At 37.8% G+C, this 245,244-nt stretch overlaps 1 protein-coding gene and 1 long non-coding RNA gene across 2 annotated transcripts; both read right to left on the reverse strand.

Moving 5' to 3' along the window:
* Window positions 1-34,549: 34,549 nt before the first annotated feature.
* Window positions 34,550-203,488, reverse strand: TCF12 (transcription factor 12). The gene is given in 29 exon segments (XM_068410665.1): window positions 34,550-36,887; window positions 38,556-38,709; window positions 41,809-42,041; window positions 43,349-43,520; window positions 44,353-44,467; window positions 51,335-51,538; window positions 52,261-52,332; window positions 53,262-53,335; window positions 57,979-58,057; window positions 62,260-62,310; window positions 62,312-62,325; window positions 63,857-64,001; window positions 64,318-64,352; window positions 64,355-64,445; window positions 64,447-64,457; window positions 65,614-65,719; window positions 87,312-87,338; window positions 87,341-87,366; window positions 90,604-90,684; window positions 90,687-90,734; window positions 108,407-108,475; window positions 142,545-142,647; window positions 153,357-153,425; window positions 157,210-157,229; window positions 157,232-157,259; window positions 157,261-157,283; window positions 201,196-201,268; window positions 202,086-202,182; window positions 203,339-203,488. Coding segments are annotated over 27 exon segments (2,187 nt in total). The 5' UTR covers window positions 202,161-202,182; window positions 203,339-203,488; the 3' UTR covers window positions 34,550-36,887; window positions 38,556-38,566.
* A 1,981-nt stretch (window positions 203,489-205,469) lies between these two features.
* Window positions 205,470-208,483, reverse strand: LOC137669064 (uncharacterized). The gene is made up of 3 exons (XR_011049036.1): window positions 208,306-208,483; window positions 206,171-206,257; window positions 205,470-205,720 (listed from the first exon to the last, which is right to left on the reverse strand). It is a non-coding gene; the product is annotated as an uncharacterized lncRNA (long non-coding RNA).
* Between the last annotated feature and the right edge of the window lie 36,761 nt (window positions 208,484-245,244).

Here is a 245,244-nt window from a genome sequence, read left to right on the forward strand (position 1 = left end):
TTTAGTTTTGTAACATGTGAAGGAATTGAACTTAATAGAAAGCAAAATGCTTCATTACAGAGGTGGTGTATACACCTATAATTTTCAGGTTATTGCTAGAGTTTAATCAAAACAGGTGTTAATCAATGATGTTATACAATAATACATTTCCTTTGCATTTAGAAGCAAACCAGAAAAAAACATTAAAGATTCGTTTATTGCTCAAACAACCAGGCCGTGATGACTACTAGTCATTATTATATAGTCTATAATTTTTTTCATGACGTATTATCTATCAGGTAACAGCTCAGGAGACAATTCAATTGCTATCTGGCATGCTCAGCATTAAACAGCTTAGCAAACTGTTCTCTTGTTCTGTACTGAGTTTCAGGAAAATTGTTTCATATGAAAATTAGGCCAAGGCATTTTTCTTTCTTTTTTTTTTTTTCTTTATTATATTTTATTTTTTGTATTAAAGGGGAAAAAAACAAAGAGAGAAAAAGGTGGGACAGCACAATTGCTAAAACCCTTATATTGGCTGTGAGCATCCCAGACTGAAATGGAGAGCTTTGATTAGATTTTGACTTAAAGCTCTATTCCGCATTTTATGAGCCTTTGAGGAAGTTTCATTTGAACCTTTAAATTGTCATTAAAACTGCACTTTAAATAAAAAATTTTGTCAAACAGTTTCTTACAGATCTTTGGCATATTCTGAACATGAGTTTTAGAAGTACTTGGTATAACAATGCTACAAACATTAAGACTTTGTTCACAAGAGCCATAGTCCAGCTGGAATACTGCAAAAGTACAAGATTGTCCAGTGAGGTAAGAATTTTTTGAAGGAATGTATACAAACACAGCAATAAGCTAAAATTGCACTGAAGACAGAGTTAGGTCATATACAGAATACAATCTCAGGGCAGGCCACCATTTCCTTTCCCACCCCTCATCCACCTACTTTTCTCTTCCTCTCCTTTAAATGAAGGCTTTGGTCCTTGTTTACAAAACTGGCTCGACACTATGATTAATGTCTCTCTGTCCAGGCAGCATATTATCAGGCAGTTGTGAAATACAATACAAAATGGAGTATGCAGCTAAAGCAAAAACAAACAGTAATGCCCTAGTGGCTTGTGCTGTGGATTAACTCCAGCTGCTAGCTGCTCCAGCACACCTCGGGTACTGAACAGCACTTCCTAAATTCAGCTCTCCCTTTGCATTCAGTCAGACTGTATTGGAAGCTATGCTTGGCTCCTAGCAAGATGCACCTCTCTCTCTTTCTATTCAACTACACATTGAACTGAATTTTGACACTTTATTAATAGTCCCCTGATTTCCTTGCAGGAAAGGATCTGATCCAATAATCACAGTGGAAAAGAAAAAAAATATCTTTCTCACAGTATATAATTACTTGGATTTCCAAGAAGAGCCTGCAGAAATCCTAGGTACTACCAAATGGATCTACATTGAATTTCCAGAAACCACTGTAACTGTTATCTGCTCTGCTGTGGTCAGTGTAGCTCCTCTTGGTCAAGTCCAGCCTGCTAGGATTCGGTTGTGCACACACTGTAGGAACAAACTGTTTTTTTGGGAGTAGCATAGACCGAGTCTCTATTTTTCACAAATATGAAAGTAATTTGTTGGCATTGTCAATTTATTTATTTGAAGAAAGCCTAAAGGGCACATTGTTTCAGTTATTGCAAACATAAACATTGATTAATTTATCACAGAAATAGTAAAGTAGTAAATTAAATGGCTTCTATGCTCTTTATGCATGTAGCTCTTAAGAACGATTGCTCTTATCTATTTTATAATAACGCCCTCAGTATTAGGACATTGTACTAGGCATTGTAGAGCTCCAGGTAGATATAGATCCGTTCCAAAAAAATGCTTTACAATCTAAGTAGACAAGATGTAATCACAAAAAAAAAATACAGAATGTGCTATGCCGAAACCAAAACCATATCTCTTGGCAAGATAACACAGAGACTTTCAGAGTTATTTAACAATTCTGTCTCTCATCCTAAAATATCATGCATATGTATAACGTTAAGCAAATGTAAGCATTTTTGATGTATTTAACCTAACACATAAACATTTGCAAAGTTAAGGTCTAAATTCTTAAGATTGGACAAAGATAAGGAAACATTTCCAAGTCTATGGAAGTCTAAAGCAGAATCTGATCCAAAACCTTTCTCCTAACTTAATTTTGGGATGTTGGCCACTATACTTTTATGATGTTGTGATCTGTAGAATCTGTGATTCTGTGATGTTGTGCAATAGCACCACCTGGTGGCTAGAGACATTTTAACCGTTCTGATCCTTTGACAAACCTACATCTGAGTAGCTTGAAAATAAGGACCAGGAAAAAAGGATTATCTTTAATATTCTTAAGATTGTTTTTGTCTCTAGTCACTTCTCTTAATCAGGTGAGGTCATATATTTTCAATAGTTTTGTGAATCAATATTTTAGAAGAGTTATAAACCGTTCAGTAATGTCACATGTAAGAAACTTTAAGGATTGACTTACAAAGATATTGATCCTTTTGCTTTAAAGGTAAAGCATCACTCTCGATTAACATGTAGTATCTTAGCTCCTGATGCACTGAAGACTTAAGAAAATATCTGTATCTTTGCAAATCTAGGCAAGACCCAGAAAGACAGGTTAAGTTAGATCATAGGTTTGAGAGGACTGGAATTTCCAACCTTTGTAGGTTTGTTTTGTCAGGGCTAATGCAGAAAACTGCTTAAGCATGTGCTGAACTTAAAATACCTGCTTCAAGCCTACTCATTTCAATATGCCATAAACAGTTATTCAAAATTAAACATGAAAAATATTTAGGGATGAACATACCACTTGGAAACCGAAGCAGGGAAATGGGAGGGAAAATGAATGAGTGACCTGGCAATCCTTTGCTTTTTCATTTTCAAGGCGCGGGGAGCAGCAAACAGACATGCAACTTTTTTTGCTCATTTGGAACGGTGGAAACTATAGTAGAATAAAGTCAGCTCTCTCCTAACTGAAAAAATATATCCAGTATATATTTAAAAAAATAAATGAGCAACGGAAGAAAGTCTTTTAACCTATAAGAGTTACACTGCAATAACAACAAGTTATGCTACCATAGTGTCAGATTCACCATGTCAGGAGGCAGCAGAAGGGTCTGCATGAAACTGAGAGGTTGCTGAAAAAAAGTAATGTGTGAAGATCTGAGAGGCACACTACCATGTCCCTCCTCACTTTGAAGGTCCAGGAAGGACCTTGTCGTGTGCTTTATGGGAACTGCTAACCAAAATCCAAAATCAAGCAACACATAAGCATTTGCACAGTAGAATGTACATGTGTATAGTAAGAATTTAATGGAGAATTATTTTTTTTTATTTTTCAGTTCCACTTGTGAACTAAGTACTTGTTTTGTATAACTCTTATGAAAAGTATTCTGAGAACTAAAACCAAAAACAAACAAATGAAATTAACTCAGGGAAACTAGTTCATCCTGGCCTTTACCATAGTTTATTCCTTGCTTTCTTTTGAAAAATAACAAACACTGTCTTGTATGGGTTTCCATTTCAGATTCCACTCCCATCCATTGTCTTATGAGAAGAAGTTTACAGCCTAATTATGAGTCAGCCCAGGATACTTAAGGTATTTTAAATCCTCAAATATGGAGGCTTCAGTGATGAAATAGGTTCTATTTTCGGCACTCATGCAAAGTCTGCTCATCTTTACTGGGACTTAAAGCACTCACAGAGATATGTTCATATAGATTTGACACCATACTGATAAACTAAACCAATACTCCAATTTCCAGTTAATACTGTTCTCTTTATGTAGAAGAGCTTTTCCTGGTTAGATAGTGTTTTGTGACTGTAGAGGGTGCTCTTAAAATACTGGTGATAGTAGTAATATATGGCAATCAGTTTCTCTTTCTGTAAAGCTTATCAATGTTATGATGTTTATATTTAGCAAAGAAAGTTGTTGTACAGCTAAGTGTTTTATTTCAGATATGGGCAAGAGTTGCTATCCACATTTGTATTCAAATACATCCCTGGAAACTTTTCTGGATTTAGTTTATTTTTGCAAGTATGTTTCTGCCAAACAGTGATAGTATCTTCTGAGAATACTACTGATGCTGTCTAAAACAAGTTGAAAGAAATACTAAATAGAGTGTATTTTTAGTTGCAAGGCCATTTAGAGTTAGATAAGAGCTTATTGTTCCAAAGAAGTAATTTGAATATTCACAAAAATTCTTTAGTTACATGAAGTTGATGCTCCCACATTGTGCTATCTGGAATTCTGTTGGGAAGGACTTAACTTTATTTTACTTTGGTTTGTCTGTAGTTTGGTTGATTGCTCCACTGTACTCCCAAGCTATCTGTTTTTTATACTTCTCTAACTGAATTAGCAGGGGGAAAAATCCTAGATACAATAGACTAAATCAGACTTTGTCCTGCTATATTTTTCCCTCAACCATACTCTCTCTATATTTTTTTTAATATAAAATTATGTGTTCCCCTCAGTACAGCCAAGAAATTATTGAGTTAATTCTGTATGCTTGAGAAATGTTACCTCTTTCCAGAGAGGGTAGAGTCTATAAACCTCAGAAAGATAAGAATTTTATTTTAATAATCAGAACTGCAATAAGCCCGTTTTAGAGCAGTGTGAAGAGAGTTAACAGTTCTGAGGTCAGGACCTTTCTTGTGAAACCACGACTAGGCTACGGGCTTCTGCCAGCACTGCTCTGTCAGTCCTGGATGTGATGAGGTGTGATCTTTGACTGACATGACTGTGTCAAAAAAAAGCCTATACCATAGCATACACTTACAACAGCAAAACTATACTTTCTCTTGAATAGGTTGTTGTGCTGGGAGGAGATGAAGCATGTGCTGCAGAAGCACAGTTTTCCCAATCTAAACTTTTTCTAACAATAGTTACTCTGCTTCTTATACTGGATTTGTATACTTATCCTGAGAAGGTACTCTTAGACATGAGCTCAGATAATAAGACTTTTCACTAGTGGTCACTCATTTAAGATCCAGATATCATATAAGATTAACCCTATTTCAGACCAGGTCTACAGAAGATATTTATTATATATTAGAGTGTCACAAAGGCTGTGACTCTTCACCGCACGTTTGTAACAGCTCTACTGTAGGCCCAGTTTAGAGCATAGAAGTCAGTGCAGCTTGTTTTGTCTGGGGAAGCCCTCTGAGCTTTTTTGGCTGACTTCAGCGGCATCTATTCTAGGGAGACTTTGCCAAGATCGCTACATTAGGAAACCTTTTAAGCGTAGACCAAGCTTAACAGATGTTTGCTGGCTTCTAATGAGATGAACTTGTCCTGTTCCCATCTCCAGTTTCCGCATCAAATTCATCACTCTTATCAACTTGCAGGTTAGGGCATGCATGTCCCTTAGCACATTTGTACACTATATCGCACAAAGGGGACTTCACGTTACCTAGGACTGTGACTGCAGCTTGCCATGTGAATAGTCAAATGAAATTCTGTCTTTGTGAGAGGTGGCAAAATTAACTATCCCCACGTACCAGGCAAGTCTCTTCGATAGAAGAAATGAAACTGCCTGAGGTCTGATGGTGGAAAATATTTCTGATGCAAGTCATATGAACATCATGAACATCATGAACATATGAACAGGGGAACACAATGACAGGCCAAAGACAAGGAGTTTGTCTCATAGGGCTTTCCTTCCTCAGGATTTAGTATTAAGTAGTAATTTGAACAAACAGAAACCTAGGCCTCCCCCAACCTTGATGAGTACACCAACTATTAAGATAGTCATGCTTAATTCTCTTTCTATCACAGTATTTCTGGTGGGCAGTGTTTTCACTTCCATAGGAATAACTAGAAGTTTCTCACCTAAACATCCTTATACTGAGGTTCTTAAAATGGGAAGTTAGAAATGCAAATCTAATACCCTTAGTAAGAGTCAAGACCTGAAAGCAGACTTCCTCTGATCACTAATCCTCTATTCACTGAGATATTAGATAAAACAGATAATACTTTTCCTCCCCTGTTTTGTAAGAAAAGATTGGCATAAATTTCTGACTCTAGGAGAGAATGCAGAAATGTATTTTGGAGATTTTCACATCTCTACTGCTCACATTAAAGGACCAGAATATCAGAAACAGATGGAACTCAAGACCCATCGCCCTTTCTTCAGTCTTTAATAATGGCCAGTCTGGGTGTAACCTATCAACTTTGGTCACTTCTGTGGTGTACCCTCTTTCCCCCAAGTACGGAAAGAGGCAATACACTTCATTCTAGGTTGGAGATTCCACTACACAGCAAAGCATCACAGTACCAAAGCCCCTAACCTGTAGCCACTTACAAAAATTACCCAACATTCTAAATTGAATCTGCCTTTACTAGTTCACTTTTTAAAACACAGTCTACAATTCTAGAAAATCTTAAAAGCTCAGAAAAAAAATCTTGCATTGTACAGTACTTGCATATTTCAAGCAGTGAAAGCTGTAAATGATGCACATGTTGGAATTACAAGACAAATGGAAGCTTTCATTGGGAAAATGCAAACCAGAAGACAGATCGCTTGTTTTGCTTCAGGCAAAGCATGAATGCAAACATTTAAACTGGAGAAACTCCCCTTTCCTTCTGTGGCCCCTCTGAGCCATTACATTAATTACATGGAACTATTTACCTACTTCCCTTCATTTAGGCCCCAGGTGCAGACATTCTGGATACTGAAAATTATTTTCATTCTTTTCACTAGAGTGAAAAAACAATATATGGAAACACTCATCTTTTCCTTTCTAAAATCCAGGAATGTGAGGAGAGATGGCATCCTAATATATATTTTGTGCTTGCCTGTTTTTTAACACCGCATAACAAAACATGATAGTAGGGGGGTCAGTGATGTTTCTTTTTCAGAGTACAATGAAAATATTTGTTTAGTTTTGTTGCAATAGCAGGGGCAGCTGGCAGTGTTTGCACTTATGTGTCTTCTAACACTTCACTGAAGAGATACCCCTAATCTTTGAAGAAAGACAAATATCTCATTTTGCAAATGTGCTGACTGGTGCTTATGCAGTGGCTCTGACAGCTTTCTTTTGTGATCAGAATGTTAGCCTGTCTTTGAAATGTGTCCTTAAAGTATGACCAGCCAGATCCAGGCATGCATTTTTCCATATATGAAGCTAGAGAATTAATGGAGGCATTAAATGTTCAGAAAATAAACAATCAATCACATTAGAAAATTTAAAAAAAAAAATCACAGCAGAGGCTCAAAACCTAAATTTCTAAATTGTCAGCAAAGAGGATCAGTCTCAATATCTGTGATTCTTTTTGGCAAGATAACCCTGTCTCAAAGGCTTAGAGTTTCATTTCCAACTTCCCTCTGGGGGAAAAATGAATTAAACCTTTTCTTGGGCTCTTACTGAAAGATTCTTCCGCTCTTGATTATTTTGGAATACAAACAACAAACTGTGGGACACTGACTGTATAGATATCTTTAAATAGTGAAAAACAAAATCTATGGCTATTTGCACAAAGTGTATTCAACTTCTCTCTTCCCAATAAATAGTATCATCAGTCAGTCCCAGGGTAGTCCAGGTCATCAAGCAGTGGCTACTGAGTTTGGCTCCCCCTGTCACAGCTGCCTGGCAGCGGGCCCACCCTCAGGAACAGCCAGCTGGCTCTGCTGTGCATTTCAGCTTCCTCCAAGTTTGCATGTGGACCTGTGAAGCAGCTGAGTTTATTTTGCCCGATTGGCTTATTTGTTGTCAATCCAGAGAGTTTCCCCATTGCCATGACTGCTGCTGATGCAGTCAGTTTGCACTTGGAGTTTTCAGCATGGCCTCTGCTCTGTCATTTCTGCTGGTCTGCATTGGCTCTTCAAAAGACCAGATCTGTTTCACAGATTTTTGTTAGTTTTCAAGTCAGTTCAGCACTTCTCTGTTCTGATCCTATTGCTCGTCCAGATGCACAAGTTTCTTTTCTCAAACTGCTAGCTTCTGGCCCCTAGCAGACTCAGACTATGAGAAAGCCAAATCCTTCCACCACTTATATTCCAACTGCATACCTGTGAAACTATACAAGCTGCTAGGATGACCCTTCATTTAGAAGATCTTGTAGAGCAGATGATACACCTATGTTCATCATTAACCGTATATATCAAACTTAAGTCAGAAACATAACTCCCTTGTAGAACTGTGACCAGTAACAATGCAAACAAAACCAACCCATCCTATGTTCATCTTCTGATGTCAAAAGAAGGGTATAAGTAGAATCTGCCACAGAAAAAAAACTTTGAATTCTAGGATGTAAATCCATGCATTTAAGGATTTTCAGAGGCAATCTTAGGAGTAATACACTGTTAAAACTAGGAGAGTACCCTCAGAATAAAAAGATTATTTCCCAGGACATTTGTCTTTAAATTAAAAATATGATGTGTGCCCAAAGTATGCAGGAACTTTCTTTCTATTCCCAACTAATAATCAAGTATTTTTCTGGAAAATAAAGTTAATTGGCCTAGTGAATATAATAAGAAGATATTATAATTCATTTAACTATTTAGTAATATTTTTAATCTCATTAGATTAATTAATATCCTGTTGCATTTAGTTACTTAGATGAGGGAAAGAGATATTTTGTAAAACCCTATTTTATTATCTGATCTTTTTTATTGTATGCTGTCTTCTTATTCAATAGGACAGCACTAAAACATTTGCAGTGGTATTCATTGCTTTACGTAACCTCATGATCTTAGTTACAGTCTAGGCTCAGTAGCACAAGTTTTCACAAATCTGTCATATGAAAGTCTCTCCAAATTGTTTTTAATCACTCTCAACTTCTGGACTTCTTCTGTGATTGCAGTATCCTTACTGAGATGTGAATTTGAATGAGGAAAAATGGTCCATTCCCAGACTTCCATATCCAGGGGAGATGAATTTAGGACCTTGTGTGAGTCAGTGGTGGCCTCTAAACTGGATTACTGGTAAGTGCAAGAGCGATCATTACTCCAGCTTCAACCACTCCTCTCAGATTTAAACAATAGTATTCACAGGCATAGGAAGAGACATTCAGCTGTGTGAACTGCTATTTTTGTTCACTTCTGAAGAAAGAGTGTCAAATCAGGTGCAGTCATGCCTACTGGCTAGGTAGTATGACAACCACTTAATCACCCAAGCCATGGACCTCATCACATCTTCACATTGCATACTTCCTTGTAAAGGCACTAATAAATTTCATTCCAATACTCTTCCAAACCACACTAGTTAATAGTCATATCATTCAGTATAAATCATTTTGTATTCAGCTGGACTCAAATTCATCTGCTTTAGTAGGTTCTTCATGACCTTCCCAAATCTCGTTGCTGCTTGTCAGGAACTTCTTCCATGAGAATAGTCCATGTCAGCAGTTAGCACACCAAAATTTGCTGGCAGGTAAATTTACAGAAACTGAAGCCTAGTCAGGATGGCATCTGAGCTTGTGTCCAACTTAGGTGGGTAGAATTACTCAGATACTTGAAGCTACTGATACTATTCCTGCATAAGTACCTTCTTGAAATGGGGCCTCTATCACCTGTAAGGATGAGCAGCTGCCAAGGTGAAAAAAATTTAAACAAATCCTCTGGTATGGAAATCTGTTTTACATTCCCTACTCAATGTCTAAGACTCAACTAATTCTACCTATACTGCATGCACACATTCTAATTCCTGTTAAATACGCTGTCTAAAAACTCGGTCAGGATTAGTATGGAAGTATATAAAGTAAACATATCTGTGAAAGAGAATTAATTTTAAGTTGCAATGTTGTGCTTGAGAGTTAGTGATTACACTAAGCATGAAATCTGTGATTCATGATTATTCCTGCTATTTCTGATTTTTGTTTCAAATGAAATTGGGCTTATTGATTGTGAAGAATATTACTGAATTCTTCTGTTTGAAAGAAAGTTGGAATTTTTGAGGGATGTAGAGTGTTGTCACTGTCATAGCATTTGAGGGCAGGGAGCTAAAGAGCCTGGGAGATGCTTTCCCGTACATATAGAGTTCTTCAGGCACAAAGACTCAAGAAGGAAACAACTCCTTCTAATTAGGAAAGTAATTTTAAGCAGAAAAAGATGTAAAAGCTTAAGGACTGTTCTTGTCAGAGAGAGATGTTTCTGAGAAGAATTAGGGCAATAGAGGATTATTGTTTTGTTAAGCCTTTGATTGAGATCTCAGACTTTCATCAGTTCTGTAGCAATGCAAGCAAGAGATCTAAGGCTCAAACACATCTCCAGAAAAGAGATCTTGGAGAAAAAAAAAAAATAAAGTTAAAAAAAACAACCCAGACTAGGATTTAGCATTTGGGTATTTATAACTCCCAGTTGAGAGCCGGAAGTTTTTCTGTCATCACCCTGTTACTTTTAAAAACGGAGGGGAAAAAATTTTGCTTTTGATTTCTCAAAAAATAGTGTTAGTTATCTGAAAAATTCCAGACCAAAGCATGAAAGATCCTTTAGAGGAAAACTCCAGACTTGTTTAGAGGCTGCCCCGAGATGATGAAGATTAAAGCCTTTAATGAAGGCAAAGCTTACTTATCTGATCAGATCCTCGCACAATGGTCTAGCATGTGATATTATGCTGTATAAGTTACATAACTTTTTGTTTAAGAGCATACTTTACCTTCAGCAGCAGAAACAACATTTTTAACCTGTTCAGATCCTTGAGGAATGCAAACAGATTTGAAGAAAAAAATTGAGTATTTGTTAACAAAAGAAAATCAAACCTTTCTATGACTTGGTTAAGATGAAAGCAAGACAGGAAACTAATAAAGAGGATCAGAGAACCTGGAAATAAATGTTGACAGGCTTGTGCACTGGCAGTTTAAAATCACATACTATTAAGCATTAGCTGTCTGCTTAAGTGTTTGCTCACAAGATTGCCTTTCCCTAGTAAAGGCTAGAGATTATCCACAACTCATTTGTGTTTGCAGGTTTTCTGTGAGTATGTGTGGGTACATCCTACCGTTTAACAGCCGCAATGCACTGAGGTCACAAGTCCTCTGCCTCATTAAAAGACAGTGAGCCAATTGAAAAACAACTCCCTTCTCCCTTGGCGCATCTGAACATATGGTGCAGAGTAGTATGCTTAATTTTGAAACAGTCAGATCTGGGAAGAAGCTAAGCAGTTAGGCAAAAAGTCTGTAATAAAACTTTGGATATACAGAGTCATATAGTCTTCCTGTTTTGACAACAGAATTGGTGGACTACAGCTTCAAGCTTTTTCGGGTTTCTCACACACTGAGAAATAAAGATTAGAAGTTACAATATTAAAAGCTTTAGTGAAACAATAAAAACAGAAGCATGACCCTGCTCCAATGTGGAAATGTCTCAGAGCTTCACAAAATCATCAACTGAGTATAGAGTGCTGGTGTACTCAGCATACCATGATATAGGAGCATTGTATCATCAGGGTGTTTGTTACTGTCAGAAAACATAGTAACAGAGAGAAGGTAGTTTCTTGACTCCTTATATGTCTAATGTAATGTGATCTAATGTGAAACATTAAAGAATTGTTTTTAAGTTCCACAATACAGGCTTGTAACAATTGCCATTTCACAACATACAGATATAGTCTGAGTATGGGTGGTGCTGGTTGGTGTCATGCCATCAGTCTCACCTTTTGCATTGACATGAAAATATGGTGCCAATTCCTGCAGTTCATAATGCTTTTTGCTAAGACAGGTTTTTTTTTTTATATATATTTACATGTAAGAGTTAAACTTCTCACTAAACTGTTCATCCTTTTGCACAGGGAAGTTGCTACTGTATCTTGAGAAAACTATAATTCTGTACAGCCTTTTCCAGGCTAAGGAACTGCTATACTTTCATTCAGCTTTAAAAGGAAAATAGTCACTAAAAATTTTACACTTGAATGCAGACCTTAAAAGTTTTGTTCAAAATGGTCCTCCAGAGAAAACAGTATCTCTTGGGACAGCAATGGAGAAGTTCTCATCAGCATTGAGAATGCAAATGTTCATTAATTCTGCAGCCAAGTAAATGCTCGCTATTTTGTAGCACCACATATTCAATCAAAATAAAATTACTTTTGGTTTCCTTTGTTATTTTTTTTTTTCACCAAGATGTCACGTTCCCTGCTGAATATTAAATTGATTCTGGTTAACTGGAAAACAGTAAAGTAAGCCAGCATGGAATGTGACTTCATGGCCAAACAAAAGGACACTCTTCTACAGCATCATGACATGGTCTCCTACCGATGTAAATAATGTAGTAGAATGGATAGCAGCACTTTTCTGTCTGCTTAATGCTTTGAATTCAAACATTTGCATGGGGAAAAGGCCTAAAGAGAATGTTTAAACAGTACTCTGTAAAACTAACTTTCCTTTCTGTGTCAGATATATAAGCTAATTACTTTTTTGTTATATTCTTAGATAACAAAGCTGGAACGAGGCTTCAGAAAGCTTTGTACCCTATTTGCACAATGAAAGCATAATACCCAACAAGGAAGTGTTTCTGCAGCTGGAAGAAGGCAGGAAAAAAAAAAAAAAAGAAGAAAAAAAGACAACATCGAGGTAGAATAAATGGAACAGATCTTTTTGTCCCTCTTCACCAGCTGTACAGAGTGCTGGGATGGAAAGAGAGTGCCACATTCAGTTACTTCCTTCCACAACACACCAAAGAGCAGAGCAGCCCATTTTGTTGTCCAGCTCCAGAAACAGATGTGGCTTGAATTTCTATGCACATGGGCATGAGTGCATATGCAGACGTAAGCATATGTGTATGTACCCTGCTTATTTCCACATACTCACACTTGATTGAGAAGGCCTACCTGTAATTTTTTCAATCACCCACAGCCTGTAAGCAGTTCAAGCACAGCTCCAGAGCCAGGGTTTTGCTTTGTCACCAGGAGAAGGGCTGTGATAATGCACGATTAGTCCAAATCCCTGAGAAGCAGCAAGACAGCTGGGACTACTAAGTCTTACATCACTGGATTGTAGTGATCAAGTTGTGCACTGGAGTAGGGAGACACCTGGAAGCCATTTCCTGCTTGTGAACTGATCTCCCTCCCCCTTCCTCTCAAAGATAAGTATATGCAATGTGGCTTTTGGCCACAGAGAGGCTTTTTGGATTTGTAATGTCAGGAAGGTTTGCTTTAAAGGCACAAATCCAGGTCTTTCCATACATATAAAACTTCAAAAGAGAATTTTTTTCCCTCTGACACTTCTTTTTTCCAGTCTCTTCTGACTTATAATTTTTCCAACTCTGAAAAAGTCTGTGCAATTTCATCTTGAAACTGGCCAATGACCTTTAACAAATTGGAGACTGCTTAGGTACTGGCCTGAGCTTTCACATTGCCAATGCCAAAGCCACCAATTGTTACTTTCTAGCCATACCTCACTAACATACAACAGGTTAAAATTTCCACACCTCCCCACTCTTAAATACTTGAAGTTTCCTTGGCTCTGCAAAGTAAGCACATATTTTGTCCATGAGAATGCCTTTGAGTAGCATCTCTTTTGTCAGTTAGGTTTCTCTCGTGCTTTGTAATTCGTGCCAGGAGACTTCTCCTGACTGTTTTTTGTCTCTGGAAACATTTCATTTGGCAGAATGGTGTCTCTGTTTTAGCTATTGGGTAAGATGTTGGTCCCCCTGAAATCAACAGGAGCCACCAAATTCTAAGATGACAGAATTTTTTCACCTCCTGTCTTTAAAACCACTTAAGACTAGAAGCATGCAATGCTTGGTCAGTTTGAAAATGCTCCAGGCTTTTCTTGAGATTTTCTATGGAACTATTGGTCTTAGAAAAACTAACAGCAGAGGTGGAACACTCTTGCATTTCTGATACAAGTTTATAAACAACCTCCAAATAGTTTTTTGTTTTGGGTTTTTTTTGCTAAAAGAAATCTTGGTTTTCATAACTGAAGTCTAGAAATTTTTGAAAACAAATTTAAAAAAAGAGACAGTCAAATGTTAGGAGGCCAATAAAAATAGTTTTGTGAAGTCTCATAAAAAATGTCACTCATAAATATTCTTCAAGGTTTTGAGAAAGTTACTTTTTACTTAAAGATATTTGTTTTAATGTACAATTTTTTTAGTATTACATTATCATACTGTTGCAGTAGTCGTAAGATTTTAATAATCAATTTTCATCTCTTAACCAGCTATCTATAACTACAAAGTCTGCATGCAGGCTTAGCCTCCAAGCCTTGCTGGGGAAGGCAGGACTTTATAGGAAAGTCACACTCTCACTCTTTATAAATATAAATGGTAACATAAAGTATAAGTGGTCAGAGTACAGCAAGGGCTAGCTCCTGCCAAAGTAGCCAAACATGATACTACAGCCAGCATGGCAGAGGCCTCACCAGCCAGGGCCCTGTCCCACAATACCAGAGCAAGAGAGCAGGGAAAGGCTCAGGGGAGGCAGCAGGGGTTAAGCAAAAGTCCAAATACCAGGCAAGTTTGCAGTGGCAAGGCAGGTCCAGCATCAAGGCAGGCAAGCAGTCTGCAGGTCAAGGTCAGCCCAGGAATCATCAGGCAGGACCATAGCAACAGGCAGAGCTGAGATGAAGCTGGGAAGTCAGCCCAGCTCATGGTCTGATCAGTAGGGTCCATGGCTAAGCACCGGCACACCTAAAACATAGCTCAGGCAGGCACTGAAGGCCCTGGGGCTGAGCTTAAATGAAGCCCATGGGCAGGGGTGTGAGTGGAGGCCCCAGGTGAGGCTGGTCAGGGCCATTAAATCCTATTGGTGCACTCAGGCTCCCTGACATAAGTCAGTAGAACATCCAATCTCATATTTTCATGCATAAGCAAGAAGAGGGGAGAATTATGATTGTGGTTTGACCTGTGCTGCATTTTCTGACCCCTGAGTGCCTGATTTCTCAACCACGATATTACAGTAATACTATGTCTACCCATAGTTTATATAAACACAGAGTAAGTTAAACAACTGACTTATGACGTGATACTCTTGTTTCCACTGAATTCTAGACCATCTGTGTAGTAAAAAACTTCTAGACTTGGAAAAAGGATCTGATCTATTCAGTTCTCTCACTAAGTAGTTACAGATCCTACTGGAGTATTCTTCTGTATGTACTTTGACATTTATATTTCATTCCTTTCTTTCATTGCAATTAAGCATCTGTTGGATCCCAAGGCTTGTTTGATACTTTTGTACTTGCAATGTACTTGCAAAAAGAAGACTTGAAATGTCTTCTTTGCTCATCTTAAACCTTGAAAATTTTCTATTTGTGTGCTGTTCAAATTATGAAAATTAATGCAAGCTTTTTTCCCAAGGCTTCGAGTTGCTATAGCAGAGTTTCAGGTCACCTGATTTCTGAGGAACAGTTTGGTCCATGTCTATTGATAAGCAGTGTTTTCTTTTTCATCTTTCCTAGCTGAAGTAACACATACTGCTATCTCATATTCTGCGACACAGAGCAGGAAGTCAGCAGCATTGCAAGATACAAGTATTACAGGCACTCTGTATTTATTGGAATAACTCCTGATGAGTGTGTAAAGTGTCCAGTTGGCTAACTGTATCCCCCACTCTATAATTAACAAAATGCATGATCCTCCAGTTGGCAGAGAGAGGATTCAAAGCATACCAACTTCTAACAAGTTCTCACTGAGGAAATTCAGGCAGAAAGGATCTGTTTCAGTGCCTCACATAAAGGGATTTGATCCCAGCAGATTGTTTCAGTAGTTACTGCAGCACAGTCGTTTGCTTCCCTAGTTCTGGCTGGCCGGGACTAGAAGCAAAAGAGAAACAACAGGTTTTATTCCAAGCGAAAAGAGTAAATATGTAAGAAGTTAAGAGCACCCGTGCTGGGTCAAACCAAAACCCATCTAGCTCAGTGTCCTATTTTGAACAGAGGTCAAGAGTAGGTGCCTTGCAAGAGGGAAATGCTTTTCAACTTTTCCTTGCAAAAATTAATTCCTCCACACCTCTTCTTCAGAGAATCACAGTGGGCAGGACAACCGCATAAAAGCTAGTAATTCATGTTTTATGCAAGATAAAAGGGATCCAGATCTTGCTGATATAAAAAAACAGCATTGTTGGCTTCAGTGCCAGTTATCTCCGCCGAGGATATCACCTACAATTTTTACAGAGAAAGAATAGTCTAAATTTAGACGTTACTCCAGTAGCCATACCAGACTTCATAATCTGTCTACTTTTTATGTCTTCTAGCAGGTTAGAGCACTGCTCTGTTTCTAGTCTGACATTTTGGTTTTATTTTAATAACCTAATATGAATTAAAATAGCAGGTACATAGCAACACCTTTTTAGAATGAGGAGTGTTTGATGATGCTAATAAGCATGTTTAGTCAAGACTTTGCTGAGCCATGGCTTTCATTTAAGCCTGTACAATACATATATGATAAAAAAACAATTAACTCCTTAGCTTCTGGCTAAAGGATTCTGAAAAGCATGTATAAAATATCAACACAAAAATTATAAGTCAGTTAAGTTATGGGAGATCATTAGGAAAAGAGGAAAGATTCAGTGTGGTCACTTGAATAATATTACTGTACTCTGTATTTTTAATAATAATGCTATCAACATTGGAAAAGCTGGACATGGCCTGAGAATGGACTGATGCATCTAAAAGGAACCAAACCATACAGAGAAGGGTTCCTGCCCAACATAAAAAAGAAAGAAAAATGTGGGCACGGACACAAGCAAACTGCAGGTTGCACCTAGTGGAAAACTGAGGGCTCATTGAATGAAAGAGTTAATGGAGGGATTACAAGAATGGACTCCAGGCAGCCACTGGATTCAATTCCCCTAGATTGTTGGGACAAGCAAAAGCTGCGTATCTTTGTCTCTTGTAATTGCTTTGTTCATTACCCTCCTAAATCCCCAAAACAAACAACAAACAAGCCAAGCCTTCCTGTCACACATAGTCTTGCTATTACAAAGAATCCACTTGTAAAATACACTCTTGTCTATTTCTGTGCTTTTTGACATTTTGCCCTCTTACCAGGTTGAAGGTCAACAGAACTCACAAAGAAAATATTGTCATTTGTTTCGCTATCAAACTAGTACTTTACTGGAGACAAATACTGTACCAGACCGTGGTAGTGCAGGCTTCATATATAACCTGAGTCCAATTTAGAATTCTGAAAAGACAGCTCGGTTGGACTCAATGATCTTAAGGGTCTTTTCCTACCTAAATGATTCTATGATTCTATTATGGGTTTCTGCTACAGCAGGTTCAATGTATCATTTAGTTTCTCTTCCAGCTTCTGGGGCAAACCCTATACACTCCAGATTTCTCTCGCATGTTATCAAATAGCGCAAATCTTCTTGCATCCCTCTCCAGAAGTTCAGCAGTGTTTTTGCTTCCCCCAGGCCTGCTGTGTAACTTTTTTCCCTACTCCAATGCCAGTCATTCACCAGTCTCCATCCTCATCAAGCTGCAGCTTCAGCTGAAGGAAAGACTGGGTATCATTTGATGCCTGGTAAGCTGCCTCTCACCTGATTTGTTCCTCATTCTACTCTTTTTTTGTATGGTGCTTGAAATGCAGCCACCCACCAGTACCAGCCACCAGCCATTTCAGAGATTAGTAGTCAAGTTCCTAATTTGTTCTTCAGTTTGTTCCCTAGTGCAGCCCTCAGGATCCTCCCACAGAACCATTACAGTTAGGCAAGCAAAGCAGACTAATGATCAGGACAAGAAGTGGAGCACAAGGGAAAAACTCTGTGTGGGTCTTAGCCACTGGAACTTCTTTCTGGAGAGTGAGTTCAGCATGGGAAGTTGTGCTGTACAGATTGGGTCTAGCAGTGCAGACATCTTGAGTATAGTGGCAAGACTGCAAATGGCAAGTTATCGAACTACTGCCTCAGGAGAAGTGTCCCAGGTCCTTTATGATGGAGAAATTTTCTAGAGATTAGTCATATGTCTGTTAATTTTCACACCTCTCAGAAAACCAGCTCAATAAAGGAAGGAATGATTTAATGTCTAGGAATAGAGCAGGAAAGAGTGTTCATTATACTTGATAAAGTATAATTCTACCACAGGAAGAATATATAGAAGTATTTTTGTTATTATCTTAAATTAACCAACACATAACATAAATTCCCTGCATCACTGAAGTTTCCAATCTCTCCATGGCTTCAGTACTTGAACAACATTTCATGTCCCTCTTTATGAATCATCAGACTCTGCACCTCCTGATAGGAAACACCAGCAAAATGGCAGATCTGAAAGAGAAGTTTAACTCACATGACAGAATGAGAGGGATTTCTAGCAGCTGCTTATTAAATTCTATTGTTTTTAAATATTGTTGGTCTTGGATACGACAGTGTTAAGAGGTATAATTGCATTCATTCTCAGCAAGGAAACAGAATTGCTTAAGTGAACACTTCCCCCAGAGTTTTCTTCTTTGGCAATAAGATGTCTTGTTTTAGTTTCAGTTTGGATGCAGCTGTTAATAGGCTGCATTCTGCAGAAGTGTCTATTAATCTAGTAAATTCAGATTCACTGCATGCATATTTTACATGAGCAAACCTATGTGTTTGAAGTCAGTGAGCCTAAACTGTGCAGCATAATTAGAGGAATGAGCCTCAGGTTGCTTTGTCAAAACATTCTTTAATTGCTGGATTTTAGGATTATTGGATTAGAAGATTAGATGGGATGCCTGGAAATCTTAATTTGGAGCATCTAGTGAAGTAAGGCTTCTCACGAATCAGAGTTACAATGTATCTATAAACCTCACAGTTTGTATAAATTGCTGTAGTAATTGTTCAAAGATATTTTCATGCTAGGACAATAGGGATGCTAACTATGTTTTCTCTGACCTCCCTTCTTTTTAACACATTTTTTAATTTTAAGGAACTTATTAACTTTTCTCCATGAGAATCAGTTGCCAACTTTCATGTAGCCATGGGTGCTACAGTCACTCTGAGCATAGTCTGTGAATCATTAAGCTTCCTTGCCCATATGTTACTAAAGGAATTCTGACACCAACCAGGCATCCCATGGCATTTACCTTGCAGTGTATGTTTGTTACTCAGTTACATTATGATCAGTAAGCACAGCTACATTTTTTATAGCATTCTTACCTTTACAAGACATACTCTGTTGCCAAAGCATTCTGCTTTGGTTAAACAGTATCTCAGAGGCCCAAAGAACATGAAGTACTACAGGCTCTCCTCTTTTTTTCTCAGTGCAATAGCAGATTGACTAGCAAGTGCAGTCTTCACACATAGCACAGAAAGCTGTTCTGTCGTTCTAGCTAATCTCACTTCCAGGGGAGACTTAGTACTTCACTCCTAAAAGTTTCTGTGATAAAGATTTTTCCAGCTGCTGGTGCTCTCCCTGCTTGGTCCAACATGTCGCATACTGCACATATAGCTATGAAAACCACAAGAGAGACTGACTATATGATGTATATATGCACGTGTATGAGTAGAGACTTAATGGCACAATGATAAATAGATTACCAAATAGGGAGGCAAACTTTGGGCCCTGGTTCAAATCCCTCTTGATAAAAATGCTATGAAGTTGGTCATGTCAATATTGAGCAGAAATGTCTGGTAAATTCTACTGGGGGTTCTGAACATATAGGTTTAGAGTCCAGATGTTTCAAATGGGACAGTTAATGTAGTAGTACTATGTTCCTCTTGCCTGAGATGGTTTCATAAGTATTAGGAAGATGACTTTTAATTAGTATATTAAAGAGTTTCAAAAGTTACTACTAATAATCTGTCATCAAGTTTTGTGAAGAAAACAGAAGAGGAATTTTGTTCACAAGCAATATGGAGACAGCTGTGCTAGCTATATTCCCAAGCCATTAACAGAATAGTCGTCAGCACTTCAAAGCACCATATTCCCACATCGCTTAGTATTTGCACTGCTAAAATGACAGCATTCAAAATAAAAGCCAAAACACTGAAATGTCCCAGTATGATGAAGATCATGACTGTCTGAACAGAAGGATCAATATGGGAAGGTGTAAATCATATTCTTATTTTCTGGGGAAAAAAAAAAAACACAAAAAAAACAAACAAAAAAAACCCACACAAAACATTTTGGTACAATTTTGGCATCTTTTTAAATCAACTGGTATTTTTGTCACTGATTTCCACAAGGCCAGAACTGTGTTTTTGGGGTCTGACAGTCTTGTCAGGATTTAACATACCTGAATTAGCAGAATTATATGTAGTGAGAGCTTTCAGATTTTCAAATTGAAACTGTAGGAATAAAAAAGATAACAGTTTATCACTTCCTTCTTTGGTGACAGAGTTCTATTAAAAATAAATGTTTTCACTAAATTCCCACTATTTCAAAAATTTCTGTGTGAGGTAGCACAGAACTCTCCAACTTCCTTTAAAACAGTGATCTGTGTTTCTCTTTAACCCAAGGACTGGTACAAAATGGTTATTCTATCAGGTAGCAGAAAATAAGGAAATAAATAGCTTAACAGATGTTCAGCGGATGCATTTTTTTTCTCTGTTGTGGGTGCCTGCTCACTACTGTTGAAACTGAAAAGAGAATACCTGCAAAAGCCCCTTGCATGCCCAAACTGAAAAGGCAGTCTGACTGAGTCTTGTCTAAGAGTCAGAAGCAGGGAAGTCTCTATCACTGACAAGAAAGAGAGCTCTAATATAGGGCAGACCTCTTTGCCAGCATGGCCTCTCAACCTGCTACCTGGGGATTGCAATCTTTCAGGTTCTATTTTCTCACATTTTACATCAGTGTAAACTATATTGCCTTCAAAGAATATTCCCCACATGCACTGATTTAAGTCTGATCAGAGTACAGCCTTTCTTTAACCACACATCCCTTCTGAAGCACTTATTTCTGTGAGACATTGCAGCAAAACTCATGTACAAAAAGCTAGAACACATAGCCTGTAAATAGGACAGAAGTGGATATGAATCACTTCCCACCCCCCATGCACACCCCCATGCCCTTAAGTGTGTAACTATAAACTGGAGGCCTTGAAATCAGGAGAATATCTCTGTCTTGTTCTGAATTGGCCTCACAGGTAATATTATCCCCAAAGAGCATGATACCAACCACACATGATTTTGGGAGTCAAGTAGAACCACTGCTAACTTTATGTCAATTGGTCCTTTTTTGTGTGCCACTGTCTCTAAAAAGCCAGTTGGCTTTTTTTCGGTCTGCTTTGCTTCTTAAAGATATACAAGATATAGCTCTAAAGGTTGTTCTAAGAGATTTACAAAAAGAGAGAAAAAGTTTGGAAGGTTAGTGAATGTGTGTGAACCCGTCATTTAGATATAGGAAGATTTTTGTGAATCAAAAATATCCTTGCCAGAAACAGTTTCAGGTTTCTTTGGTATTTAGAAATCCTTTGCTAAACAAAGTAAAAATGAATGATAAACAAAATCAAGTTTCCTTTGAGCCTGATGTTCTTGCAGCTGCACTCCACTTTTAAGAGTAACCCATTAGCAATTAATTTAGAATGACAGTGGCAAGCAGTCCCCAGACTTTAATTAATATCTTTTTGACAAGCTCATAATCTTTCTAGTTAATAAAGTCTCCCTTAAATTAGTTTAACTCTGATTTCACTTACCATTGTAACCAATTGACATCAAATCTAGGGTACTTTACATGTACTTTTTTAATTTAAAATGCTTTTTAAAAGAGAATTTACAATTATCATTTTACAGAGTAGAAACAGCACTGATGAAGTTCACCCTCAATCCAGTGGCAGAGCTGGAAAGAAAATCTAGGTTCCTGAATGCCCTTCTGTTGTTCAATTGATTCAGCAATGGTGCTGTCTCCCGTCTCAGTATCTTGCAAGGGAAGGATTAAATTCTGATTTCAAGTTACATAATTGATTCTTTTCCTTTATGCCAATATCAATATAGAAAGTTATAGTACAATACTGTAACTATCATATAGTGAATTATTGTCTGTAAAAGTTACTTAAATGATAAGTATCAGTATGGGACAACTTAGGGGTCAACTTTTCATTTAAATTTGTGCTCTTAATGTATCTGTCTAATTTTGAAAACTTTGCCCTTAAAACTCTGTGTCAGTTTTACCTATATGTCTCAAATACAGAACCAATCTACACGAGGATGTTATGCAGCCACATTATTGTGTCCTGCGGAATAGGAGATAACTGTGAACTGGAACAGAAGCAGAGATAAAATCTCCTTTGACCTTTTGGTAAGTCAACAACTTTCATATGAGTGTTCTGAAATGTCCTATATGTGTGCCTGTTGCATATGTGTATTATGAGGAAAAAAACCCCCATTCTTTACTCTCCTGAAGACATTTTCTTATGTAGATGCTGTAATGAGGTAATTTTTGAAATGTAAGATCACCTCAACCTTTCTTTCTACTTTGTCTACAAAATAAACTAAGAGGTGCACAAGTTACTGTCAGGCTTGGAGTCTGATAGGTTTTTTCAGAATTTAGAAAACTCCAACTATCAAGAGTGTAAATCTGTAATCTTAAACTGATTACACCTGCAAAGAAAGGAGATCTTTTCATTTTAAAGCTAATCAATGTTTTGTATCTAACAGACAACTGTAAGAAATAATCTGTCTAAGCATTTGATGACTCTAATGTAACTTACTGCCAGGGGAGATTGAAGTAAGATGATTTTTGAAGGTAATTTTTGCCAAGTGAGGATATAACAGTTTTAATTTAGTGATTCATAAGGAGGGCTTGTTTTAAATCACTTTTCATGTAAGATTAAGAATGAGGTGAAAATGGGGTATAAAAAAAACAAGATTTGCCTATTAGTCTCCTCCATCTTAAATAAATGTAAAAGCCTGGTTTAAAAATTTGTCTCATTAACAAGAACTAAGATAATCAAGATGGCTGAGAAAGGTCAGTGATGCTATGCAACTTAATTGGGATCCGGAAACCAGAAGACATCTCACCATCTCTAGAAGTCATGAGCAGTCTGTCTGTGCACTCCAAAAGTATTTGTCTAGGACATGTAAAACTGCAAATAACATGTCCCAAACACCTCTAGAAACAGTTTTAGTAGCAGTAGGCGTCAGCTTGTACCATGACCTTAGAATACTAACTTTGCACAAAGGAGTTATTTTAGGTTGCTGCTTTGTCTTTGTTTTTTCCTCTTCTTAAGTTCAACACTGGAAAAAAAAAAAGACATGAGACAGATATAGCTAGCGAGGAAAAGTACAAAAAATGTTTTCAATCAGCGGATATTCTTCAGCTGAATATCTACGTCTTTTTTTCCTTAAGTGCTTGCTGCCTATGTCAGTATCAGCATGCTGAACTACAGGCCTTATTGCTATGACAATAACTGTGTTTCTGTGGCAATGATAGTTCCATTCTGGAAGCCACAAATTAGAAAATGGTTTCTTACAATGAAACTCCAAATGAAACACAACATGATCTTCCTCCTTTCTCATGCGTGTTAACTGTAAAATGTTTCTTTGTCCGGAATGTGGCTCTGATTACATTTCTCTATCAAAAATAAACATGGTGCAAAGAAAAGGATATAGGGAGGGGGGAAAGCCTGTCAATGGGCCACCCTCAGGAAAACCTCACAAGATCTACTGTCTGTCTGTGCAAGCCATGGAAGAGCTTAGGAATTGATCCCAGCTTGGTGGTCTTATTTTTAATTAAAACAAATGAGGCTCTTTCAGCTGCTGCAGATAAATATTTGATGAAAAGAGACAGGGACAGATGTCAAAAAACTGTAGTAAATAAAGAATAAGACCAGAAGAGCAAATGTTACAACAGCGTTTTATACACACACACAAAAAAAAATCACTTTACAGATTTCTGTCAAATGTCTAATTTTACTGAGATCATTCTAAAAGCAGGAAGACTAATTCTTCATATTTGTTTTAACAAAGTAAAACGAAACCACAAATGCATATAGATAAAGAAAAGTTTTTAAGTCAACTTGTTGCACATTATATGCTTAAACAAAAGGGTTAGTTCTTGGGCCACTGATGAGACAGAAGACTTCAAAGTCATTTGTATACTTCCATGAGAGTTTGTGTTGCTTTTAGGTTGACTAATAGAGTTTCGCTCCAAAATACATGTTAAGGATGCACAGTGAGAGGTGCCTAGCAAAATTATAATAGCAACATTCCCTACTGCAAGAATCTGTCATAACATTCATAAGTCACGTCCTTTATGAATAGTTAATTTTAAAAGGTTGAATGTAGCTACCATTCAGCCTTTTTCCTGTAGTCACGGTTGTATTTGCCGGTACATTTGGATCTAACTTCAAACTTCACCTTGCTCTCAGTGGGAATTTACACAAGATGACCTCCAAAGGTCCCTTCCCACTTCAGTTATTCTATGACTTGATAGCATGGGTCCAGATTTAGTTTACCTTTTAGAAAATTCATTTATACCATTCTATGAAAAACTCATCTAATGGAATCAACCTAAAAATAGGCCATAAAAGAAAGCCGAGTCACGAAATAGAGGGAAAAATCTCAGTAGTTGGCTCTTTCAATATTAACGTCTTCATTGTTAGCATTATATTGGCATTGCCTGTTAGTTTAAGGTCTGATCCGACATTCCTGGGTTAAAATGGATATTTCCATTGAGTCCAATGTGAATTATACATCTGAGGGTGAAAGAATTGATTTTATAAGTAGGCCTTACAAAACCGTAGACCGAGTGTGAACCACAGGAGTTTCAATGGAAATATCTAACATGACACCAACATTTTAAAATAGCATGGTGATTCAGGTCACCAGAAGCTGGATAAATTGTTATAATCCAAATTCTGAAAATTTAAATAGTAGCATATGAATGAATGGATGTTCTGAAATATATACCTGACTGAGGATGGTTAAGAAGAAAAAGTAAAAAAGAAGTTGATTGACTGCAGGGTGTAAGGGTCTACATGGGGATACTATAGAGTCCAACAATAGGCAGAGGTGAAAGCAGAGCAACATCCAGTGACATAAAACAAAAGTTAAACAAGTTCAGATGAGAGATAAGGAACAAATTTTAAACACTGAGGAAAAGTAACCTTAGATTGTAGTGAACTTTCTACAAATGGAGGTAATTAAATCAACCTAGAATTCCAATGACTATGTATGGTTAAATTGAGAGGTATGGACCTCTATGAGAACTACAGGAGGTACTTTGTAGCTTGCAGAAGGTCAAAATAAATTATCACGATTTGTCTCTTCTGGCCGCAGCACCTGCAAATTTGTAGTGTTCAGCATAACATGTATCCCAAGCCTCTTGAGGTTTTTCTGAAGCTGACACAAAAACTCCTGATCCATGGGTCATGCAAAATACCTGCCCTTTCCATTGTTGCAGATTTCAGACAAAATCAAAGAGTGATAGTCTCAAGTGTGAAACAATCAGACAGGTAAATTTTTAATTTGAGGATCAAACATAAAAAAACTCGATAGCAAACCTTGCTTGGCACAAATTAACTTGTGATCTGCTGGAACCAATCTGAACCCAACAAGCTCCCAGAGATAAGAGTTTGACAATTCCCCATTTCAAAGGCTTGATAGTTGAAAGCTTCCAGATATATCACATGGAAACCAAACCTGCAGCAAACAGCAAACTTTCTGATAAAGGCCTAAGCCTAATTCCATTGAAGTCAATGACCAAACCTCAGCAGCTTTTCAACAGAAGTCAAATGAGGCTCAAGGTGAAAAAACAGTTCTGAGAATAGTTATAATCAACTCAATCCCCAGTTAGGACAGAAAAAATGTGAGAGGATTATTTATGAGTGGTGCCTGGGTTGAGAATTCACAGAGAGTGAGTTGTAAGGGGTCTCTGACACTGAGCACTTTCAGGGACCCTTGCAGAAGGCTTACAGCATTGGCAAGGTCAGCATGTCCCCCGTTAGCATCGCATTACCGTGCTCACCTGAGAACTCACACAGAACCTGACAGCAGTTACCCTCTTTATTCAGCCTCAAGCTATCTACGGGCTGTCAACACAAGCTGCAGCCAAACTGTTGTACCGGAGTGTAAACGCACAGAGTGTGGCTGATGAAGCAATAAATAAAATGAGTAGGCAGAGAGAGGGCAACAACTTTGCCTCTGTTTTCTAAACAAGTGTAAGGACTACAAACTGTACAATGCCAAATCTATGGCATGTCCAGTGCAAGACATAAGAGAGCCAGGGAATTGATATATATGCTGCCTCTGTACGTCTCTGAAGCTGGCTGCAGCCAGAACATGATTCAGCCTCAGATCAACAGAGTTACTACACTGGATTCACATGCACCAGTTGCAGATAAACACTCAAAATGCCCGTACACCAGTTCTATGCTTACTGGAACTATGTCCAAGCAGCATTGTCATTTACGCAGGCAGAAATTGAGCAACTTTTCTAAGGAACTTCCCTTCTATTTTTCAGAGTGCAAAGCAAATGGATGGGAGATATGGTTGGTGTTCCTAATCATCAGTGATATGTTTTATAGAGATCCACTTCTGTAAAGACTTCTGTGCTTGATGAAATACAAGCAAAGAGGAAAAAACAAATTTTCTCCAATTCCTTGTTAAAAAAGGTAAGGAGAAGGTCCCAGAATGATAATCACTCCTTTCTCTCCTTTACAGATGAGGTTAAGGCAGACAGAAATGAAAGGACTCACCAGGGTTATGCCACACAGTCAGGATTTAAACGCAGAACTTCTGAATCCAACCCCACTGCCTGAACCACACGTTCATTTTCTTCTCTGTATTCCCCCACAGTCTTAGGCCATGTGGCCACTATTGGTGAAATGAAAAACAGGTGCAGATCCATGCACAGATGGGAGACCAGCCCTGGCTGATCTCTGGAGGATAATACAGGGTTGTTTTCTGGCAAAGAGGATTCCAAAGAACCACAGAGGCAGCACCCCTGCCCTAAAACTGAAGCTGCTCTGCCTCACACTAAATGTTATCTCCAGCAGCCCAGCAAGTGGGAGTTTTGAGGCATGGTCTGTTGTCTGTCAGCAAAGGACACTGCCTTACCGACCTCTCAGACTTGCAATATTGGCATCTCTGTTTTTCAGGCATGCCTATAAAGATTGTAGAAGACTAATTGCAATTCCATTCTTTGCCCCAACTGCAGCTAATGTTTCCAAGTTGCTGAAACATGAAATTTCTTCCCTTGAGTAGACAACTTTGAAATGTCTAACCCTCAAAAAATGCCATTAGTCATATACAGAATCTTTCTCTGGGAAAATCTCTAGTGGTATGGGACAAATCAACCAGGTGAGATGAATAATATATTTGTTCTGGATCTGTAAGGGGAGATCTACTTTTGATTTCCAGTTCATGGGGAATTGATGGCTTACTCCACAATACGTGGCTAAACAAAGAACTTGGACTGGTTTCTCAGTGGGAGAGTGATAGTAGATAACTAACTGTCCTGGTTTGGCCCAAACCAGGCCAATTAGTCTTGGAGAAACCAAGGTCACTGCTAAATTCCTCACTGCTTATGAGTGAAGAGCTGAAGGGGGGTCGCACCTGCAGGGAGGAGCAGACAAGGCAGGTGACCCAAGATTGACCAACGAGGTATTCCATCCCATACACGTTATTCTCACTTTCCTGTTTATCACTAACCCACTGCCTCCTGGAGGTGGGGCCCAGGAGGGAGGGGCCCTCCTGTCTCCCACTGATTGGTACCAGCTTTGCCAAATCTCCAGTTAAAAGCCTGCAGGTGTGATGGCAGGGAGAGCTACTGCATTTTCCCCTCTGCCCGTGCTGGGGGAGCAACTTTGCCTGAGGAGGATTTCCAAGCTCTTGATCTTGTTTTTGTATATATTTGTATATATTTGATTATTTCTATTATTCTTATTATACTCTTTTTCATTACTATAGTTTATTAAAACTGTTTTAACTTTCCAACCCATAAGTCTCTCTCCCTTTTCCCTTTCCCTTTCCCTTCGGGTGTGGGGGGGGAGAGGGTTAACAGAGAGCGTCTGGCACAGGTTTAGTAGCCGGCCCAGCTTTAAACCGTGACACTAACAGAGCAATTGCCTGGTCTGAAGCACAGGACAGAGTGCTAGGATGCAAAGTACTTCTCCGCCTTGCATGACAAGTTATAGTCCCCTCATGGTACAAGACACATTTTCCCTCCATGTGTCACCTGACACATCAGTCAGAAGTATTAGAGAAGGCATGGCAACCCTCAGTTTCCACAAAACACATATCAAACCTAAGAGGTTAGCACATGCAAGAGGACAGGATATGTTTCATAGAATCATAGACTAGTTTGGGTTGGAAGGGACCTTTAAAGGCCATCTAGTCCAGCAATGAACAGGGACATCTTCAACTAGATCAGGGTGCTCAGAGCCCCATCCAACCTGACCTCAAATATTTCCAGGGATGGGGCATCTACCACCACTCTGGGCAACCTGTTCCAGTGTTTCACCACCTTCATCATAAAAAATTTCTTCCTTATATCTAGTCTGAATCTACCCTCTTTTAAAACCGTTACCCCATGTCCTATCACAACAGGCCCTACTAACATTTCATTTTAGATACTGCTGGTTCCAGCCTTCTCATAGAGTTCTTTTGCTCCTTGCAAAAACAATCATTTAGTGCTGTGTCTGAGAAAGATTAGTTGTCCTTGCTAAAGCTGCCTTTACAGCAAAAATGCGTGTCCACTTGTGCCAAAAAACTCAAATAACACCTGACTGTTTCCTTAGCCTCTATTTAAATTGGGGGCACAAAACCTGATTTGCAACAGTAGGCCAAAACCACACTGCTAACATACAAGTATTCTGCTCGTGCTAAACTGTAAATCAAATTGGTTGGGAAAAATCTATCTTATCCTAGTTTTAGTCAGGTGTTGGAAGGAAAACATTCTCCACAGATGACACTAATAGAATTTAGTAGCAAAGACCTCCCAGGACGCTGGGAATCTCAAACTACTTGGTCTCAGGTTCTCTGATTTGTTCTTCTCGGCTTCATGTGTGCTCTTTGAGAGACAAAAAAAGAGCATTTCCTTAATTTTGAACTTGGATTTCTCTTCCAGCTGAACATTCGCAAAAGCAGCTGGTCCCACAGGCAGAATGTTCCAAAACCTAATTTGGAGCCAAGTACGTACATTATGGAGTCAGTCATGACACCACATTATAGAGAACAGACAATGAGTTTTGGATCTCATAAGTACCTTTCCTCCCCGCAAGTAAGTTCCCTTCCCCCATTCTTTTGGAAACATCTCAGTCTGTATTGGAAACAGAGGATGTAATTTATTTTTATCGCCTTCACTGTCAAACTGGCCAACTGCCACAGGGTTCTGCTTTCAGATGTAGCAAGAAGCAGGAGAATCACAATGAAGAACCATTCATCTCAGTGGCTCCTCTTCTGTTTCCTTATCTTATTTTGAGGCTACCTGCTGTGCTGTCTTATCACTCTTCCTAATCCTGCAAAACTTCTCTGCAATTTGACCCCTCCGTAGAAAGAGCTGACCTGCTTAGACCTCCCTGCTTCTCTACTCCTGTTCCCTTCCTCACAGAGCAAGTTGTTCCTTCCTTTGTTACTTTAGGACTCCTCTTTCACTGCCTGTCTTACCCCCTCAGTCCTCCTTTTCCTAGCTCATTACATTGCCTTTTATTTCCTAGCTGAATGTACAGTCAGCTGTGTGGCCTCCTTGGGGTATGCTTAATTTCTCACTGTCCAGCCTGCCCTTTGATGTCTGCTGAAGAAGGATACATCTTCTTTTCCATCTCTTCACATGTGCCTATTAATTACTCTCTTCAGAGAGACTGTTTACAGATTATCACTCTGTTTACAGTTGAATACAGCTAAACATTTGGTCTTCACAGCTCCCCCTCTTCTACACCACCCACCCAGTTTCTTCCCAATTGTTGCAAAATAGATGTCTCCAAATCACTTTATAAAGTCACAGATGCAACGTACTTACGTTCCCACACCCAGCCTCCTGCTCTCAAACACTGTTTTTGCTTCACTACAGAGAAGTAAAGAAAGACCTTATATTGGTATTTTTGTCTCCAGTTCTCTAATAAAAAAGAAGCAGTGAGGCTTAACAATTTGACCTTTCTGTTGCACATGTTCCTACCTTGGGTACTGTAGAAAACCCAGAAGGTTCTTTAAGCATCAGACTTCTGACCTGTGAAGAAATAATATGAACTCAGTATGAAGTAGAGAAGTATGCCTGCTGAAATGAGAAGGGCTATCCTATGCATAAACTGTGCGTATGTCTTTGTGGGATCAAGGGCCCTTGGGCAGAGCGAATTTTAGTAGGCTTGGGGAGGGGATAAAAGTTACTCTAGCAAATGTGTAGAAGAGAAGAATTATATGGTTATAATGCAGCAATTCAGATCTAAGATGAAAATTCCTTCAGATGTCCTTCTCATTCCATATGGAGCTTAAAATATTACAAAATAATATGAAATAAATTTAAAACAAATGTGGGCTAAGTTATGTTTTTTTCCAATGAACAGATTATTGTCAATCTTTTGCCTTAAAACAGTATTTGAGAAAAGGAAGCAAGCAGATACCTCAAAGAGTTTAGGAATTGATTTATGACAAGGTGTATGAAGCTCACAGAGCGTGAGCATGAACAGGAAAGAGCGAGAGGAAGGCTGTCAGTAAGAGGGTCATGCACATGCACAGTTCAACAGTGGAACAACCCAAATACCCCACACCATTTCATTTCTGTTTTGGCATGGCATCCTTGTCTGTACAATTAGAGATGGTTGCATTTCGCACGGGTAAGGTTGCCTGCTACTTTCCAATTTCAGCTCCTATTTTCAGTGCCTATTTCTTTACAGATTTTAACCATGGGAACAAGTTTTCCATCCTGAGAATTTGGGCTGAAATCTTTTAAGATTTTCAGCAAAAATAATCCAGCCTTTCCAATGTTTTTATGAAGAAGAACTGTTTTATGCATATTCCTTGGTTTTGTTACTATTACTGAGGAATTTTACTGCCCATAAATTTACTGCTCATGAATTAGAATGATAACAGTGTCTGATACGTGTTTGCACATCCTTGTATCAGGAATGTTCCTTTTCATTGAAAATTGCCTAAAAAAAGCTACTGGTTTAAAAAACCAATGTTCAGTATAGGCTTATTAGATTTGGGTTGAATGAGACTTCCCATGTAATTACTCCTTCCAGCCCTCAAGGTAAGTGTAATGCTGCATGCTGGAACTGAGAAGGACGACTCGCTCTCTGTTCTCTTGTCCCTGCTGCTCTCTTCTGCATGCTGAGGAGGAAAAGTCAGCTGCTGCTTTACCTAAACGAGGCAGCCCCAACATTGGGCCTGGGAGGAACAGAAACCAGCATGGATCAGGCTGGAAGGGAAGGACTGGACCTAGAGCTTTAAGTGTGGAGGGACAAATCCTCAAGGGTGGGCAAGGGGCCAGGCAAGAAGTGGCACGGGTAAGGGTGGCAGAAGTGTCTCTGACACTTACCTGTGGATGCTGGAAGGGACCTAGCATTGTTGAATCTCACCATTGCTCTTCACACTGGAGCAGTAAACCTGCACCACAGTAATCATTCCATTAGTTAATTAGCAGAGGCCTATACCTGGAAATTAAAAGTTTTAAGCTTACTTATAATGATACAATTTGGAGACCATACCTCATGCAACAGAAACTGGGGTGGGGCAGGGCAGGGACAAGGGGGGAAGGAGGTCCAGGAAGACCTGTGGAAGGACGTACAGACAGCTCAGTTTAACACAGCCTTCCCGTTGAAAAGTCAACAGTTACAGAAACAGTAGAATTAACCAGGGTGTGGCTGTGGTTATTTTTCATCAGTTATCCTGGATATGCAAAATAGCCACACCAGGAAAATGGACAGCGAAGCTTAACAGACATGTCATTTCTGGTTTCATTCATGCTCTTTTCCCTGATACTCCTGTAAATGCAGAATCTGTATTTGTAACCAAAAAACTTTATAATGAGATCTTTATTGACACATTTGTTATACTTCTGTGTAACAGGATAATGATGACCAGCTGCATACAGATTATGACAGGCACTAGCTTATATTGGGTTACTACCTTCATATTCTGGAGGCTGTCCCTTTTTTTTCCCCCATTTTTAGCATTCTTGCCCTCTTGTACTTGCATTTTATGACGCTCACATTTACTGTTCTGGCATGCTAGGAAAGGAATGAGCATTTTAAAAGCTTTATGTTTAATTACACTTTCAGCTATTAATTAGTCACATAAACAAATTAAATGGACATTTAATCAAATGTTACCCTTTTAAAAGGGTAAACTGGAAGCAGAGTCCATCAACTTAAACCCCATATTATTTGCATTTATCTTAATTAGTCAGGTAGTGTTAGGGATTAATGTACTTTAGCTGTTATATTCATAATCAGATACATTAGCTTTTATGTCTTTGTAGCACACAGAAGATCAGTTAAGATGTGAGCTCTCTTCTGCTAGGTACTGTACAGACAGAACTTGGAAGTGTATCTGCAACACTTACTTCCTTTCTTTGTCACCTTTAACAGAAAATATTGTGATACCCTCTTCAGCTTCTGCAGGTGTGAACTGACCATTCTGATGACAATTCAAAACATGATCCAAAAATTTCCCCTATCTTATCATTTTATAGTTATATATAGGAGATTTCTCTCCTATAGAGCAAGTTTTCAGTATTTTGAGATGGGGATTTTTTGTTCTAGCACATCGAGGTTCTAGTCTGAGTCAATGAGGCTGATACAGTAAATATCAAGCCCGCAAAAGCCCCAAAGAACTCATCTGATTCTGAAAGCAAGTATTTCAGCAGTTAGAGAAAATCATTTGGGAGTAGTCTGGAGCACCTAATCTGGTTGTGCAGCAAACAACTGGCAATTTGGTGTCTTTCCAACAACCACGCAAACTGGGGCTAGTGACTAATTCTGCTTCTGTAATAAGCTAATGCTTCCGATACTGTTCATCTCTGCTCATTTATGCGTGCTGGGGAGTAAAATGTGGAGCAATATTCTACTCAGACATCTCATTCTACAGATGAGTTTATAACCTTGTGTTTGGATAGCTTGTTTTTATAATGATTGCTACAGACTCATTCATGTTCATCAAATTTCTTTAGTTGTATTTGAATATAAAAGACTAACCTTCTACAATTCCACAAGTATTTATTTTTCCTTTTTACTTCCTGGATAGAGAGGATCTGCATTTAATACAACATTGTATGTCAGAACTTCCATGAGCATAAGGAGCCACCTAATTTACTTGTATATAAATAACTAATCTAGCAAACAAGTAAATCAGTCTGTTCCGGCATTTCCAAGAGTCTTCCTTAGCCACTAAAATACAGTGAAGGGGGACAGAAAGAGCCTCAGCACAAAAATAAGAAAGTAGGGCCAAAAATCCGCCTTACAAAGTTAGCAAGCCACTGTTGTGCTCATTACGTACAGGAGTTTAATGTCATATCCATTTACTTGGAATAATTTCCTCCTGGATTTTTTTTTTAAAGAACTGAATTGTTGACTTTCCCAAAACAAACATAACTTAGTATGTTATTCAGAACTTTGATGGAAAGAGATAGCTCCAGCTATAGGATCTGCATAGGTTTCTCATGCTTTTCTGAAGTTCAGGACTAGCAGGGGTCTACGTCTAACATAGACTGAATTTCAAGTCATATTGCAAATTATTTTCTCATCTGTTCAATCACAATTGAGCATGTGTGCTGGGGAAAGCACCAGGGCATCTCTGCCACAGCTACTACTAAAGACATACCAAAAGACATACTTACATGGCTGAGTCTCACCGCCCGTATCTGGCCAGACCATGTTAAGAGATTTGCCTGTGGTAGGAGTCCTGGCATGTTAGAAAAACTTGCCTGTATGTGCACGCTGACAAGTCTTTTACAATGTAAATGAGATCTCAACATAGTCATTAGATTGTCTAAGGTTACAAAGGACAACATCAAGAGTTGGAAACTGCAGTACACAGCAGCCATACTGACTTACACCACATTCAGTTAAACATCGTAACTTTACATATACACATTACAGCATCTCTGTCGCTTTTGTCTTTGATGTGCCTTTCCCAGGGATATTTATTTAGAGAAGACTTGAAAAAATTCAAGGTTCTACAAAGTCTGCTTGTTATTTGAATTTTTTGGGCTTCAAGTTGTGGACTAGGAATGGTATGAAGATTTCCCTGCTGTCTGTGTATGCCTTGGACACTGTACACTTCCATTTTCTTTTGTTTGCATTCAAAGGAAAATTGTAGGAAATGTGAAAATTTTAATTTCAAGCTTAAGCTACAGACTTTCCCCCCCCCCTCTTTTTTTCATAAAACCTATGCAGATGCATCAGTCAATTCAGAAGTAATTCAGCACCGAGCTTCAATGCACAAAACGGACGTAGATCTTAGAAACCTATCTTAAGGACAAAGTAAGGAACAAGATGTAGCAGGAGGCATATGCCTGCGGGATCAGCTTCTGCTCCCAGTTTGCTATTTGCCTGTGCAATCCCCTTTCTGCGCAGCAGCACACACAGGTTAGGTACTGCTCCTCCTTGGCTCGCTGGGAATTTCTGTATTGGCTTCCCAGGCAGTAGCAACACCACTTCTTGTGCCTGCAACTTACACTGTGTACCTTGAGAATGTATGTTAGGTTTTATTCAGATAAAGGTGGAAGCTGTTTTTGCCGGTGTTTTTCAAGCAACACATTACCTATGAGGAGAGAGAAAGGTAAAAAACTCACTGATTTACCATGTTAAAAAAAGATGGCACATTTATTGCTACATAAATGTTATATACATAGTGTTTTCTGTTACATTGACAGAAATTTTTTTGAACTTCTTGCTGCTGGTTGGAAAGGTTTATCAGCAATACCTTGAAATTTGACACAGGGTACAAATCGGCAATAAACCAACAATGGAAACTGGAGAACAAGATGAGAAGCAATTCATCTCGGACAATTAGCTCTTACAATACTCCATAGGTACTACACGGTATGCTAGAACCCTACTATGGTCTTACAATGCTATTGTAAATTTCTGATATTAATGAACAGGTTATGGTAAATAACCCTACATTTTTACTACCTAATATAGTAAAATAAAGTAAGAAACTTTTTACTGAAAACTTTTTCGATTTCAAAAATCTAGAAAGAGTAATATTTAGAATTCAAGAAATTTTCTTACAAGATTATTGTATAAAAGACTAGCTACAGTGAAAAATAAGCCAAATGTTTTTTTCTTTCTATTTTATGAAGGAAAGCTTCTGGGCATACTGCAAAGTCTAATATAGCCAAAAAGACAACAAGCTTAGAAGGAAAAAGGCCAGGCAGTGGCACGTGATCACTTTCACACGTCATAAGCAACAAATCTGTTTAGCTGATAAACACTGAAATGAAGAACAAGGCCACAGATATAATCAGGTGTTATTCGATGATATATGCAAATTAAAGTAATAGAAATGAGTCCACTAATTCCACAGACTCTTTTGTTAGGAACCATCCAAAACATGAGCTTAAATTCATTAGTTTATTTCAACAATCCACCTTTTGTTCTTTCAAATTAAATGACTTCATAAAAATTACTGCTTTGTTCCTGTTTTGCGTGTGAACCAATTGCCAGTGGTGAAAGATGCCCTGTACAGACAACAGCTCAGACAACCTTGGCTTAGGAAAGCTCCTCCCATGGTCATTGCAGTGGAAGACAGTTTCCATGGAAGTTCAGTTCAAAGGGATTTTAACCATTTCAACACATCTGTGACAAAGGAATACTTATGGACACTGTTCTGGTGGAGAAGCGGTTAAAGATTTAATGCTAATATGGCTTGGGAGGGGGTCAGTTGTTTGCAGTTGATTCACACTGTTTCTTCTTCTCCACTGACAAGCCATACAAAAATGACAAGATAATTAACGTATACAGTAAGGAAACATTGGTGACCATTGCTCTTATATTCCATTATATAAGTAAGCCCACCTTACTGGTGGTTGTATCATCACACTACCTGCCACGGTGAATTTAGGATTTTACTATTCACCAAAATTATAGCCTGAAAAAAAAATCTCCTTTGTATTTTAATGCATTTTGTGCTTACGTACAGCTAACACTTTACATGTACTATATGTAGTACTTACTGCTCGGAAAACAAAGCAACTCTAACAAAGTAGATTCTCCCCACCCAATTTACACTTCACGTTACAAGCTTTACTATGAAGCCTAGAAGCCTAAAAAGGTTTTGTTTATAATTAGGAAGGAAAAAGAAAAAAAAAAAAGAAAAGAAAAAAGAAAAAAAAAAAAGATGTTTGAGGAAAGTCTGAGGGAAAATAAAAATCACTTTTTCAATCCAAGAAATGTTATGGTCACAGTATTGCTCCTGCCTGCAGCCTTCATGAGGCCTCTCACTGGCTGGAAGCACAGAGCTCCATGTGGGAGGGTAACTATGGCCATAACTGTTCAGGTTACCAGAGACCAAAAATAACATAAAAAAAGCTATACCAAGGAATCGTTTCCTATTGCATGGAAAACACTAGTCATATGGCAAAAGGAGAGGAAAGGACAACAAACGACTTTTCCCTTCCTTTTTTAAGACACTAATAGGTATGCTGGGAATGCTACGGGTCGACGGTTGTCACTGCTTTGTTCTCTGACTGTGAACAGCTTTAGTAAATGCTGGCATCCAGCTGACATTTCATCAGCTTTTAACATGTTAACTTTTCCCTTTATATGTAGACCTTTACAGTTCCATAACAATAAATAAAATTTGTAGTTACAATGCATTTGTCAATTCAGTTTAGGCACAAGGCAACTTCCACAATGAGTGGAGAGATCACAACAGTCTCTGATTGTGCAGAAGCGACACACTGCTTGCAACAGAATGATATGTTCAGAGGATTTCATGGGCTGAAATTCTGTCTGAAGATCTTGTCTCTTCAATCCTGATGCAGGTGTTGACCAGTAGCTTTGATCATAAGATTGCATTTGGGTTTCTTGCTTCAAGTGTTTTCTCCTGTCAGGTTTGTGTCTTCATATAATGTTAGTTGTCTGTGTCCTTGTGAAGAAAGGTCACCTTCTGTGTATCCTACCAATAATTCTGGAATTCTAGAAAGAAATTTGGGAGAAGAAAGGGGTATTAGGAAAAAAAATCAATAAGCAGCATAATATCAACACTACAGAATGAATTCAAGCTGTATCTTACGGCATCTTCAGTTAGTTAAGTGCAAAAGAAAACCACACTGAGACGCCTTGAAATACTTCTTCCCAGAGATACCCATACTGGAGATGATAGATTGAACAGTTTACTCTCAGGAACATTCTCTTTGGACTCTCTGGATACGGGAGAAAGAACAATCTGCACATCTCAGACCTCTGAGTTGTGTTTCACTTTGTTCTCTAAAATGAGCAGGAGATAGTACCCAAATTAATCGCTCCTGTTGAAGGTACGCATTGCCATATACCTATGGAGCCTGTACAGCCTCTTCATGTCAACGTCACACTTTAGTCATCTTACAAAGTTATGGCTATTAAAAAAGCAAAGACATAGTAAACTTTTGAAAGTGGTTCACTGTATTAATATGGCAAGAACAGACTATAAAGCCTGCTGTAAATCAAGAATTACCTGGCAATTCAGAAGTGGCCTATTGCTCTGGTATGAAATAAAACAAATTAAAGAAATTCAAAGCACCCCCTTTTCCTAAAAAAGAAAACCCATTTTGTTTATGAGGGAAGAAGCTGCCTATAAAGGATGGGGAAAAAGTACTGACTCGAATAACACTTGGTTTAAATGCTGTTTTGCTGCTCTCTAAGGAACACCAGGGAGTAATAAACTTCCACGGGATACATTCTGGCACGATGCATGCCTTTACCTTAAGGTAAAATAGAAACAAAACAGTCTACACACACAACAACAAACCTCCCCAGACATACAATTCAGTAAAGTTACAGATTAAAATAAGGGCATTTAACCCTATCTCTTACTCTTCTGAAAGTGGCAACAGTTCTACTGTTTTAAGACATGGAATACCCAGCATTTTTTCTTCTCAAAATCAAGTTTTTCCCAATTATTTAAAAAACCCAACCAACCAGCAACCCCTAATAAAACCAAAAGACTAATATTTCTGTAAGGCCTCCCCATCAGCATGTTTTAAATGAACTATTGCGTATTGGACTACCTGGGGCTTTTAGAAACACTGATTTATCTTGCAAAGCTGAAAACATTACTTTTAAAATCTTAACTATCTTCACTAATACAGACTGTGAATTAAGATAGTTGGCAATCTCTGTTGGGCAAACGACACGAGCTAGAACGACTGGCCTTAAGCCAGACAGCAAATCTCTTTGAGATGAGAAGTCTCTCTATTTGTATCACACTAGGAAACAATACATGGGTTTTTAAATGAACTAATGTGATATTTAGACCATTTAAAGACGAATAATTCATCTCTATTATGCGTGGCTTATCTAGCAAGCTGTTAACTATTCCTCTGATGTCATGCCAAGGCGGCCACCTGGGCCAAGAGATGTAGCCATTGGCAACAACACACGGAAATGGAGAGACTTTAACAACAATTTCTTGGGGTTTTGTTTTATTACAAAACTGAACAAATCTGCATGCTTTTACTTATGCTCCGGGATATGAAAGCACTTAGCAGCATAGAGAAGTCTGGTGCTAGTGGCAGCTCAGTCCCCAAGCACACACGTATCTAGATCTCCCCAATTTTAGCCAATAAGAAGCAACAAGAGCCATTCCCCTCTAGACAAGAGACGTACCTGGCTGGTGTTCACATATGACCCATAGGGTTGGTAGATTCACTCAGACCAGGGTGGCTTCCTGGGTGTGGTGTTGGCGGCTCTGCCGATACGGCAGAAACTTTTTCTTCTTCCCTTCTCTTAAGGCAGGCTGCTTTAGGGTTTAGGTTTCGTTCTGTAACAGAAACATGATTCTTAATATCCCATACACTGATACAAGGGGGAATGTCGATACATTAACCGCTGTGGTAAAAATAGCTATGCAGCTTCCCTCTTCTAACTACTTACATCCCATGGTAAAATGCAGGTGTCTAGAGCTGCAGACAAGCACTACTGAAAATCCTACCAGGCATCTCCTGAACTGGTATTTTAAAAAACCCAAAACCTTTACTAGCTGCCTACATACACCTTCAAAACACTTAAAAGTGCCTTCCTTGCCACCAGAAGCTGCTGAAGTGCAAAATGAAAAGCGCCTGTAATTTACAATGTAATGAAATAGATTTCTGTGTTTTGTTGGTATGTTGAAGTCATACCAACCCTACTGACTTCACACTAGTTTTAGTAATGTTACTGCTTCTTCACCTTAGGTATTAGCCTGCTGTTAGAACAGGGGAGGTAGAACGTCTTAAGTCGATAGTTCTCTTCGTACCCTCAAATCTGTGAAATCATCTTGTGCCCATCTCGCTTAAATCAAAAGAATATGATGACAGTCACACAGAGCTGGAGGATTATTTTTTTTTTAAAACCAGATTTCTTCTCACATTAAAGTCAGTTCTTTATAACAGCCAGCTGTGGACCAGCTATCAAGATATTGCCATCAGTATGTTCCCACTTCCCCAATTAACTTCAATAGATGTAGGTTTGGATCTAGTTTTCAAATAATGCCAGTTTCTAGAAGTCAGCTGTTTCCGTTCTTCAAAATGGCTTTTCATGAATCAAAATACAAAAGATGTAAATCGCAATGGCCAGACACACCAAAGGTATGTAATATACTCTACCAGCGCACGTTAAATTTAATCAACATTTTGAGTATTTTTCTAGCTGTCAGTGAATTCTGTTTTGCAGTTTAAGTTTGCAGATACCATTCTAACTGAGACTGCCCAAGCTGAACAGACAGCACAAGCCCTTCTCTTGCACTGCACATGCACCCCTGTGGTAACTGCAGTTTGCTGGCCCCTGTGCATTTTACAAGGGGTAGAATCTAGCTCATCTGTCAGAGGCGATTTTGGACAGACTTGCCAATTCTGCTTTCACCCAAGTCATTATCAACAGCCTCCTACTGCATTTCCTAGGGGTGAGCACTCCCAAAGAGTCTACTGGAAAAAGAAACCTGTTAACTTTTCTTAATCATAGTTTTCTTTGTTTAAACGTGGATTGCCTTGAAGTTTTAAAGAAGATTTAATTATGTGCAAACTTTGAAAGGAAGTTAATTTACAGCGATTTAGGAAACAGAGATAAAAATGCTAGCCTACAGTCAGAGCTTAAAATCTGAAATGTTTCCTTTTGAATAGCACCAATCACAAAATGAGAAGCTTCATCACCAGCAGAGAGAGGAAATTATGCAATTAGATAATGCACTGGTGAAATGGCACTCCTCTGGGCGCCACACAAAGCTCCGGTCGCTCACTTTCAGGAACAGGTGCAAAGGAAGATGGGGGAGATAAAATGGGGAACAGAGCCTCTCTCACAAGGGGCAGGGTGTACTTGTGACAGGCTTCCTCAAATGCACAGAGAACAGAGGGCGAGATGTACATGTGAGGAAGGAAAAGTTCTCAGTTTACACTGCCTGTAGAATAGGTCCCATTTAACTAAGTACATTTAGAAAAAGATTTCTACTAGAGACATACAGTTCAGAAGCAACCTCTGACCAAGGCAAAAGGGATTTTATTAATTTTCACACAGAGCTTTCTGCGGATTACAGAATCCATGAGAGCAGGGAGATGGGCTTGATGGTTTTTCAACATTAAAAAACATGCTTATTAATATTATTCTGACTTCTTCATAATATTCTGCCTTATCTTCTAGACTATGGCAAACATTTTCAGACCTAAACAATTCCCAAGCTCAAAGTCTCAGAGACGCTAAAATAGGGCTTTTCTGTGGCACTAGTTGGTGTCTCCTCTGCAGAGTAAGTAGTTGCTCCAGTCGCCTCAGAAGAACTCTGACTGGAGATGGTGTGTTTACTAAAATCTTGGTCAGTAAAACTCTGCCTGAGAACAGAGCATCTCATCTTTACTACGAAGTACGTAAGCTTGTGTTACATTATTCACTTTGTCATTTTCAATAGACTTTTAACAATTGCTTTGATCTCCTGTGCAGAGTGCAAGAAACAAATTAGGAAATGGAAGTAAAACCAAGGTACACTCAAATAGGACACTGATATCACTCAGTGACATCAGCGATTCGAAGATGTAGTGCATTAAGCAAATACGACCGCAGACATCATCCATATCTGAAAGACTCTTCAGTCACTTGCTGCACTTCCATCAGTGAGACACCAAGGAAGATGGTTATTCACTAGTCCAAGACAGCAAAACAGGAGGACACTCACCCGTTTCAGTGCCAGCTACATACAACAGACTCGACCATTTCAGATAGAAGGGACCTACAATGACCAGACAGTCCAGCTGCCTGACCAGGTCAGGGCTGACCAAAAATTAAAGCACGGTGCCTCAGAACTTCCACATGTCTGACACAGGTTTAAAGGGAGGCTAAATATTTATTTCCTGGAAAAATTTAAAGGCATTGGGGAAAGAAAATACATGCAAAACCAGTCCTGACTCAATTACAGTACGTTTCCTCCCTCCTCCTCAATAGATGTTTAATGCAAAAAACTAAATAAATGCAGTTAAATTAACTGCATTTTAATATTTCAATTATGTGGGGTTCATCTTAAAATAGATCTCTTAATTTTTGCTAAAGCTTCTGTACTACTAAATAAGTGCTTGGTACAATTTAAAGCAAGATATATCAATAGTTTAATTAATCAGTTTACCTTGAAAACACAGGTGAAGAGATGGCTATTGCACAGGAAAAACACCAGAAAGATCAAAGTACAAACCTAATACTCCTCTCCTCCTCCCTCCTTTTTTTTTTTTTTTTTTAAAAAAAAAAAGTAATTCTTTGCTTTTCCTGAAGAACTTCAACATCGTTACAGAACAGCAAACACACTCTTAGTAACTTGTGCATCTAGTGATGCAGATTTCAAGAGACTGACGCTGTTCATGAACAAAGCTACCCTGCAAACTGCACAGCACAATGACGGGCTACCAACCTCTCACTTGCTGCTCTAGACTGAGGATGACTGCCACAGCCTGGTGAAGAATAAGCAGTTTCGTCTGGGGCTTCTCACTCTTCAGATGAAGCTGACACATACGGCCAAGTTCTTTAAACGCCTCATTGATATCTCGCACGCGCAAACGTTCTCTAGCGTTATTTGCCATTCTCCTCTCCTTCTCTCTTTCTATTTTCTGCTCTGGGTTTAAATCCTCATCTTCATTAGTACTGCTGCAAGAAAGTATAAACAAAAGAATATCGAAATATCACTGGTAGTTCAAACAAGTGATCCTGCTGCTGGTTCAAAATTTTCAGTTGATGTAATTAAACTTCTTCCCACTTAATCTATTTCATTTCAAAGTATATTTAGATAACTAAGAAAGTGTTAGGCATCAACGCTTCTGTACCCAAGGTAATTCTTGCTGTTCCTGCCTTTTCCTGACAATAAACATTAAATGGTTTCTGCCTGAAGAATATCCACAGAATATTGTCTACAGATGGTAAACACCTCTAGGGAGAGCAGTGGCAACGCGCTGCCCCGGTGAAGCAAACTACCACTTCACTCAGTTACTGACAAATGTTCAAATAGTTAAGAGAGAACTCTGCCATCTTGTCAGTTGAGAAATAAATAATTTTCAACAAATAGTTTTTGCTAGTTTCCAATATATCAGCTTATATAAAAAGGCATTCAAGTAATTTTCAACTTAATGCCCTTATTAAAAAGTTTTAGTTTTGTTCAAGACCTTCCTGGCCAATTTTAGAACTGTTTTTTCTTCTAATACCCCACGTAGAGCTAAACAGTTATATTCAGAATTCTTGTATCACTTCAAATGATTATATGAAGTTACACAGCCTTTTTTTGAACATAGGGCTGTCCAACTAAGTCTACAACTGTGCAAAACCTCTGCTCTACTAAAATTAATACACTAAAATGCCATTAGACACGTGATGGTAGAGACTCCGCTGCCTGTGGTTGCAAAGTTCTGACTGTTTGCTGTTATTTCAAATCTCAAAGTTTGTGTCAGGCCTAGCAGGCAGATCCTGAAGCATTTTACTCGGTGTCAACTCCAGGTCTTTTTGTCCGTGGCTTGGGAGGGGAAAAAGTGTTTAAAAAGGGCATTTACCTATCGCATTGACCCCAGCCTCGGGTTATCAGGCTGCCCCTCACCGTCACTACTGGCTCATGTTTAGAAGCGCAGCCCTGGCCCAGGTACAAAGTATCACAAATTTCTAACATTCTCCCACCCTCTATGCTGGGCAGGGCCCTCTGAATCTTTTACTACTCCTCTGTACAGGCAGGTATTAGGCAAGGCACTAACGTGAGGGAATGCGTACTTTTCAGGTGATTTGCCCAGAAAATCCTCTATCTTGCCTTTAAATAGATACAAACGCTGTAAACTATTTCTCTGCTTCAGCTGCCTATTAATATATGCACTAAGGTAACGCAAAAACCTTGAAATACATTTATCAAACTTAAGGATACCATGCTAGAGAGCAGTAACGAAGCACAAATTCTCTAGGTCACATCAGTAACCCACCTTGTTCTGCCTCTAGATGAGACCTTGATATCCTTCTGGGAGGACTCATCATCCGATTTCATGTCATCCGATGAGGGGGGTTCATGTATATTTTCATCCTTCTCCTTATGTTCAGACTTGATTTCTGTTGGACCTATAGCCACAGACTGGCTCTGTAAGCCACCTGACAATGCTGCAAGCAACCAGAGATCAGGATGAGCATCACAGTAGGGAAACATTTAAGAGTATCTCAAGCAGATATTGACAATGGGAGGCCAGAGCTGAGCAGAAGTCTGGGAAGACAACAGGAGGAACTACACTCTGGCAACAGAAACAAGAGAAATCCTGGTAACACGGCTGTACTTGGACATGTGTCCAAGTAAAGGGATCATAATTCATACAGCAGCTTGATCAGTAACAGCTTAATCTAAGAAAGACACTGTTAAAGACAAAAGGACATTTAGCAAAGTAAGGAAATCTGCAGCTCATGTCCGGGCTGCAAATCTGAGGGCAGAGCTGCACTGACGCTGAGGCTTGGGCTTAGGCCAAATGTGCAACACACACCCCCCTAAATGTGCAAGCACGCTAACAAATAAGCTGACTTCTGTTTTCTATAGCTTACTTCTTTAGGCTAAAAACGGAGGAAACTGTAAACACTTGTGTGGAACGACGTCCTTTTATTGGCTAGACTGAAATCTGGCCCCAGCTCACCCTGCAGCCCTCCCGACTCGGGAACGGCTGCAGAACTGCAAGTGGCACTAGGGCTCCTCAAGCCGGAAGAACACGGCTGCACCGCAGTCTTCTGCTGAACCTACACCGGGACAAGTGTGTCACAGGGATGCCCTCGAAATTGTTGCAGAAATCCCTAACAGTGGTGGTTTATAGGATTTATAGTTCATTTTTATTTCTCAGCGTTATCTATGCCCCTATCCCCTGTGTTGATGGAAGTTTACCAAGATCTACAGCCTCACTGGCTCTTGATTATTGCAGTCCCTCTTCGGCATTTTATATTGCTTAAAAGTTACCTCTGTAGCTTTCTTGTGTTTTATGGTTTAGTTCTGTGCTCTGAGCAGAAACTGTACTGGGAAGAACTGAATGGTTGCTGTTGAGGCTGACACTTTCTTCCCGATGAGTCCCAACCTAAAGCAAAACAAACATTTCTATTAAAGATGTGATTCAAAGAAATAGTCTGAAAATAGAAGTTTAAAAGACTTAAAAGTATTTGCTGGATTAGAGACACGAGTTTAAGTTCCAGCCCAGTAAAGGAAAGATTCAGTTAAGATGCTGTGACACTAAAACCACTCGATGACACCATACTGGATTGAGCTGTGTTCCAGGCAGTGACCCACACCCTGTTTGGAGTAATGTAGCAACCCAGCAAACATTTTTTTTCAATATTTTCCACCGATGACTACAGAATTTTCTCCTTGATTTATACCTGAAGGGTGTAAGATTTGATTAACCTTCAATTGCTTTAAACTAATACAACTACCAACTCTAGTACTTGTGACATTTTGATCCTTAAACGAAAATCATGGGGGAACAATGGTCTTCACTACATGTGAAAGGAGTGCATACCGCCCGACACTCATGTATACACATATGTGCACACATGTATTTACAAAACATATACATAACATCTCATTTCTTGTTGGCTGAAGCAGCATTAAGAACTCGGATCTAACAGCAAAATACTTATTTATTCACTTTAATAATTCTCTCTAATTTACCTCCTTTCTCAGCTAAATACATTTGGTTTAGTTCCATTACAGAATCTCACCACAGGAAAACAATCCAGGCTGTCCAACTGTTCTTACCACCTCTCTCAGTATTTTCTAATCTGCTCCTTCAGAATACATCACAATTAAATTTCCAAGCAGTAAGCACTGAGATGAAGAGTCTTTAAAAAATTCTAATTTTGCATAAACTTGAATTATACTGATGTAAGATAGCTATGAGTGCACATACCTAGCTTGAAGGGGCAAATTTGTTAGAAAGCTGCTGCTCAATACAGCACACTGTTATGCAAACCTCTATAAAAAAAGGAATATTCCTTTGTTTTGAAAAAGGCAGAGGTAAAGACACACTGCCTGTATTTAAATATCTGGAATGCGGACCAGTTAAAGCTTTTGATTCCTAAAGACACAAAAGTCCTTTAAATATTTATAATATAACCAACATAATACAATTAAGCAGTTAAAAAACTGAACAAAGATGAGGGATTTCTACTATTATTTGTATAGTTACAAAATTGGCTACAGATGAAGCTTTTTATTGGAACAGTAGCAAAACATGTCAACTAGAAGATTAAGCCTTTAATTAAATAGGTTTATTGCCTGGAGTTACACATGAGAACCACTGTTTTTCAATAAATCCTTCAATCCTGGTAAACTGCTGAGCTTTGAATCCCTCTTGAGTAATTAATGCAGCTTTTACCTTTCATGTCTTAGTACGGGTTTTACCCAGAGAGAGATAAATACACCTTATGCAAGTTTATCCTTTGTTTAATATACCTCGTCCTGTAAGCTAACGCACGGGAACAAGAAGGAAAGGGGGGAAACCCCTGCGGCAACCCGCAACTAATGTCAGGTCGTGCCGGGCTGCTGTTTGTATCTATTGTTTCTGCAGAAAATCTCCCCTTGTACACTGCGGAGTATCTGTTGCTGTTTAGAGTATAGTTTATCCTCCCCTGTGTGTAACAGGCTTTGTTTGTGAAGAAGTTATCTGCTCCGGATACAAGTCATCTCAGCTCTTGGGAGTGCTGTGAATTCACTGGAGTAAGGAGCGGAGCCCGGGTCTTTCAGCCTACAACACAAAACTCTTCACAACGGGAACGTGAAACTCGCTCCTCTCCACACTGCACTTCCAAAAACGAGCCTTTCCCTCATTCTGACCCACAGGTTCTGTGCTTTATTCTTCTGGTCATGCTTCTCCTAACACATGAGGGTGCTTTTACCCAAAGCTACGGACTATTAATCACCTCAGGGCCAGGTTTGTTCCAAAATCTACTTCTCAAAAAAGGCAAAAATTTCTTGAAGCTGTGTACAAACGTAGCAGCTGCCAGAGCCCTGGCAACTTGCAAATCTCGAGCTAATCTAAAAGTGACAGATTAGCAAATTGGTTCTAATAAAGGCAGGAAAATAGATTAGAAATAAAAACTGGGTTCAAGTCCATGTCCCAGTCCTCTGAAACAGGCTTACAAATTCAAAGCATACAATTCAGATTAACAAGATTTATACAGAAATGTGAAGAGCTAAGCATCACCAAACTGAGCACAACATGGATTTTATCTCTGATCTGCGATGTACTAGAAAATCAAAACAGGCAAACAGAAACCCCAAGCGAACAAATACTTGCTCGAGGTCGCTGTAATCCCATACGAAGACCAGAGCTCTGTTTCCTATAAACAACTTATCAGCTGCTGCTTCAAGTACCAAACTGGATCTTTCGTATCTGAAACAGCGAGTTTAGAACATTTAGTTTGCTTTTCTTCCCTCGACTCCACCTCCCAGAAGAAGGGGCTCTCCCATCTGCATTTCAATGGAGCACAACCTCGGGCTTGTCCTTTGTCTTCTGAAAGGCATTTTACACCGCCAGGCCCGAGCCTTCGGACAAACAAAATACGCGCGACACGTTTTATCACTGGTATTTACGGCAATTCCCAGTCAAGCCGCCTCCGAGCCGAGGGCGGCCGGGGCGGTGCGCGCCCACGCCGGGGCTCGGGGCTCCCCCGCCGCAACACCCGCAGGGCGCTGCAGCAGCACCCGCCCTCCGCGCGATGACGTCAGCAGCGCCACCTTTGTCGCCCGACTCCTCCCCACACGCCCCTCTCGCTCCCCGCCCCGCGGCCCCGCCGCTCGCCCCGCGCCTGTGGCCGCGCATCCGGCGACGGGTCTTTCAATGCGTTTTGTTAAAAATCTGGCCCGCGGTAAGCCCAGCTGGCCGCTCAGAATGGCTTCAGGACTAATTTTATAAGCAAACAAACTCGGAGCTGATTCGCTCTTTCACGAGCTGGTTTAGCCTTATTCCCATGATCCCTCTGACGGAAACCCCAGGCGCTCCTCAGGCACACAAAATGGAAGACAAATGGCAAGGCTGGAGTCACACACAGCATAAAACTAAAGTTTTCAGTTGCAAAGGCAAAGTATTTTAGAAAAATCTGAGAAACAATCAGCATAGACATCGTATTTGTCAACAACATTTAGATCACTCACCTTTGTGTATCTGCTCTATACAATGACAATCTAACACATATTTAGGATTCTCAGCAAATCAAAGAAGCTACAGGTCAGTAAAATCACAGTTTGGGAAAAACAGCAGCCCTGTATGTTACACTGTAAATTGTTGCAAGTTATGAGGGGAACTGTATTTATTTCTATGCATTTCAAGAAAGACTTGCACGCAGGACCATCTGCAGCCACACTCTGACTCCAAAGTTTTAAAAAAAATGAGTGCAGAACTTATTTCGGTTGATTTAAGTGACAACATTTGGGATCTGAAACCAGAAAACCAGTTAAGTATTTTTGGAACTAAATAAAAACTAGACAAAACACGGCACCTCCTGACACACTGCTGCGTGTAGGAGAAGCGAGAGTGACACGTGGGGAAAGGACCGCCTTTGTCCTGTAACATTGGTTCTGCATCTCACGCTTCACTCTCATTATTGATTTTGAACTCTTAGCAATAAAAGCTTTTGAGAATTGGAAAAAAAATAAATGAGTCTTTGTTCATATTTGCTGTAGGACTTATCTAAGCATATTTAAAAATACATGCCCTTTTCAAGCCATACTAGATGGTCAATTTGGCCAGGGTCATTAACATTTTAACTAAGGTGACATAATGAAGACGGCTTTGGAATCAAGGTTTTAACACTTCAGAGCTCAAAGTTGTTCGGTGGGAGCATAATCTCTGCGGAGGAATACTAACACCAGAAGGGCTCTGAGCAAGAGCAGAGGCTGGCGCTGGCAAAGCAGCTTAAACTGCCCTTTCATGCTTTTATACTACAGCAGACACAGGGCAGAACGAGGGAGAGATCACCAACTTTCTTAGATTCCTGTTATACCTGCAAAAAACCTTGTGACCTAAGGATTGTGTTTCACCCTTAACTGAGTTTCCAGGCCTTTTATTTATTTATTTTTAATCAATTCAGGCTGTTCTTTTTCCATTGTATTACAACAAATAAAAAGCAGCTTGGATAAGAACAAAAAGAGGTATTACTTCTTAACTTTTCAATAATACATGAAATAAAATACAAATCAACTTCAAAGGCCACTTAGCAAATATTTGATGAGTTTGAGATATTAAAACTCTATTTGAATAAGTCTAATGGCCAGCCCAGCTAAAAAGAAAACAAGACCATTCAGAGCAAGCAGGAAATGAAGTCAACTAGAGTTTTAAAATAAATCTGGCTCAAAAATTAAGCAAATGTTAAAATAAAACCATGTCTGGTTACACTAATTACATAAAAAGGAGTTAAATTACTCATTTCCTAGCTCCTTCTGCCAAGATCATCTTCTTTAAGGGAAATTCAATTTAATTTTTTTCTGTTTTTTTCCTAAAGAACAAAAATGGTTTGTACAAAGATCCCTCCCTCCCTCGACAAGGAAGTTTCATTTAGTGCTGAATCCCATGAACATTGTCTTGACCAAAAAACCCTATGAGCACATCAAACAAAAAGTGGGCAAAACACCCTTATCAATGTTGACATTTCTCACTATGTAGCCAATACTCATTATTTTCTTAAAATTTATCAGAGGTCCTGGAAAGTAAAGTAGCATTTAATTCCTGAATAAAGTCTAGAGCTAACAGTTCAGGTTGTGTGTCAAATTCTCTGCTCTCCTACACTTACTATTTCAAGAAAAACAAATAGTAAATAAGTACAGTTTGAAGTTAATTGATTACTGAATACTGTAAGAATTACACCTCATACTTGGGGGGCATTACTGAAATGCAGTCATCAGTAATAAACCACTCAGTTTCCACTACAGCCAGATGTGCCAGCCTCTGCTCTGTACGTATTTCAGGACTCCATCCTAAGTCATGCTGAGTTCCTGCAACTGCAAATGAAGTCAAAGGGCACTCTTTGGGGACTGGGCAAGGCCACAACAGGATGCCTTCTGTTGAAGCCAATTATTCTGACGTAAAAAAATTAAGGTTAATCCAAGAAATTCTTTATCTGACTCACTTCTCAAGCCAAAACTGATCTGTTAAGGTTGTTTCAACACAGTGAGAATGAAACATAAAAGCAAATGTTTTTTTCATTTTCCTAATCTAAGAGTATTTCTAACAGACAGCAAGCATCCTTCAATCAGAAATACAGATCAATCAGATGATAAAAAAGTTTATATTACATTGAAGTTACACAACTACATTAAACTAAAGCAGACCAAGGAACCTTGATTCACTTTGGAGAGTCATTTTCCACTGTCACCTATTTTAATCAAAACAGAGTTGATAAAATATTTATCATAGCTTAATTCAAAAGAGAAACAGAGATTTTCATGTACATTTCAACACTATCTGCATTTCACTGTATCTGGCTTAGCAGCATTGGAAGGTTCCACAAGTCAAAGAAAGAACAATTTTGTCACTGCAATTTCAGTCACTCACTTTACTCCACATCATTAAGACCTAGGGAAAAAAGTTTTCTTTCGTATGATTAAATTTCAGCCTACTCCAGGACACTGTAAAACTTTCCCTTTAACAACACTCTTTAAATATTAAATATGAGGCAGTATTTAAAAAGTTCTAAAGTATTTATGCATCACTTCCTTCATTACTAAAAGTAACTGTGAACTGGTACAGAAACCTAAAGTTGGATATGCGTTTGGAAAGTACCCCCTTCCCCAAAAGCCCCCAGACACACGCAGCTTATAGAAAGCAACAGTTCTTTTTGATGTTTACTGCAGTGGTTCTGAAATTAATATAAATGGATGTGTGACGTGCGAATGGGAGAGCCTGGAACTAATTCTGTTTTATAGAATACAAACCCTTCAGCAGTTGGGGTACCTAATTATTTTGATGATAGGTGAAATTTTGCCTTGATCACACAGTACCCAGCTGTGAATCTGTTTTATAACAGAAAATTTCACAGCATGTAACTGGTCTTTAAAATTATGCTGTAAACATGCAAACACATGGCACCACTAAAATAAGCATGTTTTAAAAAGCTCTTTTTCCTTTAAGCATTTCTGAGAAGGGAGGAATGAAGAGGAAGAAAAAGGGAAGTGAGCAATGATACAAATAGATGTCGTTTACTGTATAGCGCTTTTAACATTTCTGATCTATGAAAAGCTCAACTACCTTTTTCAGAACAGTTCACATTTTAAAAGAAACTAAAAGAGATGGATTGAATTATTTCACTCTTCTTGGGGATTAATCTCAAAGTTGTTTCCTCTTCATTGTTACTTACACTACAGCTGTGCTCCAACTCCTTTTCATTTAGGAAAAAAGTTCAAATTTTGAGCCTGCGCACACTATGGTTCCACATTCCAACAGCTTCCTCCCAGTCCTCTGCCAGCATCTGCTATTGAAGACTAGTTCCAATTTACAATAAACAGCTTTTCCAGACCAGAACACTTGAAATTCAGTCCTTCTTGACTGCTTTTCCCATTCAATCTCCCTATTCACTATTTCAAGGAGAAAACTGTTCTGCCAATTATTACACATCTGGAAAAAATGCATGTATAAGCTGAAATGCTCTCAGCAGAAAGTTTCAGCTTTCTGCATATGGTCACAGCAGGATTTTATGGGCCACTGACCAGGCCAAAGTCTAAGTTTTCCCATCTTTCTCCTCCCCCTCATTTCTGCCCACCCCAACCCTCTAATTGGAAACCCATAGCAGGTGCAAGCTGTCTGCCATCTTTTCCTCCACGAGAATCTTGAGTAGTTTCCTCTTGATAAACATTCATCTTACAGTCCAGTTTTAACTCATTAGGCTCTATGATAATTTAAATGCATCAGCTGTAATTGCTTTGCATAAATATATACGTTTAAAAATATCATTACCATCGATGCTTGTCTGCTGGTTGTTACAAGGCTAGATGCTCCATAATTTGAGTTCAGGCTTCCAACTGGCCCATTGTGGGATGGTCCCAATAAACTATGTATATCTCCATGGCCACCTGATAGGCTTGTTGAAGGCCCCACAGCATGATTTCGTAGTACGTGAATGGCATCATCGAGTCTATCCAAGCGATCCTCCATTCGAGACTGCTGTTGGGATTTAAGGGGGACAGGAACAGTCATTACTGAATAGATCTGCAGACTCACTATACCATAACAGTTTCTACCTTGGAGATATTAAAGATAGAAGATGAAATGCAGTATCAAAAGACTTTGAAAGCACCTACCAGCACTACAAACAAACAGGAAAAAGAAAAGAGATCTGGAGATTTTGCTTGAGATAGCATTCATTCCACAAATAGGTGGCAGCTTTTAAAGTGAAGCTTATTATAAGGTTAATGTTACTCAGCTTCCATTACATGGCATGAACAAGAAAAAAGGAAGTGCTACAAAATAAGCTAATACAGGATGAGAGAGAATGATCATAAAATCAGCCTCACCACGTTGGTAACAATTAAGAGAGGCAGTGGCTTTTTGAGAACCTGTATTACAAAAAAAACTGGACAAAACTTTAAGTTATCATTTTCTATGGAAATGGATCTTTACACAGATTAGATATTTCAGAAATAAAAGCGAGTTCCATATGTTACTTCAGAAAAGTCTGTCTTAAAATTACTTTCCTTTGAAAAAAAGACCAAAAAAAACCCCAAAGCAAAACCAATTCTGACGCTGCTCTCTAGAAACTGAAATAGCAGAATGTTGGAGTCAAAAGATGGGTCATATGCTACACTAATTTAAGTCTTTAATGGGGAATCCGAAGGAAGCATTAATTGAAACACAAAAAGGCACCATCTAAAGTGAAATAGTACCTCACAGACATCCTTTAAGAAGGACATTGCATCTTGCAAATGCTCGTGAAGTTGCTGTTCAACTCGATTTTTCTGGCAAAGTCAAGACAGAACAGGAAGCAAAGCACAGGTTAAGATTAATTCAAAAAAGAGGTGAGGAAACAGCTGATGTGCATGTCAGCAATAAATTGTTAGTCAAGTTAATGCAACAGAGATCTGATTATATTAAGATAAGAAAAGGCTAATATTTAACACTGCAGTTATGTTAGGGTTCTAAGATGTACGTATCAATTATATTTAATTGCAAAAATATTGAGGAAAAGAAAACTGATTTAGCTTAAATTTATTCTTGTTAGACAGGAAAAAAAAGAAATTACATCTGTGGAAACAAAAAATATTAACAAGTTATCAAAACCTTCCCTTAAATTTTTCCCCCTTTCCTTCCTGATGCTGTATCAGAAATTTAAGAAGTCAGTCAGTAACTGAAATTCTCGGCTGAATCTTCAAAAGAAAAAAATTTACAATGCTGTAGATTATTTCCTGTGTGTTTTTCTGTACGATGTTTCGTTTATTAATAAATGACCACTCCCCAATAACAAATAATAATCACAAATAAAATATATTAATAGTTTAATGACAGTGTAATGAAAACAAGCCCAAGAGACTACCATTTCAGGGAAACAGGGGGAAGGACAAGTAAATGCAAAGGCATGAAGTCTTTATCTTTTCTCCAGATTGAACTTTAGATAAGAATTAGCTATGGATTTGTGAAAAGGTACCAGAATCTCATAACAGCGCTTTAGCACCAGCTGTCCTCAGCACAGAAGCCTGATGCCCAAGAACAGATGGTGAAAGACACACCCTGCACGTCTTATATTGTTCAACTGAACAGGCCATTTGTTAGCTAAGAATTCATTTGTAATGCTATCCTACTGTTTCCTTTAATGATATGCAGGATTTATACAAAACCAAGCCTCCAACTCTTAAGTAAAAAGTACTATGTTGCTTTCAACAATTCTTACCAAGGAGTGTAGAGAGTTTTCATAGTTTGGAGATGAGGGGGCTTGTCCTCCACTCCTAGACCATTGACTGGCACCTGTCAAAATTGTCTAGGTTAACGCACAGATTTATGCAGCGTAAGTGGGAAGCAGAGACACGTATTTCTCATCATAATTAAAACCAACATATTCTGCATAAAGGTAAGCTAACATATGTGTATACAAAGGAGGACAAATTCCTTCATTCTGCCTTATCGAGGGATAATTTTTGTATCCTGGCATCTGTAGGGTTAGACACATTATCGATGACAAAGCAGTGACATCTTCAAAGTACTTCAACATTTAAAAAGCGGACTAAACACACACACACTGCATCTGAAATACCTGCCTTCTGCCACGGTCACCATAAAGATTGCTGAATTCTTTCTTCTTCAGATTATGTTCAGTATATGTAGGTGTATCTTTAATAGTGTTAAAATATACAAAAATATTTAAAGAAATCAAATAGACACTGAATTAAGGATAACTGAAAAATCATTTTATGACGCCTCTCTACCAAATAAGAGAACTTAAAACTAGTTCTAAAAGCCTTCTTTATCTTGTCTAGTTGTACACTGTACCATTTTAGATTATAATGCATTCCAAGTTTAGAAGAGTAAAAATACCTAAGTTATTCCCACTTGTTATTTCAGATATATTCAAGGTAAATTGGCAGCTAAAGAATCATTATGCAACAAATTGACAATTATATCCATATTACCTATACACTGCAAATTTAAATACATATCTATTCTAATCTGACATAAATGTACCTAATTACCATGTAAAATTTAGAAATAATTAGATGTGAAATGCAATAACTAATAAAGCAGAACTTCTAAAACAAAGCCTGAAATAGTACAACATGTATTTTTCTCACCAACTAATAATGCATCTTTTATAAAGATACTACATGAAATTCTATGTCCATTAGAGACAGCTTCCTTTCAGCCATACAAATGCAATAATAAAGCAATTACATTAATAAATTATGGACATATAATCCAAAGCAGCTCATTAAAGGAAGAGCCTGTGGGCTTGTTCTTTCAATAATAGCCAGAGCTGTATGTCTGGAAAACTGGGAAAAGGTTTAATAACATTACAGTTCCTTTGTTCAGAGAGCTGCAAGTAGTTACCTTTTAAAGAAAGCGTTTTATTTAACAAAAAGAGTACAGCTTGCATAGCTATTAAAATACCTAAAGATTTCCTTTCTAATTAAAAAAAAAATATATGAACCATCTCCAATTTCATAAAAGCCCAGAGCTGCCACAACTGCACTGGAATTCTCTTTTAAAATATAATGACATTGGTGAGTAAAGTTTGATTACCAATTTTCACTAGACACAGCTACTCTGGGTCTGGATCTGTAGTCTCCCTCCGCATTACTGTCATTCCTGAACTTGGGAATAATGCTTGGAGTCCCACTTATTTTGCAAAGCATGAATGAAACAACTTTAGAACATTTGGCTCAGTGTAATTTCAAGTTTTATCTGGTTCACAACTCCATTTTTAAAGACAGACCATAGTAAGCTTTAATGAGTGCTCACCACTAACAGGAGCTGAGTGTATTACTTCCTACAATAACGTATCAGCTGAATATTAAGCAGAAAGGCAACCAGTTAAGAAAAGAAAGCAAAATAGACTCAATGCCTGTGCATCTAGTCTGTTGAGTCTGGGGTTTTTTTAAATGGAAAAAGGTACTATTTCCCGAATGTAAGCCCAGAACAAAACTGAGTGGGACTTCTCACGAAGGAAACAAAAAGAAAAGGAGGGAGGGAACACTCAGCTCCTCTCAAACGAACAACCTGACTGCAACCTGCAGTTTTTAAATCACACCTCTAGTAACGCTAGTGCTCTTCTGAGCAGTGGCACACGTCCATCTCCAACGTCTGCGCAGGTTGCCAGATGGCACTGATTTCCTGCCTTCCTCATCCCACTCCCCCTCTTACAAGTTTGTGCATGAAATCCACCAGTTATGTTAAAAAAGCATCCTGGCACCGCAAGCCCTGCAATTAACAACTGCAGCTTTTAGTGCAGCACCAACACAGCAGCATGAAAAAAACAAATAAGCCAAGCAAGTGTTAGGATTTACAGGGGTCATGGATAGTAATTGCTGTAGTATTGTTCTCACTCTCAGTCTCCCCAACACTAATCCCCTGACTTCCCCTTTCAAACACACGCTCGCATCGGAGTCAGCAGAGGGCTGGTTTTGCATCCTCAGAACCCACCGAACCCCTTCCGAGTACCTCTGATCCTGCGAGAAGGATTCTTAAAATACCAAGACTTCCCAACCATCCGTATATAAACTTCACACACATACACACAATCACTAAAACTATGCAAGAAGCTAAGCTCTAGGCATGTTTATGTAAAATTAGAAAGTTAAATGAGGGCAGGGAAGATGAGACAACACAGTCTCATAATACTTTGGGGGTTTCATCATGTTGCTCTCAAAGCTTTTACTTAAATTAATAAACAAATGTCGTAGTCCTTATTCAGTAACATAACAGCCAAATAGTCAAACATGAGCTTATATACGTAAGTGTATCATGATAGTTCCTATCTCTCAAATGCTTTAAATGGCAAATAGAGTGCTCCTACTGTACAATTAAAGGATAGGTAAATTATGACTTAGTCAAATCTGTAATAATAAGAATGCTAAATAAACAAAGAACTAACTGCAAAAGAGGAAAATCACAATGAAGGCTAAAATGCTACAAAAAATATTGTTTATAGAATACATAAAACATTCGTTTTATCTGCAATAACTTTTTGGGTCAGGACAGAGAGATGGCTACCAGGAGTATAAATAGCAATAAATATAGACAGTAATTACTTTACATTGTGCTTCACTGTAGTTCTTAGTGACTCATCTGGGAATAAAGATAAAAGTCCAGATTCATAAATGAAGGTAATTAACTACTGGAGCAATTTACCAAAGGCTTGATAAATTCTCTATCACTGGAATTAAAGGGGGTGGAGTGGAGGGTATAACTGTAAAGCAGATACTAAGTTTAGTGTCTGAGAAGGATTTAATATTGTTTGCTTATATCGGCTACTGTCTTTGCCATCAGGAATCCAGAATAAGGAACACAAATCAATGTGCAAATAAATTTTGGAGCGTTTTACATTTGATACATGTTCCAACAAAGGCATCAACGGCAAAGGGAAAACCCAAACTTCAGGGACCTCAAATGCGTATTCTAAAACCAGAAATTAGCTAGTGCTTTCATGCTTACAAGATTAGGTGTGGTATCTAATCAGGAAACTCCAGTTGGGATCTTTAAAATTTTAAATACTTTGCAATGTCATATCTTCTTTCTTCGAGCCACAGAGCTCTTTTCAATATTTGCTTTGATGTTAAGAAAAAAACAATAATAATTTTCTGGTCTGATCTGCCTTTTCAGTACAACAAGGATACACAAAACAGTTTTTGTCAACTGTAATTACTAATTCAAAAATCCCATTAATGCCATCGTTACTCAATTCAACAAGGTTTTTTCAGTTATAGAAACAAAATGCCCAAAGCAGCTGCTCAGGTATGCCATGTCAGATATTCACGAATCCATTAAGTCCACATAAAACCAGAACAGTGACCACTAAACATGAGTGTAATATGAATGATGAAAGTTTTCTGAGTGACATTGCATATATAGATATGCATGTTCACATACATATACATGACTGCATTTTGCATGCAATAACTTTACTAATTTATTCATCTAGATGACAAAAGTGTTCAGCTAAACTCATTCTGTACACCTTTCACTATAAGTTAATTTTTTTTTTAATATAAAGCAAAACACTCTTGCAGAAGAGTGACCAACAGCCAGGAGTTGGCAGGGATATATCAAACAACAGAGAATGGGAAAACAGACTGTTGGATAAACATTAAATAATTTAACAAATTGCACTATAGGAAAGAACAGGGTTAAAGTTACATCATCTTGCTTGTAATTCTAGTTCTTTGTTAAACAACAAATTTAAGTCAATGGAGCTTTCACAGTCCTCTCTATATGGAGAACAGCTGTTCAACTTTTACTAGACAGCTGAGGCCACAGTGTCTGTGAAAGCTGCACTACCCACTAATAGCTGTAGGCAGCTGCCCACAGTTCATCTCCACGCTGGAATGCTTCTTCCCACATTCACACTACAAACACACAAAGCACAGGTGACAGAGGTGGCTGCAACACAGAGCATTCATTTTGAAAAATGCCGGAAATTCTTCTCCCATAGAATGAAAGCATTCATGAAAGATATGAATGAAAAGCTATCCTGTGTAAAAATCAGATAGTCTCATAGACTGCTATATTTTCATTAGAGGGAACACACATCTGCTGTGTTTGTCACTGAAAGCTGCCGCAGCGTTTTAACATATAGCTTTAAAAAAACAGCCAACCAAATCACTCTTAGTTCTTTCCAATGGTACAGATACCTTTATAGCTGTGATAGTATATGGTCATTCAATGTTTTCAAAGATTATTTTAATAAGCTAATTTTCAAATCAGTTGCCAGGATTTAAGTGAATGCTCATAACAAAATATTTAAGAATCTGGATTTATAAATCTTGGTTTAGTACAACAGGAAAATAAACAAAATATAGAAGTAATTATGTAAGGAAGCTACTGCCGATTTCACTGTGATTCCAAACAAGATGTTTTCAAAACAACAAACAAGTTATTTACAAATGGCTAGTCTCTACCTGTAAGAGGTGATGGTGATCCAACTGGTGTTGATGGATTCGATGGAAAACTACTGCTGGTATGATCAGGAGAATAAATCTAACAACAGACAAAAGAGATTGTATATCAATACATGTCATAATACACAGGAAAAAATAGCTATTAGGATTCATTTTCATGCTTTTAATTGTCACTTTTGGTGCTGGATTGATTAAAAAAACAATTTCATCCTTCAATCACAGCTCTGCTTTATTACACTCAAGGCTCTAAAAATGTCCAGAGAACTTTAATTTTCAAGCAGCTGTCAAAATAAGCACAGTCTGTATTTGATAGCGACCCAAGTATAACTGATCTTCCTTTTACTTTAACAGCAGCAGAAATCACAGTTTTTTTATCATTGAAGAGGAATGGTATACACAAGAATTAACAGTACACAGATAATTATAACAAACAAAACTTCAGGAAAATGCGGAGGAATAATGATTTCCCAAACTTTAGACAGAGAAAAGATTTTAGCAGTCAACACATTATCTTCTAAAAATTAAACCTTCACAAGAGAAAATGGCAAGAAAGCATTCAGCTCTAGTTACTATTGCTACCTACCAAACGAAAAACATCTAAAATTTTGTTGCTCGTTATGTATTGCAGCACATACAATTTCTCTTATTTCTATACCAACTGCTCCCTTGAGATACTAAAACTCAACTTGCAACAATTCATTCCTTGCTATTAATGTAATTAAACAGTCTTGATAAAATCAGGAGACATAACGCTTAAAGCTTTAATTAAAACTTAAAATTTCAAGATTCTTGGAAAATTCATTTTGTAAAGGGAACTGAATAAGTTTAGAGGCTGACTATGGACTTCAGAACATATTTTTATAGGTCATCAGTTCAAACCTGTTTTACTTGAGCAGAGACCAGGATTTTTTAGTCATCAGATGGCAGCTAAAAAATCTTCACTGGCAAGGTGGCTGATGTCTCTTCACACAGACAACATGACATTTCAGCATTTAGCTGACAATAAACTGGGACTTGGTTAAGTTGCATATTGTATTTTTTGATCTGACAAAACCAGGACCTGATAGACCACATGCTCCTTCCTGGTCTATCGTACTTTTTCATTAGAAAAGACCATCAGTTCCCTAACGGAAATACCTCCTCCTTTTTCTACATGATAGAAAGAAAATGTATTTCAAAGAACAAACTACCTCAGACCATTGTAGGAAATTCATGCATTGTACACCAGTATAAAAATAAATCTTGGGTGTCAGTATGGGAACTGAGGAGAGTTACAGATACATAAGATACAGAAAATTAAAATGATGTCAGAACAAAGGCCATGAAGTTTCCTTTGAAACTGGTCGTTTTCCACTGCTCTACCTGCTGATTTTATTTTGCTGTATTTTATAAGAGGGAAAACCTAACCTTATACCAAAGCCACAACTAAAACACGAGGTCAGGACTCATTCTGCATGCAGCCCCTGGCCACTATGCTGTTAAATGACCAATGATGAACAACCCTGACACCTTCTGCCAGGCTTAAACGGTAACATGACTCATTTTACTGCAACAAATGAGACTCCTCCTCCTATCAGTCATGGTCCATTCCAGTCAGCAGGGTGCCAATATGCCAGGGTCTAATGAAAAGGCTCTTAGACAAAAGCTGCACAATTGAGAGCCTGCAGAGCCAAACCTCGGAGCTGTTAGTCCAATTTTTTAAACACTACAGTGTACATTTCAGTTAGGCTTTGTTATGTTAATGTTATTGAGTCTAAAGCAACAAAGAAACTTAATTCATGAATTACTTTTAGAAGTCAACTTCCCTACATTTTCTTTTCTTTTGTGAGGGGACCAGTGGCTATTTAACTACCAAGACCATACAAAGGCCTTTACCCTAGTTCTGAGCTAGGAATCAAAACATAAGTTATCACAAAGAGGTCTGATATAATCAACGAAGTTAAACAGTCCTCCTGTTTGATCTCCTCTAAATTAAAGACCAAGTGTTTTGATTTGGCATTAGGCAATGAAATAAACCAGAATGTGTTCTGCTGCATATAACCCTCCATGGGCACAATCTTAAAGGGTTATTGTTTGGCAAATGTTCAAGGAAACACAGTAGAAATGGCACGAATACCCAGATTTTCTTTCTTTCTATCTATACTAGTTCATTATCCAAACTAATGCATAATGCCACAGGGCTTTGGGAACTTTGTGTAATACTTTCATGTACAATTCTCTTCTTCTTGCCTACCCTGAGATTAAGACCACAATTATCCAGGCTTAAACCTAAAATAAAAGAACCTTTGCAAATGTATTATCTGGCCTTACATGTTTAATCCATACTATTCTGTGGTCTTTAATACCTAAACTGAAGAACAAATGTCGTATCCTCTGATGTTTCGCACATGAAAGGCCTATTGTGTGGCGTACATCAACAGAATTTTAGAACTAGAAACTCCTCTCAACAGTTGCAGGTGTAGCTTTTAAAAATCCTAACAGAAAGACATATAGCTTCGTCTTAGGGAAAAAAAAAAGTCAAGACAATAGCAGTATTTAAATGAAACTTTGTTCAAACAGAAGAATATTCTTGGTTTACTAGCCATTCGAAATTCATCGGCGCTAGCTTCACCTGCAGGAGAGGGCCACCTCCCTCCTCTCCACAACCCTGAGCGGTGCTCCTTGCCCAACAACGCAAGAAGTGTGCTGGGTGCGCGCGCGTGTTTGCGGGGTGCGGGGGGAAGCAGATGGATGAGGCGAGGGATTTGAAGTGTGCAGACTATGGCATGCACTGATAGAGCAGATGGAATGCATCACCATCAGCTATGACAGAAATGATTTATGGAATGACCTGGCTGCTCCTGCCAAGCAACAACACGGGATGACAGAAACAAGTTTCTATGACAACCAGAGCCCACCCACCAGTTAGATTAAACATTTCTGCCCTGACTTCCACTCGCAATATATTTAGTTTTTCCTCTAAGCATCAGCCTGGTTTTCTCAGCTAGTGACTTGGGCAAAAATACCTGAAAGGACGCAAAAATAATTTAAAAGATGAGAGCAGGTGGAAAACATCACGAAATCCCGCAGGTCTAGCTGGCCAGCGTGTCCGACTTACAACAGAAATTTTGGTCGGGCTGAAGAACAGCAGACATCCTAATACATCTGCAGAGTAATGAACAGCCTGAAGTACGTAAGCATTGCTGTTTCTACGAGTCAAAAATGATCCCAGTTCTTTTCTGACAGGTCTCAAACAGACAAAAAGAGAGTGTTAACTGCCCTCTGGACTCTGAATTGTTATCTACCTCCTGAATCCCCAAAAGCAACAGGGGCATTTTTCTCCTCAAAGCCAGTAGGTCAGAGTTCTCCTACCCAATATGGACATTACAGACATTATCAGATCTGGTAATCTTTTAACATATGACCCTCTGAGGGATGCAAGGGTAACAGGATCTGCACGAATATGCACATTTGCATTCACTGGTATGAGGTGAGTGGATGCAGAATCCAACCCAGGAATGAACGGTCTTTGGGGCTGCAAAGTACTCATTTCTATCTTTTAAACCAGACTTAGTATCCCTACTTGCTATGTACAAGAAATACAAAGTGCTCCCCCCGCCACCACTCCTAACTCTGAAGTTTCTGCTATACTGGATCAATTACTATTTTATAAAAAGTACATCTGATTGTACTAATGCTAAAATAATTGCTGCATGTGTGCATATACAAACAGAGCTTATAGTAGACTGAAGACATTGCAATGTTTCACATTATCTACATTATGCCAACAAGAGTTAGGAGTTTAAGCTTCATGCACATACAGCATTTTAAAGGCTGTTCGATAAATTATGGCTACACAACACAGCCTTCAAAACCTCTCAGTTTTATAAGGCCACTGAGAAAACATTTTAAAACCTTGAGGCAGGATCTGCTCTAAGAGAAATGTTAAAAATATTCAACTTTTAACTAGAACACTACAGGAAAAAAAAAAAATCAAACTCTAAACTTTTTTATTATCTTTTACTTTGTCTAAACAACTTTCTAAACTATATCTGACCCAAATTTTTCGATCATCTGAAAACAAAAGAAGGAAGTCAGAATGAGTCTTCTACAAATAAAAGCATTTTCCACTTGCTTTTTTAAAGACATCTGTTTAGTATATGACATTGTATCATAGCACATTACTTTAACTTCATACATGAAAACTCCTGATTTGGTATTATAAAATGAATGAACACATAAATAATGGATGCAATGATCAAAATATGTCTTTCAGATCTCAATATCCTAACTGCTACTTACAGATGCCAATGCCTTTCCAAGTGCATCACCTGTCTGTGAGCTTCCAGCAACCATTTCCTCTGTTTCCTGTAATGTGGAAAGCAAACCCAACACTTATTTTTAAAGCTGAAATTTTATTTACTTTTATTATTTTACTCATCATGTACAGTTGAGCAACCACTTTTTAAACGGATATTCTGAGGAAGTCAGTGTCAACAGAATCAGTTCTCATTATATTTAAAAATTTAATTAAAACAATTAGATTTAAATTTAGATGTTCTCCTCTTTAAAGTCAAACACAGTATCACCGTGATAACTTAAGGACCAACAAGTGGAAAGCAGTTAGAAAAAAGACTGAAATTATTTTCTAGGATCACAGGCTAATTTTAATGAAATGTGAAAAGAAAAGCAAAATCAGAAAATTATATTATCGCAGCTTATTTCTAAGCTGTTATTACTAAAGTGCTGCACGTTTCATTAATTCTTAAAGCCAAATTCACTGAATAGTTCCTTGTGTGTCTCCTTGCTCCCCCTGCTCTAATTCCCCGTGCTGTACTCTCATCTTCATTTCAGAAATCCCTGAAAAGCTCGTAGCCACCAAGCTTTGTCACCCCTGCTCTTAGTTGTATGTCAGCAGCTTTGCATGCCCTTTTGCTCCACAGGCCATCAAGCTAAGAGGAAGCCTGAAGCCCTGCCAATTGGAAACACAGAAAGGACCTGAATCCTCTGAAGTATCTGCTTTACTGTAGAAGACAGACCCTTTAAAAGTGACTCTCCCTTCTCCAATTACCAACTCCTAATGCCAAAAAAATGTATTTAATGTGAACGTAAGCCATTCATGTGAGAAATCCAAATCATACAACACTCGCTGTTTCTGTTTGTGGCAAACTTGGATTTTCCAGCCTGAATTTCCCATGCAGATTCATTAACTGGGTTCTGTTTAAAGATGAGTGTAAAACATGTTTTCAAATCAAAACCAATATAGTCACTCTGACTAAATTCCGCTTACTTAAAAGTGAAGCTAAGTGCAAATCACATCGAACTGACAAGGGAAGTCTACAAGCATTTAATTTCTATGGCTGTATCTTAAGATGTGCAAATATGTGCAAGAAACAGATGATCATCGTATATCTCATGCTTTCTAGGTAAGCACGGAAGAGACTAAACCAGCCACCATACTGGCTACTCGGTAATCTCTAAATCAGTTAAGAGAGGAATTTACAATGTGGTTTATCAAGCTCCCCAAAGAAAGAGTCTTCCTGCCTTTCTCTGGCACAGTACCTTGGTGATACAGCAGCCCTGAAAACTGCAAACACCAGAACTACCTACATGAAACATGTACATATACTAAAGTATGGAAGGATAATTGCTTTTAAGTTAGATGGATACAATCTCCTGGGCATAGGCTTGGCTGTGAAAGCAAATAAACTAGTAAGTCTTAAGCTGACTCCAAAACAATTTGCCTCATCTCAGCCACAGTGAGGACAGAAATGTCACAGTGGTGCAGTATCCCTGATCTACAAGCATCCCATAAATTAAATCTTACTAATTTTGTGCGTCATGCAACCCTAAATTTCATTTTCTCATTAAAAAAAAAAAAACAGGAAGAACTTTTTACCCAGAATATTATCTGATCCATTGACAGGTGGAGTGTGTGAGGCAGCTACATAAGGTGAACTGCTGGTGCTGCCACGATGGAAGCTAGACATTGGAGGAAGACTAGCATTTATATCTGTAGGTGAGACTGAATGCGGGGGATAGCTCTAGAGAGAAGAGAAACAGACATAAGATATTAAGTTAGTCCTTTAAATATTGATATTTTAAGATACCAAATATATAACACTCAGCTCTTTATTAAGAAAGGGACTCATCCATTGTCTGAACAGATGACTATATAGCCAGAGATTTTTATTTATACAAGACATAAATAAAAGGACATAAATCTAATACAGTAAGTTTGTGATTTCTGACAACTGGGTTTTTAACTGACATACATAAGCAGCAAACAAGAAATGAATTCTTCTAAGTCAGATCTCTATATACAAGTACAAATACATTCATCTGTGCTGCGTATCTTACCAGACGGTCATGTGTGTGCAGGCTGCCATAACTGCGGACTGGGACATGTGGGAAGAGGAGCCTCCCAGCATCCCACCGTAGCCAGGCTGGCTCATGCCATTGGACGAACTCCAGAGGTCAGAAGAATTGGTGGGTCCCATCTTTTTTTTTTAATGTTTTAATACAAAGGAAAACAAGAAAAATACATTTAATGAAGAAGAGTAGCTGAGTTCTACTTTCCTTTACAAAATTATTTTAAAAATACATACAGAATTCAGCTATTCAGACTAACATCAACAGGAAAATGGTGACCAGTCTATAATGCATCTTCTATTTTCATGCTACCACCACTGTTGCTAAATTTATAAAAAAAAAAAAAACAAAAAAAAAACCCAACACAGGCTTTATAGCTGAAATACAATCCAACCACAGCTGAGATAAATACCAAGTACTTCTGCTAATTACACAGACCTTCAGTAAGGCCAGATTTATATCAAGAGGGGTTGATAAAAATTCCAGACTGAAAGAAATAATAAAAAAGGGGTTGGAGGGGAGAAAAAGTTTGGCTGAAGCAGAGCTCATCATAAACATACCGTGCAGAACATCTATTAACCTAAACCAAGCAATTTATAATCTAAAATACTTTGAGTACCATAAAAATATAAAACACATTTCATAATAGCAGATTTAAATAACTGAAATGACTACATTACATACGCCCTAAAACCTGTGTGTCAATGCAGTTTTCCTTCTGTAGCACACAACTGAAGTGCTCTGCATATTCCTGTACTGAGAGACTATGCTTTCAATATGCTCCAAAACCTCACCAGACTACACTGTGAGCTAATTGTATGCCGTGAGGCTGAGGAAATGAATTCTGCTCTCATTTTGCTCAATGCAACCCCCTTTTTTTGGCTTGCCGGATATACAAGCATTTGAGAACTTAAGACTGTTAGCTGATATTGTACAGTCAAATTCCAGAACAGTCAAGAAGCCCTCACCTCATTTTTCTCTATCACTCCAGTGTGCTGCTCTGAAGCCCCTACAAATCAAAGGATGGGGGATTCTGTCCATCTGGCCTGGTGTATAATCCCCTTAAATATCAGTCAGCAATTAATGTCATGAGAAAAACTTTAAATCAACAGACAGCTCCCTTCATCTAACTGTTTGAGAAGTATATAAAACTTAAGCATAGGCTCTAGCACAGTATGTTACCTTTACGCTTCCTCATTCACTCAGTACAACAGCAGCTGACTGCAGATTTCTACCTAAAGGACAAGTGACATCTACCCATATATTTGAAGTCATTTTACCCACCTTGCATAAAGAAAGTGCTAGCAAACATACTGCTTGGTGGCTTAGGAGACGGGTAACTTGGAGATTCTCTGTTGAAATCATCAGAACTCGGGGATGGTGCATACACCTAAATATTGGAGAGCAATAAAAGCAGGTTAGTAATATTTGGGTGTCATGCATTAAAAAACCCATAACAGCATACAGACACAGACAGAAAGCACAAATAAAAAAAGAACAGTGTAGCAAGCTGCAGCATTCGTTGCCCTTGTTTTATTTGCTTTTTAGCAAGTTGCCACAGTACAGAGGAACTACAGCAGAATGATCCTAACAACACACTTTCTGGTGTGCCAACTCAGCCAGGTGGCCTGATAAAAGCTTGAATGCTGATTTTGCTTTCTAAGTGCGTGACTCGCACAGACTTGTTGCTCAGATAAAAAAGCAAGATAAAACAACTGGGGCCCCAAACAAATTGTATTTTAAAAACAACTGTATGCCTGTTTGAATATTAATTAGCTGGCATCCCAACAATCAGAAAGAAAAAGAACATCCAGTGACAAATGGAAAGATTTTAACGCAACCATTGTATCATCCGTTCAGAAACTTGCACGCCTTTGTATAGTCATCAAAAATATATGTAATGCGAGTCCTGAGGAATACTCTTAACACTGCAACATCAAGCAAATTATTTTCACACTCTGGCCTAGCATTAAGGAAAACCAGCATCATTCTTTTTGCAGTGTAACACCACATTGGAATGACCATTCTCAACTTGCAAACAATGAACTTTTCTTAACAAGTTAAAAATTGTAAGATGCCAAGTAAACATAAGTCTTTCATTGCAGTGACCCTAACGGGAAATAGAAAGCATATCAAGGAATAAGTCAGTCAAATGAACAAGGCCAGCATTCACAGACTCAGCGACTCTCACCCATAACGTTAGTTTGTTCTAAGGGATGCTTTTCTTCATATCAGTATTTGGTCAATATACTGAATGTTGCAACATAGACTAGTGTATGTTAAAAGAAAAATCTTAAAAAAAAAAGGTGAATTAACAAATATGGCAGCAAAGAATATAAACAAGGTAACACTGAAACCAGAGCATCTTTTGCTACAAAGTAAAATTGGGGTTTTTTTTAATTGTTCATCTTACTTGTAAATACATAAGGCTTCATAAACGCATATATTAAGAATAATTTTAAAACTTTAAAGCTTACATAATGCAACTTACAAAGTGCGCTATGCCCTAAAATGCAAGTGTGAGGCATTTGTTATCCCTTCTATGCAAATACAGGCACACGGCTGTTTCTACAACATTCACGTCTCTCCCTTGTCTTGCTGGTGATGTTGTTTACCAAGCAAGAGGAGGGCCAGGAAAACCAAGGGGCCGAACAAACCAGGGTAATTTCCCTCAAAGAGGCCATTGTTCTCCCGGAGGGGGCCTGTTCTGCCACGGACATTTAGAGAGTGAGTGGGCAAGTCCCGCTTCCATTTGCATACCAATAGCCCTCCTCCCCGCTCCCAAATGCTTTTCCAGCCTGCTGTTGTCAGACCAAATGGCTGGGCATGTGCCTGCCGACAGCTCTCTTTATAGCAGAGGCACTGATTTACCACTCGCTTCGACTCGTTTTACACCAGCAGAATTTCAATAACACCTATCAAACTACAGTATGATGGAATCAGGACCAGGGCAGAAGGAGTTAAGCCAGGGCATAGCTGTCCGATACAAGCCACGTAATGAAAAAAGGCAGCAGGTAAAAAAGGCACCTGATAAAAAGGAGCCAAGTGGAAAACCTACAACTTTCAGTTGCATGCTTATTTCAACCTTATTTTTTTATCAAAATAAATGTGTTTTTTTTTTTTTTTAGGAAACAAAGCCTTTGGGGAGCTTTTGTTCAATATTTTACTTGCAAATTTCCAGTTAATGGAATAAACGGAAAATAGAGATGGCTTACCAAACCTGAGTGACAGAATGACAATACGTTATAAAGCAATGTTAACAGTACATACGTATTCACTATATATGATGAATGCACGTGTATTCCATGCCTCAGACTATTTTAACAGAAACGTCACTCTGTCAAATTGTAAAATACTCACACTCGTTAAGACTGCAAACATATTAGGCAAAACTGGGCTTAATTTACAAGTTCTCTGTTGTGCAGAATAACGCGGCATATGCTATAGCTGATGGATAATCTATCACTGTCACGGGACGGCAGTGGAAACAAAGCTTTATGACATTTAGCACTTGCCATGGAAGATACACACTGATTAACGCGGAATCAACCTACAATGACGAATTATACGTCTTTTAAACTGTAACGGTATCAATGAGATTTGTAAATACAAACTTCAGACTGAAACTTCAACATTTATATATAATTGGGTGATTTATAAAACTGATTAAATGCTATCTCAAAAGGGAAATTAAATTGAAAAACTCCTACAAATGTATCATTTACAGATACATATGTACAAGCCATTAACATAATAAAAAAGTTATAAAACTGTATTAATGTAAAAGAGGCCCTTCCAAACAGCTACATGAAAAGTCCTAGCACAGACACATAACTTTATATAGTTTCTGCTTGTTTTGGTATCTTAACTATAGCTTGCAAAAACATAAGCTGCGATGTTATGAAGCTTGCACTTGTGCCAGTCTAGATTTTTCAGATCAAAGGGTTCTTGCGGCAAAACACAACTGATGTGGGTCTCAAGACTTCATTAACTCAGATGTGGGGAAACAGCCAGCCAATTCCACAAAAGGAGCACGTCTCATTTTAGTTACAATCAGAACTACCCACAAATTAAAACCAGGCATCTGATGTCATCTGATCACCTGCAGATGAGCGCCAGGTTTTTTTCTGGTTAATGACCTAAATCATAATTTTTATGTTGTGTTACTACAAACAAAATTTAAAAGCAAGGAGAAAATTTACTAAGATCACCTGAAGGCCATGAGATGTAAAATACAAAAGTTTTAAATAAAAAAGTTGATTAAAAAAGGATGAAATTTTGTTTTTAAGTCGGGAAGCGACGTAGCAGGGTGACTAGTTTGTTCACCCTGAAGAAGCCCCACGCGTGCTAAGGAACCCCTACCCAGCAAACACAGCCTCGGTGGCTGCTGGCCCGCAGGAGGGCTTGCACGGCTGTGCAGCAGCTCCCCGCTCTGCGTCCTAGTTAAAGGGCTTTCTCTTCTGCAGCAGCTGAGTAAGGGCAGTTATAAATATGACGTGGCTGCTCAGGACGGCCTCTTTTAGCTATTAAACTGATAACAAGTGACATCCAAGAGGCATCAACCCAGTTTTTTCCTGGCTGCCATTCCCACTAAGACAAGGAATACTGTTAAAAAGGTCAGCCTGTCTGCAGAGTCTCCTTGAAGGGGGTTGTCTCCAGCAGGTAGAAGAGGAGCCCATCTTCTAATCCCCTTAAACACACTGCGACCAAAGGCATCGGATGTGTCTCCATGCTGACAGCAAAAAAACACTCGCCGATTATGAATGAGGAAATTCCCTTCCGATAAACGCACGCCAAAACCGGTTTTTTTACATGACTTATCAAGTGGAGGACTCGACTTTTTCGGAGTTGTGCTAGAATATACATCAATCCTAATGCTGCAGTGCTTCTGAAAGGGTAGATGGCCTCCGCAGAGGGAAGCAGGACAAATGAGTTGCAAAGGACATCAAGTCAGAGACCCACGTCGGTCTCTTCCGCACCCTGAACTGGTTTATATTTCTCCAGTGGGAAAGGCAGGATGACAACTAAGAGATTTTTTTGAGGGGTAGTGGTGGGAGCTGATTTCAGAACAGAGCCGAGAAGACATTATCTGTACTACATCAGGTTTAAGCAAAACAAATGCATCATCCTCTTTGAAATCTGCCCTGGTGATTAACATACATAATGAACACTATCATGAAAGTTACATGGACCTAATATATCTAAAGCATATCAAAGGATTACACAGTGTGCTTCTGTTTACTAATATCTGTGCCAATAGCATGAACATTAATTTGAAGATCTGGGTCTGCCCCATTTTATGCTAAGTAAAACTTCCAAGTCTCATCCTATAAATGCATTTAATAAATATAGCACTTAAGAGTCCTCCTGTTGGCATACTTCCTCTCAGGCAATTTTCCTGTAATCTGTTTCAAATTCTTAATATTTATCAATGTTCAATATTAATGTTAAAAGCAGATTAAAAAATAGCAAGGAAGTAACCAACCTTACTTCCGATGAGCTCATGCTATCTCAAGACCAAGGCTCCCATCACGCATACTGTTTATGGAATTATGAGTTATGTTACCATTTAAGCCTAGTTATTAACAATTTTGGAAGTTCAGAAAAATATTTATCAAGCTGCTGGAGACAGAGAATTTTTTGAAACCAGGCAGAGATGGATAACCTAGTTCTGTAGCTTGTAAACTCTGCTAAGTAGCCTATCTACATTCCATCAGCATCAGTCATGCACTAAGGCAAGTGTGCACTGATGAATGATTTGTACATGTGGCAAAATTCTACAGTGTATTATCTGCAGGTTTTGTGGCAAAAGCTAATTCCTGCTGAAAAGCAGCTCTGGGGAAAAGGAAACTTGTTTCATGTTTATTATATTTCTGACAAAAATCATGTACTAAGAACTTCAGGAATGCAGAATACTAAACTATAGTTTTCCATGCTCATCTTTACAGAAAGATAGAAGCTGCCAAAAAAAACCCCACCCCACCCTAAAATCTTGTTTTAGTTGATATTTAAGCAAGATGATCAAATGAAGAGCCCTAGTATACAAGATCAGGATACCGTATCCTCAATCATACTTGCTTCCAATACCAGGTGTAAAGGTGTACATTTAAAAAACTCTTCTCAGCAACCCGGAATAAAAATAAAACACTCCTTTAAGAGAACAGAGAATCAGTCTTGTCTGCAAATCCAAACGATAATTTTTAAGAATGGTATAAAATTAAAACTCCTTGAAGCAGCTAAAACTGAATTCCCATCTTAAATAAACGTTTATAGACTTTAGGCATGCTATACATGCCTATTTGGGTATTTTTGAAATGCAGAATCCCACTGCCACGATACATAGCACAACACCTTCCTAGCTTCTTCCCCAGTAAATGACAATTTTAAAGTCATGTTAAAAGCGAGAGGCAAACTTAAAAATTCCAAATTCAGTATATGGAAACCTTTTGGTCTGTTCTTAAATTTGATTTTATTTTTTAAATTGTAGCTATGAGGGAGAGAGACGGAAAGAGAAGGTACGGCAGCAGGAACAACACCAAAAAATAAATATACGTATATAGTGCTTGAAGATATCTTTTTGTATTTTATTTGCTAAGCAAAATCTCTTCCTCACACTCTTCAACTGACGCTGTTCCTAAAGGATGCCTAAAACTAAGTCTTCAAAAATTCCTGACTGAATTCAGACTTTAAATAACCAAAAAATGGAAAAGTTGAAACTAATCAGCCTGTTTCTTAACTTGTTCCCTGTATTTCAGAAGGGCTATTGTAGCTGTGGTAGGAATTCCCATGACCAGTACTGACCATAGGAAGATGCAGCAGGAGATATAATGCTATCTTTTTCAATTTTTATCTTTTCTCTGAACTCACTAGTACGACTCAGTTTCTGTACCATCCGACACACACTATTGTATTTCTGGAAACAGATTTCAAAATGCGCGTGATTACGAAAGCAAACGCACAGAGCAAACGGGGGTGTGCTACTCTTTGGTGCTCACATTTGAGAAATATAGATCCATCCAGTACAACACCTGATCCCGTCCCTAGCTGCTTTCATTTGCCCAAGGAAACGGACATAACCTTCACTTTAAAGCATCAATAAAGCTTGTTGCAGGACAAGACACCCTTCTGGCAGGGGACCACTGCTCGGTAGATTGGCAGTTCAACTCAATGGAGTGGAGCAGGGAAAACTCTCTTGGGCTGACGCATTGTAACTCATCGTTTTTTAGTGAGGATGGGGAGGGGAAAAGAGAAGGACGACGAACAGGAAAAAAAAATCCAGCTGACCAGTGTGTTTACTACCTCTCTTTATTCAATGTCCACAGCCATGTAACCCCTAGAGATTTTCCAGACAATCTTATATTTGTCCTGACTTACAAATGTTAGCTTTGACCTTGCCTAAGTTGCCTGTGGGCAGCATATGGTACCGAACAGCTTTGATTGTACTTTTCTCCCAGTATACTTACTGGCCCAATACTAATAAAGGCAGAATTGAATCCTTTTTAGCACCTGGTTGCTCCAAAATTTACAAAACAAAAACATTTTACATTGATGTTAAAAGACTTAGTACATTATTTATTGCTTAACAGCTACAGAAAGGCGTGCTGTCGTGTCATCTAAGCATCACACAATATTATTAACATGTTTCTCTCTGCTATAACTCTGAGAGTGATGGCTGCAAGACAGGCATTTTCTCCACTAAAAATATCCAAATACACACATATATACTCACACCTGTGTGTATTTATTCATCTGTACACATGTGGCCCATATGTATGTATATACGTGTGCACACACAGGGACACATTTATAAACAGCCTTTTACACTCTCAAAATCTCAAGAAAAAGAAAAACACTTTCTCAAAAAAATCCCAATATAAGCTAGTTTACAAAAAAATAAATCACAAAGCATTACATATATGCAAAATATATGTATCTGCTGATTTTTTTTCTCCCTTTTTAAAACAGGCATTGTAGAAATACTACTGTGAAAGATGCAGTAACCCCCACCTTGGAGAAGTGCTCAATAAAATCTCAGCCTATGCTGAGAAAAACAAGTATTTATTCAATACTAAAAAATACTCATACATAGACTGGTGTATCAAATTAACCCATACAATGCGCAGAATACAAAAAATAACATGTAATAGCTTCACAAATATATTATCATACAAAACAGTAGTCACAGCTGATATAAAATAAAATATGATCAATATTGTTCCTTAAATGATTTATTTTGGTGATAACTGACACATTACTGTATTGCAATCTATATAAAAATAATTCTACAGTACATAATAAATTTACTTCTAAACTTGCAGATGAACTGAAAAAAGTGGACATCTTTCAAGTCTTAGGTACTAAGAAGATACAAAACTTCTATTACTTAAATATTATTTTGGTGCTATTGCATTTTATAAAATTTAAATAAGAACGCCCCAGCGAATTAAGAAGTTTGCTTAATTATTTATTAGTTAAAAAAGAATAAACTCAAAATGTTTAAAAAGTATAATTTAAATTTGTGCTATTATTTCCACCTAAACATTTTTGCAGCTTTTTTTTTTTTAAATGGGGGTTAGGTGTTTTGATTTTTTGAGAATATTTTCTATATATCAACAGGTGAAGGACAAAAAAAACCAGGCTACATCATCTAGTTCAGTGCAAGTGCTTTATTTCTTTATGAAACAGATTCAGATCTTTTTTCTTTTTAATTTGTTGAGGATTCTTGAAATATGTATTTTTTGTAACATCTATTACACATAATGGTAACATTTTACTCCTTAGCAAGGGATTTGTATCAACACACTACTTTTCAGTTTCATGTATCCCTCCTAAAGCATATAGAAATTACAAAAACTGAACCTCTTCTAATAGTAAAAAACCCCTGACAATATTTAAACTTTTAATTTATGTGCCAGTGCACACACAACCATCTATTTGGGTGCTCAGATACTTGTTTTTTAGCTTAGTATTAAGTGCTCTGCTGGCTTACAAATTTAAGAAGTTGGAAAGAACAAAACATATTTAATAAAAAGTTTTAAAACACACATTTTCTACATGTCATTTTCCCCACTTGCTTTGCGTGTAAAGAAATAAGATTTTATATACATTAGCTGGTATCAAGGAATATCAATATCCAAAATCTAATACAATAATTAAATAAAAATCTCAAACAATGAGGTATATACTACCAACAACTAATTAATCAAAATAAAAGCAGTAAGGCATCAAGCTTAGGGTATATACCGTTCTCTCCTTATGGAAAGGTTCATACAAAGATTTGGCATACACACCAAGATGTGTGCTTCAAAACTGTAACACAAAACCCAACCCCTCCAACTTCAAATATCCTCCTTCTGTATATTTAAATTAGTAATTTAGTCCAACTTGCAGAATTCCTAGGAGAGAAAATGCTAAAAGCTAGCGAGATGTTAAAAAAAAATTTAAATAAAACCTTGGGCAACATGATATAGGATCATCATATGATTTGTCATCTATTTACTAACTCTTCAAGCTCATAAAGGTCACCTCTGACCCATAACAGGCACATGCTATCAATTTTCAAGCCATGCTCTCCTACAGTACCAGCACTTCCATCTACTATATGCCTGGAAATACTTAATAAGATCAAAGCCTTTTTTCCTGCTACAAGAACAAAGAGAAATGTTGTAATAGAGTGATCTGTGCTCTAGAAAGAATAAAATCAAAACTCCATGCAAGTTATATTCCCTTTGCTTCAGGGGTATTGTATAGTTAATTTTACTTAAGTCTTATATATATCTTCACATAAAACTTCAAACAGATTGTTTTAGCCTAGGAGCAGACATGAAAGGAAAATAATTTCATATTTGAAAGACAGCTGGCATTTATACCAAAGGAAATGAAATAGAGACCGAGCAATTTTCCTCATTCCCCTAACCTCTCCTCCAGCATCTTTTCTGTTACTCAAGAAGCTCATACACAGTGTCTTTAATGAATATAAAGATACAGAGTTTAATTATCTTTGAACAAAAATCTTGGCAAAAAGTTTACTAATGAATGCAAAGCTCACAAAGGCCCACGAGAGGACAAACAGCAGTAAAAAAAAAAACACAAACAACAGAAAAACCCACAAAAAAGATCAATATCAGCATCTCCCTTTTTCCTATTTAATGTTATTTTTAGAAGCCAAAACCACATACAACATGAACAGACTGGAAAAAAACATACGGTGTTAAATTTACCATTGCATGCTAATTTTTACACACAAAAATCAGAACTGTCGTCATATGAACTTAAAAATTTTAAGTATCAACTATGAAACAGAAATACCCCGTCCCATTTCCAGAAAGTTAGAACACAGAGAGGAGATGAAATTTTTTCAGACTCTCCAGTGGTTGTAGCAATATTTTAATTATTTCAAAATTATACAAGTGAAACGACCAAGCTCTGGGCACGGCAACGCTGACGGCCGGCGAGCGGGGGCCGCGCTGCTCAGCCGCGCTGCGGTGGCCCCGGCTCGGGACCCGGCAGCCAGAGCAGCCGTGACGGAAGCGCACCCCAGAAGGCTGCTCTGGCAGCGGGGAAGGACAAGCCGCCGGCACGCAGGAACCCGAACCCCACCGCCCTCCGCGGCGCGCAGCCGGCGCCAGCGGGACCGGCGTCCGGAGCGGGCAGGGCGGGCGGCGCGGCCCCGGCCCCTCAGGGAGCGCCGCCTCGCCGCGGGCCGCTGCCCGCCGCACGCTCGCGGAGCCGGGCTCGGTGTCTCCGTCGGTAAACTGAGGAGACTTCCATCTCCGCCCGCTACACAAAGCGGCCCACAAGCCCCAGTACAGCGTCTCTTAAAGACCCCCCCGCCCCGCTTGCTCCGGTACCGGCGGCACGGGAACAGGGTGCCTCTGGAAAGCTCTCCCCGCCCTCTGAGGAGCCGCGCGGGGCACCGCCGCGCTGCCAACTTGTGTTTGCCCGACGGCCGCCCGCCCAGCCCGGCTGCCCGCCGCCCGGCAGCTCCCGAACAAAGGCGGCCGCCCTTACCGTCTTCCCGTTGTAGTTAGTACATGAGGGAGTTGCTGCCCACCCCGGGGACGGGGTACGCGCAGTACATGGCGCGGCTGGCGGCGGGCCGGGCTGAAGTGCACCGCCTCTCGCCACGACATCCACCCGCCCGCCCGCGCGCCGCGCCGCCCGCGCACATGGAGCGCCTCAAAGGCGACTTATGCAAAGCAGGACTGAACCATCTCCGGCCGGGCGCGGGGGCCGGGCCGGGCCAGGCGCGGGGCCCCCCGCCCGCCGCGGCCCGCACGCTTCCCAGCAGCGCGGGGAGGGGGCGCGCACACCGGCCCGCACGCACGGGGCTGCGTACACGGAGAGGTCGTGCGCACCCGAATACACCGCGAGCTACACGCAACAGCAAATGGACACGTCCTGAGCGAGTTAATCTTTGGCTCTTTGGTTTAATTAAATTAGAGCGCTTGCGGCAGAGCAGACGCCGCGTGCCGCAGCTCGGCCTCACGGCCAGCTGGCTCGGCCCGAAGTTGCTTCCAACTTTGGCGAGCGCCTCCCGAAGCCACGGGGAGCTGCTGGGGGCGCGGCCCGTGGGGAAGCGGCAGCACCCGGGCAGCGACGCCCCGCACGCAGCCAGCACCCCGGGGCGCCAGCCCGCCCCAGCACACCAGGCAGGCCCCAGGCTGCCTGCTGACGGGGGAAGCCCACGAGAGGGCAGGACCCTGACACAAAGACAACACGGACACAAGGTGCTTGGCTTTAAAAAATAAATAAAAAAAAAAATCATTTTATGGAATAATCCATCTTTAAGATACGGTACACAAAGTGTGATGGTCCTATGGAAACAGGCTCCCTTTATATTGTATAATACATTTTTGTGCAAAAAAAAAAAGGTGCAGTTCTGTGCCCACGTAAGAAAGGGAAGAAAAGAGAAGGGGGGGGGGGGAACCCCAACAACTTTGGCACATCGCAAAAACAAGAGTTACACAATACAGCAAACAGACAGCAACTTCCAGCACAAAAATCCCTCGCTATTTGCACACTCTCTATGCCTGGTAAGTCTTTTTGCTTTCTTCACTGCACAGTGGCGTGAACTAACATTAACTCTTAATGAGGTGTACATTTTTTTTATTTCCTACATATGGATGCAGTTGGTTATTAACATAGCTCCTGATAAGTCAGATATGGATTTCAATCCAGGAAAAAAAAAGGTTAAAGCAAAACCACATTTCTCCACCTCTAACTGTGTCAACTGCCAATGCTGTGAATTCTCCCTGCCTCCCTTCCTGGCAAAAGCAGGAAAATATTTCAGGATAAGAAAAAATATGGGCAAAGTTGAATTCAGTAATTTACAGGGAAAGAAAGCAAGTTGTAGAAATTTGGTTCATTCACCCAAGCACCTTGTGTGTCAGGGAAACCTTCTGAACTAAAAAGATCCAACAAAGGTGACAAACTGACTACAGTAGAAAACTATCACTGGATAAAAATCTTAGTCTTCTGTATCATGTCCATTATCTCAGGACATACTACTGTAGTGTCTGTAAATATACAGAATATACACATACCAACAAAAAATATTCACACCTCCAGCTTCAAATGCTTTTTCAGTGAACTCTTCCAATCAATCAGAAGACTACTGTGCTCAGACTATGTTGGCAAATACATCCTGAAGTTTACATCAGCTTAAGAACACTTGCGTTTTTACTGCAAGTCAAACTACACATCCAGAACTATTTAACTATGCAGTAAAGCTAATGATATCTGAACTGAACCTTTCTCCACTACAAAAGACCTTGCAGCAGCAGCTGCAAAAAAGAACATCACTGTACTTCAGACTATTAAACTGCCGGGCCCGCAGAGTGACTTGCAGCTTCCTTCTTCCCCCAGGGACCACAAAGACCCATTTCAGTCCCCAGAGAGTCCGTAGTAAGCAGCTTTGATTTGTAGCTAACAATGCCATTCCTTAAAGCTTCTCACTAATGTTCAGGACTCTACAGATGAGATATGCTAAAAGATCTTCAGATCTTTGCATGGTGCTACTTCTCATAGCACGCTAGATTAAAATCACTAATTCAGACTAATGTACAACTTACCAAAAAAAAAAACCTAAACACTGGAAAAGGCGCTTTCAGCTTGCAAGAGTTGAAGAAGTAAGAGAACCCTTTTTTTTTCTGAAATAATTCAAGCACACAAATCATTAAGAATAATTCCAGGGTAACTGGAGTCGGTTCTTTGAAGTAAAGGCCATCATCAACATAGTTGTAATTGCTTACTGCGCCTCCATGCACACATGCTCAGTTTTCAAAATAGTTGTATTTGAGACGAAGAGCATGATCAAGCCCCCTCTCAAATAATAAGCGTTATCCACCCATATTACAAGCAATTGGAAAAATGTTAAAACATACAGCAGAAAAAACTAACTCTACTATGTAGCATTGGGAGAGGGGCTTCTCCTCATTCCAACTGCCCTATACTTGTACAGAGCAATTGTAACGAAAAATATACAGGTAGTATTAACTGGTAATATCTACTAACACAATTAACATTTATCAGTACAATGAAATCATTGATGTTGTTCACCATCACATGGGTAAGACAACAGCAACAATATGATCAATAAAACCGAGTAACACCCCTGCAAATGCTGTCTCTTTGCAGACAAACTAGTTTAAAGACTGGTACCATCCACAATGAGTCAATAAATTAATTCACTCCTGAGTTACTTCCCCAGAAATCAAAAGGATAACAATTTAATGTTACCAAAAAGGGAACTAGTTGTCCTACCCCCAGTACGTCGGTGGGAATAAAATCTTAGTGTACAATACTTGAAATTTATCAACTCTGTCTGCTCTACATTTATTGTACGAAAACATCGTTTCTCATGGGACATTTGCTGCATCGATTCACCTTATAGGATGGATCAAACCATAATTCCTCAAGCATATTCAACTTTAACCCATGGAAGTTTACTTTCACCAGAATAGATGAAAAAATAAACCTGAAGTGGAAGAATTTGAAAAGACTGCACAAGAAATTGCGATGTTGTTACCAATAACTCTGTATTTGCAGGAACTACTACCAGATAACTATTCCAAAAGCTCCTGAAGTCCAAAGTAAGTTTTTGTTTTGTGGTTGCAATTTTATAATCCCCATTTAAGTCAAGCAACAGCTGCTCTGAAATTTGTTTTCTTAAGAGAATCATGTTACAGTGAAATGAATCATAGCTGGATCAGCAATACTGTACTGGGTACAGTTGTTTACTCCATTTTTCCTAGGTGACAAGTCTCATGACTCAGCCTGACAAAACAAGTCAGCTGGAGACAGGGCCAATTTTTTAAACTTGATTTCAGACAGACATGCCGTCAGCAGAGGAGCACTGAACTGACATGCACTTTGTAGCCCGAATTGTTTCCACTCATGACCCTGTACTGTGTGTCAAAAACAATAAACTGCCTGTTTCTAAAGTATGTAAAGAGATTATGAAAGCTGATACAGAGTGAAATACTGACCTAATAATAAACCAAGCTACCTGTAGGAGAATATTTTCAAAGACCGTTTTAACACTGAGAGATTTTGTGAATGAACTACATGTTCTCCCTGAAAACAAACTTTTATGTGAAATACATTTTTGTCCAACTTATCAGAGCCACAAAGCAAATACACAATAAGCATATGTAACCCATCATTTGAATTTATAAAAAATAAACATAATTTCTCCAGATCACTGAAAATTATACCATATGAAAGATAATTATGCAACTGTATCAAGGGATGAGAGCCATCCTCTGGTCAAATGTATTCTGCAACAAGATGAGATATCAAAATACTTTAAAAACGTTACTGCTTTTATCACAGTTGTATTATTTTAAATGGGTCTATTCAAACACAACAAGTAGCAAAAACTTTTACAATGAATTATGTGCAACCAGAAATTAAAAGTTCCTTTTTCTACAACAAAAGCACTGTGATGTGTAAACCCAAGTGTCACGAGTTTCCTCGTGGAGAGTTGGCTTCAATCCTGATGAAAAAATGGTAACTTGGTAAAGCCCAAAACCTGCTTTTGATGGGGATACCAATTGTATTGTTCTTACTAATTTCCATTTAATTTCTTAGGGGCTAGGTTAACCTGCTATCTTTGGAAATAAGGCAAAGGCAACTGCCCTAGAAGTCTCTCATTTCCTCCTCACTCTGTCCAAGGTTGGAACAAATTATCACTTTCAACCACATTCAACAGAAGAACAGAAGTTTCACAAGTGATTAAGTTCTTACCAGTTCTAAGAAAACTGGAACCTGAACAGGAGAGACAGACCCCAACTGAATGCCTCGTTGAAATAAAGGCAAGGAATGGGGAATAGAAAGTAAAAGACAAATTCATACAAAATTAGTCGATACTGAACAACTTGTTGCTCATTAAAATATACATAGTAACTTTGAGCTGCTTCTCTTGCAACAATTCAGAAAAATTTCTAGGCATCTTAGAACTCACAATATAACATTTTAAAAAGCAACATTTACGATGATTAACTATAGCAAGGCCAGAGTTAGGATCATCGATAAAGGATTCATTGAACATCATGCATAATGTAGCTGTTAGAATAGACACGATTTCAAGTCTTAAGAAACAAACCTGGCTGTTTTCAGGGGAAAACACATCGCTTATTATACCGTCCTCTATGTAATTCATCAGTTAGGCAAATGTTAATTCATTTAAAGTCCTGGAAGTATAGCCTTCTGTTGTTAGCCAACCACTACGTATGCTGTTCAGCAGAGACAGAGCAGACTAACTGTATGGAAGACAATTTAAAAATAACCCACTGGACCAAATTTGATAGGCAAAACCCCTGCAATACCCAAAGGAAGATGTTTTAAAACAAATCAATTTACTCATCTGTGCAAGAGCTAAAATAGCTTGGTGCTTTTCCTGTTCAAAAGGTTTGCCTTTAACTTCACATTTAACATTCATGTTTCTATAACCAGGGAAGAGGGGACAGTTTGAAGGGATAGAGGACAGATAACTACTAATGAAATTGATATTAATTGCTATCCATTACTTTTACTTGGCAATATTACAAGGTTTTGGGGGAGGTTGGGGGTGGTTGTTGGGTTTTTTGTTCTTGGTTGGGGTTTTTGTTTGTTTGTTTGCAAAGAACTTCAATTACCTATGGCAGATATGAGTAAAAAAGAAAGATTTTTTTTTTTAATTGGAAACTACAGCTAGGAAGTTTCTCTTTCAGTAGGTTGCCAAATAATATTGCATTTCAAATGTTTAAGTTTTTACATAAATATTTTACTAGAATGAAAAGGATGAGGATAAAAGCGCTGTATATCACATTCTACAGAATCAAACACAAACCAATTTATTTGATATTTTAAAACTCACTTCAAAAATCTTTCAAATACAACTTTGATAGGATATTGCTCAAATTCAGAAAGTTCTATAATTTTGCTGAAAATACTTAAGGTTTGCAAGCCTCTATATGAAGGTCTTAGCTACCCATATCTGCATTAAAAAGTAAACAAACATGTTTATTATACTGAGGCAATAAATTATCCCATCAGAAGCCAGATAATCATCATCCCAAAAACTTGCTAAAAACCCACCCAATCGAAAAAATCTGTGTAGACCTTACCAGAATTTTAAAAGCTGAAATGAGTTAGCAAGGCTGTGTTACTGAAAGCTGCAGAAGGCTGCCTGAATTACGAACCTTTTCACAATCACTCAATGTGGCCAAGAAAATGCATTTGAAAATATTGACAGTGCTGCTGCAGGGCGCCCTCTGCTGCCCAGCCCCAGCAGCGCGGAGCGCTTCTCGCCGCCTCCGCTCGCCGAGCCCCCGCAGCTGCCCCCGCAGCTGCACCCGCACCGGCTCAGCTCCCTGCAGGCGGCTCCATCGCCAAAAACCTGCGCCCAGCCTCAGCCATCGACGCACACGCGCTCTTTGACTTTATTAGTTATTCGCCAGAGAAGCTTTGGGACATTGCAACGTCAAAACGCAGAGCGCTAGTTGTGCCTCTGCGTGGATTTCCTTGCGTCTCCCCTTTCTTCTGTACTCCAACCTGCTGCTTGGAAAAACTGTTTTGCAAATGAAGCCGAGTGAGCTACCAAAGGCACAACGAGCAATCCTCCTGCCATCCACAGTCAAGAATCCGCCTACTGCTTCCCTACAGAAGGGAAAAACGCTAACTACTAATCCTGGCTATCAGTGCAAATGGTATGAAATCCATAACTAGATCGCCCAGACTGTAACAACTTGCTTTCTTTGTGAGTCTTGACATCACAAGAAACTCTGTGGCACTAAAACAAGAGATAATTTAATTCAATTTCTTCGCTTCAGTGTGTAAATACACATCTTCATCTGAAATTGCATTTAAAGATTATGCAGTGCTTTCATTTCAGTACATTCTTTTGAAAAAGCAAGCATCTCCGTATTGCCCATTTCTGACAAGCGGCACGGTGACAGGCGAAGCGACCTGCCCAACATTTGGCCTGAGCAACGGAAAGGAAACATCTCGGTTCAACAGGCGTGTGTGTCAAAGTCTAGCAACACAGCGTTGCTCACATACTTTCCCAGCTGACTTCAGAGATTCTAAAAGCCTTCCCACCAAACCACAAGTATTATCAAGCAAAAGACATTAAGAAATAGTCTTCAAAAAAAAGCTTTTATCCTTATCTACTGTTTTAAAACACCACACTAATTTATGGTAATGGACACATTAATCTTTGAGGTAAAGCAGAAAGTTGCAGCAATTCCATGTAACTTCTCCCTAAATTACACGAGCTGTGATTCAGTCATGCTATTTTTTCAGATAACAGTTTTAGAACTATGCACAGATTTAAGGTTCTTTTACGCAGATCTACACTCTAAGTGCATCTAATATGCTCATTTTGATATGTCGTGAAAACTTCAAAAATGAAGTATCTCTAGTAAATCCAAACACAGAGAAATAATTTGACATTATTATATATCCCTCATATATGTATATGCAGGATTTTCACAGAGAAGATCCCTCAATTAAAGCAACCTCACAACAGTTCACCACAGTCAGATGACACGATAGTTACATTGCAATAGGAAAAAAAAGGCTATTAAGAGAGGGTTACTTAAGTACCTTCACCCTAATTCAGCGAGAACTCGATCTGAACTCTCACAGCAGGACTTTGCAATGGACTGCTTAGTAGTTTTATGACAGCTAAATGTTCTCATATAGCAAAGAGGCGGGTAGGATGCTATAATCTGAGGTTACTGCTGTTTTCAGATATATTTCAAATAAAGGCTGTGTTGAAAAAAACCTACAATAACCTAACCAGAAAACAAGGTCTTAATAAATATAAAATCTCAAAGAAACACTTTTAGGTGGTTTATAACATAATTTAGGGGTTGGATTTTTTATATATTTGCTTTTTGTTCAAGCTCACAGACGAACATGGTGCTTAAAAAGGAGTATAGAGCGAGTCCCTAAAAACTTTATCCTTTGAATCAGGTGACCAAAGAATGAGCACAAAGCAGAAGACGGGGAAGATGGAACACTGAGTCACGAGGAAGAAACTGCAAATTCTGTGTTGCCTTATCCAGCTTATTTGCTCAGTTTCATTATTTAGAATTGCCTTCTAAAACACAGCACAGCATCAGAGGCAAGCGTCAGGCGAGTAACCGCTGTCTTTGAGAGTGTTAGATACTAAAGATGAGAACGATGGTTGAATGCATCACTTGACTGCGCAAGGCAATTCAGAACTAACTGAATGCTGCTTTTTACATTTTGACACCATTTCTGGCCAGTGGGAACAAATCTTACAACAAAAAAAGAGCTGCACTAGAAAGTAAGTTAAACACAACATCACAGTCAGTTAATCATCACACGAAGTATCCACCCAGGATGCTCTGAAGTTTTTATTCAGAGCCACAGACTTCATAAAAGTATTCTGAGGATGTTGTTTTACACCAGGCTACTTCAATACACATTGAACTTGCTAATATTGAGGATAATTCTCTAAAGAAAGTTCACTCACCCGGTCAATGCTATATTATTTTTAATACAGTCTAAACATTAAAGTCCCAAAAACTAGGTTTCAGATAAACATTTAGAGGACTGGATCCTTTCCACTCCACCGTTTCAAATATCTCCTTTCACCCTTCGTGAGAGGTGGACGAAAAGCGGGAGCCAAGAAGGGAGTAAGATCTATTATTTTTCTTCTGGTACGCATTGGTGTCTTTATGAGACATCTCTTGAAATATATTTCTCAAGTTTGGTCTTAAAAGACTAGCATGATACCAAAAAAGAAAAAGTGCTTTAAATGTTTGGGAGGTAGTTCTATGCATGCAAACCAAGTTTTCTCTAGCTTTGTTTCCTAAAGAATCCTTGCAATAAAGTAGCACACCATGGAATATATGCATACTATAGAGGTGATATATGAGAAACCCCTATAATGAGGCCTATAAATTGGTCTTAAATGTATTGAAAAAAACGTAATGAGTTTGAATTTAGAAAGAGCTCTCTGGTATGAGAAAATATTCATTTGACAATCTCTTATTAAATAAGTGGCAATTTAAGGTTAATATTAACTGATAGTCTCAGATACTGTAGAAAGTCTAAAACACTCAAAATAGTTATCAGAAATGGCACTACAGAGAAAACAATCAGATATTTGTGCCTGTGTGTCACAGCTGATCTTCTGTAACAAAAATCAACAGACATGATGTATTTCAGGTTACTTTCTGATATGAGACTAACTAAAACGGCAAAAGAATGATAGATATTCACACTGTTTTTTCTGAGAATTAATGACCTCATGATAGCTACTGATTATGGGACTAATCATAAATATTAGTTTGAAATATTTTCTGACTACACATGTACATCGTATGTTCTGCTCATAGCCCACCCATAATTAGCTGGCAATCTCCCTGTGCATTTCCAAGTGAGCCTTACTTTTCTTCTGCTTCCCTCTGCAGACTGAACTGCTCTTTGAAACCCTGACACTCTGCTCCTCCCTAACTCAGCCCCGCTGATTAGTTACAACTGGTTTCAAGTCACATGATGTTATTTAGTTCCTTGTCTTAGTTAAGGTAACTCCTACAATCAGAAAAAATTCTCAGAAACACAAGAGTTTTGAATCTGTGGCGGGTAACGTAATTCACTGAACAGTATTTATCCCCCTGCTATAACATAAATGGCACATCATAATCTTTCTGTTCACTCAAGCCTGGCTTGAGCTAACAGTGAGAAAAAATAAACCACTTGATTTTTTAGTTTCTATCCTCCCCCCAAGGCTTTAAATTTAGTAGTTGTAGTTTAACATAAATGCTTGCATGTCAAACATTCAAATGTTTTGGAAATGACTCACCACTTAGCAACTTACGACAGGAAAACTTGAAAATGCATTTGCCTGGTGCATTTAATTTTACAGTACAAGGACAAGCTGAGATTGAGTTGCATTCCAGAAAGTAACAATTCATTAGCATTTTTCGCTGTAACTATTTTTACTTTAGGGCCCTGATAAGAACATATGAAGAAAGATAAACTTCAAAGCAAGTAATTTCAGAAAATACCATACAGGTCCAAAAAGAAAAAGAAATGAACTAGAGGAAGATTTTAAAAAAAAAAAAATCATTATTTCTTAAGAGATTGTTATTAAATTACAGTTATCTAGAAAATTAAAATTACTGTTGAGTATTTGTTGACATGGTAGCCCTATACTAACACCAAGAACATTGCAGAAAAATCTTTTAGAAGCTGAAAAATTTACAAATACAGATATTGTATAATAACATTAAGTATCGTCTTTCTTGTGACTTTCCATACTAGTAATTAAACTTCTCTGCACTACCTATTAGCTAAACCCATTTTATCTTTCTCACAATACATTCTGACTTCTTACCAAGGTATATCTAAAATAAAGACAACACTTACATAATTATCTGCTCAATTTACATTTCCTATGATGCTCAGTGAAATCTAGTTTTGTGTCATCTTCCAAACACATAATATCTCATATCACTTTTTTTTTTATAATACGTCATTTTACTTCAAGGCTCTATTCAGCACTGAAAGCATTGAAAACAGAGAAACAGTACTTAAAAATCCCAGCATCACAATCGTTGATTATTCACAATAACTGCACTGTATTGTGCAGATTGGTACAATTTAATACAAATAAAATTATCAGCATTTTGTCTCCACTCTTCTCACAGGAGAATTAAATGAAAACCCATTTGAAAAATACTGCTTCTTAAAATTAAAGCCTGGTAAGAGAAATGAGAGAAATTTTTCATTCGCTAAAATGATCTCTTTACCTGGCTGACGCTACTAAATGTTAAAACATGTAATGTAAAGCTTTCTTACTCGCCTAGAATTACAGTAATAAAATTACATGAGAATTGCACTGCTACGTGTTTTAGCTTCTCTGACATTTTAAATATATTTTTGTTAATCTAGCAGAAATCATCTGCTAGACTGTAAAAGCCACCCTACATAACACACAACTGTTAAAATGTAAATTGCCAACTATTTTAGCCTGCTGCTGAAGGGGGAAAAAAAAAGGGGGGGGAGGTAGTGGGGGGGGAGAAGAAGAATATTCCTGGCCTCGGGAATAATGATTTGGGGCATTGTGTTCATTTTGTGTTATCAAAGCAGCTATTCAGCCTCTAGTGGGGCCCAAGTGCTTATGCAAGCAAAAAGCTTTTAAGAGCGCCTGCAGCTGCAATGCTGGCTTCCAGGTAGGGCTGCAGTTCGGAGCGCAGCTGCCCCAGGCTGCCCGCACCGCCTCAGCTCCAGCTGGGAGCGCGCTCAGAACAGGGCTCCAGACCCCGGCTCTGCACAGGTCACCGCGAGGGAGCGGGACGGAGCGGGCGGAGGGGCACAGCGGAGGTGCAAAGCCCTGGCAGAACACCAGCCGTACTTCAGACTCCGAACGGAACGCTCAGGCCCGCTCTGCCCCCTGCTCCCAGCGCTGCCTGCGCCGTGCGCGCTAGCCAGCCTCCGCGCTAGCCAGCCTCCGCGCTAGCCAGCCTCCGCGGCCCCGCGCGGGGACTCACCCCGGCGCACCTGCGCCCCTGCATTAAGCGCTGCCAAAGCAAAGCCCAGGAGCCATTTACACAACAAAGGGATGTACCCCGCAAGGCAGCCCCGCGTCCCCCTCCCCGCCCCTTTGCTCTGAGTCAGGGAGAAAATAATTCTGCCCTTCACTTCGCTGGGGATTTTTCACTTCACGTGGATTTATAAATGCAGATTCATTTATAAACAATTTTTCTTCCTTTAAGAATAAAGCATATTTAATACCACAAAACACCCCTATAGCATTAGATTATCACAGCCATTAATGATTTTTCCACCGAAACCCTTCCAACCTTTTCATCAAAGCCTTTATTCTCGAAGGATAAATTTTCAAGCAAAGAGGATCAAACAAACCTAGTTGCTTGAAAGCTTTCCTGATGCTAGGCTGAAGTTAAGGAAGGGCTTAATGAAAGGCTTTAAAATCCACCAGGGCTTCACAATGAACATCTGACTCGGTGATTTATTGCATATTAATAACCTCAGTCCTACTGAGGCAAGCTGAGCTGTACATGTCCTCCGAATCTTAATGTCCTTCAGCTCCACTGGGATTATTACAAATGTAAATTTCTAAGATCTCAGCTATTAATCTCTGTCTGTCCTCCTGTTCAGCAACATAATGACTAATTAAACATCAAAAGAACCATGTACAGGAGATCTTCTTTGACAGCTCCTGGCCCAGCTCTCTTCCCAAGAAGAGGAATTCAAATGACAGGGACAAGTGGGTAGGAGCATACGAGCAAGCTACAAATCACTGCTATGAAATCTAAAAAATTCCACATCAAATGTGTATTTAGTCCTCCAGAACCACTCCCAATTACCCAGCCGAGCTGTTCGTGTCCAGCGGACAGCCTTGCTAATGCTCAAGTTAAGTAATTTGTATGTACGTCATGTAAAGAGAGGTGCAGTCTGAGCTCGATCAGCTTACTGTAAGTAAAAAACGTAGTACTTACAGAAGAAGGCAAACCAGGGGGCACCTTCTTCTTACTTTCTTTGTCTGTAGAGGATCTGTACACAGAAAAACAACGTTTCCATCAAGCATCCACATTACAGATGAAGAAGAACAGACAGCTACGCTACACAGTTTTTTCTTTCCACGATGGATTTATTTTTCCAAATTTCATGCACTTTTTATTCTGTGGCCAATGAAATTTGTCTTTCATATCAATACAAGAATGTGCTTAAATATGTAACATAATGATGTTCTTCTCTAAAATGAAGCTTTGCTAAATAACTACTTTCAATTCTTTCCATAAGGAAAGCAGTTATTCCTAAGAACACTAACACTGAAGGGTACACTGATGCCCTTATACACTTGCTAAGAAACAAAGTAAATTTTGAGATACATACAGAGGAAAATAGGACTGATTAGTGAGAGAAATGCTTTCCCTTTCTGCACTTCAGAGTAAAGACAGAACTATCAAAAAGGAATTTATGACATGTTAAAGTACGATTTATACTCTAAAAAATACCAACATGATGTAAATTTCTATAGCTTTTAGACTGTAACCAAGGCTGTAAATAAACCAGCAAATCTAGTGACCTAATTACTTAAGTAATAAAGGCAATACAACTCAAATTTGCAGGTAACACTAAAGTTGGAAAGTATGATACCTGCTTCCCTCTACCAATAATTATTGTAACATCACAAAAAGTAACCAGCAATTTCACTACCTAAATCAAGAATCTGAACTAGTATAGTCAGCTGTCAATAAAATTAACCTGAACAGTATGTATGCAAATTAGAAGTTAACTGATGGTCTGAACCCAGTATCTGGCAAGATTACCAGTTCCACAGTTGATTGATCAAGTCTTCAATTAAAATACAAAATTCTTATTTTTCTATTTTCATTCAGAAGGTTTAATCACAATTTTATTATACAATATGACAATATGAAGGTGAGATAAGGTGAAAATATCTGCTGGATATCTTTATTCTGATCACTCCTGAGAGGAGGCAGGGAATTGGACTCGATGATCCTTATGGGTCCCCCTCACTCAAGATCTTCTGTGATTCCAATTCCCCATAGGGCACATTCAAAAAAGAAAATAAAAGGACTTTTGGAAGAGATATTTACACTGCACTCACAAAGTGTCACCTAAAAGGGAACGCCAGTTGTTTTCAATGAACTTTTGTAGGCAAATTTAAAGCTAATTTGTTAAAATCCTAGTCAGGTAACTCCTTCTCGGTGATAAAATGGCCATAATTCGACTTTGCTTTAAATTCTCAGGCAGGAGTTTTTGTAACATTTAACTAGTCCATTAAAAAAAAAAGTATTTCAGACATACTTTCTCAAGCCATTGGAAACAAGGCATGAGATAAAAGTGCACTTCCTTTTCCTGGCATTTCTGGAAAAAACATTTCCATAAATTTGTAACCACCACCTGCCATATATCCTGGGTTACAGTCCCCCAGATTCAGCCATGCCAGAAAGAGAAATATCACGCTGTTACCAGTTTTGAACAGATTTATACCCGTTGAGCTTCTCTTTCAAAGAAAAAAATAAATAGGAGTACTACTTGGAAAACACCACACTTAGCTTCATTTTGTTTAATTTAATAATGTATGGAACTTACCCAACTCTATCTAGTTTGCACAAGAAACTAACACACAATCACATATTCAAGTACATATAGAAATTAGACAATCTTGTTTAGGATTCTCCCTCAATGACTGCTTCATACATAACCTTTCTGCCCACATCAGTATCACTCTCTGTCTAGCACCCAAAGTCATGCTCTACAGCCCCCTTGTGACTCAAAACCACAGCAGGTTACTATTATAGTATTTTCTCACTAAAACCAATTCAATGGAGCTAAAACTTAATAATAATAATTATAGAAAATAGTTGGGTTTTAAAATAATAAGTATTTTAAAACCCAACTCTTTCCTATTAAAGTTTGAACACCCTTCCAAAAGCAGCAAACAATTTCATTGAACTTTTCTCAGACTTTTTCCTCTTCTGAAACAGATCTGAAGAACGTCTGCGTTTGATTCTCATATTCTGAAGAACATGAATACTTAAAAAATATTTGTAAAGACAGACAACCCAGATTAAATGGCAGTTGTCCTTGACAAACAGGTTAAAAAGTTATACAAAAGTGGTATTTTAAAATACATACTTAGACACACAAATATAGGTAAAGTTCCAAAGTAATATTTTTATAATTAATTAATTAAAAAACAGTTTCAAGCATGTTCAGGACTATTTTAATGCCCAACGAGTTTGCAGTTCTAGTTAATACTAAGGTTACTTCAAGAAACAATTTGCATTTGATGAAATCTTATTTTCGCTAAAGTATGGCTTAAGTTATATGGTTCCAACAAACAAGATTTTATTATGGAAGAGAAAGCTATACGGAATGAGGGGCATTAAAAAAAAACAAAACGTATAACTAGAGTAATTCTAATGACATAACATGCTAACACTGAAATGTGGTAGCTTTTAAACCAGAATATCAGGTTACAGTCTCTCTTTTTGTACCAAAAAGAATTTTTTAAAACTTACACACCCAATTATTCAGGATAGTCTTATAGCAGAGATGATAGAACAGTTGGTTCATTCTTGATTCTCTAATTCAACAGAAAGTCTTTAGAGCTATGAAATATCACCACTGACTACAACCAAGTAGGGAAATTCTATTTATGTCTAAGTATCTCCAGAATAAAAATACTAATATTGTCATAGGATTGTAACAATTTTTAAGCAAGTTCCTGCCAGCATATTTTGCAAGATAGTTTGATTTTAGGATAAACTACTAGTCTCCAATTGCTAAGAACTTTAAAGGCATGTTGAACCAATTACAATGAACTATATATTGCCCTGAATAAAGTTACTTTTAGCATATAAAAGGATAATTGTTTCCCCCTTTGTGTCTTTCCCCTACTAAATAATGGTAATGACCTCTAGGTCAGGCATTTCCAGGAGTTAATGATGGCATGGGTTAAGGGCACTCAGCTGGTCATCAGCTCCTATCCATCTGTCATTATTGCTTTTGCAATTAAGGGTTTTATTGGAGTTTCTTGTTTGTTTTATAAGCAATACTGACCAATGTTGAATCTAAACTAGTGTCTCAAAGAAAAATGTTAATAATTCCAGTTTATCTCGTATGTAGCAGTTTGCTGTAATTTGAATTGCTCAGCACAGAACAATCTCCAGCAATAAAATCAACTGTCAAAGAAAATAATAAAGTCTGCAGAAATGCATCATGAACACAAGTTTAAGAACTGTCTGTATTACTCACCAAGAGCTGACGAGTCATGAAGTGGTCTTCGGCGTTGATTTGTGCCAGAAAAAGGGTAGTAGGGTGTTCCAGGTTTCCCGAGGATGACAGCTGACCTGGACTCCCAAGCCCCATATCTGACCGAAAGCAGACTAGACTGCAAAATATACAGAGAAAAGTAAAATTAAAGCTCTATAATAACTCAGCTGTTAATATACCAGGCTAACAACTATTAACCACACATACTGCTCTTGGCATTTATAGGAATTTACTGGGCTTTCAGTGAAGGTCTTAGAGTTCAAAAAAAATGTTGACTTTTAAAAATTAGTGTTCAGAGAATATACTATAGCATAATTCAGAATGGCAGAGCAAGTTTGGCTGGTAGCCTCCAAAAAAACCATAACCATTTCAGTTTAAAACATCTGAAAGAATCAATTCATACTTAAATTCTAAAACAAAAATCATAATACTTTGTATAATTTGCAATGTTACACTTCCTCTACTACACAATATAAACATAATTGATAAAAAATTGCTAAGAGTTTATAGTGTGACATTAGGTTTTAGCACATACTTAGAAATCCAGACTTGTGTTACATTCATAAAAACATGGAGTAATTGTCAAAAAAAAAAAAATCAAACACAAAAGAGAGAAAAGATTGGATTAATGCACAGAACATAAAAAATTATGATATTTTAAAAACGTCAAATCAACAATGTAGTTGAACCCTACCCTTTTTGTTCCCTTTTCACACAGTAAACACAAAAGCATTCTTAACACTTAACTAGTGCATTATCTGTTGTTTGGCCTCACATTATTTGGATTTCTTCTGTGAAACGGAAATGAATGTTGGTGATTTATGAGAACATAGTTTTTCCATAGTTGATACTATGCTTAGCCTTGTTTAGTCTGAAAATCCCCAGACTTGGCGTGAAATCCACAGAACTGTTTGTACAGAAAACATAATGCTACCAGGCAGTAAAAACGCATTCACCGCCGCTTCGCTCCTGGCTGTTGCATACAGCTTTCCTCATATAGCAGCATCCATTCTGTGTTACACATAGCTAAAGACACTTTGCTTTTAATATTCGCAAAATCAGACAGTGTTTTAAGGTCACCATGGAGCCAAGCAGCCTTCAGAAACAAGTGATTTGAATTCTTCATACTTCACCATTATGTAGTGCAGTTTTCCCGTTATAAAGGAGGCAAAGCACGGCTGTCGGACGGCAGGAAAACAGTTATGTTTGCCTGCATTCGGACTGCGCTAGCGTTTCAGTTGTCAGATGATGCTAAGACATAAACTGCTGACTGGGTTAACTTTTATACCAAAACAAACTTGAGGTGTCACCTAGTTAAAAGTTTCTCCTTCAGCCCCACCGCTCCCAAGCCAACCTTCCTCCTCCCGTCAAACCACTCCCAACGACAAAGTCCACGCGCACCTGCGGGTCCCAGAGGTTGTCCAACAAGCACGCTTGCAGACTGGATCATGACAGGAACCCCTCTAGTGCTGTTGCCTTCTAGGGCTACAGCAGCCCACCAGCACATGTGCAGAGGCCGTTGCTCCTGGCTCTCCTCACCTTTCCTTCCGAGGCCTACATACCCTCATTCATAAACAAACGTATTTTTTGCATTACATTATATCATTCAAGCTGGTTCTTTTGGTGTGATGACTTGTGTAAGGTGAGGCTAACTCACGTGGCTCTCAGTAAGGTACTAAATCCCTTCTAACTTGCAGTTCACTGGGATTAGCAGAAAATCCAGAGTTCATATAAAATTACAACTATATATAAAATAAGCAATAACCTCAGTGTGTTTCTCCAGATAATGGTTTTGCATCATATGACTACTGAAATTTTTATCTTTTACTTGTCTGATGACTAATTTTGAGCATGAAAATCTTATATTTTAATTGAAAAGGTGGAATGTGAAAGTCACCCCATTACAAACTAAGTGTTAACTATTTCTTACAAATCTATCACACAGTTTGAAGAACAAATTAGTAAAGATTAAAAATGTTAAGGCATAAAAATAAAAAGGTTCCACTCAACCCAATTTATTTGTTTTTATTCTTACAATAGTCTTTAAATACAAATTGTTATTATAAAACTCATACTGAAATGAGGACACCCTTATAAGGACTGAGCTGATCTCTAAACAAAGAACACAGAAAATACGTGGGGGGGGGAAAAAAGCTGCTTGTAGACTGTTTCAAGATTTGCTAATTTTGCCTTGACAAACAGTTAGGAGTTTATTGTTTTGCAGAAAACATTATGATTATCAGAATATCTGGCTTACATAGTGTAAGTCTGCGTTTAGCAAAGATGCTATTATAAACAATTTATTAAGAGTTTTAGTGGTGAACACTGCAGGAAACCTGGGCAACGTTTTGTGAAAAGCAGTTCCTCCAAACCAACCCTGTCCAAAAGAGAAATGAAACCAGTTCTGCACTTAGCCCAAGACTTGACCTTCAGCCCAAGAATACCCCAGAACTGAAAGAAAAACTTCTTTACGTAACCCATGGGAAGTATTGTGATAGTTGTCATTTCAAGTAGCCAAAGCAAGGTCCCACTCACAGAATCCCAGAACCGCTGAGGCTGGCAGGGAACCTCTGGAGGTCATCTAATCCAGCCCCTGCTCGCTGCTCAGTGAAGCTGTCAAACACAATTAGGAACTACGTCCCATTCACATTAAAGGCAACCCTCCCCGCTCTCACCCAGCATCTCCTTCTGATCATTGGCAGTGATTTTGGAAATGCAATGGGATCCATATAGATGCCTCTATTCATTGGGGGTGGAGGTGGGGAGAGGAGGAAGATGACAAAAAAAAAATCCAAAACACCAAAACCACCAACAAACCAGTAAAAACTCTTAAATTCACTTCTGCCAAGCCACTCCAAAAGGCATGTGTCTATATCTTTCCAGACTTAACCTCCAACCTTTACCTCATGACATTTGCCACCCTTGCTTTTGTCCTAAGCATTCCAGTTCTTGACATTTTCATCAGATCCTGAATTTCAAAGCAGCATGGCTACTGCAGTAATAGAAAGTAAGTGTATAAGTAATATAATACCTACCCAGTAAATCTCAAGCTATGCAACACATTCTAAAGAAGTTTCCTGATCTATATTGTGTTTAGGTAAGAATTTTTAATTTTAAAAAAAAAAAAAAGGAGGGGGAAAAAACCCACCCCAAAAAACACAACCCTCTTCTATCATTCCCACAATCAAATGAAGCATCTGTTTAAAATTTTATAATTGTTCCTCAGTCTTCCAAAAGAAAATAAAAATAGATGTCATTAGTTCAGCTTATTGATTTTTCTGCCTGTCTGAACCAATTGAGAAGCAATATTGATTAGGACTGATCCTTTCCTAAGGGCATCTGATAAAGAAAGGAATACAAAAATACCACTGAGGATAGCAAAAAAAGCTTTGTATTATCAGCACCAAGCTTCTCCTGACTAAGTGCCCGAGGTCCCTGCACAGAGGCAGATCGCTTACATACGTGGTTTGCGGTATTCTCCACAGAGAACGTTCACGCTCACTCCGAACCTCATCTGCCAAGCACGGATCCAATTACTAAAGAATAATCAATGACTGGTTATTCTCCTGAACGCTGCCGTGTCCTGTCTGCACTACCGTCATAAATAAACAGGCACCACCCTTAAAAATTTGCCTCTCTGGATTTTATACGGCATATTTCCAGCGTCAAAATAAACAAGAATTTATTTAAAGCAGTATTTTCCTAAGAAATGTGTGTTCAATAACCAACCTAAAAAAAAAAACAAAACAAAACAAGAAAACAAAATAAAAAAGGCTTTTATTACAATCAACTAAGAACACAGCAAGCCTGATTCCAAAGTGAACAGAGAAAAAGAGGTAAACATCACTGCTTTACTTTTCAAATTTATCCCTTTCAGCAAAACCAAGAAAATAGTTTGACAGGGGAATGGCATGGCCTGACCCAAAAAAATAAAGGCTATCTAGACAAATGTTTTGAAGGGGTCCTTTTCCTAAAAAGTATTCTCATAAAAATGAAACACAGGAGAGTCATCTATCCAAACATTGCAAGGGTGAGATGGGGAGAAAAGGAACCATATCTACATATAGGGTGTGTGTATTTATGCGCCTTTGTCACAGAAAAGAAGTAACTTTGCATTGCAGCTGCACTTACGTGCGCACAAAGTTAGCTTCCATTCAAACTAACAAGGTAATCAACCATGTGCTTATATCAAAATGTTATGCCTGTGATAAAAAAAGCTCCTTACTCAACATATTTTTAAATGTTTTTTAAATTGATTCTGTCAAAGATTTTGAGCATAAAAGAAAGAAAGTGTTTGACTACTTCGGAAGTTTTCTTTTCCCAGCTCAACCTCCATCAATCTTTAAAATCCCAAAGATACAATTTGATGCCAAAATACCACTCTGCCTTCAATGAACTTCTAGGACATCGGCCAGCAGAATTCTAATATGTTGGTAAACACTTCTTTGATTTTCTTACTTTGATATAAAAAAAAAAAAGAAATGTGGACAAGTAGAGGCCTACAGATGTCCTTACGTAATATTCCTTGCAGCTCTCCAGCATTTAGGCTTTATGTAGATAGGGAAGCCAAGCTACCCTGCAAAATACGCAAATATTTTTAACAAACACACTCCATACGCTACACTGTCGTATATAAGGTTTTACCTTTTCAAAAATGTCTTTGTTAGCCTTGTGCTTCTTGGTCTAAATCTCATTCACGTTCATTTTTTAAATGAAAATATATTAGCAAACACTTTAAGAACTCAGATTTTCCTAGTGTAGCCACAGCCAAACTATGCAATAGTTCCATCCAAATACAACTGTGTGCTTTACATTATTCATTATTTTCTATCAAAAGAGTAATATGGTTGAGAATAAAAGCACTAGCCCATTATATGCAACTGATTATGACAGGGCCATTGTGCTGGCATAATGAGGGCAGGCTGCTTTGGCAGTGAAATGAGAGCTGCAACCTACTAACTGCAAACTTAGATCTTGAAACTGCCCCCCCATAAACTAGTCAACCAGATTCTATTTTTCTAGCTTTTCTGCATTAGTTCCCAGTAGTCAGGCTGTCCCTATTTAAAGGCAGGAAAACTGTCTAAAGTTTAAAAAAAAAGTACTTCAGTGTTTAGTTAAAAATTGGCAGCTTAGATTATTTTGTAAAAGTAAAGTAACACAACAGCACTCATCTCAATCAAATCCCTCCATTATCCTGCCACATAGTCATAGACAAACTCACTCGGCATTTTTCTATTTCTCAGAATGACATAGAGCAGATAGTAAGCGCATTCCTTGCCTTACTAGAAACTTGAAATGCTGCACTGGGTAAAGCAAAAGTTTCACGTTCATGTTCTTTTATTCAGTGAGCCATTTGGATGACTTAAAGCATGCATATAATGTGTCTTAATATTTGGCATGTCTTGCCTTATAGATAAACCTGACAATTTGCATAAGCTAGTTTAAAAGAATGTAACAAAATGGAAAGTCAAACTGCTAAACTTGCAAAATCCCCCAGCTAAGTTGTGTATGTTGTTACTGGGATTTCAAAGGAAAACCTAGCACAAATTTAAAACATTAACAAATAACTGCTCTGTGAGATACTAGTACAGTACAGAGGTTTGGGCTGCAAAAAAGACCACTCACCCGAGTTCCACATCATGCAGTTTAAGCCAAAAATATAACCAAGATATAGAGTGTTGAATTTCACTTCACTCAAGTCTCCAATCTTTGGAAACTGTAATGAATATGCACTCCAAAATAGGAGCTGAATTTGGAAAAACACTGACATATGATGTAAATTCATTTTAAATTTAAATTCTAGCGATATGTTTGCAATTATCACCATGTTGTTAAAGAATCTCATCCTGAGAATATCATCAAATAGTAATGTGAAATACAGTGTTACCATTTTGAGAACAAAGGGACCCTGAATGAGTAATCAATAGCAACTGGCAGGAAAATGAGGCATTAATTATGATCCTCTCTAGTGTTTTGTCTCAAACAAGGTTTCATTAAAATATATTGTGCTAACCTGTACATCTTCAAGCCATTACCAATAGATTTGATCAGATACATTTTTGGTCTGTTTCAGGAGGAGAAACATATCAGAATTAAAAAACCAAAACAACATCTAAAGTGTTACATGATAACTTGAGCATTTTTTCTTGATCAATTTAAAGGAAATCGGGGGTTGCTAATAAAACATCTCAGGAGAGGATCCTCTAACAACATGCTGATAATTGCAAACATATTCTCATTTTAAAAAATACTCAGATCATATAATCTCAATATAGTCCTCTTGAAAATTTAATTATCATCTCCTATACCTAAAGTATCACTGCAGGTTTGAGAAGATAATGACAGTCATCCATCAACTGCATCCTAGCCAGTGTAATCAGGCTAATCTAGCTCACTGGAGTAAAAAACAGCTACCAAGGGTACTAAATACTGAAGTGATGCAACATCATAAACAAAATAACAGACATTTAGTTTTACTGTCTTTCCAATTAATGTTAACACTTGAAAAATATCAAGGTATCAATATATTCTCTTTCTACACCAAAGCTTTTCTGAATCACCATGAGCTGCTTATTCAATGTGTATACCTAAGCAGAATCTGCTACTATGGATAACTGTTTATGTGTAAATATACTGAGACTGAGCACAGGGACAGAGGAGGGAGAAGGAAGAAGTTTATTCAGAATTCCAGATATGTTTTTTTTAAGCAGGGGAGGAGTGAAGATTAAACACAAAGGGAAGGAAACATTTTGTATTCCTTCTGCATCTAAACAGCTTTAAAACACCCGATTAATACAAATATTTTGAATGAGTCCCTTCCTTCTCTTTTGCAATAGTGGCTTCCCTGCACTGATACTGCATATTGGCAAGACTACAAATTCTGTCTTACGCTTCTAAAAGCGGCACCCTGCTGATGTTGGTGTCCAATCCCCGAGGTTATGCTGGCTCAGCTTGTCTTCGCTCATCCCCCCGGGCAAGGTATTTCTGTGTTGCTGACTGAATTCTAGGAAGGGCATTACTAAGCATTGTGATTACAGGTCAGGCTCCCCTCCCTTTGCCTTTGAATCTTTTCGCTACATTATGAAAAACAGTAATTTGAACAGCTTCCTTACTGTGATTATACAAAAGCAGAAGGTTTGTGGAGAACTGCAAAATGTCAGCAGAGAAGCAGCTGAGGGGTTATTCATCTACTTTTTAATTTTTTGGTACCAGCCTCCCTGCTTTTCTCTATGATTACAAGATATGAGCATGAGAAGTCAACATTATAATGAAAGATTTTATGCTGAATCTTATTTACAGAAGTCAGACTATAAAGGATATTATAAAGCTCAAACTATCCTTGCATCTGTTTCTCCCTCTGCATCTTCAGTAAAATGATTTCAAAAGATTTCAGACCATTAGCAGAATGTTTCATGTATATGGTATGGAAGTTGTGCATCTCCTCTCCCACACAACCCAGAGAAAATCTTGCTTGCTCTAAGCACCAAGTCAGAAAATTAATAACATAATTAGGGTTCAAAACCTGTCGTTAATAGAGCAACCAGATAACTGTTAGGACTTAACATGGAGGATCCATATGTTTTCACATATGGTCAAGTGAAAGCTAAGTCCAATACTGGGGTGCTAGTAAATGGATAGACAAGCCCAGTAAATATCTTAGGCTTCAATCCCCTCCCCTTAATAAATGTTATCCTTCTCTCCCTGCTCTTTAGAACTCTGTGCCATCAGGAGCACTATCGTCTTGAAAAAGCACTCCACAACACAACTGAAACCAATGCAAGTTGGATGGTTTAGTTCCACGGAAGAGGAATCATGATGGCAAATCTGTCTTGTGCTTCTTTCCATCCACTATCTGCTCAAGCTACAGTCTCTCCTAGCCCATCCCAGGCAGCAAACGCTAAGTACTAGGCCAGTTCTACTCAGGGCCTGTATTCATCTTCAGAGCAGCAATCTGTGCAGATCCAAAGTTTGGGAAGGGACTTTATCTCCCTGTGAGGTAAGACAGGAACGTAAATGGGGGCTCAACATACTAGAGTATTATAGACAAAAGGAATAAACACTTCAAGAAAATCCAAAGGGCAATCCAGCTCATTCAAACAAACAGGTATGGCTGGGAGGACTGAGCTAATCTTTTCTCCATCCTCCAATACTACCATAAATTTGTAATTGAGAAGTACCCAGCTCTGAGGCAGTAAGATTAGCTGGAGACAAATAGCAATTGCCCAAAGAAATTGTATCTGCACTCCATGGTGTAACATGCTTTTTACTTCCTTATGCAGTAATGTGTAATATACCATATATATATATTGATTTACAGGATATTCATTACCTTAAATACTATCAAACGCAATCAAAAATTAAAAGGAGGCAAGAAAATTTGCCAACCCTAAATAGCGCGAGAAAGAGAAGGGCAAAGACAAGTAGCAGTTTGTCTGCTTAAGACATTCAAAATGATTCCTTGCAGAACTGCTCCCCTTTTATAAATAGCATCCCTCCTCCAACTATAACTAATTCCTAACACCTGCTACCCGCTTCATTCCAGGGGGGATGTCTTCCCTGATTAACTTCAGGTGGTCACCTCCAGCTCTGGAAAAAGAAATCTAGCCTGCACCCAGTACATTTTTACTTTCTAAAAAGATTCTGCAGGCTCCTTATCTGCTGAGAGACAGGAGATATTTTCCCAATAGCACAATAAGTAATTCACTTCTAATAAATTATAAGCAAGAGAAAGTTAATATTGCTTGATTTTACTTGAGAAGTACAATGAAGCAAAATAAACTCCAGTTTGGACATTCCATCTGCCCTTAAACTATATATCCCTCTCCCCATCTCTAACCTTTTAAGACTGTATCAGCTGGCAGACTCCAGAGTCGCTGCTTCAGTTAACATTGTGTCAGCCTTTCCTTCAGAAGCTGCTTTTCTTAGAGATTGATAGCTCAGCTGTAAAAACCCGCTTTGGGGAGACACCGGATATCAAAGGTGTCAGAGAAGATTAAAAAGAGAAAATTTACAAAATAAAATCAGTTTGTCAGCTTTAAAGTTAGACTGGTATTAAAAATCTCAGACATGTACAAGCCTTAAAATTTTTTATACTTTCATAACTCAGTATTACTTGGATTTAAATAGACATTACGTTCTCCATACTGTTTCTAAAACTATGTGAGGAAGGAAGAAAAGCAACTGGTGCCACCGCTTGTAGTCTTTCTAATGCCCCACAGATAAGAAAGGTCCAGAATATCATGTATTTTTCTGCCTCATTGAAAGATTCATCTAAAACATCTTCAAACATACTGCCAGCAGTGAGCAGGAAGAGCCTTCTTGTTGCTGTTTAGTAGATTTTTTTTTTTTTAAAAAAAATAAAGTAAGAACAACAACAAACAAAACCCCAAAAACCCAAAACTTGTGGGTCCGTAGCTGATGCAATCTAACATCTTTTATTAGCACCAAAGTAAATTCTAAAGATGTTTTTAAAACTACAAAATGGTAGTCCCTCTATGGCACGTATGCTTTTTTATAATTAGCGTTTTTAAAGTATGCATACTTTTTCCTTATGGTACACAATTACATTAAAGTGTACATTCTATATATATGTATTTTTTTACTATTTTTTAAAAGATCTAATTTCAAACCTGGAAGTTTAAAAAAAAGCCTGAAGGGATCCGAGACGCACTAGCTACAAGGTTTAGCCTAACATCCTCCAGAGAGAATTATCCACAGTCTAGCATCCCTTTTGCCACAATATTACTTCCTCTACTGCCTACCACCTAGGTGTGGTCTAAATATGCCTATTTCAAATCATTCCTGAGACAAGCTAGTTACATTTTTCTATTCATTTAAACCCTTTCATTAGTTCCCCTTTTTTAAAAAAATCTTTTCAATAACACTACAATATCATAGGAGCAGATGGCACATCCTCAACACAGAATAACTGCCTAATTATTTCTCCCAAGGAAGCCAAAGAGGGATAGAAGTCTTAGAGACAAGCAATAAAAAAAGTTTCAGGATATGAACAGAATTCCTACAGGAAGAAATGAAAACTGCAGAACTCTCAATGTGTGCAAGAGGGCTTCCATATGCAAACTTCAGATATGCATCAGGTTACCCAAGAAGAAACTACGAAGTACTCACTGGCCCTACAAAGAAACACCTAATACATTTGTTCTACATGGTTGTCCCTTACTTCATTCATCTTCCAGCAAGACATCCAGTGCTCACTATTCTTTGACATATCATGCCACAATAAAGCATGTTAGTAGTGGTCTAGTACAATGGCCCTTATATTAAAGTAATGAATTGTTAAAAACTTAGCAAAGCATCCTAGGAGCAACTGCAGAGACAGGCTGCCATGCTGCTATTCGGGGGCTACACCTGCAGATCGAGACAGACTTGTTTGGAAGCTTTCATACACATTTAATGAACAACCACATTTTAAAATGTGATGTGCTACAATACCTTTTTCTCCTTTGACTCACACATTTTAAGTAACATCTCAGCTGTCAGATACCACTAAAACACTACTCTATCCACTATTCACAATCACTCATTTCTTTCACTCTCGCCACTTCCAAGTTTTTTTTCTTACAAAACATGTATTTCAAATTACATTTTTCATACTGTTCCTTTGCTTTTCCATTTTGTCAGTAAATCTCATTTCTGCTTCCCACATACATTTTTATACACTCTTACCTCCTAACATTCACAATTTTTTGTCTGTATACTTATTCTTCCAGCTGTTTAATGTTACCTGATGCTTTACTAAAAAAATAAAATCAGTTAATCTTCTCCATTATACTATATATACATCTTACATAGTTTATGAACATATTAAAAATACTTTTAAGTTGGTGCTATTCAGTTCTATTTATTTTTGTCTATGCAGCAAGCTGCTATCTACATCCTACTATGGATACTTGTTTTCACTCTTGCTTGCATATTCCTCACCACCTCACCAGTAACAAAAAGTTGCCATTCTTGCCTATGCACAATATGGATGAGCTTTTATGTTCTCCCTAGACAACTCAAATTTCTGGACTTCTACTCTTATTATACTTCTTCAACCTGTGAGATAGCTCTTAGAGTGTGCTCTGAGATAGTACTTTCCTCAGCATTGCAGGATTGTTCTTTAGATTTGCATTCTGCTCAAACTGCTTTTAAAGTCTTTTTAGATCTGAAAGAGGTAAATTACTGACTATGCAAAGGCAAAGTAACATACACTTGCAAACATTTCTTTTGCCAATGTGATCATCTGTTAAATTGCCCAAGAAATTGCTGCTAAAGGCATTTTTTAGGTTTATTTCAAAGTTCTTATAGTGTGTTTGTTAAGAAGTGACTTAAAATTTTCTTGCACAAAATAAAACAAAACTTTTTCATCTGTGAAGGATGTAATAGTTAATAAATACAGCTTGTAAATTTATTCTTTAACACATTGCTAAATTTGCAATCAACAAGATGCAAACCTTTAAAGTTCCACATTAAATTGTGAAGAAAGTTGTTCTTAAGTCAATAAACAAAGAAAGGTCACAGATTTTTGCAAAAAAAAGCCAACAATAGGAATTGCAGTGCTCAATACCCATACTGTATTAAACTCTAATATTTTTCACCACAAGTGAGTCAGGCATATACAAATCTAGCTTTCTCTGACTGGCACCCAGATGAGGAGAATGTTTTTATGTTGACTCAGAGCAAAGGTGGAAGACGGATGAGTTTGTTCCAACTTACTTTAACAATCAGTGAGAAGTCAGCTAATTTTTCTCCAAGGTACTATCCAAGTAACAGCACACATTTAAAGTAATTTAGAAACCAAACATGCTCTGAAGATGCACATAGGCCACTACATCTGTCTTAATATTCCAGTGAAGCATGTATTTTTTTTCCTGATAAAGAAGAAATTGGTAAATCCTGAAAAGTTGTCTGAATTATGTCTTAATATGTTTACTTGACGTATATTCCCATAAGGAGCACTAAGTATGTTACTAATGTGCATAAAAATGTTACTGTCATACTGCAAAATTCAGGCTAATTTAATAATGCCTGATGTGCCTTACATCATGTTGCAATGATGCAATAATATGCTGCTAAATGAGTCACCTCACATTAGTTTCTCAGGAATAGCAGAGCTGATGGCTATTGAAGGGAAAATGGTGTAGCAATATTACTGGAAACATTGAGGTCCAGCTTTCTATTGGATTTTTTTTTATTCATCCAAAAAATAAAGATTCCAAAGCAGCCTTATTTACTACCAGTGTGCACAAAACTTATGCAATAATAGCAGCACAAATGAGTTAAAAATCCATCTGCCCCCACTAAATAAAATAAACAGTACACACGGTATCATATAAATTCTTCATATACTCTCTATGTAGTACTATATATTTCATACTGCATAAAATACATAGTAGCATATGTATATACATCATGTACCATATAGAGTAGTATATATGCAGTATTATAGATATAATTTTACATAGACTAAGTGAAATGTATGTAGTAAATATAATCCATAGCTTCTTACAGCATTCATGTATTCTACAGATTTATCATAAAACTTTTTCCTAAATGTTTTTTAAAATGTTTTTTTAATAACATTTAAAGTGTCCCATCAGCATACAGAACACAGATTAGAGAGTTTGAAAAATAAAGTAAATTAAGATACATTTCTTTATAGAAAGGTTACACTTTAAACAAAAACTGGTGAATGCCTCTTTAGTTCTTGCCTAACATCCATTACATTTAGCACTTGATTTTATCTCCTTTCTTGAACACGGGATAGTATGTGGACTTGAAATTATTATGAAAGGAGGGTAAATGTGTCATATCTACATGGCAAAAAATTCATAATGTCTATTTTTCATGCAAGATATTTTAGAATTAAAACAGAACATTAAGGGGATAGTCACAAATAATTTACTATCTTCAGCCTAGTGATGCCAGTGAGGAGAGACAGACTTCGCCAGGCACATGAGAACAGGCACTGTTAGGCTAAAGGAGCATCCCCCCCCCCTCTCTCTGCCAATTAGTTGGGGCACTTACAGGCTCATGGGGATAAAGTTAGCTTCTGTGTAGAGCCACAGAAACAATTAGAAGAATTAGTCTAACAGCTACACATGCATCACACATTTATCTCAATTTCACTTTGAGAATAGTGCAGATTCCTGGCTTTCTCAGAGCTCGGACCTGTCAAAGCAATGTGCAGGGACAGCTGGGTACCTTTTTGATGATACTGGAAATGGGAGTCATGCATTCAATATCTGAAGTCTAATCTCATTTCTTTTACATAAGCTACATTTTTCAGTATTAAATTACACAACGTAAAGAAACCCCTTTTATTAAAAAATGCTTCTGAAAAGTTAATCTATATCCGACTGAAGATTTGTGAAAGGATGCCCTTCCAAATCTGCAATTACACAGCCAACAGGAATGGTGGAATCCCACACAAAAATCACAAACAACCCCTCCTCCTCTAATTCGAAGACACAAATAGAGGCATTGTGTCAAGCCATGTAGCACTGCATTCATTCTGAGCAAAATACAGTTTGTACATTTCTTCTAAAAGCTGTCAATTCTTTGTCCATGTAAAAGTTTTTGACATTCATCTAAACCAACTCCGCATGAGCCTCGATTTGTCATCTCACCTATCCACTTAGAGTCTATACACTCTATGAAACACTGGGGAGAAAAAAAAGGCAGTAAGAGCTGGAAAGGTACAGAATAGTGAAGAGCTGTCAAAAGGAGAAAGAGTATGCAGTAAAGTACAAATAAAGCCAAAAAAGGAAAAGGATTCAGACTTGATTGCAAAACACTAGACAAGCACAGGTTTTAATGTAGCACACAAACATACACCATTAACCTTATTAACACTAAACCAGATAAAAAACACAGCTTGAGACAAATGCAACTACCTTATTCAACACTGCTATTTGCATGACTGGGCCCAGTGCAAAGCACTATACTCTAGGATGCTCCTTTTTGGCTTGCTTAAAACACCTGATGGAAATAAAACCTGAAAGCATGCACTTCCTGTTTGGTAAAATATTCACAAATTAGCCATATTTACATTCTTGTGACTAAATGTTATACCTGAATGACATATCTTTACCGAAGTTGCTTAGATTTTTAAGCTACATTGAAAATCAATCACACTTAAACTCCTACAGCCTACATGCAAAGCCTGTAACAGGCTAACAGTCCACTCAAATCACTGCTTAGATCATTTTCAGTAAAGGGTGAGAAGCAATAGTAAGAGTCTTAAGCATTTCAGTTTGCACTGGTCTTGAAAACTTTCATTCCAGCCCTCTGTAAACTTAATAGGAAGTAAAAATTAAAACTCGTCACACATCCACACCAGGTTATTAATACCGTTTACACCAATGACACATGGAAAGAACTTTAGTAAGAGAAGAACAGGTTAGAGAGCATGTGGAGAAGTTAAGTATTTTCAATTCATCTGTACCCATTAAGATACTCAGAAGAGTGGCTCTTGCCATTCTTGCAAATTCAGAAATTTGAAAACTCTTGGTTTGGAGAAAGTGCAGAGCCTAAAAAAGAATGGGGTTGGTTGGTTTGTTTCAGGGAGGAATAAAAGCAGTAACTTGTAATTCCTCAACAATTTAAGTTTCATTTTTGGGAAGAATACTGGAAGAAATAGACTGCAAATGCCAGAAGAAAAAAAAGTTATATTGATTCAGCTGGAATAAACTATATAAAACCAATCTCATTTCCTTCTCAGATAGCACAAGAGGTGTTTTAATAAGGCTTTTACTACTTTCACATTTCACAGGTGAACTAAGGAACCAAGGTCAACTAAAACTACTGCTGAATACAGAGCATAGCTGTTTAAAAAACAGTAGCTAGGAGCTCATGATCAACACTGGGTGCATGTATTAACTGAACTTTGCAGGCATCTGTTTTGGGCATCATTCCACCTCCAAATTAGTGACTTGGATGAAAAATGAAGACCACATTTACTAAATTCACAAAGCAAATAACCCAGAAGGATATACAAATGCAGTGCAAGCCTAGAATTCAAAATTGCACTGACAAATTTAGAGAAGGGAGAAGCAACGTGTTAAAAAGTAAATACATTTTGCATATGGAACCTGTAAACTGAAAAACATAGGCTGAGGAATGACAAGCTGGCCAGCATTAGCATAAGAAGGTATTGGGAAATTTTAGACTATCACCAATCAAACAAGTATCAAAGAGTGAATATTTGTTACGAAAAAGGCAAATACCACATGGCAAAAAACTATTGTCAGAAAGACACAGGAAATTTCTTTTTGCCATAATACTAAGGCCCTAGATGAGGTACTTTACCCAGTTTAAAACACTGGAATTCCCTAAGGTTGTGAACCTACTGGAGAACATCTAGAGCAGAGCATAAGCTTTACTACCAATATTTCAATCTGAGACAGACCCTGTTACATATCCGCTACTAAAATATGCCTGCATTATATTCTGCACTATACACACCAATGTAAAAATTAGCTCCATTTATATCTCATCTTTTCTAAGGACGCCTTATCATCTTAATCATCTACTGGATTTCCAGCCTCTATAGCCTTAAAAGAGTACAGACTCTTCTCTGTGTCCACTGTCTGTAAGACAAGAGTTAGCTGCTTTAATTACAATGATATTTATATAAGGCACCAGGGAAACTTTTTAAGACTAAGTATGTTTAAGTAATGGAAAACAAAACCCAGCATAGTCATGCAGTCTCCTCCATCTCTAGAGGTTTTTAAGAATTGACTATATGAGCATCTGTCAGGGACAACGCAGCTGATTCTTCATTCGGATTGCCAAAATGACCTCTCAGGATTGCTTTCGACCTTCTTGTCCATGATAGTTTTCAAACATTGTAGCTACAGTGAGAGCTGTATTTCAGGAACCCCCACGAATTTATGAAAAATATAAAAATAAAAAACCCAAAAGATTCAGAAATCCCACCACGTTCCAAGTTAGCAAATGATTTCAATCACTGTCAGATTTAACTGATACGACCAAAGTACAAACTGTAACTTATCGCATAAATTTAAACTGAATTAAAATTTGATTGAAAGTTAACTCTATGATCATCTTCTATTATCCTGAATATAAAAACAAAGCAGATTTACCTACAATAACATTTTTTCCCATATACTGAAAATGTTTAAGAAAGAAGAAACTGTGGTAGAGGAAACAGTCGGAAGAAGGAAACAAAGGAATAAAGACAATTAGAAGTGATGTTAATAGAACCAAATATGTATAATATTTTGGCTTTAAAATAGCTACGTGTAAAAAATTAATATTAAATGGTACTAGATATAAACAATTAGGAGATATAAAAGCATTTTCCTCAGTGAGAAGCCAAATAACAGAAATTACACTCATTACTGCAAAGCAAAACAGAATTTTATACAAAGTTAACATAAACCCATTTTCCAATACAGAACATTAACTTAATGAAAGAATAATGTGGAAATTAATTTGCTTCCAAACTAATGTCAAGTTATTCTATTTAAATACAGTACATACAGAGTTATTTGGACAATAGTAAGACTAATACAATGTTTTACTCTCTAGACTGGTAATAATGTGAAGTTAGTAACTTGAACTTCAATAGGTATACTGCTTTTTGTGAGAATGTTACTGAAAGCTCACCCATACAGTTACAAATGGGGCTTTGTTCGTCACATCTGTGTTGCAGAGTAGAGAAGGCTGTGAGAATGATCCTTTCTTAAACAGGGAAGTCATGTTAGGACTGCAATGCCACCTGGTGCTGCCCATTCACACTTCCTAAACTACTAGTTAAAAGACTCAAGACCAAGATGTCAAACTCATATACTAGTTTTATCCTCCAGAAGAAAGATGTTCCTGAAACTATCAGTTCAAAGTGAATAGTCAACTTATAGTAAAATTAAAAAAGATTCCTCTTTGAGAAAACAAGCATAACAAGTTAATTTCTTAGAATTAAAAGCATAATATATTAGTTATTTAAATCTTTGTCAGCAAATATTGAGTGTAATCAAATTCTAATTATACTTTTTAAACATTCAAACTTCCTGTACATTCAAAACAGACTTTTAAACAATGATCGGAGCATTCTTAATGTGGCTCATTAGAAATAACGTGGGAGAAATCTTCACTCTAAAATGAAGATTTAGAGACATAAAAAGAAAGCTTTCTTAATTAAAAACCACATCATCAAAAAAAAAATAATACAGTATTACACTGGATAACCTAATTGTTAAAAATTGAAAGCATAGTAACACTGTTTTCCTTAAAAAATGCACATGATCTCCACTAGGAGTAACAGTTAACTAATGAACTATACTCAGCAATTACTAGTATTTTTTGATGAATTATATGTGAAAAATTCGAGTATCACAGACTAATCGTGATGTGAAATCAGTACTGGTCTGCAATTCTGTTTGCAGTCTTGGAGCGAGGAATGAGTAACTGCAAAGGGTAAGAAAACTCACTTCACAATGATCTGTAGGAAAGATGTGATACACACAACTGAAGCACTTTGCTAAATATGTTCAGAATAGTAACAATCTCTCTTTACTAAGAACATAGGACTTCATGCTCATGAGCTACAGAACCAGTTCCACTTGCACATAGCAGAAGTATCTCCTCTAAAAGGATGTATGTAAGTGCAAGGCAATTTGACCACACAGAACCCAGAAAATTTATTCTGCAAATCGTAGAATACATTCTTGTTTACTGTGCTTGGTAGCCTGACACATTCAAGTAACTTAAACTAAATTTTAGTTCAGATTATTCCATTTGCTTTCAATCATCACTATACTTACTTGACAGCCTGGTAACCCCGTATCTCTACCATACAATGGAAATGGACCTCTATCTGAGGTTTTTCCTATAAAAGAAAGACATTTGAAATTAGGTCCTTTTTAAAATCTGCTAGGTTTCTCCATCGGTTGTCCCTAAATATGCAATTCAGAACACCTTAGCATCATAGTAAATTTACAAAAATTAAGTTGCATGAATAAAAGTAGGCTTTTATATATCTGCGTTTAACACTCAAACAGCACTACTGTAATAGATGACATACTTAATTCCATTTCTTACGTAACTGACCAGTAAAAAAAGAACTACTGCAATTTTTTATTGTTATAAAATATCCCTATCAGTATGTTTAAATAAAAAGGGCAAAAGTCCAGCTTCATTTCTATTATCAGTGAGCAAACGTAGAGATACTTTTAGACATTTCTCCTTCCTACACAAAACTAACACACAGCTGGTATCATCTTAGGTGATGCACGTACTAAGCAGTAAAATAAAACCAACAAAACCACATGAAAAGTGAACAAAAAGTTCAAGCCAGAACAACAAGAAAACCCACTCCAAACTTAAACCATGGCTGAATCTTTCACCTCTTGACACCCATCCCTTAAATCCTTAAAAATCCTTTCGTTTCATGTACATTCCAGCCAGGTACAAAACTCAAGCAATACAACTGGACAAGACAGCAAAACAGACTCTTCTCTTCTGCCATATATGCAGTATTTGCCTGTAGGTAGCACATACTGAGTATAGCGCACCTTGTGCAGAGTAGTTGCCTTCTGATATTGCTATCTGAGGTCGCAAGACATTAGCAATACATTTGTCAATTCCAGAAAAACTACTTAGTGCTGTATTTGTTGGTTATGCCACAAACTAGCATGTTTGTGTATTAAAACTCCGTGTGAAAGTTCTCCGGTAGGGCTCAGAAGCTTATCACTCAACACTTTTTGAAAAAACCTTGAATAGAAGTCACTGCTGAACAACATCAAGAATCAGACGGTCATCAAGTACGTGCGTAACAGAAAACACCAAGTGCATATGCCTGCCCTAATTATAACACAGTTAGAACTAAGAAACACCCCGTAACACCACTCAGTCTTATCCAAAGGTAAGCATTAATAAACCATGATACCTATCTATTTGAAAATTAATATCTTCTTACCCAACTAGGCATCCCTTTTTCTAAACAATGTGTGTGTCATCCAGTCCTCGTAAGAAGAAAAAGTAGCCTTTCTTACACATTCCCAATTCAGTGATAAATGGCTCCGTGCTATTGCAATTGCACTTCTAGAATAGGACTTCCTTGGCTTTTTCTGATTTTCTCTCTTAATACCAAAAATCCCTAAATGTCATTTCGTAAGAGGAAAAACTAAAGTATGCTTATTGTTAACCTAAAAAGTGCATCTTGTGTAAGCAGAGAAGAAGAGGAAGTTTGAATCTCTTGGAACAACATCTCTGCAAGATTATCATCTTGATAACCACAGGTAGTTTGGTCAACAATAGTTTGCTTGGAAAATGGCAGCTCTGCTGTAACAAAGGAAGGAAAAAAGTTAACATTTTTCTGCTGAAGCAATTTGCCTCTAACAACTATCAGGCACTAAGCAAATAAAATACCTAGCATGCAAAATTATATGAAGTAGGATGAATCATGCTGTTCATATTAAACCAGACTCAGCATTTTCTTTCCAGAAAATGAGAATCTTATACAACATGATAAACAACTTTGACTGAAGTATGCAGTATTCCAGGCAGGCTTTAAAACAAATATTTGTACAGGAGTCAATTACAGAGGCTAGAAAAATCATGATTTAAATTATGGTTTGCGTAGCAAGCAAGAAATTGTTAGATAAGAATGCATAAAATCATGTTATTTAAATGTTATTACATAAAAAGTTTGGCAGGTTCACACTAAAGGAAAAAAGCTGACTACAATAGACCAATCTATACTAAATGTGGTTCTAAGAAGTGATCGAGAAAAGTCAAGGCTGCCTGATGCTGCACTGCCTAAATATTTATCAAGAATTAGAGCTGGAGAAAATTAACATTTAACCTGTGTTCAAATGACTAAGCTTTTCACTGAAGGGTTTGGAAAGCAACCTAGGATCAAGTACAAGACAGTGCTTTCTGTAGACAGAGTCTCCCAAACACATTTCCAGTGCAAGCACTTAGATATGACTCTCCAACCTGCAATAATGTCACAATGTTTAAGGTACGTATTTTTAAACAACAAAAATCAACACGCACACAATACAGGAACACACGTTGAGCCCACACTAAAGTCCTGTTCCTGGTTCTCTCTTGTACTGTGGAACTGCACCCTGTTGTCCCTTTGCAGGACTGGAGCACGGTGCTAGCAGCATGATCTTCACATTGGCAAAGCAGAAGGATGGGAGAGAGAAGGTGAGCTGTCTCAGGCACCACTAGAACACATCTGTTGCACTGTTCATGAGAGAAGAGGAAGGACTCCATCAACAGCCCCTGAAGCTTCACTGATACTACGTCAAAAAGGTTTCCCAGCACTGTGCTGTCTGGCAGTATCACAGGATGGTTTCACTATCAACACAACGGAAAAGTGAAAGAGTATTGACTACAAATTGCCTGTTGTCATTTCAACACCCTTCAGCTGCTCCAGTCTAGGCACCGTGCTATTCTCACTATTTAAAGCCTTGTAAGCAAACGTCACAGGTAGTGTTTACTTATTAATAGGAAGAGAAAATACTTAGCAACTACTCCACGTAGTGAGTCAAGTATTTGAAAGGTGCGTAAGGCCAGGTTTGAGAAGATGACACTCCCTCATTGGTTTAACAAACAGGTAGGTCCCATACATAAGGTCTGATCAATGCATGGGCAGTCTCTGGCACCCAGTAAAGTTCCAAAACATAGCCAAATATATCAAAGTAGAATCCCTTTGGTGGTATTTAGCTTATCAAATACCTTTCTTAATTATTCAGATTCTCTACAGATTGACAGAAGAGCATAAAAATGTAGGGGTTACTGTACAAACCAAACTTACTAGAGTACCAGTGTTTATGAGCACGCAAACTTCAAAAATAAGTGACACTGAAAGCCAAAGCAGACCCTGAAATGTCTTGCAGGTTTACCCCACAAGATTTGCTGTTGAGTATGTTATACCCTCTGTCTGATTGTACCCTGTCCACCCTCTCTCAAGAGAGTCTTGTCTCAGTCAGTGCTCGCTACACAGATGGCAATAGTATCTTTTTTATTATAGCTAGAAATTCAGAAACATTAATGCTCAGCCTTAAGGGGACATGAGAAAACTCACTACGGCACCTGACATTAAGGAAGGCACCTGGAAGAAGGAGAGGGGTACGCAAAAACATGATTAAATGACAAAATCCTCATTGAATGTTTTCATTTGCACAGGTTTGTGTAAACATGGCTGTAAGGTAGCGTGTAGACATACCAGCTGGAAAGGTAAAGTAATGCCCAAATGAAATTTATTTCCTCTTCAGATACTATTATATTTTCACAAAATATTCATGAGAAGTAAAGCAACTGTGGCCTGTTTTCTCAGCCCCAACACTTCCCACCAGACCTGTGCAGTAGGGCTTCCTACACAACGCTATTGTGAATCATCAATTTCTATGATCAGCTGCCTGATCACCTTTATCACATACCTCCTAACTTACATGTTTCAAGAGTTATGTGCTGTCATTTTAGAAGCCAAATCTATGCCTTACTTAGAAAGTAGCATCATGGTAAACTTTTCTTCAGTTACGTATCGGTGGCTCTATATCCCAGAGTTTTGTCTTCCAACCAGATCTGAACTAAAGCAATGGACGTTTAAAAATAATTGAGTTGGTTATACAAAAAAATCTTAAATCTGCACAGATCAACTCACAAGGCAATCGAATCTTTTAATAACTTGGAAAGAGTTTGTAGGGTTTTGGTTTTTGTTTGGTTGGTTGGTTGCATTTTTGTAGTACATTTCATGTGTTTTCATGAACAAAAACTTCAATGACCTAATCTCTACCTAACAGGCTTAAAGCCCAATGACTATGGAGTTAAAAGAAACCCAACCAAGAAAACCTCACTAAGGATTCTGAACAAGTATTTCCTAACTTCATAAACACAAAACCTTGACACATTCTGTACCAATTCAAACGTTAATAGGCATTTGGTAAATAATTATTTTCCTCTTACAATCGCTTGTCTAAATGTGATATGCTCACAACTTAATATAGCTTTTGAATACCACACAAGGAATTGTATTCCATAATAAATCTATTTGTATAACAGCTGTGCAGCCTAAATACTCTTAACACAGAATGAACTGAAACAGCAAGATGCAAAGTGATAGTGAGCTGAAAACAGCACTGCATTAACTCAGTTGAGGACTACTTCAGTGGATGCGCTATAAACGCCTGCCAGTAGTAAAAGAGTCTTTTCCCACTGCTTCTAGATACTTGGTTTATGAGAGGATGACAGAACATAATTCTACAAAAAATTACTTCAATTCCCACAGAATTAACCCTTTACAGACTAAAGATCTTTCTATGCATTGCTAAGAATTTATTTGTTTGGCAATATGGAAAGCACCAACATTTTTAAATGAAGCAATGTTTATCATCCAGTATGAATACCATAGTGACCACAGCTGGCAGCTGCTCTGTCTGTCAGACATGAAGTATATCTGCCCTACTTGTACAGAGAATCTTCTTTCAGTGAATCTTCAAGCATGTTTTTACAGTTCCTAATCATTATTTCATCACTGATAACACTGTTAACCAGTCACAACAGATAGCCTACCCAAAAGTCAGTTTATAACAAACTATTGTTGATACCTTTGATGATTTTATTAAACTGATGATGGTAGATTTGGCTAGAAATTAATTTTTATAGTGCTTTCTCCCTCTCCACATCTAGTAACAAAGTATCCAGCAACAAAGTATGTGTCTTTGTTACCCACAGAATTAATAAATTCAAATAATTTTTCATATGCAGATCCAATATAACAAAGAACCAGCTGCAAAAGCTATACTGCCAGGTACATACGGATGATGCAAGAAAAACATTCGACAAAGTAAACATTTTTCTGCAACTCTTAATATCACTTTCCAACTTATCACGAAGTACAAAGCAAGCAAAGTTTATAGAATAACATCCTTGCTGCCTCCAGCACAGGTCCATTCTTTATTTTTTTAAATTTTGTTGGTGTTAAAAATTCTTACTCAGCAATTATCAAGTATAGTGAAAAAAAGTTTATGTTGGATCAAAACACAAAACCAGCCCTGCTCCTAGGATCTGGTGTGCTGCCTTCTTAGAGGCAAGACTGACTGACACATGCAGCCATAAAAGTTTTACTACATAACTAGACATTTCCCACAGCTCCGGAGGAATAATTTCTTCCTCTTCTACTGCTATATAGGTTTACTTATTAATAGACGCTGTCACAGTTTTACTGTCTTATACCTACAGTCTTACCTCTAATACTTTTAAGGTACATAATACACACGTGTATATACTGTAAATACATATAAAAATATTACACACATTTTTCCTTATAATACTTGTGTCCAAAAGTCATGGAAATAAAACAGAGATCTGAAGCAACGCAATTTGAAGAAAGCGCTTAAAACAAATGACCTCCTATTCTCTTCACAACAATTTGTTTAAGTATTATTGGCTAACGTGTGCCAAGCACGCTGCTGGCTACACTGAGGGTGTTTAACAAGCCAGTGCCAACAAGTGCAGCTGCTGGACTTGCAGCACCCTCCTCCTGTTCATCCCAAGCCAAATTACTCACTCAGCTATGAACAATGAAGCAGCAACACAGGAAAATGCCGAGTGCAAGTGAGATTAGTGATAAACTACAGGATCCCTACAGAGGTCAGTGATTAGCAGGTCCCCAGCCGTAATCACTTCCCTAACCTAGCCTTTATCTCATCATATGCTCCATCTTAGCTCAGTCGTCTTCTGACTGCGAGCAGCTTCCCAATCAATAACCCCTGAAGTCTTGCAAACTCATCCACACTGTCTTACCTTTTAAATAAAGCAGTCAAACCTACATAATACAAATTGTCTGCAAACTCCTCATACAAATTTTGAGCCTTAAGATTAATAAGTAATTCATACATAACAAAATCACGTTACTGGAAAATTTTGTAATAAAGTAACAGAACAGAAGAAAAAATACAAACTTACTTAACCTGGAATGCCATGCCCAAGTGATAATCAGCAATGCAGTCTATACAGGTAATCATAAGAATGTTGGTCTATGTGTTGTTAAAGAATGGATAAGGAAATGGTACGTACGGTCTGTGACTAGTGGAAAAAAATACATTATTTTAGATTTTTTTTTTCCCTCCATACTGTGACATCTTCTAAAACCAATTTTCCCAGATGGGAGAAGAAAAGGTTTCACAAAACTTGGTTTTAATACTACAGATTTGCCCCCTACTCCTTTCTTTGGACAAAATTTTGAAAGACCACGATCTTACAGTACAACTCTAACAATCTGCAAGAAGTAAAAGATTATGACTTTGAATGAGATTTATGGGATTTAACTGTCCAGTCTCAGGTCTGCCAGAAATCTCCTAGGATTCTCCACGCCATAATTTTCATTTGTAAGATAGCATTATACTTCTTCCTATCCAGTCCGATTACTTATTTGTCTTATTTGAAGCAAGAACTGTTTTTCATATCTAAATGAATCCAAAATGTGGAAACTCTGAAGCTGGAATTAACCTGGAATCAAATTCCCATTACAACAATGCTTTAGACAGCAAATAGTAAATTATTGCCTTTGTTGACATTTGGACAGGATCATCTGGAAAAAAAATTTTTTTTTTATTGTGCTTTCCAAAGATTAGAAAAGTTCAGAAGTTCTTTTATACTTACAGTTGTGTGGGCATTTGCAGATGTCTTTCACTGTAAGAATTCTACTGGTTGAACTGCCCAGCAAATAAATCTCAGAGCACATTTATGAAGACGTTAAACACAGAAGTCAAGGGATTTCTCACAACTTCTTTAATGCAGTATTTTAAAAAGAAATAACATCAGTGTGTGAAGCAGTATTAAAGAACCTGCTTCCCAAAGACATGCCTTTGACACTTTCATCCCATTGATTTGTAAGTACTTCTAAGAAAAGATGGAATATTTTGTCAGTTTGCAGAGCACTGCGCAGATCTTGTGCTATAAAAACAATTTATTAACGCTCTTATGTACTTCAAATACACAGGAGGTAAGGGTGGACTAAATTCCACATTATATTTGGATTGACCCATGAACTTGTAATTTATATGCTCATGTCAACTGAGAACATTTCTATTCCATCAGTGGCTGATCCATGAAGGCTCCTTCCTCAGTACTATTCCTGTCCCTCCACTTACCAGGCTTATACTGCGCTAAATAACAAATCAAATGTTTGCAAGGCTAAAAGGCACTGAAGTCTCTGACAGGAAGATGCACATGAGTAACTGAAGGCAAGGGGAAAAGAGGGAGTACAAACCTCTTAAATGAAGAAAGGACTTTCTTCTCCTCCTCCTCCAAGAATATGTGGGCAAGTATCTGTGAACCAAATAATTCCTGAATAGCTGTTTAGTGTATTTAGTTTCAATTCTCTGCTACTACGTCTACCCTAGGCTAACCTTACCATAAATAATTTTACTGCTCTATTAACCCATTAATGTGTGCTATGCATAGACAGAACATCCAGTGGGAGAAATACACTAAAAATTACTACACTAAAGATATACTAAAAATGAGGGAGATCGGGGATGTACAATATCCAGAAGACAATAACCAAACTGAGTATGCATATGAATACACACACATTCCACACTGGTGACAAGGCGGCATTTTATCACATGCATTTACTCACCTCACCTATCCACCCCATGTATTTCTAGAGTATCCAATTGTCTTCACTTTGTCTATTAAAATATTTTTCTCTTTGCCATCTTCCTCACCTCATCCCCAACGGATTTAGTTAAGATTTTCAAACAATTAATGAAGTTGCTACTTACAACTAACTTGAAAAGCATCCCTTGCTCTCCTGGCATGGAATTTGTCCCAGATCTAAGGACAAAAATTACTCAGCTTCTATCAGTGACTTTGAACATCAAGTACATTCTTAAGTCTAAAGTCAAGAGGATTTTATTATTGGAAATAAATAGAGAATCCACACTACAACAAAATGCTACAACCTGTTTCCGATTAAAAGATTATTTTGGTCACACTACTTACTACAAATTGCTAAATTACTTTATTATATAAAAATTAAAAAATAGTTACTTCTGTAGGTATCTACAGCTCCTCTCACTATGCAAGATTTATTAATTCTCATTAAACTTGAAAAGCCATCTTTGTCAACAGATTCCCCCCTTGCCCATTCTCTATATAAACACAGGTATGAACATGGCAAGCAATTTATAACCATCTTCCATAAGGCAAACTGGCAAAACACATACAATAGTACTCTGCTGTACAAAAGTTTTGACAGTTCTTATTTGGAATGACTGGCATAACTTATTCAAGCTTCACCCTTCACAGGCAATACAGCCATCCCAACTGCAGAGAGACATAAATTTGTAAATCAGGTATTCCCAGACTGTGGTCTCCAGATTAACAGTGGCTGCTAGACTGAAAAACAAAACAAAACAAAGAAAACCAAACCCCAAACAGTCATTAGATGCTAAAACAGATTCAGAAGAAAACAAAACAACACGTTAAGTGTTTTCCCAGTATTACTGCTTCAAGAGAACAATTTCTGCAGGCAAGACAGAGTAACCAAATTATCTTGTTAAAACAGGAGGGGAAAATCCTCACAAAGACAGTGCCTGAAAGGAGCCATCTCCTGTTTGGGAGGCTGAAAAACTCCTAACTATTCACACGCACTATATGCAAGCTCACCGAGCCAAAAGAAGGTGAAACGAAAACCCATAAGGAATACACTTAGATAGTTTAAAACCCTCATCTGTAGGCACCCCACACCTCCACACATTTCTGGAAACACTGATACCTTACTGCCAAGGCAACTGAAGGATGAATACTGTTTTTTTAAGTAATATTAAAAAAAAACCCACACATAGCAAAAAAACCAAAACAAAACAAACCCAAACAAAACAGTTGCAAAGGAAAACATGTGATCACTGTTTATTTTGGGAGGTGAGACAGGTGGCACTCTTATCAAGAAAGAAAAAAGGTCCAGACATAGTCAAGGTGAATGCAAATCTTGGATTTAAAACACCAAGGAACATGGTGTGCTATTCAATGAACTAAAGAATAAACCTTCATATCTCAGTAAATACTACCTCTCTGATTGGCTACACATGCTTTCCAGAGGTATCACCATGCTGCTTTAAGTGACCTAAAGCAGATAAGGGAAACACTTTTCCTCAGCGTGTTAAGAACAAAAGGAATACTCATGGCAATACTGGTAATTATTTTATAGAAATGATAACATGAATAAGAATGATGAAATATTTTCTATTTCAACAGCAAGGAAGATGTAAAGCAATTGCTAACATTCTGCATTTTTGTATCAGCAGGTATAGATAACCTGACTCCAAAAGGATTTAAATTTTTTTTTTTTTTTTAAATATATATAAACCAAGGAGTTCTCTCAAATATTAACACTGGTTTTTACTTAGTCTTAGAATACTCAGGAAGTGCAAGATCTCTGGAAGAAAGTTAATTTTACACAATATTTAAAATAAGCAAATAGAATTACCCAAATAATTTATTCCTCTAATAGCAAATCATAAATAATGAAATCACCAAAATGGAATTTTATTGATAAAGGATTATGTAGGTTAATGATAATGCTAGTCAACCTGAATTTGTGGGAAAGGTGTCTTTTTACACTGTAAGATGGCAGAGTACACTATCAATGTAGCTGATTTTTGTAAGGTACATGCCTTGATATGATAACATATTTTGACAAAAATCCTGGATGACTTTTAAAACAATAATTTAAAGGAATAATGTATTTAGTCTTTTAAAATAATAATGCAATAAGGGAGTAAAAGCCAGGCACCAGACAAGGTTTCAAAACGCAACTGCAAACACAGGATCATCACTGAATATTTTTCAGTGACATCAACATGAGTCAAACCTTGCTCCTTGATTTAGTCTTTTTTTCTTTAGTTTTAATTTTAAATCATCAACTTGACAATCTAAATGTGTTACTGGAAATTCAGAGCTTGTTGGCAGACTGAAACAATGGAAGACAGGTCACTGATCTGGAGCGCTCTAAACCGCATGCAAGGAAGCAAGCTGCCTTTTTATTCAGCCAAGTGCAAAAAGATGCCTGCAGGACTGAGACAAGGCCCTACAGCCTCCTGTTCGCTAACTAGATTTATCCTGGGGAGGAGGGTGGTGGCTATGGAAACCTTCTGTGGTCCACCATTACCCTAACCTTTCCTGTTGGCCAGCCTCAGCAGCTCTGCAAGAGGCACACCAGCCTTCGCAAATCCCACAGGGCATCTCCCCAGGCATTGAAGAGGAGAGCCCAAAGGCCTACCTTGGGTTTCAGAACATGTGGTTATGGTACCTGAAAGTGTTGCAAAGTGAAAATCTTCTTTCTAAGACTAAACGGTATCAAAAAGTGAAAGTGAAAACCATGTGGGTTTTGTAACTTGTAATCTATTTTACCTGCTTGTACTTCAATTTCCTGCACTACAGAACAAGAACTGTGGAGCTTGCATATTATTACAGAAGCCTTTTATACACAAACTAGGATTAATTTCAAAGACATTTTCCCATTTCATATCTAGCCCTTATCTCTGCTGTAAGCTCTCAACTACACATTACTCCTTGATATTAAACAGTCATAAACACTTATAAAAAAGGCTTTTCTTGATCCTGCTCTCTCTTGAGTTACTCATTTAAGTCTCAGCATCTCAAGCACCTATTTTACTTCTCATGCAGCTGCTTTTTAACCTAAACTTATGTTTTTATCAATCTCCCTGCATCTATAATTTTGCCATTACCAACTATACAGCGTATATGGAACCTGTCTTGCTTAATGTCTTTATCAGTAGTCTGGAGGAGAAGAGAGAGCGCACCCTAAAAAATTCTGCAAAATACCCCAATTTTGGAGATGCAGCTAGTAGGCTTGAAGGCAGGACCACCATTCAGAGGAATGTAGATAATCTAGAGGATTGGGCCAACAGGAACCTCATAAAATTCAACCATAACAAATGTCCTGCACCTGGGATAGACTAAACCCATGTAAAAGTGCAGGTTGAGGAGCAAGTCTGCTGAGAAGGAGTGGTGGTCTTGAAAGGCAAGCTGCACGTGAGACAGCAGGTGGAGGGGAGTGGTTAATCACCTCTGCTCAGCACTCGCTACACCATATCTAAAATATGGCATCCAGTTTTGGATCTCCCAATTAAAAAAAAAAAAAAAAAAAATCAAAACACCACAAACCCAAAACAAACAAAACCAAACCAAACAAAAAACCCAAAACAAAAACAAACCCCACAAACTAACAAACACCAACAAACCAAAACTAAGCTAGAGAGCAATACAGTCAGCAGGAAGATTGCCACTGCTTTCCCCGGACATTGAAGGAGGCCTCACAACGATGCATCCTTTCTTTTAATTGGTATCACATCCATTCCAGAATCCTGGATTCTGAAATACTGCAACTGGCAATTTTCCCTCCAACTTCCTATCACTCAGGTCAAATCACTTCTGCTCCTCCAATTTCTTTTCTCAGCTTCCTTTTTTTCCACAGAGGGGCAATGACTTTATATATCTATTTCTGTATTCATTTCTCTTTACCTCTTACACTCAGGTCTCCACTTATTTTTGCAAAACAAACAAATATAAGCTTTCCAATTCAACTGAATTAACTCCTTTAATTAATTATTATTTATATACTGGCTCTGCAAAAATGCTCATGCATTTAAATAAACCACACACACTATTCATTCCATACTATCTTTCCTCTCGGCTCATGAGAGCACTCTCTTGGATACCTGGTCTCTGCAGTGAGTTTTACAATTTTCATTATGCTGTATGAAACAGTAAATTATACTGAATGATGACTAAAACTATTCTGCTTTGAGCAAACCATTTGAAGAAAGGTAATAAAAAGGTTTAAGACTGCTATTGAAATGTCTGGACCTCTCCATTTTTAGATTAAAAATTGCACAGTAAAGTAAAACATCAAATCATTGTAGGAGTGCCATGCTACAGCTGTATCTTAAAACTCTCACTACTTCTACGTTAATTTAATTCACATGTATATTCTAATAGAAAAACAAAGTAGTACTGAGGTGCTTTAGATTGTTGCACTCTTACTTTTAGGGTTATATTCACAAAGTCTATTTTAAGAACTGCTTTGGAAGCAACTGATGTATTATGCAGTGAACTGCTATTTTCCCAGATGAATAGAATATCCATTCTTTGGCTCACAGTTTCCATGACACTAAAAACAAAACATTCATCGGCCCCAACTCAGTGTTTGATGGTAAATGCAGCTGCAGCTCACAACAGCTCGCAGTGTACCTCAGCCCGCCCCAGCTGAATAGAGGCGCTGTATTTCCCCAACGCAATTTCATTGTTTTACAGACATGCCCTTTCTTGCCAAACTCAAACATTTCAAACCCTGCTGGTGTTCTGTCTTGAAATGAAAAGTTATTAAATTCTGCAAGTAATGATACTAATGTGAAGTCTTCCAAATTACTGAACAAAGTATATAACCAGAAACAAGACTTCGGTAACAGCAGCATTTGCCCCCACAGTTATGAGGAAATTTTTGGCCAAAGAATTTCAAACTTTGCTCCCTGTTGCAATTCCAACTCACCTGCTTCAAGTGAGTTGTTGAAGAAAAATATTACGAGGACCATTTTAAAACTGGTAAATGGAGAAAGTCACATGGCAATTCAGAGACAAGGAAAAGCACTCAGCTTTCAGTGCTGCTTCTCTCCCCAAAAGGAGCATTAAAGCGCACACCTCTCTTCAGAACAAAAGACATCATGAGAGACAGCCTTATGCTTTAGGGGAAGAAGCAAGACTCCTATTAGCTAATATTTTAATCCTGCCCCATATTAGCTAGCTTTTCACCTGCTTGAGATTCAGTTTAAGTATATGGTCACTCACCATTTCACACTGGTCAGCACACCACTGTTACACACACCTTGACTTAATCACATCAGTCTGATTCTAAAAGCCACGTTGAAAACAGGACCTAAACAATACTCCGCATTTATTAGAAGCATTTTTAGGCACCATTTCAGTAATGCAACTAAGCACATATGTACTTACAAATACACGAATGAACTAAATTCAGATTGGACTGCTCGTATAATTTAAACTATACACTTAGGAGAATACTGGTGGACTGCAGAATGATTACAGACTAATCTGACAAAGCAGGATGTGTCATCTCAGTCTATTCTTAATCTAGTTCTTAAGAAACTCAGTCAAAATTTCTGACACTATTGAAAAGGTAACTTGTCAAGAATAACCAATTTGCAACTTAAGGGAAGTGCCATTTTAAGCTAGAAACTAATTTTTTTCGGATTATACAGTCTGAAATCCATTTCTGTTTTTGCCATAAAATATAGTAATAATACACCCTCTCCAAGCAAAGAAACAAAGTCCTGGCTCACAGCATGCACATGTTTAAGGACAAGAAAGGAGACAAACATCCACATTTAACTACTGAAATATTATGAAAATAACTTTCCAAGAAGAGTTTGAAATAGAGAGGAGCTGGTGGCACACTTTCAGCTCTCTCAGGGTGCTCCTCTTACTCTGTAGCCATTGCAGCCCCTCCTGCTTCTGCTGTTACCAAGTACTGCACTGCTCCCCACTCTGCCCAGCTGCTGCCGGGGTGAGAGCTCCCCCTCCTGTTTTAATGTACTCTAATCACATGGAAGATTGAGCTACCCACAGACATAGCAATCATACAGATCTATGGCGTTGTTAAGAAATGTCTACATCATTACAAAAATAATCAGATGGTAAATATAACCTAAAGGGATTTCCTTATACCAAAATGGAACAAGACTCCCCTTCCAACCAAGTTCCTTTAAAATACAGCTCACTAAAGAAAAACATTCATCCAAAGACTGCAGCAATATTTATTAATAAATCATTAGCAAAACAAAAATAAAAAATTCATTGCTCTCTACACCCAAACCACTGCCTTCAGCTTGAGATTCAACAGACCCTTCAGGATCAAAGAGTGTTACAGCGGCTTACCCTCAGAGGCCAGTGGAATTTGCTTTCAAGCATTACTCCTAATAAATTTCTATTGATGGCCTTTCTACTGACAACCTACTGGACTTTTATAACATCCTCACACTAAGCCACTAACAAGACTGGATCATCAGTGCACTCCCCACAGGCCACTACAGATTACAAGATCAGAAAAAAGTGAAGCCTGCTTTTGCAGCTTTTCCAGGAGCTGAACCCCCCCCAGCCCCAACACCGCCCCCCCCGCCCCCCCTCCCAAAAAAAAGAAGCTTTCTTATTGCCAACACAGCACTTACACATTCACAGAATACTATTAACTGGACCTAGGAAGAATATTAATGTTATTTTGCAAATACAGTCCTGCAGAAGTTCCTTGGTGGGTCAGTAAATGCCGATACAGGACACAAATGCTATCTTCAAAATTTCGGTTTTATTAAGTGTTTGCTGAGGTTTTGACTCTTATTTTCCTTCTGAAGCCAAAAAGGAGACAGGAAGTCCAGAAGCTGGTAGAAATAGTCAACTCCCCTTACAGTTCTTGGAAAGAATTTTCTTATCTACAGATTTAAATTCTTCAAGTTTATTGCAACACTGGTGCACGGTTCCCTATCCTAGTGTTTCCCAAACAGTGGACGATAAATTAGAGAGATCCATCAGCTGACTAGCATACTAGATAGGATGTTGTTCTTCCTCTGCTTCAAATACAGAGCAAGTTTTATTAAAAATGTTAAAGATACATCATGTGTTTTCCTGAGAGTGTCTTTTTGCAACTGCAGTGGCAAATAAGGCACTTCATAGTAAGAATACAAGCAACAGTGTCCTTAAGTCCATAGTAAATTCCCACCTGGCTGTGATTATCACTCATACAGCCTGGTATGCAGGGGGAAGATGAATGAACCCAGAGAAGCTTTTTAAAGTATAATTTGCAGCATGAAAACCTGAAAGAAACCCCATATCTTAAGCTAACACAGATTCTTCATAGGTCAATAGTTAGCGATCCTTTTTATTGCTCCCTTCTCAAAAGCAGATTCTTTCTAGCTGTTTACTTTCTGAAACTTTGGATAATGACTAGAGATGCTAAACTGGGATGTCATCCTATGAAGTCAGCAATGGTGGAGGGAGAATGGACAGACAAACAGTATCTATTATAACCACAACCAGTATCCCTCTTCCCCAGCCATGAACCATGTCTTCTCCATCTGCTCAGGTACTTACCTCGAGAGCTAACTAAAAAAATCAACAAATTCATATCCATGTGATAGTGGTTCAAAGAAAAAAAAATACAGCAGGAATTTTGGATAAGGAAGGTCAAGATTTCCAGAGTCTCAAAAAAACTAGTGTTTTAAAAGAATCTCCAAAACTGGTATCTAAAAGATGTCTCCTTTTCAGATAGCAAAGGACCCAGTTTTATTTGGAGTATAACTCAATCACAAGTGCACAGGAATGCTGAAGCCATCTCATGTAGCTCTATTTGAAATCCTAAATATGGATTTACGGCCCTGATCCTTCAAACAGCCACATACATGCTTAACGGGATTATGCGTGCTTAAAGTCTCTTAGATGTAGAAGTATTTGTAAAATTAGGACTTACCTTGGGCATGCAGATCATTCAGTAGGACGCATTAGATTTATAGTGACTTTCGTTACACTCTAAGACATTCGAACACTTCCCATTGTATCAGGCAACCACCGAAGTAAACAAATTAACCTATTTCAGTAGTATTTTACTTCCTTCTATTACAAAAGACTTACAAGGATTATTTTTTTCATAAAAGAAAACAGGGTACCATCAGCGGCATTACTAAAGCATCAAAATGCTAATTAAGTGGTCATTTTGCTTATGATTAAAAAAGTCATTACAATTAAGTAAAAATCAGAGATTTGTTTCAAATAGCTTTTTTCACACTATCCTAGAACATTATGTATTTCTAGAACTGGAGCTATGCTGAAATATTTTGAAAGTGAAACCACTTGAGACATTATTTGAAAAATCTTGAATGTGTACATGTGCATAAGTAACACCACCTCACCTATGTTTCAGTGTATCCAAAACAGTTCAGCCTCATAGATATACAGTCTTGTTGAGATTTTTTCTTCTCTGAATAAGACCCATTCTTTGTTTACTGCTTTTTAATTCTTTTTTTAAAAGTCCTTTTTTTTCCAATTACAGGCAGGAAATAAAAAGAAATGCAACTCTTTTATGTAAAGTAAATCCATCTGGATGTTTGCTGCATCCTATATTATAAACTTGTGATCCCCAACCAGAATGAGTTATAGTGAAGCTGCAGGCAAAATTGTCTCCATATACCACAATCCATTATCCCTGTCAAGTTAATGTTCCATGTTGAGCCATATGGCGTGGGTACACACTCAAAGGAAATTCCTTAAACTTGTTATAATCAGCACTTACAGTCATCCAAAAAAACCTGACATAAACAGCTTTATTGTGTTTTGTGCATTTCTGTTGGTATCCATGACAAAAAGAGGAAGCTTCAGGGGAAAAAAAAAAACCAAAACCAAAACAAACAAGGGGGGAATAAAGTTGCAATAATAACAATGGAGGGGGGAAGACAGAGAGAAAAAGCCTGTACATTTCATAATTACACAACATTTTCCTTAGCAAGTGATTTTCAATTACAATAAAGCTCAAGCCTCCTGACACTGATACACTGTGCCAGATTAACAAGAAGCAAAAAAAAAAAAAACCCCACCAGAACACCCTACATCAATATCTCATTTTCAATGCAAATAGGAAATCCTATAGTTTCAAAGTGCCTGACTCATGTAAAAGATCCTCAATAAAAAAAAAAAAAAAAATTGAATCATTTTTAGTTTTCCTGACTTTGGAGAGAAGGTTTGCATTGAGTTGTTGTGTAATGACCAAGAATTTAACATTCCTTCATTAACAATACAGTAATTTAAGTAAAATATCTTTCTACGCATTAAGTGTAGGTCACAGATGAATTAAGGACTCCCAGAAGCCTCTGCTGCCTGGCACAACCCATCACATCAAGCCTAAGTCAAGGTACAAGTAGAGCAGAACTTCATTCCAGCCCCCGCAGTGACAACAATAAAATGCTGAGAAAACACACTATCAAATACTGAACTCAGCATCAATTTCTGTTAATTACAGCCTTGTCAGCAACACGATTATTCAAACAGCTCATGCAAATGTTAATGAGTCCTTATTTGCATATTTATTTTTTCCTTTGTTGAAATGTCATTGATTATTACATTCTACAATGATGAATGCTGCTGATGATGTGCTCTGATATGTAATTAGTCATTAAGTGGAATGAATAGATCAATTATGAAAAAGGAGTGAGATTAAGAAATATCAAACAAGACCGCCCAATGTAACTATAGAATTTTTTTTAAAGGAACTAAAATAATTTCTTGGCATTTAAAGTGCAACATCAGTAGTTTTCAATAAATAAACTACTACTTTTCTGAGGTTAAATAAGATCTTCCACATGCGCCGGTACTTGGGTAATCTAATTACAATAGCGGAGGGCTCTTGTAAAAACAGTAAGAAATCTGCAGAGTAACACATAGGTTTTGGAGTTTGGTTGTCACATCTTGTCCCTCCCCCGTTTTTTTAAAAAAGTTGTAGATGTCCCGACACTGCTCATGAGCATACTGCAGACTACCTGATCTTTTAGCAGAAATGAAAGCAGCACTCGCTGCACTTGCAGCAGCCTCACTTTGTTCTCAAGGCAAAGACTCGCGCTGCCTTTTGCAACTGCCTGCTCTAACTCCCCAGCCAGCGCTCGCTGTTTGCAGATGAAGGGGAAATGGGAGAGAAGAGGAAGGAAGGAAAAAAAAAAAACAACCCACCCAACAAAAAAACCACATTACTGCAGACCAGATGGGAACATTCCACATGACCAAACCAATCAATCACCTCGGTGGGGCGCAGGTGCAACACAGCCGTGTAGCAACACACCATTTCACAGTCTATCGGGCACAAACACATGGTCACCAATCAATGGCACCCCCAGGACCTCGGGGGGAGGCTCTCTCGAGCCTTACTGGTCCATGCCTGATGACTTCATAATCACACATCATTTCATTCACTGGAGGATACAAACCAGCATTCTAATAACCTTCCCCCGAAACCGGTCATGTTGTGCATATTAATAGAGTGCCGGCTAGAGCTGAACCACCGGCTGCACGCTGCAATCTGAGCAGAGCCTGCAAGAAGGAAACAACCCGAAGCTAAGAACTTCTGCCCGAGGAAGGACAGTCGGCTCAGACCCAGATCAATGGCAACATTATTCATTTTGCCAAAATAAACTGTGCACAGCGCTCACAGCTTTCACAAAGCAACCCCTGAACAATAGCAAGCAAGCAGAGATAAAGGACAAAGCGGGATGAAAATCAATGGAAGAATGTGCTTCTGTGCTCGGTGATGTGTTAGACAAAATTCTGAAACAAACAGGACCACGGTAATGAAAAAAAATAAAGTTAAAACTATAAAAAAAACCCTATAAGCTTGCCAATGCTCTCAGTGAAAGAAATATCTTTTAAAGCAAGTATCACAGATCAGTCTTAAAACAAACAGATAAAAAATTATGCCACACCAATACTTGAATCAGAGCACTAGCTGCTTTTGACTACAGTTTGCAAAAATTACAAATGTTAATTTATGTTTGTGCTACTGATGACTTAGTAATATAATAAACATTATGGACTTAATGATATGGAGCCATTTTGGCCAGAGCTTATCACACTGTACTGTTAAGTATTTGCACTGTTCAAAACTCAGGAAACAAATGCGACAAGGAGTGCATCTTCTCTTGAAATTACATTTTGCCTTGGGGCTAAAAGTCAAATGAGTTGCAACTGAAACGTAAAGGACTAAACAAACTATTAATATGTACTTTTCACATTCAGAACACTGTTAAGTGCCCATGTAGGTAGGACTCCACCACTTGGTATCAAAGCAAAGACCTTAGTTTTACTTTTTTTTTTTTTCTTAAATGGATTATATGAAGAGCAGACATCTCTGAATTATACAGTTAAATCAGGCAAGTCTAGCATCTACTGAACCACCTCAGCTTTGCTTTCAGGCAAAAATTTGCTGAGAACTACTTGGAGAAATAAGTTTAGTAGGCATGATAAGAGTATAGTTGTTAGGTTCTACTCTGTAGCACTACATGTTGCTTTAGGTCAACGGCAATTCCTCCTTTCCCATCCAGGAGGCTACACAAAGGGACTACAGCATACTTTAACTCATTAACACAAGGAGGTGAAAAAAATCATGTCGGAAGGAGAAAGCACATTTTTTTATAGTTAGAATCCAGATCATTTGGTAATTTGTACTGCTGCAGGCCCTTTTGTCTTCTTTCCTTGGCTTCCTCCCTTCCCTATCTCAAAGATTGCAGAAAAATGCACAAAAGCATTTGCAGTTTGTTCTCATTTCAGAGTCTTGGTATGACTCACCTTTTCACAGGGCCAAATCTGAGTCCTGTAATCCAAAAACTCCACATAATAAAAAGGTGGCAGTCTTGGTATTGTTAGACAGAGGAGCACAGAAGGGTTAAAGAACAAACATGAGTAATATCAAAGGAATATTCACATCCTTTTGCAGAATTATGTTGACCAGCAGATCAGGAAGTGTTCTCCCTCACTAGAATACAAAAATCATTAATCAATAAATCATTAAATTAAGGGCCTGACAACCAGCTCTATTCTGGGCACTTAGAGAATGCTAATTACTGTAGTATCTGGGGAATCTACAGTGTTAAGATCAGAATATCTTCTTTAAGATGATCAGGGTTTTAGATTAAATTCAGCTTCTTTTATTTTGAAAGCTCTTGAAAATAAATGAAAAATGTCATATAATGAATTAAGTACTAATATTAGTCACACTTCATATGCAACACAGGGCAAGCTGATGGCTATGCTACAGGCTTGACATCTCTTAAGAGGCAAAAACCTAAGAGCTGGCAACATTTGCCATTGAAAGGGCTGGGAAGAGTTTGACAAAACCTCATCCAAAATGAAAAAGCCTCAGTAAAGCTTACCCTTATCTAGAAACATTAAGCAACAAGGAGAACAAAGGGACAGTTAGCACAAGTGTCCGGGCCAGTCTGAGCACCTCACCTGCCTTCCCTGTGCTAAAATGCTACATGCGTGAAGCCAAGGACACACATGTCTCTGGCAGGAGGCAGGCCCCAGACACGAAACCTCTTCTGGTCCTCAGAAAAAACTGAGCCTCCCTTCTCACTGACTAAGGTGGGAAAGGAGTGAGATTTTTCTTGCTTGTGACGTAATTATACCTAAAAAAGGTAAGACACAAAGTGAGGTTTCAGCTCAACACATGGAAATGAGAGCACAAAAGGAAGATTTATAAGAGAAACTTCAAAAGAAAGGGCATTCCAAGACAGCAAAAGGTGGCACTGATTGTGAGCAAGGGGATTTCTAAAAAGACAGCATGAAATGCACCACAGACAGATTTTAGTGAACTTCTGAAAACAATTTTTAAAAAGTGCATGGCACAGGTACCAGGGATCCAATTATTATATACGTTATATAGGCTATAAGGACGTCAAGAGAACAGTAACAGATTTTAATCAGTTTGTTCAAATCAACGGAGTCACATCAACAGTAACACGAATTTCAATCCATAAGCAAAACAACACGTAACTCCTGAGACATTTCCTACAGCAAAGGACTCCAGTGAAGATTTGCTTATAGTAGGATTCTTCCCTCTAAAATATACAGAAGCAAAGTTATCAATAAAACATTATATGTAATTCACAAGTATAGTGTATAAATTAGTAAAATTTATTTTGTAAGAAGTAGCTTTGATTCATTCATTCACTAAAAATTCGACGAGCCCCACTGTTTGGGAAGAGGGAGCTAGAAGTTAATTAACAAAACAGTTATTAAAAAAAATAACTCATCTTGTCAGTGCAATGGCAAGTAGTTACAAGGTTAACCTGAAATAGGTTTCTGCAAGAAGTACTCACAGTATCACAAATAGAGCAAAATTAGTATTTACAATAAACAGACATAAAAATGCATCGGAACTTATGACAGTTAATAGCTAAGACTGAAAGGGTTTTGTGATTTCTTGAGTAAAAATGGTTAAATGAGATGCAGTCAATGCAAATGTTACCCTAACAAGCAAAAGATGTGCATTTGCTTGATATTAAAAAAGCTTTACAAAATCCATTCGACAAAAAAACCTGAAAACTGAAAACATAGGTAAAATTCGGTATATATTTACCTTGGTAAATGCAATTCTTTTAAGCATTCAAATCCAAAGAAAATCTCTAATGCTACTAAGAATTTCTCCAACTACTATAGAAACATACAAACCTAGCTAAATCGAAGGCATTAAATTTTAGATATGAGCTACTGCTTAACTGGTCCCTTTTATCTAATCATTTGTACTGGCATTACTCAGTTTACCCAGGGTCAACAAAAACTATCCATTTGATGTTTTGCCTAACTGGGTTCCTTATGATCAGCTGTTAGCACCAAGCTGTCTTATTTCCATGCAGGCTTCACAGCTGGATTCATTATAAAAAAAGAATATTAAACCTTGGGCAGGCATAACTGGCTTTGACTTCAAAATAAGTATTTTTATAACTGATTGTGCTATACTTTCAGGTATTAAATAAAATTTTCATTTCAATAACATTTTGTCAATGTGACACAGACTGCATATATTTAAGAATTTCCAGTAGCTGTCAAAGTAGCAGATGTAAAAAAGCTGACAAAACCAAAATTTTTAATGATAAATTAAAAAATCAGGAAAAGGACCAAGAATTTATCTTCTATCAGTAAATGTCCCATTGCAAAGAAGAGTTGGAACCACTGAGGCTGGTTTTGGGTTTTTGTTTGTTTGTTTTAAAAAAAGTATGAGGAATGTTTTGGGTTTTGCTTTTACAGTATTTACTGAGTTGGTTCTTAAGGAGTTGATACCTTTTACACTCTCAACAAAAAGAAGGATTTTTAAGTTACGACAAAGAATGCTTACACTACCTTAGAGCTATTTTATATTTAAAGGCTGTTCTTGATAAGGAAAATATTTTCCACAAGATGGATAGTTATTCTAAAAATAGAAAAAAAAAAAAAAAAAAATCAATATCCTCAGGGAAAAAAGGGAAGTCTGGAAAATTTTTTATTTAGATGTCTTCCAAAACAGAAAATAGATGAGCAGCTCTCCCAACAATGCTTATTTAAGCAGATATTTAAAAAGGGTCAACAGGACAGAACGGAGAAAGGCAGCCTAATTTGGAAAAGGTGTTTCTGCGTGCAAATGCAAAAGACAAAATATGGTTGTCCAGTAATTCGCAGTTACATTTCCACCTCCTTTTTAAATCACTGCAAAAGTCTGCTTGTGAAGAACAGGTGAATTTTCTCAGGGGGAGGGAGTAGAGAAGGTGAAGGTCCACCTCCTCCTCCTCACAACAGACCCTGAACAGGCTACAAAGGGAGGTAGAAACTCCACTGATCACATGGGAAGGGGAGAACACAGGAATACATATTGTCAAAAAGACAGTCAAAAGCAAAAAGGCATATAAATAATTAAGAACCCTCCCCGCCCCCCCCCCAAAAAATAAAAAGAAAGCTCGAAATAAAATTTACTTGCTGTAGTTTGTCACTTCCTATATCTTATTGCTGACATACTACTTCTATAAACCTGCAAAAATGGGAAAGATGCATCTTGCCGTGACAAAATGGTCAATGCATATCATTTTAGACCACTGAATTTGAAAACTGAACAACCAGATATGAATTTAAGTTTACCTGCTACAAATTTTGAACTATTTAAAAAGTATGAATTGCATCAAATCCTAAAAACATTAAGATACATTTTTAAAATATTCTTTGTAGGGTGCTCCCCCAGGCTTCCCATAGCAAATTTATGGACCCCTGAAAGGAGACAGTTGACCAAATATCTATTCACTATCTTGAAACTTCAGGCTTTATTACCAGCTGCCACTAATCCTGTCTTACAGGCCAATACAACCAAAGAATGCAAAGAGAGACACAATCAGGAAAGCTATGAAACTCATTACACACATTGGTTTATTAGCAATAAAGAAAAAAAAAAAGGAGGGAAAAACAAAGAAAAAAAACAGGAAAACACATTTTGCACAGTATCCTGCATTTACAATCACTTGACATGATTCTTGTAACAAATTAAATAAAACAAGACTTCAAACAAGAGAAGCATAAAGTGATATTGTCTTTTTAAAGCCTAACCAGTTATTTTTGTGCCTTATTTCTGATTTTGGTCAGCAATGTCCTCTGCATATGTATTTATACAATGTGACCCCTTTTGTTATTTCCAAGCAGAAATAAAATGTGAAAAAGTTTGGATTTAGTACTTTTTACTCTGGTCACAGCAGAGCAAGCTCAGATGGCTAGTCAAACAGAACATCCTTAGGGAGACAGAGCCACCCCAGAGGCTTTGTGGGCAGAAAACCTTTAGGCAAAGTGATTCATCATGTGTGGCAAGATGACTGTGACATCTAAAGATTCTTGCCTAGAGCAGCATGGTACACACTACAAGGGATCAAGCGTTCCGAGAAGCATCCACGGACATCTCAGAAGCTTCAGTAAAAAGGACATGTTTTAAATAACAAAATATTGGACACTAAAAACGTGTATGTGAATTTGCTTTTTGCAGGGGAAAACTAAAAAGTTCCCCTTCAGCATGTCTGAACCCATGCTGTTGACCTAACATAGAAATAAGCAAATTTCTACTAATTTTGCATTCAAACTCACTCTTTCAGAGTCTAACTAAAGGATGTTTTAACATCTGGCTCATATTCCTTTCTCCAATGTAACTAAGCCATAGCCTTGCAGGTTTGTTTAGAAGTTGGCCATCAACAAATGATTATTTTTCCACCTTAAAACATATTTTCCTATACTGGCTTTTATCATCCTCTTGTCCATTCACCACAACTTCTAGCTCTTCTGAAAGAGGATCAGAGAACAGATTACTACACCTCCACTGCAATACGAGAACAAACAGTTTTGATCTTCCAAATCTAGTGCACAGTAATCTGTCCTGTGAAGGAGAATACTTAGTGTACTACACAGCACCCCTGTTCACAATCTGCACTTAAAGGCCACTTAGAAGATACTGGTTTTGAATGTACAAATGTCTCACAAACAAGCAAAAAGACCCACACTGGAAAAGAAGAAAGACTCCTCTGCCATGGTATCCCATCGATAGCACTGGCCAGTAACGGGTGCACAGAGAAAGAAACACAAAAAAAACCAGAGCAAATGTGAAGAATTATATGCTCTAAATTTCAACAGTCAGGTGTTACAGCTAAATAAGTACCATACTGTAAGCAACAACAGAGCATAATCAGATTTAAAACTTTATTTTGTTTATATTTAAGATGAACAAAAAGAAAATTTATCTACAAAGAGTAACACATCTGCACAAAACCACAAAAAATGGCCTTTTTTAAAACAGTCAAAAAAGGCAACAGACCAAGGAAGACAGACAAGCCAGGTAAAGACAGGAAAAATCCCAAAGTGCAGCTGAGTGCGAGCCTGATGGAAGTGCTCAGGTGGAACAGTGTACTGATCCAGATGGGTGCATTCAAGGGACAAAAATACAGGTTTAACCGCACAGTAAAACTACACTAAAATGATACTCTACAGCTTTGAGGACAGACTATTCTGTTGACAATTTTAGTGTAAAGTTTACATTATTTTCTACCTGTGATGTTTTGGCATTTTTTTGAAGGAAATAAATTGGATCAATGACATAGTTGTGTTGCATTAACAAACAAGAAAGCTACATAAACATACCATCAAGAAAATAGAAGAGATCAGATAGAAGGGCAGTGGCAACTTTAAAAGCATAGCTTTCAGTTCAACAGCGGTGCTGAAATTGATTATCAAGGGAATAACAATACTTTAGAGCACAGGTTAAAAGAAGAAAAAGAAGTTACTGGGGCCTGGACAACATTTTCTCCCGATGAATCACTGCCTTTCAATTTGGTGTTTTATTTCACATCGGTTTACTGGCATTTGCCCTATGTCTCTATCATGAAACCGTGCTGTGTCTATGCTGGGGGAAGAGGGGAAGGCACACAAAACAAACTCAAAGGAGTACAATCAACAGGGAAGCTTGCCTCCTCCTTATCCCAGAATGTCAACCAAGCACTAAAGAGCCAGTTAAGAGTCAGTATCTTGAGTTCAAGACATTTGAGCTGCAAATTTTCTGCTACGTAGATAAAATGAGATAAATCAATACAGAAAATGCTCTATATTTAAAAAATTGTTCTTTACCTTTACTCTGTTCTAAATATATTGCTGAAAGCTCCCTGTTTATTGTGTATATGTAAGCAAATTATCCAACATAAAATGGTTACCAACTGGAGAAACACATGGACTTTTTCCTTCTGCCAACAAACCATATTCCTCTTCATAGTTTGCAACTGTGCCACTGAACCAATGAAAACCATCAGTATTTCTCTTCTGGCCCCTCTCCCTTTATTCCCTGCTCCAAAATACCGAAGGAACAGGTTTATATCCAATTTGTTTAACAGCTTTACAAAGTTGTTGGGTGTTTTTTTTTACCAGGTACCTTTTAAACTACATTTCTAGGAAGACACATTTCTAATGGAATAGCAAAGATATAAATTAAATAAAGAATATACACATATACTGGACAAAAATATTCATTACAATTGTGCACAGGGCTTAGTGCCAGATAGCTGTTAAACAAAGGAACAAAATCATACAGTTGTTTGGCACTCAAGGCTGAAATCATTGTGAAACATGTACTGTTTATAAATTGTCATTGATGAATAAAAGCAGTGAATAAAAAAATTAAAGGAAATGCAGCCAAGCACCAGAAAGACAAGCCAATCATCGCTCCTCCTCCCACCACTCTCAGTACTCAACCAAAATAACCCCCAAGCTCCCAGTATGCCGGGCAAGAACAACGTAGCAGTGCAAGGTAAACCAAGCATTGCACGAAGGAATGACTTCAGCTTATGCTCTCATACCTCAACCCAAAGTACCCAAAAAAGTGATAGATTCAGACACCTGAAAAAAAATGGCATGTGGATTTTTCAGCTTTGTTATTTATAAAGTAATATTTTAAACACTAGTAATGCTAGTGACATTTATCTTCACCTTAAAAATATCAATCCCAGAAGATGTAAAGAAAAATTGTTTCAGTGATGGTAAAATATATTAGCAGATCTTTCGCCACAGAACATAGCACTGCTGAAAAAACATGACCTCACCTATCGTTGAGAAGAAAGATTTAATTCACATCAGGTGAAAGGATGACATTTCTCTAAGTACAAAGTAAGACAGAATTGTATCCCAGAAAATAAGCAAGAGCTCAGTTTCTGATCTTGCGTATCTGTACCAATTTCAGTATCTTTCAAACCTGAAGCTATATAATAATGCAACACATCTATATGGAAACAAAATCTCCTCTAAAATTAAAAAGAACTTATAAATATGCAAAAAAAGAAATCTCATTTTTTGACCGATAGGTAGAATATTAAGGTATGCTAAATGCTTTCTATAGTAAAACACACATGATCTTCTGCAAACTCCTCTGACGTTAGGGTGACATGATTAGAAGATTCCCTACAGTATTTCATAAGGCAATGTGACTTTTAAGATAGGTAAGGTGTATTTAAGAAATAGGTTCTGTAAGGAATTTTTGTAAATCTCTATTCAAGCAGGTCAACCAGTCTGTAGTTTAAGTTGGAGAGTACCTCAAGACTCCCAATAAATATATAAATAAATTAAATCTGAGGTGACAGCTTGTAATGGACTAGCAATATGTGAAACAAATAAATGATGTCATAGGAGAGAAATGAATCCAGTCAGAAACAGAAGTGTTATTTATCACAGCAAAATAGTAAGGCAAACTTCATTTTGCTCCTACGATGCAGAAAATGTACTTAAACTGCAGTACCCTGACAAAGAGTGTACAAGTACACTCCTTCCTATCTCTGAAAAACTTTTTTTAAACCTGATACAAATTTATTTATGATACAGTCACGCACTTAGGTATTCAATGCAGACCCCAGGGATCAGCCTTGAAGCTTACAAGACTGTTAACAAGTCACACATTACTCTCAAGACTTCTGCTTTCTATGTCCCATTGTATAAGACGAAGAAATTGCAAGATGCCTTATTTGTATTGCATTTGTGCCTAAAGTGCCAGGCTTATTTTAGAGGTCGCTACTACACAGGGAAGTAAACTAAAATTTCATTACAGTTATTGTGACGATAGTACTGGTTTTGCACATGGTCTGTACAATCCCAATTTGAATTTACACATTTTACATTTACCCATTACGTATTTTAGTGCACTTGGTTCCCACTGACCTTTAAGGCTCATGGCCAGACCTCAGCAGTTCTAGGAAAAACTGTAAAATCACTCTCAGCTTATTTCAATAGTAATCACTGTGTTCTTCCCCATTCCCATTTCAGTGAACTTTTTTTATTTCATCACTGAACTTAAGGCTACTGCTTTCTTTAAAGGAGTCAGTAGAATAATCCCAAATACTGTCAGTGTCTTTAATCCTGTGTATAACACAACATCACATAAAATGATGTATCAACTATATTTCCTATTTCATCTTCAGATGGGGGACGCCTGTGAGTGTCTTCTAAAAAAAAAAAACCAACCATACAGCACCCTCCCTCCACCAAATGCCATCCTGGTGAAGCTTCCACACATAAGGATAACAAGGTTTCTATTTCTCAAAGTGACCCTCCATCTGGATGCATAAGAAGTAACTTTGCAGAATTTTCAGCTCACTTCGCAATATACATATATGCGTTAGTGACAGAAGTTGAACACCCATCTGAAAGCCACAGTGCTGTTAGCCTTCAGAAAAGCGTAAAAAGACAGCAACCAAGAAAGCCTCGCAAATAAAGCAGGATATGACCATCGCTTAACAGAATGAGTTGCAGTTTCTCTGGTCTTCTGCACACTTCTGTTACATGAAAATCTGTCACCCACCTTTCAGAAACAAAACTTTGGTGCAGTGTTGGACTGAAAGTGTACAGACATTATTTTCACAATCAAATTAAAATTTTTTTGTTTTCTTTTGATGATACTTGTTCCATTGATCCACTATATAACTGAAGCATCGCACACCTACAGCAGCTTACAACTCTAGGGAAAATGCAGTGGCCACTCGGGCAACTCACAAAGACAATAGTATTAGAGAATCAACACCTTCATGCACCAAAAAAATAAAATTACATCTTTTATAGTCTCTCTCATTCAATTTCATATGTTTTGCTTTCACCTCTGAGGTGTATGTGTATCTAAACAAAGTCAGGTTTCCAGCAGCAACAAACATCTGACTCAGTAAAACCCAGTCTCTAAAGAAAACTACTAACAATTTCAAATCATATTAATGCAAATACTATAATACCCCAAATCACAAAAGCCACTTGCTTTGGCATGAGCAGCCTAGTTACAACATTTCGGTTGATCAGTTCAGAATTTAATCACTGGATACAGGCTGCTGCATTTATTAAAAACTGGACTGCTAGCAACTGACAGGCTACAGCTACATGCACACAACAATGAAAAAAAATTAATGGAATGAAATAGAGATTAAATAAATGATTTTTATGCACCTGGCGATAAGCAAACATCTTTATTGCAAAACAAAGACAAGCCATGAAAAATTACAAAATTATCTTTTAATCACCAGTGAGCTTTCTACAGTCTCCTATTTGAACAGGATAATAGTTATTATGTAGATCCTCAAGCAACTGCCTCTTGGGGAAGTTACATCACCAGCGTGGGAAAGAATCACCCCCTCCTCCTTTCTCCCTGGAAAGGAGCTTGGCGCCTTCAGACAGACTGAAATTTAAAATCCTACAGCTTCACCCAGCTGATCCCATCCGCTTGGAACACATCTACAAGTGCCCAGGGATGGCAGGAACCACAGGAGAGAAATATGCCCTTTCAGCATTTCATGCACTGATGAGCCTTGTAACAGATAAACATACCCTACAGCATCTAAGCTGACATGTTATAACAAAGAGGAAATGCAAGACTTAAAAATTTCATCAGATTACTATTTATTCCCCTTTCAGAGGCAGAGTACACTGTGAATAAATCAATGCTCAAACGTATCAGACTGCGCTAACTAAAAGCCAAGCTTTGCGTAACAAATCTTATCAGTACCAAAATATTTCAAAATTGAAAAGCCACAGACTTGCAAGTTTAAATTCCCAGACTGGCAGTTCAGAATTACTTAGTTTGACAAAAATTCTGGGTTTAAGTGCGAGACCTTTATGAGGAAGGCAACATTTCATCTTTCTCCAACACAATTAACACGAGGTCCCATTTTTTCTCCCATTAGTGCACAGTGCAAGCAACGCTACTGCCCAGGGGCCACCAGAACTGCAAGTTCTGCTTGTGGAACACGCTGCGGATTTGCAGAGACTCCTATGAGTCCTGTGAAGGAACCTGTGGCACCGATAATATCCAGTGAAAAGGGATCAGCAGCTCTTCCCAGTACAATGTTAAATCATATTGTTTGATGGATTCTCAAGGACAGATTTCTTCACTTTCTTACTTGCCAGAATGAAAACCTTTCTGGTTTTTTTTTCCTTGAACCACAGCACTGCAGACCAAGTCTGAAAATGACTCCAACACTGATCTGGAGATTATAAAAATCTTCTATATTTGCACAATACTGCCCGTACTCGTTAAGGATAAACTGCCTCCCCACTCTGGCACACTCACCACGTAGGGAGTGGATCACTGACAGGGAGGGGGGAAGGCCGACTGCTGTGCACCTGCGCACCCCCCCACCTTCCCTGGGAGCCGCTGAAGGCAGGGAGCCTGCCGGGAGCGGGCAGGCAGGCAGCTGCGGCCACGCACCTACCTGGCAGACCCACACCTGAGCACCACCTGAGCAGGATCGTTAGGGCCCCTCTGCCACAGCTGCTAACTAGGAAGATGATGGAAGTCTCAAGGGGGAGAGAGCACAAGCGGACACCTGCTCCAGCGTAATGTTAGAAAGGACATCAGCTCCCTGCTACATCTGTAGAAAGCCTTGAGGTATTACTGTATTTAAAGAAATGTTAGGAAAGCTATTTGATTGAAATATTACTGTAAACAGAAGGGAAAACTAAGCTTAACACACACTCTTCTGAGCAAAAACCCAAGGGTAAAAATGCCCTGCACTTAGCACTGTCACTAAATGACAGTGTAATTTAATTTCCCAGAAACCCATTAGCTTTCACAAAAGGAAAATGAAGAGCAGATGAGAGCAATTCTTTGGTGTGAGTGGAATTTATCTAATGTAATACCTGGGGAAAAGAAAAAGAAAGATAAATCTGAAACTGTACCAACAGATACAAAACGTCACAACTCTAGAAAGCTTCAGCCTGCAGAAACCATACTTGAAAGAAGATTTGGAAGAATGATCTCTCGTTCTACTTCAAGGGACCAAATATCAACATTGCAAGCTTACATTCAACCACCATCTTTTCACTCACTATTGCCTAAATTTTTTAATGACTTTTTATCACTTACAAGCTTGTAGAACTGTGTAGTACACAGATGATGAACACGGAGCACAGAAGTTTTGCCTTTATTCTTTCTACCTCTTGTGGAAAGACAGGCACACAAAAGAAATGAAGTCACCCACTTCAAATTTTCAAGACAGACCAACAAAACGCCTTTAAGCTATACTCAAGAATGATCTGCTTGCTTTCTTCCTGAAGAAGTAGAAAAGCTCAACGGAGTAAAGTCCAGGGAACAGCACAACAGAAGATACAATACCACATGCTTGAAGGGTCCTAGCAAAAACTGACCTCTACTTGCAAGTGCAGAGTACTAAAAGGCAGCATAATTACAGAGAAAAGAATCTTGTATCCTTGTGAATAGTTTTCTAGAATGTAATTAAAATAGAAAGCATTGAATAAGCAAAGATTATCAAGTCTAAATGGAGCTACAATACCACCAATATATCTTAGCCTGATTTTCTACATATCTCTATGGATACCAACAGACCATGCTGGCACCAAGAGGATTCAGTGGTTTTACTTAAAATACAAGCAACGGCCCTTCTTTTTTTATACTAACAAATCAACAGGATAATTCTGGAATTCATTAGTGAAGAACACTAACCAATCCAACATAATAGCTTTACTTCCTCTGCAAAACACTTCAAAAAATATCTAAATGAATATGGAAATGCATCTTTCTGTGGCAAATTGTTCATTATTGAATCATTATCAACTCTTGTTAGACAAAATTTCTCTCTTTTGCAATGTACAAGATCATTAAAATGTTTGAGAGCTCCATCATGAAAGACAGTGCCACTTTATAATCCGCTATCTCTTCAGGCAAATATGCTTACGGCTGAACATAAAACACAAAATAACAACATCCCCTTGACACACAATTCTTTCTTTTAATGGTGCTCTTAAGTGTTGACAGCAATGGTGAAATATGTTGTTGCTCTTCCTTTCTTTTTTTTTTTTTTAAATAGTTTTTAACTATTTCAGAGATGTATTTCAGTCATGATAAAATGTTGGGAAAGGATGTGTTTCTTAGATCTTCAGCGTGAAACCCCAGACACTCCATCACTCCTATTAGCCTAGTGAGATATTTCCTATAAGCTCATCAAGTTCATGTTCTTAGCCTCCATCTCCTTTTAACTTCTGAAGATCACCGAATAATCGATCAATGCGTTAAATATCATCTACAGTAACTAACAGATGTTTTCATTCTATTTATGGGAATGTGTCCACAATTTGATATTAACAAACTGTGTAACATTTTTTTTGCATTAAAAAAAAAACTTCAGAAGAAATCTCATTTTTCTTTTCAATAATAGACAAAAAAACCCCATAAACACAGATAGTGGGACTACATAGAAAACTGCTACTCAATGTTTTTATGTAGCTTTTATCATTCCTCTCTCCAAACTTTCAGCATCAACTTAAGATATGCTGCAAAAATTCATGATGTGAAAGTATGATTTACAAAGCTGCATCCTATATTGCAACATAAGTAAAATGAATATCATTTTTTGTTATGATAACCCCAAAACCATAGGTGGAATACTTTTAAAAGCATACTTCTAGAGTTTTGAGGTTTACCTTTCTTAAGAGATATATACTGAAAGCTTCTATAATTCTTTGCTGCATAGAGAAGGAAACGAAGTACTATTGCTCCAACAAAATAAAATCCGTAAGAACTGTTAGCCATAAAGCATTACAAAACTATTTCAGTTTCAGCTGCTTTGTAAGTGACTGACACATATACATCTTGCAATTCATTAATTCTCTCTACAAAACAATCTCAATGGAGGCTTCTTCTCAAATCTGTATTAATGATGTAATTCTATTATGTCTAAAGGAATCACCCAGACATGTCTTCAATAAAACTGAAAAACTAAGAAGGTATAGTTGTACCAATTATTTTCTTCCTATATTTAAAGGCATATATTGTTTAGAAATTGGATGGCTCAAAATAAAAGCATGAGCAAATAGTTTGCCTTTGGTAATACAAATTAAAAAAAAAAAAAAAAAAAAATCAAACTTTGCTATATATTTCTGGGAAATAAAATCTGTATCAGCTACAAAGCCTAGAGCCAGTCCATACATGCTACTGATCAAAACACTGGGGAAGCAATTGAAGTAACTTGCCTTTTTAGTCTCCTGTATTTAAAAGAAGACAACATATTGAAACAGTATTGTGGGGAAGCTCTACTCTGCTTTATCAAAATAACTAAGAGAAACTACATTTTAGCTTTACTGTCTTCAGATATAGGTATCACTGACCAACTGACATGTACTCTCCCTAAACAAAGACTACAGAGACAGTCATTTTAAAATTACATATTTTCAGGTTCATATATGAACATTTAAACAAAATTCTGTTTTCAGCAATAGCTGTGCTTTGTCCAACTCTATTTCAGAGAAAATTAAAGTAGTAAACAAAGACTGAGCAAAGTAGAAAGATTTCCAAAAGAAATTGCAGACCACCAGGATTTAGATTTAGGTAATCCACTTAGATTACCATGGCTATGTCTTAAAAGGACAATACTGAGATCACAAAATAGGTCATGTCTACAAGACGCAGAATATATAAGCGAAACAATATCAAATGTACAAATTCAGAACACTCAGAGTCATCCCTAAGTTTAAGATAAAAGAAAAAAAAATTTTCCCAAGACCATGTATTGCCAAACAATAAATATTTTGAAATCAACATTTTTATGCTCCAAACTGGAATAGGGAGAAGAGTAGTTTCAAACAATGTCATCAATACATTAACGTGTTTCAGGTAACACAAAAGTGCAGGCAATGAAGAAAAAGCTTTCAATGCCTAAGCCCACAATATAATACACATTTTGCTTGCTTGTTTTTCCAGTTTCAAAAGCAGAAAATGTTGGACACTCACAGGCCTGGAAGCAGTCACAACATTTGCTTAGCAAAATAGGAGTTTGCATCTATTTCTTAGATGTGACAATGTTTCTAATACAACAAATATCAAAGAAATTAGAAAATTAAAAATAAGAGGCAAGCCCTCAGATTATTAACTGAAGAAAAGCCTAAAGTAAATTGGTAGGTAGTCCAGGAACTAATAGTGTTAGAAAAATAATTATTAAATGCACAAATTAAAAATTGCTATAGATGTCTTCTCAGCAGAAGTTAAAGAAATTTAGCTTTAAAATAATTTAGAATTTACAGGAGAAATGTAAAAATCAAACCAAAATATATCAGCTTTCTAGATCAACTTGAGAAACTAGGTGGTTCCTTCTTCTAAAAAGTCCTGGACAATGGCCTTTATGAGTAATTTCCCCAACATAAAAAGATTTCTATAGGAAAGTCAGTGTTGCTATGAGAAACAGAGCAACTTCCAGATGTTTGACATGTCAGGCCTAGACAAGGGAATGAAAAATGTCTCTTTCTGACCGAAGAGGCTTTGAGGGGATACTCGTAAAGAATTACCTACTTACCCATCAGATTTGAGTTCATGAAAGGTGTCGGGGACAATCCTTCATGGGGCCCTAATCGACTGTCATTCAAGTGATCACTGTAATGAGGACTGTCTGCAAAACCCTAGAGAAAAAAAGACCAGAGTATTAAACAGATTATTTGGCAGCCCTGCTAATTGAGTGTAATGACACTTTCCTAATTAAATGCGCAGAGTCACAATTGGTCATTAATCACAGAAGTTGGCTTTCGGGTCTATCTCACAGAAATTACTCCCTGCCCACATTTTACTTTCTCCCCCATCAAAAAGAAACCACATAATTTCTTAATAAACTATGTCCTCATGGACAGTATTTCTAAAAATTGAGTAATACCAAGATATTTTGATATTTGAATCCTCTTAGTGTTAAGTTGCTAACCACTGAGAGAGTAAAATTAGTGTGAAGAACTCACAACTGATTTTTTTTTTTCCTAAGGTTTCTGTTTGCATTAATAAAACAACACAGTAAAAAGGTCAGGAAGAGTTACTGACATTAGGAAAAAATGTTAGTGCAAGTGAGAAGAAGAAATTCCATTTCCCTTGCAGCCTGCTATTAATGTTACAGATTAATAGGCATTTTGACACTATCACATTACTAAACAGCATAGCTCACTGGCAAAAGGTTTACTTCCAAATAGTTATTAAATAAACAAGTCTGTCACCCCATTTGCAAACAAGCACTCAAACTGAAATGCTGTTTTGCACTTTTCTAGCATTAGTACAGACAGGCTTGGAGTGACCCTTATGCAGTCAGGAAACACTGGCTTATTGAAAGCTTGTGCCAAAGGTATAGAAACAGAAAACACAGAAGCCCTAGGATGCACATATTATTTAATTAACCCAATTACTTTAAAATTCTCTTTTGTACATTTCAAGATGCTTCAGCTTTTCCATACGAAAGTATGAATATGGTATTTGCCATTCAGACTGATCAGATGTGCACTAAATTCTGTACCAAAAATATGACAGACCTGGCACTCAAAATTGCACTTCCTTTATAGCCAAAGTTTTGAAAAACATTTTGTAAACCTTATCTTAGAATTCCCACTTACTCATTCTCTTAAGTCTGGTAGAGAAACACAAAGCTCAAGCCTAATTAAGGGAGGGAAGAAAATTGTTCACAGCTACCAGAAACCATCCAAGTGCCCTGGGACTATAGAATCATCAATCACTGAACATTTATCATTTTTTTTTTCAGACCACAGGCTCACATTCAAGACAACATTAATGGGGCTGAAACAGGCCTCACTATCTTTGTAGGCGTGCTGTCAGTTCTACCAAAGGGCTAGTAACTGAGGGCTACGTAACCGTCAAATCACTACCACTGCTTATGGATGCCTGTCACAACTCTTGCTGCCATTCGGCTTTAAAAGTAATCTTCTGGGAGTCCCAGCTCCCAAATGATCTTTGGCTGACTTTATCTGCTTCAGAATCAGCGATACACATGTGATAGGCATTCAGAAACAATCTTAGTGACATTTACAACTTGGTTATGACCACAAGGGTGTCCTCTGGTAACCATGACCTAGCCCCGTCTGTCAGACAAGCAGCGTGTAGCAGCAGCTGCTGAGGAAATGGAGTGGCTCCTAGCTAAGGTCACCACATGTGGTTTATTTTTATGCTGAAATGAAACAAAAAAGAAGTTAAATCTGCTGAATAAAGAAACAAAAATTTGCAAATAGAGGACCAAAAAAAAAAAAAAAGCTTCTAAGTAGGTAGCTTCCTATTGGGCTCTCTGCTTGTACTCATTATTGTGTTTTTTTAAAAAAACTTTTTCCCTAAGATAATGCTTCAACTATATTTTATTTTTAAAATAAAGAAACTAAGAAGGACACTGTCAGTGATAAAAGAGAATCCATATCTCAGACACTCATAAAGTGGTGCCTAGATGAGCCCCAGAAACTGAAATCTTCAAGAGACCTTTATTTACAAATTAAATAATAAAACTACTGAAAATGTAACAGGATTAAGAGTCATATCATACACGGTTACACATCACGCAACACAATCTACCTAACGCACAAGATTAATAATGCTCCTCCCCAAGTTAATATTGCATTTTACCCCCCAAAATAGAAGAATTTGAGAACTGGATGGGTAGTTTTACACAGAAAGGATTGTTCTCCCTTCTACCATCAAAATTCTTTCAAATAATCCTTTACATCATGTTCTTTTCGTATACCCTCTCATTTTCCCAGACTGCGCTTGCATCCAATTACCACAGCATCAGAGCTATATTTCTACATCACTAGACAAATCAACTACTTTATCTACCTGAAAAATGTCCCAAGAATTTCTTCACAACACTAAAGCCATAGAAAACAGAACATTTACTATGGGGGGGTGGGGTGTGGAGAATGTGGTAAGGTATATGCAAGCACTTTAAACAGATTTATTTCTTCTGTACTTGAATTCAATTCCTAACTAAAATTAATTGTGTCAGGCATGTCATTCTTTCTCACGTATTACAGAATTTACAGTTGAGCAAAGCGTAACCTCTCTCGGCATTCATCTACAGTGAACCTACATAAAGAGGTCTTAACTTGGCCACCATCCTTGACACCAGTTATTCAGTCTTAGTAACAAGTTATGGATTATTAGCTCAAGCAGCAGAGTTTTGTTTGGGATTAGAAACCCTGGACTGATTCCCACATAAAACTCACCCACACTAAATGAATACAAAATAACTACAAACACATGCAGTTTTGATTTAACAAACTTCCTTTGCACTTCACAAAAGCAAATTAAGCAAAATCAGGAGAACTCTAAGGACAATGACTTAAATTACACAGTTATTTCAGAGCATTCTTCACACTTAAGCTGTACTTCAAATAAAATTGCATTCCTGATACCATTCCTTGCTTTTACATCTGTATTGTTAACTCACATAATAAACAGCATAAAGTTCTACTGCGAAGAGCTGTAATCAGTCATAGATGAAAACTTCAGAAGCTTCCAATAGCTTCTGAAAAGCTACTGGAAACTTCTGGTAGTACATTCGAGGCTTTAAAAATTTATTTAACAAATATGATACTGCAAATTGACAACATGTTTATTGCTTAAAGAATAATGCAGTTGAGAGCCTTAAAAAGTCTGTCTGCAAACACCAATAAAAGATAGTCATTTATTAAAAGGTACATCCCACCTGTGTGACTGAGTAACACCTTCAGCTGGCATCTGAACTCATCCCTCATAGCAAAAGCAACAGAAGGTGGGGTGAGATATACATAAATTTCTAACACAGCCCCTTTTCAAATCTATGTTTTAAAGAAGACTCAATAATATACACTGCCAAATGTCATTCTTTCTTTTTGAGAAAGGAAGGAAATTTCAGTTCACGGCAATTTTTAAGACTGCTCTCTAAAAGGGGACTCACTTGATCACAGCTAGATTGATACAGGCTCCAAGCAGAAACAGGAGCTAATTAGTTATGCCAAAAGCTATTCTCCCTCTTGGGAAGGACTATTCGATGATACACACTCTGACCTGACTCTGCTGGAAAAGGCTGGTGACATCATTCTTTGGACCACAGGCAGGCTTCCAAAGCCCTTTGGAGGATTGCTACCTACTGTTCCCTGCAAGGCAAGTTTGACATAGAAAGGCTGGAAGGAGATACTCCATGCTGAGTACACATCCCCATTTTTGCCACCTTCACTCCCCAGCAAACATACCAATGGATTATGCATCAGAATGCACAGTTTCAGTATTTAGCAAATAACTGGCAAAAAGTCTGCAAAATAAGAGTTACTGAACAAATTTATTTTCTGTTCTGAGCACCCTACTCTGAAGGGACTGCAGATACCTCAGGGCATTTCTGTTTACAGAAAGAAAACTGGGTTTGAACATGATTAGATGTCATAGGGGCAAACTCAAAACCATCTTGTTTGTTCCAACCTCTACATAGCTACTACAAAAGCAAGCTTTAACCTTCCCAAAGGAAGACAAACCTTTTCTTTCTGTATTGTTATAGTCCCAATAAAGTCCAATTGGGGCTAAATGTTCCCTTACAACAATTTGTAATATTGTTACCATTCATTTTGCAAGGGGCATCTCCCTGGATTTCAGTCTCACTGCATGTTTGTGATCAGAAAGACAAAGTTAGATATGCCTACAATAAAAGCAACAAGTATTGCCTACTAATATCTGTCCTGAAATGGAGCTGAAAGACTACTACTACTTAGCGCTGCAATTTAACTGAGTCACGAAGGCACTCTCAATGTTGAATGCTCTAACGTTTTATTCACTTTTCATTGGATTAGAGTGATGTGCTCTAATCATTCCAATAAATTAAGTCCATCAATTAAAAAAATGAACAGTTGCAACTGTTTTCATTCCCACCTCTTCTGGGTAGATGTCCCAAGCCTCCAAGTGATTTAGGCTTTATCCGTATCAGGAGGATTTTCCATATGCAAGGTATTTAAATAAGCACAACATCGTGTTCCATTTCAGGGTAAAATTTTAAAAATGAAGGAGACACTGTAACTACATGGCACACAATTTTCCCATGCATTAACTGACTTCATGGAATAAGTTCTTCCTGTACGGTTAACTACTCCACAGCATTATATTTGCTCAAGTCCACTAAACTAGAGAAAACAGGCTTTTTTTCTTTGTTCCTCCTCCCTTATCCCCAAGCCCTCTCCTACACAAGTCCCTGGGAATAGACCACAATCAGACCCAGTTGTGGCCTGCTAACCAAGCAGGTATTTGCATTCTAGCAACTTACAATATAGCTCAATTATCACCTTTAAACTTAAGACATTAAAATTCCACTAAAATGAACGGTTGACTTCACAGTTTGACACGGCTACAGACCAAAAGATTAAATTTAATGAATGCTGCTTCCGATTCCTTGAGTTTTATAGTTTGGCTGACCTTAACTAACAAATATTGTTTAAGACTCAGGAATACCGAGGCCCTTTCAAGCTAAATTTGGCTATGATAACATGAATCAGACAACAGTCATCTAAATGACTAATGTGTAAACGAACATTGAATCTACTGCTGAAATCCACTTTATTTTGGATTATCTGCCTCTCCAAACTAATCTGAGAGTTCTAGAGACAAACAAGAGGGGAAAAACACAAGGCGGGGGGTGGGGTGGGGAGAGGGGAGAGAAGGCGAGATGCAGAGACAGCAAGAAACAGACGGAGAGACCTAAAGAGACTGACTACACCCGGGAACATCGTGGTGAGTCACGGACTGAAGATTAGACAAGAGGCTCTGGGCAATAGCCATACCAAGGTGTCCTAGCTAATTTAAAAGATTATGGATTATGTGATCATGTATGTTTCCAGAAATAAACAACATACTTTGTGTTTGGAAAGAGTATTTCAGTCATGGAATCTACATATTCATCAATGGAGCGAAATGTCTGTAGAGGAAAGACTACAGAACCAAAAGCTGGCTGTGTCCATTGAACACACAGATCAGGAAGAACCTTGCAAAAATGAAGGTAAACTAAATCCAGAGAAGAGTACTCTTCCTTTTTGCCTTGAGGATCACCTGCACTATATTCATTTATCTTAACCTAACACCAAGAAACATCACCTTGTCACAGGTCACGGCACAAATCCATTTAACTAACACTAACAGTCCTGCAGCATCCTATTAGTTGGGAACAATGCAACCAAACAGCAATCAAAATGATTTTACAAAGTATCACCTGAGAAGAACAGGAAAGACACAGCAAGACAGGAAAAGGTATACGTTCCCAAGTATACTTCTGACAAAAAGTACTGAAGAAGCACAGAGATCCACACGGCTATATCTTAAGAATTCAGTCTATTCATTTTTAAATAAAGTACTTCCTACAATTTGAATAATTTTAAGTCTGAAAATGCAGAATTCCAATCACACTCTACAAGAACAAAACAAGTTAGGTCTGAAAAACTTAACTTTCAAGTTATTTACACATAGACTATTAGCTTGGATGTTGCAACTGCAACTATACTTGACCGTATTTTCCAATTCTATGGAGCAGAGACGTGCAGAGACTTTTCTGTGAGGGAATGGGGAATTACAAGGTAATCCAGTTTGTGGCTGAACGTAATTAATCAAGAATGTATAAAACTCCTATGCAACCTCAAAAAAAAATCCAACCAACTGGCATTATGATGAAAAACTAAAACGAAAAGCAGCTCTTCAATAACAAATCTTTTCTAACGCAACCAATAATAAATGTACCCAGCAACCTGCTTTTCTCTGTTCTAACAGTACAACATCTCCATAAGGACAACACACAGGTCTGTCACAGGTCAGACAGAAAATTACCTTCACTTTCTACAAACAAGGAAAAATGCCAAGGGGGGAATGGAGCAGACAGACAATGATGGGAGATCTCCCCACACTTGCTAGACCATTTCATCCATATTACTATCAGCTGCCTGCTACAGTCCAAAAGCTGAGACCAAGCTGAAGACCCATCCATGATGTACCAGGAAACAAACACCTCTCCCCTCCACAGGCCTCCGTGTGTGCCATCTCCCAGCCCGCTGAGAACAGGCAGTATTCAACCCCGTTTCACTTTATTGTGCAAAGAAACTTGTATAAATGCTTATTAAACAGAGGAATGACTGCAGTTAGCTGATGGCGATCACCCAGCTGCACCAGAAACAAGGAGCTGCACACTTTCTAGTTTTAATTCTGATTCCCTTTCACTCTCAGCAAGTTTTAACCTTCCACTACAATATCCTAAAGACAGAAATGTAGCTTTATACATTACTTGGTCACCTGCTACACAGAGGGGAAAAAAACAGATATCACTAACCCAGATTTCAGGTATTACCAGGAAAAGTCAAGAGAGCTTTCACAAGTACCCTCCAAGTGTCATCGTAAGTTACATGCTTTTGTAACAGAGCTCTCAAAATATTCATTAGCTTATTTTCCACATGCCAAGTTAAAATAGATGAATACTATGTGTGCAGGAATGGAATATGAGAACAACTGAAAATATTGCTTGCTTATTTATTTTTAACCTCACAAAGCTTTGGAAGGGGAAGTTGGACATAACACATTGAACAAGGAATCTATTTCAAAATAATCACCATTTTCTCCAGTTCTAAATCCATTTCCAGGAAGTTAACTTAGTGAATGATGAATCTGATTTTAAACCGCTAAACCCAATGGCCAATTACAGCTCTCTAAACTCTGGTAAGACAAGTATCAACACAGTATGTAATGGGACAATTCCCTGACCACATGGAAACTAATTTGTGAACAGATTCCAATGCAAATTTCTATCACAGGTAGTTGCAATAAAAACAAAAACCAACCAAACAAAACCCCAAAAACACTTCTCCACTATAGCTCATATGACTGAAATCAGATTTTTCTAGCCCTTACCTAAGCTATAAAGCAGGAAATAATGTAACACAAGTATAGCCAACATACTAACAATAAATGCTTAAAGACAATACTTAAAAACCTAACTAATGCATTCAGAACTTAAACATCAACTTGCTTTGAAAGTGCTGCCATAAATCAATTACAAAGAAAGCTGCATTTCTGAAGGTGTCCTGTGCACTGAATATGGGATATTAAATTTTGGCTTTGATTTCACACTGAATCATCTGCCTACTTACAGAATACATCAGGAAAAGCAAATAACCAGCAGAAGAACCACCAAGCAACCTCCCTCCCCCACAAAAAAAAAACCCAACAGAGGACAAAAAGGACACAAATACAACAGACTTGATAACACTTACTGTATTTCTGTGTCCCTCTTGTCTTGTTTTGCTATTTAACAGCTTCCTTTCTCGTTATGTACCTGAGATTAAGAGGTATAAAATACTATTTCAAAACCTGCTCTCTCATTACTATTTTTTGACTTCTTTGCAAATTAAAAGTACTACTGGTGGTAAGGGGAGGAAAGAATAGTTAGGGCATATAGTATTTTGGGTTCCAATTCATGTCTGAGTATTTACATACAATAGAGGGCACAACCTGTTGACTGATGTTACAAAACCATCTAAATCTAGCAGTGGTATCTTGATCCATTCAGCTCTGGCTGCAAGTAGATATTTATCAGAGTCACGTAAACAAAAAGGAGGATAAACTGCATACTTGGTACTGAAGCTAGATCATATGTTAACTCAGGCAAAATGTGCACTCACAGCTTTTAGTGCAGTATACATGCTGGAAGATACTTAAAACATCCTCAGTTCAGATTTTGGAAGAAAAATACCTCAGCTAATTTATGCTAAATTTTTAACAGTTAAAATTATTATGTGTGTATATATAAAAAGGCTATCCAGCAAGGAAATGTCTTATGTAAACTATTAAACAGATGAAAAACTAACTTGCTCCTCTTATTGCAAAGACATGTTACAACAATATCAAAACAATGAAAGAAAACCTCACAGAGTGTTACTCTTCACAAAATAAAAGCAGTCATTAGCCACACTGCAATAAAAACTGTGGTAGAAAAATGTCTCATTAGAAGACAATGTTTCTCCCCAAAAAAGTGATTATACCAATTTGTTGCTAGGTTATGAGTATAAATTACAACTCCTAAATAAAGCGGAAACTCTAAAAAGTTTGGAAGCATCTCACAACAGGAAGACAAAACTTTCCAGTGCTATAGGGCAATGTATTATTGTGCAGCAAACATCTACTCGGTTCAAGGACCTCAGAATTTGCTTTTAAGAGCTCAGTAGAGCAAGGCTTTCAAAAAGCAGCTTTACAGTCCTCAGCAACGTACACTAAGAGCCAGCTACCCTTCTAATGCAAGGGATTATGAACACATGCAAAAATATCTCTAGCTCTCTATCACTCATATAGGGGAGAGACTTGCATATATTAAGCAGAAGATATTCACTGAAAAACTACCACTATTGGGCATACAGAAGTAAAAGCAAGATTGGAGAGTTGGAAGAAAAACAAGCACCACAAGAGACGAAAAATTTTGACACAGTATTATATATGGACTTCAGTATAATCAGTCAAGAATAAGGGAAACCGTCAGCACTTTGTAGAATTCCACTGACTTGCTAATTACCATTCCTGAATTATTCCTCTATAAAAATAAAGCTTTCCTACTTTTTTCTTTTCTTCCCCCACAATAGATGTATTTCCAAATGATTCATTTTTCTAACAAAACACTTGGCCTATGCAAGAGATTCTGCACGCAGAAGTCACTAATGTCTCAATTTGTACCTTTTCACAAATTCAAGATCATCACAGCCAATTCTAATACAAATACGCACTGTTCTTTCAGTGTTAGAACATTATTTAACATTATTAGGTAATGAAAAGACAAGCTCTTCTATAAGGTTTTCTCAAGCCTGCACTGATTCTCAGCCTCCAACGTTAGTTCAAAACACTATTGAAATAAAAATATTTTAGCTTTTAATAAGGTATTACCAGACACTCCTAAAATGAATTAAACTGCTATGGGATAGGAGAGAAGGATCTTGTGAATTAATTATTGATCAAAATACATAAACACACACCCCACTCCTAGCACAGGAATATACATCCAGTTTTCACAGTGAAAAGAAGTTACCAATGTGTTTTCCCCACTTCCCCAAAAAACTGTACTCAGACCAACGTTCTTCAACAATTCCATGAATAAATCAAAAAGAGTGGGTGAACAACGACAAAGTTTGCTGATAACAAAAAAATATATTTAAAAATATGTTTAAAAATATTCCTAACTAAATATTATTGCAAAGTTGCAAAGCAAGTTCTCCATGAAATTGGCAATAAAACAGTAGGTAAAATTTGGTGTAAATAAATACAAAAGAAACATGAAAAAATAACTCGATATCGTAACAATGTGGTAACTACTGTACAATGTAAGAAAAAAATCTTATTATTTTTCTACACAGTTCTTGAAATAATATCACTTCAGAGCTCAGTGACAGTCAAAAAATGCAAGACTTAGTAACGAGTAAGAAAGGAACAGAGAATGAAAGTATCATTATGTCATGCAGAAATTGACAGTATACCCTCATCTTGACTAGTGCATGCAGCCGTAATCACTCTAACTCTTAAGTTACACAGAAGAAGCAGAAAGATTCAGCGAACGGCACCAAGAACTAACCACAGATTAGGAGAAGTTACTGCATAAACAGAGACCAATAGATCATGATTCTTCAATTTGGTTGAGGAGAGACATACAAGTGGCATGTAAAATGAAGACATTTGTGAATGGATTTCCACCACATGGTGGAAATCAGTTAAATCACTGGTCAGCACACTTAGACAAAAACATCAATGCTTGTGCCACAAAACACTTGTAATTATTGCCAAAACTGTAATCAAAGTCAGAAAAATTCACAACTTGCAGAGAATGATCCACCAATAGCTACAAGAATGTCCAAAAGATTGGCTCTGTCCAGGAAATCTCCTAAGGCCCTATGTGCTGGGCTTTGCCAGGAGAGTACGACAGTAAAGGTAGAAAATATTTGCCCTATACTTACACTCTTTCCTTAAGCATCATTGCTGGACACAATCAGACTATCTATACTGACCTGAACAGACCTTCAGCAGGAGTTGGAAAGGAAGATCTCCTTTAACCAGTCTTCCACTGTCTTATTTAATTAGCCTTTAACAGATATGTACTTAACTATCACCAAATTCCAATTCTATTTAATTGAAAATTGCTTATCTTTATGTGCCCTTGGAAATTCCAGCCAATACTGGGCCAATAATTTAAATTCTTAAATAATGTGGTCACTGTACTGTGACCTTTAAAAGGAAGTTCCAGTAGCAGGCTGCACAGAGATTTGGGGAAAAAAAAAAGCTTAAAAAAAAAAAAAATCACACACAAGATAAAAAGAATAAGTGGTACCTCTTGAGGTTTCAACTTTTCTATGTCCGTGGAAAGGTCTGAGCTTTTTCCATGAAGACTGCCATTTTCCTGTAAGCAGGCAAGTAGTAAGAACAATTAGGACAAGAATAACATTCTATATTGAAATTATGGGAAAAAGCACTGGATTTTGAAGTTAAAGTTAACATGTAAGACAATTGTAACTTATTTAAACTCTGTATGTTAATCACCACAAGGAATAATCTAGGAATGTAAAAGGCTAAGTGTAGCATTTGCCCTGCCTCCTGAGAAGCTCTGATTTATGTTCTTACAATACAGACCCACGTGCTCATTTTAGCTCTTCCTCAGTCTCATCTGATCTGGCAGCATATGAAGTAGTACTCAGAACTTATAGTTATTCAAAATTCTGAACCAGTAGTGTAACGTGTCTTACTAGTTGAAAGAAAAACAAAGTAAAGACCATACATCTTACCCAAAATTTACACATGCAAACTTGATTTAGACTGGTAAATGAAGTCCAGTGCTTTTTCAGTGATTTCAGTGCAGAAGAGAACTTCCTTTGTTCTACTTTTTTGTAGAAGAACATGGCCATGGGATGTATTAATTTGTGCCTCTAAACTATTACCAATTCTATATACAGACAGTATATATTTCTAGTGTTCATCACTTTTTTTGAAGAAAACACAGGAATGGAGTTTTCCTGTAAAAGGAATTAAGTTTTCTTTAAAAGAAAACTCTTGTCATTTAAATGAATTCCCAGACAACCATTCTTTGCTTCATGCAGGGCCTCCACAGAAAGTTGGTTTTTTACCCCCTTCCGCTATCAAATTTTTAGATGTATTAAAGGCCTGGGCAAAGATCTGTATTCATCGGCCAAACTCTCTGAATTCCTTTGGATAGCCACTTCACACCGATTCTGCATAGTATCCATCCCGGCCCTGTGGGACAGGCCTTCCTTATTCCTCAGTGCATGAAGATGACATACTACATAAAACCAAAGAGATGCACATGTTTTGTCATCTTTCAAAGCCCAGCACCAGAGGCTGATGCCTCCTAAGACAACCCAACCATAGCAGGCTCTCAGGAAAACCAAAATCTACCAGCATCCACTACCTGGTCAGTGATCCTGTCAGGAACTGCTGTTGTGTCGATGCTTTAGGACTGTGGAGCCAAAAGCTCACAGCAAAGCTGACCCCATGGAGAAATTTTATGGACAGTCTAAAGTCACGTTCAATGCTAACATGAGACTTGCTCTTAAATTTATATCATTTAGCAGGTTTTCCAAAAGGAAAGTTAGTGTAGGAAGACATTGGTAAAAATAGTCAACTTATAATAATCTTTCACTATAATTTAGGACTATTAGGGGTTTTTTTCCCCCCACATGATTTCTGCTGCCTTTAGGCAAAAAAAAAAAATCCCCTATCAAAGCAAAGAAAACTTTACCACCTCAGCACTGCAGGAACAAATGATTTTTTAAAAAAGGTAATCCAAAACAGACAAAACATTGTTTTGGGAGACAGACGGAAGAGGTGAATCTGATTATTTCATTTTTAGTTTATAAATCAAGGAAGTTTGTATACAAGTATTTGGTCTTCTCCTGTTCTAAATTTTATACTGATGCACACAAAGCCATACCATAAAATCATTCAATTCAGCCACAAATACAAGCAGGGAAATAAATCTACATGTCAGTATTTTCAAAGTCTCTAACTTTCCAAAAAAATCAGACAGCATTAACTGCCAATTCTCCAAAATTAAACATACTTTATAATGTATTTAGCTTGAAGAAAGACAGACCTATTAAAAAAGTATGCTCCAGTTTAAACAGAAATTAACATATTTTCTTTAAAAAAAAAAAAAACAAAACAACAAAACAACAACAAAAAACCCCCATCACAAGCCATAAATAACCAGTGCTTCAGAATGAACTCTCCGTATCATCTCAAGTTACTAGCATGCAAGAGAAAAATCCTCTGCACATAGCCAGCAGAGGAAGAAATACTTCAATGACATTCTGGGGATAGATTCCATCAACTCTTAACTATATATTCAGTTTGGCTAGAGTCTAACTGGCTTTAGCTGAAACTGTCCTAACATAAATTACGATTCAGCAAGAACTGTTTGCTGGGAGGATAAATTTCTTTTTTTTTTTCTGTCTGTCTTGCTCTCTCTTTTTTTTGTGCATGCGGGTGTTTTTTTTGTTCGGGGTTTTTTTTTGTTGTTTTGGGGTTTTTTTGGGTTTGGCTGGTTGGTTGTTTTTTTAATATAAACTATTTTAAGTCCAAGTTACAAGTGCTGGTGGGAGAGGGACACCTGACATATAAGAATTTAACATCTCTTTTTCCTGAAACTTTCCACAGGGCTCAAGACAAACCTACATTTACATTTGCTTTTCTTAATGATACACCCAAATAGCACCAACTTCTTCCTATGATTCTAACTTCTGGTATGCCTCTGTTAGAGCACTAACATCTGCCTCTATCACCAACTTTAAGGTATAATGGTATAATTTGTGGAGGATTTGATTCTTGAAGAGTTTTAAATTTCCTAGTTGTGATCTTCAGTTACAGGAAAAAAAATAAAAAAAAACCAACCCAAAATACCCAAACAACAAACAAAAAAAAAAACCCAACACACCAGGCACTCTGACTTTACATTACTGGAATGTTAGCTGGCTGATCCTCTAACATAAAAAAATTATGTGACTAATATGGCCACACAGCCAATGAATCACAAGCTCAAATTGCAGTTAGGTCAGCTTAACCCATGATTGATTAGAATTGATCAGCAACATCATAAATGAGTGTCAAAACACCATACACTTACAATAAGAATAGAAGTTACTTAAAGCTGTGTAATAAGATTCCATTTCAAATGTAGAAAAGGCATCTAGATGCTGGGCTTCATGCCTGAAATTATGCAGGATGTTTTAAAAGAATACCTAATTTCTATGTTGCACAGAAATATGTGCACAACTCATAAAGTTTGTCTATCTTTTTATTATAATTTATTTACCTAACAGAAAAATTAGGACTTCATGATAAATCTTTCTAATGCTCTCTTCCAAAGTCAAACAGAGGCTTTAACAATATCCAGAGCTGGACAAGACCTTGCAGCCTACCTGCCCCAGCAAGAGAAAGCTGCAAAGGTGCAAAAACTAACAGAGCTCTCTGGCTCAAGGGTACTGAAATCAGAACAGATTATTTAGACTAGGCCCATCAGTTATGCTGTGTATTTCTAGTAATTAATTCATTAGGTACTTAGCTCATTGGCTTTTTAGGGAGTAGATACTCATAAAAAGAAAATTGAGGTATATAAAGGGAATGTGACTAAGGGGGGAAAGCTTGCTTTTGACCACTGAGGTGGGCTTTAAAAAGGCACTGTTATTTTAGGATATTAGATACTACCAAAAAAACCTTTAGCTCAATAAGCAGAATGGATGAAGCTGCAAAGGGACCAGGAGGAAGGTATTTGAAAAGAGAAACCTCTCTCCAACACCATGACACCGCACATACTATAACTGGCTAACGCTAATGGAGAGGCAAGCGCTCCCCTACACTTTGCCAATAAATCTGCTCCTGAATATGTAACATTACTTCTATTTTCTTTTTCTGCCATAAGGTAAATAAAATGCATGCTCATCATTCAAGTATACAGTTATGTACGGTTTATTTTCATAAATTCCCAACCTATATATTTTTAGCCTTAGAAATCTGAATTGCTATTGCAGCATATCAAAGTCATGAAGTCTCTAAAAGATGCTAATCTGTGTATTGAAAGAGCTTACCCTTCAAAAACATTGCCAAATCATCTGCTGATTTTCATTGTACGTTCCCATAAACTTTCACTATGAATTATTATGTGGGAACCTTACCCTTGAAGATTCATATGAAGACTTGGCTGACCGCTTGTTCCCCAGGATGTGGGCACCTGTTCGCTCATCCATACCTAGCAATAAAAAGAAAAATACAGACCTATAAGAAAAGACAGCAAAAGCATAATGTTCTCTGATGCAACCTGAAAGCAAATTCATCTGCTTCCATACACTTAAAGCATAATTCATCTGCTTCTGTATACCTAAAGCAGTATTTCTAAAAACAAACTTAAGATAGAACAGTTTCCTTGTTAATGAAGCTGGCTACAAAGCAACCTACTCATTTGGACACCTGCAGCTGCTGAAAACAGGAGCATAAAAAGTCAAGAAGATTTGCCAATCTGCAGTGTCTGCCCTACCCAATCCAATAAGAAATTAGCATGAGTAACAAACAAGCACAATGATGTTAGCCTGGCTTTTTGCACAGCCTGATTTATCCTGCATCTTAAGCACAGAATATTGCAGCACATACTCTGAAATGTGTACTTGTTATCCACTCTTTGCTCTCATGTCTTGCTTAAGCACTGTAAAATGTGCGAAATTATTTCCCCTACTTAGTCTTTACATGACACGCAAGATATTTTAGCATAAGGGGGGAAAAGGCAAGACAGACTGGTTATATTTCAATGGCTTTAAAAACCCCACAGAGACTCATGGTGCCTGCCCTACTAAAACAGGAATATTTTTTAACTCTGTAACGGTTCTTTTAGAATCAGTTCCCTTTATGCAAATCCAGATTACAGCTCAAAAGAGAAAGGGGAAGGAAAAAACAGGGAGATCTTTAAATTCAGTATCACAATATATATGCTGTGTATTATCCAGCCAACAACTAGAAATATCTTTGCCAACACTTTGTCCAATCACTTTCTGTTCAGAGTTAATTGGTCAAACCACCTTTAAACAACGTTCCAAAACAGCTAATTGCAGAAGTAGCTGAATTCCTACAGCCTATTTGTTCAAATAGGATAAGGTTACTATTCTAGTGATTAGGTTCCTGATTATCTGTATCATAATATTGGGTTTTTTTTTTAAAGGGTGGAACACTTCCATCCTAAATTGCAGACTTCCACGCACTTTGGCCTACAAAACACAACTCATTAGTTCCCTATCACTCAAACTTATCTCATAAAGATTTTTGATATAGAGCATAAATTCTTTATGTGATGTATAGTATAAACCGTTATGAAGCTTTATAATGTCATATTTATAAATAAGAACTAAGTGTCACAATTTATAAGTAAGAGCTGAGTGCAATTTGCTCCATATAATCATCCCTAAACCCTAACTTTATATTACAACTATAAAATTTCATACTTATATCTCAGACTGGCCACACTACAAATAAAATGCAAGCATATAGTGTAAATAACTACTTATAGAGTAATAGTATTCTAATCATTATTTCCTTAAGAAATGTGTTTTATGAAGCTACAAAATACTGTTCTGACAGAGACAGCCTGCAGAAGGCATGTTAAACTGGAAGTACAGTACAATCACCCAGATAAAACTATAGACACCTTTTGTGTACTGCAGGAAAGATCCTCAAGGCTGGAGGACGCTCTTTGAAAATGCAAAACCATCACTATATTGAGCCAGCAGTTTGTGGAAGTTTGCTGCATTTTGCAGCTGACAGCATTGTTGTTTCCTTGTAACTGATCCAGGAGCTGAGTAAAAAGTCGTGGCTGGCACTGACAAAGGCAAAAGTAATCTTTTGGCACAACTGACTCTTTTCTGCCAGAAACAACAGCGCTAGTAATCCAGTGATTACCATAACAAGTCTCCATTGCTTAGTTTCAAAAAGGGAATTATAGTGGGGGGGAAGAGAAAAGAAAAATATCTTACTGCAAGACAAAGTCTTTGGGAAGTCTAAGTACATTATATCAACCCATTTAGGAAATATGCCAGTAGATAATGGTTATGCATAATGTCCTAGATTGCATGACCTCTAATCAGTAAACAATTACACATTTAAAAAATTTGAGTCAGTGGGACATAAGGACTTACGTTAAGATTCTGCTAAACCAGTACAATGTATAGCTAAAAATTCTCATATTTTATTCTACCATTTGAATGATGCAATAAATTGTTTTTAAAGAAACCACTCTAAAACAAAATGTAACAGTTAAGATGGGAAGGAAAACTAATTTCTAAATAGTTCCCAGAATTCTTTCTTCTAAAAAAAAAAGACAGTATGGTTAGCTAGAGTAGTCAAGAGTATCAACGTGTTTCCTTTTTTCTGCCAGGTGTCTTTTTCCTCCTTTTCATGCAACATTTTTTCTTTTCTTACAAGCCCAGAACAGGTTTGCATCTAGACCTACCCTTTAATCAGAATTTGCACACGAGGCACATGCATTCATTCACACTTAGGCTATGAGGAAGAATTTCATACAATGCATACAGAACACCAGCACTCTGACTTACTGCTGCTTGACATCTGGAATTTGACTTGGAAGAACACTCCTGCTGCTCCCCGGCCCCCATCACACAGCACAGGCCAAACGAGCAGAGAACTGGCTAGCCAAAACCACTCCACCAGAAAATCAGATACGTGTCTACAACGGTGCTCAAGGAATCTGTTCTGGTTTGTACACTAATGTTTTTTCCACAAATGACAGATGAAAAACAACCAAATGCTGCAAGAGACAAAGACCCAGACAACTCTAGCAGGCTGGGCACAAACAAACAACACATACTTTAATACAGCCAAAGGTAGCTCTACATGAATGAGCCAGGACCACAAGATACACTTTCCAGATGGGAGGAGAAGCCTGAAGTAGGAAACACACAGTAGAAAGAACACAGGAGTCATCTATGGCAATAATTACACAAAGAAAGTCTCAAAGCAAAAGTGTCATCAAAAGGGTTCAAGCATTCTCCTCGGAAATGCAAAACAGAATGGAGGAACTAGGGGGATCATCACCTTCTTATAACCCTTTCCACAAGGAAACACTGTGCCCAATTCCAGTATCCACTAATTCATCACAGATGTTAAAAAGCACAAGAAAGCTGTGACAGCAGAGCACTGAAAAACACGCTGCACAGGGAAAGGCTGCAGTTATCTCAATTTGCTTAGTGCAAAAAAGGGGGAAATTCAACAACTGCATGTTATAAAGGTCTAATAAACACAGATACTTGCAAGTCAGGCAAGACAGAAGTATAATGAGGTATCTACCCCCGCTTTCTTTTTTTAGTAGCATTGAGGATGGAAAGTAATTGAAATGACTCATGAGTTGATTTCATAGTTACTCAATCAAAATCAGCTACTTCTATAGCAGATAAGCCATAGTTCCACTAGCAAGCAGGTTCAGTCAGTTTGATCTTTGTTACGAGCGGAGTCAGCTGGCAGTTGGCTGCTCACATGCATCTCCACTGCACTCAAGTACCTCTGGTCCCAGGGAGGACCGGCAGGACATCGCCCTCTGCCCTCGGCCAGCCAATGCAGACAGAGCACAGTCCAAATCTGGGACCCTGGCCAGGCCGCAGGAAAGGCTGAGTGTTCCTCACCACCTTGGGAAGATCGTGCCAAGCAGTCACGAGGATGCTTTCTGGCTTTATGCACTGAATTCTGAAAAGGCCTTGCTTAATGTCACTTTTAAGATGGCGTTCTGTGCGGTTTCAAGCTCTATCTAGAAGCTGAAGAAACCTGTTGCCTCATTATTTTGACATATGTATTCATTATGAAGAAACAGGTCCCAAACATTCATCTAATGAAAAATTGGATCTTAACAATCAAACTGAAATGAAAGTTGTTGTTCTTGCTGGGCATAAGACAAAGAAGACCATATTTAAAACGTTATTTCAAGAGACACAGGCTGTAATGTTCGTGTTAAACAAGATAATATACTTTATAGGGTTACCATCTGCTATGATGTTTGATCAAATAAATGATTTGACCAAAAAAAATCACATTGTAAATGTTATACTAGGTTCTCAAGTATGAGTTTCTATCTTTTATAGCTCCTTTAATCCAATTTTGTTTCAGAGTAATTGATCCTTCAGATAAGATTCAAACAACTGAATCAATTGCAAAAAAAAACCTAGAGCACAAACCATAACAGCTGTTGATTGTATTTTGCATCTTAGACACCCAACAAATCAATCTACCATTAAACCCTATATTGCAAAGGTCTATTGTGAACGCATGATACAAATTATTACCTAACATTATATTTCAAGTCTAGACTTTCTAGTAAGGGGATGCAAAGAGAAATATTATTTGAGGAAGGAATACTATCTCAATTAAAAATTTTAAATTTTCAATGTTAGGACTAGTTCTCAGCTCCTACTTTTTGATTCCAAATCAAAAATATTCTCATTCTATAGCAGACTTAATATTTTCAATAACATAATAAAATCATTTATTTCTAACAAAGTACCTGAAATTTGCAAGTCAGATAAACAAGTAAAGACAAGTATAGTTCCACACATTTATTGCGGGAGGGGACACCACTCAAAACCAAAAGCACCTTTGAAAATAGATGTCATGTGGTGGGATTAAATATACAAAGCTAAAGGCATTAATAAAATTGAGAAGAGAAATGAAACCCAGGCAACCTGTCAACAGGCTAACCACTTAAGTGCCATTGGGGTAAATTCAGATGCACCATTACAATTAGGTAAAAGACAAACCACTTTCATTTCAAACTATATAAATAGAAGGCTTCCTCTCCACCCACCCTCAAAGGAAAGGCAAGGGAAGTACTTCAAGCATGGAAAAAAAAAGCCCAAACCCCATGAGAAACTTCAACTCTCAATCCATACAGTTTCTTGGAGAATATACTGATTTCTTTATAGCATATGGATATGAAGTTCCCCCCCCATCCCTCTGGATCAAAAAGGAAAGTTCCTCCCCAATAACGGAATTATTAGAGGCACCAGTGGGAGTAGCAGAGCAGTATCCCTTTTGTACCTTTTGCTCTAAAGAAGATTAATGGAAGTGCTATAGATATGTCACAGAAACACTATCTTGAGTCAGAGTTGTCTGGTACAAACTCTGGACTCCACAACTCCTTCAGGAAGCTTCCCAAGATAATTTTATTAAATTGCATGATGCTGCTCACTCTCCTCCCTTTATTGAAGCACGGCATCACAGATTGAACCCTTAATCCATTGTGTGGTCTAAAAGTGAGATTTCTCATGGACTTAACTGTTAGTTTCAATATCCTTCCCCACCTGCCCAGTCAGGTTTATAACCATGAGAGTTGAGGCTGTTAACTACCAACCTCTAATGGCAGAGATTTAAAAGTACAACGAAGTGCTGCAGGGATTGAGGCCACCCTGAAGAAGCATCAGTTATCTCGATTATTACCCATAAAACACTAGCTTCCATTTAAATATTTTTCTTTGCAAAGATCAGTTTGTAAGATCTGTTTGAAATATCAACAGTGATTATTAATAGCAGTAAATAAATTAATACGCATTTTTGAAACATTGTTTATCCTGGAGAATCCCAGAGCATGATTATCTGACACAAAGAATAAACATCCACTATGCCAGTTATTGTGGAAATTACTTTAAGAATAGGCAATAAGATATGCTATACAAAGTTAATTTCTATCCCCAGAATAAGCAATCACAACTAAAACTTCAGTAGAACAAAATTACTCAAATGGGAGGAATGTACAGCAAATACACAACTTGCCTGGGCAATAACCAAAACTTAGATCAAAATTAGCACTGACAGGTGTTAAAAATTAGTTGCAACCTAAAACATATCAGCAAATTGAATTCTCTCTTTATGGAAAGCTGTTTAAAACCTATACTTTCATACAGAAAATGATTTGCAGGAAGAGTATTTTCTCAGGTCAGAATACAACTTCAGGGTGTACATTTGAACTTTTTCTAATATAACAAAATACTTACATTGTATAAAGTCAGAAGAAAATGGAAAAAATTATGCTGGTTCAGGAAAACTGATAAAATCTTAAATTTGTTTTAACAGCGTCTATTAACATCAAAAATCAGTACCGGTAATACAGTTCCTGTACGACTATCAAGTATGTTTTAGATTTGTTTCCCCACATTACCTAAATACAATTTACTATGTAAAAAAAAGTCAATTACTACTTTTAACTTCATTTCACAAACAATCCTATTCATTTCTTGTAATAAGGCCCATGTATTCCCTAAGAACAACATCATTATGTTATTAATGCCTGCAATAGCAGCGTTCTTACAGAAGCATCGGAAGTTACCTGCTTCTCTTTCCTCGTATTCTCTGCTTCCTAGACTCTAAATCACAGCACTGAACACACCAAATGACCTGGTGTGACCTGGACGCTTCAAATACAATACAACCAGCTCAAAATAAAATGGGAACTGGCGTTTCCCACCTGAAGTGTACTAAACCAGAAAACTGCACATTGCTACACCCATCTTGCCAGAAAAAGTACATCAGCTCCAGTTCAAAGAGAAGAGCATACTTACAATACCGTATGTCATATGCTGTATGCAATACATTTGTTGCTTGTGTATGTTCATTCAGACAGTTTATTTATTAAAAATAATTAATTAAAAATAAAAATGCTAATCTTCATGGATTATATCCTATATATAAATAATATTTACATGTGTGCACACAGAGTATATTTTGAAAGCTCCCTGGTTACAAATGTGAACAAAGCAAACCAGCTGAGAGATCAAGCCTTTAGCAGGGACACAACCCAGAGCTTTTACTCACATGCAAACACACACACAGTTAAACTGCTATTAAATTGCATCACGCTGCTTATTCTCCTCTCGGTACTGAACCATGAAGTATCAGACTGAACAGCTCTAACAAGCAAGTCTCAGCCCTACAATATTGGCTATCATAAATCCATTCTACTGGCAAATTTTCCTGTGGTTACTTCAGTTATGACTCAACAGCTTTATTTAACCACACACTTTAAAACATATATATTTATATATATACCAAATCAAGGCCAGTGTCACAAGACTGCACACACCAGGCCAAAAATATTCAAATATAGCCTCACAGTCAACAGCTACTGTTACCAACTATATTACAACAGTACAGAAAACTGCCAATTCAGGCACCAGAGCACAAAACAATCCGAGTTCCACAGTATGTAACTGAGGTGCTAACTCTCATGAGCAAAGAAAACACTGCAATGTGACAGCTTTTCTAACAATGTGTCTAAAAATGTTAAGAAAAAGTGCTTTCAGTCATTTACTGTATCACAAGGTATCCAGCAAACTTGTCAGTATCTTTTCATGGTGTTTATGATTGTCATGCAGCTTTATATATGTACAATTAAAATTATCCAATTGCAACAAATTAGAAGTACTTTGTTGATATTTAGATGATCATTAAGGAACACAAATCTTTTAAGGAAAAAGACATCCTCTGACATACCAAGCAGCTTAAGAGCAGAGGAAAAAAAAAAGCTGAAAAAATACATTTATGAGAAACATCATATATTTTGAATTTCCGAGTTCATGCAGGTGAACCAGAGCAGAAATAAACTATCAGACAAAAAGCTTGCATCTCAGCGAGCCAGGATTTTGAGCTTTAAGTAAAATGGCAATTATAGTGTACCATATAGCCAAGGAAATGCCAATACAATTCCACGTTTACGCTGCTACGATTGGAAACAAAGATATTTACAGATATGCAGTCAAGATTACAGAAGTCCAAGTCTGATCTTCAGAAGATCTAGACCAAGGCTTTTCCTAAAAGCACGTGGAAGAAAACCTATAGTTTGCTAAAGTACATAGTATCTCTATCAGACTTTTGGCTACCCTACATTACTGAAATCTGAAGTCTATCTATTAAGAGCAGCATGGCATCTCACATTAAAACAATAATACACTAACATCTTACGTTTTTCATAAAGCATATAGAATACAAAGAAGTTTGAAAGGTTTTCAGGTTTACCTCTAGATAGGCGTATCTTTAAGAATAAGATTTCTTATGATTACTTGTTCTAAAGAGCTTATCTAACAGACTCACCTACAGGACTGAACTCTCATTACTGAACAAAACAGAAGTTACACATCAAAGGTCATCTGAACATATATTCTTCGTAAGAGAATTCTGGCTCTTTCAATTCAGCTGGGGAAAAGTGTCTATTATATGAACATGTCAGCATTACACATCATCTTTTAACTCTAAAAAGAAAGTTTATCTGTTCAGTATTTAAACAGGGAAGAATGCTTAATGGATAAACGCAAGCACTGCACATCTGTTCATCTAAGCCAGAGAATGTGGTAGGCTAGCTTTAAGTTACATGTGAAAAAAATAGAAAAAATATAGCAAATGTTGACTTAGGTAATTATCACAACCTGGCTCACTTTTTATCTCCTCTTTTGCCAAAAATCAAGAAGAAACCATCCATACTTCTTCATTTTCATCCAAGAAAGAAGCTTTTGCAAGGTTAGGGCTTCACCATTTGCCCTGCAGCACAATGAAGTGCCCTGCTGGTTTGTCCAAGGGAAAGATAGCACTTATTCCCTCAGTAAAAAAAAAACAAAAACAAAAAACAAAAAAACAAAAAACAAAAACGCCTAGAGCAAAATGTGTATTCTTCTATCATTTTAGGCATGAAGGAAAAAAAGCCTGAAGTGAACTATTAAAAACTTTCAAGAAGCACCTTCACCTGCATTAACACAGTCAAGAATTTGAGCTGATAGAAGTTAGCATTAGCCTGCAGTATCAAGGATTACTTTTTCCAGTATGCATTTTGTACTAACTAGTGCTTCCCCCTTCATAAGCTAACTGGAATGTAGTAAAGCTCTTGCCAGATGTTCTCCTTTTGTGGAGGTCCAAAACCAACAGTTCTCAATAATTCCATTACTTCCAAAAGTCATAGCCAGAATCCAGTCTGAACAAACGATGGAGATCTGGCACAGCCTGTGCTGCCAACAGGGCCCTCATGCACCTTAAAAATACCCAACAAACCCAAACAAACAAACAAAAAAAAAACAAAAAAACAAGAAACCTTTCTTTTCTCAACATTGAGACACTGATTCCAACCACTTCTTCAACAGAGACTTTATTGGTATTTTTGAGCCTCATTCTCAAAGTAAGAAAACATGACATTCCCTGTCAACTGAGAGAAATCTGTCTTTAAATTTCCCAGATATCATCATATCTGCCCAAATATTTGCTGAATCAAGCTCCTTGCTGCCTAGGCTGTTAGCTGCCTTCTGACTCAGGCAGGCAGGCTTTGTGTTGACAGCTTCCTTCATGTGAGTGGCAGTAAATGATGGTGTGCCTACAATGCTGGAAAGCTGATATACAGTTCAGTCTCCTACATCAACAAATGAGGTGGAAGGAAGATTGCTGCCTGATGTTAATGGGCCTTGCACTAATACATAGCAGCACTGCAGAAACTGAGATGTCCGAGGGAGCCCGGTTTACCTCGTTTGCCCCAAAAACATGTTTCTGTTCATTAGGTGTCTCCACTCTTTCCCTTTATTTAAAAGAAAGGCTGTTCCTCCCACTGAACCAAGATGTCGCACCACAGGTCACTGAAGTAATAAACTAGTGAATGCAGGCGTCAGGAAGCTTCTTCCTTCATAACCAAAAGGTATCAGCTGACCTACTAATTTCTGTGGCACTTCAGGATCATCTGCATTTTAACATTCTTCTGCTAGTATATCCATGTTGTAAGTCTGGAATGATTACCTTCCAAAAACAAAATTACACCTTCAGAGGATCAGTAACACAAAAGTAACAACTATAGAGCAGTTAAGACTCCCTGTTCAGCACTGTGGTATTTAAATGCTGAAGAATAATTACAACAGTTTAACACTGCTAATTTAGCAGAAACATCCAACTATTCTGAAAGGAACTTAAAGTAGTATCACACTAACTAAAAAAATAACTTATTTTTCTATTCCAGAAAATAACTACTAAATCTGGCAGGATCTGAGTCTGGTGGAAATGAGTCCAGAAATATCTACATTTGCTAGTAAAGATGTCCAGATTTCTCCAACTTCACTTCTTAACCAAAAGACAGACTTCTTTTTTTCCTGTTTGAAGACTTCACTGCTCTTCCTTCTATTTCTTCTGCTAGCTTTTCATTTAATACTCTATAGTCTGGTTGGACTGCATAGCATTTCTCCTTGGCTTAAATCCTAAATATCACACTTTTTATAGAAATGTGAGCTTTTCTTATAACAAGTGTTACATGAGCTAAAACACTTTTAATAAAATGCACTTAGAAACCATACACACTTCAGAAGCAGAACCTTGATGGAAAGGTTAGAACCGGAATTTATATTCAAGTAACCCCATTTTAAATCGCCTTCGTTCTCTAACAACATTACAGCTGGAACTGATATACCTGTTGCTGTTAACAAAGTGCACTCATGCCTTTTTTTTGCCTTTTTTTTTTTTTTTTTAAATGAGGACAAGTTGCACTTTGAATAAACAAAAAAAATTTGCTGCTGCTTCTTAAAGTATGCTGTTACAGCAGTTCTGTAGGTTATAGCTAGAAAATGCTGAAAGTCAATAAAACGCAGTAGACAGTCTTTCTGTGGTGAAGAGGACCCTTACCTGGTAATTATCCTTCCTACAATAATAATACAGTATTAAACACTTACAAACATTAACTTGAATAGTCTATAGTCAAAAAGCAAGTAGCAACCAACAGCTAATTATTTTTTTAAAAATTCCTCCTTCCAGGATGTTCTAAAAGTCTCTCCTTCTGCAAAAGCATAAAATAGTCTCACAACTTCATTCCTATAAAACTTACACCTTAAAATTAAGAAAGATTTCTAGGGATATTTATTTAATGAGAACACAGAAGCTAATGACTTTGCATTAAAATACTGTAAGTTTAGTATTAGAGGTGAGTAAGAATAAGTGGAAGGATACTGAAAACCTCAATTCCCATCACGGCAGAGAGCAGGCCACCGCCAGCCCTGCCAGCACAGCGTCCATCAGACCAGCCAACATGCAACCTACAGCAGTACAAAAATCTCCTCATGCAAAGTAAGCCTTCAAACGGGCAAGCAACATTTACCAACCCCTCGCAAGGGATTTGGATGCAGCAACCACTGCCAGACAGCAGCTTATGAGTCAAGTGTTACGTACGCAAACACAAGCCCATCTTACTAACAACTAAGGGCTGGTTGCCACCCAAAGGAGGCCATCCTGCTTCCCCTAACACTTCGCTGTCCCCACTGCCCATAGCCCGGCTTTTATGTCTTCCTGCCTCATACTAGCACCAGTGTTTTGTGGGGTCCTCCAGTAAACCACGTCAGGAAGAAACTACTAGAAAACAGAACCATAAAAAACCCCTCATTGGTTTCTGGCCAGATTTGCTCACAGAAGTATTTCACTACTGGGCCAAACACCACCAGTGTTGGCAGAAAGGAAGGGAAGAGCACAAGAATCAAACAAGGCCAAAGTCAGGGTTGCCTGAAGGGCCAGGGAAGCCAGCCCATCACTTTTCAAGCATTCACTAGCTCTGAGACTGACTATATATTTTTTTTTTTTTAAATAGTGATTTCTTTGGGGGGGGGGGGGGGGGGGGGGGGTGAAGAAGAAAAAGATATCACTGTGTGGCATTGCATCAAATCCTGCAGTCTACTTTGGGACTGCTGGCTTTATTGGACCATCCATACTATGCCAGCGTGTGAGAAAAATAACTGAATAAATGCACGTTTGAATTACATCAAACACCAATAAGCTTCATAAAATCTTAAAAAATATTGAATCTGCTTAGTGTTGGGGCAGGTTACCAGGAAGTTCAACATTGCCAGAACACTCACAGATCTACTTCATTGTTCGCTTGCTAGAATTTTAGACAAAATTTAGAGGAAGAGTAAATTACTTCAAAATAAATGGCAACAAAACCCAAGAATTTTCCTTACCTGTTTCTCCTCTAATTAAAGAAACAAAAAGTAAGAATCTTTATTCAAAAATTTTTAAGTACACTTCGAATTTTATCCAAAACAAGTCTCGGGTTCCATGTGCCAAATAAGTTGCTTCTATAAAGTACTATAGCGCATTTTCTCTTTTGTATTTTAGAATCTTAAGCATTGCCAAAACAAGTCAATTTAAACACATTGCCTCTCTGGGTGGTAACTTTAAGTTTAAACTTTTTTGGCCTTAAATCCTGCATTCGGTTCTCTTTATGTTACTGCTTTTAGCTCTGGCAACAGCTTTCAGACTTTGCTTCACTTTGTACTTTACTTTTTCATACTCCAACTCTCCAGTACCATGAAATTTGTATAAGTGCCCAGCTTTGCTCAGCCACTAAAAATAAAATGCTACTGTTTATAAGGATTATCAAATAATTTTAACAGAAGACAGACCCTTCACATTCTGTTAAATACGTAAAATAACAAAAATGAAAAAACAGTTTCTTGCCTTTTTGAAAGAGACAACCATGACTCAGTATTTGGGAAAGAATTTCTTGTATTCCAATCACAAAGAATATTATTACCCTTCAACGTACTATCACTTAAGTGTTTTGCAGATCACACTTCGTGAAAGAGTAATAAAGCATCAAATGTCTCTTCACATCCCAATTTATATGCGAAGGATTATTGACATAGGTTCAGAAGAAAGACATCGACCTTCCCTCCCAGATGTAAGAGAGAATTCTGAAGAGTCACACGTGTAGGAGGGCAATTCAGAATAAACATCACATACCGCTTCACAACACACGTTCACGCACACTAAAAATGCAGAGTATATTCCTTTAGAAAAGGCTGGCCCACATACTTATAAGAAAAGTAAGAAATACTTGTAAATTGAAGTGAATTCATAACGAAACACTCTTCACCTGAATTCAAACAAACGTGATACGCTCACATAACTGAAGGGCTATACTAGATGACTTTCCTGTCCTTTTGTGCCCATTCCACAGAGGCATGTGGGATTTCCCTGACAGCCAAACCAACACAAGTACTTTATTGAATTTTCACAAGTGATATGAAAGCCCAGTGAATTAAACAAACACACATTAAGGCACCTGGCAGGATGCATGTGAAACAAATGTAAAAATTCAAGTACAAAGAGCTCCAGTAGCAATTCTATTGTACTTCATTGCACATATCATAAGATGGAAAGCTTATATTTAAAAGGTCATACAAAGGAAGTAAACATGCACATCACTCAAGTATATATATGCAATTTGGACTTCAAAAAAATTCTGTGTACATCACCGATTATAATATCAACTTTACATTAGAGAATACGAATTGTATTAGCATTTTATTCCTTGCATGGCTTTTCTTTTAAAAAAGCCAGAAATAAATCTGAAGCCACTTCTTTTTACATTTTCAAATTCACTGTTGCATTTTTAAACTTCCGGGGCATAGCTTGCATTGAGTAAGCTATATATGTTTAACCAATTCTCAAGAAACAGTAACACTGTATATGCTTCAGCCCCTAAGATCTCTTTAACCTAGTTTTCATTTTCCTGAAGGACTCAGGGTGTATCATTATCTTAATGCTGAATCTACTACGGGAGAAACAACAGAAAATTAAAAAAATACACTATGAAACATTACACTAAAAAGAAGGCAGAATAACAGGGAAAAAAAAGCATGGACAAACAATCTATATCTGCTTTTATTAAAAAAGGTTCAAAGTGAACAAAAACTTCACACATGGTGGGACATCTTAAGATCTGTGAAGCCTCTAAGTTATCTAATTAGGTTTTTAAGTAGTCTTAAAAATCTAATACACCCTATTCGTCCAGAATTTCAATTGAATACAGGTTCTTAGCTTTTTCATCGTAAAACCAGAGTTTAGTAGTTTACAAAGATTCTAAAAATACAGATGAAGCTAAGCCACTTCATCTCATTTTCCATTAAGTATGAAGTAGACTTGAAGCTAAAATTCTATACTCGCTGCACTCAATTAAATCCTGAGTAATGCCATCTATAATGCTAGTTACAGACAAGTAGTAGAAGAACCTGATGTGGCGCCTGTATTGATCTAGTGTTACATAGAACACTTTTTCTATTGAGAGTCAATGACATCTCCTTCATACCCATAACCCTCATTCTAACACAAGGTTTACAAGATTTTGTTAAATCATAATAATAAATTTTCTGCTGAACAGAAAATATAAGAATTATAGAAGGGAGTATCTGTATTTCAAACAGGTCTATCAGACTCGACATTGGGCATAAAAAAAATAGTGACTGCGATTACAACAGTGTCACTATTATGTGTATGCCATCTTTTACACAAGAAAATCCACTCAAATCCATTTTTAAAACAGCTCCAAAATTAGAAGTCTGTAACTGCAGCAATCTTAAGGCAGTTAAGCTTCCAGACCACAGCCAGTTCATAGCAGGGCTGATTAGCTCAATCACAGCACCTTGTTAACAGCAGTTGAGAGCTCCAAACAATCTAAATCACATCAAGCAACTCAAAGCACAGGCAAAAGTACTTTATCCTCAAAGCATCACAGATACTAAAATAAAAAAGGATGGCTAACCTATAGAAGTTCGTAAGTTAACTAAAACCCTATGATACACAACATTTTCACAGACAGTACATATTTCAACAACAAAAAAAAGTATTTAGAACAAGTCTAGAAATAACTTCACAAATGTTCTTAAATTATGGAATACTTTTTAAGTCCGATGTTCTATCTGAACTTAGCGATTGCAAATACGGTTATAGCACCAAAAAAAGTTATGGTGGGTGGGAGGCAATATGCTATTGATGAGAGATAGGGGGAAATAAGAGCTAACTGCTCTAGCTAGGTTTTTACTAGCTTTTTCTTTGTCCCTTGAGTTGTCAGCCCCATTGGAAAGAAAAAATATCTCTGGAGGATTTATTTTGTTTACTTTTCAAATGTAATAGAAGTAATTCAAGGCCACTAGCAGTCTAAAGAGGAAGAATGAACCACCTGTAGAGGTCAGTATTCTAAAAGTGTATCAGTAAAAATGAACCAAAATATGTCAAATTCTCTATTTAGGAGCAACATTATACTGTGTGTGTTGAATAATGAATATCTAATGCATCTATACACATGCATGCATTCTTCACTGTCCTTTTGACAAATAGCACAGGAATAATTTTGCTCTGATTAATACAATGTGGAGGCAGATGAAAAGAAACAAAATTCCTGAACTGGTTCATCACAGGAGTAACACTTGAATAAAACCAGTTTCCTATGGCAGAAAAGAGCCACCACCGTGATTAACTACTTAACGAATTTAATATCAAGAATTTCTAGAGAGATTTGCTTTGGAAAATGAATACACAGATGGCACGGTCTACTTTCAAATTCACACACAAAGTTTTACATATTAAATCAAATGGTAAAACTACTTCCCAGACCACAGAGTTTTGCTCAACTCGTATCACGAAATGTATACACTATAGTAAAAGGTCTCTCTGGAAGACTGAGAAATAAACACTCAAACACAGTTCAAAAAATTTAAAATACATACTGTACAACAATTCAGATCTCTTTTACTAGATCACGAAAATGAGTTAGATATAAAAGAATACATGTATTATTAATATGCTATAAGGTGAAAATGCTCATGAGAATTCTGATCATTGCATCTTTTCTCTGAAAGTGAATGAGAGACACACCAGACAAGATATCAGGTTTAATCAAAACTTTCTGTTGATTTCAGCAGGAAACTAGCATGGAAAACACCTGCTACATAAAATCTCTGATTTGTTTCTTTTGGTTACATGTAATTCTTTCATGTTGACCCAGGCATTTCAGATGCAGTTGCTCCTTGCATGAAGAAGAGAGAAGCAACTTGATTTTAAGTTGTGAAACTGAAAAGGAAAGGCTCACAGTTATTATAGTCTTTTGCACAAAAAAAGTTAGTTGCAAAAAAAAAAAAAACCTAACGAGCCTCAAGCAATAACATTAATGCCTAATTCATCTACAAAACTTTGGTTTGTAATTCAAAAGAGTTTTCAAAAAAAACCAGTCAGTTCAGCACCAACACTATGAGGCAGGGAAAAGTTACCATATCTACTTAGCAAGTAGGACACAGAAACCATATTTTTGCTCTGAAATGAGTCAATATAAACAGAGTAGATTTAAACAAAATTGTGTTTCACCCTGGAGTGATAACTCACTGTTTTTATTTCTGTTATTATTTCCTGATTGCCAGTCCTTCCCTCTGGGAAACAGTTTTTCTCCAAGGTTCTCCAAGTTTCCATCCTCCTCAATACACACCCAGTTACTGCATTAGGATGTAGCTGTCAGTTACACAAGCAATTCAGTCTCCAGAAAATCACTTATGGGACAGAGGCTATCAGCAATGGTCAATGGGTTGATCTGACAAAGCATTTGTTTAGGAATCTGCTTCTGCCAAGTCATAGTCTTGGCTAGTTTGAAATTTTTTGCATTAAAAACAAGGATTCCATCTACTAATCCAGAACACTCACGTTATCCAACTACGCAGACAAAGCAAGCAGAAAGTTCTTTGACTAACATGACCTTTGAGAAATCCTGTCAGCAGAACTCCCTGCATCAAGGAGCTCTGCACTCTTCAGCCTATTTAAGCAGCCAGAGTGTGAAGGAATTGCTTGAGTGCGTGATCAGACTATTAAATATCTCGCACTGTCCAGATTCACAGAGAAGCTATCAAATAACAGAGTAACTACTTCAGAGCAAAACTTTCGCTGACTACCACTATCAGTAGTACCAAAAAGAAGCAACATCCTCAGTTTCCTGCCAGGCTACACACTACTCTGGATTATTTACCACAGTTTGGAAAAAACACTGTTATAGCTGGCAAACATGATCTTTCACTATCACTGCCAGAATTGCTGTATGCGGTGACAGAGACTGCCTCCCTGCAACTTCAGTATCACCTAATTCTAGGAAGCACTGAAGTACCCCACCACTTCCGAGAGCCTTAAGTGGATTAGCATTTATTAAAAAAACTTACTTGAAAACCTGTCTCATAAAGGATGTCTTCTGTAAGTCTTCAACCGAAAAATACTTGCATTCAGTGTGCTAGAAACACCGCAAACCTCAGACAGAAAGTGCAATTTCCTTGTCAACAGATTTCCACTGCATACCCACATCTGTAACATGCAGTAGCAAAAGCAGACAAAAAAAACATTGAAAGAAAATACAAAAGTCTGAAATGGTTCCACAGTCCAGAAAATAAATATATATGTGTGTGTATTAAAAAAAATATAAAAACTATCATCCAAATAAATCACTACTTCCCTTAGCCATTCCACTTCAAGAATCCAGGTTAAAACCAGAAACAAAAAAAAAATCCCCGAAATTCACAAGTCATTTTAAAACTGCAGAAGACAGTATTTTTCTATTGCAATTACACAGCAAAAACATTTTTTTACAAATGAGCCAGAGACAGTTTCAGCAAATTTCATGTCCCTGGTGACAAACTTGCAGAGTTAACCATGGAGATTCATCTTAGTTTAAAGTCACTAATTTCTCCGAGAATACTGTGGTTTCCAACAAAGTGCCAACAGAAAACTTCCAATGCTATGTCTGTCTTAGCTCTTAAAAAGAGCGAGCCTGACCAAGCAGCTTCTTTACAGAAGTTAAGCAGCTACATATTGATATAAAATGGTAAATTTGGCAGAAATATCTCCAAACTGATGGTGAATCCTTTTCGAGAAAAGGCTCTAGAAAAGTCCACTCTCTTCCCAATAAAGTAAAATTTTCTGTTAGGCTGGTTTCTCTCAAGTTACCAAATCCATATGAAGAACTCAGCAAAAGCTTTTCTGACTCAGTTGTAAACAAAAACCATCTGAAAGGAATTCAGAGTAAAAACAATTTCATCTAGAGCTGGAGAAAGTTCACTAATCATAAAGAAGATCCAGAATCTTTGGAATGGTTTGAAATGGTTGAGCCATGATACAGAAGTATCCTTCCTCTTTCTTATAAGACTGCATCTCACCATTTAAGCACAGTTTCTTAAGATGCAGACCAAAGCTGAACCTGAAAAAAATTACAACAAACAAGCAAATAAAAAAAATACCCACACCTCAAAGATCTGTAGAATTTTTTCATGAGACATTATTATCTAGCACGCTGCCAAGAACCTCACTGGAGAAATCAATAGCTGCATCACCGCAAACAGCATTTCTTCTGACTTCTTAGTAAAAAGCCGCTTTCAGTAGAAGCAATTTAACCATAGCAGAAGTCAGAAACTAGCTCCGTCACCAAAAGTTAGAAGACTTCAGCAGACTTTTTTAAAAAGTGAGACACTTTAATGAAGTAAAAAGAAAAGAATAAAAAGAACCCTGCAACAGGGCTGCTCTAATGAGTGATTCGAGAATGCAAGAGGCAGACATTAATTTCATTAGAGACCAATATTTCTTTAGAATTATTCTCTCCATATGTTAGCATATGGATAACAGAATCAGCAAAATAAGTGTTCATAAAATGATTGTCCAGATAAATACAGCTATCCGTAATTTAGGAATACAAAACAGAATTGTAAATTTTCATGATCTGCTACAGCAGCTTATTAGTGTTTAATTAAGCACAATATTGCAAATGTTCTACTGAATGAATCATTATAATATATATACACAAAATACTATGGTAGAATGTTGAAGACGTGTAAGAATAAGGGAGATAAAACAGAAGAGTGGTATTCATCCAACACTAGATGCCAGACACCAACAAACTTTTAAAAGGAGCCAGAGGAAAAGTACAACTTTGTTTTTACTTCAAGTTTGACCTGTTTGTGTCTGTGATGACTAATACATAGAGGAATTTGAAATTTATTCTAGAAATTGTTTAATTTAAAACAATGGTACTAAAGATTCAGCCAAAGATGCAAACTCATTAATTCTCCGTGCTGAACACTACACTTACTTCATTATCACAGGTAAGTGCCTTCAGTCATGGTTGTTCCACAAGCCTAAACATTCTCTCGATCACTGTATTTGATATTCTCTACTGTCTGTATCAGAAAGGAAAATTAAAAAAAAAATAAATCAAATGTATATGAGGACAGCCACTTTGTCTGGAAGGCATTCACTGCCATCATTCATGATGGGATTTTGGGTTTGGGGTTTTTTTTCCCCCACAGCTTAATGATGCACCCAGCATCAGGCTGGATCAATTCAGTGTTTCACTGACATTAATCTCTTCTCCCCTGATCAACAGTATAAACTACTACATGTCTGGCAACCACAGTGAAACTCAAGTTTAGCCAGGCAGGCATCTATCATGAGATCAGTTTAGGTATTTGACATGTATATTTAAGGTACTCTGAACAAAATTCTGGCCAGAATTTCAATAAAGATTTAAGGAAGAACCATTAGATACTAGAAAGCTTTTAGACTTCTTTTAATTAAACATACGAAGTTCAACTGCTTTCATATGCTATAGCCTGACATCACACCATCTAATTTCATCCTCTCTTATCTGGTAAACTTATTATATGATCTGCAGTTTCATTCATGTGTACTAAGCCCTCACTACCCTATCTATTTATATGGAAAGCAAATTTGATGGAGATTCCTACCTTCATTTAAAAGATACAAAGTTCAAAACCAGGACTGTTTTTAGTATGCAGACTTCCATTTTACATAATTAGATATTCTAAAAGCAAGACTTTACTTTTTTGCATGGCAAACAGGAAAGTGGTCTACATTACTACCTTAAATAGATTTGGCTTTAAAAATAAAAAAGCAAAAACAAAACTCCACACACAACCTCTGCCTACGTTTTAATCGAGAGCATAAAGAAAGGAAAATTAGAGCAGACATTACTTGGATAGATTTAAATTCAAAGGACAATTCTTTTCAACAGCAGGCTCCATTCTGTCATCCAGGTGCCACAATAATATCCATTTTCCAACTTAAAAGGAGTTGCTCATGTTACAAAAGATCAGTAACAGGCAACATCAGACTATTAATGCCACAACCTCATAGAACAGAGAAAAGTATTTAAGCATGATACCGACTTTCTAAGATTTAAGATACCAACACACATGCAACAGCCCATCCTTTAAGACATTAACATATTGATATTAAATGGTTGGATTAATGGATTATAAAGCAGCAATATCATAAATTAATTATGATACATCTCAGCAAAGTTGCTGAAAAAGAAAAGAGAAAGAAAAAAAGAAAAAATAAGAGATCAGCATTCTAGAAGTATCCCTGGGGGAAAGCAGCAGCCTATCATGGCACGCATTACCTCTGCCCCTTGTTCATCCATCTGCTGCACCCCAAGGAATGCCACAGGGGAAGCAAACATGTGGAGCACAGCTAATAACAGCAATTCTGTCCGTATTAGAAACTAATTATCACCCTTTCCTATCAGGATCAGTGCTTCCAGAATTATAAGCCATTTACCCTACTAAATGCAGTCTAGAAGTGAACACTCAATAATTCAATAGCTTATTTTTAAGAAGTGCTGATTTGGACCTGTATATAACATAAATAATATTTCCTGTCCTTTCTATACAACCCGTTCTCCTACATCTGAAGATTTAAATTTTTATTTTTTTTAGTGAAGTGATGAAGAAAAAGGAACTCTGCTTAAACACAATCCTGTGCATTTTAACTCTCAGCTCAAAACTACACAATAGCTGTGATTAAGTCTACGTAAATCTAACAAAAAAAGACAAAAATTGGTTTTGGATTGTACTAGCAATCTTCTGGAAATAACAGCATGAAATCTCATTGCTCCCTACAAAATATATTACTTTTCATTAGATACACAGACCATAAAACTACAAAATGAGGCAAAAAGCTGTGAATAGCATTTTATGTACTGACCTCGCAAACAGAAATCAGACTTTTCCCCTGGTCTATTTTCATTTTGCCAAACTAAAAATTAACAACTTAGAGAATTGCTGAGATCCCTCCCATTAGGCTGCTTTATAAGAAAGTAATTATTTACTTCAAAATAATCAAGTTAACATTGTTTTGTTTTAATTAACATCACCTATTTGAGGCAATACTTTAGCACACAAGTGGTCCAAATGTTCTGCAGCACAATCCAAAGAAATGAGAAACAGGGAACACCAAGGAAGTGCCAAGACCTGAATATCGAGCATCAGGTATAGATCAAAACAGTACTTCTCGCCCAAGGATCTTAATTTGTATTTGTTTTCTATCCATTCACTCCTTGAACCAAGTACTTCTTTAGCCCTCACAACCTCAAGTTTTGTATCACAGCCTACCAAGACCAAAGTGCCCTCTTCCAAATTCCTGCAAAGCCCCTCCTGGTTAGCCAGCAGGTTCCACTTTTTTAAGAAAGACAAGGTCAGCATTCCCCTAAGGATTTGAGCAAAATGCCTCCTCGAGCGAGCAGTCTGGGATTCGAACTTGGATCTGCTCGCCTGAGACTGCACATGCTGGCTCAACGCCTTGAGGTAGCAATGTCAAGAACTGTTAAAGAAGGATTTACAGAAAAGTCTCAAGGATGTAAGTGAAAAGCATTCTAATGAAAATCACCAAACTACTTTGTACCTTTGAAGAATAGACACCGTATAAAACATTTTTAGATGGAAATGAAACATTCCCCAAAATAATTAATTCAAAAGTAAATAGAACTTAGACTCAGATGCTGAAGAACTGTAAATACATAGCAGAGCACTACTTGTACACAGCCAAACGTAATACCAGTGTACATTCTAAGTACTTCTAAAGCTATCTTTTTTTAACCATGAATAGTCAAGATTATATTTATGATCAACTATATCCTTCAGCATGAAGGGATACAAAGAACAAACCTAACGCAAAACACCAGCAACTGGGCTTAATAAGATTACAGTACATTAAAAGGTGCTCATAAGCATTTTCTATAAATGAAACGTAAAGCCTGATGACTACATACGATCCGGAAGACCAACCTAAGCTCATAATGAAGGTATTGTGACAAAGCTTAGTACCTAAAACATCAACAGAATGGTGTATTTTTGACGTAGCTGAAATTTTACATCGATTATAAACCAGCCATGTTCAAGTGACTAGTTTCAGGGTAGTAGTGTTCTAGTTTCTATGATCCATGTAACAGTTTTAAGGCAGATAATAGTGAGTTTATCTAGTACATAATATTATTCCTTCCTGCAAATCTAATTTCTCAAAATGACAGCATTTTTACAGTGCAATAGCACATGGCTGGAAAATTTTTGCTACAGGTCAAGTACCCTTAAAGGAATCAGTAATAATACATATACATTTAATTCAGTACAAACCAGTTTATTTTTCTCAAAATGCAATGAAAAAGGGATATTATGATATTCTATGGGGAAACAACCTGTCAGAGTAAACAAATATCAAGTACGGCATCCATTAATTCATTAAGTAATGGGCAGTAAAAACAGGGGGAAAACCAAAACCCAACACCCCTGCACTCCAATCACACACGCTCTCTACCAGCACATAGCAGTAAGTACTACGGTGAATCAGTAAGTATCAGGAAAATTTGGTTTTGTTTCCTCACCTTTGCAATTTTGAGCATGTTTAACCCCACGCCCACCACATATATACATAGCTATTCTTATATCATCATCTGCATCCCTCCAGAAAAGAAAGCAATCCTACAGAAGATAATCTAGACTAGCAATGACACCAATTTTCCAAAACGGATTTGTCAGTAGCAACAAGAAACAGCATATAGACTGTTCTACCAACACCGTACTTATTACTCTTAGCTAGATTCAGTAACGAAATTTACATTAAAATAATTGTACAACTATAGTTCAGCATACAATAAATATTGTGCTCCTTAATATCTCAGCATGAATCATCCCCAGGCGTAAGGGAAAAAAAAAGAAAAAAACATTTAAAAAGCATAAAACAAAAGCCAAAGTCCTTTGACTTCACACCTGGCTGGCTGTCCAATCAAAACATCAATTAAGTCAACACCAGTTGAGGTCTTTATTTCTCTAAATGACATCTCAAACCAGAGCTACACAGATAAATTCCATTTTATTTATAAGAGTTACCAGGAGGTCATTGTGCATGCACAATGTATATAGCATGCTAAGGAGGAAGAACTAAATTAAGGACATACTAACACAAGCCAGTCACCCATTCCTGCTTCCATCTACTAAACAAAAAAACTAAAAAAACAAAAAACAAAAAAAGTTTTTTTCCTGTTCGTTCAATTAAAAGGAAAACTCCATTCTGCAAAAAATATATTAATTCTTTTCATTTGAATTCAAAAGATATGCAGGCTTTTCAGTAGATTACAAACCTACAGCCAGGTGTCCATTTCTTATAATTCTCATTAAAAAAGCAGAGTTTTAAGCATAGCTCCTTTCTGAGAGAGGATATTTTCTCTTAAACACGAGCAACAGGCCACAGTATAAAACCAAAGGGCAAACTTCTTAACTGTCACTCCTAAAAAGCACAGATCTAACTACAGACATCCAGATCTATACAGCTGAATCAGAAGTTGCATAAGGAAAAAGGTTTTGTTGTTGTGGGTTTTTAAGAATATGCAGCAACTTACTACATGTAAGTACCTTCAGTCAGCACTGGCAACACAAAAGGGAAGTCACATTCACAGAAATGTAGGCACATTCAGGAAGCTTCTACTTCACAATATCTACACTTACCAAGACACCCTTCGCTGCAGTGCACCCTGTATTACCATGACATTTACTTTTAAAGTTTTCCATTCCCAGCTTCGGCCACATTTTACAGAAAATATTTTTACAGACATGCAATATTATTAAATTTTATTTGAAACAACTGAGCACAAAAGCCTTCCTAGGACTACTTTCACTAACTCTAACGCTAAAGAGGGAAGTGCTAAGAGAAGTTACGAAAATCCCCAAACAGAAAGACAAAATAGAAAGGCCAAAGACAAAAAGGCCAAAATGTGTTATATCCAGCACAGCAACACTTGAACAGTCATATTGCAACAGAGCTCCAACTTGAAGAAGTACGTTTGAGGCACATTGAGAAGAGTGTAGTTTAAGAACAGTGTCAGCTCTCTCCTCGCATGCTACCCCATACACAGGCGTGTGCAAGGCACTTCCCGTATCGGGCCACATGCATGTCCAAAAAGCAACAGAGAACAATTTACAGGCTGTGAAAGCACACCTCTCTTGGACTTCTATTTCCCCTCAAAAAATCTTGTAAAAGAGCAAATAACTACTGAACAAACACAAAAGGTCAGAGGCAACAACTTCCAAATAACTGGCATTGCCCCAAGCCATTAGAACGGAGTTATGCACAGGCAGATGACAAAGTTTCTGAACCTAAATTTCCACACCCCAAAAAAACCTTAGCATCCCGGTTGAGCTCTTTCCCTCTGAACAGCCAAACCCTAGCCGCCTCTTTCTGCTATCAACACCAGGCTGGCAGTAAGAGCAGAAGGAATTTGTTCACTGCAGAAAGTAAAACACAAGCAAGCTCCACCACGTGTGCAGTGTTAGCTGTACAAGCGAATGGCTTTCAGCCAGCTTGACTCCTATCAGTCGCAGGCAGGAAGAAAACCAGACAGGCCACTTAAGCAAAGGCTTGTTCACTGTGGGATGGCAACAGAAGATTTATTTGCACAATTGGAGCCATTATGCCAATAACTTCTGTTCCCTGACACCCTTTACAGAAATCCACATGGTTACCTTCCCTCAAAGGAAAAAGTTACAGCACAGAGATAATTAGAATACACAGCAAGGGTCCCAAAATGGCTGAGACCATGTGAATTTAGATACAAGTGTGTAAAGAGAAGAGTAAAAACTGCCAGTATGCGAGTGGCCTCAATACAGACATAGTATGGGGTTGTTAATCCAGCATCTAAACCAAATTCCAACAGTAATATCGTGTCCTATAAAGCTAATGCCACTACTTTAAGTGTATTATATTATGTATAAAATTCTTAAGTCTTGTAGGAACTTTACAACACCAATACTTCTTTTGCAATCTATACATGATCCAAATGGAAGCCCCCAATGAAACCAGGTATATAAGGAAGTGCTTGACTTTTAACCATACAGATAATATCACTGACACGTTCACTGGTTTAAAGTTACATCTTTTACTGAACTGAGATAAATGTAAATTCATCTAAAGTCTGTGAAAAAGAACAAAGAAAATATTAACTGGACATACTCTATCAATTCATTTAAGGTCAGGGGAAAAAAAATTAACAATATAGAATTCAAAAAGTGCTTAAGAATAATGTCAGAAGACTACCAAAGTAAAAGTGACCAACAAGAAAAAAGCAAGCTTCTAAAATGATTAAGAAGGATAAGTTATTCTAAGAAGCTGTGATAAATTGGAATAAATTTATGTAGAAACAAAAATAATAACACTAGGTTACCTGGCAGAACTTAAAACAAGATAAAAGCCCCAAAAATGATGTAAGTGGAAAATGACAAAGTTGACAAAAATTAACAAGTTTCACTGAATTATCAAATGCTCACTGAAATTCCACGTGTTTAGAGATAACAATCAAAACAAAGACTAAAATGTTTTGGATAAAGGAAAATGAGAGACTCCTTTCCCTGAGAAATGAGATTATACCAGAATTAAAGATTCAGCAACCCACGTCACAGCCTCAGCCCATTTGTGTACCGAGATAGAGCAGGATCAAGGAGGAAAGGCGGTCAGTATTTCAGTGCTCACAGAAGCGGGACACCAGATACCTCTGGTGCTTTCTCACTTCCAGTTTGTTCATTACTACTGTTACAGAACACAACACTGTATTTCACAAGTCTAAGCACGCTTTACATTTTAAGCTTTTTTTTTTTTTTTTTAAGGAAAAGAAAAAGACACTGTCCTCACACAACAGATACAGATACCAAATCTGCATTTCACAGAATCACAGAATCAATCAGGTTGGAAGAGACCTCTGCCATCATAAAGGTGCCCAGGATTTTCAAAGAAGAGGTATCAGACTTCCAAGAAATGAAGTCATTCCCTATCTTGTTAAATTTTACCTGAATAAGTTCAACAAACTTCCTAAGAAGAAATAATAATATAATTCTCAATACTGTAATTCCAGATGCATGCCAATTAGTTCTACATATTGCATGTGTACTTCAAAGATCACTTCCAAAAGGACTGGAAACAAATATATTTTTTTTTTTAATCTGTCTGCATTTAAAGTCAACATGAGGTTTCAGAGGAAAAAGTGGGCTAAAAACATATTTAAAAGCCTATGCCTAGGCCCATGAGAATACAGTCTCAAAACACTAAATCTGTCACTGGTTCAGGGGTGACTGCAGACACTGCTGTGCCTCCCAGTTACATTTTCAGTTGTACATTTACAGAAATATACATGTGAGAAGAACAAGTGATTTTTAAACGGAAAAAGATTTGAAACTGCTTAAAGGTGATTATGACAATCTTCATTTGAGGCATTCTGGAAGAATACATATACTGTAAAAGTGAATCAAAATGTATTTCAGAACACAGTCACTATTCTTTTATTCATATTCATGTCCACACCACTCCATGTATCATGTATTCTTTTCTTGTACACACACACACAAAAAAATACCACTTCTGCCAAACACCACTGTATCAAAAAAATTACAGCGCCAGGAACAGCAATGAAAGAGAAAGTTACTGAATTGTCCCTGGGCATTTTGTCTATCAAGACATGTTAGAAAGATTAACTGAAAGTGGAAAACACAACACAGAATACAGTGTTCAGGACTTGGCATTCATTTGGTTCATACTGTACAAATGCCTGGAGGAATCACATGCTCCTAGAAGCAGTTAACTACATTAATTACATGGATGAAAGCAAGCCTAGGACAATGCAAATGACCAAATAAAATTTAAAAAATATTAAACATCAGCCGAACATCCAGACATATTCAAATCCACCCTGTGCAAAATAAGTTAACTTTACTGTTTTTCTTGCTGCCCAATGGCAATTATATTAAGAAAGTTTTAATTATGATATTAATACTTACTATTAGAAGCAGCATCACTAACAAACCGTTACAAAAAACAATCATTCTTTAACAGCTCATGTTTATTTTTCCTTGGAATTGAGAACTAAGTTCACATTAAAAAGAATTAGTTCAGAAATTGAGAAGTACTCCACATCAAGGCCAGAACAAAGACATCCCCGACTACCAAAACCAGTAACAGAAACCTGGTAGTGGAGAGTAGCAAAGCACATGGGAATGGACGTGGCCTTCTGCATGAAGAACGCTAAGGGCAGAGTAGTACATCTCTATTTCCCAGCTTCAAAGTTAAACCCTATTCTTTACAAATGTTGACACTCCTAAGCTTTGTTCTGAGTTTTTGGAGAACACAATCCTGACAAAATAAATATGAAAGTTGCTTTCATATTCTGTGTCACTACCACGTAACTCAGACAAATATTCTTCAACAACAAGTTGGAGAAGACATCTATCCACAATAACAAAACAGTGAAGCATCAAACGTATACCTTGCACATTAACAAGTAAAGTGGTAAGAATCCCTAAAGTTTCTTGCACATCAGGCACGTGGAAAAGCAAATAACCTTCCCAGACTAACAGTTTGAACGGGACCAATCTCCTGGGCCCCCCTAGAAGATACTTCTACCTCCTGATTTCCCCAGCTTTCTGTAGCTCCCCAAATACTAGCTTCAGTGCAAACATCCTACTTCTCAAAAGATGGTGTGAAGTTTAAAATAAGTACCTCAAATCACTTGAACTTCAAAAAGATGAGAAAGTAGACTGATTTAAAAAAAAAGTTTCACAACAAGTATCACATTCAGAAGTTGCTGAAATGTAACCTATAAATTGGGGTGAACAGTTAATTCACCTTCCTAAAGGAACATTTAATTCCTTAAATTGGTTCACACTTTCTCCCCCTTCAGGGTTTTCTAAAACATTGTTCCTGCTAGCTATATCAGAATTTCTATTTAAAGTAAAAGAAGAGAACAAAGTTACAAATTTTGGAACACTTGTTGTTCTTATCCTAACGTGGTCGATTTTACTGAGGCTTATAGAATGTAAAGCACCTTTTTTCTCCAAAAGCTAGAACCAAATATAAAACAAGTCATAACATGCTAGTTTGGCAAAATACACTACTTTAATTTCACGTTACAAAGGATTGTTTGAGGGCCAAGGCATTGTTTTTCCCTTAAAGGGTATTTACGTACAACGTAGGTTTTACTAGCCAAATGTAATTGAGACCAAAGCACACTGTTAGCATGTAATAGTTTTCAAAATATTTGTAGCTCTTGAAGTCTTCCCCTTTGACATGTATTTACTCATCAGTACTTCTTAAACTTCCTCTCGCATACCAGAATGATGATATAAGAACTGTGTACTTCACAAAAGGCTCTATTTAATGGTATACAACTATTTTTATGACAGAAGAAACAAACAAGTTAAAAGGCACTTCAGGGGAAGGAGAAATTAATGTTTTGAAACTAAGTTCTTCATGATCATTAGGTTAGATCGAATTTGTTTCATAACTTTAAAACACACTCTGTTCTAGCACAATTAGCTTTTCTGTCTCTGTTAAAGCATAGGTTCTGTCTACGACATCCCATAGGGTATTTATTAAGTATTCAGAATACAGGCACAGTAGCAAATGCAGTCACATTTAACACAGCCTCATTTCTTGTTTCAGTCAGAGTAGGTTTTGTCAAAAAAAGCACTTGATTTTTAGACGACTTGTTACCATATCCATGATTATTAGATCATGGCCATAGGCTAGACACTAGTACATATATCCAGCTGTCAAAGTGAATTTAATCCATTAAACACAAAGGATAGCTATGGACATGGCTGTTTTCTGTTTATTTATCAGGAAACCTTTTCAGACTAGTAGTTTTCTTCCTTAAAGAAAATCAGGCAAATATATTTATCTGTGCTTTCTTGTTTGGATTAGAGTTAAACAAAATTTAGAGAAAGGTGAGGCATATGTAATCTCTGAAGGTGTGCTGAAAATTTCTAGAACATCGCTATGAGTCCTACACCGAAATTTGCATTTCCACATTTTTAAGTAACAGAACTTGCATTTAAAAAGCTGTATAGTAGATTCTAAGAACTGAATTGAACAAGAAAAACCCATAAACTTTATCAACGTAAGTAAACGATTGAATTAAACAAGCAGAGACACAGAAATTATATACAAAAGGAGGGAGTGGATATTAACACTGAAAATATGTGCAAGCTAATTTAACTCTGCTTAGGTCATATGAAGCTATTCCTATTAATCCATTCAAAGTCCACCATTTCCCTGAACTGAGGAAGTTAAAAAACAGTTACTGTCTATTCTACAGTGTGAACACTAGCCCTCATTTTATGGCTGGAAACTGGAAAATAGACATGAAAAAAAAAGCAGTTCCTCAAAGGGACATAGGAACTATGCAGCAAGATATGAACAGAAATTTTGCCTTTTAGCTATGTCCTTTAAAACTCCAGATTACCCTCTCTTCATTATGCAATAATACAATCTTGGCAAAAGTTTTTGATGGAGATATTAATGCCTACTTTATCTTATTTAAATTACAAAAATAACAGCACTAAATACCAAGTGAGTAATAATATGTCCTAGAATTTGCTATTCCCAGTGAATTTCTAGATATGAATTTTCATGGAAAAAAGTCATTAAGACAAAAAAATTTCACATTTTGAGAATTTTGCATTTTGTTCATAATTCAGTATTCCATATCCCTATAACTTAACAGATCTGATAAAACAGTAGCATCGATGGAAACAAAACCAGAGGATATTGAAAAGTATTGAATATCTCAAGATAGAAGCTTGTTACAGGAATTACATGAGCGGCTCATTTCATTTTAGAATCAGTCATCCAAGTACAAAATTATTTCAGAATTAGAATTTCAAAACATAAATACCTAACTACTCATACTAAACTAATTTAAAATGTTATCTTTGCCAAGCCTGACGAAATCAGGCCAGTATAAATACATACTTACATATTCAGAACACAATGAGCTTATCTCAATGTATTTCAGTGAACCTATTGCCACAATCCCAAAAACAGTGCCTACTCAATCAGTATTAATTGACTCAAAGGCTAAAAGGACACATAAATAGAACTTTTGTTGGAGCCATGAAAGACCTTTTTTCCCCAAACATGACTTGAAACCAACTGGCATAACAGCTAGAGGAAACTTGGGTTATTAATGTTGTGTTTGTTACCAAGGATAGCTAGAGAGCTTCAGTACATGTCCGCTGATGCAGCATTAAATCTGCTTAAAAAGGGAAAAAAACAACAAGCAGACACCTTGCAGAGTCTAATTCCCTTGGTTCACACTCTCAGTGTAGTCAATGCTGACCTCTCCTTGCTACAGGATCTGGTCACCATGCCAAGGTCACTTACACCATGACTTGTCTATCCAGGTTAGACCAACATATGTAGAAACCCTAAGTAACAAGTCCTGTCTAAACTGCTTAGAGCAGCAGCTCAGTAATGCTTCCCAAGGCCAATCCAACCTGAAGCTATGCTTCTTTCCTACTCTGAGAAAGGGGCAAGAGGGGGCATGGATTAAAAAACAAAACCCACGCTAAAGATCACTACTATGGCACATGCACACATTTGCTACAGCAGGCAGAAAGTTATTTTCAAGTACAAATAAAGTATTAATTATTTCATTCTTCCTTAACCTCACTTGGAAGGAGAAAAAAGAAGAACGAAGTGTTTGTTTAATTCTCATCTATATCTACTATTTCAGAAAAAGTAATAAAGCTAAAGACTATGTTACATAAAAAGCTGCAAAGGATGGAGCAAGCTATATGGGTAACTTCAAAATTTTTCTCTTCTAGAGGCTCTTTCAGGAATAAAGAAACTCTTAAACACGGAAATCCCAGTCCACATGAAAGAATATGCTGTACAGTGTTAATCACATTAATTGTCTCCTGAAGACTTAGAAAAGTTTTCACTTTTTCTTTCTATTCCTCAGTTTAAAAATTGTTTGGTCTGTTTAAATAAGGAAAAAAATTCACCAACTCCATCCTCACAGCACACGTAGAAATGGATGTTACTGCTGTCTGGAGTACCCGTGCTATACAAGTTGCCTCTGAACTCCTACACTTCATCTTGGGGAAGAAAACCTCACTTATCAAAAAAAATTATATACCTGATGGAACACAAGAAATTCACAGCCTTTTCTTAATCTGATAACAAAACCACACTCTGAGGAGGAAATATTTATACACAAAGATCTATCTGTGTTTGCTGAAAAAGGGATCCTAAGTAAGGTATATTTTCCAAATAAATACAGAACTATACATTTCCACAAGTGATTCTCCCCCATTAGTGTCACATTTAGGGTTCTGTAACATAAGCAATATAGGAGCAAGGCAACTATTTCACTTAGAAAAAAAAGAAAACATGAAGTTGAAAAGCATTATGAATAAAGCTGCATATTTCCACAACTGTTTTGCAGTGACCAAAATCATGGAGGAAACTCTCTAAAAATATATTTTCAAAGTACTAAAAGGGACAAGTAGTGTAGGAAACTATGAAAGTCACACAGTGATACTTGTGCAATAAACACTAGTTAGCTGTTACAACAGCTCAATCTATATATGCATTCAAGCTAAGTATGTTAAATATAAGAATTGTTCACAGCATAAGATTTTTAAAAGCTCTTGCTTTACGAACAGGGGGTTCAACCAACAATTAGCTGTGAAAAAAAGAAACTCGTGTATTTTAAAGAAATCTATACTTCCTGTTCTTTTCACTACAGCTATGTGCTAATACTGACCAGGTACTTTCAGATCAATGCACCGAGCACTTTAGGAGATACAACAGCTCTGCCAAGAATCCTGCCTTCAAAAGGACTTTCATTGCTATGGCAACAGCATGTTCTCCAGTATCCAATTCAGAGACAACCTATGACACATACATGAGAGATGGCCAAACTCTGACTGATGCCTCACTGCAGCACAAGTCACATTGTCATACACATACAAGTTTTCACTTGCAGAAATAGAAGGTACAAAACAGGTTTTTTTGATGATAGTTCACAGGGCACTCAGGCTACCTACAAATAAACAGCTGCATCTAGGAGAAAAAATGCCATTTGCTTTATAAAACAAATATAGACTATTCAAAGGCCAAAAGGAATAGAACCATTAGCATAGAATATAAATTACATTACACAGCATCTCCCATATGCAGGCATTTACCTCTTCTCTGATCCCAGTTTCCTCTAACAGGATGGGGGAAAAGGAAAAAGGAAGTGTTAGTACACAGTAAAAGCAGATGACTGAAGCTGTTATTCAGTACTCAACAAGTATCTTGAAAAAAAGTGGGTTTAATGAGTATAACGGTAATGCATAAATATAAACTCTGGTTTTACTACATCACTCAAAAAAGTGCTCTCTTATAATGCTTCACCTTCTAGCCAGAAATGTATTCCGTAACGCACAGCGTTGACATGACTTGAAATTTATTCACCTAACATGCAGAGTTTTAAGCATTCATGCCATATATATCACTCTCATATTTGTAAGACTTTGCATACTACTACATCAGGACTAGCCAGTAATTCAAATCATTAAAAAGGATAAGAGGGAAATTTAAGTTCCATATCCATTTCTGCACTTTTATTACCAGACAGTTTTCAAAAAGTAGACAAAAACCAGCCCTGTTGTTGCTCACGTAAGTTCATTCACCCTAGATGGTCAGATATATCTCTCCTGTAACACAATGAGAAATGTAACAACGTGGTTGCATTCTTCACGTTCCTGGCAACCCTAAAATAGTTTAGCAACCTTTAAGATTACTTCTGGTTGTACAGTACAGTGTTCATATACTGAAGACTAACATACAAGCAGAAACTTTTTGTAAAGAATCACAACCTTTAAAATTGTGGTGGAAGAGAAAAGATGAAATTAACTTTTATAGAAGTTGACCACTTCCCACTTTAAAGGGGTTAACTTACAAATAGGGAAAAATAAAAGGTCCTTTCACCGATTCATGAAGGCCTGAAAGACTGTTGGGAGAGTACGTTCTGCCGAGGATACGGTCTCCCATCCTTTAAAGCCTCTCTCTGCTTCCTTTTGAAGTATCAGGCACTATTTACCTTGCTTTGCAGATTATTAAAAAAAATTCCAAATGAACTAATGACATGAACAACTGAAAGGGAAAAAAGATGGGGGTTTTGGTTTGTTCCAGTTTTTACTGAGGTTTGGATTTTTGGGAGTTTTTATTTGGATTTTGTTTTGGTTTTTTTGGGGGGTGGGGGTTTTTTTTGTTGTTGGGGGGGTTTTTTTTGAGTTGAGAAGCTTTTTAAGTTCAATATCTTACAAGCACTTGCAATAAAAATATCTAATTCCGATGTTCCTGTCATAAGTAACATTGACAAAGTCCATGCTCCGTTTTTTTTTGTGTGCTTATTACTGTCCTCTGGCAAGGGAATATGATATCAGAGATATTTTCAAGGTTACCAAAATAAAAGCATTACACAGAGCAGAGAACACATGTCAGACATTACATGCATTTATACACATAAAGTGCAGTGATGTGCATTTCTTTTCTAAAATCAAATGAAGGGAAAAATTTCTGATTTACTATGCTATTCAATCACCTTGCATCTAAGCATCACAAGCACTAATCTTGCAAAGCCATACTACAAAATACAGCCATTTGAACTCTGCAGCAGTAAGCACCACGCATCACTTTTAGAAATATACAAAAGCTTTTCATTACTCCAAAACTCGGTCATCTTCATTAAAGCACCATCTCTTCATAAAAGCCTTGGCTTCATTTAGCATTCAGGAAGATGAAAAGAGCAGCTACCCTCCTTATGGATTACTTCTCTATTACAAGAGAATGTTTTGCACTGTCAAAAGCAAACATTAAAGGATTAAATGATATTGTCATTTCTGCTCTTGTTTATTTGCAGGTGGCAGTGAACAGAATTGCAAAAGAAACAATAAGTGATTATTTTAAGCTGTGTTCTTTTGCAAGGATTATGACTCATGAAGTTGCTGCATAAAGAAACCTGGAATGGGATAGGTGTCGCACTGAAAATCATCGAAAAACCACAATATTAAAAATGTTTGTCCTACAAGCAAAGCTGTCTGGTTTAATCATTTCACAGAGTAGCCACAATAGCTCTTGGGATAACACCAAGGCAATAGTATCTTGCATTCAAATAAACAAAAAATAAAAATATAAAGAGTGAATTCCTTTCTCCTACAGAAGACTAAAAATACTTTAGGATTTTCTGAAGTGTATTCATCTCCACAGCATCCTACTAACGCTAATGCAACACAGTAAAAAATTCAAGAGATATTTGGTTACAAGACATCCCTGCAGCATGCAAAATGCAAAATCCAATTACTTTATCATGGATTTACCTACAACTTTTAGGCTTTAAACATGTTTTCCCATAGAACTAGAGAAACCAAGATTGCAAAGCAATGTTATTTTAAATTAAACTCTTTAAATTTTTTGCAGACATTATATGCTAATAGGCATGAATCTCAGTAAGTTTTATGTTTCACTAAATCTGTCTGGTTCCCTTCTTATTACCTCAATTCAAGTAAAAAAAACACTTTATTTTTGACTTTTAGATAGATGTTAAAAATGCAGATAGTACATACAAAAAACCATCAATGTGCATTCAGTTTTTATTTTAGGTAGGACTTGGAACCATTCAATACACTAAAGATTCTGTCTCTAAGACCTGAACATGGAAGAAGACAGGAAGACTAGAAATCAATTCACTCACCAAAGACAATTAAATACATATTACATTAGCAATATATTTTGGTCATACTCTAAACAGAATAAATACAGACCAAGTTCTTGTTTACATGGAATTAAGGGTAAACTTTGGTTTAAACTCAATTTCATTTAACACACAGAACATGCACATTCACGGTCTGATATTCATTGGTATTTTACCCACAAAATGTACACAACTAGAAATGACCAAATTTGGGGTTTTTTTTACTAGGTACGTTTTTCTAACAATTAGTTCTGCCTATTCATCTTTGTATTTAAAAGGGGAAAAAATACACAGTCTAAAATGTAATTTTCACAAATCGAGGCTGAGAATACACTTCTATATAAAACTCCAACCCAGACTAACTTAAGTTTCTCCGCATTGCCACTGCTTCATCCTCACCAGCAGCAAAGAGCTCTTTCAGAGACAAGGCACAAACAGAACGTTTCCTGCAGTTTTGTTCATGCAAAGGAAAGTAGAACAGTGAAAGCAAGTGGTTTAACTTACTGCTAGAACTCCACGTAACTAACAACCTGATAAAGACAGAGAGATATCACCGTTTCTGCTGCTACAACTGGTACGGAAAAAACGAGTCTGCAGTACCAAAAAAGCAGACTTGAAAAGCGTAACATAAATATCCCACATGCTTACAAAAAACAATATAGGCAATGTCTGTAGAACTTCAGGAGCAAGAAATCAGGTCTACTGCAACAAACAAGATTGACTTCAGAAAAAACTTATTAGTTCAAAACTGTCAGCTACATGTAAAAAATATCCACCTATTTTCCACTTACCAATAAAGAGAAATTGTGTGCAACACCAGAAATGTACACTTTTTAACCTTCTTTTTTTAAACACAATTCTATCGCATGAGCAGTTTTTTGAAGTTTCCATAGCCTAATGTGGAAGAGTGTACAACTTCCCTGTCCAAGACAAACCTTACTTAGTTTTATGCTAAGGTTTTACCAGCATTTCTAGAGAGCATTTACCCTACTAACAGGGCTTTTTTATCAAGTCTCTTCGTTTTTCATCACCATTCCAAGTACTTCTTTAAAACACCAGCAACAATTATTTTGATGTGATCAAGCGAGATTTTTCTGCATTACATCAGTAAGAACATGAAGTTTATTTCATTTAAAGCAATTTCAGCTCCTCCTTTAAAAAAAAAAAAAAAAAAAAAGAATCTAACAAAGTCCTAAAGATTGATTGGGTACATTTTAGCCTGATTATCCTCTGAAGACAGTGAGATATTATTAAATATAACAAAAGCTGCTCTTTCTGATCATTCTTGGTATTCAGTTAACATCTTCACCAAAAAAGTATGTCCTTTATGTTTTTGAATGTTGTGTTTACAAACACAGCTTTGTATTGCAAATGAAAAAAACAAGGCACCCATTCAAGACAGTAGAAAAATTATCATTATCTCATCTTAGACTCATAATAGAAAAAAAAACCTTGCCCCTACAACCATGAGTAAATAATGGATTGTAGTATTTGAAAAGTCCACAAGTACTTCCAAATCATCAAGTTGACATATACAATAGAACTGTGGACTTATAAACTTTCATATTAATAAAAAACCCAACAAATTGAAGGAGTGGTCATCACTACTTAAGATGAAAAAAAAAAAAAACAAAACAGAGATGAAAAATACCTTTCCTGTCCTTAGAATGATAATTATGCACTGAAATAATACTTTTCCCCCTTTTCTTACAATGCTTAAAAACCAAAAAAGTGATTAAGGTGTACATACAATTTAAAACTAGTTATGAGTGTTCAACAACAACCTCATCAAATAATTTACATGCAGAAGAAAATAGTGCCTTTTCTTATTTCTTTATTTATTATTTAAATTTAGTGACTTCCTCACAGGAAAACATAGAAAACTAATCAAGTTTTGCTACATACTTCCGAAGAAGTGCTAACACACTAAATTAGACAATGTCTCTAAAAAAAGGTTTTTAGAGAACATACTTCATTCAGTGAATTTATTTATTGAAACGGACTTTTCAAATATGATGAACTAGTATTTATTTTGAAGGAAATTTAAGATAGACGACTTATATCACATAGATCACATCTGGCTCTATAATTTAAGAAATTTTTTAAAGTTTCTAAAAATGCTCAATGCTATTCCCTAAAAACATAATCCTTTAACATTACAGTACCAAAAAAAGACAAAAAAAAGAACTGCATCTCCACGGTCAAGAAAAGTCTGCTCAAGAGGTCTAGTAAACAACTCAAGTTCATGCACATCTTCTGATTTTAAAAATAGTCTCCACAAACTCCAATCTTACTAAGTGATATGGTATTATATTAGTGCCTTAAACATCGTTCTGTTCATAAATAAATACATACCATTTTCAACCATGAAAAATTACATGATACCTTTAGCAACTTAAAGAAAATATATTTACCAAGTTTCCAGTACAGCATATAGTTGGCTAACAGAAATCATATAACAGTATCTATAGGCTCAACCATGGATAAAGTGGAATTATCTGAGACAAACAGCTGTCATACCAACTCGATAGCAAAAAGACTAAGGGGTTAAGTCCTCTTTGTGTGACAGCTGGAAAGAAGTAGGGGGAAGGAGAATCTTGGCACATATGTCCCCCAGGTAACAAGTGATAGGATGTGATAGGACAAGAGGAAACGGCCTCAAGTTGCACCAGGGGAGGTGTAGATTGGATATTATGAAAAATTTCTTCACTGAAAGGGTTATCAAGCATTGGAACAGTCTGCCCAGGAAAGTGGTTGAGTCACCATCCCTGGAGGTATTTAAAAGCCAAGGGATATGGTTTAGTGGTGGACTTGGTAGTGTTAGGTTAATGGTCGGACTCAATGATCTTAAAGGTCCTTTCCAACCAAAACGATTCTATGATTCTATGTATGAATGACAAGCTTTTACCACAAAATTCCCTTGCCAAAGACCAAAAAAAGACCACAAACAAATAAAACCAAAAAACACCAATCTTAGCAAAAGCTACAAACATAATAAAAGTTCTACAGTAATTAAGGGACTGAGTACAAGTTCAGCTGCCATTAAAGGACACACAAATATGTAAGAATCTCATTTATACTTCTTTTTAAAGAAAAGGAATTCCTCAGAAATTCCATGCAATTTCTCCTCAGTCCCTTTTCAGGATTCTTCCTCCACTTCACCCAAACCTTTAGTCCTCGTGTTTACATTTACATCAACACTGCTCTCTGAGTAAGTCCAAAAATACAGCAACATGCAATTTCAAATCGTGTTCCTTCCCACATGCCATTAAGACCACTCGGCAAAGCATCTGGATACTCTTCATCACTTACAGTCAATCAGAAAAATCTGGCAGATCAAAGAGCTACTGGCTGGGGTGGAGGGTGATGGTGGGAGGTGTCCCATTGGCATCAGGAAAGGACAAGGCACTACTGCGACCCCAGACCTCCTGGGGGAGGTCTGACATTGCAAAGATCTTCCTTGCATTGTGAGACAGTAACGTTTATATAGGGATTGGAGGTTAGATGCTGTGCTTGTAAACACAGTGATCACATCGCTGCTCTCACCCAGGGAAAACTAATTGCTGGAAATAAGAGATGAAGCTTTTGAAAGAATGCTTTCTACATGCCAATACAGCAAAAGTTACAGTTTCCTGTATTAGCGGTGTCAAGTGTATCTCTAAACAGAAGACAAGCCAAATGCTACTAAAAATTCTAAAATTAGCTATTTAGAAGACAGCAAGGAATTTCTCAACAATTGACATGAGCTTCATACCATCACCCTAAGTGATAACAGCCATTTCAAAACCATAGCCAATGTCAATAAATGATGGACATACATCTACTTATCTGCTCACCAAGCTAGATTCGGAACGCCTAGCTGCTCCAGTAACTTTTCCTTTTTTCCTGGTTGTTTTTTTTTTTTTTAAATCACAAAACCCCCTCAATATCCACGTGACCATAAATCTTGCGAAAGACCGTCTGCTTTAAAGTTGGGTTATCAGTTCCCTCCCTTTGTCCAACATTTTTTTCCTCCTCCGTTTTCTTAATCAGGAATATGGAAGCAGTTATTTAGCCCTTTTATATGCTGTACCTTTCAAGACTGTCCATGGAGTAAGTATCTGATAGTTTATCTTTCCAAAGGCAAGTGAAGGGGAAGAGGAAAAGAGACAGCAACAGTGAGACAGAGGCTGCCAACAGGCAAGCTGCAGTCTCACATATTTACTAGCACTGTATCACCCTTCTAGGCTTCTAAATGCAACAGGTGAGGGATCCAGACTGAAATCTTCATCTCAATTGCATTTGGCCCATTTGAAGGGTAATCCATGGGTCTCCCCTACAAACAACTAGGGAGGAAAGAAGCTACGGACACCTTTCTGATTTCGAGTATGAGGCTTCTACAACTCTTCCCAGGCTCTTCAGAAGATGACAGAATTTAGCACACTTCAGACCCAAGATGAAACACCAGGTTACCAGGTCTGCTGGTTCACTTTTAATGGAGCTAGAAAACAAACTACATATTAAAAATAAAAAAAAAAAGCCACATAGCTGCATGACTGAATGTTTATTTTAACAGGCCACCCTACATTTCTGGTATTTAACAGACAATAAGCTTATCTTCTTCTGAACAGCAAACAAAAACATACAGGTTCCTAACATAATTTGTATGACAAAATCAGAAATATCCTGAAATATAAGCCTTCCAGGTTTGTTTTGGTTTGTTTTTTTTTTTTTTTATTTAAGAGAGTCTATCATGACGTAACACATTGTAGGACAAGACTATGTGACTACATGAGACCTCTCCCTAATTCAGGGATTAGGAGCAGGCACTAGGAATTCCCTATACCTCAATGGAGGACTGCACCAGAAACACATATAGAATGATATCAGAGAATTGATTCTTCTTAGGAATCACAGTTCTGATAAAAAGAAGAAAAAATAGTGCATATTGAAAGGTTAGGAGTACTCATTTGCATACATAAAAAGTCTCATCTTTCTTCAGTTTTCTCCAAGGCTGTGATTTGGCTGTCAGAGTTAAGAGTGCCTTTTCTCTACAACACTTGCTGTAGATTAATGAAGGCAGCATTTAAAACACTGCCCATCCAGGTAACTCTCAAGTTTTTTTGTTGGGATTTTTTTGTTTGTTTGTTTGACAAGGAACTGCTGATGCAAAACTAAACAGGAAATAAGAGTTTACAGGACTGACAAACAGTAATCAAGTCAGGTTTTGCTCATTTTGGAAACACTGCTTGGCAACTTAATAGACCTGCTAAAGAATTGCCATTGTGTCCACTCTCAAGACACATGGCCTCAATTTAGGGACACTCAGGTTAATGGCAGGCTATCAATTTTACCGGTCTTTGCATCAAGCTACTAATTAGTGGCCTATCCCAATCCATTCCTTACAAACTCAGTACATGAGTAGACAGAAGTGGAAAGGGCAGCCTCTTGAATTTGCATAAAAGGGGAGCAAACTGATACAAACAGATACCTAAACAGAGACATTCGGAAGGTTTTTTGCATGTAGGTCTAGTATGAGGAATGTCTGGGTACACACAAGATTTGTGCTCAATGCTGTCCACACACAAATGTCTGTACTCATTTTTCATGAACTTCAGAAGAATCTTACAGGCAAGAGAAGTGTCATATTTGGATGACTTAGCTCTTGAACTGTACCTCTTACTTTAAACTCTTACCACTTTGTTTTCTGTTAGACATCCACATTATCTTTCTTCAGCTTTTTGACCGATACCTTGCATGTGCACGTGCAGAGCCACATGCAAAAATAATGTTATTGGTACAACGAGGAGGCAACAAAAATTGAAGATAGTAGGCCACACAGGAAAATATTGTCTCAGCTATATTCTTCTTTAACATCTAAGAAGTTATTTGCAAAAGAAAAAAAAAAGGGGTTTATTTCACGGTACCACACCTGAGATTAAAAAATTTCATTCACAGGAAAAATTGAAATTGAGATCAAACCTACTGGGAAGCATAAGAAAATTGCACTATTATTGCCTATGGCAGGCACCTGAATATTGTGACTGGATTTTAATGAAGTTGCCATAATAAATAAAGGGCATTGGGCAAAATGGGTAACCATCCAGGTTTGTACTGGCATACATTTTGTGGTTTTGACAAAAGCAAAACAAAGCAAAATTTCACTGTAAATCATAACGGTGATTTAACTGTTAATATAGTACTGTTAAATATATTTAACTGTTAAATATAGTGATTTAACAGTTAATATAGTACTATTAACTATAGTAGCAACACAGAAAAAAAATAATTTTAAATAAAATCTGCAAAAAAGCCCAGTTAAAAAGCCCTATAGAGCATATCGCTGGCCTTTGCCTTCTCCTTCTAGGATTTCTAAGACAGAAATGGCTTTATCTTCACAAGTTGGTTTTGGATGAGAAAAGAATGGGAAGTTCTGTTTTAAACAAGAGGTAATTACAACAGGTATGACAAGGAATATTTTGTGGCTTAACTCACTGACTTACTTATCAGGTTACTTTTCCAATATGTTTATTTTCAACAGTAGTCTGACCAAGTTATTTGACTTTATCAGCCACTTACACGACTTACTGTCATAAGATACTATGATATATCAGATTAGTTCGCTTATTTCATCTGCAGCTTTCATTCATAACTGATTGACCTGTAGAAAGCAAGCCTGCCCCAATACCAGACTGCAGCTATCTTTTAACCAAAACACAACGTTCATGTTAATCCACGACAGTATTTTCTTACGAATTCTAGATATCAGTCACGTTAGCCATTTTATTTATGCAGCCCAGTTACACATATATTTTTACAGCATAACCAACAGAAATATTGCAGAATTATACCAGATCAAGCTTGTTACATCAGAATTAATAACATACACCCCCGTATTTCCAACACTTCACGAAGTCACACATGAAAAACAAACAGAACTTAACAATCCTTGAACAGCAACTGATTTGTCCTTTTAATCTGGGGGTCTGGGGGGTGGCAAGGAAAATGCATGAGCATTCTTTCCTTCTAAATCGGATTTCCCAGAAATATACAGTCTTAAGAGCCACAGAGACAAGCAATTGATGTTCACCTACTTAATGGGGGCCATTAGGCTGCATCTTGAATCACTGATAGGTGTTTTCAGATTTGTTTAAGTTTATATGAGAAAAAGGGGGCTCTATAATAACAAACAATAAACACATTCTTATTCCACCTAAGAAAAGGAAAACTTTCCTTTAGTATGCTTGTAAAGACATCAGAAAAATAAAACAACTGAGATTAATGGGACAGTGAAGCAAGCTTCACTTCTTTAACTGCCATCAAAATCACAAAGAGTCTCTGTAAGAGGGAGCATCATTCCATATTCAAAGAAAAAAAATTTAAGAAGTACTTTATAGTTATCTGTGCATACTGTGCTTTTCCATACTAGATAGCTCAAAGGAATAAACACGTCCTCCTTCCATGTTTCTCTTTAAAAAGTGGCCTCTAGCACTAAAAAAAAAAGTTTTCAAACATTGTTTGTCCTGGAAGTTACAGAACACTTGAAATTAAAGCAAGAGCACAATTAAATCAAGAGTGCTAGAAATTATACGTCTATACTTCGTCAATGATCTCAACATAGTCTTTCTACAACACTTAACACTGACTCAGAACACAACTAATATAGAAGTTTGTCACCTCTCACTCCTGCAGAGTAATCCCCCTAGGTCACGGCTTAGGTCGTAACATTACAAGAATTAAGGCATATAATCCCACTAACCAGTAAATCTCTACAACTAGAAATGCTTTGAATTAAAACCCACAACTATATAACATTATCTTTTCCAAGGGGAATTCAGTTGAGGCTGTAGCTTGTTTGACAGCTGTAGTGTATTGCTCATGACTGGTATCTATGTGGAGATATACCATACTGATAAAGAAATTCAAGTAGTCAATAACACTATTTCTCCCAAAAAGCTAAGTATGCTCCCTCTTTCTGAGCCATTCAAGGAAAGAAGAAGAAACATTACCTACAAACAGTGCAAGCTGCATTACCTAAGACTGATCTAAAAGCTAAACTAAAAATTAAATCTTTATTATTCAACAGAAAATAATTCTACTTGTTCAGGAAAAGCAAGGGGAAAGGGACATGAGATGCTCAGGTTGTGCTCCCTGCAATAAGTTTTAGCTGCCTGAATGTTTCTCAAAAGCTTGTCTTAACAGACAACTGTCTTGAATATTTGTATCAAAAAAGAAAAAAATTAACTACATTGCATGTGGACTTGCTGTCTTACTATGGCCAATAATTTACACTTGACGTACTTTCAAAGAGCAAGACAAAACCACTTATACATTTTAGGAGAGAAAAAGTACAATGCTTCAAGTATGTTACAATTACAACATTTGCTACATATTTTCATTAAATTAAATGTGGGAGTCTGAAGAGTTTGCAAAATTATACAATTCAGAAGTTTCAAGATGCTTTTAAAAACCCCAAAATTCTAAAGTATCACTAAAATGCAAGGTGTCATTTGGACTCTCAAAGTAACAGCTCTGACAATGTAAGAAGCAAACAGGGGATGTTACTGCACAACTTCAAGCAACTACTTCATTCCTCTGCTGGTATTCTAAAAATTTATTTTCATTAACCTTAACTAAAAACACAAAGATCACTTTGTTGTATTCATAAAAACAAAAATATCACGTCACCGTATTCACAGAAAATAAGCATACATAAAAAAAGAACAGAACACATTCTCAAAAGGTTACTTTAGTTTCTCTTTTGTAAGTAGTAATAAAGATACTTTGTATCATTCTTGTAAAGGGTATCTATTTAAAAATTGCACTTACTTGCTATTACAGGCTTAGCTTAAAAGTCCCTGAGAACAGCCATTAGGTGGACCTCAATGAAAAGACACCGAAGCCACAAAATACATGCAACATGTAAAGAGTTACTTGTTTTCCATATACACTGATAAAGGTTCAACATGAGAGAATTCTATTGGTAAAGACTTTTGAGTACTACACAGCACTAGAAAATTCTATCAGCCTTACATTTTCCTTAAGAACCACAGTTTAAAATATACCCTTGAGTCAGGAGTATTTCATTATTTGGCATTTTACTTAAGTGTTTTCCCCTTTCATACGGGGGCTAGGAAATACTTCAATTGAACAGGTAAGTTTGATTTTATCAAACAAAACCAAAGCAGCCATTCATTTTTAACATAACAGATAAACAGACAACTTGCATGTCAGTATGACTAGAGATACTTAACACTTCGCTGTACTGCGATGAGTAGTCTAGGGCATATAGAGGAAAACTGTGCTTAAAGTTAACAAAATGTTTTATAAAGTCAGATCAAAACAGCACATCTCTAATTAATCTGAATGTCTTATGAGACTATGTACAAATGTAAGATTACCATACTTTGAGCACATGAAGACTAAGCTAAAACATCAAGACCTAGTTACATGAACTTTATGTATCTCAGATGCATCCTACCTGATCCACTGAACTGGCTGCTTCCTAGCGTAGTTGGTCTGGTTTTCCCACTATTAACAGGTGGGGAAAACATCTGCAAAACAAGAAAAAAAGATGCATTTACATTGACTTTGAAACTCTGTGCTAAATTACTAATGTAAACTTTTAAAAAAGTTAACAGGAAACAATTATTTGATTCATTTTTCTGCTAGAAAATATACAGAATGTAAGATGCATGTTTAGACCCAAAAAAACAACAAGCTAAAATACTCCTTGCAATTTATTAATGCAACTAAAATCTCTTTTCTACATGAACACAACTTAAAAAATTAAGAGGAGACCTACTACTACTATGGCAATTTAAAATAGTTATATATCTTAAATTTTGCTACTCAAAATATATTTCTTATTAATCTGTGAGTTTAAAGTCACTGGATAAAAGACAGCTTTTGAGAGGCAGCAGTTTTCTATTATGTTTATAAATCAATAAGTTTTTTGAAATATGTTGAAAGTATCACACAGAAAATACCTATAATTTTCTAAGCCACAATTACTGTACAAACTATCAATGAATAACCTCTGTTACTTATGGGCATTAAATTTTCTTTTGGTTTAAAAAAAAAAAAAAAAAAAAGAAAAAAAAAAAAGCCAAAGAGCCAGTGTCACACACCAGCTTAACAAACGTTAATTATTAGATTATGCCACCACTGGGGCAGCCCGATTTTAACCAGTTAAACCAATTGAACCAGCTGGCGTTACAGTATTAAATCTGGAAGTCTAGACATTACATCAAAGTTCAGGTGTCCAACTTGGCCGAGACGGACCCAGCCAAGACCCGCACGCTGCTGCCCCTACTCCTCACTTCGCTTTACCACGCAGAAGTCACGAGAAGACCTCGGAGAATATCCTACCGCACTGAAGTCCAGCAAGTCGCTCAGTTCCTTGTCAGTTCCTATAGCGGCCATCCTCTGCTGCTGGGAATTCATCTTCCTCCGCTCCTCCGATCACCTTCGAGGGCACAGGGGGAGAGGCACACGAGTACTTCACCACGGGGCTGCTGCCGACCCCCGACACTGGGAAACCGGCCCCTAGCGAAGAAGGGCCTCTGGTACCTGCACCCCTGAGGCGGGGGCGGGGGCCTCCCGGGGAGCCCCTCCTCACCGGGGGGACCGACGGAATCAGCAGCGGCTTCCCCAAACTAACCAACTCTCCTTAAGTTTCCTCAGGCTCCCTTTTCTCCCCCATTCCACTTCTCCCCCACCCCGAGCAAGGCACAGCCACGCCGCAGCGGGGCCGCCGCCAGGAAATAGGTCCCCCCCAGGCAAGCGAAAGCAAACAAACAGCCGCGGCCCGGCGAAGTCCGGAGAATTAGCGAGAGATTAAGTGACTCACTGTCTCTGCAACAATGGGGCTGACGAGCGGGGCTGGATGCGCCTCAGCAGAGCCATCGCCGCCCCAGCATTACCGCCCACCGCCTTCCCCGCCCGCGGGCCGCGACCGCCGCTCCGCGCTCGGGACCGCGGCGGGGCGGGAGCCGCCCCCGCGCACCGCACGCGCACACGCGGCGCGGGGCCGGGCGCGCCGCCGCCGCCGCCGCCGCCGGGCGGGTGGGGGGGGGTGGAATGCGCGCGCGGCGGGAGGGGGGGCTGTGGGAAGGAGAGGCGGCGGGGTCCGCACCTTCCCTTGTGCCCGGCGGGCGTCGCGGGGGAGCGGCGGGGGCGCTGCCGCAGCCCCGCTCCCCTCCAAGTTTCGGAGCCGCCCGGCGCGCCCGGGCCGGGGTCGCGGCCGCCGCGATCTTTTATGAGCGCCGGGAGCCGCGCGGCGGGTAACGCGCGCCCTGAACACCGCCCGCGGGGACTCGCTCCTGCCCGCCGCCGGGCGCCGCAGCCCGCCCGGGGTTCGCGGCCCGCCCCGCCGCCGCCGGAGACCCCGGCACGCCACCCCGCCAGCCGGGCGGCCGCCCCCCTGGCTCCCCAGCGGCGCCTCCTCCTCCTCCGCGGCCTCCCCACCGCCCGCGCGGCGGCCCCCGGGCAGCCCCGCTCCCGCCCGGCCGCGGCCCCCTGCCCCTCGCCGCCGCCTCTGCCCCTGCGAGCACCCGGCCGCCGCTTCCCTCCCCCCACCGCTCTCTCCCAACTTCTCCCGGCCCCTCGCCGCCCACACTTACCTGCTGCCCCCCGTACGCTCCGGTGACCAGGACCGGGCCGGCGGCGGCGGGCGGGCCGCGGGCTGGGTGGGAGGCGACGAGCCGAGCGCTCCCCCCCCGCTGGAAGGAACTTGTGGGTTTCCCTCAGGCAGACATTTTTTTGCTTATAGAGCCTCAGCACCACGTTCACGGCTCCGGCTCCGTATCCCTCCGCGCCGAGCGCCGCCACGGCCTTAACCCTTGACGCTCCGCGCCGCACCGCGCCGCTACCGGCCGGGGGCGGGCGGGAGGCGCCGTCGCCCTGGCGGCGGCCCCACGGGCACCCACTTGGAGCCGCCCCGGCACTCGCCTCACCTCCGGGCGCAGCGCCGGGCCGCCCCAACAGCGGGGGTCTGGCGGCCGGGCCCGGGAGCCTCCCGCACCGCCGCTCAGGAGCCCGGCGGGCGGGTGTCGCGGCGCGGGGAGAGGCGGGACCCATCGCCCCCGTCCCGCTTAGGGATGCCGCAACGGGCACCCGCAGAAACACGCACGGCACGGGAACGGACCCCTCCGCTCCCCAACTCATCCAAACCACCGGCACAAACCTCGAGAAGTAGCACCGACGGCAACGCACGTGCCCCAAAATACACGATCACACTCGCCCTGACTCCACGTACCCTAAAATATGCCTAAATACTTCTAATATATCAACATACGGTCTTACTTCGCAAAATAAAATTGCATCAAGCTTTAAGCATTCATTAGCAGCTTCCTCTTAAATACATACAATTAAAACCACAACGTGTCAAAGCGTAAAGCTATGTATGTTAATGCAAGAACACACGTCCAAATAAACTCCGCAGTTCTCCAAAACGGGTGATGCTAAAGGTGAACCAGCCCAACGGTTTCCGTGCAGGAGTGGAAACCAGCGTGCGAACAACCTCCGCCCTTCACTGGGGTCCTGCCACTGCCACAGAGACATCTCTCTCCTGTGCTCCATCCCCTCGTTACACAGCACTACCAGCCTGTCCTGCTCGGAAGTTCGCTGCGTGTTTGTAAGCTGCTCCGACACACCAGCGTCGCGGCCCAAGGAAGGCGCAGGGCTTTCCCCAGCGCCCCGGAGCGCGGCCCCGCCGCACGCCCGCCCGTCTCTCGAGCCTGCAGGGCCCCCAGGCGGCACCTACTCGCCACCACCGGGGTCTCGGCCTGCTCCTTCCTCACCCTCGCTGCGAGGGCTACCTACCCTGCTCTCTGAGAGTGAGAACTGAAAAATAACAATCTCTGCAGCTACTGGCGTATTACTCTTTTGGAGCATGGGGCCTTACAAAACACAAGGACAATGAAAAAGGATACTTAAAATCCTAGAGAACCTAAAACGCTCCAGGGAGACAGACAGTAAGCGCAGTGAGGAAAGGCACGCTGCGTGAAGGCCCGCTCATCCCTCACAGGCTGCCACTTGGCAGTCCCCCAGGTTTGGAAAGCCGCAGGCTGTACAAAGGGCTCGCCAGCCCCATGCCCGGCCCTTCCAACCCAACTCTTCCCACCCCTGATCCCGACTGTGACATCTTCCGGAGGAAGGGGTGGGTGATACCAAATTCTCCACCCTCAGGCAAAGACAAACTGGGGATTCTGGAGCGTTAAAACATTCTCCTCCGTTTTTCTCCCATATATGCCGTGTACTGGATGATCATCTGGCCTTGTGATTCTATGAATATTCAAGTATTTGCCACTTAGAAATGCAGGAAGCTATTTGTATTAAAGTATCAACACAATGACTTCCATTCCTCGTGCCCCCGAGGGACATAAATATGTACTACTTCCCTTTGATGTATAAATAATACTTCACTTTAAAGGAAAGCGCCCAGTGACAGAGATCATTATATTTCATGAGGAATGGCCGTTAACATATTTTAGTTACAAGGAAGATCCCCTGTTTACATACTGTGAAAATATTGGTTCTCTTCGAGCATTACTTTTTAACCAGTATTGGTGCCCAGTACCAGTTAGTACAGATGCAACACTGATAAGCATTGATTAGAAAACTGACTAAATGTAAAGAAGGGGGAAGCAATAATGCTAACAATTATTTTTACTGGTGTGTAATCGTATTAAAATTAAACCTTAATTAATACTTTTTATTTGCCTTCCGACCTAAGGTTTTAGGGTTCACATTTGTAGGCTTTTATTTGCAGCTAGAAACTTTGAGTGGAAGATTATATATCCACATAATCCATGACATAGGGTTTAAAGATAACACAAAATACCGTAAGATATTCCATTTGGTCCACCATGACATGTCACTTTCTCATGCAGATGCTCGCAGTAAGCACGCTCATTACTAAAAGCCACATCATAGCAGCCATTCTTCTGCATTATGTCTCTATGGGTTGACTGTCCTCTTTGAAAAACTTAATTTCCAGGCACCTGTAGAAAAATGACCAGAACATAAACGAAGTTTCCAGAAATTATGCCAGACAACTTAGCAAGTACCCAAGGCCTCACAGAAGGTATGCTTTGGCCCAAAGCATACTGTGAGTCTGACCTAAAGGAGATTGCTCTAGGGAGCCAAAACTGTAACGAGTTGGCCAATTCAGAAACTTCAAGAGAAACTCACGCAGGCAGCCTGACTAAAACTGTTGTGAAAGAGACCAGTAACTGTCACACCCTGTATTATAATAAAATTCTAATAAGAGATTTAACCTAATGTTTCACAGGCACTGAACCATCTGCCACATCGGTGAGATTTGGAATCCATTTGGAATCCTCAACCTATTCAGTTTTTAACCGCTCTTCATGTAACACTGATCAGAATCAACACATACACTCAAAACATGGAGGCACGATGTTCTATGTCCATGCAATATTGTCTTTCACCTGTTCTCAGAAACTCCAGCCGACTTTCTCAAGCTGCTAGTTAGCATCCTTTCATCTCTGCCACTCCCTAGAAATTCTTTGTGTTCACTGTGAAGATAGGAGTTAAAAAAAAAAGTGCATTGCATACCCTTATCGTGTCATAGTCACACACAGAAAATGAAACAGAAAACAATGTGGTCAACTTTCAAAAAAAAAAAACAAAACAAAACCAAAAACCCAAAACAAACTCTCTGCTTTTAGCAATTTAGAGATCTTTATGAGAAAATATGACTGAGTAAGACTATAAACATTTAAGAACATTTGAAGAAATAGGTATCTGAAACCTGGTTCAGACAATTTCAACAGTTCTCCATTTGCAACAAAAGAAATAGTTTCATTCCTGCTTCAATCCCTAGTTATGGTTCTTTCCTTACAAACATCTAAATGCAGCAAACATACTACACAAATCATACAAAAATGAAAAACTTGCAGCTTTGCTGTAACACAATGGTACCTTCCTTGTATATTACATAGAAGGCTGAAATGCTACAGTCTTCTGCAACAGTTACACCCTTTTTTCTTTCACTTTAAAAATAAAAGGTCTTCACTACCTAGGGAGCAACAGATCAGATGGATAGCACAGAAATACAGAAGCAATCATAAACACCAATCATTTTGCTAGTGATTTTTTGAGCAAGGACTCCAGCAGTCAGAGCTCAATTCCTGAAGATGCTCTCCCAATCATATTATCATCGGTGAATTTTCTATAGAGATAAATGAATTTATTAGTCTCGTGGATAAATACCCTTTCCTTGGAGAAGTCTTAGGTCTGTCGTCGCATAGTGCAAGCAATAGGCAGGTAAACCCATGCACACAAAGCTACCCATGAACTCCAGACTCTGACAGAGCATACAACACAACTGTAAATCTTTATGGTAACAGCCCTGACAGCTGATCTACCAACATCAATATGGTCAGCTACCAACCAGAGCAATCAGGGAATTGCTAGTTGCCAGACGGCGATGGCAACATTCTTCTGCATGCTTCAACATGACCATGAAAATGAAGAATTACATTCAGGACATAAAAAAATTAAGAAGAATATAAAAACCAAATCACTTGAGCACAAAGCCCTGAAAATAATCACATTCATATGCTATTTCCACAGCCTTCATGAATTGCTTTCCACCCACTCCTTAAAGGAAAAATATCTGATACAGCAGACAGCTGCTGTGCATTCAGGGATGTGAGAAAATGTATTCTGTATTACTATTTAATGTATCATGCCTGTGTGAATAAAATCATTAAGCTTGCATGTCTCCTTTTGTTTTATTTATTTGTAAATTCACACACACTGAATTAATTCCCCACCACCACCTAAACTGTACAAGCTCCTAGGGTGTTCCCCAACACAGCATTTCACCCAGGATGGAATTTTCACTGGAATGGCTTCTTTAAATCAACACATACGTGCTCAGCCTGCATCCACAGCCAGCAATTTACTCATGATAAATGCTATTGCTCAGCAAACCCATAGCCCTGGAGAGAAGTCAGCAAACCTCTTTTCCTGCTCCAGTTTTGGGGTTTTTTTTTAACAACAAATTCCCTCCCTCACCTAAACCACTGAATCTTTTCTACTGCTTCTAGCAGACTTCCCAGTACGGACAGCAATGCTCGTTTGGAGTCAGCAACAAAGAGAACACAATCTTGTTTCCTGCAACTAACATAGACGAAGCAATTCCATTTTCTCACTGACTTGCTCCTGGGGTCACCTGGAATCTGACTCAAGCCAATAAACATCAATTAAAAGATTTTTTTTGTCATGCATGAAACTTTTGAATTAAGCTCTTGGGGAGGCACTATGTTCTTCCTACAGCTCTTCCTTCCAAAGCAGACTTTGGAAAGGTATCCTACACAAGTTTACGGCTATATTCCTACGACCAAGCCTCATGATTGTGTAGTACTTGCTGTTATCAGTACAGCCCATCTTACAGATAACTGAATTTGCTGCCTCACTTGCTGCCTGCTATATTTACCTCGTGGTAATTAAAATTATATAACATATACATTATGTAACATATTCTACAACAGGAAAGATTTAGAACACTTGCAGGAGGCTATCATGGTGAAACCTCTCACCAAACAGTATTACTTACAACGGGGCCAGAGAGAGCACGCAGGTTGACTACTGTAAAGTCAAAACCTGTTTCTGTGGGAGCGCTGACAGCTACACTGCGTTTGTTACTGCTGCTGACAAAATGTTCGCCAACAAGTACTTCTGGCTAAGCCGGAAACAGGTAAAAGCTTTAGCTCGCCGTAAGGGACGATCTTCACAAGAGGAACTCTTACAAAAGCAAAAAGTTGACTGGGGGGAAGGAGAAAAAAAAAAAAAGGCGATTAAAAGGAGAAATCGCGGCGGAAGGGCCCCACGGGAGGTGGCCTCTCCCGTCCCCGCTCACCGCAGCAGGGCCTGGCCCTGCACAGCGGGGCCTCCCGCCGGCCGTGACCGCGGCCAGGGACCCCGGCGCCGACAACGCCGCTCGGCAGGCTGGCGGGGCCGGGGCCCGCCCGGCTGGTCGATGCGGCCAGCGGGGAAGGGCCGCTGAGAGGCGCGGAAAGTTGCGCCCGCGCCGCCCTCGCCCCGCCGGCGGGTCCCTCGGGCGGAGCTCCCCACTGCCAGCACCGCAGGGCCCGGCGGCGCAGCCCGGCCAGCAACGCGGAGGCGCCCCGGGGCGCACACAACGCGGCCCGCCCCCAGCACCGCCCCGGACGCGCCGTCTCGGTTCCCCGGGGCCGGCCGCCGCGGGGACGACGAAGAAGGGGACCGAAGCTGGCCGTGCCCGCCCGGCCCCCTCCCTGGTCCCGCACGCACTGCGCGCCCACCCCTCAACGGGGCCGGCGGCGGGGCGGCCCCCTCCACCCACCGCGGCGGCCGAAAGTTGTGGGGGAGCGAACAATGCGGAGAGGACTATTTGTCCTTCCGCCGGCCGGCTGTGACGGGGGAGAGGGGTGGTGCGGCCCGCCGCCGAGCGGGCGGGCGGGGCCGCTTCTCGCCTCAGGCACCCGGGGTGGCTGACCGTTCCCCGGGCCCGGTATGAAAGCCGAGGCGTCCCGCACAGCCCCGTCCCGCCGAGCCCCGGGGGGGGAGGCCAGGAGCGGCTGGGGCGCACCGAGGGACCCGGGAACCGCGTTGGGGCGCGGCTCCGCGCCCTGTACCGGCCCCGCCGCTCTGCGCCCCGCGGCTGGGCGCCCGCTGCGGGGCTGGCAGGACGCGGCACGGCTCGGCCCTGCACGGGGGGAAGGAGTCCGCTTTCCGCACTGCCCGAGGCCCTCCTGCCGCCGCCTCTAGAAGCAGAAGCCCTGCGCCCCGCCCAGGAGCCCCCGCGCTCCCCGCTCCCTGCCAGGCGCTAAACACGAGTGCAAGGTCTCCATGGAGCGCAGCGCAGCTCGCGGGACATGTGGGCCCTGGAAAACGACTGATCTTCCTGCTTGTAGTTCAGGAAATGTACCTGAACATCATCAGTAGCAAAGTAAACAGTTTAAATCAAAAAGTGACTTTAAATTCACACAGGAGGTAGGTTGGGTACTCACTTTGTACAAGCCAACCTTTTTTAAATTAACTAAAACCAACAAGTTTAAGCTGAAAGCAACGTCATGTTTTCTTGCTTTTACAGTACCTTGCTACTTAAAGAGAAATAAGTAGTCACAGGAGATTTACACTAGCTTAAAAAATTGATCTATAAATTATACTGTCTTCAGAGGGGACTTTAAAAAATCAGTATGATATAAAGCTTAATTTAAATAAACACCTAAACATATTCCTAAGTAAAGTATTCATTAAATCAAAAGCAGATTGATATCCCTGGAGAAAAAAAAAAGTTCCTCTTTTCAGTGTATCATCTCAATCTCTCTGCTCGGGAGCCCTGGGCACGGCCATACCAATTTTTTTCTGCCAGGTGAGTAACACCACGGCGATGAAGCAGTGCGGGAGAGAGCTGGCAGGGCCGAGCAGGCAGGCTGGAGGGTGCAGCGGCTCGCTCCTCGAGGGACAGGGACTGCTGGCAAAACCAGTGCGGTGCTGTGCTGCCGCACCACTTTGAAGTACTTCATTTTAAGAAAACTCATTTATAAACTCAGAAGATATAGATTACATTAAAGAATCATGTAACTGGGATTATAAAAGGAAGTTATTTTCAGAGAGGAAATTAATACAAAGTTTTCAGTTTCCTATGTAAACTTCACTACAAATTTCTATGATTGATTGCATCACACAGTTCAATGTCAGCAGTTTTGAAATCTCCCTAGGATGAGCATTACTGCTGAAAGCAATGGGGACAAAGCATCTTTCACCAAAAAGGTCTCTCGCACTGAAAGATGTTGGCTAGACAGTCAGAACAGAGTTCATTTGCAGAGAGGATAAAGCATGAGTATCCCCATTTTTAGCCCAGTTTCCTAGGGAAATCACTTGCAGACAACTACACTGTGTGTGGATGGATGCTTTGCCTTAATCATAAACTTATTTGCTAATTTCAAGGAAAACAAGGAGATCACATTCACACACATTTAATGGAAACGGGGACTAAAGCAGAAAAAAAGGAGAGACTGTTGGTGCACCTGCTGAAGAAAAGACTAGTTGAGGTCAATCCATGTCAGCAGCCAAAGAACCCAGACACAGGATGCAAAGCCAGGGGAAGGTAACGTTAGGTAGTTTCCCTTCTGGCAGAACAATTTCTGGTATTCTGCCTGCCACTGGGAGCTGGAACCAGCGATCTGTTTTACACAGACCTTTTTGAACATTTCCCCATCTCCCAGGTTTCACAGGGGCCAGGAAATAATTGCTTTAATGTAATCAAAAGCCATATAACCCACAGATAATGTTTTCCATTCTAAAACTGCTTGAAAGAACTTAACTGAAGTCTGACTACAGCCATTCATCAGCCAGGCCCAGCTGGGCCTCTCACGCATGAGATTCCCACTGAACACTAATTCCCTCCTTGGCACTGAAGGGAACAGGTTCTCTCCCTCCACAACTAATGGACCGTCAGATTATGCATTCTGGGGAACGAAGGGATGACAGAGAAGACCAAATTCACAGAGGAAAATCACAGCTTTGAAGAACAGTAGGAACTCTCTATACCAAGCACATAGAACTACACTTTAAATTACACTGAAAAAAGTTTCATTTCTTAAATCAGTGGAGCGATAATACATTTGGGTTAGTAACGTTTTCTGTCATTGGTCTGGGGTTTTTTAAGGTTTTAGGAAAAAAAAAGTCTTGACATTTAAGTTCTATTTGAAGACTGTGGCAGCCTCATCTTAGGTGGACTCTCATAAGGAAGAAAATTGTGAATATCCAAGTATTTCCCTCCTCATATGTTATCACAATTATTTTGTCCAACATTATCTGCAGAGCACATCAGATTAATTTTCATTTGGGAATACAATTGTGGGCAGTCTCCTTGTCATAAGTATTTATAGTTTCATTCTAATTAATATAAATATTTCTGTTAGACTTAAGGGACAGTTTTGCAAGTGCTCTGTTCATAGAACTATTACGTGACTACATTTGATGTTCTTTTTACATGAATCACTTAGGATTGAGCTCCACAAAATACATCCTACCCCCCCATAATTTGCCTTTATGTGGCTCTTAACGTAGTAAAATCTGGAGGAGTTGGCTCAATTATTGAAGATACTTGACTGTCTAAGATCCAGAAAATCCTGGTTATCTGTCTCAGAGTGGAAAAAAAAAAAAAAATCAGAAATGTGATAGGATTCCTGTGTATAGCATACTGCTATTTTGACCATAAAGTTGTTCCATGACAAACAAGCAAATATTCAAGGCCAGATGACTTCAACAATGGTACACAAGCTTTTGATGAACTAGTTTGCATTATCTCATCTGATCCCCTCTGTTATCATATGTAGATGAGACATCTTACGCATTCACATGGTTTTAACATTGTCACATGCAGATACTTATTGCAACTACATAGTTTCCAGATGCTACAGAATAGTACAGCATCCTATTCAACAATGTGTCCAACAGGAATTTTATGAGTTTGCACTCAAACTAGAAACTAACATAGAAAATTATGCATATTATACCATGTAGTAGGTAGTTCCATACAGGTCTCAAGTCTAGAGCTAAAGTACACTTCAAGGAAAGTGAATTTTTTTAAGGTTTTAGTTTTACCTTTCTTTTTTGGGGGGGAGCAGTTTACTTTCTAAATAGCATATTTATGCTTTCAGTTCTTCTGTGCTTATACAGCACTAGTTAAAACTTCCAGAGCCATCATAAATCACAGGTAATCCTACCCTAGCTGCAGGTCCTGGAGAGCTGGCATGTATCCAACAGAGGCTTCTGAATGAAATATGACCTTTAATCAAGTTTCAACGGCTTATAAGAACAGAGAATATAAGAAAGGCCATGCTGCTCAGACCAAAGGTCCACCTAGCCCAGTAACCTATCTCCAAAATAACAACCCAGTATAGAGTCTATTCTTTTCAATTTAATCTCGTATGTTCTCAATGTAGTGACTATTCGGTGGGATTCTGGAGTGGAGATGGGTTTGGCTCTGTGCCCATTCCTGGTATTGCATTGTTTCCAGAGTAATGAGAAAGAACAATCAGTAGCCAGTACGGGATGCTCAGGGAAGTATGTAAGAACCAGGAGTGAGCAGAGTCATCCTGTATCTGGCATATTCCCCCTTCTCTCAATAAGAAATTTAAGAATTTCTCAAGCAAGAAGTTGCATTTGATTATTGTTCTTTATGGCTACTGAGGGCTTATCCTTTCTTTCGTTCATATTGAGCTGTTTTAACTACTCAGCAGTTGTACATATAGAGATCATGAAAAAAAGAGTCAGGAAGTAATGAAACTTTCTAATACTGTTAATGGGGCAAACATATTCCATGAGGGCAACCCTTTGAAAGTCAGTAAAGGAGATCCAAGTCTTGAGGGGGAAGACTTGTATTTGTTCTCCATCAAATACAAGATAAATACATTGCCACTGAAAGCTGTACGGGCCAAGTTTGATTTCTGATAAAATCTGAGATTGCGATCAGTCATTTTACATTCCCTACATCACCTTATCTCTAGTTGTAAAATTAAGGTTTTACAAGATGGAACATCCTGTGATCAGCCCAGGGTTTCATGGTTAGTTTGCCACTATATGCAAGCTATTGCCTCTTGGTTGCTGGGCAGACAAGCAGAAGGGTTAAAGGTCTGTCTCACTCTGCATTTGCCTTAGTAGGACTTGTGGTCTTCTACCCAGATTCTTATTTTCATGAAACTAGCAGGGATTTAGTATCTTTGAGTCAAGTGCCCTCTGTTACATTTAATTAAAATTGGAAAATACATTTTAAAGTTATTGGAAAGACAGACAGACAAACATGAACTGGTAGTGCAACCACATAAACATTTTTCCATAAAGAAAAAACAGAATAAAAGCTGTTATAAAAGGTACTTGCCATAATCTTGTTCTGATCGAAGTTGATGGATATGAAGCTATTGGTTCAAAGGAAGACCAAAGTATAGCCTGTCTAGTGTCCCTTCGGTAATATTTCCAGCACGAATGTCACAGCCTGTCAAAATAATTCAAATTGTTTGTGGAAATTTTTCATTAAGTTCCGTAAGAAAAACTGTTATTTCAAAGTAGAGAGATTTTTCTTTCTAACATTGTTTTGTATTAATCCTCTGTTTTTCAAACCGCACAAAAAATTCAAATTAGTTGTATAGCTCAAGGCAATTCCAAAGTTTACATTCATTGTTGATGGTGATTGAAGTGATGGTTATTAGAGACCTGAGCAGCTGCATTGCCATCAGGGTCCTGGCTCAGAACTGAAAATTGTGGGGTTGCTGAGCCCAAGCTGAAGTTCAGAACATACTTTTATCTCTGGGAGGCAAGAATTATGGTACAGTTTGCAAATTCTTTTCAATGTCAGGCTCAGTTTAATGTTTCTGAAAGGCTACTGTTGCATAAATAAATTTGAATACTGCCTTCCACTTCATATCTTTAAATATTACAATCACTGTTCTTATTTTTAAGGTTAATGAAAATATTTTAGCAGCACAAATAGAAGACTTGCAGCAGAATCTTGCCCTCCTGAACCATCTCAAAGTTTTAGTTTCTCTTCAGTGGAGCTATGATTTTCTCTCTGGGCTTTCAACTCTGCCAATAATTGAGTAACTTTGTATAGATCAGTTTAATTTTCTTTATCATCTCAGTTGCCTCACATGTAAAATGAGAGTAGACAATAACCTCTCTTAAAGGGTTGCCAAGAGGAACTAAACTATAAGATCTTCAAATAAAACACATAGTAAAAAAAGGTTTTAGGTTATTTAACATTTAAAACTAGAAGTGGGTAATATTCTGCATACCTATATGACTGTATTTTAATTTTGGATTATAGGATAGATGTACATAGAAAAAAACATAGGTAATTTATACAAGTTACCACTAGGGATATACTACCTTCATTTTTAAAAGCTAATAATGTTCATCTAAAGAAACCTCATTATTTCTATTTCATACACAAAGATTTAAAGAGACACTGTCCTACAACTTCTTTAAATATCTTTTCAAACTTTATGAGAAATATATTTTTAAATTACTGCCTGTAGAGGTACTATCAGAACGTATACATATGACCTGCATTTCCTAACAGCTGTACAATATCTAAAAAATATCTTAAGATTCTATTACCTGTGAAAGCAAGGATTTTCTAAATAATTTTTTGTATGCAGAGACCATAAATTTAGCTTTCTATGTAAAATTCCACCCACTCTATTTCTCCATTTCTCTGATCATGTTTTAAAATAAGTATTAATTTCAATAGAAAACAGTTTCTATGGTTACACCTTCTACCTGATATTATAAAAACACTGTAAAACATATGTTGCAACTCAGTCTCAATATAGCCCTTAAACTCTCCTTAAATCAAATAACAAAAGAGGAACTATTAGATTATCAGTTAGGTTAGACCTGCTTGTTGGAGGGAGGTGTTGTTTGTTGGGTACTTTTGGTTTTATGCTGCAGCTGTGTATTTGTATATTGCATTTATGGTGGTTAAGCTGGAATGGTAAAATAGCATGAGGTATGTACATCTAAAAATAAAAATGTTTTACTCCTTATTCTGTGAGACAAGACCATTTCTTGCACAACTCCAAACAAGCAGGCAGATGTCTTCATAGTAAATTTTACAGCTGTTTGGGTATTTGTAGCTTATACATAAAATGGGCTTACTATGAATTATTACTCATTTGCATTTCACATTTTCACAACGTATTTTTAATCTCTGTATTACAGGATACACAATACCCTAACAGGATGGTAGAGGGTTAAGAGGTCCAGAACTACAATATCTGGCATAGACGCCAGTCTAGGAAGAAGGCCATAGAATAGCTAAAGCTTAACTTTGAAGAAGAGGTCTCCAGCTTTTACTTTCCATAGGAGAGGCTTTATTTTGATTGATAAGAAAACACTTTTAAGAAGCCTATAAGAGCTTTATTGAGACAAGAAAAGTTTCCCGTGGAATTGCTTTTCAGACTGCCCATTAATGATAAACAGTGATACCTTGATACATAAGCAATTCTAACTGCCATGACACAAGAGAATATCAGAACTGTTACCTTTATATCGTGTATTCATAATACTGGTCTTGTGACCCTCTTAGTGCCACCTTCTTAGTCTAACTTGGCTCTGCTGTACCTAGGATAGCTGGTCATCCCCATATATCATTTGATTTGTTGACCTTCTGAGGTCCTTTCCAACGTGAATTACCTTATGATCTTGTGATCCTATGATTCTTCATATTAGTTGGTTTAACATTTCTTTCAAGCCCTCACACCACCAGAGAAACTGCACATGAAAAACATAGAACTTTCTCACAGAGTACAGAATGATGATGCCTCTGACCTACAGTCAGCCTTTAGAAAGGTTAGCAATGAAATATCAGATAGTCTCTCAGATGTAGAAAAAAAAAATCAAAACAATTTATTTAGCATGATGTGAAGCCAAATTAAAACTAGGACAGAAAGCTTTTGGGGGAATAGACACATAGTAAATAAAAGTGGCTGTTGCCACTGCCACCCTGCAGGGCCTTACAAGATCCCATGGAATGTGTCAATGTGATTTATTTTTACGAGTTATTCCTATGGGCATTATGTATGTATTCTGTGAAGATTAAAACAAGTTGTTTGTTTAGAGATACTACATTAAGAATTGCCATAATGTTATAGTTTAATTTTATAAAATAAAAGATCCCACTCACCAAAAATAAATCAGTATAATAGGATTGTATACAAATTCCATCACAGAATAATTCACAAGGCTGAATACATTTTTAAAAGCCAATGAAGTTAGAAATGAAACGGATGAGGCAATGAGCAAAAATAGTTTCCAATTTTGAAGCAATATACTCAGAGACGTATTTCCTGTATTGTAGGATTTAATTTTCTTAATTATATCTGTTAGCCCTTCAAGAACTTACACGGTGGTTCCCACTGTTGCCCACTTTTTTTTAAAGAGGTTACTAGTCTGTCAAATCTGTCAACTGCCTGTAGAGGCACCAGTTTCAGAAGAATCTGTAATTTCAGCCCACATTGGACAAGACTCCAATTATCTCAAAAACATTATTTCCAGTGGGTTTTGTGTCTTTCTAACAATCCATGCTGAAGGTCATATTACACACTCAATACAGGACTACTAACTATGTAATTTTCTATAATAATTAATCACAATAGAAAGGAATATTTTTCTGTGCAGTGCAGTACAGAAGCTTGAAGAGGTGCACAGCCTATTTGTTTCAGCATCAGAAAGCATTTAATGAAGGGCCTCTACAGCCTGCACTGATCACCTTCCTGGTTCTGACTGTAGTTACGAAGTTTCCACTGGAGTACATGTATTTGTAACAGGTATGGATTTTCATGTAGACAGTACTCCCTATACTGTCATTGCTGTCCAGGAAAACTATCACTGCGTGCAGGAAGACTGTCAGAATTCTCTTTTGCTAAAACCTTCTAGGCCTAGACTTGGCTGTTGACTATGGCTGATATCCATACTGAAGGGCTCAACTCTGAACTGTGCTCACTTTGTCAAATACAACCTGAATATGTTTAAAGCTTTAGGCAATATAGAAGGTTTGACTCCTGTGCATGAGGGGACATAAAAATAACCTGTTTCCACTTTATACATAAAGCAAATATCTACTTCTAAATAAAAAATGTAATTGATTTTGAAGATTATTAGTTCATTTAATTTTGTGTATACGTAGATAATTATTGTCATCTTTTCATACTTGTATATTCCTTTTTTTTCCTTCCTGTCTTGTAGTGTGTTGTGATTAGGGTAGACTCTTGGTTTTTGGAATTGTTTTGTCTTCATCATTAAATGCACACTCTTGTGGCAGACCACTTATGCATGAGAATGTAACTTCATTTGTGCATTAGTTACATGTATATCTACAAATATATTTATACATATATAAATACATGTTAACTATAGGACAAGGTACTTGAAAAATCACATTATAAAATAATTGTTTAAAACATTATTTATTAAATCAAAACTTGTTTTTAACAGATGTCCTAGGTACTTACTTGATTATAAACTCCCTTTAATATCAATTTAGTTCTAGTTAAGTGAGCTTCCTAAAAACACCCATAGACACAAAAGCAAGATAAATCAGGAAAACTGATTCTGTCACATTCTAGAGGTAGCTATAAGGTAATTTATCACTTATGAAGGGACTTCAAAAGCTCACGAGCATTTGGGGCATCATGTATCAGAAAGGAAGCCAAATTCATAAATGACTCACCAAATGTTACAGGAGGAGGAACAGCATGATCCTGGGTGTCTCAGAGAACTCTGATTTATGTCTAAAGGCTGTTCTAGAGTAACAAGGGATCTGGGGAATAGAAAGCATGTGTAAATGTTCTCCTGTTTTCTCTACATGTGTATTCCCATCATGTTGCTAATAGCAAAAAGACACTGGCTTAGAAATCACACCACAAAATCTGCATGTTCTGTGTTAGGGCCCTGAGTGCAGTAATAAGCTCTCCCAGTAATTGCTCTGACCAGCCTCACCTGAGGCCTCCCCACACCTTTGACCAGGGACTCAATTTAAGCTCAGGCTGGGCCCTTCAGTCCCTTCTTCAGCTATGTCTTAGGTGTGGCTGCTGCTGATCCTGTTCCTGAAGTGTTGTAGTGCATCCCTTAATGGACTTTGGACCCTGTCTTGCCTGATGATCACTGGACCACTGACAGGACCTGTTGCTGTTGCTATCCTGCTCTACTTGCCTGTTTCTGATGCTGTGGGACTGTCTCCTGACGGTGAGATCCTTGCCTAGTCTGCACTGTGGCCACCCCTCAGCTGCCAGCAAAACTTCCCTTAGGGAGCAACCTGCTCTTGTTGTTCCCTGACATCGTGCTTAAACTGCATTGCTAAAGAGAGACACTGTAAAAAGAGAGTTCCTGTAGTATTAGAAATGTGGAAAGCTTGTCATTAAGTAACTAAAGTCTTTGGTCGTCATATGAAGGAAGGGTAAGCTGTAGCGGGACTGTTGGGTCTTTTCTAGGCTTGCGGTTTGTACCCAGATCCTCAGGAACTCAGATGATAGTTCTGGAGCCTACACAGACCAGTGCAAAAGTACCCAGTATGTGATACCACCCTGGTAGTTACTGTTTTAATAGATAGTGAGATATTACTTTTATACAAAAGTCATGTGTTGTAATAAACACACATGTCTGTTTTACAATGTATTAGAATATAAGCAATGGGACAATTACTGGTAAACAATTACTGCAAGAAATGCGTTTCATGACTGAGGCCTGTCTTGGCCATTAATGAAGTCTTGACCATTACGCTTCCATTTTGTTGCAAGAGAACAGAACAAACATGTTTTTTTATAAAACACGAAGCTCTCTGCACTCCCTTCCAGAGATTGTTTAGCAGGATGGCATCTTACCTTGCCCATCCATTGCTCAATTTCAACTTCTAAAACATGTTTTAAAGAGCTAAGTGCTAATCAAAGTGTTTGCATCTGTACAAAGTCAGTCTCACTGAGTCATTTATCAGTGAAGTGTTAGGAATGAGTCATAATTTTATGAGGTGCCATTTTCTACAGTATATTAAATGCAAGAGCATGTCAAACATATTGCCACTAAGGTTTATTGTTAAGTCTGCCGAAAGCATTTTGTTCCAAACAATGTTTGCTGTATCTCATATAGCTTGAAGTCTAAATTAAAGGAGCTTCTTTGCTGCAGTCAACAGGAGAAAAGAATTCTTTCCCTGCCTCGATGCTCTGCCATGAGCAGCAATGGTGTTAGCATTCAACTATGCTACAAACATTAGCGGTGCTAATTTGCAACTATGCCTTGAGCAAGTGTGGAGTTTCTTTACCTTTATTCCTAATGCAAGATCGATGAATGACAATGCTACATAGTTGGCCTTTCTCTAGTGGCCCTGATCTCAGTCTCTCATTTACTGTACATTAAAGCAACTGCATTCTCTTCTGCAGGCTAAAAGGTTTAGATGTTTACTGGAACTTGTAGCCTATTCCAGGTATGTATGCTTTGCATTAGGCAAGTGAGTGCTGTATCTCACATATGCATAGTAGTGTATAGAATGAGGCAGTTATTTAAGTGTTACTGGGAAAAAAAAAGTCACAGCAGCTAACATGACATGAAAATATCACTAATCTGTGTTGGGTTTCAGGTACTTTAGTCCAGAAGGCTCTGTGAGGCTGTGTATATCATTAAGATCCTACTGTATAATTCAAACTCTTTCATCCAGAGAATAGCCTAAATAAGCAGCACAAGAACACAAGTAGCCTCTAATTTATATAAGTGGTGATAATACTATAAGGCATTCCTTTAGTTTTGACCTTCAGGCTCTGAAGTATGCAGGGTTTGTAAAAGCAGTGACACAACCATTACTTTTTCAGGGTTAATTTGAAATTACACACTCCCCAGATCACATTGAAAGATGATGAGAGTCTGCATGTGAATGTTATTGACAACTGAAAACCAGCTACAATCTTTTCATGCACTCTTCTGCAGCCCTCCCCAGTTGTGATTCATGAGAATCAATATAAGTTGTGCTTTCTAGAAAAGAGGATTTGATTCTAAATGTGGTGTATATTTGTCTAAGCCATAAAAACACTGCAGAAGGAGAGGCCTAAGGCTAAAATAGCAGGTTTTTTTCAAGCTAGAACTGAAATCATTTGGCAGCACTGCATGGGGGAAGCTTGCACAGTATCTTCCTGAACTCTGATTTAAGCAAGTGTTGGCAATCCTTATTTTCATGAAGTTAAGATTACCTATAATTTTTTTTCAATAAATTATAAAAAAATATCACTTCTAATCAGTCTTTTTCATGTTAAAAAAATAATCACTAGGCTTCCTGACAGTTAGAAAAATCTGATAATTTCTTGGATACAAGCAAGAGTTAATAGAAAACTGCAGATCTTTTCTAAGTGTTTTGAGCAGTGGCTTTATGATTGTGAAGTCTGTCAGGTTTTTTTAATGGCTCACATTTCAGTATCAGAACTATGGGTGGCATCAGGTGTCTAAGTTTTGCACCATTTAAACCTGGCAGCTGTTTAATTTACCTTTGTTGCATAATAAAACCTTCCTGGAATAAAAAGGGAAATTTTCAATGAGAATAATCAGAGCAAGATCACTAGATGCCACTTGAGCTGCGTTACAGTTCTTCATAGCATTTCACTGAGTATAGGTAACAATTTCAAAGGGACAGATTCTCTAGGTTTCTGAATTCATTGTGCTCCTCCTCAGCCAGTAAGGAAAGACCAGAAACAGGGCTGACAGCAAGCATAAAATGAGTGAAACAGGATGCAACAACTCACCACCTACAACTGCCAGTCTTAATGGGGGAAGTGACTACAGCACCCTAGGGTAGGGTGGTGAGGGTGACCCTAGTCCTCTGGGTCACTGCTAAGTACTGAGGATTAGAGCATTTCCCAGGTTGCTGACATCTGTTATAGCCAAATAACATATAGCCAAAGCATAACTACAACAGCAGATAATTTGTAGTACTGTTCCAATTCCTCTTGCCTCCCTACCTAGCAGAAATTTTCCTACAGCAAAGAATAATGTACCTATTTTATCAGGGTTTCTTGCAGTTCTTGCACTAAGGAGTGCATTTGTCCTGGCCACAAGGAAGGTTACTGTGCAGGCTGATTGCTGTCTTTCATGCTACTCTTCATCAGTTGTTGATTTACCATAGGCACTGCTAAGCAGTGCTCGGGATTGTCAGCATGAAGATTCTTCCTGTAATTGTGACTGAAGGTTTACTCCCTCATTTCTTACCCATGTTTGTCATTCTGGAGGTAGATTGTATTTCCAGGTGCTACTAAACAATTACACTTCAAAAGGATCAGGAATGTGTCTTTCCTTTTTTTAAGCAGAGCTTGGCCAGGCTCTTATCAGTGGTGCTCAGTGACAGAACAGTAGTCAATGGGCACAAACTGAAACACATTAAATTCCATCTAAATGTAAGAAAACACATTACTGTGAGGGTGACAATGCTGGAATAGGTTGTTGAGAGTGATTGTGGAGTCTCCATTCTTGGAGACATGGCCCTGGGCAACCTGGTCTACCCTGCTTGAGCAGGGGCATTGGACTGTGTACAATTTAGTTGTTTTCCAACCTCACCTATTCTGTGATTAGACCACCTTCTTTAATGCAGCCATCATATGATTTATGCCTTTTACTTTGAGATTGGATAACTAATTGATTCAACAGGGCAAGGCCTCATGATCACTGAGAGTATAAAGCTGTTAGAGTTTCATAGCCTAATGGTGAAAATGAGATACCTAAGATGAAACAAATCACATTAGTGTTTCATGTCTATCCTGACTTGGGTGTGTTTGAGAAGGAATCTAAAAGAGTTGGGCTGACTACATGTTACAATCCTGAAATTGCCCTAAATGAGAGACCACAGCTCTCCCTCTCTGTTCTGCACAGTGAGTGGCAGAGGTGACTGAGTTAGCTGCCTTGCCACTGGAAGAATGGCTGCCAGCATCTCTCCCTACCAGCACATCTTCCCCTTTGGTCTTGAATAGGCAGCTGTTGTTAACTCAAGCTAGTCTATAAAGCTGCAGGAGTTTCACAAGAGAGGTGTTGCTGAGAAGATTCTCTTTGGAATTAGCAGGGTGTTTTTACTCTTTCAAATGTTCTGAGGACAAGCAGTATCTGCTGCTTGCTGCACAGTTTGTAGGCATTACTGGTTTATGAAGGGTAATTTTAAAGAATGAGAAAGATCACAAGTATTCTGGTTGAAAGCATTCTTCGTACGTTCCAAATAAACACAGTTTAAAATTCAGTTTCCTTAGACTCTGTTTTCTACTGCTAAATGTTAGAGATTAAATATAATTCAGATGTGTTGGAATACTTCCCCTCTTTTCAGAAGCTACCCATACAGAAGTGTTTGGCTTCCCTTCAAATGGAACAGTATAAAAAGAAGACAGGACTGCTGAGCACACAGGTTAGCAACAGTTGCACTTTAAAATGATCGATACTTTAAAATGATTGATGACTAGGGCACTCAGTTTATACTTCTGAAAATGGAACAACAGGTACAGCAGAGAGGCCGTGAAGGTCAGGATTATACTATGACTGGTTGGACTCATTAAATGTGATTAGATTATTAGCAATAAAACTTGCACAGATCATGGAGTTAAACATACTTGTACAGAGAGGTCCCAGCTGTACTGGCTTGGAGGAGTGCACTTGTTTAACGAAGAATTTGCAAAAAAAAAATAGCTCACTTAAAAAGGTAGATGCAGAAAACTAAAGATTTTGATGTTATGCTTCCAAATGTGAGCAAAATGTCATTTTTTTGTTTTAAACTTTTAAATATGCTTTTCAAATTCATTTCAATGGATAGCAATTGTAAAAAAAAAAAATCACAAAAAAAGAACCATTTTTAAGCAAATAATTGATCAGTAATTTTTAATATTATTCCAATAACATTGGAACTAATTGTATGTATCATCTATTTCAAATGTTAGAGCCTTAAAAACTGAGTATGTGTTTAGCCAGCCCTATCAGTATAAAGTTACATGAGGCATTAATACACCAAGACCCGCCCTTCCCTATACCACCAGAAAAATGATCCCCTTTCTTATCTTTTCAGTATACCAAGCTCTTTTATCCATTTCTGCTCTTGCCACTATTTCCTTTCATGAGCCTTGACAGCTGAGTCAAGTTGATGGCCACACTTCCACTGACTGCTGTAGAGTAACTGCCAAACCTGTTTCATACTGTAAGACTGGTGCTGTCTGTAACTCCTCATTTCTGAATTTGCTCCTAATATATATATCATTTCATTATGTATATGTTATTGTGGGAATGATACATATATGTAAAGTGTGGAGAGAAAAAACAAGCTTTGTTTTCTTTTTTGCTCTTTTGCTGAAACAGTCAAATCTTTAGGAGTTAATGCACAGCAGAACTCCTTTGCACAGCATGGCTAAAACAGGTGAAAAGGACTATGTTTTCAAAGTAAACTTTTCTATTACAAAAACAAAGGAGGAAAAAATGAGTTGAAGATGCTAATCAAACAGCAGAAAAAGTCCTTAAAGAAGTGTGACGGTCTTGAACGATCAATGGTACAAGCCAGTTTTTGACTGAGGAAACAACGGTTGTGTAAGTTAAACACACAAGGTGTGGGCCCAGAAGCAGAGATCATTGGCAACAGTCATTGTGTTTTGCAGACAATAGGAAGCAGGGTTTTGACCGGCCATCTGGTCTGCACTCTATAGCTACAGCTGTGTTAGCTAGCTTAGAGGAGGAGCTGCAGCTGTGTAATGAATATATACAGTGTAGGAGGGCGTGATATTTATGGCAAAGATAAGAATTGATAAAAAAGTAGGACTGGACATGCTTTAGGTTTAAGATGTCATTTCAAATCCTGTTGTCTATGATTCAATGCTGGACGTTTTGTTAAAATGTTCAGAGACCTGAAATAAGAGATATGATTCATAGCTTTGCTGTTGTGTGCATAAATACAAATGTTAGGAATTAGTATACAGTTGCCCAGGTCCAATTGTTCTAAACATAGCTATACAAGCACAGAATTTTTCTGCCAAGCAGAAAGATCAGATGTCTTTGGTTTGATAGCTTAGTATATAGGAATTATGAATTTCTTTTAGATAGTTTGGCACTGTGAACACCTTGAGCACAATTCATTTTATATTATTCATGGCAATGAATCAGACTCAGAGATGGTCTGGGTAGAACAGCACATTGTCATCACAAGACATCTTCACTGATGTAACTTGTTGGTATTTATACTTTAGTAGAAAAAATACCATTTTTTTAATGGGACTTTTTTTACATTTACATAAATATATATACAGCAGATGTTAAACACATTCTACCTACTGTCCCGTCTACAGAGATGGTGAATACATAATATGAATACAACTGCCTAAAGATATACCTTTCCCTAGAGGACATTATTTATCTGCCACAGGTAAAGCTATTTGCGATGGCTCATAAACTGCTAGAAAAGTATTAACCTGCTTACCAGTTACTAGTAAACAGGAGCTAACACGCATTTGCCACAGCACACAGTACCAGCAAGAAGTTAGCCTGTAACTGGGTGGAAAAAGAATTGCCATCAAGATTTCCTCATTTTTGCCTTGTAAAAGAAATGTACGTTGAATGGTAGGAACGGTTTTGGAAAAAATATTCAGCTAGAAGCCCTTGAATAGGGAATTAGTCATATTCCTCGTTGCTTTTCCTGTGCCCAGGAGAGTTTGTGACAAGCACAGACAAGTGTGAAAAGCTTTAATAATAAATCCAGAGATAACATTAATCTGAAGAGTTGGTGTCCCTGGAGCATGGAGGGAAAGTGTTATTCTTTAGTATTCCTTAAAACACTCAAAGCAAATGGGTATTATTCTGCCTATGAAGACATTCTCAGAAATCTAATTCTATTAAGTGCTACTGCCTTAAGAAGTACTATAAGAGAGTTAACATTCTATGCCTTCAAGAAGCATTTGTTCTCAGTGAAAAAAAAATGGGCCACAGTAAATCCTTAGATATAAGGGTGGATGTAAATAGCTGGCATTTGTTACTAATTTGTGTTTATCTTATTTCATCGCAAATTTTAATTCATCTCTTCCAAATGGATATGGAATATTTCATTTGCTGATCTTCTGCATTAATGTGGTCAATATAATTGGAGCTGATGTGAGCTGTTTGCCAGACTTTCTAAGTGCTGCCAAGAAAAACTTGGGTGTCATTTCAGAAAAATCCATGGGTGGAGGAGGAGGAGATCATGACCATCTGTCTGTGCATCAAAGGCTAAATCATTACAGGGGAAAAATAACTTCTCTGTTGTGTTTGCCAGCCATGTTCCCCTTTAAAGTAAGTTCTTTTAGTAACTTTTGAAGATAAACATTTTCAAAATTGTCCTGTGGGCTCAAACATTTCTTGGAAGGAAGCTGGGGAAAAATTTAAAGGACAAAACTGCACAATTTGGAAGTGAATGAGATAGCAGGAGGATAACATTAGAGGAAAAGTATACAGTCTCCTTGGAATCTTCCCAAATGCTTTCTGTTCCATCCCTTCCAGTTCCAGGATCTAACAAGTATATAGAAAAGGAAGCACATAGTCTCTTGTCTTGCAGACAAATTACACACATTCCATGCCCCATAGCATTTACAGACTTCTTAACATATTACAAAGGGACAATAGACTAACAACATTTGAGAGATGTGACAGTTAAATACGCACCTGGACCTACTTGAGTCCTAGAACTTCTGTTGTCAGTCAGGATAATAGTCTGAAAAGTAAACATTCTACAAAAAATTGCCTAGAGAAGAGGGGCATTATCTGTAGTATAGCTAATACTTTGCTCTTTTTATTTGGTTGTTTTTTCATTTAATGCACTGCAAAATTAAAATCTTGGCATCATGCTTAAATCCATCATAAGGAGCTAAACTATGAATATCTTTGAAAAGCCATCAGTCCTTCAAACCAGGAGTGACTATTGCAGGAGTGCTGTGGGCTCCTTTATCAGTAGTCACTGTGACATAAAGGTCTCTGTGATGAGTGAAATGACAACAAACTGAAAATGCCAGTAACCATGGGAGTTCTGTTTAGACTGCCACTTCCAGCATTGCTACTGCTGTAGTTGAGTCTGCTAGAGTAATCGCTTTAGTTCCCGTAAGTTCCACCTTCTAGCATACTCTCATCAAAATACTCGCATTTTGTAGGGTATGACACCTAAGTCCAGACATTTTTACTTAAAAATATTGCTCTGGCTTCTCTGAGCAGGAATCCTTCACAGTGTCAGTCTTCAAAGGAAAGATTTACAGTTCTTATCAGGAGTATGGGGTTTTTCTTTGTGTTGAGATTCTGAATTCTCTCCTTTGAAGATAAGAAACCCTTGCTATCACAGACTTTATCTGAATACGAATGGGTCCCTGGGTTTGATAAACTATTTGGGAATACTAGGATCAAATCCTAAATATGTGCACATTGAGGGTTCAAAAGGGGAATTAATTTCACCTTTGTATGCTTGCTATTCTTGATTCCTATCTTTCCTGGTAGGTAAGTAGTAAAATTTAAAAACATAATTTAAAAAAATATATGGCTTTTTGGAGTGATACTTTATGTTCTGCTCCAACATTTTAAAATTTAAAAAAATATTTTACAGGCAGACCAGGGTGTGACTTTTGCAAAAATAATCTGTTGCTCATTTTTAATAAATGCAAAACCAAGCACAAGTGAATTTTTTATATGCAAACGTCAATAGCATGTTTCATGTACCTGAAATGGAACAAACACAGTTTTAATTTGCTGTACACACTGAACAGAGAGCCATAGCATTCCACCACATCTGGAATCTTTGAAGAGATATACATATAACAAGTTTCTTTCTAACAGTAATTACGAAGTATTACCTCAGCCTCAGGTAATAAAATGCCAGAATGAAGATAAATGGAGAAATACAACTGCCTAAGATTTTTAAGAAGTATTGACAATTCAGACAAATTATCCTTTTACATTATTGAATTTGAATGATGTCTTGAAAAACAACTCAAAATCTGCAAGTTCTCTACAAAATCAAAATTAGTTCACTGCAGTGATATGGCTGAGTTTGCCAAAATGTTTGTTTGCATCAGGCTTCCTGTTTGAACTGTATATTAACCATCTTTTTAAGCCTTTAGTCTTTATTTTTAAGTTAACAGTGTAACAGGATTTGTGTATTTAAAAAATAAAAATCAAAGGTTGAAAGAGTAAAACCTAGTAATTAAGCACTCTTATAACACTTACAGAAACCTGGTGGTGAAGAGTGAATTTGTTTCATTATAGTGAAAAGTATATATAAAGTTCATATAATGTTTCAGAACATTCTCCTAAGGTTTAAAAAAAAAACCAAACCACAAGAGTAGATACCTTTCTGCCCTGCCACTGTGTCACAGTTGACCACGAATAGTAAAATTTACTGTCTGAGCTGAATAATAGGATATTTGTTAAAGCAGGAGAGTTAGAAATCTTCATGGAGGGTTGAATTGGAAAATTGCCAGAAGTTCAAGGGCCACATCTATTTTGCATAAAATGGAGCAGATGGTAGCTGACTTCATCTTTGATACTTTGTACTTTGGTACAGTCCACAGAGATTATAAATCCCAGCATGAAACACTCCATTTCTTTCTTGCATTGAGCAGGTGATAAAGGAAGATACAACATATCTTGCAGATATTTTGAAACACCTCCTTTGAAAATAGGGTGTACGCTGCATTATTCTCATCTAGATTTTTCTAACAAGAGTTCTGTTTTTAGCACCTACAACTAATAGCATACAGTTGATTAGTAACTACAACTAATCGTCAGTTTCTTGGCTGTACTACTGGAGCTTTGCCTATGCTGTCCCAGAGATTTACTCTGTTTCTTAGGAAGTCTTTTTGCTATGTTACACAAGCATTTATAAATCTTCCATAATTATATTTGATCTATCTCATGCCACTCACAGGCATAACCAGATCAACCAATAGATCAAATGCTGAGAGTCAGTATTTGAAATTCTTACACTACTCAAAAACCTCCTGGGACATTAACATATTGCTAAGGAGAGGATGTCTTAGATTGTCCCTGAGGACCATCATCTAATAGCTAGTTAACATGCCATGAGTGTCTAAGGCTATCAGCTTTTTTGGTTGAGAGTGTAAGAGATTCAGAGCCTAATTCAGCAAATCTTAAATTTAAAAATAGTTCTTCTCATATTAAGCAAAGCAAGCAAACATGTAAAAAAAATACTCTAAATAGAAATCTTAATGTGTACATCAAAATTCCAGGAAATCCACACCATCTGCATATGCAGACTAAGGAAGCATCTGATTAATAGAAAAAAGTGTTATGGATAGTATTGAACCAGTCATTACTTGCAGACATCTCTGTGCTGCACCATATCAAATTAACACTGGGTATGATTTGTGATTTAATGTAAAGGATCTTAACTGGTTTTAGTTCTGTTGCTAAAGTTCAGGTACAAAATACTAATCTGAAAAAAATGGTATTCCAGATTGAAGAAGACTAAAGTCTGAAGTCAAAAGTAGTAATGTATAGAGTAATTTTGTCAACTGTCCACAACTTGTTTACACAGTGTAAAATCCATTGGATATCTGATAATAAAAATTGTGTTCTTTTCTCTTTTGGAAATACTTATGCATTTTCTGTCATAAGATTTAAAATATAGGTGCAAGAATATTCCTAAACTTCTGGAATATCCAACTACGATCCTATATTTGGGTATATTTTACTTTCATCTACTTTGTAGATCCCTACAAAGGCATATATGGGTTATGACAGATTTTTGGTGCCACTACTTTGCAAGAAAATAGTCCAAATTTGATTACTGATAACTGATCCGTTAGTAGAAAGATAACCTAGAAAGTAGTTATAACTTGTAATTGCTAGTGCATCTATATCTGTTTCCTTCAAAAAAGGAAAATGCACAATGTTTTGTCACCTGAAGTTATAACCGCTATCATTCAATACTTAGGAAGCCCAGACTTAGCCTGTCTGCTTTGCTCTGATCTGACTGCACAGAACAAACAGAAATCCGGGTGACCTAAACGGTGGAGATTTCACTGTCATTCCCACGTGTCTTTCAGACCCTGCTCCCCTTCCCCCATGTAGGTGCTGCCGAACAGTGGACATACCTTTGTAGCTCTGTATTGCTTGTCAGAATCTCTGGCTAAACCTTTAAAAACTGCCCGAGAGCTGAGGGAAGCTCAAATACATTCTTTGTTGGAGCCTGCTGGGGCTGTAGCTCTCACTGTTAGTACCATCTAATTTGTCATGAATAGTTCCAGTCTCATGACATGGTAACAGAGCCAAAGAGTTGTATCCATTGCTTCAACTGGAATAGCATTAGAGCTGCTATTATTTGTGCCAGGGTCTGACCTGGTGCAAAAACTAACAGGCATCACTGCAAACTAAGGGGTAGTACTAAGGTTTACCACTTCTGATGAGAACTGCCCTGAGCCTATATAAGCAGTAATATTTCAATTTTACAGATGAGAGACCACGAGAGAGATCAAATTATTTCTTTCAATATGACATACAGTTTAGCATTGAGGAATTTCTGCTCTTGTCCTAATACTGCAATAGGAAAACAAAAAATCAAGGAGAAAAAACATTTAGAAATGATTGCAACTACATTTTTCCTCTCCCTTTGAGGATTTTGTTTTCAAGCAATGGCTTCCTCTCACAGCTTTTAATACTTAATTAGTCATTTTCATCAGAATGTAGTTGTTCTAATTTGTTACTTCTATGTTCTGATTATGAAATATGACAGAATTCTAAATATTTAATGGGAATGGGATTATTAGCAATGTGCCCTTGTTGCACACTGCATTGTTATCCTCTTTAGTATCATAAAATATATAAAGTACCTGTAGCAACGAGACCTTAGTAGAGCATACAGATGGAATTGAATTCCTCAAGCAGTCATAGGTCTGCAAGTGTTATTCTCAAGATCTCAATGCAGTCTTTTTAGATTATGATACAATGAATGCCAGTGAAAAAATCTTTCTCCATTTTCTTTTTAATACAGTAGGTCCACGTATTATTCAAAGATATACTGGTACAAAATTATCAGTTTGATTACACCCTAAAATTGAAAAGACCATTGAGGTTTTGGTTGGTGTTCATCAACAGAAAGTAAGTTTATGATTTAATATTTTACCATATGGGATATTTTTCTTGCAGATTATAACGCCCCTCAGAGTATTCTGGGTTCTTTGCTCACCATTTTAAACAAATTTTTCTAAGATTCCTACAAAAAGGTCAGACTCTGCCAAAGGTGTATAGAGAAATTTCTAATTTGAAACAGAATAGTACAAAATATTACGGTTTAAGACTTTGAGAATCATATAGTGAGATCTTTTGTTCATGTGTTAAGCCACTGAATGAAGATTACAATAATATCTGGTAGTCAGTGCAAGAGCACAGGGGTGGAAAGCCTCCTAGATTATTCACTTGGCACTGGTGGTTTTGAAAAGAGAAACGCATGGTGTAAGCAAAACAGATTTTTGTTTACAAGGTGACAGAAGGAAAAAGAAGTACTTTATGGCTCCTAAGGTAAGCTTTTCCCAATGAAAGAGCTAATTCTAGGTTGGTGATATATTTGCAATGGTTGAAATTAAAATTTTATTGTCCACTTCAAAAATGTAGCAAATCAGTGTGGGATTTTGATATAGGCAAGATATAAAAATAGAACAGCAGCCCAAAACATTCCCTGCTCAGATATGCAAAGAAAAGCTTGCAACGGACTTAGGGCTGCGTTACAGATGAAGTTCTACCAATGTTAAACCAGCTGTGGGAAGGGGAAGATCATGACAAAGTCAGATTTTCTTTATAGAACAGCTGGTGAGACCAACAAAGTTACTCATATGACAGAGAAATAAATTAGGTAGGCTGCATTAAGAATAAGTAAAATTCATTATATAGTGGTCAAAAAGAACATGAAATGAAGTTATTTGTGAGTTGCTGGAGCAAAGTGAAATACATGGTTCATCTTGTGTAGTAAAAGCAAGAGCACTGCCTAATCAACAATAAACTACCCACCTTCCTTTCTGCTGCCAGTTGTTCTCAGCTCTACCAGAGACAAAGATCAGGTCAGCGGCAGGGTGTCAGTCACTGGTTCCTACAGTCTTGATTGTTCTGTAAATCACTACAGTCCATCTGGGACTGCTGTCACAGAAGCTGATTTTCATCTCACATGGATCTTCTCTCACCTCTGTTAGGCTCTGTCACAGACCAGCTATCTATCTGATGTGCTCTAGCTTCCATTCAGCCATCTCTTATTCTTCTGTATCTTGACCACTGCAGATATAAAGCACATCAAGGGCATTTTTAAAGCTTTTTTCCTCACAAACTGAGGCCCTTCTTCCTCACTGCGTTCTTCAGCCTCATTTTGAGGTTGTGCTTAGCTGACAGCTATACAGCCAGGATAGCATGTAAGCCTTCCACTAGACAAAAAGAAGATTTATTTCAAAGAACATTCCTTAAAATTCTCATAATGTACACTTTCTCAATAAACCTTGTAAAAAAATGTCCAACAAGAGTAATCAGAAACCAAGCATAATGTTTGCATCTGAGAGGTGGTTTCCTTGAAAATGGTGAAAGAATTAAAGTATTTCTCAAATGGTGAGCATGAAGACTAATTAAGATCTTGTTTTTCACGAAAACATGGAAATCAGGTGCAGGGTGTTCTTAGCATTGATTGTAACTACTGGGAATTAGGAAATGGAATTAAGTTGCAAAATGCTACATATGGATAATTGACTTCTTTGGGACTGATGAAAAGAAAAAAGTAGTCAGCCAGAAAGAGTACTAAATAAATTGTTTTTTTCAGTATGAAAAAATTCTGAAGATACTTTGTCCTATATCCGTATGGAATAGTTCATAAAAGAAAACCATAACTCTAGACTGATGTAATCAGAATTATTGCTATTCTGAATTTGCCTTAATTTCTAGCTGCTTAATTTACTTGCTTCATTCACTTCTCAGACAGGATTTTAATGTATGGCATCTGATACTGTTTTCTCAGTATCCTCTAAAATTCAAGTTTGGAGGAAAAATGAGGTTGTTGATTTGGAAAACAAAGATTTCTACAATAAATTTCCTCTAATAAAAGCACAAATAGATTTTATGCTATTATTTGGCTCTTAAATTTTCAGATACTAGGAATATAAATTTCAATCTGTGAATATGTATGGCTAATTTTTTTAACCCAGTATTAGGAAACCAGACATAGGCAAACAGTCTGTGCCTCCACCTCGAAAACATTCCAGTCAGAAGCTCTATGGTAAGGAGATGCCTAACCACAGAGGGTTAGGCTTAGAACAGTTTTCAATCAGATCAAGATTGGAGTTTTTTAAAAAAATAATAATATTCTCTTTTATTATCAAGTGTAGGTTTTTATTAATACTATGCAATCTTTCACTTTAGATTTTTTTAATTGCTGAGACAGAAGCTATTAAAATAGAAATTATCAATCTCAATACTTTTTTTTTCTTTCAACCTATGTTTTTTCAGCCTTGATTACCCCCTGAAACTATATAACTGGAATAGAACTGTTCTACTCTTGGGCCAAACCCCCAGATTCTTATATTCTCAGAAATAAAGTCACTCTTTACACTTGCTTCCCATTCTAGCTCCCAGTTTTCCCACAAAAAGAACCAGGACTGCATTCTAGCAAACTAGGATTTCTATAGTTTTAAATAGCTAACTTAAAAATAATTGAATCCTATTCTGTTCTGCTCTGGGGGCTGCATTCAGCCAATCAGAGCCTTACCAACCTACCCACCCCAGAAAAAAAAACAAACCACAACTGAAAAGGTAAAGGAATGCAAATGTTTCCCTTGTACTTTTACATTATCTTTGCTTTTTTCCTAGGTCTGGACACACATACTTTGCACTTTCATAGCCATAGTCTATTTCATTCCAAAACATTTTCCACTACTCCTGAAAAGTACAAAATTATGAAGATCCTGATTAGTGCCACAGATATTAATGATTACTGACACTATTACTGTTCCTGTAAATATTGTGTATGCCATTAATATTCAGTTTTATACCCAAAGATAATTGAGAAGTGCAAAAGGGTACCTATAGCTGATCAGCTCATCATAAGGGCTTTCAAAGTACCATTCTGAAAACTGTAAAAATGCCCAAGAGAATTGATTCTATCCCAAGGAGCTGGCAAAGGCCCCAGTCCTGGCAGTGGATGCACATCAAAGCAATTCTTGTTCAACACCTCCTTTTGTGCAATTCAATTCATTTACAGAAAATACATTTCTAACATCTAAGGCATCAAGTTTCTGCTTTTTCTGTAATATTGTTCATTAAGTTTAGCTGTTTTCTGATTTGCAATGCTATTCAAGGTTTTATAGTAATGTTAGCCATCTATGTTCAGTGTTCCCACTTGTAAAGTAAAATTCTTGAGTAGAAATGCAACCAAAATAGTAAATATCTGAGAAAAGACATTGCAGAAACCTTTCTAAATTAAATACATTTTATTTTAATATGCTACAGTAGAAATTAGTAAAAATAAATATTTTTTAAATCCAATTAGCACAATATTTCATTTATATATAGTGAGGAAGCTATGTTCTGTTAATGGACACAAGAATATCTAGTTTGGACTCTGGAAGTATATTGCTTTAAATATTTCTGATGTTTAGAAGGATAAGTTTACCAGGTGGATACATTTTATTCCTCTCCAAGATAATATCAAACTGAAAATACTCTAAATGAATTAGACGACTATATGATTCCATGGGAGCAGGATATCTTCCCCTATTATAGATTATTAAGTGGTTAACAATGTGAATGAACGTGGTTGCTTTTGCAAATTGTTTTCAATTAGCTGTTGAAATAGAAAACTGATTTGAGAAACTGCTCTAAAACTATATCACAAGTTTCCTGAGTACTTCGCTACTGAACTAAAAGAGCAGTCCTGCAGCTTAAGCCGCTAGAGACTGTTTATAATGAATGCCTAATTTTTCACAGGTGCATTTTTTATGTATTTTGTCAGGGTATCGCATTTTATAGCTAACTCAGATTTTGTCACACTGAGAGTTGCAGTTTTAGTCCACACAGCATATATTGATGGAAGCAAGGTGTGTTGTTAAATTTGTAAGTCAATTCCACTTGGTTAACTTGGAGAAGACAATTTTATTTTAGAAAATTAACTTTTTGTCAATGCCGGTAACCAAAGTTGCAGCACTATGTGAAAGTTGTCTTTAGAATAATAATTCTGAACAGAAGGCTGCCTTTAAGTATCACTGCTCCATATATACCACAGCTTCCTGATATTTCATCCTTATCTTTCCTGAAAAGTAAAATATTAGCCTGTCTTGAACCTTCAAAGGGATGAGCTGTTTTTTACTGACTTGTACATAGCCTTTTAAAAAACTAATTTTGGGGATTGGCAGATCTGGTGAGTAATCCTGGCTTGTAGTAAAGGATATGCACAGTGTTCACATTACCTCATTAAACATGAAAAAAATACCACTTTTTAAAAATTCTGTCAAATTCAGATAGGCATCTGTTTATCATAGAAGTTTAATATCTGTACTCCACCTGTCTAAATAAAGGCAGAGCAGTTGACTGATGTGTTGTTAATGCTTCCCGGTGAAACTATATACTAGAGTGCAACATTAGAGAAAACTACTAGTCTGACATCTTTTGTTTGTGACAATGAAATTAACTACAAACCACAAATTGTTTAGGGCTTCAGTGTTTTGCTAGATATTTAAGGTCTAGAAAAATTGGTTTTTACTGCACATAAATTTGCACTAATATATTAGCACAATTAAGGAAATCATCCTGCAAATGTCTGCTGCAGGCACACAAAAAAAAACTTCTTAGAGAAATCTGTGGACTGCAAAATGTTACGATCAAGATCCCTTAAAGAATTCTGTGCAGCCTCTGCTTACCTGTATTGTTTGTTAAGATGGATTTTATTGCCATAGCATTGTTATTTGTGATTTAATACTGCTTGTTCATATATTTAAAAGTTTTTTTTAGCTGTTGTGACACCAGAATGGCATTTCTATTGTCCTAGGCCACAAGAATTTTCATCTGGTACCAATGCAATACTATTAATCACAATGCCATATGAAAATTCCACAGAAATTGTCTTCCCTCCCTTTTCCATATGCTCTGAAACGCAAAAAAACCTTTAAGTTCTAGTGTACAACTTAGGTAAGACTATTATTACTGTAAGAATACTTGTAGGGTGCAGAAAAGTAATACACAAGTCAGCAGAATAATTCTGTTTGTGATAAACAGCTAATAAATGTTAAAGAGGTGACTGAATGGCACAGACTGTCACTTCGAGTCTAGCTGTGCTTTGGGAGCCAACTGAGACTCCGATTGCTCATGTGCCATCCTTGCCCTCAGAGTTCAGAAGTTACTGGGATAACAACGGTGCTTTCCCTTTGTTAACTCAGGTCTGTGAGAATCACAACAAATGAAACCTGGCTCTTGCTTGCAAACTGATGGAAGCCACAGTTGTGGCATTTCTCAGATCTCTCTCCTGGATAGAAGAGAGTCTCTTCATTCTAACTCTCAGTATAGGTACTCTATCCAACAGTTATTTTTACAAAAATTTGAAGCTCTTAATTAGTTTGAAGGTGTATCTACCCTTTTATCAAATTTGTCTCAAATCAGTCTATGTGCTCAAAACCTATTAATGGGGCACATATGTGCTATGATTGCACAAATCTCCTTTCCTTAGTAAACTAGGCTAAGTACCTCTAAGAAGCCAAATGAAAGTTTAATCTTTAAGAAATGACATTTTTTTAAAAATCAATTTCTTATAGATGTTCCTACCAAATTTAGTGTCATGTTAATACTACTATTCAAATATAGAGGAATAAATAAGAAAGTATATTCTTTTTATGAATTTTTGATCCCTCCTCCACATTTCCACATCAAAAATAGGATTTCAGTCAAGCTGTTTAGAACACCTGAGATGTTGCACAGCAAATGACTGCCTTGTCTGCTTCAGAGCTAAGTCAATATTAACACCAATGAAGTATGCATCACCATAGTATTCAGATGGACTTTGCATTTTGATTGAAGTAAAAACATATCCTGGCTGCCAGACACATGTAGTCCAGGTAGGAAGGAGGCATTATGTTTTGTAATTTGGCAAGGGAACTACAAACTGGCAAAATTTTAGTCAAGAACCAAATATTCAAGAATGGGGAGATGATGGAGAGCCTTGACAATATTAACTCTGCTTTAGAGTTCTTGCTCACAACTTCATTTCTTAAGTTTTCTTCAAGGAGTACAGTAATTCCTGCTAAGAATACTACATGCCCAACATGAGGGAGCCTGAAGGAAAGATAAACAAGTTGACTCTACTGAATATTGAGGCAAAAAGGAAATAGCTGTGTAGATATGAGGGCTGTTGGACAGTTTCAGACTTTATAAATAGCAGTCAGTGGATCAGAAAACTTATGACAAAAAAGAACCAGCACAATATTTTTTTTTTAAACAAGGTTTTTAAAAATAGATAATTCTACCGTTTTAAAGTTATCATTCATATGCTACAGGGGAACTTTCTAAAACTGAAGAGAAAATGTTAATCTTCTAGAGACTGTTCTCAATAGAACCTGGCAAAAATGCAGTTTAAGGGAAGAAAATGATACAGTATTCACGTGAAATAAATAGTGTTTTAGAGAGGCAAACTGTTTCTTTTGATGGTTCCCAAGCTTCATAAAGCAGTGTGAATGCAAAACCCTAGGACATGACTGGCTAGATTGATAAGCAAGAAAAGGAAGGTGGAAGGGATGCTGCCTTTCATCCAGAAGTCCAGGCACTAGCGCATTAATCTGGGAGAATGCACTAGGCAGAGAAGACTTCTGCCTAGTCCCCTCTCCTGTTTGAGGAGATTCGCTCACTCATACTAGTAGGGATTTTGGAATACACCTCGTTTTGTTTCATGTAAGTGTTCACGGAGTCAGAATGACTCAAGCCTGATGTGTAAATCAGGAACCAGGGAGGTGGGGCACCCTTGGCTTTTAATCCCTGTCCGGATAGACATTTAACATTCTTAAAGTGGAACAGCTAAATCAGAGAAGAGCACCCCAAATTTGCTGCAAAACTGATTAGATCAGACTCGTGGGAAGTGTTGATTCTAGGACTAATAAGGGGTGTCCCCTTACAGACTGTAAACTAATTGGCTAGTGGATATGACAGCAATCCCCATCGCTTTCTGTTTTGTTATCCTAATATTTTCTTTCCTTTCAGTCTGGCAGTCAATCACATAAATAAAAATCAGTTATTGGCACAGACTTTCTCAGACTTCATGAACACATTTTACAGATGTGATGATAGTACCAAGAAATCAGTTTCAGTTCTATTTTTATGAACAGAAACTGCTAGGTAAATACATGATTACTTGTAAAGAATATAAAGAAATCTAACAATCTAAAAGTGTGGCACTTTCTCCTTACTGTGATTTGCCCAGAGTTGCTGATACCTCAGCAGAAATTCTGAATAATACTCTACTAAGGGAATATTACATTTAACAGATTTTCTTTATTTCTGTATTATTAGTTCCTTTCTTTTGGATGATAAGAAAATACTTATTGCTTAGGAGCAGATCTATTTCTGTGTTTATTCTTCAGGTATTTTTAAAATCTTCCTCATAGCAACTCATTACACTGCAATGTAAATTATTTTATGATTTCAAAGCAAATGCATCATTTATCACTTCCAGTATTACCTGCAGTAGTTTAAAAGCCACATTGGAGCATTGTACTTCTATAAGTTTTAACTCACTTTTTTTGGTCTGTTGTTTTTGGAAGGAATTATCCTCTTTTTGTCTGCCCCACACAATGTGGTTTGCTTGTGGGATCCTATGTGAAGAATGGCTAATATTTTGCATAGCGAGTTAATGAATTTTTACAAATCACAACAAAAGGAAGTATTTTAAGTGAAATGTTCACTTTCAGTTAACAAGTGCACATGCTGCTGAATATCTGTTCACAATATTCTAATGAACTAGAGCATCTTGGCAGAATAATGTACAACACCCTTTCTTTCTCTGATAAGGATTGTGAGAGAGAGAAACCAATCTAGCAGTAGGATTCTTGCAGTACAGCAGTTGTTGTCAATATGACCTGGCAATTGCTGTCAATAAGACAGCTTCTCCAATAAATACACATTACTCCCCATCCCATCCCCCCCCCTTTTTTTTTTAAAGCATAAATTATGACTGTAAACTTTACCCAGTAGTGTCATTTTTCAACAAGAGTCTCTGGGGCATATGTTGAGTTGGTATTATGTCACTTTTCATGCTGTTTAAGGCTTCTGCCAAGTATTATAACAATGTCTGACATCAACCCAGTGGAACAATGTTCTTCACTCCTGAATTACTTAATTGAGTAGAAGTGGACACAAAGGCTAAACCAAGTAGTTATTTGCTTGAATTTCCTTTACTATGTGGAGTACACACAGTAGTAGACATCTAGGATTGAATTTGTTCTCATGTGAATGATAAAAATGAATCCAATAGACAAAGGGTATGTCATGTGTCTCTGATCTGAGAACGAGTAGTTGCAATAGATAAATGGATGTACATAGTATCATTTTTCTAAAATCAACTGCTTCAATGAAAACTAAATTATTTCAAGACTTATTTCTAAATGTTAATCTAACTTTATTTTAACCTAAATTCACCATGAAAAGCTTCTGGGAACAAAAATTTTTTAAGAAATATTTTTCTTTTGCATCCAAATAAACAAACTGGATTTGTAATAGCAATGGCTCTGTTTGTAGTCATTTTCACTCTGATAGAGCTCATCCAATTTCAACATTTCTTGTAACTTCAAGCAGTTTAGAACATGTTCTTGTCTGATGAGTTTGAGTAATGTTGACAGGAGAAATACATGCACAGTGAAGAGACACTGACTCTGCTAGATGTTAATTTTTTATTATTATTATTCTGCAGGATGGTATGTTGGAAGTGTTTAAAAAGACAATTTATGGTTTGGGCTGGGTTTTTTTCCTAATTTACAGAAGCATACTTTTAAAGTTTAAAAGACTGGAAGCTTATGCTTTTCTTCAGGGTTGCATGTTAGACTTTACATATTGTCTCAAAAAGGAAAGTATAAACATGTTATATATGCCTAACAAACATTACAAAATAATGTTATAAACAGATTAGTTCACCTCTTAGTGTTTATACTTGTGCCAAATTCCTGAAGGTATGATACGGTAACAACAAACCACAGCAGACTAAATGCAATCAATTTTACAAGCATACCTTATGGAATACTTGAATACTTGAGTAAACCATACATGTGTTGAATAGTGTTTGTTTTGCAAATGTTCATTTAGTATCTGTTTTTTGCATTCATAGTTACAGGCTTCCCATCTGAACATTTCCATTCTAATAAAATTTTGGCAGCGGCTCTAATTGCAATGTCATGCAGGCTGGTACTTGCTGTATGTGTGTAGTGCCTCTAAGAATAACAAATAATATTAAACAAACCTGTAACTTCAATGCTAATGAGCAAGACTTCCTCACTCTGCTGTAGGTTTTTACTGACATACAAAATCAGAACTAGACAATTGCACTCTGATTCCCAGGTTACACTCAAATAGTGACCAGACACAACATGGAGTCCTCATTCAGTAGGGTATTAAAAAAATATATATCATCATTAGGTGTATTTGTCACAGTAGTGTAGTAGCACTTACCCCAGTAGCTTAGTAGCACTAAATGTACCAAGTCTGCTTCTGACATGTTCTAACCTACTCTAGAAAACTTCAGTGATGGGGACTTCACAGTCTCCCTAGGTAACTCTGACAAAGTCAGCTTTGACGTTAATAATAAGGTAGCATTAAGTTAAACTCAAGCCACATAAAAAATATATTTTTCAGGATTCTGGTCAAGACTTTTCAGAACATACTACAAACTTCTTTACTGTTCAACCGCTCTCACCAAATATTGTTTACTAAATTGATAGTGAAGAAAATATTCAAAGTTCATTTTTAAATAGCAGCCTGAAAATTATATAAGGGAGATTTTAGTATCAGCAGAGCAGAAAGGGATGTCTGATGAAATGCTCTGTAAAGTTTTAATCTGTAAAAGTTATTTTTTCCTAAGAAGTTCGATAACTTTATGTTCTAGTACCCTGCTTGTATTTCTGTGTAGGTAAATTCATGATCCCCATTTAAATTCCCTGTCGCTTTCTTTGTATATGGCACGTTCCTTCAATTGGAACACTGCTGGCACTGTTACATTGACCTCCAAGTTCTATGACAAAGGTATCTGCATGCTTGTAGTAGCTTAATTGATCCCCGTGTTTATGTAATCTACAAACCTATAAACGTGTAAGAGGTTTGTCAGCATGTTTATGCTGACATCTGTCCCTGCTTCAGTTAAGAAATGTGAATTCCCCTTTTTTGGATACTATCTCATTCGCCTCTGTTGTTTGTGGAGAGAGTTGGGGAAGCGAAGACTCTTTCAATCCAGTGCAATTGGTTAGGTAACAAAATGGATTTCCTAAGATGAATGGCAATAGCAATAGTTCTAAGAAATTTTTTATAAATTCTTAATCCAAAAATAACGTAATTTGTTATGCGTATCTGATTTTGTGAATCTTTAATGGCATGGTTAAAGGTTTTCCAAATCAGCCTGTAACTACAGAAGAATAAAACACTAGCTTGTCTTATGATTTCATGGTAAGAGGTAAGGTGGCTTACATGCTTTAAGCACACATTTTGCTGTTCTTGCATAGAAAGGTTTCTAAAGTATCAACTACATTTCCTGGTTTCCCACTATCTAGCTCTTCAGTCTTGATCTGGAAATATAAAGCAGTTCAACCAAACTATTTGTGTTGCTAAAAACCCTGATGGAATGTTTGCCTTTTAGCTACATACAAATGGGATGGCTGTGGTTAAAAATCAAAAGGAACAACAAGTTTAAAAGTATGGTGCCAGGGTGAAAAGTAATCATCTGGCTTTTGCAGACATCGATGCATTGTTCAAAGACCTGCTAATTGATATCAAGAGTATGAGGATTTTTTTTCCCAGCCCCAAGCTTTTTTTCCGTAAGAGAAAAATGGATGACCATCTTGAGAATTATTATACTGGGCCTTTTGGTTACAGAAATCAATGACAGATAGACATTTGCTTACCTAATTCTTTCCTAGCCTCTATGATTTAATATGAGGAATTTTTTTTGTTAACATTTGAGCTGAAGCAATGGAGAGCAAGTGCTGTCTTGCAACTTGCTTTTCTCTAGCTATTAATTACTACTTGAGAAGACATGCTTTGGTTTCCAATTTGCCTCCCCTTTGCCTGTATCAACTGCAAAATCCTCATGCTTAGCTGACACTCTCACCTCAAAATGCTTGAACATGACAAGCAAAGTAAGAACAATATAAACAACTGCTGGTTGATATGCAGAATAAAGTTGATAGCTGTATTCATAATTTCTCACTTATTGCACTCGTCCCTCTACCAGTATAAAGTCAGAGGAGTTAAGACAGGAAATAAGTTACATCCCTTGGTGTTGTGAGAAATACAGCTACCAGTTTCTGCTGTTTCTTAATAAACTTCTGTATGTCTTGTCAAAATGAGACTGTTGTCTGGTAATTCACCAGCAGTTGATACAGGGTGGTGTGGGAGAACAGACCCCTGGGACAGAACAAATGATAGTTTAGTGGGCAATTTACAACCGAAAAACAGAAGTAAAAGACCTGCAGAGCAGAAGGGGCAGATCACAGTAACAATATAGAGAATCTACACTTACAATGAATCTATGAATCTATCATTGCAATTTTTTTGGTGGGGGGAAAGAAAAGGAATGGCATTGGAGAAGCAAAATACAAACAGCTAACAGACTTCATTTTTTGATTGGACTGGCAGGACTAACAGCTGCCGGAGTTGACAGTATCAATGTGTCTAGTTGCCTACATCTATGCACCCATGTTAGCAAGTGTCTTTAGATTACAGATGCAACTCATTTTTATTTGTGGGGGATTTTTTTAACCTGCAGCAAGCAATAGAAACATTTTGGACCATTCAGGGATATTGCAATCAATTGATTTCTCTGGCACAGACAATGCTTTTGAGATAAAAAAAAACAGAAACTGATGAGATTACTGTCAATAACTCTCAGAATGGAATGTCTCTTTAGTAATTAAGTCACAGGCCAGTAGACCTAAGATGAAGTAATTCAGACTAGTTAGATGTCAAGCTCAGCTTTACTACTGTAGCTAACAGTGCATGCATGCTGCCCAACTGTGTGAAATACAATTGTTCTCTGTAATCAGCTTCTACTAAGTTTCTCTTTTAGAGTGTATCATATGTTTGCAGGTTTCTCTGTAAGTTTTCAGGCATGGTCCTCCTAAAACCTCTTCTTACCTTATCAGTACCTCCTTTTATGTGTAATGCAGCCTTCCTACATGGTACTTAATTCTGGTTGGCATCTCCAGAACTTGCAGTTTTTTAGACTGCATTTGAAAGTACTGCATGTCCTCCATCATATTGGCTTCTCCTATAGGACATATAAGTCTTCCTGTGTGGTGCACCTGCCTATGCCTTTCTTATTGCAAGGACACCATGGAGGAGTATGTTCTTTAACTGCCTGGATTGCTGGCTCACTGCAATAACTGCCAAGGACTATTACTAAATGTGGAGGGTAGGAATCCCTGTTTTTATTTCCCCCTACCCCAGAACCTCCCATGTCATTCCCATGGCTAATGAGGAACATTAGAAGGGCACTTTCATTGTTGATGCAGTTTATGAAGTCTCGCATCTTAATGCCAAGGGGACACAGCTCACCTATATCACAGTACACCGAGTTTTCAGTCTCTTCTTTATAAAGAGCTTTTTCAGATCTCATTAAGCTGTCTACTTTTTTCTTCAGTTAGTCACCAATTATTTGTTGCAACACGAAGTTTTAGGGCTTTCTCATTAACTATATACTAAGCTTAGCCAAGATGGTAATCTATAAACTGAAGGAGCCTTGGAAAGAATTATTTTTTTGTAATTATGGGGGCTATTTACTATCCTTCCTTCATTTGTGAGTTTCAAAGATGTGAACACTTATTAACTCTCACTTGGTAAACTTGTTTTGTTCCTATGGCTTTGTAGGATGATGCAAAAACATGATATTCAAACAAGTTTGTCCAAGGACTCAGGCAGGGATCTTGCAGAACAGACAGTATGCAACTGTGCACCTTCAGAATGCACAAATTTAATAAATCAAATGTGCAGAGTTGATCTTAGTTCTGTTATTTCACACTTTTTCAATGCTTTACCTTATAATCTTCTCTTTATGTTTATCTTGCTTTAGAAAGAACACAAACACCTGCAATGATTCCTCAGTAAGTAAATGAGTAGTTGAAAATATGTGTTTCAAATAACTGGACTATAACTCTCATTTCCCAGTCACTTCTGTCTAAAGTAAGTTCCCCTCTCTAGTTCCCATTTTTCCCCATTTTCTGCCAAATATCAAGAATATTTCTTTTTTTTTCCTCCTATTTTGGCAGGATGGCATAGTTTAATAATTGTTTAATTACGAAACTGTAATCAAATGATTTAATGGCATAATCACTAAGCAGCAATTATTTAATTACTAATGTTGTTTAATTTTTTTCTCCACTTCTCTAAGGTTCCAAAGTACTTTGGAAGCATCTCAAGGCTAAAGGTAACAGTGAAAATGAACAGAATATTTTCCAGGCTAAACATAGTAGTCAAATCTTTAGAGCTTAAGTTCACAAGATTGACACTTCACTTATTGTTCTGAAAAATACCTATATTTGAGAGAGAATTTACACTAAATAAATTGAGGATGTCTGAAGGCAGCCATGGCAGATGTCACCAAAAGTAAGTTGTGAGATGTATGGGCTGATAAAGCTTGAGAAATACAGATTACATTTGGTTAAGTACTTTCCCATTATTTATTTTCAAAATCCACTGGAAATATTTTCATATTTTACTAAAGGAAGAATCACACTTTCTTTTTTTTTTTTAAAATTAGCGTAGAATGGACAGCAAAACTGAGAAATAAAGAATACCTAAACTCAGAGCATTCTCAGACAGATGTTGGCCAGGGTGAGAGAGCACTATAGACAAAAAGGCATGAGAAAAACTCAATTTCTTAGTCACCTTTTGATTCAGAGATTTTCACATGCAAATTCTGAGGTGAGTGAAAACGCAGCTTCTCGGGGTGCTGTGCTCCAGGACTGTTTTCTCTAGCGACTGTGTCTTCACTGCCCAGTTAAGGCCTTGTCTAGCAGTTTTGCAACGTCCCCCTGAAAGTAATGGGAATGTTTTATTCAATAAAAGTTTGGAAGAGTTGATCATGTGTGGGGCTGCAGGATGTTGAAGAGAAGGTGTAGTAACACAGAAGACGGCATTGTTAATGCAGAAGACGGCACATAGCCTGGCTGAAGAACAAGAAATGCAGCAAGATGACCGAGATGTCTTGCATGGACAGTACGTGACCAGCATTGTGACTGGACTGCTTTGCGCGGGTCTGACTTACAGGATGTTGCAAGATCCAATTGGCTTTAGTGGCGTGTTTGCGCATGTTGTATGTGAAGGTCAGTGTAAGTGGGAAAGTACCGAGTGAGCGGACAAAAGGCGAGTGAACAAAAGAATAAAGGTGTCTGCTTTTGCACAGCCTGGAGTCCGTGTCTTCAATCTGCCACAATCATGTATTTGATTATGTCATTTAACCCACTGGGTAAATGGTTATGAAAAACCACAATGAAAACACAGATGCACAATGAACCTCCAGTCTAAACAGCATTCATTTAGTATCTTACGCTCCACGGATTGCAGCAACATACTGTGCGTTATATTCTCAGTTGTTTGTATTTAATGTTAACTTTGGGTAGCGCTTTCCCTAGCTTTTGTTTGGCCATGCGGCTGTGTAGAGTTACTGGTGCTCGTGATGGACTGTTCCGCAAGTGAAAGGCCTGACCGCCTGTCACGGCCTACCAAGGGCCAGCCCGCCACCCCTGCACGCAGAACCGACAGCTGCGCTCGCCGCTGCGGTGAATGTTGC

The sequence above is a fragment of the Nyctibius grandis genome, chromosome 11, assembly GCF_013368605.1.
Source record: "Nyctibius grandis isolate bNycGra1 chromosome 11, bNycGra1.pri, whole genome shotgun sequence".
Classification (NCBI taxonomy): Eukaryota; Metazoa; Chordata; class Aves; order Nyctibiiformes; family Nyctibiidae; genus Nyctibius; species Nyctibius grandis.